The following is a 288,358-nucleotide window of genomic DNA, read 5'->3' as shown; positions in this document are numbered from 1 at the left end:
ATTATGAATATATATACTTCATGGAGTTTACGATGAATATTCAGGGATGGTTCAAACGGAATGACAAAGTTAATATACCCTCCTTTCCAAGGTGGAGGGTATAATAAATGCAGCAAACGCCTTTTGAACAAAATAACATTTTTAAGTGATGACACATTCATTGATGCAAACATAAAACACCACAAAGATCAAAACTCAAAAATTCATCAAAAGTAAAGATCAATTTTTTCTCAGTGTGCCGGATCTGATACACAGCAACGATTAGTCAAATTGAAAACCTCAAACCATATTTAAAGGAAACAAACAAAAAAATTAAAACAACACAACTTAGTATATGAAATAATTTGCAAAGAGAATTATGTAGATATGATTCTGTGATTTATTTATTGTATTAATTATATGTCCTTTGTGTATTACTGCACTATTATACATATTATTTTCTGCCACAGGAGCTAGAACCTATTACAAACTACATATACCAATTTTGGGACAAATTCGTAGAAAAATGTGGCAAAAATCGTCAAAATACCGAATATCGGGAGTTACTGCTATATTGGGGCTATACAAAAAATTAGACCTATGCATACAGTATTTCGCCACCGGAGTTAGAACCCATTCCAAACTACAACTACTAATTTTTAGACAAATCCGCGATAGAATGTAAAAAAAATCATCAAAATATCGAATATCGGGAGTTACTGCTATATGGGGGCTATACAAAAATGTGGACCTATGCATACAGTGTTAGAACCCATTGCGACCTACAAATACTAATTTTTAGACAAATCCGTGGGAAAATGTGGCAAAAATCATTAAAACACCGAATATCGGAGGAACCATTATATGGGGACTATACCAAAACTGGACTCATATTCAATACCATCCTAGACAATACAAATGGTGCTGCCAAATATTGACGCTCTACGTTTAACAATATGGGCTGTATTGTGATTTCAATAGACAAACAGATGGACAGACAGACTGACATCGTTAAATCGAATTAGAATTTTATGCTGATCCTGAATATTTATACTTTATGGGGTCTAGGACGAATATTTGGAACGAATTTGGCAATTAAAAAAAATTAAATCCGTTAAAAATTCTGTTAAAATCTTAAGAAGCTGTTATATTAGGGTCATCACGACGACGTGGACCTGCATAGGCAACTTTTGTCATTAGCCATTAGAATATTCAAATGCGATACTTGAAAAAAATCGGTGAGGAATGTAGCTAAAGTCATCAAAATACCGAATATAGGGAAGTACCGTTATGTTGGGGCTATACGAAGACATGGACCTGCACAGACAATTTTCTGTCATAGGCTGTAGTATCCATTAAGATCTTCAAATACCAAATTTGAAACAATTTCGGTGAATAATGTCGCTATAATCATAAAAATACCGAATATAGGGAGGTACCTGTCTTAGGCTGTAGTATTCATTACGAACTTTAAATACTAAATTTGAAACATTTCCTGTGAACAATGCCACTTAAATCACCAAAATACCGAAAACCATTATATGGGGGCTATACCAAAACTTAGAACTACATGACCCATTTTCAATGTCAAAAGTCCTGCAGACATAATACACATTTAAGTAAAATTTTATTAACCTACTTCATTTCGTTCGGAAGCTAGAGTGATTTCCACAGACGGTCATAATGGATATAGAATTTGATGCTGATCAAGAATATATATACTTTGTGGGGTCTAAAATATATATTACAAATGGAATGACAAACTTAGAATACCCTCCATGCTATGGTAGAGGGTATAAAAATATGGTATTTTAAAACGACTGTAATTCCTCAAATATTAACATTACGGCGCTTTTAGCCTATTTATTTCAACAGTTTTTTTTAATAATGATAAATAGCACATATCAAAGTGGCTGTAACTCCATAAATATTAACAATTCGGCGTTTTGGGCTATTTATTTGTTTAGTTTTTAATAACAAAAAACAACGTATTTTGAAACGGCTGTAGCTCCTTACATATTAACATTTTGGCGTTATTAGCCTATTTTTTCCAAAAACAATTTTTTTTATAAACATATCGGAGTTCAGACGTGTTCCACTTTAAACTACAAATACCTGTAAGACCATTTTGATAATGCTGTTAAACTTTTCAAAAAACCATAAAGTGAGTGAGACCGTTATATGGGGCCATACCAAAACGGGAACCTCTACAGACAATTTTATACTTTAAGGAATGTCAAGTACTAAATCTTCTTAAATACCAACTTTGAAACGATTTCATGGGTAAATGTGACTAAGATGATGAAAATACCGAATATCAGCGGTTACTGATGTATGTGCGCGATAGAAAAGCATAGACCTAAATATTCAATGCTTTGCCACCGGAGCTAGAACCCATTATGAACTACAAATACCAATTTTTATCAAAATATCGAAAATCGGGAGGTACCACTATATGGGGGCTATACCAAAACGTGGTCGTATAAATACAATATTTCGCCAACGGAGCAAGAACACACCATGACCAACAAATTCCAATTTTTAGACAAATCCGTGAAAAAAGGCAAAAATCGTCGATATACCGAATATCGGGAGGTACCGTTCTATGGGGTGTATGCCAAAACTTGGACCTATACCTTCAATGTTTCGCCACAGGAGCTAGAACCCATTATGACCTACAAATACCAATTTTTAGACAAATCCGTGAAAAAAAAGTGGCAAACATCATCAAAATGACTTGAGATCCCTATGTCTGAGTAGACGTGTGTTTTTTATCGCAGCTGATCATTTTGTGTATTCTGCTATTTACGGTCGTTATAAACAAAACAACTCGTGAACACATATACGTCGGCGTTATAAACAATTAAATATGTTAATTTTCGCATTGTTTTAAACATTGTTTTAAAGAAACTTTGATTGCTGATATTGATATTGCTGTGTTGCGTAACCCTTGCGGTGTTGCTGTTGTTGCATTGTAGCTGTAGTTGCCTGTTTCATTTTGCTGTTTTTGAGTTTTTGCTGCTTTTTTAATATGCCGCTTAGGCTTGTGATCAACATCTTACTAAGACACAGGGCAGTGTGTTGTGTAAAAGTTGTGACTGCTGGATACATTCAGATTGTGCAGACATAGATGGGAAAAAACTGAGTTTGTTGAAAGCAGTTAAATCGTTTGTGTTCATTTGTTCTGAATGTGAGCCTTCTATCGGAAAAAGGAATAGCAATGATGGTGTCATTGAAAAGATTAACGGTCTGGCTGAGAAGTTGGATAATTTTATGGCTAATTACCAAGCGGAGCAAAATCGGCTTACAATGGTTTTAGATGATATCAAGAAGGAAGTCAGCTCTTGTGTTGCGGAAATGAGATCTGATATTAAGGAGTGTAATGAGAATGTCCGGCGTATTGAGGTTTCAAGTACGGCTAAGTTTGTAAATCTTGAGAAGGAAGATAATGTACTGCATAGAAGGATGAATCGCTCAGATATCTTAATAGGAGGTTTGCCAGAGGGTTTGAAGGATTTGGAAGCTCCTGTGTTTGCATTGGGCTCATTTTATAAAGTGCCTATTGAGAGAAAACAGATATTGGTTAAGTTTAATAAGGTTTCAAAGCGTGATGAGCTGATGAAAGAGTATTACAAAACTCGTTCTTTAAAAGTGTCCGACATACTGGGTGCACAGGTTAATGGGCTGAGCAGTAGAGTTTACCTCAACGATCATTTCTCCCCAGCAGCAGCGCACTTGAATTTTGTATGTAAGAAGCTTCGGCGTTTGAAAGTGGTGACAAAGTTCAAAATTCTGAATTCTGACAATTTACGTGCTTGGTTGAGATTTGCAGATGGCAGAGAAGATACTTGCAGCACTAGCCAGTGTGATGCGTTGCTCTTGGATGCGGAAGGAAGAAGCAATTGAGTATTATTTAAATATTATGTATATACTTTTGTTTTTGTTTATATTAATGTTTTATATACTGATTTCATTTTATAGTATTTGCTCAACTGCGTTAGAGTTGTGAAATAGATTTTTTTATTATTATAATCATGAGATATTTATTTTTCGTGATTTTTAAATATTTGGTTCCCCGTTATAACTACTTTTACTTTTTTTTATGTCATTTGATGCAAATTTTGGACCAATTATAAGCAACAATTCATATATAAATTCAGTTCTTAATTCTTGCCAGGATAAATTCAATATTGCGCACCTAAATTGTCGTAGTATTCGGCCGTCTACGAGCTCAACGAAATTTTCTGAACTGAAATCAATTTTGTATGGTTCCTATTTAAATATTCTAGCGCTTTCAGAAACGTGGCTTAAGCCTGATGTCTCAAATCGTGTTATTGATATTCCGGGATATAAATTTGTGAGAAATGGTCGTGTAAACTCCAGAGGTGGTGGCGCTGGAATTTTTATATCATGTAATATTAGATATCGGATTGTTTTTAGATCGTCGGTTTTGGGCAAGTGTGAATCAATTTTTATTGAGATTATGATTGGTGATATGAATATATTGTTAGGAGTTGTATATCTGCCTCCTCCAGGAGATTTTTGCTTTTTTGAGGAGCACCATTCTGATTTATTTATGGAGTATTCACATATTGTTGTTTTAGGAGATTTCAACTGTAACTTGTTTGATTTACAGAAATCCGCATATGTCCGCTCTACTTGTTTTCGATTAAATCTTTCTTTAATTCATAATTCCAAGCCCACTCGCCTTGATGTTTCAAGTGGTTCTACTTCTCTGATTGATTTTGTGTTGGTTAGTAGTAGTTCTTTAGTTTACTTATCTGATCAGGTTTTTTGTCCTATTATATCTGATCATGCGCTCATTTTTGCTTCACTTAACATCAAAGTAAGCAAATTCTTTGAGCTAGTGGAGTATCGTGACTATAGGAATGTGAATTGGGATGGTATTCTTGCTTATTTGTCTGGTTTTGATTATGACATGTTCAATGTTGTTGATCTGGATGCTAAATGCTCTTTATTATCTTCCCTTGTTATGAAATTATTTGAGTTTGTTCCTGTTGTTCGCAAAAAGATTAGTAGTGGTGATAATTGGATTAAATCCAACTGCATTACTTTGGCTTGTTCTATCCGTGATCTAGCTTTTAGAGTCTATCTAAGTGACAAGAGTCGGGAGAATTGGAAAATTTTTTTTAAGTGCCGTAATAAGGCGAAATCTGTTATCCGACGCGAACGCAGACGATTTTACTATCGGAAATTTAACGCATTGGGGTCATCGGCCCTGTGGCGCTTTTTGAGGAGTTCAGGTTGCTTGGAGGAAGATTTTGATTTTGATATTGATGTTAATGTTGCAAATGCATCATTTATTGGTTATAACTTGCAGGTCAATGATAATATGCCGGAGTTTACTGGATCAGATGCTGGGTTCTCCTTTAGTTGTGTTCATGTTGATGACATTTTTATAGCGCTATGTAAAATCAAATCTAATTCTATTGGAGTAGATGGTATACCGCCCGATTTCTTGAAGCTCATTTTTCCATACATTTCTGATTATGTTTTGGACGTGTTTAATTATATTTTCATGACATCTGCGTACCCCCTTTTGTGGAAGACAGCTCGTGTGGTCCCAATACCTAAAAGTAGTGTAGTAAGCAGCCCTGACGAACTTAGACCAATATCTATTCTTCCAGTGCTTTCTAAAGTTTGTGAACACATTATGAAGGTTCAAATATTATCACACGTAAGGAGATATATTTATAACGGGCAGTTTGCTTTCCGTAAAAATCACAGTGCAACAGGATTGTTACTCTATATGACTGATGAGATTAGGGGTAATTCAAATTTGAACAGGAATACAGTAGTGGTGTCTTTAGATTATACTAAGGCATTTAATTCGGTATCTCATCCTATGTTGATTAGAAAGCTTAAGAATGAATTTAATTTTTCTGATACTGCTTGTAAGCTTATAATGTCTTATTTGAGTGATAGATCGCAATTTGTCTCTTATAACGGAATATCTTCTGAAATACATTCTCTTACTTGTGGTGTGCTACAGGGTTCAGTACTGGGTCCGTTGCTGTTTGTCCTCTATGTGAATAGTCTTGCAGAGTGTTTTAGTGGGTTAAGTTGTACGCCGGTTTTATTTGCGGATGATGTGTATCTTATTTTGAAGGACGATACGTCTTCCCCAGCTGCCTTTGAGAGCAGAATAAATAATTGCCTTGCTAGGTTTAATCAGTGGTCTTCAGACAATTCATTAACAATAAACACTCTTAAAACAAGAGCAAAGATGTTTGGAAGTCGTGTGTATGATCTTAACATTACTTTGGATCGGAATCCAGTAGTGTTTGTTAGCAAGCATAGAATGTTAGGTATTTTGGTTGATGACAAGCTTTCATTTGAATCTCAAGTTGACACTGTTCAACGTAAAGTCTTTGGAATTATTCGCAAGCTCTACTTAACTAATATGTATGTTCCTCAGTGGGTTAGAAGACGATTGGCTACTGCACTTCTTATGCCTCATGTTAATTATGGTTTAGAGATATTTTCTGGTACGATTGATCGTGTTTCCTGTAGGTTGCGACGTATTGTTAACTCTATTGTACGATTCGTCTTTGGTGTGAAAAGGCGTGAGCACATTTCGGGTTATGTTGTGAGTTTTTTGGGCATTGATTTTGAACGATATATTTGCAGTAGGATTTTAAGTGCATTTTATAAGATTGTGAAAAATGGTGTACCTGTTTTGCTAAATAATATGTTTAGCTTTAATATGTCTTCTAGGACAACTCAGATTTTTATACCTAGGATATTTAACACTACTTTTGAGAAGTCCTTTGTGATACGTGTTGCTAGAATATGGAATTATTTGCCTGTTGAACTTAGAATTTTTTCACAGTCCAACAATGCGTTTCGCTTAAAACTGTTGAATCATTTGAGATTACTTCGTTGAAGGGAGACGTGGTTGTAATATTACTGTACTTTTTTTGTTTAATTATCTTTTGAAAAATTTTCTATTGTGCCTTTTTTGTGAGCTTTTATTATTAAATTCTTTGATGACGGTGGCATATATTTTTTGTATTGTTGCTTATGGTATATAGATGCATATTGTCCTTTTTAGTATTTTTTGTAGTTATGGCTGGGGAGCCAATTATATATGAGATTTTGTTATGGATATTGTTATTAGTTTTAAGTTTACTCAGGAATATTTTATATTGTTAATACTATTTATTGGCCTTGAAGGCTTTGGTATTATGGAATGGAAATTGAATAAATAAAAAATAAATAAATAAAATACCGAATTTCGGGAAGTGCCGTTATATGGGGTCTATACCAAAACGTGGACCTATTCATACAATGTTTCGCCACCGGAGCTAGAACCCATTATGAGCTAGAACCCATAATACCAATTTTTAGACAAATCCGTGCAAAAATGTGGCACAAATCATAAAAATACCGAATATCGGGAGTTACCGTTATATGGCGGCTATACCAAAACGTGGACCGATCATTTTTAATACCAACCATCCTAGACACAATACAAATTGTTTTGTCAAATTTTGAAGCTATACGTTTAATGATGTGGGCTGTGTCGTGATTTCAACAATCAGACGGTTAAATCGACTAAGAATTTTATGTTGATCATGAATATATATACAAACAAAAGTTAATATACCTTCCTTTTCAAAGTGGAGGGTATAAAAATTATTACATGTTTCCTATAGTATAAAAAATTACATAAAACATTGTGCAAATAAAAATTGGACAGGCAAAATATATTTAGCTGCATGGTACAATGAAGACAAGGTAGGCTAACTTTGAAAAAATTGCAAGTATAGAGTATTTGGTTTGTAATGTCAGAATTACTATCAAAACAATCAAAAAGCCAAACAACTTGTTGCAATGATTTTGAATAAATAATTGAAAACCGGGAAAACAAATTGAAAGGTCAACATTTCTTTTCAAAATCCTGCTCTATATATGTCTAAAGGTTTATTTTCGCAACAAAAACGGTATATTTTGTCGGTGCATACGTTGCAATAAGCATTTTGAAAACACCCGAATTTGAATATTTTCTAAGAAGTTGTTTATACCCTCCACCATGCTATGGAGGGTATATTCATTTTGCCATTCCGTTCGTAACTCATCGAAATAATGATCTTAGATCCAAAAAAGTATATATATTCTTGATCAGCGTGAAGATGATTTAGCCATGTCCGTCTCTCTGTCTGTTGTAATCTATCTTTCGAACGAATTGAGATAGATTTTGCACACATGTCTATTTTGCCAGTAGGCAGGTTAAGTTCGTAAATGGGCCATGTAGGTCCACGTTTTCATATAGCCCCCATATAACGGTACCTCCCGATATTCGGTATTTTGATGATTTTAGCAACATTATTCAGCGGAATTGTTTCATATTTGGCATTTGAAGTTCGAAAAGGATACTACAGCCTGAAGCAGAAAATTTTCTGTGGAAGTCCACGTCTTCGTATAGCCCCCATATAGCGGTACCTCCCTATATTCGGTATTTTGATGATTTTAGCGACATTTTTCACCGGAATTGTTTCAAATTTTGTCCAGGTCTTCGTATAGCTCCTATATAACGGTACCTCCCTACGTACGGTATTTTGATGATTTTGGCTACATTATTCACCGTTTATTTACTTATGCCTATGTAGATGCACGTCGTACAGGCCCTAATATAACGGCTATATTCGGTATTTTTAAAATGTTAACAGAATTGTTGGCGAATGTTATCTTTTTCGAAAATTTTCAAATTCGTTCTAAATGGTGGAGGGTATTCAAAGTTCGGCACGGCCGAACTTACTGCTTTTTTTCTTGTTTATTATTGAAAAGAATACACACATAAACAATATAAGCTAAAGCTAAGAGGAAATTACAGTTATGTGAAATATACTTTTATCACTAAATTATATAGGAAATAAAATTTTTAAGCATTTTCGTAAATTTAGTTACGTTCAAGTGTCCTGTAAATCATGTGGTAGAGTATTCCATAGACGTTTAGTGCAAGTAAAATATTACGTTTCAGTTACTAAGTTTTCCGTCTAAAAGGAAAAAGCTTCCGGTCGCGATTGGATCTTGCAAATGTTATTCTTTGATATAGATACATGGGTGTTTTATTAACAATAATCTTGTGGGACTACGCATATTTTTGCTAAGAAGCAGCGTATATGTATCTGTGTAAAGGATTGACTTAACCATAGTTCCCGTATTTTGGCGGCGGTTTGCCCAGCGACTATATTAATATGCTTTGACTAGCTTAGTGAATTGTTGAAAACAACGCCAAGATTCTTCAAACTGGCTACCATGGCACAATAAGAAAGGTTGCTCAACTTCAAGGAAATTATGAAAATGCAAATCTGCACTGTAGTCTTATTATGTCAAATAGACTTTTTAAACATGCAATAATTGGTTTTGTTTATTTAATTTTTTTTTCACAAAACTATTATATTGGGGAAAATCCACAAAACATGAATGTAATATCGGAGCTTTTTCACAAAATTGAATCCAAAATAATAGGACATTATTGTTTTATTCCAAATGTATGCATTTTGTTGCCTGCTAATGTGTGTGTAAATTTGAAATATTTTGAAATTACTTTCTTTTTTATTCAAAATAATGCACACACATATACAACCTGTGTATATGTTTTGACAAAATAGGGGCACCTGCTATCTAACTCATTTTAAAAATGTGGAAAAATGTGTATATATTTTGACAAAATAGGGGTACCTGCTGTTTAACTCATTTTAAAAATGTGGAAAAATATCGAATAAATTAAAACAACTTGTTGCATGCAAATTTGACATGAAGCGGGCTTGACCTCAGGGGTGTATTCCTGTAGTTTTGCGAAGCTGTTCTGCCTCCATATTGTACCATGATTACACCTATAAGTTCTAATTACATGTAGTAAGAAGTTACAACATGGTATGTAGGCCTATAGGGGAAGCCAACCAAGTAAAAAAGTGTCAACGGTGTTTTTATATTCTCAAGTAGTATCTTTGAAAGTAGGTCTATAAGGGAAGTCAGCCAAGTACAATAAATGACAACTTTAACTGTTCTTACTAACATATCAAGAACACACTATTATTTATTACTTCATTATACATTTTAAAATTATATTTAATTGTTACACCTATAAGTGTAACAAATGTTTCACGATTGATTTGGCCAAGTAATAGCGATTTGGAAAGCTCTTAGAACGACCTTTCCTGCAGTACCATTCCGTGCACTATTTTTTTATTGCCACACAGTTTTATGTTCCCTTCTAGAAAACATTCGATTTTGGGAAAAAGAAATTTAAAAAAATGTTGGATTAATCTTTTATGATTGTGGCGCTATTAATTTTAGCCGAAACAAAACCTGAAAAAATAATCCCTTTTAAGACCTCCGGTTTTACTGCCGTTCGAGAAGAAGACATTAAATAATTAATTAGAGACAGAAAAAAGTCCCTTATCTTCAAGTTGATGGATCATTCTATACAGGATTTATAATAGCCTATTTTAAGAACAATTTTTAGTTTTACATCGTACATGTTATTAATATTATTTCCTAATTTCATATTGATATAAAATTTTTATTTTGTGCGATTTTGTCATTCATATGCATTTATTTTAAAGAATTTTTTTTGTTATTATTATACCCTCCACCATAGTATGGAGGGTATATTAAGTTTGTCATTCCGTTTATAACACCTCGAAATGTATATATTTAGACCCCACAAAGTATATATATTCTTGATCAGCATGAAATTCTATGTCGATTTACCAATGTCCGTCCGTCTATCCGTCTGTGGAAATCACTCTAGCTTCCGAACGCAATGAAGTAGGTTGATAAAATTTTACTCAAATATGTACTATGTCTGCAGGACTTTTGGTATTGAAAATGGGACATGTAGGTCCACGACTTCGTATAGCCCTCATATAACGGTACCTTCCGAAATGCGGTATTTTGATGATTCTATCGACATTTTTTACCGGAATTGTTTCAAAATTGCTATTTAAAGTTCGTAATAGGTGCTACGGCTTAAGACAAAAAATGGGCCATGTAGATCCACGTCTTCGTATAGCCCCCATGTAACGGTATCCACCGATATTCGGTTTTTTGATGATTCTAGCGACATTATTTACCGGAATTGCTTCAATTTTGGTATTTGAAGTTCGTAATGGATACTACATCCTAAGGCAGAAAATGAGTCATGTAGGTCCACGTCTTCGTATAGTCCCCATTTAACGGTACCCCCGATATTCGGTATAATTTTTAACGAATTTTATTTTTTTGAAAATTGAAAATTGTACCAAATGGTGGAGGGTATTCAACGTTCGGCCCGGCCGAACTTACAGCTTTTTTACTTGTTATTTTCCATAAAAAGCACGATTTTGGTGAGGACTTTAAGGAGATAGAATCATTATATTTTCAGTGATAAACCCTTAGTTTTAAAGGGAACCATATCCGCGCTGTTTAATTGTTGAGGGAACATTACTTATTTTGATAAAGCAATATTAATAACGACCATCTCGCTTTTTTTGGGGTCTATAATTAATTTCATAACTAGGGGAGACACTAATCACTTTATTTTAATTATTTACTGATCATACAACTATTAATAAAAATCTTAATATTCTTGATTTACTAGTTTTAGAGTTTTTAATAAGCCTCTGTGTCTTAATATGTAATAAGAAAGATTAAAAGAATTCAGTGTTAATTTAGAAAACAGCAAAAGAGATAATATTGAACGGGCCTTAAAATGGGACCTTCTATTATGTTGGCTGAGCTATCCGTGGTCCAGTTAGCGATACGTGGTGTGGACAAGGAATCCGTAACAGTATGGCGCCCAATCGAATGAATCCCGATAAATAAATCGGTAAAAGTAGGTGAACTTCGATATCGTTCGGTTCACCGACAAAATAAACCAATAGGGAGGAAATAATCGAAACATGTCATATTTAGTTGAAAGTGTATTGTAAAAAATGCTCGTAACCATCCTAGCATATGTGCAGAAGTGAAGTATGAGGATAACGTGTTGATAACTGGGAAGATAAAAATGGGATGTATATAGTTCACGTAGCATTTATCTAGTGAGATACTCATAAACGTCATAATGAAGTATTCGCACTACGTATTCGGCAATAGAGTAAAAATAATAGTTTTATAGTGAAAAAATTAGACCGGAATTTTTTGATTTGAACAGAAGTATTTATCGCCATAAAAGAGCAAAAAAGACAGCACAAATAGCAAAACGAACGATTCAAATACCGCGTTGAATGATGAGCAGATCAGGAATTTGTCAGAGACCATTATAACAATGTCTGCAATATCCAATACCTTGGGGCCTTTTTATCTTCAGGGAGGCGCTTGGGGTCAAATGCGATTTCCACAATATGGTAACGCCCTCACTGGAAAAACAAGACCGAGAGTAACATGAACGAATCAAGCCAATCTAGAAAGTAAAGTAGAAAATGTTTAAAATGAAATGGAATAAATCAAAAAGAATTGAGGAGATTTATGAAAAAACAATAAAGAGTTAGCGACTAGCCAACCAAATCCGTCTCCGAAACTGGCACTGCAAATGATCATCATTGTTTACGTCAAACCGTAAACCTTTTTCATTTTCTTAAACTGTATGTTAAATACGAATATCACCATTATTAATGTACTGCTCATTATAATTGTTATCGAAATTAAGATAATATTCTATGTTTTTATTCTGGTACTTTTACCTTCTTATTATCGGCCTTCTCTAAAGGGCCATATTGGGAGCCGAATTTCCGCGTCTTATTGAATTCTATTCTAATTCGACTCTTGAACCTGACAGTCCAAATCCAGTTCAATCCTAATAAAAAGAATTCTAAGATAAATAAGTTTAAAAGCTTTTTTTCATTACTCTGGATTTGGGTTCCAACCGTTTTCAACGTTTCTGCCAGCTACAACATTCAAGGTAAAAAAAAGTGATCTTGGATTTTGTTTGGATTCTAGAGAGCAAATTGTCCACCATCACACTCACGGTAGCTGCTTCCAAAGCTTTCCTAGGCAATTCAGCCATTTGCGAAACTCTTTACCTAAATCATGCTGAGGGGAATTAAAAAGATCCTAATGCTATAAAGATAAACAAGTAAAAAAACATTAAGTTCGGCCGGGCCAAACTTTTAATACCCTCCACCTTAGGGTAAAGGAAACATTAGAAGAAATGTGGCAAAAACCATTAAAATGCCGAATATCGGGAGGTACCGTTATATGGGGCCTCTACCAAATCGTGGACCTACACATGCAAGGTTCCGCCAACGGAGCTAGAACCCATTATGACCTTACCAATTTTCAGACAAATACGTGAAAAAAATGTGGCAAAAATCATCAAATTACCGAATATCGGGAGGTACCGTTATATGGGGGCTATACCAAAACGTGGACCTATAATTACAATGACTCGCCACACGAACTGGGACCCATTATGATCTACAACTACCAAATTTTCAGTGAAATTCGTGAAAAAATCAGTAAAAAATCATCAAAATACCGAATATTGGGAGGTACCGTTATATGGGGACTATACCAAAACGTGGACCTATACATACAATGTTTCGCCACACGTACAGGGACCCGTTATGACCTACAAATACCAATTTTCAGACAAATCCGTTAAATAATGTGGCATAAATCATCAAAATACCGAATATCGGGAGGTACCGTTATATGGGGACTATACCAGAACGTGGACCGATATATCTCAGCCAACCATCCTAGACACAATACCAATTTGTCTACAGATTAGAAAATTATCAAAGGCAATACAAAATATCCTGGGTCGAGGAATTAAGGACTTCCCCTTGATTGTGACAGGACCAGCAGAGTCGTGGTATTGGTGGTTGCAGAAAACACACCGATTTCATCATTGGCAAGAATTAAAGCATAGCCTTCGGAGTCAGTATCAGTCTCCAAGATCAAATTTTGAGGATCGGATATCCAATGCCTGTGTCTTCGGTTGAACACCTCAGAGTAGAGTGTAACGAGGCTGAAAAGAATTTTCCAAGGAGAATGAACAATATGGGAGTACCTCCATCACGCCAATACTGGCAGGTAAATGAAGTGTGTACCGAATGTTCAGATTTTCCGTCGAAAATACTGTATAGCAGATAACAGAGAAGAGTTACCTGCTATATAGTATGAAAAACAAGCAAAACCTACACTGTGCTGTTGGGGTGTAAGAAACCTGGACACACATTCCGGGAATGTGAAGCGACCACGATTGCACTTTTCTCCTGCCGGTGTGGAAATCCAGGCACCACGACACCAAAGTGCTCTAATTGCCAGCTAAAATCGGCACAAGGCGTTGAAGGAAAGGGGGGACCGCGTCCGACGGAGAAACCCAAGAAAATAAACTGGAGAAGGAGAAAATAAAAGGAGAAATTATTGACAGAATCACCAGAGCTAATATGATAAAAATCTGCTCTGGAAATATATACCTCTGGATGTTAGGGAAGAAAACTATGATAGAAAAAGATCAAAAATTAGTCAAACATTTTTGAGAAATATAATATAGAAAAGAAAATATAGAAACAAAGTCTCAGATGACCGTTACGACAGAAGTTTTACAAAAAAAGAAAGGAGGTGAAAAGTATAATCGAGGTGATAGAAAGAATAATTAATCAACGAAATCCGAGGATTTTTGCCGAGGTAGAATAGAACGGGATTAAAAAATAGGACTTTTGGATACCGGAGATAGTTGAGCTTATAGATCTAGAATTGAAACCAATATTCTCCAAAGTAAAAACAGCTAGTGGCAAGCAACACAGCATTTTAGGCAAAATAAATCTAAGCATTTCATATAAAAATGAGGTACATGAAATGGATTCCTGTAATGTCCGGATTTGGAACAGGAATTGTAACTCTGGATTGATTTGTGGAGAAACTTTAAACTAGCCCCGGAGATTATCACGATAGAAGAGGTGGATTTAGAGATGGTTCAAAAAGAGTTTGTAACACAAAACGAAAAGTATAAACTTAACCCATACACGCTAACTACTATACAGCAACAACAACTATGTAGAGTAATTCAAATATTCAATGCTTTTGAGGATAAAGGTCTGGGCCGTACGAGTTTAGAAGAACACACTTTTAAGTTAGTTGAGGGAACCGAGCCGGTCAAAGAACGACATTATCCCATATATCCGGTGGTACAGAAAATAGTATACGAAGAAATCAATAATATGTTGAAACTTAATGTAATAGCGAATAAATCCATGGAGTAAACGGACCACGTTTGTTAGAAAGCCTGAAAAATCGGTTTTGCCTTGACGTCCGTAAGTAGAATATATTAACCGTTAAGGACGCATATCGGCGGGATCTTGAGCCGAATCGCAGCGTATAATAAAAATAGATTAGATTAATGGACAGAGTTATCTCCAAAAACTTGAAAGAGAACGTATTCGTATACCTAGACGATATCTTGTGACTTTCATGAATATCTTAAACTGCTAGAAAAAGTGGCGAACTGTCTAAAGAAACAATAGGTTTGAAAACTCACAGTTTTGTTTCCGCGAATTAAAATATTAAGAATTCATTGTCGGAGACGGAAAATTGAAGACCGATCCCGATAAAATCATCGCCATTCGTAGCATAAAAGTACCTAGACTCATCGAGAAATCAGAAGCTTTTTGGTTACGACCGGTTGGTATCGATGATTCATAAGAAACTTGGCGTCGATATCAGCACCATTGACCGACACGCTCAAAGAAGGAAAAAAGTTCAAAAAGACCGGACAAGCAAAAAAAATTTCGAAAATTTTATAAAGGCCTTGAAATCTACGCCCGTGTTTCGCAATGTGGATTTCTCTAGACGCTTTTATATCCAACACAATACATCTGAATATGGCGTTGGTGCTGTTCTCTACCAGTTAAATGACAACAAAGAAGAACACTCAATTGCGTTCTATTCACAAAAGCTAAACTCCTGTCAACATAATTATAGCGTGAAAGAATGTTTAGCTGCCGTAATGGCCATTAATAAATTTAGACCATATGTCGAGATGATACCATTCACGGTGATAACCGACCATGTCCGTTGGTCATTACGGCTACAGTCATATGATATGCAAATATAGTAGCAGATATATTGTCTCGGGCATCTATAAGTGTTGAGGAGATACAGAGGGACGAATTATTTGATTTTGACATAGATGAGTTTAAGAGTGAAGAATATTTGAATTTTATAAAAACGATTACCTCAAATCAAGAGAAACTGTTAAATCTCAAAGACGAGGATGTCAATATTTTCAAAAAATCGCTAACTCGTACAGAACGGTATGAGTTTAGATGGAAACTCTGGTTGCCAAGTGGGATAACGCATTAAGTCATGGAAAATGCTCATAAATTACTAACTCATAGGGATATAGTTAAATTATTAGAGCTCATTAAGCGTTTATTATGGCATATTAGGTAAACCAATATGTTAAAGATTGTGAAACTTGTCTAGAAATGAAGTCTTAAAAAAACACGAAGCCTCCAATTCGAAAAGAAGTAATTAAGGAAATGCCTTTTCAGAAATTATATATAGATTTCTTGGGGGAAATATCCCCGGTCTAAAAAGGAAAATGCTTACATATTCATTATGGTAGATCACCTTCTCGAAGTCCATGAGGGAAACCACATATGCAAATTTAATTAGGTTTCTAACGGAAGACATATTTCATAAATTTGGAGTTTCAGAGATCCTGCACAGTGATAACGATGCACAATTATTCTCTAAGAACTTTGAACAAATGAATAAAAACCTATAATATAAATCACATCAAGACAGTATTTTATTCCAATCAAATGCGTCTGAACGGTTTACCCAGTCGGTCATTACAGCAATTAGGGCTTAGAAGAAGAACATCGCGACTGGGATATGTGTCTCTCGGTTTGGGTTTCACATATTTTCAAACGGTAATGATTATAATTTGGCTAGGAAGCTAATGTCCATGTCTGACCATCAGATCGAAGATCTACATCAATAGGAGAAGTTAGAACTATTAACAGCCAGAGTTAAGGAAAATCTTCACCTAGTTTATGAAAGAAAGGTGTAATAAAAGGGCTCGGGTGGCCAAATTTAGACCAGGCCAAAAGACCTATAGACGTAATGTGGTCCAATCGGATTTTTCAAAAAACATTAATGCAAAATTTTGCAAAAATTCCTTAAATGTCGGATTGTAAAACCGGTTATAATAACATGTATGAAATAGAAACTCTAGAGGAAAGCCAAAAGGAATACATCACGCAAAGAATATAAAACAGTAAGTACCGTCCTAATAAGGTTAAGGAAAAGGGTTACCCAGTCGGTCATTACAGCAATTAGGGCTTAGAAGAAGAACATCGCGACTGGGATATGTGTCTCTCGGTTTGGGTTTCACATATTTTCAAACGGTAATGATTATAATTTAGCTAGGAAGCTAATGTCCATGTCTGACCATCAGATCGAAGATCTACATCAATAGGAGAAGTTAGAACTATTAACAGCCAGAGTTAAGGAAAATCTTCACCTAGTTTATGAAAGAAAGGTGTAATAAAAGGGCTCGGGTGGCCAAATTTAGACCAGGCCAAAAGACCTATAGACGTAATGTGGTCCAATCGGATTTTTCAAAAAACATTAATGCAAAATTTTGCAAAAATTCCTTAAATGTCCGATTGTAAAACCGGTTATAATAACATGTATGAAATAGAAACTCTAGAGGAAAGCCAAAAGGAATACCTCACGCAAAGAATATAAAACAGTAAGTACCGTCCTAATAAGGTTAAGGAAACTTATAGTGCAATATTACTCATTTATATCTGTAACAATATCTAACTGGTTGTGTGAATACCTTACCATGATTTTACAACCAATGTTGATTATAAAGATATTTACGTTTAGTCCCGAAATATTTGTGTCTGTGTTTAAAATCGACAATCATACTCGAAAAACTAAAAAAATATATACGCCAAATAGTGGTGGGTCTGACCAAAAAACCCTACATACGATTCCTTAAAATATACAAACTGGATTAAAAAGTATACCATCTTATGTTTTCGCACAATTCCCTAATATTTATGATGTGGGTGTGGGAGTTGTGTCTGACGACATTTAAATACCACCAATCCACGCCTGGCAATGGAGAAACATTCATATGCGTGAACCCATCTTTAGCAAAGACCAAAACGCCTACATGGCGGCCTCAACTCTACGGTGTTACCCCAGCCTCCATCTCTTATAAGCTGTAGAGGGTAGGAAAGCGAGTGGACACTAAGAGTAAATCGGCTACATTGCCAGGGTAGCGAAATCCTATTCACACCCGAATTTAATGTTTTGCTTGTTTTTTCTTTATTGGTGGGAATAACATTTTTTGTGGTTTTCATAAATGAATGTTGGAGTGGCTCCTCTTTTGGAACCACCCGTATAGGCAGGGAGTGCCTCCTGGACAACTGGGTTGGGGTTTCGTCTCTCCCCGAACCCGATGTCCTAATTACATGTCCATTGACTCCACCAAATAATCGAATGCAAACCCCATGTGATATGGTTTTTCACCGATAGAGTGGTGGACATCAAGAAAAATAGCTAAAATCATTAAAATACCGAATATCGGGAGGTACCGTTATATGGGGGCTATACGAAAACGTGGCCCATTTACAAACTGAAAATGCCTACTGGTAAACTATGCATGTATCCAAAATTTTAGGCTAATGTCCATGTCTGACCATCAGATCGAAGATCTACATCAATAGGAGAAGTTAGAACTATTAACAGCCAGAGTTAAGGAAAATCTTCACCTAGTTTATGAAAGAAAGGTGTAATAAAAGGGCTCGGGTGGCCAAATTTAGACCAGGCCAAAAGACCTATAGACGTAATGTGGTCCAATCGGATTTTTCAAAAAACATTAATGCAAAATTTTGCAAAAATTCCTTAAATGTCGGATTGTAAAACCGGTTATAATAACATGTATGAAATAGAAACTCTAGAGGAAAGCCAAAAGGAATACATCACGCAAAGAATATAAAACAGTAAGTACCGTCCTAATAAGGTTAAGGAAAAGGGTTACCCAGTCGGTCATTACAGCAATTAGGGCTTAGAAGAAGAACATCACGACTGGGATATGTGTCTCTCGGTTTGGGTTTCACATATTTTCAAACGGTATTGATTATAATTTGGCTAGGAAGCTAATGTCCATGTCTGACCATCAGATCGAAGATCTACATCAATAGGAGAAGTTAGAACTATTAACAGCCAGAGTTAAGGAAAATCTTCACCTAGTTTATGAAAGAAAGGTGTAATAAAAGGGCTCGGGTGGCCAAATGTAGACCAGGCCAAAAGACCTATAGACGTAATGTGGTCCAATCGGATTTTTCAAAAAACATTAATGCAAAATTTTGCAAAAATTCCTTAAATGTCGGATTGTAAAACCGGTTATAATAACATGTATGAAATAGAAACTCTAGAGGAAAGCCAAAAGGAATACCTCACGCAAAGAATATAAAACAGTAAGTACCGTCCTAATAAGGTTAAGGAAACTTATAGTGCAATATTACTCATTTATATCTGTAACAATATCTAACTGGTTGTGTGAATACCTTACCATGATTTTACAACCAATGTTGATTATAAAGATATTTACGTTTAGTCCCGAAATATTTGTGTCTGTGTTTAAAATCGACAATCATACTCGAAAAACTAAAAAAATATATACGCCAAATAGTGGTGGGTCTGACCAAAAAACCCTACATACGATTCCTTAAAATATACAAACTGGATTAAAAAGTATACCATCTTATGTTTTCGCACACTTCCCTAATATTTATGATGTGGGTGTGGGAGTTGTGTCTGACGACATTTAAATACCACCAATCCACGCCTGGCAATGGAGAAACATTCATATGCGTGGACCCATCTTTAGCAAAGACCAAAACGCCTACATGGCGGCCTCGACTCTACGGTGTTACCCCAGCCTCCATCTCTTATAAGCTGTAGAGGGTAGGAAAGCGAGTGGACACTAAGAGTAAATCGGCTACATTGCCAGGGTAGCGAAATCCTATTCACACCCGAATTTAATGTTTTGCTTGTTTTTTCTTTATTGGTGGGAATAACATTTTTTGTGGTTTTTGTTGGAGTGGCTCCTCTTTTGGAACCACCCGTATAGGCAGGGAGTGCCTCCTGGACAACTGGGTTGGGGTTTCGTCTCTCTCCGAACCCGATGTATTTGATCTCCGATGTCCTAATTACATGTCCATTGACTCCACCAAATAATCGAATGCAAACCCCATGTGATATGGTTTTTCACCGATAGAGTGGTGGACATCAAGAAAAATAGCTAAAATCATAAAAATACCGAATATCGGGAGGTACCGTTATATGGGGGCTATACGAAAACGTGGCCCATTTACAAACTGAAAATGCCTACTGGTAAACTATGCATGTATCCAAAATTTTAGGCTTATATCTCAATTCGTTTGAAAGATAGCGTGATTACAACAGACAGACACACAGACAGATGGACGGACATGGCTAGATCTAAATTTTACGCTGATCCAGAATATATATACTTTGTAGGGTCTATTAGGAATATTTCGAGGAGTTACAAACAAAATGTCAAAGCTAATATACCCTGCATAGAATGGAGGAGGGTATAAAAATAATCTTCTTCTCCTTCTCGAACGGCAGTTTTGCCTAGACAAGAAACGTGAAATAGATTATTTTCTTCCGAGGAATTTAAATGTTTCCTATTTTATCTCCTTCATTTTGAGTTCTCACCGATCTTAAATCTTCAACTCCCTTCCACAGACAACATATAATAAAAGTCTCGTTACTTGACTAACTTCGACTAAGATTTTAAATTTTACCCAAATGTTTATTTTTAAAATAAGTATAAGTCCAATTGTAATCGACAACAACGACCTGGTTTATATTTTGTTTTCTATAAAAAAGCACAAAATATTTAAAAAAATACCAAAAACCGACGCCGAAATTATTTGTTCTAAAATTTTTGCTGGGTTGCCAGAAAGGAGTAAACATTTTTGGCCAAAATTAACCAAAAAAATGAAAAAATAAATTTCTTACAGTACGGGACAGAATTTCATTTATGAAAACAAACAAAAGAGTGAAAAAAAGAATTGAAAAAGAAAAAATTGCCAGAGATGTATTGTTGCAATAAACATGGTCTTTTATGGGGCACCCTAAGGGGAAATAAACTAATTACTTTAATACAAAAGAGTAACTTTGAGACTGTCGAGAGGTTCAACTTCTAATAAATAAAGTAAATAATCGCAAATAAATATTAAAAATAAATATTAATTACAAAACAAAAATTGTTCTTAAAACTAAATAGGCTATTATAAATCCTGCACAAAATGATCCGTGAAATTGAAGATAAGGGACTTCTTTCTACCTCTAATTAATTATTTAATGTTTTCTTCTCGAATGAAAGTTTTGCCCAGATAAGAAACGTGAAATAAAGTATTTTCTTCCGAGGAATTTTAATGCTTCCTATATTATCTCCTTGATTTTGGGTTCTCACCGATCTTAAATCTTGAACTCCCTTCCGCAGACAATACTTTTGGCCTAATCAACATATAATAAAAGTCTTTATCTCGTTACTTGAAAAAATGTTACTACCTCCTTTAATCCTTTTGTTTTTGTTCGCTACAGTTACAGCCTTTTTCTCTGTACAATCACTAGGATTAGTTTAAAAATCGAAAAAGTAATATTCTTGTCCAGCACCACTTTACACGCTCTCAACCTCTTTTTAGGATCCACTTCCTTCTATAAACTTTTGAGTGCGCAACTACAGCTTTCCAAGAACAGACATATTGTAAAATATACGATAGCAATCCCTAACTATAATTAAAACAAGTAAAAAATCAGTGAATACCCTCCACCATTTGGAACAAATTAGAAATTTTTCAAAAAAAAAAAAAAATAAATAAATAAAATCCATTAAATTTTATTTTAAATCTTTACAATATCTAATATAGGAAAGTGCCGATATATGGGGGTATATATGATATTGTGGACCTATCAAGACAAATCTATGTCTAGGTGTAAATTACTCACAAGGAACTCCTTGTGTGGATTTTCAGATAATTCCATTGGAAAAAATGGCTAAAATCATCAAACTACTGAATGTCGGGGGTATCGTTATATGGGGGATATACGATTACATTAACCTATATAAAGAATTCTCTGTCGGGGGAAACACCTTGTGTACAATTTCCGTTGAAAAATGTGGCTAAAATCATCAAAATACCGAATATCGAGGGTGCCGTTATATGGGAGCTATACGATATCGTGGACCTATATAGACAATTCTTTTTCAGAGGGTAGAATACTCACAAGGGACTCCTTGTGTGGATTTTCAGACAATTTCGTTGAAAAATGTGGGTAAAGTTATCAAAATACCGAATATCGGGGTACCGTTATATGGGGAATATACGATATCGTGGACCGATATAGATAATTCTCTTCCGAGGTATAAAGTACCCATAAGGAACTCCTTGTATGGATTTTCAGACAATTCTGTTGAAAAATGTAGCTAACATCATCAAAACACCGAATATCGGGGGTACCATTATATGCGGGATATACGGTATCGTAGACCGATATAGATAATTCTCTTCCGAGGTATAAAGCACCCATAAGGAACTCCTTGTATGTATTTTCAGACAATTCCGTTGAAAAATGTGGCTAACATCATCAAAACACCGAATATCGGGGGTACAGTTATATGGGGGATATACGATATCGTGGACCTATATACACAATTCTTTTTTAGAGGGTAGAATACTCACAAGGGACTCCTTTTGTGGAAATTCAGACACTTCCATTGAACAATGTGGCTAGAATCGTCAAAATACCGAATACCGGGGGGTACCGTTATATGGGGGCTATACGATATCGTGGACCTATATATATAATTCTCTGCCGAGGTATAAAGTACCCACAAGGAACTCCTTGTGTGGATTTTCAGACAATTCCGTTGAAAAATGTGGGTAAAGTTATCAAAATACCGAATATCGGGGGTACCGTTATATGGGGGATATACGATATCGTGAACCTATATAGACAATTCTCTCTCAGGGGGTTAAGTATTCATAAGGAACTACTTATGTGAATTTTTAGACAATTCCATTGAAAATGTGGCTAACATCTTCAAAATACCGAATATCGGAGGGTACCGTTATATGGGGGCTATACGATATCGTGGACCGATATAGCCCATCTTCGAACTTGACCTGCCTGCAGACAAAAGAGAGATCTGTGCAAAATTTTAGCTTCCTATCTTAATTCGTTTAGACTGTAGCGTGATTACAACAGACGGACAGACGGACGGACAGGGCAAAATCGTCTTAGAATTTTACGCTGATCAAGAATATATATAATTTATTGGGTCTAAAATGATTATTTCGATGAGTTACAAACGGAATGACGAAATTAATATACCCTCCATACTATGTATGGTGGAGGGTATAAAAAATTCCTTTTCAAATAATCATCTCACAGTTTTGGGTCTCTCATTTTGGGAAGAGAATAATTTTCTTCTTGAAGCTAAGTAAGAGAGCACGGCCACCCGAAGGTAATTGCGTATCACTACTTTTGTTCCGTATTAGGTTGGTTCACCCGAAGGTGGTAGCCTTGCGACCAACTGAACATTAGATAAAAGGCGGTCGTGTTATGTATTGTTCTATGGTGCGTCGTCTTTTGCAACTTATTAAACAATTAATAGATGCAGAAAAAGTCCCTTAACTTCAATTTGACGGATCATTTTGGATTTATATCAGCCTATTTAGTTTTAAAAACAAATTTTAAATGTACATCTTGCATATTATTAATTATTTAATTAATTGTTATTTATTTTAAAGATTTTTTTCGTGATTATTTACTTTATTTATTAGAAGATGAACCTCTCGACAGTCTCAAAGCTACTTTTTTATATTAAAGAGCACGATTTGGAGAGTACTTTAGGGAGAGAGAACCAATTATCTTTTCAGTGGTAAACCCTTATTTAAAAATGAACCATATCCACGCCATTTGAGTGTTGAGGACACACATTGCCTATTTTCATAAAGCAAGACCTATCGATTTTAAATTGGCAAAATACCGTTACATTTAATAGAAATACCAAATTCCTAACTAGGAGAGACACTATCAATAACAAACATTTTTTATACATTTTTATTTTAATTATTTACTGATAACACAACTATTAATACCTAAAATTTGTATCAAATCTCTATTTCTTAATATGTAATAAGAACGATTAAAAGAATTCCGTACGATTAAAAGAAAACGAAGGGATAAGGTAAGTGATGCATGAGGGTTGTTTGTGGGGTCATTGGTGGTTATGGAAAAATATGACTGGTTGGATGGGCGGCTTTAAGGAACACAGAACAGTACAGATACTCAATTGGGGGCCTAGAATAGTAGATTAGATTTTGAAAACAGCTAAGGAAATAATGTTGAACGGGCATTCAAAATGGGGGTGAAGAAATTCGATATTGAGTTCTGGTGTATAGACATAAAATCGATTCCATATATTTACAAAAACATATTTTTATTATAATTTTAAACTTTCTACAATTTAGCACAATACATGTTGCTCTAAAGAGCTTAACATTTTCGACTTTTTGTGCACCCGTTTCATTTCTTTGGTAAAACATATTTGGTTTCTGGCCCAAATTAGTTTCTTTTGAAATATTTTGCTGTACTTTACAGCACTTGAAAATGTTTGGTTAAATATTTGGACTTGGACTCAAATTTAAATCCTTTTAAAAATTTTGCCTCAAGTTTACGAATTTCTGACCCAAAAAAAAATTGAGATAGTTTTGCTAAAATATTTGTTTTCTAACATAAATTATTTTCTCCAACACTCGTTGCAAATTTGATCAAAATTTGCCGTATTCCGAAGATTTGTTGAATCAGACAAATTTTCATAGCAATAGTCAAGGAAAATTATTGGTTTAGAAAAAATCCTATTGTCATAGGATATTAACCGATTTTAAGTGTAAATTTTGGTTATTTTATTTGTGAAAAAAAAAAACAATTTGTCGTTTATTGCAACTATACATCTCTGGCAATTTTTGCCTTTTCAATTCTCGTTTTCAATCTTTTGTTTGTAAAAAACTTTGTGAATAATTCTCGATTTTCAAAAATAAAATCCTGTCCCGTCCTGTAAGTGGACTTTAAGAGACTTTTTTATTTAATTTTTTTGGTTCATTTTGGTTTTTTTTGAATATTTTGTTTTTTTTTTTTTGGCAGAAAAAAATATAAATCAGGTCGTTCTCGTCGATTACAATTGGACATATATTTATTTTAAAAACAAGTAAAAAAACATTAAGTTCGGCCGGGCCAAACTTTTAATACCCTCCACCTTAAGGTAAAAGAAACATTGGAAGAAATGTGGCAAAAACCATTAAAATTCCGAATATCGGGAGGTATCGTTATATGGGGGCTACACCAAAACGTGGACCTATAATTACAATGTTTCGCCACACGAACTAGGACCCATTATAATCCACAAATACAAATTTTTAGACAAATCAGTGGAAAAATGTGGCAAAAACCATCAAAATACCGAATATCGGGAGGTACCGTTATATGGGGGCTATGCCAAAACGTGGACCCATACATGCAATGTTTCGCCACCGGAGGTGGAAACCATTATGACCTACAAATACCAATTTTTAGACAAATCCGTGAAAAAATGTAGCAATAATCATCAAATTACCGAATATCGGGAGGTACCTTTATATGGGGACAAAACGTGGACCTATACATGCAGTGTTTTGCCACACGCACATGGACCCGTTATGACTACAAATACCAATTTTCAAACAAATCCGTGAAAAAATGTGGCATAAATCATCAAAATACCGAATATCGGGAGGTACCGTTATATGGGGACTATACCAGAACGTGGACCGATATATCTCATTTTCAATACCAACCATCCTAGACACAATGCGAATTGCTCTGCAAAATTTTGGCGCTCTACGTCAAATACTGTGGGCTGCATCGTGATTTCAACAGACAGACAGACAGACAGACAGACAGACAGACAGACAGACAGACGGACAGACAGACAGACGGACATCGTTAAATCGACTTAGAATTTTATGCTGATTATGAATATATATACTTTATGGGGTCTACGACGAATATTTAAGGATGTTACAAACGGAATGACAAAGTTAATATACCCTCCTTACCAAGGTGGAGGGTATAATAAAAATTTGGATAAAAGTTTAAATCTGAGTCCACAACAAAATTTCGTAAATGCTAACGCTCAGCTTTCAAAATGGATGAAACTCTAACCACTAAATTCCAAATTGCAATCTTCTGGATTACATTTCAAATTTTTCAATAACCAAGCCTGATGAAACGGTACGTAATTGGAACACGGATGGACTCTGCATTGGACCAGGTCAAAAGAGCATACATAGACTGCCGGGATTATGGTTCAGAAGAGGAAAGAAAGTTTATCGATAAAAATAAATTGAGGAAGCAATATGTTTACACCATTAGATCATACAAAAAGGCACTGAGTTTAATAAATGCACAAATTCAAAGTCTTTTGGATGAAAAGACACAGGGAAAAAATGAAAAGAGAGACAGAGATGTTACATGCGATACAGACACATTTAAAGATGGTTATAGAGAATGGCCGATCTTGAGTCATCTACTTTCAGTAATTGCCATAAACATCAAAATTAAGCAATGTCGAAAAATTATTTCATTTAACGCAAAAGTCGGCAGGAGAAACTAAAGAAATTATTTCGCATGTAACACTAACTAATTATGGATTTACATTAGCGTGTGATAATCTTACGGATCGTTACGAGAATAAATGAAAGCAAATTAATGAAGAGTTTGATATATTTTAAATCTACCTGGAATCGATTCACACTACTCAAGAACTACAACGCACTATAAATATCTGCATTCAGACACAGGGCATGCTTGATGTCGATGTTAAAGGACTGGATCCGATTTTAGTATACATTTGTTCAACGAAATTTCCTAGAGGATTTTTATAAGAATTTGAGAAATCATTAAGCGATTGTAAACAAATCCAAAAATGGAAACAATTTGACGCTTTCTTAAAAAATATATTCAAAACTTTGAAGTCAGTTTATTATATAAAGCCTACTATATCAAAATTTGCTCAACAAAATCTATCTAACAATCAAACACCTTTTTTGAAAAGATTTCAAACAAAAAGACATTACATTCGAATTTGCCACCACAAAACTTAGATAAATCACAACTTAGAGATGTAACATCATTAGATCTGGCTACCCGAAATGTTATGTCAGTCAATCAATCGATTTACTTATTGGAATGGACATAGGTCCATTGATATTCACAATTGGAACTCCCATAAAGACATTCGAATCAATATTCACCCAAAAAAAATTTAACAAAAAACTAAATTTGAATGGATAGTTGGAGGACCTATAAGCACAAATTTAATAGAGAAAGTACTTACACGTTTTTTTGGAGGTGGAAGAGACCCCTAAAAAGTTTTAAGGCCAGAAGAAGACCAATGTTGTGAACAAAACTTCACTGAAACAACAATGCGGAACAAGGATGGAAGATATGTGGTGTTTCTCTCATTCAAAAAATGCGAAGAATTGGGGAATTCTCGAAACATCACCCTAGCTTAATTTTGCAGAATGAAAAAAAAAACTTATGAAAACACCCAAGATAAAAAACAATACGATGCCTTAATACTTAAAACTTGGTGGATGCGGAAAATCAATCCGAATAAAATAGATAAATTGCCAAAAATGATATCTACCATATAATGCTGTGAAAGACTCAAAGTTATTTCACAGTATTCAACCGAACGTCCCAGTTCCACATCCTCTGAGAGACGTCAACGAAGTCGATCCGATGCAAGACCGTCAACATCATCATAGACCCAGTTATTTACAGTACTTATGTGGGCTATGCCAAGAAGACCATGCCCTTCCAGCGGTATGAAACAGTGTAGCGTCGGGGCTATTGTCGAAATTCCCTGGTGAATAGTAATTCGTCCCCCGACAGCCCGTCCATAAGTGGTTGCTGGAGATGCAACCATATTTTAATGCGCTGGGCGTCCCAGTTTGACGAGGTATCTTTAAATATAGAAGCCGTCACCACCCCAGACTTCGCGTGGAATTTGGCAATGGTACGCAAAACGGCTGAGGGCATGGAGGCGTTAAGCATGCTGCGAGCCATAAATAGCCAATTTCCTATGCAGCGTTCAGTCGTTTGGGCCTTCAGCCGCGTATTTACAAAGGGGAGCGATTCACCACCTTCAAAGTTACACCCGGCCGCACAAACAGTACTTGGAATCTGAAGTTAAATGTGGTAATAATCAAAGATCTGCCATGACACATCTACTCAGAACCGATACTAGAAGACCCTACTACATTTTTCACAAGTTACGCCCTAGCTGACCCTGAGGAACTAATCCTATTGGAACTGGGAGCGGACACTTGGGGGTGATTTGGAGATGTTCTGGCCTACAATACGCAACTGGACTGCGTTTTTGATGGGCTAATCAAGAACATGCAAAGAAACTGAGGAACCAGTAATCTTGTGGTATAGAGCAAATAAATATTTATAATTCAGGGCCCAGAATATTTGTAATTCAGGGCCCAGAAAATGCTTTTAAATTTAAACAATTTTGCCCAACACTATTGGTTAGGTATTTACCGGCGGCCGCATAAATAACAGCAAAACAAGTTCCCCCGAGTGACAAATGCAAGTGGTAGTAAAGAAAAAAAACAAAACTAATAATTTTTACAAAACAACAGCAACATCAAACAGTGTATTTACAAGATAAACTTAAAACAAAAAATTCGATTACGACAACATAAGCGAAAAAAAGTGTACACATGCATCAAAAAATTGTGCATAAAATTAAAAAGTATAATAAAAATTAAATGCTAAATTATGTATTTAAAACTTAAGAAAAGTTGAATTAAAATCTTAAAAACTAGTTGATTTAAACCTTAATAAGATTATATAAAATATATGTATATAAAAAATAAAACTAATTATAATAAAGCTAAATTGCAGAAAAACAAAAATAACATATTGGAAGAGAAAATTAAATAAAACGTGATAGGATATAAAGAATAAGCAAAATAATCATTCCCATCTTTGCATTTTCTGTAATTTAGCTTGTCAAATTTCACTGCATGGAAACCATGTTCCCATCTCTGATTTGTGTATGTACAATGGATTTATAATTAAAAACTTTGACAATGAGATGTTGTCAATTAAATAATTTTGAAAAAATTGTAAACATATGATTGCATGACTTTACCTTCTTCATTCTACCATGAGTAATTCTAAAAATACCTAGGTTTGTAAAGTAAGCAATGAGTTAAGGTGTTAAAAAAAGTTACCATACAATTATTTAATTATTAAATGTTGACAAAGACAACATACTCTTTAAAACAGGGGCAGTTCCGCGTCTTCGACTGCAGCAACTCCTGAAGCTAAGAAGGTAGCTTATCCTAATCAACCCTTGATATTATCAAGTATTACTTCAAGCCAAAAGTCCAAATGTCTTTTAGGCACAGCTATGGTGAACGCCGTTCATCAGGATACCACGATGGCGCGTGCTGAGTGCGATGGTGCGGAGTCCTGTTGGAATGTTCAAAGTCTGCGGCCAAAATGTTTGCGTGTGCAAGGCTTGAACACCCTCCAGAAAATTTTCGCGATAATATTCGACATTTCTTCTGATGGCACGGTCGATTTATACGAGCGGAGAGCGACCATCGGCTGTTATGGCGGCCCACACCATCCGGCCGGCGCTTGAGTTCTGGTGGCCAACTGAAAGCACATATATTCAGCTGACGTTTTTGGCAAGTAAACACGATCATTTTATTGGTTTACAAACTGCTGGACAACGAATGTTTTCTCATCGGATTAAACCAAATTCGGCAGTTCACCACTTTCGGCCAAGCGAAGCAACTCTTTAGCTCTTTTGAGTCTATTTTCTTTTGGTACGGTGTAAGTTCTTGCACTTTTTGGAATTTCTATGGCTTTACCCCGAGCTCATTTTTCATTATTTGCCAAATGGAATATTGCGATATGATCAGCTCACGGACCATTTTTCGGCCACTGCGAGGCGGGTTTCGATCAAGTCACTTCTTTACTTTTCGAACCATTTCTACTGATGTTGCCGTTTTCTTCTGTCCACTTCCTTGACGTCGGGCTACGCTACCAGTAACACGGTAACGAGCGATGGTTTTGTATGCTTGTAAACAATATAATGAGCTGTCACTAGAATAATTTTAACAGCTGTCGGATAAGTGGCTTAGAAATGACAGCAGTCTGAAGCTGGTTGCAGATTTTTCATCTCACTCTGTATTTACCCACATACTTCTCCTTAATAATCGTAGTCTCAATTAAATTGCTGTGTACTTTTTTCCTATTAGAATTTTAGACCAACTTCCGTCACACATTCCAAACGTCTCATATATTTAAAACGGCCGATGGATTTTAGTGGGACCGAAATCAGCTATTTGTCATGTAAAAGGTGTGCGAACGTGTTCTTTCCATATCGTGTTCACACCTTTAGCCTTGTTTTATTATCTGTACAATACATTAAAAATATTAAAATAAAAAATAAAGATATAAAATATTATATGCTTACTCTATTCTATCGTTTCCCAAATTAAAATGAGAAGAAGGCGGTCTCTTACGCGTTTTAACCAAATTGTTACCGCGATTAATTTAACATCGAATACCCGCAGGGTTGTTAAAAAGGTAAAAAAGAACTAAAGGTTCTCAACTCTGAATACATAAATATAAATCGTTAAACACCTAGATTTTTTAAAACATTTCAAACAAAAAGACATTACATTCAAATTTGCCACCACAAAACTTAGATAAATCACAACTTAGAGATGTAACATCATTAGATCTGGCTACCCGAAATTTTATGTCAGTCAATCAATCGATTTACTTATTGGAATGGGCATAGGTCCATTGATATTCACAATTGGAACTCCCATAAAGACATTCGAATCAATTTTAACTCAAAAAAATTTTAACAAAAAACAAAACTTGGATGGATAGTTGGAGGACCTATAAGCACAAATTTAATAGAGAAAGTACTTACACGTTTTTTTGGAGGTGGAAGAGACCCCTAAAAAGTTTTAAGGCCATAAAGTCACATTAAGTAACGGCAACAATATTTCAAAAATATTTAAATATAAATCGTTAAAAATACGTTTGTAACAAGGGGCTATACGAAGACGTGGACCTGCATAGGTAATTTTTTGTCATAAGTTGTAGTACCGATTCCGAACTTCAAATAATATCATCATAATACCGAAAAAAATGAGTTACCTTTATATGAGGGGTATACGAAGACAATTTTTTTGGTGCCCTTATTCTGTCAAAACATATACACATTTTGTGTATTTGTGTGTATTGTTTTAAATAAAAAATACAATAATTTGAAATTTTTTCAAACTAGCTGTCCCGGTCCGCTTTGCCGGTCCGTACTTTTAGTCTTTTTGCATAGTTTTGGAATCACAATAAATCACAGAACTGACTATAAGTCAAAATTTTTATAATAGGTAATGACTCCATAGTAATTTCGAAATAGAAATAAAAATATAATAGATGTTCAGCCACCGTCGCGAAGTGGTCGCTGCCATTGGCCAAAATTCAAAAAATGAAAATCAGATATTTATTGCCAAATGTGTACACATGAACTCTTAAGGGGTTGAGCTTTTTAGAAAATATAATAACCTTGGCTTCATTCTTACGGCCCACTTCGAGAATAGCATAAAAAGAGAGAAAATGTAGTTAGTTGCTTTTTTCAGTGGGATCAGTGAAAAAGTGGAGCGAAAATAGAACTGTATTACAAAATTAAATACATTTTAAAATGACAAATCTTGGCATAAATATTGAAAAGCAAGGTATTGACTTAGTGATGTAATTTGCGTGTTTAGTTGTTGTGTATAAAATAGAACATGTGAGTGTTCTGAGTTGCCTTTAAGATTAATTTTGAAAATAAAATTGGATTTCAGTTAAAGTTTTAATTGTTTTCCCCCCTGAATCCTCCAATGTGATTTTTTTCACACCATTAGTAATGGTCCTAAGATTCTAAAAGTGCAAATTTAACTTTCAGATTTTGTCAGATATGTATGTTATGCCCAATATACTGAAGTGACTTCGCTGCAATTTTGTCAGTTTTATGGTGCTTGGGATTGATAAAGATGTAATTGAGGGGTGTTCAATATTGTCTTCTGGGTATAATACTAATGCCGATAAATATTGAGGCCTTTGCACTGGAAACTGCTAAAGAGTTAACAAATAGATATCCATGGCACTATCTTCCACCCACAGTTCATAAAATTTTAATACATGCACCCGACATTATACATTTGTCATTGTATCGATTGGAGAATTATAGGATGAGGCCGTGGAGTCTAGAAATGAAGATATAAAAAAGTTTCGACTAAATCATACCCGAAAAAATTCTCGTGTTTCAACAAATACAGCTCTTATTAACCGTCTTCTTCTGAGCTCCGATCCTTTTATAACGGGACAGCGAACGTTGCCAAACAATAAAAATCTATATTATTAAAATCTGCATTACTACTTCTACTTTTGGAGGTACTTTTATAAGGGGACTCTACTCGAAGGCGGTCCGTTCCAAATAATTGCAGTAAGCGCATGCCAAAACATGCACCTACCATATCCATTTTGTCACATTTTTTATTTTTATTACATCAAGGTACCAAAACCAAAGATGCATATTGAAATCTGCAGTGAAAGTATTTTTGGCCGCTGTTCCCATACGGCCTCGACCACTTTGCGTCAGTGTTAGGTATTTTGAGTTGCCTTATCTTATTTTTCAGTCATAGGCTTTAACTTGAGTGTTAAAAACCTATATGATGAACAACATCTATTAAAGCATATTTAATAGGAGAATGATTTCAGAATAGGCAAAGATAATTACTCTTTTAAAACCATTTCCGTAAGATGGGAATTCAATTTTTGCCCATATTTTTATATTTAACGTCCATATTTTTCAATTCAATGACGATTTTTGTTTCTGCACAATTTCCGACTGAATGAGTGCCAGTTTGACATTTCAGAGTTTATTTTATATAGACGTACATCACAAATCAACGTTCCTAACCAATATTCTCTTGAGGGTTACAAATTAAAGAGAATACAAAATTTTCTTTTCTAACCACACATTGGTTAGGAAAGTGGATTTGGGGTTACACATAATGTGGGGACTATACTTAAATAAATGCCTATGTGGACAATTACCTGTAAGATGGTTCTTTACCCCAGAATAGCCTAAATACAATTTTTAAGCCATATCAATTGATGAATGTGGACAAGACGAAGATGGACAATACTCCGAAAACTGAAAATTGTATGCGAAGTGATTTCTACCCCCTTAGACATAAAGATGCGAAATAAGGGCCAAAAAAAAAAAAAAAATGTGACCAAGACCCCGAAAATAGCTTAAATCATATGATTAAAAGTGATAATTTTAAACGTGATAATTTTTTGCAAGTATGGTTTCTTCTCAAATTACCAACATCTGCCAAATTAATATAAAAATGTGGTTAAAATGTAAAATATACTTGAAATCGGGTTGTACCCATATCCGGGGGCCATATTACATGACCTTCAAAAGCGATTTAAGGTATCTTGAAAGCTTAGGAAGAAATCCTTCTCTTACTAAATGTCCAGTTCGTTCTACTATTTTGCACCTTTAATATTCGGTATTTCACTGACTGCAGTCTTAATGATTTTTGCATTTTGATGGATTATTGTGCATTGGATGGATTATTGTCATACGAAAAAAGTAGGTCCACGTTTTGAAATGGGCCCCATAACGCTTTGTCGGTTATTTTTGTTTGTTAAAATGTGTTCGCATCTTCGCCATTTAACATCGTGTTTCGCACTCATTTCAAAAAATTTATTACTTTCATTTTTACATATTTTGAAAAAGTTATTATCCTTTAAGTTTGGTGTGACCGCGTTTAATTATTTCGACATCTAATTGTGTATGTATAATTATTGCAAGTCCCTGCTGATTTGACTTTATAGTTATACCTGTGTCAAACTCGATATGACGTTTTGTGATTTATTTCCATTTCTTGATATACTATAGGTATACCATTTTTAAATATAAAATTTCACTGCAGAGTGATGTAATTTTTTTGGCTAATTTCATGTTTCCTAAAATTGCAAAATGTAGAATATTTTATGTGTGTATGCAGTTTGCTTTCAATTTAAAAGCGATGTTGCTTTTTTCCACGATGTTCTAGTGATTGCTTGCTGAGAGATTAGGACATAAACCTAAGAACTATACATTCAGGGAAATGATGAAAAGAATTCAAACTAAATAATTGAGGAACTATTCTTCTGCATAAATTTAATAATCCAAATTCAAAAAATGTATATTTTTGAAATTAAACTAATTTATTGAAAATTATTTATTTTTTCGGACATATAACTCCAACACTTGCATTTCGTAAAAAATCAAATTTTTATGTGGTTGTTGTTACGATTGTTGTAAAATAACACTTGCTGTTACCTGTATTATTCTACCAGGTGTCTGGCATATATATTTCGAGGAGTTACAAACGGAATGACAAAGTAAGTTTTCGAGGTACAAATTTTGTAAGAGCAAACAATAATGAATTTATTTCCAACGAGGCAAAATTGTTTAATGAATTTTGGGCTGTTCAACACTCATAAAAAGGGGATTCCCCAACGATGTTTTTTTGTCAATGTAAATAAAAATACCATATATATACCAATACTGTTTACTTTATTTATTGCTTGTTTTTAAATAAAAACTATAAGAGTTGTTATTTAAATAGTTTTTGAGTAAACAAGCGTTGTTGTAAATACTATTCGATTTAAAGATTGTTAATGTTTATTTTCATTTTGTTACTGTTGTATATTCCTCCCATACATGTTTCTTTATGTATCTGTTTCGTACTATCTCGTATTTTTAATTACAGTCCCATTTGTTGCATATACTTTGTTGCATACTCATGATTGCAACCATGGTACAATAAAAAGGTAAGGTAGAGCTATCAGCTGATTACAAGTGTGCCCGACTTCTGCCAATTTTTTGTATGTATTTATTGTTTTGAAAAATGAAAACAAAATACTTTCAAAATTAACGATTGGAAGACACGTAGATTGCGGCTCGCGCATTAAAGCCATTAACCAGTTTTACCATGAAATTGTAAGATTAAACAGTTTGGATCATATTTTCGAGGGGAAATCCAGACATTTCATTCACTTTTCGCGCTATTTGACTCATTTTAAAATTTTGGAAAAATATGAAATAAAAGAAAACAACTTGTAGTATATAATTTTGAACGAGTCTGACAGTAAGGGGGCATAGCCTCAGGGCTGTATTTCTGCAGTTTTACGAAGCTGTTCTACCTCCTTATTGTGCCATGGTTGCAACTTCGTAGGAATGTTATAGAACATACGAGATTAGGATCTTGAATCTTCTATAAGGTAATACAAAGAAAGAAAAACAAATCAAACGTTAAATCTGGTATTGGCCTAAAACAAACTCAACGTTGGGACCGTTGCAATATTATGTAGGTAGCTGATAGATTAATATTATCTAAATTAAGATCTTAATGGGATTTTGCCTGACGATTTTGCAACAACAAAATTCTATGGTATCCCAAACAAGCAAGCCAAACACTGTTCTATTAAAAGACACAGGCACGGTCGACGAAGGGGTTTTTGTTGTAACAGACAAAACAAACTTACATGGTTATGTTACTTCGTTCAGGTTGAACGAAAGCATAACAAGTGGAGAAAGATGTAAATGTTTATAAGTGCGGTTGTAAGATTTAGAAGATTTTCCAAAAGAATTTTAGTTTTATGTAATTCTTTTGTTCCTCTTCTATTGAGCTTACGATCTCGTCACTTGGGTAAAAAATGTTTTTTGTCATAGAAGTTATTTTTTAAAATAACTTCTGGGGAGAATATCCCAGACAAGAAACAAGGGAACTGATGAGGATTGGTGGCTCTTTCCGAAACCTAGGTATTCCCTGGCTTACCCCCTGGTAAACATTACCATCGTTCTCCACTCATAAACAAACGTTGTTTTTATAAAAACAACAATAATGGGATTTTGCCTGACGATTTTGCAACAACAAAATTTGACTGTAATGTGAACATCGAATCAACTCTGTATGAATTTCACATTTGTTCAGTCAAATATGGGAAAACAAATTTCGATCAAATATTTGCCCAGTGTGACCGTACCTTTATACTTATAGCCTGTTCACAGAACTTTTGTGTAAGGCAGACAAACAATTGCTACCCGGACAATCAAGTTTTTATTTCAGTTCATTTACTTTTTCGTCTGGGAAAAAGCTCTTTTTACCTATTGTCCTTCTGTCAAAAATTTGTTTATGTTTCCAAAAAACAAAATTTGTTTTTTTTTTAATGATTGCGTTCATTGGTTTAGGCTGTGCCGTGTCGGTGCCCGGACATAATCCTCATTGTAAATATGGGGATTATGTGCGTTTTTTTTTTTTTGTCATAACCGCTTCCAAAACGGACACAATTCCCATGGGAAGTTTGTGGACTACTTACAAAAATATTTAATTTTAGATATCTTTGATGTGCGGGACATACTCACAGGAGAAAATCTCAATTTTTTCGCACACCCAATCGTTTTGGCCATACCCATTATTATAACTTTCTAGGGATTGTGACCCACAATAATGGGGGTTTGTCTTCTTAGTATGTCCGTACCGGCTAACGCGAACACAAGTCTACTTCATTTAATCAGCGAACGAAAATAAACTTTACCAAACGTTTGCAATCGTTTTGTTCCGTATTTTCTTGAAGTACGAAACGAAACAAAACCGATATTAAGGTAACGGGACTTGCTTTGTATTTTGTACTGTTTGCGTAGATGAGTGGAAACAAAAAAAACTGAAATGTACTCTGCTGGATGACACAACATTGGAAACGAAACAATACAAAACTCATTGCAAACGTTTCCCTGTATATTAACTCATTTCAAATATAGTAAAAACTAATATTAATTTATATTCATGTCTTTTTATTTATTTATTACGTCCATCATACAATGGGAACAGTGTAAAAAATATTTAGAATGACGACTCAAAATGTAGCAGTCATCATTTCGCACAAAAAAACGTTTGGAAACGTTTCCCGGCGATTGGTTCGCATACGATAGACCTCGGCAAACCACAGCCGAAGTACATTAAGGCAATCGTATTGTTTGTGTACTTCGGGCATTGAAATGTTTGTGGTATGGTTTTGTTTGAAGTACAAAACGATTGAAAATAATTTTAAAGTTTATGACTTCGTGTGAGCAGTACGTTATTCGTTTCGTTTGTTTTCGTTCGCTGCATTTAATAATTTTTGTAAGTAGCCCCCACAGCAAAGGGCGCACTCCCCATTCTATTATGGGGATTATGACCGAAAAAAGATTGTAATCCCCAAAATTGCAATGGGGGTTATGACCGCGGAGATTATGTCCAGGCGCCGGTTTGGAATTTCTCATTTTAAATAAAATGTGGGTGGCGGAAATATCTATCTAATCCGACAAAGGTTAAGTGATGTCACAAACCTGGAAATATTGGTGCTAGACCCACGTCCTATCTTCCTATCTAACCCGAGCTGGGTCTATTTATCTATGTGTGTCCGTCTGTCCATTTTCATTTGAAATCACGCTACAGGTCACAATTATGACGCAAACCTCACGAAATTTTGCGTTGAGTCAGGGATAGGGTCAGAATAAAACCCTTTAGGGCTTGAAATTGACCAACAAGAGATTTTTCCTATTTTGTAGTCTCTCAGGTGATAATTATATACCAATTTGTGCCTAATTTTTCGTGGGGTTAGAATTTAGAACTGCGAAGAAGCGCACCTATTGGGATCGACACAGCACAGCGAATAAAATGGACCATACCTTTTGTGTGAAATATCAATTTTCAAACACAATATTTTACTTTGCTCAAATTTTGTGAATGGACGATTGATATTTTTGACTGTCTACTTTGGCTTTCGTTTTGTTTGCGTTGGAGTTAGGTAACCAAAATTTGCTATTGAAAAAAGCTCTTTTTGTTTACTTACATATCGGCTATCGCGAATCAAAGATTTCTAAAATTAATTATTTTTGTACGTAGTCCACACAGCTTTATTATTTGGATTATGGGGATTATCACCGAAAAAAGGTCATAATCCACATAATTGCAATGGGGATTGAGACCGTGTGGACTATGTCCGGGTGCGGGTTTTTGATTTTCCATTTCAAATAAAAGTGTAAATGGGGGTGGCGGAAATATCAACCTAATCCGCCAAACGTTAGGTGATGCCACAAACCTCGAAATATTAGTTCTAGACACACGATTTTACATATGTATCTACCTATATCTCCGAGCTGGGTCGATTTAGCTATGTATGTCCGTCTGTCACTTTTTTATTTGTAGTCACGCTACACGTCACAACTATGACGCAAACCTCACGAAATTAGGCGTTGAGTCAGGGTTAGGGTCAGAATAAATATCTATAGGACTTGCAATGGACTAACAAGAGATTTTTCCGATTTTTTAGTCTTTCAGGTCAATTTGCGCCTAATTTTGCGTGGGTCAGAGTTGAGACCAGAGAAGAAGCGCACCTATTGGGATCGACACAGCACAGCGGATGAAAAGGATCAATTTTCAAACACAATATTTTACATTGCTCAAATTTTGTGAATGAACGATTGATATTTTTTTGATTGTCTACTTTGGCATCTCATAAACCAAAAATTCTATTTGTCTGCCATTTGCCTTACAATTGGAAGAAAAATAAGTTTGGTGAACAGGCAATTAATGTTGTTTGTACTTTTTCGATTTAAATAAAATATTTTTTCTATAATAAATTGTCTTCTAAATTAAGCTTCTCAATCGTACTCTAATAGGTTTTGGTCCTTTATGAATTTAGATATGACGCCGCTCACGAAAGTAAACGCGAAAAATTATGATCATTGGAATTATAATATGGAATTAATTTTCCAAAGGAGCTTTAAAATGGATCATAAAAGCTTTCTAAGGAACCATACCCCAAATGTTGAAAAATGATGAAATGCTAGGAGATTGATTGGATACCATGAAAATTTTATTTGAGAAACTCGGCGCAATTTGTAAAAAATTCACCGAACGTTGGGGCGTTGTTATGTTGCTCAGCAGTCTACCGTCGCACAATGGTTCAAAAATCGATTTTCCTGGTCAAAACCCCATATTTCGTCACCAATTTTTAATTTCTGTATGGATTCGATAGTAAACATATTGAAAGTATGAAAAAAGGTAACCAACAAATTTTCTCAAAATATTGGATGGTCCTAAAAACGATAATTATCCCAATAAAAAAAAACGAATTTTTTCAGATTTCTGGAGAGAGAAAGAGCTTTTTATATGGGTATATATGATTTTTGCCTTTAAAAATAATTTGATTAAAATCGCTACCGCAGATGACCTTTTTTATTTTTCACTACAATTTTGTTAAATTCCAACTTTCATTCTGTTCGTTTAACACATTTTTTATGTATTTAAATTATACGTATACCCAGCAAGCAAAAACTATCTCCCAAATCACTTAGAAGTCACGCGTAAGCGATAGAAATCATGGCGTTTGATATCCCTTTCTCATCCCGGAAGGAGCATCATTCGGGAAGAGATGAACCACGCCCGCGATAGTTTTCTAATAATCGTGGAAGTCACTTCCTCGATAGTTATTGGAAGTGAAAAAACAAAAAAAAATTGCTCCAGACGTAAGCATTTATTTTTTTATTGTTAAATTTTTCCAATGTTTATTTGCATAGAACTCTTACTTATTAGATGAAATATTCAAACATTTTTTTTCGTTTTAAAAATGAGATGTCTGGATTGGGAATCGGACCGTGGTGTTCAGAGAGCAAAGCCGGCATGCTTACCACTGCGCCACAGTGTCTTATATTTCTCAGATAGAATAAAGTCTTATTTATGTTCAGTTCGTGAATGAGTGAAAACTATCACTGTTTTATCCGATGGTAGTCACTAGATAGTGTCTGCACACGAGACACCTTCTTTTAACTTTCTTGCGCCACTAAGTAGTAACTACGCGACGAAAGAAAGTAGACAACAGTAGTTTTGTTATTGTAAATGTACATACTATCGCATTTATTAGGATTAGGAGCGTCGCAGAAGTGGCATCTTAAAATGGAAGTGAGTAACTCACTGCCACTTCTGCGACGATTCTAATCCTAATAAATGCGATAGAATGTACATTTTCAATAACAAAACTACTGTTGTGTACTTTCCATCGTCACGTAGTTACTACTTAGTGGCGCCAAGGAAGTTAAAAGAAGGTGTTGCGTGTGCTGACACTATCTAGTGACTGCCATCGGATAAAACAGTGATAGTTTGCAATGATTTACGAATTGAACAAAAATTAGACTTTATTCTATCTGAAGAATATAAGACACTGTGGCGCAATGGTAAGCATGCCGGCTTTGCTCTCTGAACACCTCGGTTCGATTCCCAATCCAGACATCACATTTTTAAAACGAAAAAAAAAAATGTTTGAGTATTTCACCTAATAAGTAAGAGTTCTATGCAAATGAACATTGGAAAAAGTAACAATAACAATAAAAAAAATAAATGCTTAAATCTGGAGTAATTTTTTTTTTTTTTTTGATTTTTTCACTTCCAATAACTATCGAGGAAGTGACTTCCACGATTATTGGAAAAATATCGCGGGCGTGGTTCATCTCTTCCCGAAGGATGCTCCTTCCGGGGTGAGAAAGCGATATCATACGCGATGATTTCTATCGCTTAAGCGTGACTTCCAAGTGATTTGGGGGATAGTTTTTGCTTGCTGGGTAGCTGCATGAACAGCGATGCTGTGTATGTCTTACGGTTAGAAATGTTAAAAACTTATTATGTAACTACCCAGCAAGCAAAATCTATCCCCCAAATCACTTAGAAGTCACGCCTAAGCGATTGAAATCATCGCGTCTGATATCGCTTTCTCACCCCGGAAGGATCATCCTTCGAGAAGAGATGAACCACGCCCGCGATAGTTTTCTAAAAATCGTGGAAGTCACTTCCACGATAGTTATTGGAAGTGAAAAAACAAAAAAAAAATTTTACTCCAGACTTAAGCATTTATTATTTTTTTATTGTTATTGTTACGTTTTCCAATGTTAATTTACATAGAACTCTTACTTATTAGATGAAATATTCAAACATTTTTTGTCGTTTTAAAAATGTGATGTCTGGATTGGGAATCGAACCGAGGTGTTCAGAGAGCAAAGCTGGCATGCTTACCACTGCGCAACAGTGTCTTATATTCCTCAGATAGAATAAAGTCTTATTTATGTTCAATTCGTGAATGATTGTAAACTATCACTGTTTTATCCGATGGCAGTCACTACATAGTGTCTGCACACGAGATACCTTCTTTTAACTTTCTTGCGCCACTACGTAGTAACTACGTGACGATAGAAAATGGACAACAGTAGTTTTGTTATTGTAAATGTATATACTATCGCATTTATTACGATTAGAAGCGTCGCAGAAGTGGCATCTTAAAATGGAAGTGAGTCACTCACTTCCAAATGCTTGCTGGGTATGCGTTACATTCATTACATCTCAAAATTAGTCTGTATTTATTTTTGGCATCTATTTTACTTACTTACTTTGTGGAATATGTGCAAAAGGTGGTAAATTCGTTTGACAAGGAAATGCAACTGGAATGGATCTACAAAATTAACAACTTCATCAAAAGCTTTCGCAGATAATACAAGACTGTTGGATACACAAAGGTAACCTTTATAACAAATGTGAGAACAGGTTAAATGATTTACTTAATATCCAAATATTTACAAAAAATCAATATCTGTCGATTTGTGGCAGGCCATCAAAATCTCTTGACTTCTTAGCGATAGAAAAGGCGGAAACTTAAAAAGACCTTGTCGAGAGCTTGTTTCATCAATTTGGATCAAAACAACCGCGAATATCGTTCAAAAGGTATTGAACGCTAGTTGGGCTAGAACAAAACGGATTGTAAAAGGTATTATGGAAGAACGCATGGTACAACTCATTATAAAATTAACATTCCCAGCTATGCATTTTCTGTAATTTACCTACACAAATTTTGATTTGACATCATTTCTTTGCAAAATGTTTATTCATAAATAATATTCACAAATCAAAGATGGAAACCTGCATTCTATGTTCATTTTAGACATATTCATAGGAAAATGTGACAAAAATCACCAAAATATATTAGGCTATACAAAAACCTATACATGCATTGTTTCGCCAAAGGAGCTAGAACCCATTAGGACCAACAAATACCAATTTTTAGACAAATTCTCGAGGAAATGTGGCGAAAATCATCAAAATACCGAATATCGGGAGGTACCGTTATATGGGGGCTATACCAATGCGTGTACCTATACATACAATGTTTCACCACACGAACTAGGACCCATTATGACCAACAAATACCAATTTTCAGACAAATCTGTAAACAAATGTGCCACAAAAAACATCAAAATACCAAATATCGGGAGGTACCCTTATATGGTGACCGTGGACTGATATATCTCATTTTCAATACCAACCATCCTAGATACAATAAAAATTGTTCTGCTAAACGCTCTATGTTTAATGATGTGGGCTGTATCGTGATTTCAACAGACAGACGGACATCGTTAAATCGACTTAGAATTTTATGCTATGAATAAATATACAGTGGTGGCCATATCATATGCAACTAAGATTCATCTACGTTAAAAGGCTATATAAATTTGTAAATTTCACAACGAAGTATATAAAGATGGTTTAATTATAGTCAATACTTTCATACGATTTCAAATTATTATCAAAATGTGCAGCTTTTGTTTATATCTCTATGTTCACAGGTATTTTGTTGACAAATATGAAATTTGGTGTGGTCAAAACATATGCAACTTTATATATTTGGTTTAAATAACGGCATTTTTACAATTTCCTTTGTTCTATTGTTCTTCTTATTATTATCTAGAGACACTGCGTAAAGAGATTTAAAGCTACCTTCACATTTTTATTGCGTTGTTTTTTCACAAAGCTAAAATAGAGTTTGTTCAAAAATGGCACGCGATAAATTTGGATTTGAGCTCAGACAACGAATTGTGACTGCGTATTCTTCTGGATTATCACAGAAATGTATTGCCGAGAAATATACCGTTCATAAAAGCTCCATATCGCGCATCATTAATAATTACAAAAAAAATTCACAAGTCTCTGTTATACACCGTGGTGGTCGAAATCGAAAAACAAGCGATCGGACGGACAAATTAATAATCAGACACGTGAAAAAAGACCCATTTATATCTTCCTCTAAGATAGTGGAAAGATTTCAGTTGCCAGTTTCTGCTCGCACCATCCGTAGAAGACTTTTACAAGCCTCCCTCTGCGCAAGACGTCCTGCAAAAAAACCACTGATATCGAAGCGAAACCAGAAGAAGCATTTGGAATTAGCTAAAGCTCATATAAATTGGACAGAGAGTAAATGGAGAACTATATTATTTAGTGATGAGTCCAAATTTAACATAATTGGTAGCGATGGCATGTGCTATGTAAGGCGACCAGAAGGAAAACGACTCGAAGCACGTTACTGTAAAAAAACGGTCAAGCATGGGGGGGGGGGGCAATATAATGGTGTGGGGTTGTTTTTCTGGTGCCGGAGTTGGCCCACTGCACAGAATTGTTGGTATTATGGATAGATTTATGTATAAAGACATATTGCAAAGGGTAATGCTCCCATACGCAGAATATAATATGCCATTGCGGTGGGTCTTTCAACAGGACAACGACCCCAAACACGCTTCGAAGGTGGTCAAATCGTGGTTTGCCGATAATAGAGTTGCGGTGATGGAATGGCCACCCCAATCCCCAGATTTAAACCCAATAGAGAATCTGTGGGAAATCGTAAACAAAAAAATTGATCGAAAAAATTGTACAAGTTTAGATTTTTTATTTTGCCGGCTGGAAGATGCCTGGAAATGAATCCCAAAAAGCGTCATTGACAATCTTATAGCGTCAATGCCTCGAAGATGTCAGGCTGTAATCGACAACAACGGATTTGCAACAAAATATTAATTTTATTTGCACTTTACTGAGCTCGATTTAATTAGTTGCATATGTTTTGGCCACTTAATAATAAGACTGAATATCTTTTGCTAATTTTTTTTATAAATGATTTGAATATCTATGGAGTATATGTTTTTTTTTCTTAAACTACAAGTAATAAAAAATAATATTTAAAAAAATAATTGCATAATTTTGTTTTCAGAAAAATTTTTCACGGTTTTTGGTAAAGGTTAGATTTCAGTTGCATATGATATGGCCACCACTGTATATACTTTATGGGATCTACGACGAATATTTGGGTATGTTACAAACGGAATGACAAAGTTAATATACACTCCTTTCCAAGGTGGAGGGTATAATAAGGTTACCATTGGTTATCAATGTTCTCAATCGTTGATGCATCTACCCATGGCACAATGAAGAGAAGTTAGGCCAACTTTGAAAAAATTGCAAGTATAAAGGTCTACCTGTTTGGCTTGTAATGTCAGAATTAGTACCAAAACAATAAAAAATCAAACAACTTGTTGCATTTATTTTGAATAAATAATTGAAAAACGCGATATGAATAAAAGGTCAACACTTCTTTTCAAAATCATGTACTATATATCTCTAAAGGATTATTTCGCTAAAAACTCTAGATTTTGTCGATGCATACGTTGAAATAAACTTTTTGAAAACACCCGAATTTGAATATTTTCTGAACAATTTTTTTGTTATTGAAAAGAAAACACATACATAAATAAATAAAGATGACATATTAAGCCAAGAAAATAAAAAAATTAAAATCATACGGTATCATAGCCCTACCTTGATATCATTGTACCATGCATCTACCTGTATTTTCTACCATGCATTGAACTATGGGTATTCCTACTCTAGACCAGAAAAACAATTTTCAAATGAAGAAGCGTTAGCAATGTTTGTGGATTTAAAGCTAACAAAGCGCCAATATACGAGGCTCAGATTGTGTGCCTCGTCAATGATGTGAAAACATAAATTGCATTTTTGTAGTCCATGGAAATAAACGTTGACTGGCAGACAACTGAAGTTGACTATAAATTAGTGCTTTCTACGGTGATGGAAAAGTCACTAAAGCTTCATCCAGCTGTGTTATATGTCGTACCAGACGTAAAATCTGCCACTCAAATGTTTAAGATATAAAAATATTTATTATTTGATTATTCATATTCAATTTAGTAAATGAGTTTACCTCCATTGTTTTGCCATGCTCAATACCATGGTAAAATTAAGAAGGTAAAGTCATTTCAAATAAGCATTCCCATCTTTGCATTTTCTATAATTTAGCTTGTCAAATTTCACTGCATGGAAAACAGGTTCCCATCTCTGAACTGTCACAATAAAAACATGACATATTTATTTACATTTTTAGATGTTGATTGGTTGATGGTGATTGAATCAATTTTCAACTGAAATTGGAGACCTGCATGCTGTGTGGCCAAGTTATTACGTGCGTGTGTGGTATTAAAATTGTGTCAATGCCATTTTATTGTTACGGAGGAAAGAAATGGCAAATATCCTTAGCCTTACGACTTCGGAGGGTATATATAAATGCTTTCGCACAAAGTGTACCTAATAAAAATAATTGTTTCAGTTCACTTGTAATCCATCTAACCTGTCCTCAATTCGTCTTTTTGATCTGTGTAGTGAGCATCATAACTCTGGAAGAGTGTATCAGATTTAGTGTAAAGTGAACGTCCTTCTACTTCTATAATTGTATCATGGTGCTTACCAGCACTAATTAACTTTCAAAACGGAACAATTCTAGTTCAGTAAGAACTCTTTGATTTTTTCGAAATTATTTCCAGAGGTAGCTGTTTTTACCCTGATTTCGGGAAATTATTTTTTCTTGAGGGACGGACCCGGGTTCAAGACCCAGACTGTCCCCGGATCCCCTTACCCGATATAGACAATATAGGTATCGTAACAGCCGGACTTCGAGTTAAGCCTTCAAAACAAATTGTTACCATTCACGAAACAGAACTAGTAGACTTCTTCGGTACCTTTCCCATAAACGGCCAACGTTTTGAATAATCATAACGTATGTCAATATGTATTTTAATGAACGGGCAATATGTATTTTAATGAGGGCATAGATCTGTCGGCAAAACCGACTGATACTTTTCTTCTACTTCTTTTCTTTTAAGTGTTTACGTGAAACAAACTTTCTTGTATGTTAGCCACCTTTTTAACTTACATTTTACGCTGAATTATGACTTAGCTGAATGTATAAAAAGAATATAGTTGTAATTGTCTTTGTTTGCTAAAATATATAGCAATGCTTTTATTAAATTAATGTAAACCTGATATGTACAAAATTCATAGTTGTAAGAATGTTTTATTTTATTTACTTATTTTTATAAGAGTATTTGAGATATTGTATGAGAATGTGTAAAGTAGCAAAAATTGAATGAAAATTAAAAAAAGTTAACAAATTAAAAAGAAACAGAAAAGTAATGAGTACTTAATCTTAAATATCTTTGTGGGTAACATTCATAATGGATGGGACATTTGTGTATTTTTGAATTGCAGAAAGTCAAAATAATGATACTAAACATGAGATTCTTTCAATCCCTTAATTAGTCTTTGCATTTTGGTCAAAAATGATAAAAATAAATACATTTTTAATCAGAATTTAGATATAATTTGCGACATTTCCCTTCACTGTACTAGCTCATAAATACAAAAAGGGGTTGTGGAGCAAGATTTAAAATGAGTGGGGCCTTTAAAGTTTTATTTTTAAAAACTTCGAATGATTTATTAATCTATGTTTAGCTTTTTTATTGTCTGGTTTAAATGCCTAATCCTGAAATGAATTCTGCATTTAAAAAAGAATTGTTTGATTTTTTCTGGTATGTTTACGTTGTGGCTCATTCGTAGAAGTCGTTGTTGTAAATTGTAGCTATGATCTATTGTGGATCCATTAAGAGTCGTGAAAATATTTTCAAGTCATCGTATGTCATTCAGAAATTTGTGGGTTGTTGTTGTTGTTGTAGCAGTTTTACACGTTCTGTTGTTTTTTCGACTAATCTGGTTCTTCCTCAATGTCCAGGTTTAGGAATTCTGCTACCTTTATGGGCTGTAGCCATAGATCCTCTGGACGGAGTTGGGTAGGTTTGGCAGGACAATTAAACAAGTGCAGCGTGTTGTGCGGGCCTGTATCGCACGCTGGGCAGGCGTTCCGCACATCCTCATCAATTCGTGCCCAATACGAATTGAGACGGCTGCACCATCCTGAACGTAGTTGGGCCAAAACTACCCTGGTTTGCCTAGGCAGCCGACGTTCTTCAGCTGCAATGGATGGGGGTGGACTCCGAGTATGGCATTCATACTGTAATTATTAACTACCTCTGTGACTGCATCAGTATGAATGCTATTCAGACCCGCTTGATAGGCTTCATGATCTAGAGGCTCTCTCTTATATCGCTGGACCTCTCTCTCTAGATCGTGCAGGTCCTTCCTGACACGCCTGGGTGGAGGAGTTCTATCCACCATATGGTGGTTAGGGTGACTCCCGCGATAACACCCAAGCAGGTACTGCAACGAAAGCATATGATTATGCTGACGTAAGGGAAGAACCTTCGTCTCCTCATGTAAGTGGTCCACAGGTGTCATGAGGAGGCACCCTGTTGCAGTTCTCAGGGCGGCATTCTGGCAGGTCTGAATACATTTCCACTGCGTTGCACTTGTATTCGCCGACCACACTGGAGCCGCATAGCTAACCACAGACCGACCTATCGCTTTATAAGAGGTCAACAAGGTTTCCTTATCCGCACCCCAAGTGCTGCCGGCTAGCGCCTTGAGGACCTTGTTCCTACTTTTCATTTTATCGCAAATAGCTGTGGCTTGCGCGGAAGACTTGAACATGCTATCGAATGTGACCCCAAGGATTTTGGGGTAGTTGGTGGTCGGAATTATATGCCCCTCGACCTGCACATTCAGCTGTGTTCTCATCTCCGCCGTCCATGTGGTAAATAGTGTGGCCGTCGATTTAGTGGCGGATATTTTCATATTCCTCGCGTGGAAGAAGGCGGCAAGCTCCGCGAGATAGTTATTCACCCTGACACATATGTCATCAACTACAGGACCCGACGCCATGATCGTACAATCATCCGCATAAGTTACGATCTCGATGCCGTCTGGAGGGCGCGGAATTCCGGAAAGGTAGAGGTTAAACAGTTCCGGAGATATCACCCCACCTTGGGGAACTCCCTGTTTCACTCTACGAGGCTTGGACTTCTTATTCCGGAATTCCACGTACGACTGGCGTCCACACATATAGTTGACTATCCAACGTTTCAAACTTGGCCGGAGGGTAGTGTTCTCAACGTCCTCGAACAGCGTGGCATGGTTGACCGTATCAAAGGCCTTTGATAGGTCAAGAGCCACCACTACTGTTCTGTGGCACGGCCTGTTCTGGTTGAGCCCTCGACTGATATGTGTGGATATGGCGTGCAATGCTGTTGTAGTGCTATGTAGTGGACGGAAACCGTGTTGATGGTTAGCAACTGAATAGCTTCCTCTAATTCTGGGGAGGAGTAAGGCCTCGAGAGTCTTTGCTACTGGCGACAAAAGCGAAATTGGCCTGTATGATTCGCCTTTGCTGGCATCCTTGCCAGGCTTCAGTAGCGGGACCACCCTGCCCATTTTCCAGGCTTCGGGAACTATGTGGGTGGCTAACGACAAGTTAAGGACTTTGGTTAAATACTCAACTCCCGGCGTATCCAGTTGCTTCAACATTACCATTGATATTCCGTCCGGGCCCAACGCTTTAGATGACTTAGCGTTTCGGATGACATTCGCAACATCACCCATCGTAAACTGTGGAGGTACATCCTCGGCGGGAAGAGCTCTTATACGACGTAGTACTCTTCGCCTTGCCCTATCACTCTCGGGGTGCTCGACAAATTGGCGGTTAAAACAGCCAGCGCACCTCTTCGGATCAGTCACAGTTACGTCGTTAAATGTGACTGCTGTCCTATCATCCTTTTTTCCAGGGTTCGAGAGTGACTTTACCGTTACCCACAGTTTACTCAAATCGGTTCCAATGTTGCAACACTTCAGATGGTCTAGCCACTTTTTCCGCTTATGCTCCTGTACCAACCGGTTGACTTCCACTGTCAGTTCACTGACTCTGGGATCAGTAGGGTTGGTACGTCGGAGCTCATCACGCTCATTCGCTAATCCCGCTGCCTCTGCTGGGAAATTTGGTCTTACTTCGGGTATTCGACCAGCAGGTATATAGCGAGCGGCTGCAGCTTTGATGATGTCCCGGAAAATCCTTTCAGCTACCCGAACATCAGAAGGATTGGGCAGTTCTCTGAAGCGAAGGTTGGTGAACTCTCTGAACTCGGGCCAGTGGGCTTTCCCATGGTTAAGGAAAGTGCGGCGTTCAGAGGTTATGAAATCGGGCGATCTGCTGATGGAGACGATTATCGGGAGATGGTCTGAGCCAAGAGAAATGACGGGTTGCCAAGTCACGTCATTTATCAGACCGGGTGACACGATGGTTAAATCTGGCGAACTGTGACACTCTCCTCTTATTCGGGTGGGGGCATCCTCGTTTACCGTGCAAAATGTGGAGCAGTCAATCTGCTCTGCCAACGCTGATCCCCTCTGGTCATTACCTAGGACGGAATGCCACAACTCATGGTGGGCATTGAAGTCCCCTAGTACCAGGCGGTTATTGCCTTCCAAAAGTGGGCTTATATTAGGCAAGTAACGCGGTTCACAGCTATTAACCGGCGGGATATACACATTAAGCACCTCTACCTCGGCAGTACCACACTTGACTGCTACCCCCATACACTCCATGTACGGGTCACTAGAGACTAGCTCAAGCGAGATAGGTCTGTATTGAACAGAATGGTGTATCAGGAACGCTAATCCCCCACCTCCACTTCTGGTGCGATCTTTCCTCAATACGTTGTAACCATTGCAACGTTGTAAGCTACAATTTTCATTGAGCTTGGTTTCCTGCACCGCTGCGATCTTAATATTCCTCCGATTCATAAAATCCACTATCTCATCAATTTTACCTCGGAGTCCGTTGCAATTGAACTGCAAGAACGATGCATTGTCCGGAATTGGAACAGCAACATGTGGCGTTAAGTGCTGCGGTAGTGGTTGCTGTTCTGGAGACTGCGGGGGAGTTCCATACTCCGACGACGACTCGGAAGTTGACGACGAGGTCGTGGACTCACTGGGGACTGTGTTGGTGCAGCACGAAGCAACATAGTCCCTATCGCTATAGTCTCGCAACCGGGTTAAACCGGAACAATTTCTAAAATGCACCCATCCTCTGCATCCATTACATCGCACCGAGACTGATCTATGGTGGATGGTGTTTTGGCAAACCGTACAGAACCATGGTCCGGGGTTTTCCTCAAGCCCGGCACGGACCAAAAGAATCCGGAGCAAGCATTCCGGGATATGCTGCTCCCAAAACAGAAAAATAAACAAACACGAACATGTATACACTGGGTTGGCAGCCGCTGGCCGAAACTGGAGTGTTGTTGTTTCGGGTCAATCCGGTGTCGTAGAACCCGCTGCCCTCTTGAAATTAGATCAACCCACGAATTATTATTTTCATTTTCCTCACATTCTGACAAATTCATTTTGCGAATGATATAGCCAGCCGTGTATTCCAGGGCATCATCTTAAAGCGTTCCAATGTCCTGTAAGGATTCGTCAAATTCGTCTTCGACTTCAAATGATTCTTCTTGTGACTCCTCTATATTAATCGGTACGTTTATAATTTCATTGTTCTTTGTAATCGATTCAGAAGACGACTGAATCCATTCTGTGGAATCGTTTGTAGTATGTCTGTGTTCATTAAGTACTTCAGTATTGCGGGCTAAAATATGCCATTTAAAGATGGTTGAGGAATATAGAAAGAGTAAATATTAGAACTTGCCTAATATGTACTTTCGAATCCTATATTTGAATTGTTTTGGCGAAGAATGATCAGAATGATTGGCGAAGAATGATCATGTTTCCTTCATTTGCCTTAAAATTTTTCTTTGGTACTCTATATTTAGCCCAAATGGTTCCTAATATCGCAAATCAATATTAATACTATACGGAAGGAATTATTCTGTACCTTTCCCGCGCAATTAATGGTGTTAAAATTCGAATTCATGATATCGAACCAGTTATTAACCATCAAATTCGGCTGTCTCTATAGGTTTGTAAATGTTTATCCCTTGTGAATGGCAACGTCTAATGGCATTGGCGGTTGTGTTTGAAAACAGTTGGGCTGCTAATTTCACCTTTTGGCGCACTAAATAAACGTATATTTGGGCTTGGGTAAGTAAATATAATATACATACCAGGACCAGACACAGTTATATGTTCATTATTTATTTTGTAAGCGACAATCTACAATTGTTCTTGTCGTAATATGGTCATCGTTTATTATAAACCCAGTGTCTAGAAAATGGTTCCGAATAAGTTTAAGGAGGTGTGGAGCATCGGCAAATACAAAAATCTTGTGTTTTGTGTTTGTTGGGTTGTGAAACCATGGCCGATCTGCAAAAAATATTTGCTTTCAAATAGATCTACCAACTGTTTATACTGGTACAGGGTATTATACATTCAGACTTTTATTTTCCTAAGTTTACTGGTTAAATATTTTTTTAAGGACTAAACTTAGTGTGTCATAAATTTGGTTTATAGATTTTATTAATATCATTGAAATAGTGACAAAAATGGTGTTTGGTGTTTTAAAATCAAGCCCCTTTTACAAGTTTGGGTACGGATAGTTGCGAAAAACATACCTACAGTGACTCCCAATTGTTTCCATAGAGTTCTATTTGATGGACCCATATCACACACAATTCCGACTACAACATAACCAGCGGCACCAAGTTTATTTACAATTGATACCAATATTTCTGTGTTCATTGGACAGTCGAAATCAAAAAATATTGGGTGTTTCCAGGATTTCCACAGTCCCCTGGCCATTAAGACATGAACAAAGTTTGTCGGTTTTCTTACGAAGTCGCCAGAATTATCATATTCATGGGTTTCCAAAATCTTCATTTCGTCGAATACAAGAATACAAATTTTTTCTTGTTCTGACATATTCGTTGCTTTGCCCATAAAGTCCAACGAAACTTGTATTAAACCTTCTTTTATTTCTATTTTTGAGCACCAACGTTGCAATGTGGAAAGGAAAGGCAAACGAAACCCCTTTTCATACAAATGATTGTATGCCCTCGGTCCCGCGGCATGAAAACAAATGGCACTCGAAATATCTTCAGAATTCCAATGTAATGCTTTGGGGCACATAATTTTTTTAATTTGGCATTCAGTAAAAATTGTTTCCATCCTATTCGCTTGCTTTTGACTTTGTTAACTCTTTTTGTAATTTATTTGCAATATATATATATATATATATATATATATATATATATATATATATATATATATATATATATATATATATATATATATATATATATATATATATATATATATATATATATATATATATATATATATATATATATTGGACTTGGACTATACTCACATGGGGCTATTATAGATGTTCTTTATCATATAGGTATTTAACACTCAAATTAAAGCCTATAGCTGAAAAATAAGATCAGGCTATTCAAAATATCTAAAACCGACGGTAATTATAATTTTTTTTTTTTTTGAATATTAATTTATACTTAATCATGGAGTCATTACTCATAATCAAGTCATTACTTATAATCAAAATTGGAGTAATTATAATGGCGTCATTACTTATAATCAAAATTGTGCGCCTACATAAGTCAGATCTGTGATTTATTATGCTTTAAAGACTAAAAGTACGGGCCGGCAACGCGGACCGGGCCAGCTAGTACTCTTATAAAAATAAGTAAATAAAATAAAACCTTCTTACAACTATGAATTTTGTAGATATCAGGTTTACATTAATTTAATAAAAGCATTGCTATATATTTTAGCAAACAAAGACAATTACAACTATATTCTTTTTATACATTCAGCTAAGTCATAATTCAGCGTAAAATGTAAGTTAAAAAGGTGGCTAACATACAAGAAAGTTTGTTTCACGTAAACACTTAAAAGAAAAGAAGTAGAAGAAAAGTATCAGTCGGTTTTGCCGACAGATCTATGCCCTCATTAAAATACATATTGCCCGTTCATTAAAATACATATTGACATACGTTATGATTATTCAAAACGTTGGCCGTTTATGGGAAAGGTACCGAAGAAGTCTACTAGTTCTGTTTCGTGAATGGTAACAATTTGTTTTGAAGGCTTAACTCGAAGTCCGGCTGTTACGATACCTATATTGTCTATATCGGGTAAGGGGATCCGGGGACAGTCTGGGTCTTGAACCCGGGTCCGTCCCTCAAGAAAAAATAATTTCCCGAAATCAGGGTAAAAACAGCTACCTCTGGAAAAAAATTCGAAAAAATCAAAGAGTTCTTACTAAACTAGAATTGTTCCGTTTTGAAAGTTAATTAGTGCTGGTAAGCACCATGATACAATTATAGAAGTAGAAGGACGTTCACTTTGCACTAAATCTGATACACTCTTCCAGAGTTATGATGCTCACTACACAGATCAAAAAGACGAATTGAGGAGAGGTTAGATGGATTACAAGTGAACTGAAACAATTATTTTTATTAGGTACACTTTGTGCGAAAGCATTTATATATACCCTCGGCTTAACTCTAGTTTAGTAAAAACTCTTCAATTTTTTCGAAAATTTTTTCAGTGGTAGGTATTTTAACCATGATCCCGGGAAACTATTTTTTTCTTGGGGGACGGACCCGGGACCCCAGATTTTTGACCCGAAAGTCCGGGATCAAGACCCCGACTAGACCCGGATCCACTTACCCGATATAGACAATATCTTTGGAAAGCTTATGGAAATACCTATCCAACAAGTGGTCACATGATGGGGTAAGATGTTACGGTTCGGAAGTTATAGTCAAATTATCGATTTTTTGGACCCGGATTTTTTATAAAACCCCCAAAAAGTCAAAAAAATGTCCATTATGGGGGACAACAAAATTGATGCCAAATTATAGCTGACACTTCTACCTTTCCAAAAAGGTTCAATTTGTGCTAATACCTTTACTGAGTCCAGAGGTATGGGTCTTTCCATCCGCATAACAATAAAAAAAAGGTAAGAATGAAATTCAAAAATCTTTGGTTCGCGTTAGCCGGTGTAGGACATACCCAAAGGAGAAAATCTCAAGCCCCGGCCGAAGGCCGGCTACTTACAAAAGGTATCCAATTTAGAAAACTTTGGTTCGCGTTAGCCGGTGTGGGACATACCCAGAGGAGAAAATCTCAAGCCCCGGCCGAAGGCCGGCTATTTACAAAAAGTGTCAAATTTAGAAAACTTTGGTTCGCGTTATCCCGTGTGGGACATACCCAGAGGAGAAAATCTCAAGCCCCGGCCGAAGGCCTGCTATATACAAAAAGTGTCAAACTTAGAAAACTTTGGTTCGCGTTAGCCGGTTTAGGACATACCCAGAGGAGAAAAGCTCAAGCCCCGGCCGAAGGCCGGCTACTTACAAAAGGTATCCAAATTAGGAAACTTTGGTTCGCGTTATCCGGTGTAGGACATACCAAGAGGAGAAAATCTCAAGCCCCGGCCGAAGGCCGGCTATTTACAAAAAGTGCCAAATTTAGAAAACTTTTGTTATTCCGACGACTGCTACGCGAAATAAACACTTTTTTTATTAAAAACATCATTTTAATGAACTGGTTAGAATCGGGTTATGTGGATGGAAAGACCCATATCTCTGGAACCGAAAAAGGTATTAGCACAAATTGTAGCATTTTGGAAAGATAAGAATGTCAGCTATAATTTGGAAGCAATTTTGTTGACCCCCATAATGGGCCCTTTTTCGACTTTTTGGGGGTTTCATAAAAAATTCGGGTCCAAAAAATCGATAATTTGACTATAACTTCCGAACCATGACAATTTACCCCTTCCACTTGTTTGATAGGTATTTCCATAAGCTTTCAATCGATACCCATATTGTCTATATCGGGTAAGTGGATCCGGGTCCAGACGGGGTCTTGATCCCGGACTTTCGGGTCAAAAATCTGGGGTCCCGGGTCCGTCCCCCAAGAAAAAAATAGTTTCCCGGGATCAGCGTAAAAATACCTACCTCTGGAAAAAATTTCGAAAAAATCTAAGAGTTTTTACTAAACTAGAGTTGTTCCATTTTAATACCACACACGCACGTAATAACTTGGCCACACAGCATGCAGGTCTCCAATTTCAGTTGAAAATTGATTCAATCACCATCAACCAAACAACATCTAAAAATGTAAATAAATATGTTATGTTTTTATTGTGACAGTTCAGAGATGGGAACCTGTTTTCCATGCAGTGAAATTTGACAAGCTAAATTATAGAAAATGCAAAGATGGGAATGTTTATTTGAAATGACTTTACCTTCTTAATTTTACCATGGTATTGAGCATGGCAAACAATGGAGGTAAACTCATGACTTAGCTGAATGTATAAAAAGAATATAGTTGTAATTGGCTTTGTTTGCTAAAATATATAGCAATGCTTTTATTAAATTAATGTAAACCTGATATGTACAAAATTCATAGTTGTAAGAATGTTTTATTTTATTTACTTATTTTTATAAGAGTATTTGAGATATTGTATGAGAATGTGTAAAGTAGCAAAAATTGAATGAAAATTAAAAAAAGTTAACAAATTAAAAAGAAACAGAAAAGTAATGAGTACTTAATCTTAAATATCTTTGTGGGTAACATTCATAATGGATGGGAAATTTGTGTGAGTATTTTTGAATTGCAGAAAGTCAAAATAATGATACTAAACATGAGATTCTTTCAATCCCTTAATTAGTCTTTGCATTTTGGTCAAAAATGATAAAAATAAATACATTTTTAATCAGAATTTAGATATAATTTGCGACATTTCCCTTCACTGTACTAGCTCATAAATACAAAAAGGGGTTGTGGAGCAAGATTTAAAATGAGTGGGGCCTTTAAAGTTTTATTTTTAAAAACTTCGAATGATTAATTAATCTATGTTTAGCTTTTTTATTGTCTGGTTTAAATGCCTAATCCTGAAATGCATTCTGCATTTAAAAAAGAATTGTTTGATTTTTTCTGGTATGTTTACGTTGTGGCTCATTCGTAGAAGTCGTTGTTGTAAATTGTAGCTATGATCTATTGTGGATCCATTAAGAGTCGTGAAAATATTTTCAAGTCATCGTATGTCATTCAGAAATTTGTGGGTAGGTTTTTTGAGTGACCCTCTTGAAATTAGATCAACCCACGAATAATTATTTTCATTTTCCTCACATTCTGACAAATTCATTTTGCGAATGATATAGCCAGCCGTGTATTCCAGGGCATCATCTTAAAGCGTTCCAATGTCCTGTAAGGATTCGTCAAATTCGTCTTCGACTTCAAATGATTCTTCTTGTGACTCCTCTATATTAATCGGTACGTTTATAATTTCATTGTTCTTTGTAATCGATTCAGAAGACGACTGAATCCATTCTGTGGAATCGTTTGTAGTATGTCTGTGTTCATTAAGTACTTCAGTATTGCGGGCTAAAATATGCAATTTAAAGATGGTTGAGGAATATAGAAAGGGTAAATATTAGAACTTGCCTAATATGTACTTTCGAATCCTATATTTGAATTGTTTTGGCGAAGAATGATCAGGCAAACCACCCTTGCTACGGGTGTTCGTTTAATATAGACATAAAGCATCTCCAGAGCATTGCACGACATTACGATCCCTTTTTGAAAAAATTCCATGGTATTTTTGTTAGGTAATATTGCATTAGACATTGTTTCCTTCATTTGCCTTAAAATTTTTCTTTGGTACTCTATATTTAGCCCAAATGGTTCCTAATATCGCAAATCAATATTAATACTATACGGAAGGAATTATTCTGTACCTTTCCCGCGCAATTAATGGAGTTAAAATTCGAATTCATGATATCGAACCAGTTATTAACCATCAAATTCGGCTGTCTCTATAGGTTTGTAAATGTTTATCCCTTGTGAATGGCAACGTCTAATGGCATTGGCGGTTGTGTTTGAAAACAGTTGGGCTGCTAATTTCACCTTTTGGCGCGCTAAATAAACGTATATTTGGGCTTGGGTAAGTAAATATAATATACATACCAGGACCAGACACAGTTATATGTTCATTATTTATTTTGTAAGCGACAATCTACAATTGTTCTTGTCGTAATATGGTCATCGTTTATTATAAACCCAGTGTCTAGAAAATGGTTCCGAATAAGTTTAAGGAGGTGTGGAGCATCGGCAAATACAAAAATCTTGTGTTTTGTGTTTGTTGGGTTGTGAAACCATGGCCGATCTGCAAAAAATATTTGCTTTTAAATAGATCTACCAACTGTTTATACTGGTACAGGGTATTATACATTCAGACTTTTATTTTCCTAAGTTTACTGGTTAAATATTTTTTTAAGGACTAAACTTAGTGTGTCATAAATTTGGTTTATAGATTTTATTAATATCATTGAAATAGTGACAAAAATGGTGTTTGGTGTTTTAAAATCAAGCCCCTTTTACAAGTTTGGGTACGGATAGTTGCGAAAAACATACCTACAGTGACTCCCAATTGTTTCCATAGAGTTCTATTTGATGGACCCATATCACACACAATTCCGACTACAACATAACCAGCGGCACCAAGTTTATTTACAATTAATACCAATATTTCTGTGTTCATTGGACAGTCGAAATCAAAAAATATTGGGTGTTTCCAGGATTTCCACAGTCCCCTGGCCATTAAGACATGAACAAAGTTTGTCGGTTTTCTTACGAAGTCGCCAGAATTATCATATACATGGGTTTCCAAAATCTTCATTTCGTCGAATACAAGAATACAAATTTTTTCTTGTTCTGACATATTCGTTGCATTGCCCATAAAGTCCAACGAAACTTGTATTAAACCTTCTTTTATTTCTATTTTTGAGCACCAACGTTGCAATGTGGAAAGGGAAGGCAAACGAAACCCCTTTTCATACAAATGATTGTATGCCCTCGGTCCCGCGGCATGAAAACAAATGGCACTCGAAATATCTTCAGAATTCCAATGTAATGCTTTGGGGCACATAATTTTTTTAATTTGGCCTTCAGTAAAAATTGTTTCCATCCTATTCGCTTGCTTTTGACTTTGTTAACTCTTTTTGTAATTTATTTGCAATTTATATATATATATATAGAATAGAATAAGGAACCCAGCTATTGTGAATAATAACCGAACTAGTTTGTAGAGAATACCAAATACTTACGATCATTTAAATAACTGCTTATGTATACTAGATTTAAGAACAATGGATGATGAAATAAAGAAAGGACGCCATTCTGTATTGAGCGACCGAAAAGACAATATCATCAGGTGTGCGCGCATCCACAAAGCCGAAAAAAGTGAAAAGTACAGTAGTGGAAAAGTGCAGAAAGAAATTAAACTTTTTGAAAGGAAAAAACTGAAGTGAAGAAATTGATTAAATAGAAATAATAAAAAAAAAAGAAAGAAAAACTGAAGAACTGAAGAAAAAATATAAATAAAATAAAAATAGTGATTTTTGCGAAGTGGTGGCTGGAAAACGCTAAACAAAAAGACAGCAGAAATGGTGCGCGAGCAGCTAATGAAGGAATTGCAGCAGTTGGGAATTGATTTCCCCGAAACGGCGTCAGTGACGCAGCTAAGAGACTTGTTGAAGGAGGTGGTTGGAGCGGCAAGATCACCACAGGCCGAAATAGAAAAAGGCACGCCAGAGCAGACAGAAAAAACGGTTGAAGGCGAAGCAGAGGAAAGGCAGATAAAGCTTCTCGAAACAAGGCTAAGAATGCTGAAGCTAGAAAAGGAGATAAATGAAATGGAAGCGCAGAGAGCTGGAAAGAGAAGCATGTCCAATTTTGCAGATATTGAAGGGGCGTTGCCAAAGTTTAACGGAGATGATGAGTATGGCATAAAAAAATGGATAACGGAATTTGAGAAGGTTACAAACGTGGTTGGCTGCGCAGAGGCAGAGAAGTTTTTGTATGCACGCCGCATGATGGCGGGAAGCGCAGCGTTATTTCTGAGAAATACGAAATCGGACGACTGGCAAGGGCTGAAAAATGAAATGATTGCCGAATTTAAAAAAGCTGTAGGTGCAAAGACCATTTTAAAAAAATTGGACAGCAGAAAGTGGAGCAGAGGCAAGGAAAGCCTGTACCGATACGTCCTGGTAATGCAAGAAATAGCGGAGGACGCTCCCATAAGCGAGTGTGAGCTGGTGGAGTATATCATAGAAGGACTCCAAGAGAAAACGATGGCGGTAACAATATTCCTCAATGTAGACACGGTAGCCGGCTTTAAGAAATTAATCCCAAAATATGAGAAATTGGTGGAGGAAAGAAGCTAGAGGCGGACAAAAAGCGGTTTTGAAATGAAGACGTTGGCTGAGTTGAGGTGCTATAATTGCCAAGAGTTTGGGCATTATGCAACCAGTTGCCCGAAGGAGAAGCGGCCGTTGGGATCGTGTTTTAAGTGTGGCAGAATGGGCCATTTAAGAATGCATTGCCCTTTAAGAACAGTAGCAGCAGTACAGGAGGAGGAGCTGAGCTGGAACACAAAGGTAAGAGTAGCTTTGGGTCGCGAAACGTCCGGTTCTGATTTTTATTTTGTTTCTTCCCTAATCGACACTGGTAGCCCTTGTAGTTTCATAAACAAGGCAGTAATACAATCGTTGAGCCCCAATTTGATTTTGAAGGAAGAAAGAAATTTGAGGTTTAAAGGCGTGGACGGTAGATGGCTGAGGACATTTGGACAGATAGCAGCAGTAGTGGAGTTAAAAAATAAAAGAAGAAAAATGAATTTTTATGTTTTAAATAATAATGCCCCTTGTTCCTTATTGCTTGGGAGAGATTTTTTGAATTTGTTTTCTATTGTTTTAAGTATAAGAGGTGAGGGACCGGATCCCAATGAATTTGTTATTAATTCCGGAAATAAAATTAATTTATTTTTGTATACGGACACACAAAAGAAAGAGCCGTTTAAAATAAAAAATGAAACCAATTTAAATTTGTGTGGTGTTCTTGTGGGAATTAAGGAAGGTGAGGAAAATGGGGAGGTAAAACGCCGACAGGCTATATGTGGTATTAACGAAATGAAGGAGGATGAAATTAGTCATATACAGGGGATAAGTAACATCGAAATAGAAGGTGACAAAGAAAGCTGGGATATTAATCCATCTTTAGAACTACAGGATAAGAAGGCAATCCAGAATTTGATTCAAGAGAATTATTTTGAGAAATTTAATGTGAACCCGAAGACATCAGGGTTCAAAGCGTCAATTTTGGTGAATTCTGGAAACGTCCCATACTGCTCTCCGAGAAGGTTGTCGTTTGCCGAGAAGCAGCAAGTTAATAGTATCATAGCGGATCTATTAAATAAGGGAATTATTCGACCCAGTAGCTCGCCGTATGCTTCTCCAATTGTGTTGACCAAAAAGAAGAGTGGAGAAAGTAGAATGTGTATAGATTACAGGGCCTTAAATAAAATTATAGTGAGGGATAATTACCCCCTCCCGCTGATAGAGGATTGTTTAGAACATTTGGAGGGAAAATCATGGTTCACCATTATGGATTTGAAGTTAGGTTTTTATCAGGTTAAGCTGGATGAGGATTCGACAAAGTATACATCCTTTGTGGTCCCTAACGGACAATACGAATTTTTGAGGCTGCCTTTTGGGCTTAAAAATGGACCGGCTATATTTCAGCGGTTCATTGCCGGAATTTTTCAGGACTTTTTGGAGAAAAATGAAATGGTAATATATATGGATGATATTGTAATAGCCTCGAAAACACTAGAAGAACACATTATATTGTTAGAGAAGAGTTTGAGCAGATTAGCTACGTATGGGTTGAAGCTCAAAATTCAGAAATGTAAGTTCGCGTATACTAAGATAGAGTATTTAGGGTATAAGGTTTCAAGGAAAGGTATAGAACCATCTGATGCACATGTTGATTCAATTAAGCAGTATCCAATGCCGAAAAATGTGAGAGAGATGCAAGCATTTTTAGGCTTATGTTCATATTTTAGGAAATTCGTGAAGGGATTTTCTCTTATATCAAAACCTTTATATAAACTAACGAAAGAAGGAGCTAAGTATATAGTCACAGATGAATGCATTGAAGCTTTTGAGATCCTTAAGAAGCATTTAGCATCTAGTCCAATATTAGTGATATATAACCCGAGGAGGGAAACAGAGTTGCATTGTGATGCAAGCGCATCAGGCTTTGGGTCGATTCTAATGCAAAAGCAGGATGATAGACTATTTCACCCAGTATCGTATTTCTCAAAGCGAACTACAGATCCAGAAACAAGGTATCATAGCTTTGAATTGGAAACATTGGCAATAATTTATTCGCTGAGAAGGTTTAGAGTATATTTGGAAGGAATATGCTTCAAAATTGTGACAGATTGTAATTCACTCGCACTAACGTTGGCTAAGAGAAACATTAATAGTCGAATCGCAAGATGGGCGTTAGAATTAGAAAATTATAATTATTCAATTGTTCATAGGCCAGGAGTGAAAATGGGTCACGTGGATGCATTGTCTAGGGTTGATCAAAACGATAGAGGCAGAGGATATAGATTTTCAATTGTGCGCAGCCCAGACTAGAGACAAGGAAATAGCAGATTTAAAGGTAAAGCTAGAGAGAGGGATGGTGAGTGGGTATGATATGGTAAATGGTGTGGTATATAAAAAAGTTAATGATGATATACGATTTTTCGTTCCGAAGCAAATGGAAAACGAGCTAATTAGAAATACACACGAGAAGTTAGGTCATCTAGGAGTGGATAAATGCTATTTAAAAATGAAAGATCATTACTGGTTTCCTGAAATGAAGCAAAAAATAGACAAGTATAGGAAAAATTGACTGAAGTGCATTATGTACTCTGCTCCTCAAAAGCCTAACGCGAGAACACTACACAGTATACCGAAGGAGCCAAGACCTTTCCATACAATCCATTTAGATCATTTGGGTTCATTACCATCACTTCAATCAAAAAGAAAACACATCCTGGTCATTATTGACGCATTTACGAAGTTTGTTAGATTGTACCCGGTTCTCACGACGAGCACTAAAGAAGTCAATGCGGCATTATCAAAGTATTTTGACTACTATAGTAGACCAGTTAGATGCATAACGGATAGAGGAAGCTGTTTCACCTCGAAGGAGTTTTCTGCCTTTTTAAGAGACAAAAATATAGATCATGTGAAAGTAGCAGTGCACTCGCCTCAGGCGAATGGACAGGCTGAAAGAGTGAACAGAACGTTAACAGGGATGTTAGCTAAATTAAGCGAGCCTGTAGCACATGCCGATTGGGTGAAGCAATTGAGTAAAATAGAGTTCGCTTTCAACAATACTACAAACAGGTCTATTGGAGATACTCCAAGTAGAGTTTTGTTTGGGGTTAACCAAAGAGGTGAAGTGGTGGACAAGCTATCCGAATACCTAGAGGAGAAATTTTTGGACCCCGGGGGGGGTATTGAGGAAATAAGAGAGAAAGCAGAGGCTGCTATTACAAAGACACAAAAGTATAACGAGCAAAAGTCCATGGAAAAGGGTTATAGAGTCAGCTCATTCAAAATAGGAGATTTCGTAGTAATAAAGAATGTAGACACAACAATAGGAGTTAACAAAAAGCTTTTGCCAAAATTTAAGGGTCCTTACGTCATAACCAAGGTGCTACCAAATGATAGATACATAGTCAAAGACATCGAAAATTGTCAGATCACCCAATTTCCTTATGATGGAGTGATCGAAGCTTGTAACATAAGATTGTGGAAGACGGATGAACTGGATGAAAGCACCCAGAGCTGCTCTGACCCACATTGTACATAGTGTATATATATTAGCCTAAGTAGTTTAAGTTTTAACATACTCATATCAAATATATTAATCCCTAGTATAAGTAATTTAACCCCAAGTGACCGGGGCGGTCACTATTGTCAGGTTGGCCGAGTTGTAGTAGAATAGAATAAGGAACCCAGCTATTGTGAATAATAACCGAACTAGTTTGTAGAGAATACCAAATACTTACGATCATTTAAATAACTGCTTATGTATACTAGATTTAAGAACAATGGATGATGAAATAAAGAAAGGACGCCATTCTGTATTGAGCGACCGAGAAGACAACAATATATATATATATATATATATATATATATATATATATATATATGTATATATATATATATATATATATATATATATATATATATATATATATATATATATATATTGGACTTGGACTACACTAAACTTGCCACAATAACGGTTTTAGACCCTAGATCTCAGACCAATTTCGTTTCAGGATATTTCGAGTTGATTTAGGGCCTCGTACTCAGTAGAAGAGTGTATCAGATTTAGTGCAAAGCGAACGTCTTTGATTTTTTCGACATTTTTTCCAGAGGTAGCTGTTTTTACCCTGATTTCGGGAAATTATTTTTTCTTGAGGGACGGACCCGGGTTCAAGACCCAGACTGTCCCCGGATCCCCTTACCTGATATAGACAATATAGGTATCGTAATAGCCGGACTTCGAGTTAAGCCTTCAAAACATATTGTTACCATTCACGAAACAGAACTAGTAGACTTCTTCGGTACCTTTCCCATAAACGGCCAACGTTTTGAATAATCATAACGTACGTCAATATGTATTTTAATGAACGGGCAGAAGTTGAGGGCATAGATCTGTCTGCAAAACCGACTGATACTTTTCTTCTACTTCTTTTCTTTTAAGTGTTTACGTGAAACAAACTTTCTTTTATGTTAGCCACCTTTTTAACTTACATTTTACGCTGAATTATGACTTAGCTGAATGTATAAAAAGAATATAGTTGTAATTGTCTTTGTTTGCTAAAATATATAGCAATGCTTTTATTAAATTAATGTAAACCTGATATGTACAAAATTCATAGTTGTAAGAATGTTTTATTTTATTTACTTATTTTTATAAGAGTACTAGCTGGCCCGGTCCAATTTTGATTATAAGTAATGACTTGATTATGAGTAACGACTCCATGATTAAGTATAAATTAATATTCAAAAAAAAAATTATAATTACCGTCGGTTTTAGATATTTTGAATAGCCTGATCTTATTTTTCAGCTATAGGCTTTAATTTGAGTGTTAAATACCTATATGATAAAGAACATCTATAATAGCCCCATGTGAAAATTCAGCTCAATTTTTGATATTGTAAAAAGCATTCAAATGAGCTATAATTTGAAATTTGTATTTCCAACATTTAAAATCCCGTACTGCGTGGTATTCAGTTTTGTCCACCTCATACTTGAAGGCAGAATGTTGTCAGAATAGCCAAAAAATACTCTTTTGCTCCGATTACCGTAAGATGGGCATTAATTGTTTGTCATTTAAATTGTTTGGTGGATATCCAATAAAGTTACTTTATAATTTCGTATTTTTTTCATGTTTCTGCCACAATTTCCGACTGAATGTGTCCCAGATTGATATTTCGGAGTTTATTTCATATAGACGTACATCCCAAATCTACGTTCCCAACCAATATTCTCTTGGGGGTTACAAATTCAATAGAATACCAAATTTTCTTTTCTGACCACACATTGTTTGGGAAAGTGGTCTTGGGGTATACTAATGTGGGGACTATACTTAAATAAGTTCCTATGAGGATAATTATCTGTAAGATGATTTTCTACCCCAGGGTTTTTTACCTCAGGTAGCCTCAAGACTAAGATGCGCACTTTTCCGAAAAATAAAAATTTATAAGAAGAGGTTTTCTTCCCCCTTAGAAACAAAGATGTCAAATAAGGGCCAAAAAATGAAAAAAGTGACCAAGACCCCGAAAATACCTTAAATCATATGATGGTGATACTAAAACGTGATAATTTTTTGCAAAGATGGTTTCTTCTTAAATTATCAACATAAGCTAAAATTAGTACGAAAAAAATGGTTAAAATGTAGAATATACTTGAAATCGGGTTGTTCCGTTATCAGGGGTTATGATCCATATCATGACCACTTTTTAAGGGTGATTGCGAAGTTTGTCGGTAGAATGTACTATTATTTTGAAATTCGATTCCATTGAAAAATTGTAGATTTTTCCCGATTTTAGAATTTTCATATAAAGAGACAACGGATAAAATTGTTATTTATAGATTTTATGTATTTATTGGGTATTACGAATAAATACATAAAATCTATAAATAACAGTTTTATCCGTAGTGGCTTTATATTACCCAAAAAAAACCTACACATCATATTAGAATTCCAAAAAAAAAAAAACAAGTAAGCAAAGGCTACAGTCGAGCGGCGCCGACCGTTGAATACCCTACAACACTACAATAAACGATACAGCTTATATAGGCGAGATACTCGAAAGAATTCCACAAGATATTGTGACAAATAATAAAAGAAAACCATCAGGTTTCGTTCTCTAATTCCAATTTATTGGTAGATGTTGCACGTAAATGGTCTTCCTAGATCTGGAACCAATATTTCCCAAAGACCCATAATCTCTCAGAAGTGGCAAAAGATTTACATTTATTATTGGTTTTTGACTGAAACGCATCTATATGAGATACAGCCATTTGACTATATTCTTCAACTAAATCAGCGTTAACGAAATAGTCAGAAGTGAGTCTTTCCTGTATTTGTGAATTCTCCAAAAAGTCACTGGAATGGTCATTTTCGTATTTTGTCTACAAAAGTTGGCAAACTATTTCACAGATTGAATATTTTTGGATGGCCATGCGAAACTGCTTGGCTTTTGCAATGTGCGGTAACCCCCATTCAAATGTGCGTGCGGATCGGGCGATAATTACGACCTGCTGACAATTTTGCAGTTTTTTGGTCCATTTCAACCCCTAAATATATGGCGATCATCTCCAAAAAAAAGTAGGCTCCTATTCTGACCCTCATTTTATCCCCATGCAAAATTTCGTAAGGATCAGGCCATAAATGCGATCTGTATATGATATATTGATATCCTAACTACTTAGTTTTGTTAGCTGTAGAAATATTACCAAATGTTTAATTCAAAATGAAAATATGCCGAAAATATGACAAAATTGAAAAAATATGAGAAAATTTACAAAATCAATATTTTCATCTTTAGAGAGATATTTTTATGCGATTTTTAGGCGTTTTTTCTTTTCTGCCAAAAGGCCATTCTGAATTAATGAGAACTGTCGAAATCAGTTCAGCCGTTCTCGACATAAAAAAGATCTTTCAAGCATATCTTCTTTGATAGACATATATATCGCACATATTTTGCTATATATCCGATTTGTTGGATGTTAACATCAATGTAAAGGTCAGAAGTAACTTTGTCATGGCTTTGTGAGTTCGCCGGGATTTAAAATATTCGCGGTTTAATGAAAAATTTTGCATTTTTTCAACACAAAAGATAGACCATATCTTTTTTTTACCCTCTAAATATTACCCGATGACCACCCAAATTGGTAGGCTTCTTCCCCGCCCTAAACTCTAGCTACATGCGAAATTCCGTGTCGATTGGTCTATAACTGCGACCTGTAGAGCAACTGGAAAATCAAGAAAATTTTCAATATTTGGTCCATTTCAACCCCTAAATATTATGCGATCATCTCCAAAAGAAATAGGGTTCTATTCTGACCCTAGCCCCACCTCCATTCTAAATTTCGTGAAGATCGGGCCATAATTGCGACCTGTAGAGTGATTACAAATTAACATGGACAGACGGACAGACGGACGGACGGACATACATAGCTAGATCGACTCAGCTCGGCGAGCTAGGAAGATCCATATATACTTTCCTATATTGGATACCAATATTTCGAGGTGTTACATAAATTCTGGCCCAATCAAACTTATAATACGTCCAAAACATAGTGTTGGGGGTATTATAAAAAAATGGAAAATAATATGCAATATAAAACATTACTATTGTACATTTTAAAAGTCAAAATGAAAATGTTCAAATTTAAATTTTTTACGCGTTTTTTTTTTTGGATTTTATTCTTTTCTGCCAAGAGGCCATTCCGAATTTGTCTAAATAGATAAAATAAGACCGGCGGTCTTTATATTATAAGAGTAGTAACTAACACAACTTTCTTTTACATATAGATAGATAGATTTAAAAGTAGGCGCGTTCCTCAGCCCCTAAATAAGTACTTAGGGTTGGATGGAAAGCCAACAGCATCTCGTGTAATAATTCTCAAACCGATATATTCACTATTTTGGCAAATATAAAGATTTTAGATAAATCGTAATAGTCGGCGTAAAAGGAGGCGTGGTCAATATTTTTTTCTTTAAAAACCTAAATCGGGGTATGACGAACGATTGTACAAAAATTTATGCAAATCGGTCCAGCCGTTTCCAACTGATTCCGTTACCAACAAACAACAATTGATTTTTATATATATAGATTTGAGATATTGTATGAGAATGTGTAAAGTAGCAAAAATTGAATGAAAATTAAAAAAAGTTAACAAATTAAAAAGAAACAGAAAAGTAATGAGTACTTAATCTTAAATATCTTTGTGGGTAACATTCATAATGGATGGGAAATTTGTGTGAGTATTTTTGAATTGCAGAAAGTCAAAATAATGATACTAAACATGAGATTCTTTCAATCCCTTAATTTGTCTTGGCATTTTGGTCAAAAATGATAAAAATACATTTTTAATCAGAATTTAGATATAATTTGCGACATTTCCCTTCACTGTACTAGCTCATAAATACGAAAAGGGGTTGTGGAGCAAGATTTAAAATGAGTTGGGCCTTTAAAGTTTTATTTTTAAAAACTTCGAATGATTTATTAATCTATGTTTAGCTTTTTTATTGTCTGGTTTAAATGCCTAATCCTGAAATACATTCTGCATTTAAAAAAGAATTGTTTGATTTTTTCTGGTATGTTTACGTTGTGGCTCATTCGTAGAAGTCGTTGTTGTAAATTGTAGCTATGATCTATTGTGGATCCATTAAGAGTCGTGAAAATATTTTCAAGTCATCGTATGTCATTCAGAAATTTGTGGGTAGGTTTTTTGAGTGACCCTCTTGAAATTAGATCAACCCACGAATTATTATTTTCATTTTCCTCACATTCTGACAAATTCATTTTGCGAATGATATAGCCAGCCGTGTATTCCAGGGCATCATCTTAAAGCGTTCCAATGTCCTGTAAGGATTCGTCAAATTCGTCTTCGACATCAAATGATTCTTCTTGTGACTCCTCTATATTAATCGGTACGTTTATAATTTCATTGTTCTTTGTAATCGATTCAGAAGACGACTGAATCCATTCTGTGGAATCGTTTGTAGTATGTCTGTGTTCATTAAGTACTTCAGTATTGCGGGCTAAAATATGCCATTTAAAGATGGTTGAGGAATATAGAAAGGGTAAATATTAGAACTTGCCTAATATGTACTTTCGAATCCTACATTTGAATTGTTTTGGCGAAGAATGATCAGGCAAACCACCCTTGCTACGGATCGCAAAGAAAAAATTTTCTAAAATATCTTGGTTTAAGCGATATGTATATATAAATTGCACATTATAATGTTCGTTTAAATAGACATAAAGCATCTCCAGAGCATTGCACGACATTACGATCCCTTTTTGAAAAAATTCCATGGTATTTTTGTTAGGTAATATTGCATTAGACATTGTTTCCTTCATTTGCCTTAAAATTTTTCTTTGGTACTCTATATTTAGCCCAAATGGTTCCTAATATCGCAAATCAATATTAATACTATACGGAAGGAATTATTCTGTACCTTTCCCGCGCAATTAATGGTGTTAAAATTCGAATTCATGATATCGAACCAGTTATTAACCATCAAATCCGGCTGTCTCTATAGGTTTGTAAATGTTTATCCCTTGTGAATGGCAACGTCTAATGGCATTGGCGGTTGTGTTTGAAAACAGTTGGGCTGCTAATTTCACCTTTTGGCGCGCTAAATAAACGTATATTTGGGCTTGGGTAAGTAAATATAATATACATACCAGGACCAGACACAGTTATATGTTCATTATTTATTTTGTAAGCGACAATCTACAATTGTTCTTGTCGTAATATGGTCATCGTTTATTATAAACCCAGTGTCTAGAAAATGGTTCCGAATAAGTTTAAGGAGGTGTGGAGCATCGGCAAATACAAAAATCTTGTGTTTTGTGTTTGTTGGGTTGTGAAACCATGGCCGATCTGCAAAAAATATTTGCTTTCAAATAGATCTACCAAATGTTTATACTGGTACAGGGTATTATACATTCAGACTTTTATTTTCCTAAGTTTACTGGTTAAATATTTTTTTAAAGGCCTAAACTTAGTGTGTCATAAATTTGGTTTATAGATTTTATTAATATCATTGAAATAGTGACAAAAATGGTGTTTGGTGTTTTAAAATCAAGCCCCTTTTACAAGTTTGGGTACGGATAGTTGCGAAAAACATACCTACAGTGACTCCCAATTGTTTCCATAGAGTTCTATTTGATGGACCCATATCACACACAATTCCGACTACAACATAACCAGCGGCACCAAGTTTATTTACAATTGATACCAATATTTCTGTGTTCATTGGACAGTCGAAATCAAAAAATATTGGCTGTTTCCAGGAATTCCACAGTCCCCTGGCCATTAAGACATGAACAAAGTTTGTCGGTTTTCTTACGAAGTCGCCAGAATTATCATATTCATGGGTTTCCAAAATCTTCATTTCGTCGAATACAAGAATACCAATTTTTTCTTGTTCTGACATATTCGTTGATATCTGCGTAATAGGTGTCCAATCAATCCAATCAGTGTGGGTACCGTGATTCTTAGATCAGACCTATATAAATAAATCAGCGCACTCCTTTGCTGCTTGAAATTGAGCTACATATTCGATGTATATTGGGGATTGCATAGAAGCTCTGGCTTTTAAGTATTCACACTTTATTGGGCGTATTGTGATGTACTTATTTCGAATTTCCATTAATCTTTCTAAGGTCTTCATCATTCGTTGCATTGCCCATAAAGTCCAACGAAACTTGTATTAAACCTTCTTTTATTTCTATTTTTGAGCACCAACGTTGCAATGTGAAAAGGGAAGGCAAACGAAACCCCTTTTCATACAAATGATTGTATGCCCTCGGTCCCGCGGCATGAAAACAAATGGCACTCGAAATATCTTCACAATTCCAAAATTGTTTCCATCCGGTGTACCACCCTTGCTTTTGACTTTGTTAACTCTTTTTGTAATTTAGTTGCAATTTATATATATATGTATATATATACTAGCTGGCCCGGTCCGCGTTGCCGGCCCGTAGTTATATGCATGTAAGTGATCAAATTATTTTAGTATGGTAAAAATCGTAGCAAAATTTTCCCGTCAAATGAGCAGTATTTTGTGCTCCTCATAATTGAGGACTGAATGATTTAAGAATAGCCAAAGTTAATTACATTTTTAAACTCATTAACACCTCAGATTGTGCATTTCTGTCCCCATAAGTCCCCCTAAATACATTTCTAGCCAAATCCTTTGAAATATGGTAAAATCAGGGGGTACCTTTAAATGGGCACTACTCCGAAACATCGACCTACATTGAAAACTTTCTTCTACCCCTTATAATCCAATATGACAAATAGAGGTCAAATCAAAAATATATCTATTTTACACCCATTACCGTAAGATGGGAATTAATTTTATTTGCCATTTAAATTGTATGTTGGAGACCCCCTAAAGTCCATATGTTTCATCATAGTATAATTCAATGACGATTTAACAAATATTCGGTCCCGTGTTACTTTCTTATATTTGTAATTTGTTTATGTTTCCACAATTTATTTCATATACATGTTTATCCCAAATCTACGTTTCTAACCAATATTCTCTTGGGGGTTACAAATTCAATAGAATACAAAATTTTCTTTTCTGACCCAACATTAGATGTGAAAGTGGGCTTGGGGATACTCCAATGTGGGGACTTTACTTAAATAAATTTATATGTGGCAATTATCTATATGATGGGTAGCATAAATACAATTTTTAGCCAAATCAATTGATGAATGTGGTCAAGACCAATATGAGCCCTACTCTGAAAATTTCAAATTTTCTGCGAAGAGGTTTTCTACCCCCTTAGAAACAAAGATTCCAAATAAGGGCAAAAAAATTAAAAAAGTGGCCAAGAACCCAAAAATAGCTTAAATCTTACGATGGTTATAAAAATATGAAATCGGGTTGTACCCTTATCCGTGAGTTATGATCGATATCATGACCTGCAAAAGCGATTTAAGGTATCTTGAGTGTTCGGGAAGAATTTCTGGAAGGATAGAAATCCTTTTCTTACTAAAAGTTCCATTCGCTCTACTATTTTACACCCTTTAAATTTGGTATTTTACTGATTGTAATCCCAAAGAATTTTGCATTTTGAGCTCTCATTGGACGGATTATTGTCACATGAAAGAAGTAGGTCCACGTTTTGAAATGAGTCCCGTTAGGCTTTTTCGGTCATTTTTGTTTGTTTAAATGTGTTCGCATCTTCCAGCTGAACTACGATAAGGCTCTGGAGTTGAATGGTAGATGTCAGTTAACATCGTATTTCGCACTTATTTTATTTTATTTTATTTATTTTTTTTTTTTTGGTGAAAAATTGTATATATTAAAAAATTATTCTTTATTCTTATCCACTGAATTCAATATGATAATACAAATTGAAAAAAAATTGACAAAAGAATAACAAATTGGAAAAAATCTTCAACTTGTTCGCTGATTTTTTACAGCAAATGTTTAAAGATCCTTACAAAGTTTGCCAATAGAATAGAATGTACTATTATTTAAAATTCGATTCCATTGAAAATTCTTTTCGGTTTTTTCCCGATTTGAGAATTTTTGCAATGAGATCTCTTTTTCGTGTTTTTTTTGCGATTTTGAAAAAGTAATTATCTTTTAACTTTGGTGTGATCGCGTTAAATTATTTCGACATCATCTATTCCGTTTCGCCACCACATAATTCGGTACTACACTTCCCTGCAACCCGCCATCAATTTCAGTTCTCAAGAAATCAAGTCAATTAAATAAATTGGTATTAATATTCGAATTCAAAAATAAATATAAAAAACACTACAAATGTACATTAGAAAAAAATAAGTTAACATAGAAAAAATCATGCAAAATAAAACATTACTATTGTACATTTCAAAAGTCAACATGAAAATGTTAATATATCACATTATTACGCGATTTTTTTGGATATTATCCTTTTCGGAGAGGAGACAATTCCGAATTTGTATGGATCGTTAAAATCAGTCCAGCGGTTCTCAAGTTATAAGCGTAGTAACTAACACAACTTTCTTTTATATATATATATATATATATATATATATATATATATATATATATATATATATATATATATATATATTCTGCTACCTCCTCCACATTGTAATTCTTCTACTAAAACAAGAAATGATGTTAAGGTGATACATATTGTCTCAAAACTTGCAATACCTCCGCAAGTCAAAATATATTTAAATAAACGGACATAATTGTGGGGAAAGTACCAAAAGTGTTGACCGATATATTCCATTTTTCCACCAGCTTTAATACAGAAAAAAATATTTTATGGGGGAGGTAAATGATTAAATATACAACTACTGTTCATTTTCGCTCCCTACCTCAATATGAACTTTGTATTTTCTAGCAATATATCACACATTTGTGAGGAGGTAATAAAAGCAGGGAAGGGTTGAAGAAACGTTGAAATGATCTTTAAGGAGCTAAATTTAATCTAAGCAAAATTCTTACTCTGTCTCATTTGAAGTGCTTGCGGAGAGGATATCTTCTTTCCATGAATATTGCTCATTTTCTGATTTTCCAATGTCACTGCTTGAAAAGTACAATATTAACATTTTCGTCCTTATATTATTTAATATTCCTACCCGCAAGAGTTTATTTCATTTTCCTTTATTGCCACACACGGTGTTGCATTGGGCAATAAGCAGCTCCGTTTGGAAAATTTGATTACAAAGTGGTCTTCACGGAGGAATTATTTCCCATAAAAGTGAGAACCATATGCTTGCGACCATCTTTGGCGTTCTTCCTCGGATTTGGGAACAATAAAAAAAGATCCATTGGATGAAATGTAACTGACATAAAATGCCAGTCAAAATCACTTTGAAAATGAGATGCACTGCCTTTACACGGTGACATTTTTCAACCATGCCATTTTTTTTTTTTTTGTTGGTAAAAGGTGTAGAGAGACAAGGATAGAAGAAAAATGGCACGATAAGCCACCGCACAGGGTTACATGCAATTTTCTTTGCATTTCTCTTTTTGCTTCTTCCGAATTTTTTATGATTTTGACATTTCATATCGTTTCTTTATTGTAATTTTTGATGCGTTTCTTTTATTGTGATGTTATGTTTTTAGTGACTGAACTGTATAGTGAATTATATGAAAATTAATTGGAAGTATTAAAAAGTAAAAAAAGAAAGTTAAAATAAAAGTTAATAATGCAATATTTAACACCTCAATAACTTTTTCCATCATTTCTTCTTTAGATTCACACATTTAATTTTGAATCACTTCTTTATAAATATCTGTTACAAACAATTAGCTCTATACAAAATACGGAATAAAATAAAATGTCAGAAAAAATGCCAGGCACTATTATCGTAAAATGCCACCGTGTAAAGGCGCGAAGATTTACGCAGAAATTTTAAAAGAGAATTGATAAAAATGCCAGCTAAAAATTGCACCGTGTAAAGGCAGTGATGTTGTCAAATGAACAATTTTGAAAAAAATTGTAAACATATGATTGCATGACTTTACCTTCTTCATTCTACCATGCTCAATACATTCTTTTTGCCACATGAAAATAAAGTCGCCAAAGTCGGAGAAATCCCAACATTTTACTAAATGGAGTCCAAGTAAATGTTGTTAAGTCCATCAAATTTTTAGGGAGACATATTAAAAACAGTCTATCACTCAAGGAGCACTACGAAGAGGTGATGATATCCTGCAGAAATACTGTTAATGCTTTAAAAATGGTCACGGGTCCAAAAAGTGGAATTCATCCCGCAAAAGCTATAAACCTGTCAAAATCACTTATCTTTTCAAAGACCGAATATGCAATCTCATCGATGGCTCACAGACCAATGTATATAAACAAGAAGCTAACAAGCTTTCAAAATCAGTTGTTAAGAAAAAATTTGGGACTGGTGCCTTCCACTCCAAATCATGTGGTATACGCTCTTGCTGGTATGCTACCAACAGATTTAAGAGCTCAACACTTGGCGGCTAAAGAATTGATAAGACTTAAAATATACAACTCTTCTCTGTATGAATACTTCACCTCAAATACCTCAAGAAAAACTAGTCTTGGATATGTCTATACAAAGTTTCGCACAATTTTTGAAAATCTCAAAATTGGTTACAATCAACATCCGACCAACAAGGTAGATTTCATGCTGGATATATTTAATACTACCAAAAACAATACACCAACAGAATATTTCAAAGCACACTACTACGAATTAATTAACGACTTCAGATCCGAAGGCGTTTCTATTTGGGCGACGGATGCTGCTGTTTTTAACAACAACACAGGCTGCGCTGTCTGCAATATATCTGCTAATCAAAATTTTGTTTTCAAAATTAATGAAAAACTTTCTTCTCTTACTGGTGAACTATGTGCAATTGAAAAGGCAATTGATTTGATGATCGAAGACGGTGTCAGCACAGCTGCTTTATTTACAGACAGCAAAAATGCTTGTCTTCTGCTTAAAAACAACACATCTCACAATTTCACTGTGTACAATATTCTAAACAAAATAGTTAATTCGCATTTAATTAAAATCTCGTTTGTTTGGACACCTTCCCATGTCGGTATACCAATCAATGAAACAGCCGATTATTTTGCGAAGCATGCAGCAAATGTTGGTTCACCAATCAACTTCTGTCTGTCGGTCACAGATGCGTCGAAACGCATTGAGTCACTCCTGTGGAATGAGTTTATAGAAAATTACAAGGACATCTCACGGACTAAAGGAACTTACTTCTACCAATTCTTCCCGGCGCCTGCTAAACAGCCCTGGTTCTTTTCATCAAACATGAAACCTGAAAACATAAAGATTGTTAATCGATTGCTCACTGGTCATACTTACACCAAAAAATATTTCCACAGGATTGGAATTGCTGACTCAAATCTTTGTGAAACCTGCAACGAAATTGAAGATGAAAAACACATAATTTTTTTCTGCAAAAAGCATCAAAATCATAGGAATGATTTTGATTTGTTCAAGAAATTTAATAACTTACCGGAAATCCTGATGTCCAAAAACCAACAAAATATAGATGAATTAATCAACTTTATTGCACTTTGCAAAATTGAAGTTTGACTTTTATTTGTAAATAATCATCATATTTGCTGACAGTTCTTTATTTTTTCCTTTAGTTTTGATTTTTTTTTTGTTTTGATTTCTTATGTATTTCATTCATATCACTACATTCTGTAAACACACATATACTGTAAACAAAAAGAAAACGAAAATAAAAGAGTACTGATACTTTTCAAGTAACCAATAACCGGTCATGGTGAATGGGCACGAAAGTGTTCTAACCACCAACATACTTGACGACGTAGAAGTACAAAAAAAAAAAAAAAAAGTCGCCAAGCGCTTTGAAAAATCGTCACGTTTAGCGAGAGTTCGGCACTTGGCAACCCTTCATGGTACTGCTTATTTGCGAGTTGCAGCCGGTCCACATTCAACGGCGATGAAATCGATTGTTTTTCAGAGTTGTACTTCAGTGCGCTGTGACGCCGGCTATGTTACTCTGTAGGCGTTGGGTACATTTTATTTTGACTCTGTTTATTGCTTATAAAAGTCTAGAAAAATAATCACGTTTGTTGCACGTATTTTTTTTTTGGAGCAAACTATCCATAAAAACATTTTTAAATATTCCGAAAAGTTTGTTTTTATCTGCTTGTGGGGAAAATTTGTTTTGCAAGGCACATTTAAACGTTCACAGGCGGAAAATGGCTGAGGATTTCGATGTGGAAGCCATGCTGGAAGCACCGTACGTGAAAAATGTAAGTTTTAAGGGATATTTTCTGTATATTTGAGAGACGCACGCTTAACGCTCAAACATCGTCATGATATTCTTACCAAATAAATCGATTGTTCAAATTTGTGCAGTACAGAAAATGTTTCTACTTATAAAATACTTTCAATGTTAGTGTTTTGTGTTGCTTCTTAGAATCATTTTGTCGCAGTAATAGATAAAAATGACGTGGGTTTGAATGTACGGAATAGCAAGTCGTCTATATACTTCGAAATATTCGTCATTAAATGCATTATATTTATATATATATAACTCTAGTTTAGTAAAAATTTTCCAGTGGTAGGAAATTTTTTTCCAGTGGTAGGTATTTTTACCCTGATCCCGGGAAACTATTTTTTTCTTGGGGACGGACCTGGGACCCCAGATTTTTGACTCGAAAGTCCGGGTTCAAGACCCCGACTAGACCCGGATCCAATTACCCGATATAGACAATATAGATATCGTTGGAAAGCTTATGAAAATATCCAACAAGTGGTCACATGATGGGGTAAGATGTGGCGGTTCGGAAGTTATAGTCAAATTATCGATTTTTTGGACCCGGATTTTTTATTAAACCCCCAAAAAGTCAAAAAAAGGTCCATTAAGGAGGACAACAAAATTGCTATAATTTGTGCTAATACCTTTTTCGAGTCCAGAGATATGGGTCTTTCCATCTACATAACCCGATTCTAACCAGTTCTTTAAAATGATTTTTTCAATAAAAAAGGGTTTATTTCGCGTAGCAGTCGTCGGAATAACAAATTTAGAAAACTTTGGTTCGCGTTAGCCGGTGTAGGACATACCCAGAGGAGAAAATCTCAAGCCCCGGCCGAAGGCCGGCTACTTACAAAAGGTATCCAATTTAGAAAACGTTGGTTCGCGTTAGCCGGTGTGGGACATACCTAGAGTAGAAAATCTCAAGCCCCGGCCGAAGGCCGGCTACTTACAAAAGGTATCCAATTTAGAAAACTTTGGTTCGCGTTAGCCGGTGTGGGACATACCCAGAGGAGAAAATCTAAAGCCCCTGATCTAAATCTAAAGCCCCTAAATGAAGCCTATCTGTCGAAAAATCACATTTTAATCCTTTTGTAAAATACATTCACCTTTATTATACAAGGAACGTGACAAAATATTCTAAAACACAAAAATGATCAAATAAATCGATGCATCATGTGTTTCCCTACACTTGACTTACCGGAAAGAATATGTGTTTTTACATATTCCACTTTAAAAGATATGAAATAACTCAAAAATGTCGATGTTGTACGAAAAAAAAAAAATAATTTTGAATGGAAATATGAATAAACAAATTTCAGTTTAAATAATCTACTTGGCGTAGTTACTATTTAGCATCACTCCAGAAAGTCCATGTCGAATTAAACATTATAAAGTTGGGAAGGATAAATTGCATCATATATTAAACGGATTATAAATCCTCAATTTATACATTGAAAGAATCATTTGCAGAAGTCAAAAATTCGATGTTATTTGTTAGTCGCAAACAAAAAAAATATGTTTATATATCCAGGGAAAAATTTTGACAAACTTCTACCTGATAATGGGATCTACGCTTGAAAAGAACGTTAGAGTTTCTCCCGCATAAAAAATAGTCGATGTCTCTTGTTGAATAACATGGGACATCTGCATAATAGGTGTCCAATTATCTCTATGTCTTCTTCATCTTCTTTTACAGTAGTCAGGAGGAACATTGTTATCTCATCTTGATGTCAAATATCTTATATTACAGTGGTCAATCAGTGTGGGTACTGTGATTCTTAGATCAGACCTATATAAATAAATCAGCGCACTCCTTTGCTGCTTGAAATTGAGCTACATATTCGATGTATATTGGGGATTGCATAGAAGCTCTGGCTTTTAAGTATTCATACTTTATTGGGCGTATTGCGATGTACTTATTTCGAATTTCCATTAATCTTTCTAAGGTCTTCATCAGAACAGGAGTGGCGCTTATCGGTCTCCAGGAGATTTAAGTGGTTAAAAGGTATCGATAACTCATGTAACCTTGGGTAGCTTATTATTCTTCCTATATCTTCTTCGCTTTATACTGCGGGTCTTTGGAAATCTAGCAGCATTATCAGCTCTCTCTGTAGACACTCAAAAGCTGATCCAAGATCTTCGTTTAGCCTTTTTTAGTTCACTTTTGTACTTATTAAAGTCTGCCTTATAGGCGTTCCAATCAACACTAAGTTTATTTTTATTGACCCTGTTATAAGACCACCAACCGGTGATATATTAACATTTCCCTGTCATGAGCCGTATTGTAGACACAAACCATTTGCTCAAAATGCATTTTGTCTAGTCTTTACCATTTTAGGTCTTTGCTCTGTTGTAAGGAAAGCTAAAACTCGCGCCCCGAACCCGCTGACTATACGCGACTGCTTATTGAAATTTTAATTTAATTAAGTGGCGACGGTCAGTGTTTACGAAACATTGATATTGAGCTTTGATGTAATTGCTGTTCTAATTCACTTTCTAAGAAAGTGGCGAGGGTCAGTGTTTACGAAACATTTTTTTTATTATTATTGTTTAATTTATTAAATCTTTCATATATTTAATGAAAATAACAATAAGGTTTCATATCTTATATACAAATATTTTTTTAGGGAGGTTGTTAATACAATCACCCCATATTTTTTCATGCTTTAATTATTAATTATTCATATATATATATATATATATTTTTTTTTTACGATATAGATGTGTGTTATTTTGTGTGCTTGTGGATACAGTTATATCCGTGAATTAATTGAGTAGGTAGTTAAGATTAGTTCAGATACAGTTATATCTAAGTGAATCGCGGACTACAGAAATAGTCTTACGGATATAATGTTGCTTTGTTTAGATACAGTTATATCTAATCATCCCGCGGACTACAGTGATAGTCTGATTTCTTCACTAATCTTCCCGCGGACTACAGTAATAGTCTTTTCGATTTCTTCACAGAAGCAGCTTCCAATTTAGCATACTACTACCTGTAGAAGTATAACAGTAGGCGACGTTCAATTGGCCAGACAAGAGCTGAAAATAATGAGAGAGTAAGACAAAAAAATAAATAAACTATATGATAGAAAGAGTGTCACGTCTGCGCAGTCTATCGTGTCCTCCGAATAGTAGGAGTTGGCGGGCCAAGCTATTTGGGTGCTCGGATAGTTTGTTTAAGTACTTACGGCAAAGCTTCTTTATTTCTTCTTTAACAGTAAGTATATTTAGGTCCTTGTGGATGTTTGCGTTCCTTATGTACCATGGTGCACCTGAAATAGATCGAAGAATATTCGACTGTCTTCTTTGTAGTTTACTTACGTTAGAGGCACTAGCTGTGCCCAATAGCTGTATGCCATACGTCCAAATTGGCTTTATTACAGTCTTATATAATAGGACTTTGTACTCTAATTTAATAGATGAACGTATACCAATTAACCTCTCAAGATTGGCCTTTTTTAGTTTAATTTGCGTGATTTTTGCATCGATGTGTTGCTTCCATGTAAGTCTTCGGTCCAGGTGCATTCCGAGATATTTTACGGTATCTTTCTGTGGAACTTGAATATTAAAGGTTTTTATCGTGGGGCAAAGTTTACGTCTTAGAGCAAAAGTAACGTGTATGCACTTGCTTGCATTTACCGATATTCTCCATTTTGTCAGCCAATTTTCGAGAAGATATACATGGTATTGTAGTTTTTCCGACGCAATCAGAGGATCCTTGTGAATGCTAATGAAAGCAGTATCATCAGCAAACGTTGAGGTTAGAGTTTCATTGGTTGTGGGCGTATCGGCAGTAAATAACAGATACAGAATTGGTCCTAAGATACTACCCTGTGGGACGCCAGCCAATATTTTTCTCGAATTTGAAAGTATGTCTTTCGATTTAACAACAAACGTACGATTTGACAAATAACTACAAAAAAGTTTATGAGTGTTTTTAGGTAGAGTTTCACAAATTTTGTATAGAATTCCAAGATGCCAGACTCTGTCAAACGCTTGGGAAATGTCTATAAATAACGCGGAGCAGTATTCCTTCCTTTCGAATGCCATTCTAATGTTTGTGACTATGCGGTGCACTTGCTCAATAGTACTGTGGTTCTTACCGAAGCCGAATTGGTGGTCGGGGATACTATTGCTACTTGTAATATGGGGAGTTAACTTCCTTAGTAATGTTGTTTCGAACAGCTTTGAGAGTATAGATAGAAGACTGATGGGTCTATACGATTTTACCTGCGTTGGATCTTTTTCAGGTTTCGGAATCATTACTATTTCAGATTCTTTCCATACAGACGGGAAGTACCCTACTCGAAGAATGCTGTTAAATATAAATAACAATAGTTTAACGACCGGTGTTGGTAATTTCTTGAGCATGTTTGGAGTAAGTCTATCTTTACCCGGGGATTTTTTTAGTTTCATCGAGGCTATAGAACTTTCGATTTTTTTAAGAGAAAATCGTATTGGATTCGGAACAATGTCGTCAATTAAAAGTAGAACAACTGTCGATGGTCCGGGATTTGGGGTAAATACAGATTCAAGGTGTTCGGCAAATGCGTTTACTTTTTCTTCTGTAGTTCTTGCCCAAGTCCCATTTTCTAGGCGAATTGGAGATTCGTGGGCGATAGGTCTATTCAAGTTTTTTGTGGCTTTCCATAAGCTATAGTCAGTTCTCTCTGTGGGATCCAGGTTATTTAGGAATATTTTTAGTTTTCGCTCTTCATTTAATCTGAGTGTTTATTGTAAGAGTTTTTCACATTCTTTTAGTTTTTCCCGAAACCTAGGTGATCGGTGCTTCTGCCATTCTCTTCTGTCCTTCCTTTTATCAGACACGAGTTTTCGAATGGTCGATGGATTGTAGGAATTATTATCTAGTTTAGAACATTTAGTGGGAGTGGCAACATTGACAGCGGTGTTGACTATCGAAGTAAATATTTTAACTGCATTGTCAATTTCTTCTCCGGACTTTAGAGGAGTGTTAGAATTCACATGTGTGTTTATTTGGTAGATAATCCGGGGAAGTTGCGAGTTGAACATCATTTAATGTTATTATAGTTGGGGAATGGTCTGACGACAAGTCAAACGAGGGTACCACGGACAATTGTTCCCTCTTAATATTCTTTGTTATCGCAAAGTCAATTAAGTCAGGACGTTTTTGCAGGTCTGAAGGCCAGTAAGTAGGCTGGCCAGTAGATAACACGTCCAGTTTAGCGGACGAAATGGAGTTTAAAAGCTGTCTACCTCTGGGTGTAGTAAGTCTAGATCCCCAGAAGGTGTGTTTGGCATTATAATCTCCAGCTGCAATGAATCTACTACCAAGAGATGAGAAAAAGTGTGCGAATTCGTCTTTGCTTATACTATGTCTCGGAGGACAATATATAGCAGATATAGCTGTATTCGTTGAAGATTGTGCAACTTATATTCTGGCATGGGGTAATGCTGAATTTTATTAGAAATTATCACCGCGGTGCCACCGCAAGCTCTCCCACTAGGGTGTTTTGTGTCGTATGTACTGTAACCGTTTATTCTAAAACAGTTTCTTAAAGTGAAATGAGTTTCAGATACCAGTAAAATGTGTATGTTGAGTGAGTGAATAAAGTTATCGACCTCGTGTTTATGTTGGCTTAAGCCGTTTGCGTTCCAAAAACAGATTCGAATTTTATTTATTTTTGTTTTAAAACTATTTGCATAATCATAGATTGACTTCTCACAATTTCTTGCATCATGCCTTGCATACTTGTCATAAAAGAATTCATGGTGACGATTAGTTTTTCGATAGATGATATATTTGAATTTTTATAGTTGGGTGAGTCATTTATCAAAGTATCAGAATATAAGTATTGCATATTCTGTGAGGGGAGATTGTAATTAGGAGCGGTGGTTTCATTCCTCTTGTTTAGCTCAGGGAACTCAGCTGTTTTGATATTAAATTGTGGGTTTTCCCGTACCCGGTAGCTTGCAGGCTTTTTTGTGGCTAAGCTAGATTTTGTTTAGTGGATATATACAGGACATCCTCTGTAGTTTGCAGTATGATTTCCATCGCAATTGCTGCACTTTTTGACGCTTGGGTCAGTTTTGGGATGTGAACATTCCGATGATTTGTGGAGGTCACCACAAGTAACACTAACCGATAGCAATTTGCAATACGTTTTGGTATGCCCATACTCTTGGCAGTTTGTACATTGAGGTTGGCCTTTTCTTTTTTGAGGTTCTTCAATTTTCACACCGCGATTACAAAGAAGCCTAAGGCTATAAATTGGATGGAATTGTCCCTTTTTCTTTAGTTGCGAAGATTCGTATGTTAGTTCTACTTTAAACATAGGTTGTGGAACTTTATCTTTATTTAAAATGTTGATGATAGACTTTGTTTCGAATCCTTCTGCTGCGAGAGCATCTTTTATGTCCTCTATGGGTGTAGAACTATGAAGCCCTTTAATGACGACGACTAGTCCTTTTGAGCTCTTGATCTGATAGGTGTAATAATTCTTCTTCTCAGAATCCAGAGCACGAACTAGGTCCTTATAATGCGACTCAGTATAAGTTTGTATTTTCGTCTCTTGGAGATTTCCTCTCTTAAGAGATACCACGTGAAAATTAGGTTTACCCAATATTTGGGAGAATTTGTTCACAAGATTGTTTGTAGTTTCTTCGCGAAGATATAGTGGGGGAGGTTTTTGGGATCTAACCGGTTGTATCATTTCATCAGTCTCGTTATTCGAGCCGAGAATTGAGAATCTGTTGTTGTTTATATCACATTTCTCTTGTTTCGTTGGGAGTAGTCTCACCTGGCAAATTTTTGTCATGAAAAACTCTCGGCGATGCCGATTTAGAACTTCTTTGGGGTTTAGCTGTAAGATACCAGCTTTCGTTGCGTTTTTGCGCGGTTGAATCGATCTATAGAGCCCTACAGCGATGTGTCATTAAATTTTTTTGGTTCCTGGAAAATTATAAAATCAAATAAATAATTTATGTAAGCAGTCCTATTTGTCTTGTTTTGTTGCTGAAAATAAAGCTTGTGCCTTGGCCATCGGACGTTATTGGAGTAGTCTATTTTGGATCCATATCTGTTAAGATAAATACGCGAGCAGGAAGAAGAAGAATAAAAAATAAAAAAAATTGCCGCGCATTGCTGTTGCATCGAAGGCTGTTCTTGTACTGAGACTTACAAATTGGCTGGCGTTTTTGGTTCCTGTGTTTGTGTGCTTTTGTTTGTAAACAATAGAAGTGATCTGGTGGAGTTGCTGTATGTGCTTTGCTCCTGTGTTTGCTGTGTTTAATGATCTCTGTACAATAAGTCTTTATTGTGCTTGTTGTTGTAAACTGTTGTGGTATCTGTATCTTTGGTCATGCCCGCTGAGACAAGAACGTATACATGCCCTATCTGTGCAGTTGTTGTTAAGGGCAACCAGAACAGTGTCGGCTGTGGTATTTGTGGAATGTTTTTCCACATAAAATGTGTCGATGTGTCAAGAGAGCAGCATAGTTTTTTGTACAAACATAGGAAGTCACTGATGTTCATGTTTAAGTGTCCTACGTGTATTAAGAAGAGCTCTGATGATAAGGCAAATACCTCTTCTTCAGCGGTTGGTTGTATGGAGATTGCTAGCAGTATGGAAATAGGTGCCGATGTTATTGGAACAATGCAGAAGGAGTTCGAATCATATAAGCTATGCCTTGAGAAGCAATTTGAGAGCTTTATGCTTAAAATTAAGGAGGTTGTGAAAACAATACGGTCGGAGGTTGATGATAAAATTCATAAAGTTGAGGAGTTAGTCCGACGGTGCCAAGATGCTGTTAAGCGTATGGAACAAGCTAAGCAGGTAACAGATGCAGAAAGTGATGTTCTTACAAGGCGTCTCAAACGATCCAATATAATTATTAGTGGCTTGCCTGATGGCATTAAACAATTAAGAGACCCTGTGCTAAGAATAGCAGCCTTGTGCGGTGTTGATGTACAACCTTGTGATGTCAACCACTGTTGTTACATTTCGAAAGGCAAATCTGTGCTTGTAAAGTTTAATTCTGTACTTGTGAGAGACACACTTATGGCTAATTACCAAAAGCGCTGTAATTCGCTGTTGCTTAGTGATATTACCGGGGTAGGTGTAAGAAGTAGAGTTTACTTGAATGATCACCATAACCGTGCAGCCTCTAAATTAATGTATCTTTGTCGAAAATTATGGAGAAACAACAAGATCCGAAGATTTAAGTTAAAAAGTGAGGACAACCCTAAGGCACTGGTTTTGCTCCCAGATGGACGGGAGGAAGAATTTGATATTGCCCGGTGTGTCAGCATGCTAAATGGTGATGGTATTTCATCAGCTGATGATGCACTTGTTGGAGGTGTTGATGCTGCTGTTCCTGTTTCACAGCTGAATGTTAATGTGCGGTCGTAAGTGGTGCTTGTTGAGTAGTTTAATGTACTGTAATGTATGTAACATTATTTATTTGATTTTTATATTTTCTTGGTATTTGTTATATTTTGTTATCTTTTACATTATTTTTGATCGTTTGCGCTACATTGTCGTTATGAGTTTTTCAACCAATTTAGGCGAAGTTTTTAGCGACAATAGTTTTTTGTTAAATCAGCTATGCAATTTTAGGGAAAATTTTAATGTTGGACATGTAAATGTTAGAAGTTTTAACTTAAGTAAAAATTCATTTAAAATCCATGAATTGAGAAATATTTTAGAGGGGAAAGGTCTTAATATTTTTGGCGTGACAGAATCTTGGTTAAAACCTACAATTTCGAACGAAGCCATAAGAATACCAGATCACATTTCTTACAGAAGTGATAGACCTGGTAGCAGAGGAGGTGGTGTTGTTTGCATACAGTTGTTCCGATAAGAAGAAGATTTTATAAGAATAATAATAGTGAATGGTTTAAATCTTCTGACATCCGTTATCATGTTTCCCTTAGGGATTCTGCATATAAGGCGTATCTTCAAAATAGGACTTTAGATAATTGGAGGAATTTTTGTCGTTGTCGGAACCGTGCTAAGAAAGTCATAAGGAGGTTGAAGTATATTGCTCACAAGGAATTGTTTATGAATAAAACCACAAAGGAAGTGTGGTCGATATTAAATAAGAATGGTTTGAGTGATAAGGAATGTGAAGTTGAAGATGTGGATGTTGAGATGTTGAATTCTTGTTTTGTCTCCAATCAATCTATGGATGTCTGTGATATTCCTTGTGTTCCTGTAGGTGCTTATGATGGTTTTTCGTTTCGTGCCATTAGTTATGATGAAGTTATTAGTGCATTTAATAAAATTAAGTCAAAAGCAGTAGGTTACGATGGCTTTAAACTTAAATTTCTTAAACTTGTTTTTCCATTTGTTGGTCCTTTTGTGCTTCATGTTGTGAATACGATTTTGACAGTGTCTGTGTTTCCTGAGCTCTGGAAAATTGCTAAAATAGTGCCTATTCATAAAAGTGGTGATTCTGATGAGGACAGACCCATATCAATAATGCCAATTCTTTCTAAAATGGTTGAATATGTATTGAAAGATCAAATGTTAGAATATATAAATGAGCATTCACTATTACACCAGAGTCAATATGGATTTAGAAGTAATCGTAGCACAACATCTCTTCTGGTTGGATTGACTGACAATATAAGAAATTCTGTCAGTGCTAGTGATTGCTGTGTTTTATTATCACTTGATTTGGAGAAGGCATTTGACAGGATTAATCATGCCAATTTAATTAGTAAGTTACATCGTCTCTTCAATTTTTCGTCCTCGGCTTGTAAGTTAATGTTTTCTTACTTGTTCGGGAGAAAACAGTATGTCTCTGGTAAAAATGTTGTTTCCAATCTTCTTCCAGTGAGTAGTGGTGTGCCACAGGGATCTGTTCTTGGCCCTCTATTGTTCGTTATGTATGTTAATGATTTGCTGAGTTGTATTAATGGTAGGAACTGTATGTCGTTTGCATTTGCTGATGACATTCAAATTTTGTTTAAAGGAGAATATGTGTTTATGGATGTGTTGCAGTCGTCAATTGATTTTAATATTAATATGTTGGTAACTTGGTTGTCCTGTAACGGACAAATACTCAAAAATCCAAAGTTATGTTTTTTGGGAACTTGCAAGAGGATTCAATTAGAGTTTCCATTTATAGGACGCCTATAAATGTTGTAAGCTCGATGAAATGTCTTGGTTTGTTTCTTGATTCTGGTTTGGTGTTTGATGTGCATGTGAATTCTTTAGTGTCCAAAGTTAACTTTATTTTAAAGAAGTTGTACTGCTTGGACATAGTTTTGCCTAAGAAGATTAGAATTCAGTTGGTACATGCATTAATAATGCCTCACTTTTTATATTGTATTGAGATTTTTGGGGGTAGCTACGGTTTTGTTTTTCGTAAGTTAAAACTATTGTTTCATAGAGTAATGCGATATGTTTTTTGTGTCAAACGTCGTGATCATATATCTCCTTCTGTGAAAGAGTTTCTTGGTTGTTGTTGTTGTTGTTGTAGCAGTTTTACACGTTCTGTTGTTTTTTTTCCGACTAATCTGGTTCTTCCTCAATGTCCAGGTTTAGGAATTCTGCTACCTTTATGGGCTGTAGCCATAGATCCTCTGGACGGAGTTGGGTAGGCTTGGCAGGACAATTAAACAAATGCAGCGTGTTGTGCGGGCCTGTATCACACGCTGGGCAGGCGTTCCGCACATCCTCATCAATCCGTGCCCAATACGAATTGAGACGGCTGCACCATCCTGAACGTAGTTGGGCCAAAACTACCCTGGTTTGCCTAGGCAGCCGACGTTCTTCAGCTGCAATGGATGGGGGGTGGACTCCGAGTATGGCATTCATACTGTAATTATTGACTACCTCTGCGACTGCATCAGTATGAATGCTATTCAGACCTGCTTGATAGGCTTCATGATCTAGAGGCTCTCTCTTATATCGCTGGACCTCTCTCTCTAGATCGTGCAGGTCCTTCCTGACACGCCTGGGTGGGGGAGTTCTATCCACCATATGGTGGTTAGGGTGACTCCCGCGATAACACCCAAGCAGGTACTGCAACGAAAGCATATGATTATGCTGACGTAAGGGAAGAACCTTCGTCTCCTCATGTAAGTGGTCCACAGGCGTCATGAGGAGGCACCCTGTTGCAGTTCTCAGGGCGGCATTCTGTCAGATCTGAATACATTTCCACTGCGTTGCACTTGTATTCGCCGACCACACTGGAGCCGCATAGCTAACCACAGACCGACCTATCGCTTTATAAGAGGTCAACAAGGTTTCTTTATCCGCACCCCAAGTGCTGCCGGCTAGCGCCTTGAGGACCTTGTTCCCACTTTTCATTTTATCGCAAATAGCTGTGGCTTGCGCGGAAGACTTGAACATGCTATCGAATGTGACCCCAAGAATTTTGGGGTAGTTGGTGGTCGGAATTATATGCCCCTCGACCTGCACATTCAGCTGTGTTCTCATCTCCGCAGTCCATGTGGTAAATAGTGTGGCCGTCGATTTAGTGGCGGATATTTTCATATTCCTCGCGTGGAAGAAGGCGGCAAGCTCCGCGAGATAATTATTCACCCTGACACATATGTCATCAACTACAGGACCCGACGCCATGATCGTACAATCATCCGCATAAGTTACGATCTCGATGCCGTCTGGAGGGCGCGGAATTCCGGAAAGGTAGAGGTTAAACAGTTCCGGAGATATCACCCCACCTTGGGGAACTCCCTGTTTCACTCTACGAGGCTTGGACTTCTTATTCCGGAATTCCACGTACGACTGGCGTCCACACATATAGTTGACTATCCAACGTTTCAAACTTGGCCGGAGGGTAGTGTTCTCAACGTCCTCGAACAGCGTGGCATGGTTGACCGTATCAAAGGCCTTTGATAGGTCGAGAGCCACCACTACTGTTCTGTGGCACGGCCTGTTCTGGTTGAGTCCTCGACTGATATGTGTGGATATGGCGTGCAATGCTGTTGTAGTGCTATGTAGTGGACGGAAACCGTGTTGATGGTTAGCAACTGAATAGCTTCCTCTGATACTGGGGAGGAGTAAGGCCTCGAGAGTCTTTGCTACTGGCGACAAAAGCGAAATTGGCCTGTATGATTCGCCTTTGCTGGCATCCTTGCCAGGCTTCAGTAGCGGGACCACCCTGCCCATTTTCCAGGCTTCGGGAACTATGTGGGTGGCTAACGACAAGTTAAGGACTTTGGTTAAATACTCAACTCCCGGCGTATCCAGTTGCTTCAACATTACCATTGATATTCCGTCCGGGCCCAACGCTTTAGATGACTTAGCGTTTCGGATGACATTCGCAACATCACCCATCGTAAACTGTGGAGGTACATCCTCGGCGGGAAGAGCTCTTATACGACGTAGTACTCTTCGCCTCGCCCTATCACTCTCGGGGTGCTCGACAAATTGGCGGTTAAAACAGCCAGCGCACCTCTTCGGATCAGTCACAGTTACGTCGTTAAATGTGACTGCTGTCCTATCATCCTTTTTCCCAGGGTTCGAGAGTGACTTTACCGTTACCCACAGTTTACTCAAATCGGTTCCGATGTTGCAACACTTCAGATGGTCTAGCCACTTTTTCCGCTTATGCTCCTGAACCAACCGGTTGACTTCCACTGTCAGTTCACTGACTCTGGGATCAGTAGGGTTGGTACGTCGGAGATCATCACGCTCATTGGAAATTTGGTCTTACTTCGGGTATTCGACCAGCAGGTATATAGCGAGCGGCTGCAGCTTTGATGATGTCCCGGAACATCCTTTCAGCTACCCGAACATCAGAAGGATTGGGCAGTTCTCTGAAGCGAAGGTTGGTGAACTCTCTGAACTCGGGCCAGTGGGCTTTCCCATGGTTAAGGAAAGTGCGGCGTTCAGAGGTTATGAAATCGGGCGATCTGCTGATGGAGACGATTATCGGGAGATGGTCTGAGCCAAGAGAAATGACGGGTTGCCAAGTCACGTCATTTATCAGACCGGGTGACACGATGGTTAAGTCTGGCGAACTGTGACACTCTCCTCTTATTCGGGTGGGGGCATCCTCGTTTACCGTGCAAAATGTGGAGCAGTCAATCTGCTCTGCCAACGCTGATCCCCTCTGGTCATTACCTAGGACGGAATGCCACAACTCATGGTGGGCATTGAAGTCCCCTAGTACCAGGCGGTTATTGCCTTCCAAAAGTGGGCTTATATTAGGCAAGTAACGCGGTTCACAGCTATTAACCGGCGGGATATACACATTAAGCACCTCTACCTCGGCAGTACCACACTTGACTGCTACCCCCATACACTCCATGTACGGGTCACTAGAGACTAGCTCAAGCGAGATAGGTCTGTATTGAACAGAATGGTGTATCAGGAACGCTAATCCCCCACCTCCACTTCTGGTGCGATCTTTCCTCAATACGTTGTAACCATTGCAACGTTGTAAGCTACAATTTTCATTGAGCTTGGTTTCCTGCACCGCTGCGATCTTGATATTCCTCCGATTCATAAAATCCACTATCTCATCAATTTTACCTCGGAGTCCGTTGCAATTGAACTGCAAGAACGATGCATTGTCCGGAATTGGAACAGCAACATGTGGCGTTAAGTGCTGCGGTAAAGGTTGCTGTTCTGGAGACTGCGGGGGAGTTCCATACTCCGACGACGACTCGGAAGTTGACGACGAGGTCGTGGACTCACTGGGGACTACGTTCGCTATAGTCTCGCAACCGGGTTAAACAGGAACAATTTCTAAAATGCACCCATCCTCTGCATCCATTACATCGCACCGAGACTGATCTATGGTGGATGGTGTTTTGGCAAACCGTACAGAACCATGGTCCGGGGTTTTCCTCAAGCCCGGCACGGACCAAAAGAATCCGGAGCAAGCATTCCGGGATGTGCTGCTCCCAAAACAGAAAAATAAACAAACACGAACATGTATACACTGGGTTGGCAGCCGCTGGCCGAAACTGGAGTGTTGTTGTTTCGGGTCAATCCGGTGTCGTAGAACCCGCTGCCGTGGGATTGGATTTGGGATTGGTTGTTCGTTTGAGTGTTTTGTGAATTTAAGGTCAATGTTGTTCTTCTACAAACATTTTAAATTGAGGACATCTTCTACTCTTTTGGACCTTTTTAAGTTTTCGAGATCTGTAAGGAACCTGCAAATTGTTATACTGCAAATTGTTATATTGTTATTATAATAATTTTAGAGTAGTCATGTATAGAAGTTTTTTGAACCGTCCATGGCCCTGTTGGCTAGGTTTCTGTACTAATTGAAAATAAATAAATAAATAAATCTGTCGACGTCAACTTAAGGTATACGTCAAGGTAGATGTACTTAGATCAGGGGTGCTCAAAACCGTGTTCTAGAACATGAAGAGAAAAAAGAGATAATTTAAGAGAAAATTAAAATTCTGTTTTTCTTTATATTTTACTGTTCTATTTAATTGTTTTTAAACATGAATGTTTGCCAAAATAGTTTATAAAGCAAATGAATAAAAAATATTTGTATAAATAATGAATTAACACTGTTTTGTTCTTGATTTAAATAAGCAAAGAGAAATTTGACTGAAAACAGGTATTTCTTCTTGAGCACCCCTGACTTAGATCTACCTTGGTATACGTTTTGCCCGTTCTCACTTACATTTCTCTTTTCCGTATGAGGGAGTGACATACACTTGTTGTTGTTAACACTATAACAAACCGATTTATGTGCTTGGGGAAAAAGAGGATAAAGTAGAGAAAAAAAAAACTATTTTGCAAAAATTCTTAATAAAAATGATTTTTTAGCAGATTTTTTTAGATTCTATTTCCTGAGTTTATTTAATAGCGTACAGTTTGCTTTTATATTATTTATTTTGCTTTACTTATAAAAAAAACACCTTTCATTAGCAACGAAAAATAAAACGCGTCCATACTTAACGCCGTCACAAACATTGACATTGAATTAGCCTGTACCACATGCTCTGTGGGGAGTTGACACGCCTGGGTGGGGAGTTCACGTTAACATCTAGACAACAATTGCTTTATAAGAGGTCAACAAGATCTTAATTTGTTATTAATTTTAAAAGCTGTGGATTGCGCGGACGACTTCAACATGTTGTCGAAAGTGACTGCGTTTTTGGGGTAGTTAGTGGCCTAACTCGGACGTAGGGTAGTGTTCTCAAGGTCCTTGAACAGCGTGTAAACGCCTTTAATAAGTTAAGATCAACTAATAATGTTCCTCGAATAGCTACTTCAGTCTTTGACTAATATGTGTGGATATGGCGTGCAATACTTTTGTAGTACTATTTAGTGGATGAAAACCATGTTGATGGTTGGCAAGTGGATAGCTTTCTTTGATGCTGGGGAAACAAAGCCTCAAAAGTCTTGCCTCGTCGTGTTGAGTCACTAACGTCCTTTCCTGTACACAATTTCTTAGTTCTATCATTGGTAAATCAAAACAAAAAAGGAGCATAAAAATGACTGATTATTAGAAAACAAACAATTATTAATTTCGAGACTTTACGTTACATTGAATTGGAATTACAAGATCGCTGAATAAAATATCATTTGGAACCTATGTATATGCTTGCATCCTTGTCAATGACCTCCTCCATGTCCCTACTTTGAAATGTCGCATCATTGCCCTTTTACATATTTTGAGAGTTTACTTTAAAATAAAATCAAAAATGAAATCAGCTCTGGCGCTAATATATTTACTACCCCATTAAAAATGGCGAGCGTTGGCATCACATCCAGTGATCAAATTATCTTTGTCACCCGGCTCCATGAGCAGCTTCTCTATTTCTTGGCCTGTCTTAGGAGGTAAAGATGAGGACTCTCCCAGAGTGTGTCTCCATTCTCGACACCCTGATGTCTCCTTAGGTTTAAATTATTTTTAGCGACGAAATATATCCTTTCCCTATCACCATATCATATATAATAGAAATTCAGCTTACCGTACGAGTTTGAAGATATTCCTGGCCATTTCTTCCCATCTTCTCTTTAACGCCGAGCGTAAAGACGTTTCGGCTTCCATCGGAACCGCCGAGGCTGTAGTCGTCGCCAGTTCTGCTTTCCTGGTCTGTCTTCTTCCGCGTACTTTGAAGGAGATTTTGACTCCGCGGGAACAGCACTTGCTTCCACCATTGGCGTGACAATGGAAGTTATCTTACCATCAGAAGTTGCGACGTTGACCGCCATGAAGTCATCAACGGAAGGATGGCACACAGTTGGGTTGATTTTTCATTGAGATCAATGGGTGGGAGAATGAGAGCAACCTGATCAAGAGAACAACTCGGTAGTTGCTTGAGGTTCATTTTGATCAGGACTCTTTCCCTCTCCGTTATCTGTGAAGGGTCTCCGCCAAAGACCCTGACTTCAAAACGAGGAATGCTGACGGGCACGGTTTACGTAATGTCCCAGCGTTAAGGGGCCTGTTAAGCCGGTAGACCCGACACCGTTCACCGGTTTTTTAGAGGCGCCACTAGTTCTCCTCGTCGAAACCAGGGATCACGTATTTGGTCCGAGACTCTCCCCTTGTAAAAAAGTGATTTAATACTAAAATAGCTTACAAGTAATTTATTTCAATGGGAATATTGAATTCTAGATAGATTGATACGTTCAATTTATTTCGTACATATGGTTGGTTATAGGCAATGAGGAAGTGCAGGGAGAAGGACTTTAATAGCTTTATTAAACAGACATGGATACTTCACATAAATCGAGATTAAGAATTTCGTTGACTGTTTGCGATAAAAAGTATTTTTCAGTGATGTGTCATCCGATAAATCAATGAGATCTTCACTTGCTTTTGTCGACATATTAGAATTCGACTTTTCGAGTTTTTTCATCTCCGAAATATATTTCAAAGTTATTTCTTAACATCGATGAGCAGCAAGAAGCCCGCACAGTTACAAGGCATAGGAACCTGCCTCCAATTAAAAACCATAAGAGGAGAATCACAAAGAATACAATTGCAACATAGCGTTGGAAAAGTTTTTCCCAGACCTCATATCTGGGACCAGATACAGAGCATACATTTGTCATTGAACACATCACGAATGAAATCAGTGAGTCCCCAACAGATGAATGAGTACTGCAGCCACAGAAGCGGAGAACTACCTAAACGCTTATGGTCATCCAGAAACTAAAGAATAGTATCCTTTGCAACATGCTAAACTCACTACAATATATCCGGTAGAATGCTAATTGAACGAAGATTATTTTGATAATATGAGCTCCCTTTCTTGTGCACTACTTGAACAATATTCCACACATTCGAAAAGGTTGACGTCATAAAAATACATGTAACAAAATGCAGGAAGTGACAACCATGAAATGTGTTTTTTTTTTTTTCTTTTAAGTTACTGTTTTCGTATGATCGGTACGTTAATAGTTTCGTTTGTTTTAGTGCACTGGTAAAGATCACCGTAGAGTCGCCAAACGACATAAAGACTCACACCCACCATAATTCTCCTAACTAAAAACTACATTATATGACAAATTATCGCGTACATTAACATTACTCCCCCACCAACATGGCCAACACGATCGCTCCGCAGAACCTTGTATTCCGGAACCCTCAATACACCGCAGGGTTAAACCAAGATTTAGTCACTGCAAAACTCAATTTTTAACCTTTTTGTTGGATTATTTTTTTGTGTCAAATCAATTATTTTGTCCTGGCATATCTCGTTTATATTTTTGTCTCTCAATGTATCTCATTGTCGTAGCGTATGCGGACTACAGTTCTGTTGACCCAGCAGTGATTTCGGATGCTTTGGCTTTATGCAGCTTTGAAGATGTGTTTGCAGTGACAGATGTTGATTCACAGGTCAATATTCTTAATTGTGGTCTTCAATGTCTGCATACAGTTGTTCCAATTAAATTAAAACTTCTGACATCCGATATCATGTTTCCCTTAGAGACTCCGCATATAAGGCATATCTTCATAATAGGAGTTTAGATAATTGGATGATTTTTTGCCGTTGTAGGAACCGTGCAAAGAAAATTGAAATTTATTGCCCATAAACAATTGTTTGTAAATAAAACCACAAAAGAAATCTGTTCAATATTAAATAAAAATGGATTGTGTGATGTGGAATAAGAAGTTGAAAATGTGGATGTTGAGAGCTTGAATTCTTGTTTTGTCTCTAATCAATCCATTGATGTCTTCGATATTTCTTGTGTTCCGGGGACGACTTATGACTTAAGTCAAAGGCAGTAGGCTATGATGGTTTCAGACTTAAATTTCTTAAACTTGTGTTTCCCTTCGTTTATCCTTTTGTACTTCATATTAACAACATGTTGAGTGTCTGCATTTCCTGAGGGCTAAAATAGTGCCTATTCATAAAGGTGGTTTTTCTGATGAGTACAGACCCATATCAATTCTTTCTAAAATGGTTGAATATGCCTTGAAAGATCAAATTCAGAAGCAATCATAGCACAACATCTCTTTTCTTTCTTTCTTTATTTAATTCATACTTAATACTAAATAATAAAGGCCAATTAATTGTATTAATAAGGTACTCAATACCAAGTAGAAAAATTCAAAATAACTTATATTAACTATCACATTATTAAAAAACAAGTTATAAAAGGCTCCCCAGCCAAAACTACAAAAAAAAAAAAAAAACAAAAAAACAAAAACAAAAGTAAAAAAAAATGAGTCAATACAGGCAAATGAAGGCAGCGATAAAAATAATTTAAAAATTATTATTTAATTGTTGCAAAATCGTCAGGCAAAATCCCATTATTGTTGTTTTTATAAAAACAACGTTTGTTTATGAGTGGAGAACGATGGTAATGTTTACCAGGGGGTAAGGCAGGGAATACCTAGGTTTCGGAAAGAGCCACCAATCCTCATCAGTTCCCTTGTTTCTTGTCTGGGATATTCTCCCCAGAAGTTATTTTAAAAAATAACTTCTATGACAAAAAACATTTTTTACCCAAGTGACGAGATCGTAAGCTCAATAGAAGAGGAACAAAAGAATTACATAAAACTAAAATTCTTTTGGAAAATCTTCTAAATCTTACAACCGCACATATAAACATTTACATCTTTCTCCACTTGTTATGCTTTCGTTCAACCTGAACGAAGTAACATAACCATGTAAGTTTGTTTTGTCTGTTACAACAAAAACCCCTTCGTTGACCGTGCCTGTGTCTATTAATAGAACAGTGATTGGCTTGCTTGTTTGGGATACCATAGTATTTTGTTGTTGCAAAATCGTCAGGCAAAATCCCATTATTGTTGTTTTTATAAAAACAACGTTTGTTTATGAGTGGAGAACGATGGTAATGTTTACCAGGGGGTAAGGCAGGGAATACCTAGGTTTCGGAAAGAGCCACCAATCCTCATCAGTTCCCTTGTTTCTTGTCTGGGATATTCTCCCCAGAAGTTATTTTAAAAAATAACTTCTATGACAAAAAACATTTTTTACCCAAGTGACGAGATCGTAAGCCCAATAGAAGAGGAACAAAAGAATTACATAAAACTAAAATTCTTTTGGAAAATCTTCTAAATCTTACAACCGCACATATAAACATTTACATCTTTCTCCACTTGTTATGCTTTCGTTCAACCTGAACGAAGTAACATAACCATGTAAGTTTGTTTTGTCTGTTACAACAAAAACCCCTTCGTCGACCGTGCCTGTGTCTATTAATAGAACAGTGTTTGGCTTGCTTGTTTGGGATACCATAGTATTTTGTTGTTGCAAAATCGTCAGGCAAAATCCCATTATTGTTGTTTTTATAAAAACAACGTTTGTTTATGAGTGGAGAACGATGGTAATGTTTACCAGGGGGTAAGGCAGGGAATACCTAGGTTTCGGAAAGAGCCACCAATCCTCATCAGTTCCCTTGTTTCTTGTCTGGGATATTCTCCCCAGAAGTTATTTTAAAAAATAACTTCTATGACAAAAAACATTTTTTACCCAAGTGACGAGATCGTAAGCGCCACCTTTCCGAAACCTAGGTATTCCCTGCCTTACCCCCTGGTAAACATTACCATCGTTCTCCATTCATAAACAAACGTTGTTTTTATAAAAACAACAATAATGGAATTTTGCCTGACGATTTTGCAACAACAAAATACTATGGTATCCCAAACAAGCAAGCCAAACACTGTTCTATTAATAGACACAGGCACGGTCGACGAAGGGGTTTTTGTTGTAACAGACAAAACAAACTTACATGGTTATGTTACTTCGTTCAGGTTGAACGAATGCATAACAAGTGGAGAAAGATGTAAATGTTTATATGCGCGGTTGTAAGATTTAGAAGATTTTCCAAAAGAATTTTAGTTTTATGTAATTCTTTTGTTCCTCTTCTATTGAGCTTACGATCTCGTCACTTGGGTAAAAAATGTTTTTGTCATAGAAGTTATTTTTTAAAATAACTTCTGGGGAGAATATCCCAGACAAGAAACAAGGGAACTGATGAGGATTGGTGGCTCTTTCCGAAACCTAGGTATTCCCTGCCTTACCCCCTGGTAAACATTACCATCGTTCTCCACTCATAAACAAACGTTGTTTTTATAAAAACAACAATAATGGGATTTTGCCTGACGATTTTGCAACAACAAAATACTATGGTATCCCAAACAAGCAAGCCAAACACTGTTCTATTATTATTTAACAATTAAAAAAAGAGTAAAATGAAGAAAATAAAAGCTCAAAACAACGAAAATAAAACTAATTGGGATAAATACCAGGATACAGGACATGATTCAGCACTTTCAAACGAAACGTGCAATACGTACAATAAAAGACTTTTCAAATGTTAAGTAATTTATTCTGGGTATTAATATCTGAGTACTCCTAGTTGACCTGGAAAAACTGAACATGTTAGCCAGAAACCTATGTACCGGATTGACTCGGAGGCATATTTCTAAGACCAGGGGCCGCCAACCCAGCAAATACATGTTCGTGTTCGTCCATTTTTCTGATGTGGGAGCAACATTACCCGGAATGTTTGCTCCGTATTCTCTTGGTCCGAGCCGGGATCGAGACCAACCCCGGACCATGGTTCTGCTCCGTTTGTCGTAATCGCATCCACCACAGATCGGTTTCGGTGAGATGCAACGGATGCATGGAGTGGGTGCATTTCCGAAATTGTTCCGGCCTAAACCGGATACAGGAGTATAGCGATAGGGACTACATTGCTTCCTGCTGCGTCAATGTAGACCCCAGTGAGTCTTCATCTTCGGCGTCCTCATCGTCGTCGCAATATGAGACTCCCTCGCAATCTCCTCAACAGCAATCTACGCAGCAGTTGACGCCACACATTGCTGTTCAAGTTCCGGATAATGTATCATTTCTCCAATTTAATTGTGATGGTCTCAGAGGTAAGATCAACGAAATTGTAAGCTTTATGAGTCGGAAGAACATCAAGGTCGAAGCTGAGTACCACCTGCAGGCTTCAAAATTGTGATGGATACAACGTACTGAGGAAGGATCGCTCCAGAGGTGGAGGTGGAGGAGTGTGGAACTACCGAGGTAGAGGTGCTCAACGTGTACATTCCGCCGTTATATGCCTAATATCAGTTCACTACTGGTAGGCAATAACCGTCTGGTGCTAGGGGATTTCAATGCCCATCATGAATTATGACATTCCGTCCTAGGTAATGACCAGAGAGGCATGGCGCTGGCTGAGCAAATTGATAGCTCCACGTTTTGCAACGTGAGACTGCCACAGTTCTCCGGACATATCCATCGTGTCCCCAGGTCTGACGAATGACGTAACTTGGCAATCAGTCATTTCTCTAGGCTCAGACCACCTCCCCATTATTATCGCCATCATCAGACCACCCGACTTCATTGACTCTGAACGCCGCACTTTCCTTAACCACGGGAAAGCTAATTGGCAAGAATTCAGAGAGTATACCAATCGCCGCTTTAGAGAACTGCCCAACCCATCTGATGTTCAGGTAGCGGATAGGTGTTTCCGGGACATCATCAAAGCTGCAGCCGCTCGCTATATACCTGCTGGTCGAATACCTGAAATAAGACCAAATTTCCCAGCAGAGGCAGCGGGATTAGCAAACGAGCGAGATGAGCTTCGCCGTACTAACCGTAATAAACCCAGAGTCAGGGAACATACTCTGGAGGTGTTAGTAGGTGAGCATAAGCGGAAAAAGTGGTTAGAACATCTGAAGCATTGCAACATCGGTACCGGAACGAGTAAATTGTGGGCAACGGTTAAGTCGCTCTCGAACCCTGGGAAAAAGGACGATCGACAATCTGTCTCATTCAACGGCGTAGAAGTGACAGATCCGAAGAGGTGCCCGTGTTATTTTAACCGGCAGTTTGTAGAGCACCCCGATAGTGACAGGGCGAAGAGAAGGATCCTACGCCGTGTACGATCCCTTCCAGCCGAGGAGGTACCACCACAATTTACGTTGGCAGATGTTGCACAGGTCATCAGAAGCGCAAAGTCATCCAAAGCGCTTGGTCCTGACGGAATCTCAATGGTGATGTTGAAGCAACTGGATGAACCAGGAGTTGAGTATCTTACAAAGCTTCTCAATCTGTCGTTAGCCACCCTAGTAGTTCCCGATGCCTGGAAAATGGGCAGGGTGGTCCCGCTACTGAAGCCAGGCAAGGATGCCAGCAAAAGTGATTCATACAGGCCGATATCACTTTTGTCACCAGTAGCAAAGACGCTTGAGGCTTTACTCCTCCCCAGCATAAGAGAGTGTTTCCCAGTAGCCGATCATCAACACGGATTCCGGAAATTGCATAGCACAACAACAGCTTTACACGCCATTTCCACACATGTCAGTAGAGGTCTCAACCAGAACAGGCCGTGTGATAGAACAGTTATGGTGGCACTTGATTTATCAAAAGCCTTTGATACAGTCAATCATGCCACACTGTTCGAGGACATTGAGCGCACCACCCTCCGGCCAAGTTTGAAACGTTGGATAGTAAACTACATGTGTGGACGCCAGTCGTACGTGGAATTCAGAAACAAGAAGTCGAGCATCCGTAGAGTTAAACAGGGAGTTCCCCAAGGTGGGGTGATATCTCCGGAACTGTTTAACCTCTACCTTTCTGACATTCCACGCCCTCCAGACTGCATAGAGATTATAACGTACGCAGATGATTGTACGCTCGTGGCGTCCGGACCCATTATTGATAACATTTGCGATCGGTTAAACGCTTACCTTGTTGATCTTACCGCCTTTTTCACTGCGAGGAATATGAAGATATCCGCCACTAAGTCGACGGCCACACTTTTCACCACATGGACTGCGGAGATGGGGCTATCCTTGAATGTGCAGGTCGATGGTGCAATTATTCCGACCACCAACTACCCCAAGGTATTAGGGGTCACATTCGATAGCATTTTTAAGTCGTCCGCGCATACCACAGCTATCTGCGACAAGATTAGAAATAGGAACAAGGTTCTCAAGTCTCTGGCCGGCAGTACTTGGGGAGCTGATAAGGAAACCTTGTTGACCTCTTACAACGCGATAGGCCGGTCTGTGGTAAACTATGCGGCTCCGGTGTGGTTCGCCAACGTCAGTGCTACGCAGTGGACACCTGTCGATCACCTACATGAGGAGGCGAAGGTCTTATCGGTGCGACAGCATAACAAAATGCTGTCAATGCAATACCTGCTTGAGTGTTATAGACAAAGCCATACAAATCACCATCTTGTGGATAGGCAACCTCCGCCCAGGCACGTTAGGAAAGACCTTCATGATCTAGAGAGAGAGGTACAGAGGTATAAGAGAGAGCCTCTAGATCAACAGGCCTATCAAGCGGGACTGAATAGTATTCACTCTAATGCGGTCTCAGAAGCCATTGAAGGATATAGAGTGAATGCTGTGCTAGGAGACCATCCCCCTCCCGTCGCAGCTGAAGAACGAGAGCTGCCCCGACAAACCCAAGTAGTCTTGGCCCAATTACGATCCGGATGGTGCAGTCGCCTAAATTCCAACTGGGCCCGGATTAACGGCGACGTGCAGAACATCTGCCCAGCATGTGGCACAGGCCCACATGACACGCTGCATCTATTTCGCTGCCCAGCCAAGCCTACTCACCTAACTCCAGTCTCGTTATGGACACAACCCATACAGGTTGCATCCTTTTTGAGACTGGACTTAGAGGCAGAACCTGATTGAACTGAGTCAGAAAATGGAAAAGAACGAACACGGATGTATGAGCTGCTACAACAACAACAACAACAACCTCTGATTGTTTTGTAAAAATAATGCAATAACTTAACAGATAAAAATTGCTCAAAAGAAACTCCCAAGAAATCTATAACAACATTTGAGATGTGATCACGTTTCTTCAAACCATACACAAATCTGACTATAGCATTAACTACACGCTTAATTCTTAAACAAATACAATTTATCGTACCAGAAACCAGCTCAAGCCCATAATTGATATGAGGCATTAAAAGAGCATTCGCCAACCTCTTTTTAACCCACAATGGTAAAAATAAATTAGTACCATAGAATCTACGAATGATAGCAAAAACTCGTCTCTGAACGGAATCGACATGAGTCTCAAAAGAAAGTTTCTCATCTACCAAAATACCCAGCATTCTGTGACTGCTTACAAAACTAATTAGATTATCATCGAGAGCAATATTTAGATTATATGCATTACAACCAAACTTAATAGCCTTTGTCTTTGACGGATTCAATACCAGAGAATGTTCAAAAGACCACTGTCCAACATGAACAAGACAATTCTTAATTTCACTTTCAAAAGCTATAGGATTAATATTAGAATTGGTAAAAACGAGAAACACATCATCCGCATATAAGAGAGGAGTGCAATTTACACCATTACAACATTCAGAGAGGTTATTGACATATAAAATGAAAAACAAAGGACCTAATACGGAGCCCTGCGGAACACCACACGAAAGCAATGCCACACTTGAGGATCTGCCATTGGGACCTACTGGACAAATATGATAAAATAAGATTACAAGCTGTCTCAGAAAAATCGAACTCGTACATCAGTTTACTGAGTAATATTTGATGAGAAAGAGAATCAAATGCCCTTGTTAAATCCAATGAAACAATTACAGTATCCTTTTTAAGGTTTGTGTTAGATCTCACTAACTCAGTTAAGTAAAGAAGCAAACTGGTGGTATTATGATTCCTACGGAAAGCAAATTGACCATTATATAACTTGCCTGCAATATGAGCAAGTATTTGGTCCTTTATAACATGCTCACACACCTTAGCCATCACAGGGAGAATTGATATAATCCTGAGATCATGATCATGAGAATTGGAACGACACGAGCTTGCTTCCACAAACAAGGAAACTCTAATAGCAGTTGAAACCAACGTATTAAATTTCTTCTTCGCTCTATTACGATAACGACAAAAAAATTTCCAATTATCATTGCTTTTATCATCAAGGTAAGCCTTAAAAGCCAAATCACGAAGTGATCAAACAAGTGTAATGTGATTTGAACTAATCCAATTATCATCAGATCGCATTTTTCTATGCACTAAAGGAACATAATCAAACAACCCCAACAAAAGATTTGATATTTGAGAACATTTAGCGTCAACATCCACAACATTCAACATATCAATATTAAAGGCTGATAGATAAGATGATAAGATGGTTGGATTGAACGATAATATTCGAAATTGTGTCAGTGCTGGTGATTGTTGTGTTTTATTAGCACTTGATTTGAAAAAGGCATTTGACAGGATAAATCATGTTTAATTACTTAGCTACATCATGTGTTAATTACTTAGCTACATCGTTTTTTCAATTTCTCGTTCTCGGCTTGCAAGTTATTGTTTTCTTACTTGTTTGGGAGAAAACAGTATGTCTGTTGTAAAAATGTTGTTTCCAGTCTTCTTCCAGTGAGTAGTGGCGTACCACAAGGGCTGTTCTTGGCCCTCTATTGTTCGTCATGTATGTTAATGATTTGCTGAGTTGTGTTAATGGTAGAAATTGTATGTCATTTGCATTTGCTGATGACATTCGAATTTTGTTTAAAGGAGAATATGTGTTTATGGATATGTTGCAGTCATCAATTGATTTTAATGTTAATAAGTTGGTTACTTGGTTGTCCTGTAATGGCCTCTCATTAAATACTCAAAAATCTAAAGTGATGTTTTTTGGGAACATGCAAGAGGATTCAATAAACGTTTCCATTTATAGGACGCCTATAAATGTTGTAAGCTCGATGAAATGTCTTGGTTTGTTTCTTGATTCTGGTTTGGTATTTGATGTGCATGTGAATTCCTTAGTGTCCAAAGTAAATTTTATTTTAAAAAAGTTGTACTGTTTGGATATAGTTTTGCCAAAGAAAATTAGAATTCAGTTGGTCTATGCCTTAATTATGCCTCACTTTTTATTTGTATTGAGATTTTTGGGGGTAGTTGTGGTTTTGTTTTTCGTAAATTGAAATTATTGTTTGATAGGGTTTTGCGATATGTTTTTTTGTGTTAAACGTCGTGATCATTATCTCCTTCTCTGAAAGAGTTCCTTGGTTGTTCATTTGATTGCTTTGTGAATTTAAGGTCAATGTTGCTCTTCTACAAACACTTTAGATTGCAGAAACGTTCTTCTCTTTTGGATCTGTTTAAGTTTTCTATATCAGTTGGAAAAATTCTTCTACGTAAGAATTGCTCGTATTTCCAACAATCTGCCGCCCAATCTTAAAATATTTAATTCTTCTCTAAAATGTTATAAGCGTAAGTTATATGATCACTTCAATCAAAATATTGTTTAATAATTTTCATGGTTTTCTTGTGTTTGTTTTTGTATTTCTCTTGTATAGCTGATTCATCTTATTATTTAATCAATTGTTATTTTTTTTATTTGTTAATTTGTTTTAATGTTAATAATAATTTTAATTAAGCACTTTAAGATTAAGAATATTATAAATAATTTTAGAGTAGTCATGTATAGAAGTTTTTGGAACCGTCAATGGCCCTATGGGCTAGGTAACTGTGTTAATTGAATATAAATTAAAAAAAAAAAAAAAACATAGATGCAACTACCAACAAGTCGACACTTGAACTCATCCACCTAGTTGCTAAGTCTAGACTGTCGCAAGTTCTGGAAATTTAAATGATCATACGTAATTTTAACATGAAAACAAGAAAGCATTGCTGAAAAATTGAGTATCTCTGACTCAAGATTCCGATCAAGAGACATCTAAATAAAGCAACAGGCTGGGGATCAAGTTTATACAAGTTTGAAAAGCATGAAAATGAATAAAATTAATTCTTTAAATGTCTAAATGATCAAATATTATACCACATTAACAGCACCAGCAAACCAGGAGCTCCGCTTATCTGCACATCGAGATCGAATGGCAAATTCAGTTAACCAGGGAATAACTTTGATAGTGAATAACTTTTTCGCAAATAGGATTTATGGGGACTTTTTGTTATTTTTGTAATGCTCCATATCAGAATCCAGCTTTGTGAGAATTTTTTGCACTTACAAATGTCTATTTTGACTAGACTATAAACTTTCAAATAGTGTGGGTTACACCTTTTGTATTTTATGAGAAAATAAGACAAAGATTTCTTTTGAAATGACTTAGATAGTTTTCTGGCGGACATAATTCATAAACCCATAACACCACAAAACTGGCTTATCAATCTTCTTCTTTTTCGGTATCTTCACAACAGTCTCCTATTTCTTGTTGCTTGTTTTGTCCGGTAATGAATTTTTACCTTTTCGAATGTCCCCATTTTACAAAATATGACCCCTTTTCGGGAAGATTTGTGTTTATTTTGTAATTGGAGCCATCACAAATTGCTTCACAGGCCTTTCATTGTCCCTGAAAGCTTCAGCGCTTATGCTGGATTCGATTTCAGAAAATTTACCTTCGCTTGCGCTTATTAAAGCCAATCAATCACTGTGGGGTTTTTATACCCTCCACCATACTATGGAGGGTATATTAACTTTGTCATTCCGTTTGTAACTCATCGAAATAATGATCTTAGACCCAACAAAGTATATATTTATATTCGATTTAGCGATGTCCGTCTGTCTGTTGTAATCACGCTATCTTTCGAACGAATTGAGATAGATGGCTACAATTTTGCACACATGTTTATTTTTCCAGTAGGCAGGTTAAGTTCGTAAATGGGCCATGTAGATCCACGTTTTCATATAGTCCCCATGGATACTACACCCTAAGACAGAAAATTGTCTGTTCAGGTCCACGTCTTCGTATAGCCCCAATATAACGGTACCTCCCGATATTCGGTATTTTGATAATTTTAGCGACATTATTTACCGTAATTGTTTCAAATTTAGTATTTAAAGTTCGAAATGGACACTACACTCTAAGACAGAAAATAGTCTGTGCAGGTCCACGTCTTCGTATAGCCCCCATATAACGGTGCCCGCCTATATTCGGTATTTTGACGATTTTAACGACACTATTCACCGGAATTGTTTCGAATTTGGTATTTGAAGTTCGAAATGGATACTACACCCTAAGACAGAAAATTGTTTGTGCAGGTCAACGTCTTCGTATAGCCCCCATATAACGGTACCTCCCAACATTCGGTATTTTGATGATTTTAAGTACAATACCCACCGAAATTGTTTGAGATGTGGTATTTGAAGTTCGTAATGGATGCTACAGCTTGTGACAGAAAATTGTCCATGCAGGCCCAAGTCTTCGCACAGCTCCGATATAACGGTACCTCCCTATATACGATATTTTGATAATTTTAGCTACATTATTCACCACTTATTTCAAGTTTCTAATTTGAATATGGTAATAACTTATGACAAACAATGCCTATGTAGGTCCACGTCGTATAGACCCCAATATAACGGCTATATTTGGTATTTTTAAAATTTTAACAGAACGTTTTAAAGGTTTTTATTTTTTGAAAATTTTAAAATTGCTTCCAAATGGTGGAGGGTATTCAAAGTTCGGCCCGGCCGAACTTACCGCTTTTAAACTTGTTAAATGTAAAATGCACCAGTTATTATTGCACCTTAAATAAAAAACTAAAATTGTTGTTTAATTTATTTTTGCGGCCGATATTTCTTCCGGCTAATTTAAAATACAAGATTATTATTTCGACAATGTCTATATCCTTAGTCCTTATTTCTTCCTACAACGTATATTACACAACATTTAAGAAAATATTCCCCGCAAATAGATTTCCATTCGTCAATCTCTCCATGAATAAATTGTACTAGTAATTGTTATTTGTAATGTGGTCACACTTTCACTTCAAACTTTATTGCAGCTCGAGTCTTAAAAACTGAATTGTTCGATTTTGCTTCTGACTCCGAAGGCTCCCTTAAGCTCGTCATAGTCCTTGTTTTCAGTTTCAACCCTTCGGTTGGAGACCAAAATCAACAATTATATTTTGTTCGCTCCAATTTGATGTACAAATAGGCGAAAAAGAACTTAATTGAATTAAAAAAGAAAACAAATTTATCGGAAACAAAAAGTCATAGAACGCAACTTGTACTTTTATAACGTTGTAAAAAGATCTTTGCATGAAATCGTTCCCTCGACAACTGCCGGGCTCTTGACCCAGGGTCTCAATTTACTCACCACACGAATATCGTTCCATTGAAGTCCGAATCTGTTACTTCTTAATATAGCTCGGGAATTATTCGAGAGCATTTTTCGGGAAGGTAAAAAGTACAAAATACATGCATGTAGAAAAAATTTAAATGTTTTTACAAAATGCCTTCAAATTATTTTGAACTTGTTAAAAATGATCATGTGGTTTCAGTATAAAAGATGTAAAAAACGTTTTGAAATCATTTTCATTTGATTTCGTACAAGTTATTGCAAAATATCTAATGCGCAGACACACATAATATAATTTAAATTTCTCTTAAATTGTAAGAACTCGTTTTGTACATTATACTCCTACCAAAATTGTTCAATTTTCGTTCACAAAAATTAAAAATTCACATATTTTCAATTTTAGGTTTTTATTTATTTAAACGCACTGCAAATTTTAACCAAACTTTGCCAATAAAAAAATCTTAGTTAAAATGTCTTAAATAACTATAACAATTTAAATTTGTATGGTATTACGACAGACTAATGAGAACTAACCAAGATTGGGAAAATTTAATGTGAAATCGTCTAAAACATATGTACATTAGTGGCAACACGGTCACCAGTACGTTAAAAAGAGGAATTCCATTTTCTTTGTTATTGTGTGTATAAGTGGTAGTAAGAACACTTGTCTGTCTGTGGCAAGAATTTAATGTAATATTCTCCCGCGTACCATAAAAACGCAAAAAAAGAAATTGGACGTAATAAATCCAGAAAAAATGCTGCTAATATAGGAAGAGCTCTTGGACTAGCACTTACAACCGTAAAAACTTTTTGCAGCAGAAACAGCTATAAAATAAATCTATAAACTTATTAGCTTATTGTCCCACCACTCCAATCTCAACAAAATACGATAGCAAGAAAGTCCATATCGGTTTTGATGGAGTCCCTTCTTAATTTAGATACTTGATCAAATCAAAGAATAATAAGTATTTTTTTACTTCTGTTTTATAAAAAATATTGTTTTTATTCGGAACCCAAAAAACTTTGTAGGCTTTGATTAAGTTGTACATTTCTTAATATTAACTGAAATTTTATGCTTTATTTCGTCGCTATTAATACCAGCGGGGTGATTTTATTTTTATATATATTATTTTTGAAGATGTTTATCTCCATTTTTAATTTTATGTGTTCAAAAGTAGGAACTATTAAAATTTAACATTGAAATACGTATAAATAGAATAATTTTTAAGGGTGAAATGTCTTTGCAGAAAACCTTTATACTCAATTTGTTGCTAGAGAGTGATTGAATTTTGGTCATTCTAAATATGTAAAGCTGGAGACATTTTGGTAAGTTTTGAATGTGCCAACAAAAAAATCGCCTAATATTGAATAAATAATACCTTGTATCAAAGAAATCCTTTTTCGAAAAATTCTGATTTTTATGATACTTGAATCGTTAATAAAATGAAATTATAATAGTAATATATTCAACAATCAAACTGAACCTGGACTAAATTTTCAGATGATTGCACAAACATACACATTTGGGTCTGGGCGGCACATGTCATATGCAGGACTTAATGGCAAACCTATTCACATAAATAACTGCTACCCCATTATGACAATACCAATCAACTCCTCGTCAACAGATTGTATAAAGCTGAAAGTTAAGAGAAATAATTCTTATACATGTAATAATATTATGTATCGCCAAAATTGTAGCGATACACCCACATACTAATGCTATTATATTCATATTGATAGATTCGTATATCCATAGAAGGAACGATTCAACAACAAAGTAAAATTAAAATGAAATACCGTCGAAAGCGGTGCAATGTTGTTCAAAGCCATTCTAAGATGGGACAATTAAGCACCCGAAATAATTTTGTAATTAGGAGATTTAAAAGAAATATTAGAAATGAGAAAAATAACACAGTGATATCTAATTAATTTGATTTACTTTCTCTTGTTTAACCAACTTTTGTTATTACAATCTCATCAACTACCACAAAATATCACAAAATTATTCAATTTACAATGTGTTGCTGCAACTATTGTTACTCGCACGTTGTAACTTCTTGCGATACCGTAATAGAAATCTAACGTTGGTAGTGGTTCCAGAGAAGATGAAGCAAACAGAGGTGGTGGACAAGAGGAGCCTGACGGCAAATATACAAAAGAAGAGAAACGGGAAAGCAGAAAATATTCAGATCGTAATGGTCGAAAAAATACATCTAGGTAAGTCTCTTATGCCTGTTTTAATTTGTATTTAGAAGCTAAAATATACTATACTGGGTACACCATTGCAATAAATAAATGCAATAGAAAAATCTATTATTTGCTCTACAAGCATACAATGCATACGATAATTTGGAAAATATTTATTCTGTTGAGCAGATGATTACATAGCTAACGATAACGCTGAAGGGTCCAAAAATTTCCAGATGTAGGACGTACATTATTCTTAGCAGTTGAATGTACAATTTAAAACATATAATAAACAATTAAGCATATCCAGTTTCATGATTAAGTTAAGGTGTCTTATCTTATAAATTAAAAGGAAACTTTGTTTTTCCTTTATATATTGTAAATATAAACCTATATTAAATATAAGAGTAAGAATTTGGGCGCAATGCAATTTCGATCAAGGATAATTGAAAAATTTAAAGAAATTATTATTTATACAAAGAAGTTATTATTATCAATATATTGGTTGTTTATAGTTTCAACCATGTTCAATCCTCGATCAAAGACAATTGGAAATTTTAAAGAAATTAAATTATTATTATTAAATTATGTTGGTTGTTTATAGTTTCAACCATGTTCAATCCTTGGTGTTGTAAAAAACAGCATTGTTGTTGAGCCTATGATCTGTTGTTGGGAGGATATAATTAACTAGTATTTGTTGATTAAATGTTGATGCGTTAAAATGGTGTGTCCCATACGCAGTCGCGAAAATATTCTTATATTTTCTTTTATAACCGTTGGGCAAATTACTATTTACTTAAGTGGATTGGCATCCATGTAGTTATCATAATGATGGATGTTTTCCATGTTGGATTTGTTTTATCCATTCTTTATTTGAATCAATTTCTCAGTATTGCAATATTGTAAATATAAAATATGGTAACATTAATTCAGTAAACTTAACGTTACATATAAAAGGAAGATGGTCTGGCCTTTTGCTTTTGGGACAGTTCACATTTAAATTAAGCTTGTAATAACGAAAAACGATTTATTTTTCCGACAACAAAATTTTTTTTCTATCGGAAAGATGTAATAACCGGCCATAAAGGCTTGCATATACAGGGTCAAATTTTCCATATGTATAAGTTGAATACATCGTGTAAAGTACATATGTACTTTTTCGACACCAGCAACTTCAGCAGTGATAATAGAGCTGACGATTGATAAAACAGGGGTTTATCCACCATACGATGGTCCATTTGTGTTATGTTGAAGCGCCTATTGCAGTTCTTAGGCAGCATTCTGGCTGGTTTGAAAAATCTTTCATTGCGTAGCATTGCACCCTTTTCAGATGTAATTCGAAGTGTTTCATTTGTAGTTCAAGAATTCCATTTGTAATTCGAGTAACTCCAATTGTAATTAGAGAAATCCATTTGTAAATGGAATGATCCATTTAAAATGCTAACAAAAAATACAGAATATTGAGGTGTATAGAAAATTTCTATTTTCCAAACAAACATCCAATAATTGTTATATGTCATAATATGAAGAACACTTCGTATTTCATATGAGTCGCGGAGACTGTTTAATAATAATTCAAGGTTTCAATTATGGGTGCAAATGATGAGGCATAACCCCTGTTAGTTTTTAATTGCTCAAATGTTTTTGTTTTATGAAATAGAGGATAAATAGGCAACTCTCAGAAATTAGTTTACTTCGAATTTTCCAAAATCAGTCTATTATAGAAAAAGTGTTTAGTAGGATTTACCAATTTAATTAGTATTCTAAGCAATTATAAAGATAATATCATCCCAAAACGTCTGAATTGTAAAGAGGAAAGTAGAAGCAGGAACTAAAAGACAACACCTTTCCCAAAATTTCGGAACTAAAGTAGAATTAACTTAAAACCTAACATCTGTGTAAAAGCTTTATATAATTAGATAAACATATAGTTAGGTTTCCTTAACGCATAAAAAAAAAAACTTAAAAAAATAATTTCTAATTTATTTTAGATGATGTATAAGGTATACAAATAAAATACATTTAACATTTTTTATAGGAGCCGATCTACATCACGCGATGTTGAAGATGGCAAACATCGTCGCTATTCGGATCGTGATAGAGGCAAAGAAAGAGATCGTTACCGATCAAAGGATCGCGAAAGAGATCGAAAAAGGTCTTCAAAAGATAGAGACCGTAATCGTCATAGTAGCCGCTCCAAAGATGCAAGAGTTAGAAGTCGTTCACGTGAACGGCGCCGTAGTCGGTCAAGGGACAGAAAAGGTTCTCAATCGAGATCTGAAGGAAAGAGCAGTCGCTCACGTGACTATCGGCGTAGTCGATCAAGGGATCGTCGTCCTAAAGACCAGATGAGCCCTATAAAGGAGCGAGGACGTAGTCGTTCTTACAAGAGATCAAGATCGCGCGAAAGAAGGTAATATTATATCAAACAAATTGAAAAAAGTATTTTTTTTATTGTAATGCAATTTTAGTTATCGACGTCACAGTGGTTCACCACGTCCATTTAGGCGTGGACGCACTCCTTCCAATGGTTTGGGACCAGATCGTTCTCCACAAACAGAACTCAGTCCTGAGGAGCGTGATGCACGCACAATTTTCTGCATGCAACTATCACAGCGTGTTCGTGCACGTGATCTTGAAGAATTTTTTTCAAGCGTTGGCAAAGTACGTGATGTCCGTCTAATAACGTGCAACAAAACAAAGCGGTTTAAAGGAATAGCATATATTGAGTTCAAAGATCCAGAATCTGTGGCTCTTGCTTTAGGTCTATCCGGGCAAAGGCTGTTGGGTGTACCAATCGTAGTTCAGCATACACAAGCTGAAAAAAATCGTATAGCAAATGCAGTACCAACTTTTACACCCAAGAATCATACTGGCCCTATGCGTTTGTACGTGGGATCTTTACACTTCAACATCACTGAAGATATGTTACGAGGAATATTTGAACCATTTGGAAAGATTGATTCTATTCAATTAATAATGGATACAGAAACTGGGCGCTCAAAGGGATACGGATTTATTACGGTAAGCGATACAAATTTGTAGCAAAGTTTTACAATGTCTATCGAAAACTTATCTCCAACAACTCAGTGTTTCCATGAGTTTTCTTCCGATATTGTAAAACATACATATATGTTTATACCATATGCCTATTTAACCAGTTTAATTACAGTACCATAACGCAGAAGATGCAAAAAAAGCCTTGGAACAATTAAATGGCTTTGAACTTGCAGGACGTCCAATGAAAGTTGGCAATGTAACGGAAAGACTTGACATGAACACTTCTTCTCTAGACACTGATGAAATGGATCGGAGTGGCATTGATTTGGGGGCGACTGGAAGACTGCAATTAATGTTTAAATTAGCTGAAGGAGCCGGCCTAGCTGTTCCTCAGGCTGCAGCTAACGCGTTGCTTGCTACAGCCCCGCAACCCGTACCCATCAACACACAAACCCAAAATCCACCTATAGCAACGCAATGTTTTCTACTATCGAATATGTTCGATCCACGCACAGAAACCAATCCCAACTGGGATTCTGAAATACAAGACGATGTTATTGAAGAATGCTCGAAACATGGAGGAGTGTTGCATATATTTGTTGATAAAGTTACGCCAACGGGCAATGTATACGTGAAATGTCCGAGTATAACAACTGCTGTGTTAGCAGTTAATGCATTACATGGACGATGGTTTGCGGGACGTGTAATTGGTGCAACATATGTCCCTCTTCTAAATTACCACTCAATGTTTCCCGATGCTATTACAGCAGTTAATCTTCTAAACACAAATAGAAAATCCAATGATTAGATGGCTGTAAAATAAATATTTTGATCCTTTTTGAGTTAAGCTCTCCTCTGATCATATTTTATGGGGCGTCGGGGTATAAATGGTCTTTTTTATTCCATTAATATACATGCACGCGCATTCCTGTCCTTTAGACTAAGTCTTTTTTCAATATTTGTAAAATTCATTGGAGAGAAAAAATAAATGTTACTTTAGAGCATTAAATCTGAAGGCTTGCATATTGATTCACTTGCCTTTTTGAGTCTTTGTTTCGAATATACACAACTGAGATAAACATTTTATCCGTATTAATGCATTATCGGTAGATGTTCTCGCTTGCCCAATAATTTGTAGTAATAACAATAATTCAATTTTTTACTGCAGAAGTGAGCTGCTTCTTAATTTTTTTAATATTTTTTTCAGGATTGGTGTGTTTTAAAATTTGTATACACGAAATTATTAAAGTAAACAAACAAAAAACATGAATGTTGGTTTGTTAATATAAATAAAATTTTGACGTGGCATCAATTCAATGCAGAGGCGAGCAAAATAGAAAAAGTTAAAGTAGAACTAAGATTAATTTTTTAAGTCGTTTTTTATTACACATAACCTTTTTGAAACGTACTCTTTAACATTGTAACAAATTAGTAAATAATTAAATATTATACGAACAGAAATTTGTATTACCTTTAAATTTGTTAAATACTTTTATCTGATTCAAAGTTTTCGAACGCTCATTTCTGTTTTACTTGTAAATATCGCTCATTTACTCAAGGAGTGTTACATCTCAAAAAAAAAAAATAGTTTGGAGAGAAACGCATTTTAAGTTATCGGTTAAAATCCGACTTCACGAGTTATATTAGAAGAGGTCGCCAGATATCAGTGATAAATTTCTGTGGAAGATCAAACATCGTTAAGAGTGTTAAAGTATTTCATAAACTAAATATAAAGTAAATATACTGTTTATTAATTTCATGGAAAGTAGATGTACACAACACTTGAATTGTAAGTAAGCAAAAACAAATCGAGGTGTTTCTTTATTTAGGTTATTGACCTGCTCAAAGCAAGCATTAAAATTATTTAGGTCAGCTATATGCTGACATATGATAAAACTATTAAATAACAAAAAAAGTATAAAGTGTATATGCAAAAAATATGTTCTTTTGAACATTCTCCCTCCACGTTGAACGGGGAACGTTCAATAAACTGTTTGGTCAATGACGTATAATGATGACACTGATTGCCGGGGTGTAGGTATGGGTAGTGGCGAAAGTTGATGGCTACTTCAATTCCAACGCAAAGAGCTAGATGGCTGATGGTATGATGATAAATAGCTGTTGTTTGCTACTGCCAGACATGTTGGACAGATATAATATCCTCTCAAGTATAGTTGTCACTTAAGCGCTCTTGTTGTTGTATCTGTCTCGGAATACCTTCCGAGCAATGTCGTAATTCGCCTCAGTCAAAGCCTGATCGTTGATCATTTTCCCAAAAATGTTTGCCACATCGAATTGAGGGATTGTAATTTTTGGCAGATTAACTTGTGTTGCCAAGTTCCTGCCTGATCTCTGCTGAGATAGTGTACAATCAAACTGTGTTATATTTCGTAGAATTTTAACGTCTCTTCCATTAAGAGAACATTGTACCCTAGCAACGTTGGGTCAACAAAATTCTCGAACATGTTGAAGTGAATGTACCAATTCAATTCTGTTAAATTGAAGACTGTCATGAAAGTTCCTCACTGATCTGCTATCCCCAGACATGTTGGACAGATTTAATATCCTCTCAAGTATAGTTGACACTTAAGCGCCTTGTTGTAGTATCTGCCCTTTTTACATTTGGCTGGAAAATCAGCGATAACTTAAAAAATATAATAAATTAGATCTCAGCAATACTGAATTAAATATTTTCACCAAATATTTTAGAAGCATGGAAAAGATAGCTTTATGCACAAACCAACCTTAAGCGGATAAGAAACAAAAGACCGAAAAACATTCTTTAAAAGATAAAAAGGTATTTTTGGTTCAAGACAGAGTCTTCTTTAGTAGCTTCATTTGACCCGTCTATATCAATTACGTATTTTAATGAACATGGAAAAGACAAAAGTCAGGCTTGATCCACAATATGATACCCTACGTCACACTGCAGACTTAGAAAAGTTTCTGGTAAAAACCATTTGCTTATTTTGTGCATTTGTTTGGAGTAAATAATGTTAACAATGATCTGTATTAAATGGCCAATATGGCTTTAAATCGTATGAAATATATAAGGAAAATATTTCTTAATCTGAATTGATTTCCGCTAAATTTAAAGCAGATATTTTTATGCTATAGTGACCTCTCGTACCAAATGGCATTGCTTTAAAAGTATATTATGATTTAGAAAAGACTTAGATATAAAATCGGATGAAACATGCATACAGGGTGAGAGAAAAAAACTGCAACAAAGTCAAACGCCATAATTTTTACATTTTTTTAAATATTATTGAATGAAAGCAAAAAATGTCGGAAATAGCAACAAAATTTAGAATAAGTTTAGATTTGTTCGAATTAGTCACCTTTGGCACGAATTGGCCTTCAAACGGTCAATGAAACCGTCACACGCTGCCCAAATCTTACTCTGTGGTATTTTGGCTCATTCCCGGCGAGGCGCTTGCTTGAGGTGATCGACAATTTGGTATTCTTTAGTGCCAACCTTGCTTTCCAAAATACTCCAGACACAATGGTCCAACGGATTGGTATCCGGAGATTTTGGTGGCCATTGTGAGCAAGAAATGAAGCGAGAAACCTCATTTTGTAACCATTCTTGGGTGGTGCGTGCTGAGTGCGATGGTACGGAGTCCTGTTGGAATGTCTAAGGTCTGCGGCCAAAATGTTTTTGTGCCCAATGCTTTAATACACCCTCCATAATATTTGCGCGATAATATTCGGCATTTATTCTGATGCCACAGTCGATTAATACGAGCGGAGAGCGACCACCGGCTGTTATGGCGGCCCACACCATCACCATGGCCGGCGCTTGGGTTGAAACGATCATTTTGTTAGTTTACAAACTACACCTAAGTCTGTTTTTACACGGTAGATTGGTTCCAGAAGAAGCCGTGTAAAAAAGACATTGATCTTATACAAAAATGGGTGATTTGTTCCTAATCTCTAAAACCTATTAAAATTAGTGAAAAACAAGAATTTTTATTTTTTTCTTTACCAAACACGTCTTATTGCATTAACAGTTCACAAAATATTAACACGTTTCAATTGCTCTGACCAGTAAATTTTATTGTATGCACATAGTGCTATTCACATTTGCTTTGACCAGTAAAAATTGTACGCGCTAAAGGGGAATTCACTTAAATCTTTAAGCTAGTGTTCGCAAACTATCGATACTATCGATGGTTTCAGACTTTTTTCTTTCATAAATACTTTTTTGTGATATGAACATACTTCGCAAAAATTAAATTTGACAAAAAATTTAAGTACATAAAATTTCAAATCGTGCTAAATGGAATAAAATCGTGTAAATAAATTAAAAGTATTCAATTTTCAAACCGTGTTATATCAAAACCGTGTACAAAAAGACCGTGTAAAAACAGACTTAGGTGTACTGAACAACGAATGTTTTCTCATCGGATTAAACCAAGTTCGGCAGTTCACCACTTTCGGCCAAGTGAAGCAACTCTTTAGCTCTATTGAGTCTATTTTATTTCTGTTGCGGTGTAAGTTCTTGCACTCTTTCAATGGCTTTACCCCGAGCTCATTTTTCAATATTTGTGAATGGAATATTGCGATATTTTCAGATCACGAGCCATTTTTCGGCCACTACGACGCGGGTTTCGCTCAAGTCGCTTCTTTACTTTTCGAACCATTTCTGCTGATGTTGCTGTTTTCTTCTGTCCACTTCCTTGACGTCGGTCTACGCTGTTGCGTGGACGAGTCACTTAAAGGCGGCGCACCACAGCTGCAAAAATAATATTATTCTCATTAATATTTTTTGGCATTGGAGTAAATATATACGCAGAGCAGAATTCCCGCTATGGTTATGGTGTAAAAGAAAACCAGATGGAAAATTAAAAATAATGTTGCATCCCTTTGTACGTCGAGTGAACAGTGTTGCCGTTTTGGGCGTTTCCGTCCAAATTTGGGCGGAAAAAAGATAAATTTTTTTGAACACTCCAAAATACAGGGTTGTCCATATTCGACAGACCCATCTGGCAACGCCATAACTTTTGACAGAGATGTCACATCGCTTAATGACATACCGCGTTTGAAGCGTCAGTCCAAGCAGATTTTTACCATGAACCAATACACGCCACGCGAGCGCTCTGAAATAGTTGAAATTTACATTTAACAGAAGAAGTCAATTGTGAAAACTCAACGTGCTTTTAAAACATTAAAAAATGTGAGAAGTGCGCCTTCTAAGAACACCATTAGGCGTTTATACGAAAAATTTTCGACTGGTAAGGCTCTTTCTAATCCGAAGAGGCCATATAAAAGTCGACCAAGGCGATCGGCCGAGAATATCGCTGCCGTACGAGCCTGTGTTGAGAGGTCCCCAAGAACATCCCAAAAACGCCCTTCTCAGCAGTTGGGCATGACTCGATCCACTTTACAACGGATTATTCGCATTGATTTGCATTTTTTCCCGTACAAAATTCAATTGACGCAAAGAATGTTGCCTGCGGACAAGACTCGTCGATTGGAATGGGCCCAAAGAGTCATGGGTCTGTCGAATATTGGCAACCCAGCATTTTGACCAGGGACATTTTCCCAATATTTATGCACTCCGTCGTGCTGTTAGTTTTTGTGGTCCATTTTACGGCTAAATATATTCCAATGGTCATCCAAAAAGCCAGAATTCTTCCCTGTGCTTACCTATCTTCTCAGGCGTGTCGAATGGCTTCAATTGTGTGATCAGGATTTTTTTTCTGTTTTTGGTTCATTTAAACGCCTAAATATTTTGCGATCATCTCCAAAAGCAAGAGGCCCTCTGTGTCTCCAAATTTAGACTCATCTATATGATTTGCTTGTCTACGATATTTGGCTATATTCGTCAACGAAATCAGCATAAACAAGTAAGCAAAGGCTATAGTCGTGCGGGGTCGACCATGTGATACCCTACAACACTACAATATGTTAGAAGCCCCCTTATGTCCGAATCCATTTTGGAATATTTCGCTTTTGAGATAATGTCATGGAGCACTGCCCAGATATTACCCTTAGGGGTTTGACCAGGGACATTTGCCCAATATTTACGCACTCAATCGTGCTGTTAGTTGTTGTGGTCCATTTTACAGCTACATATACCAATGGTTATCCAAAATGCTAGAATTCTTCCCTGTTCTTAACTCTCTTTAATTGTGTGAGCAGGAATTTTTTTCTGTTTTTGGTTCATTTGAACCCCTAAATATTTTGCGATCAACTCCAATAGCAAGAGGCCCATCTGTATCACCAAAAAAAGCCAGAAGTTGTAAGAAATGTTGGTTTTTTTACACACAAAAGTAGTGGTCCATTCTACCCGCTATCCTAAACTCGAACTTCATGCGAGATTTCCTTTGGATTCAATTTATTAACTTTAAAACGGCTGCAAAATCAGGAACATTTTTAGTTGTTGGTCCATTTCAATAAAATATTGCGGACATCTAAATATATTGCGGACATCTTTGAAAACAATAGGCCTAGCCATTTTTCGTGAGCATAATTGCAATCTGTATATAATAACACCAACCTGTGTTGTAAAATGAAAAAATATTACAAAATGTACAATTCAATAGTATAAGTTAAATTGAAAAAATCGCATGCGATAAAACATATGAAAAAATAAAAAAAATGTCACAAAATACTGCAAAATCTATATTAACATCATTATAGGCATTTTTTATGCGATTTTTTTTTAGATTTTATACTTTTATGTTAAGAGGGCATTCTGAATTGACAAAATTTGACGAAATCGGTACAGCCAATCTTGAGATATAAGCATTCTAGCTAACATCCCCCTCCCTCTTATATATACATTGTATATATTTCGCTATAAACATCCGATATATTTACTATCGGCATCTACGTAACGGTCAGAGTTGATCTGTTCGTCTAGTTGTGATTTCGCCGGGATTAAAAATATTCGCGGTTTAATGAAAAATTTGACTTTTATTTAACACAAATGTTGTGGCCTATTTCAACCACTAAATATTACCGATGACCATCAAAATTGGAAGGCTTCTGCCCAGCCCTAAGCTCTAGCCCCATGCTAACTTTCGTGTCGATTGGTCTATAATTGCCACCTGTAGAGCAACTGCAAAATCAGGAATTTTTTCAGTTTTTGGTCAATTTCACCCCTAAATATTATGCAATCATCTCCAAAAGAAATAAGGGTTCTATATATATATATATATATATATATATAAACTTGAAGTAAAGCAACAATCAAATTTTTATTTTCTCAAGGTCGCAATTATGGTCCGATCTTCACGAAAAAGGGGGGGGAGGTGGGGCTCGGGTCAGAATAGAACCCTTATTTCTTTTGGAGATGATTGCATAATATTTAGGGGTGAAATTGACCAAAAACTGAAAAAATTCCTGATTTTGCAGTTGCTCTACAGGTGGCAATTATAGACCAATCGACACGAAAGTTAGCATGGGCAGAAGCCTTCCAATTTTGATGGTCATCGGTAATATTTAGTGGTTGAAATAGGCCACAACATTTGTGTTAAATAAAAGTCAAATTTTTCATTAAACCGCGAATATTTTTAATCCCGGCGAAATCACAACTAGACGAACAGATCAACTCTGACCGTTACGTAGATGCCGATAGTAAATATATCGGATGTTTATAGCGAAATATATACAATGTATATATAAGAGGGAGGGGGATGTTAGCTAGAATGCTTATATCTCAAGATTGGCTGTACCGATTTCGTCAAATTTTGTCAATTCAGAATGCCCTCTTAACATAAAAGTATAAAATCTAAAAAAAAATCGCATAAAAAATGCCTATAATGATGTTAATATAGATTTTGCAGTATTTTGTGACATTTTTTTTATTTTTTCATATGTTTTATCGCATGCGATTTTTTCAATTTAACTTATACTATTGAATTGTACATTTTGTAATATTTTTTCATTTTACAACACAGGTTGGTGTTATTATATACAGATTGCAATTATGCTCACGAAAAATGGCTAGGCCTATTGTTTTCAAAGATGTCCGCAATATATTTAGATGTCCGCAATATTTTATTGAAATGGACCAACAACTAAAAATGTTCCTGATTTTGCAGCCGTTTTAAAGTTAATAAATTGAATCCAAAGGAAATCTCGCATGAAGTTCGAGTTTAGGATAGCGGGTAGAATGGACCACTACTTTTGTGTGTAAAAAAACCAACATTTCTTACAACTTCTGGCTTTTTTTGGTGATACAGATGGGCCTCTTGCTATTGGAGTTGATCGCAAAATATTTAGGGGTTCAAATGAACCAAAAACAGAAAAAAATTCCTGCTCACACAATTAAAGAGAGTTAAGAACAGGGAAGAATTCTAGCATTTTGGATAACCATTGGTATATGTAGCTGTAAAATGGACCACAACAACTAACAGCACGATTGAGTGCGTAAATATTGGGCAAATGTCCCTGGTCAAACCCCTAAGGGTAATATCTGGGCAGTGCTCCATGACATTATCTCAAAAGCGAAATATTCCAAAATGGATTCGGACATAAGGGGGCTTCTAACATATTGTAGTGTTGTAGGGTATCACATGGTCGACCCCGCACGACTATAGCCTTTGCTTACTTGTTTATGCTGATTTCGTTGACGAATATAGCCAAATATCGTAGACAAGCAAATCATATAGATGAGTCTAAATTTGGAGACACAGAGGGCCTCTTGCTTTTGGAGATGATCGCAAAATATTTAGGCGTTTAAATGAACCAAAAACAGAAAAAAAATCCTGATCACAGAATTGAAGCCAATCGACACGCCTGAGAAGATAGGTAAGCACAGGGAAGAATTCTGGCTTTTTGGATGACCATTGGAATATATTTAGCCGTAAAATGGACCACAAAAACTAACAGCACGACGGAGTGCATAAATATTGGGAAAATGTCCCTGGTCAAAATGCTGGGTTGCCAATATTCGACAGACCCATGACTCTTTGGGCCCATTCCAATCGACGAGTCTTGTCCGCAGGCAACGTTCTTTGCGTCAATTGAATTTTGTACGGGAAAAAATGCAAATCAATGCGAATAATCCGTTGTAAAGTGGATCGAGTCATGCCCAACTGCTGAGAAGGGCGTTTTTGGGATGTTCTTGGGGACCTCTCAACACAGGCTCGTACGGCAGCGATATTATCGGCCGATCGCCTTGGTCGACTTTTATATGGCCTCTTCGGATTAGAAAGAGCCTTACCAGTCGAAAATTTTTCGTATAAACGCCTAATGGTGTTCTTAGAAGGCGCACTTCTCACATTTTTTAATGTTTTAAAAGCACGTTGAGTTTTCACAATTGACTTCTTCTGTTAAATGTAAATTTCAACTATTTCAGAGCACTCGCGTGGCGTGTATTGGTTCATGGTAAAAATCTGCTTGGACTGACGCTTCAAACGCGGTATGTCATTAAGCGATGTGACATCTCTGTCAAAAGTTATGGCGTTGCCAGATGGGTCTGTCGAATATGGACAACCCTGTATTTTGGAGTGTTCAAAAAAATTTATCTTTTTTCCGCCCAAATTTGGACGGAAGCGCCCAAAACGGCAACACTGTTCACTCGACGTACAAAGGGATGCAACATTATTTTTAATTTTCCATCTGGTTTTCTTTTACACCATAACCATAGCGGGAATTCTGCTCTGCGTATATATTTACTCCAATCCCAAAAAATATTAATGAGAATAATATTATTTTTGCAGCTGTGGTGCGCCGCCTTTAAGTGACTCGTCCACGCAACAGTGAGACCGACGTCAAGGAAGTGGACAGAAGAAAACAGCAACATCAGCAGAAATGGTTCGAAAAGTAAAGAAGCGACTTGAGCGAAACCCGCGTCGTAGTGGCCGAAAAATGGCTCGTGATCTGAAAATATCGCAATATTCCATTCACAAATATTGAAAAATGAGCTCGGGGTAAAGCCATTGAAAGAGTGCAAGAACTTACACCGCAACAGAAATAAAATAGACTCAATAGAGCTAAAGAATTGCTTCACTTGGCCGAAAGTGGTGAACTGCCGAACTTGGTTTAATCCGATGAGAAAACATTCGTTGTTCAGTACACCTAAGTCTGTTTTTACACGGTCTTTTTGTACACGGTTTTGATATAACACGGTGATGAATTCCCCTTTAGCGCGTACAAAAAATTTTTACTGGTCAAAGCAAATGTGAATAGCACCATGTGCATACAATAAAATTTACTGGTCAGAGCAATTGAAACGTGTTAATATTTTGTGAACTGTTAATGCAATAAGACGTGTTTGGTAAAGAAAAAAAAAACTTCTTGTTTTTTACTAATTTTAATAGGTTTTAGAGATTAGGAACAAATCACCCATTTTTGTATAAGATCAATGTCTTTTTTACACGGTTTTTTTTACACGGCTTCTTCTGGAACCAATCTACCGTGTAAAAACAGACTTAGGTGTACATATAAATTATTCAACTTTTTATAGTTTGGGCGGATATGGTCGATTTTGGGCGGTTTTTAGAAAAAAATTGGGCTGAAATAAAAATTTCAAACGGCAACACTGCGTGTGAATCAAAAAACTGAACGAAAGGGGGAAACGACAAGCGTTGCCGTATCAAAGCGAAATAAGTTATTGTTCAGTGGGAAATTTAATACTGTTTTTATCAACGTGGGTTGTCAGCCATTTAGTGAGGCTAGTATCGTCCATGTAGATGTAAACAAAATAATGGTGATTCGTTGATGTGTATGTTACCCAAAATGTCGTGGAAAGTTGGGAAAAATGGTGGAAAATTCACTGCCCTATAAAAGGCACTATGCAGAAAAGAGCGATAGTAGTTGTGCAGTAACCGCCATAGAGTGCCGGCTTGATCTTCAAAGTTTCGAGATAAATTAATATTATTTGTGCAGCCAATTTGTGGTTGTGGCCGTTGTGTGGTGTTCTTTTATATTTATTTTGTGGAAATAAGGACCAAAGTAAGTTATATCAACCATGGGAAAAAGTAATGAGCATAACTTACAAAGTCTTTGTTGCCATAGAATTTCCGAACGAAATCACCAACATAACTGGCCTCAAACATCCCAAAAGTGGGGCCAGTGCATTTGTCTTTTGCCCACTATTTCAACTGTGGTTGTGGCAGCAACTTACTGAGAAGCCTCATCCTTTGTACCAAGAAACGAATAGAAATTCCGGCAGTGTCAGCCTTTCCCACAAATTGACAGTCACTGCAATACCCGTGTGTTAGATTGCGGAAATGTATGTGTAGGTAATGCCAGTTGCCGCACATTCAAGGTGGAGCACAAGGTAACCCTTAGAATTTAATTTTCTTATAAAAAAGGACCAAAAGGGAGTGACGGCAGTTTCCTGCAAAAAAAAAAAAAAAAAAATCATCCATTAGGATGTAATTGTCAACCAAAAATTGATATTTAACCTTAAAACAAAATTCTATGTATTTCGTGAATAACACACTATTAAGATAGTGGAGGGTACAAATCCTATTAAGGATAAACATTACCCCATTTCACCAGCTATGCAACAAATTGTTTATGTAGAATTGGATAAGATGATAGGGCTGAAGTAATAGAAGAGAGTGAAAGTGCGTGGAACAATAGGAAGACCATCGCTAGGAAACCCGGGAAGAACCGATTTTGTTTGGATGCGCGTAAGTTAAATGCCGTAACCATTAAAGACGCGTATCCATTACAAAATATCGACGGGATACTAAGTAGAATTGATCAGACGGTATTCATAAGTAGCGTAGAATTAAAACATGCCTTTTGGCAGATAGAGCTGGATGAAGAGTCGTGGCCATGTACGGCTTTTACGGTCCCTGGTCGTCCGCTCTATCAATTCAGAATGATACCATTCGGCTTGTGTAATACCGCACAACGTCTATGCCGACTTATGGATAAGGTCATACCGGCCCGACTTAAATCAAACGTATTCATATATTTGGATGACTTACTGGTTATATCAGAAGATTTCGAAACTCATTTGAAATTATTAGAACATGTAGCGGAGTGTCTCAGAAGTGCGAATCTGACGATAGGCCTCACCAAGAGTATGTTCTGTTTTAAAGAGTTGAGGTACTTAGGTTTTATAATCGGAGGCGGGGTCCTAAAAACCGATCCTGACAAAATACGATTAGAAATCTAAAAATTTCAAGAAGCCCTAGGGATATGAGAAGCTTTTTAGGAACAGCGGGCTGGTACCGCCCAGCTAAAGTACTTAAGCTTCCAGATTTTTCAAAATAATTTTTTATACAATGTGATTCTTCAGATTGTGGAATAGGAGCAGTATTGTTCCAGAAAGGCGATAATGATGAAGAGTTCCCCATAGCCTCTTACTCCCAGAATCTAAACAGTTGCCAAAAGAACTACAGCGTGACTGAAAAGGAGTGTCTGACGGCCGTTATGGCTGTGAAAATGTTCAGACCTTATGTAGAACTAATGAAATTCACAGTCATAACGGAAATGGCTAATGCATGTAAAAGACTTGAGTGGGAGACCCGCCAGATGGAGTTTAATGTTGCAGGGGTATAACTTCGAAAATGAGCATCAAAAAGGCAAGGATAATGTGGTGGCAGACACGCTATCCCGCTTTGAAGTCGTCGAGGAATATGATGTGGTCGATGACTTATTTCGAAACAACAGAATTTGAAAGTCCAGAATATAAAAATTTAATAGAAGAAATACAGAAAAACCAACATAAATTGCCTGATATAAAAATAGAAAACGGTTACATTTTCAAACGCACAAAACCAGAAACTGAATTGAATTCTGTTGAACTGCCTTGCAAGCTTTGAATCCCAGACAGATTAACCCATTTGTTAATCGAAAAGGCACATGATGAGCTAACCTCAGCTCATGGCGGCATAGCTAAGATGCTGCACCGCCTGCAAATATTTTATTATTGGCCGAAAATGGTACAACAGGTGAAGCAGTATATATATTCAACTGCCAAACATGTAAAGAAACGAAACCTGTCAATAGAAATACACGACCGACAATAGGTTGTGAAGTCGTAACAGAACGCCCATTTCAAAAATCTTATATGGATTTTTTAGGTAAATATCCACGATCAAAATCAGGCAATAGTTATGTATTTATAGTTGATGATCACTTTTCCAAATTTGTGTTTCTAAAAGCTATGAAAGAAGCTACCACATCTAATTTCGTTCAATTTTTAGTACAAGAGATATGTAGAAAATTCGGAGTTCCTGAGACCATTCATACAGATTGTGGGGCCCAATTAACAGCTAAAGGATTCAAGGAAATGGTTGAAATGTTTAAGATCAACCATATGCAGACAGCACCCTACTCGCCGCAGTCGAACGCCTCAGAAAGAGTAAACCAGTTCGTACTAGCCGCAATTCGAGCTTATTAAGATGATGACCATAGGTATTGGGATGTTTACCTAACAGAAATTGAATGTGCATTAAGATCATCAATCCATACAGCCACTGGTGTAACACCCTTTTTCGCTATTTTCGGATACGAAATGTACACCAACGGCAGTGATTATAAACTGGCAAAGAAATTAAAGGACCTAAAGGGAGTGACGGCAGTTTCCTGCAAAAAAAAAAAAAAAAATCATCCATTAGGATGTAATTGTCAACCAAAAATTGATATTTAACCTTAAAACAAAATTATATGTATTTCGTGTTGAAATTGTGTTGTCTTTGTGAATGTCCTAGAGTTTAAGTGAACTCGACTGTGAGGATTTTTAACGCCAGGATTTAATTACAATTTGTTTCACGATTGCAGCAAAAGTTTTCTACAGAAGTTTGGGTTAAATAATTGGTCACCTTGGCCCAGGAATAACCATCTTAAGTGAGCTCTCTTAGGGTAGTCCGTTGGTAGTGAAATTGCGTGAATAAAAAGCATTAGATTCTCTAGTAAACTTTTTAGAAAGAGTTCTTGAAAAAAATCATAGTACTTTTCTCGCTAAACTGGTGTTAGATATTCTATAAAAAGAGAGAAATATTAGACATAACAGAAACAAAATTAGTTTTAAGAAACCTTTTGTATCAATAAATGTTTTTAATGTTTAATTAGTAACATAAATATGTGTGATCTGAAATGGACAATATGCATCCGAATAAAAGCAGATGCTGGTTGTGCTTCCATTTACGAGATCTTTTTTCGGAACAGAAGGGAAATTGCCGTAAAGACGAAAGTCGAAATAAATATTAAAAGCACGTGTTTTATTAGTGTTCGTCTTTAACTGTTTTGATAACCGAAATGACATTCTTTAACAAAATCTATATATAATTATTGGACACTCACCTCACAACCCAACGAAAGGAGAGCCCCTATTTGTTGGAAATTGTTTTGTTTAAAAGTGTTTTTGTTTTGTGACTAGTTTTTTATAACCTATAACCTAACTAGATAACATTTTTGTAACATTTAATTTTGTTTCTTTTTATTATTTTTTTACAACCCAACGAAAGGAGAGCCCCTATTTGTTGGAAATTGTTTTGTTTAAAAGTGTTTTTGTTTTGTGACTAGTTTTTTATAACCTATAACCTAACTAGATAACATTTTTGTAACATTTAATTTTGTTTCTTTTTATTATTTTTTATTAAAACAATTTTATTGGTGATTGTAAAAGAATTCAAAGTTTTCATTCAATTATTGGTGGAATCAAAAGGCATTTACCAATGAGTGAAGAAAACTTATTTGAAACTAAACGTAGAAGCCAAAGGAACAGCACTTTGTCATTTGATGTTAGCAGATTATCGGGGCAAACATTGCCGAAATATAGGAAAAGGGATAAGATTGGCAATATGGTAAATCCACCTCCTCTTATTAATCCATCCATACTTGATATGTCTCAGACTATCAGCGCAACTTCTAACCCCAATTGTAATACTTCTAATATGCTCCCTAATGGTAAGTCAACTAGTTCTTTTCATAGTTCCACGCCAGCTAATGACGATATAAACAATGTTTTGAGGGAAATGGTAGATGCCAATGCACAAATAAATTTAAGGCAACTAGTGCAGGAATGTATATGTATGGAGATGAAAAAAGTATATGAAGCCATTTGTAAATTAGGAGACATAGTAAAGAATTTGAATATTGGCACGAACGCTCCGAGCAATCAACCTAACAACGCCTCTTTTTCGTTTCCAAATCCACCTCCCATAATCGAACCCAACAGACATCCAGAGATGCAATCGGAATAATAGGATGTTTGCAACTCCCGGTCCCAATTTGGATAGACCAAGTAGAAATTCAAGCTGAAATTTGATGGCAATCCGTCTAGCATGTCTGTTGGATACTTTGTGTTTCGACTCGAATACCTAAAGAACCAATACAAGGTGTCATGGGAAGAAATCTTTGCCGAGTTCCAGTCTACTCGCTGGAGTGGTACTGGTTACAAATCGACGGTACAGTACGACTCGATCGAATTTTGAAGTCATGAGCTAGATAGTCTACAGAAAATTAAAACCAGGAGAAGATATCGATAATTTTTCCAATCCATAAATACTTTGAGATCCAGGTTAATTCAACCCATATAGTGGGGAGAGCTTATTCAGATCGTAGAAAGAAATTTAAAGGGAGAAACACTAGTTCTATGGAACAGCTCAGGATGGAGTGTATCTTAGCAGAAAAGACATGCTCAAAACGTGAAACAAGATTCATGCCTTCTCCTCCGAACCGACACGTTAGGGTAAACGAGCTAAATACCGATATTAATGATTATAAAATAAATTACTATGAGGATGATCAAGTTCAGGATGTGTCATAACTAAAAACCGATCCAATCTGTTGAAACTGTAGAAAAACAGGTCATAGGTTTATGGACCGTTTATCCTCACAAAGATCGTTGTTTTGCTACCGATGTGGTCAACCCAATACCGTGGCACCAAAGTGCCCTAGGTGCAAGTCGGAAAACTTATGCCCGGATCTTGAGCAATCATTGTATTTAGGAATAGATTCCTGGAAAGCGTGCCACTTAGCTCCAGACGTATTAGAAGTAAATGAACTCGACATTGCAAAGATTCAAGCCAAATATGCAGATGATAATGAATTTAAAAAGAAAAACATAATCTTAGTGCCGATCAAGAGGAAAAACTTAATCGAGTGATGAAGAAATTTCCTGCTTTTGAAAAAATGGGTCTTGGTCACACCACACTTGAATAACACACTATTAAGATAGTGGAGGGTACAAATCCTATTAAGGATAAACATTACCCCATTTCACCAGCTATGCAACAAATTGTTTATGAAGAATTGGATAAGATGATAGGGCTGAAGTAATAGAAGAGAGTGAAAGTGCGTGGAACAATAGGACGACCATCGCTAGGAAACCCGGAAAGAACCCATTTTTTGGTTTTTTTTGTTTGGATGCGCGTAAGTTAAATGCCGTAACCATTAAAGACGCGTATCCATTACAAAATATCGACGGGATACTAAGTAGAATTGATCAGACGGTATTCATAAGTAGCGTAGAATTAAAACATGCCTTTTGGCAGATAGAGCTGGATGAAGAGTCGTGGCCATATACGGTTTTTACGGTCCCTGGTCGTCCGCTCTATCAATTCAGAATGATACCATTCGGCTTGTGTAATACCGCACAACGTCTATGCCGACTTATGGATAAGGTCATACCGGCCCGACTTAAATCAAACGTATTCATATATTTGGATGACTTACTGGTTATATCAGAAGATTTCGAAACTCATTTGAAATTATTAGAACATGTAGCGGAGTGTCTCAGAAGTGCGAATCTGACGATAGGCCTCACCAAGAGTATGTTCTGTTTTAAAGAGTTGAGGTACTTAGGTTTTATAATCGGAGGCGGGGTCCTAAAAACCGATCCTGACAAAATACGGTTAGAAATCTAAAAATTTCAAGAAGCCCTAGGGATATGAGAAGCTTTTTAGGAACAGCGGGCTGGTACCGCCGTTTTATCAAAAGTTTTGCAAGTATTTCCGCCCCCTTGACAGACACTTTGAAAAAAAGTATTACATTTACCATAGCTCAAAAGTCATAGAGGAGCAGTATTAAAGAAGCTACCACATCTAATTTCGTTCAATTTTTAGTACAAGAGATATGTAGAAAATTCGGAGTTCCTGAGACCATTCATACAGATTGTGGGGCCCAATTAACAGCTAAAGGATTCAAGGAAATGGTTGAAATGTTTAAGATCAACCATATGCAGACAGCACCCTACTCGCCGCAGTCGAACGCCTCAGAAAGAGTAAACCAGTTCGTACTAGCCGCAATTCGAGCTTATTAAGATGATGACCATAGGTATTGGGATGTTTACCTAACAGAAATTGAATGTGCATTAAGATCATCAATCCATACAGCCACTGGTGTAACACCCTTTTTCGCTCTTTTCGGATACGAAATGTACACCAACGGCAGTGATTATAAACTGGCAAAGAAATTAAAGGACCTAAAGGGAGTGACGGCAGTTTCCTGCAAAAAAAAAAAAAAATCATCCATTAGGATGTAATTGTCAACCAAAAATTGATATTTAACCTTAAAACAAAATTATATGTATTTCGTGTTGAAATTGTGTTGTCTTTGTGAATGTCCTAGAGTTTAAGTGAACTCGACTGTGAGGATTTTTAACGCCAGGATTTAATTACAATTTGTTTCACGATTGCAGCAAAAGTTTTCTACAGAAGTTTGGGTTAAATAATTGGTCACCTTGGCCCAGGAATAACCATCTTAAGTGAGCTCTCTTAGGGTAGTCCGTTGGTAGTGAAATTGCGTGAATAAAAAGCATTAGATTCTCTAGTAAACTTTTTAGAAAGAGTTCTTGAAAAAAATCATAGTACTTTTCTCGCTAAACTGGTGTTAGATATTCTATAAAAAGAGAGAAATATTAGACATAACAGAAACAAAATTAGTTTTAAGAAACCTTTTGTATCAATAAATGTTTTTAATGTTTAATTAGTAACATAAATATGTGTGATCTGAAATGGACAATATGCATCCGAATAAAAGCAGATGCTGGTTGTGCTTCCATTTACGAGATCTTTTTTCGGAACAGAAGGGAAATTGCCGTAAAGACGAAAGTCGAAATAAATATTAAAAGCACGTGTTTTATTAGTGTTCGTCTTTAACTGTTTTGATAACCGAAATGACATTCTTTAACAAAATCTATATATAATTATTGGACACTCACCTCACAACCCAACGAAAGGAGAGCCCCTATTTGTTGGAAATTGTTTTGTTTAAAAGTGTTTTTGTTTTGTGACTAGTTTTTTATAACCTATAACCTAACTAGATAACATTTTTGTAACATTTAATTTTGTTTCTTTTTATTATTTTTTTACAACCCAACGAAAGGAGAGCCCCTATTTGTTGGAAATTGTTTTGTTTAAAAGTGTTTTTGTTTTGTGACTAGTTTTTTATAACCTATAACCTAACTAGATAACATTTTTGTAACATTTAATTTTGTTTCTTTTTATTATTTTTTATTAAAACAATTTTATTGGTGATTGTAAAAGAATTCAAAGTTTTCATTCAATTATTGGTGGAATCAAAAGGCATTTTCCAATGAGTGAAGAAAACTTATTTGAAACTAAACGTAGAAGCCAAAGGAACAGCACTTTGTCATTTGATGTTAGCAGATTATCGGGGCAAACATTGCCGAAATATAGGAAAAGGGATAAGATTGGCAATATGGTAAATCCACCTCCTCTTATTAATCCATCCATACTTGATATGTCTCAGACTATCAGCGCAACTTCTAACCCCAATTGTAATACTTCTAATATGCTCCCTAATGGTAAGTCAACTAGTTCTTTTCATAGTTCCACGCCAGCTAATGACGATATAAACAATGTTTTGAGGGAAATGGTAGATGCCAATGCACAAATAAATTTAAGGCAACTAGTGCAGGAATGTATATGTATGGAGATGAAAAAAGTATATGAAGCCATTTGTAAATTAGGAGACATAGTAAAGAATTTGAATATTGGCACGAACGCTCCGAGCAATCAACCTAACAACGCCTCTTTTTCGTTTCCAAATCCACCTCCCATAATCGAACCCAACAGACATCCAGAGATGCAATCGGAATAATAGGATGTTTGCAACTCCCGGTCCCAATTTGGATAGACCAAGTAGAAATTCAAGCTGAAATTTGATGGCAATCCGTCTAGCATGTCTGTTGGATACTTTGTGTTTCGACTCGAATACCTAAAGAACCAATACAAGGTGTCATGGGAAGAAATCTTTGCCGAGTTCCAGTCTACTCGCTGGAGTGGTACTGGTTACAAATCGACGGTACAGTACGACTCGATCGAATTTTGAAGTCATGAGCTAGATAGTCTACAGAAAATTAAAACCAGGAGAAGATATCGATAATTTTTCCAATCCATAAATACTTTGAGATCCAGGTTAATTCAACCCATATAGTGGGGAGAGCTTATTCAGATCGTAGAAAGAAATTTAAAGGGAGAAACACTAGTTCTATGGAACAGCTCAGGATGGAGTGTATCTTAGCAGAAAAGACATGCTCAAAACGTGAAACAAGATTCATGCCTTCTCCTCCGAACCGATACGTTAGGGTAAACGAGCTAAATACCGATATTAATGATTATAAAATAAATTACTATGAGGATGATCAAGTTCAGGATGTGTCATAACTAAAAACCGATCCAATCTGTTGAAACTGTAGAAAAACAGGTCATAGGTTTATGGACCGTTTATCCTCACAAAGATCGTTGTTTTGCTACCGATGTGGTCAACCCAATACCGTGGCACCAAAGTGCCCTAGGTGCAAGTCGGAAAACTTATGCCCGGATCTTGAGCAATCATTGTATTTAGGAATAGATTCCTGGAAAGCGTGCCACTTAGCTCCAGACGTATTAGAAGTAAATGAACTCGACATTGCAAAGATTCAAGCCAAATATGCAGATGATAATGAATTTAAAAAGAAAAACATAATCTTAGTGCCGATCAAGAGGAAAAACTTAATCGAGTGATGAAGAAATTTCCTGCTTTTGAAAAAATGGGTCTTGGTCACACCACACTTGAATAACACACTATTAAGATAGTGGAGGGTACAAATCCTATTAAGGATAAACATTACCCCATTTCACCAGCTATGCAACAAATTGTTTATGAAGAATTGGATAAGATGATAGGGCTGAAGTAATAGAAGAGAGTGAAAGTGCGTGGAACAATAGGACGACCATCGCTAGGAAACCCGGGAAGAACCCATTTTTTGGTTTTTTTTTGTTTGGATGCGCGTAAGTTAAATGCCGTAACCATTAAAGACGCGTATCCATTACAAAATATCGACGGGATACTAAGTAGAATTGATCAGACGGTATTCATAAGTAGCGTAGAATTAAAACATGCCTTTTGGCAGATAGAGCTGGATGAAGAGTCGTGGCCATATACGGTTTTTACGGTCCCTGGTCGTCCGCTCTATCAATTCAGAATGATACCATTCGGCTTGTGTAATACCGCACAACGTCTATGCCGACTTATGGATAAGGTCATACCGGCCCGACTTAAATCAAACGTATTCATATATTTGGATGACTTACTGGTTATATCAGAAGATTTCGAAACTCATTTGAAATTATTAGAACATGTAGCGGAGTGTCTCAGAAGTGCGAATCTGACGATAGGCCTCACCAAGAGTATGTTCTGTTTTAAAGAGTTGAGGTACTTAGGTTTTATAATCGGAGGCGGGGTCCTAAAAACCGATCCTGACAAAATACGGTTAGAAATCTAAAAATTTCAAGAAGCCCTAGGGATATGAGAAGCTTTTTAGGAACAGCGGGCTGGTACCGCCGTTTTATCAAAAGTTTTGCAAGTATTTCCGCCCCCTTGACAGACACTTTGAAAAAAAGTATTACATTTACCATAGCTCAAAAGTCATAGAGGCTTTCGAGAACTGAAAATAGCGCTGACCACAGCTCCAGTACTTAAGCTTCCAGATTTTTCAAAATAATTTTTTATACAATGTGATTCTTCAGATTGTGGAATAGGAGCAGTATTGTTCCAGAAAGGCGATAATGATGAAGAGTTCCCCATAGCCTCTTACTCCCAGAAGCTAAACAGTTGCCAAAAGAACTACAGCGTGACTGAAAAGGAGTGTCTGACGGCCGTTATGGCTGTGAAAATGTTCAGACCTTATGTAGAACTAATGAAATTCACAGTCATAACGGAAATGGCTAATGGATGTAAAAGACTTGAGTGGGAGACCCGCCAGATGGAGTTTAATGTTGCAGGGGTATAACTTCGAAAATGAGCATCAAAAAGGCAAGGATAATGTGGTGGCAGACACGCTATCCCGCCTTGAAGTCGTCGAGGAATATGATGTGGTCGATGACTTATTTCGAAACAACAGAATTTGAAAGTCCAGAATATAAAAATTTAATAGAAGAAATACAGAAAAACCAACATAAATTGCCTGATTAAAAAATAGAAAACGGTTACATTTTCAAACGCACAAAACCAGAAACTGAATTGAATTCTGTTGAACTGCCTTGCAAGCTTTGAATCCCAGACAGATTAACCCATTTGTTAATCGAAAAGGCACATGATGAGCTAACCTCAGCTCATGGCGGCATAGCTAAGATGCTGCACCGCCTGCAAATATTTTATTATTGGCCGAAAATGGTACAACAGGTGAAGCAGTATATATATTCAACTGCCAAACATGTAAAGAAACGAAACCTGTCAATAGAAATACACGACCGACAATAGGTTGTGAAGTCGTAACAGAACGCTCATTTCAAAAATCTTATATGGATTTTTTAGGTAAATATCCACGATCAAAATCAGGCAATAGTTATGTATTTATAGTTGATGATCACTTTTCCAAATTTGTGTTTCTAAAAGCCATGAAAGAAGCTACCACATCTAATTTCGTTCAATTTTTAGTACAAGAGATATGTAGAAAATTCGGAGTTCCTGAGACCATTCATACAGATTATGGGGCCCAATTAACAGCTAAAGGATTCAAGGAAATGGTTGAAATGTTTAAGATCAACCATATGCAGACAGCACCCTACTCGCCGCAGTCGAACGCCTCAGAAAGAGTAAACCAGTTCGTACTAGCCGCAATTCGAGCTTATTAAGATGATGACCATAGGTATTGGGATGTTTACCTAACACAAATTGAATGTGCATTAAGATCATCAATCCATACAGCCACTGGTGTAACACTCTTTTTCGCTCTTTTCGGATACGAAATGTACACCAACGGCAGTGATTATAAACTGGCAAAGAAATTAAAGGACCTAAAGGGAGTGACGGCAGTTTCCTGCAAAAAAAAAAATCATCCATTAGGATGTAATTGTCAACCAAAAATTGATATTTAACCTTAAAACAAAATTCTATGTATTTCGTGTTGAAATTGTGTTGTCTTTGTGAATGTCCTAGAGTTTAAGTGAACTCGACTGTGAGGATTTTTAACGCCAGGATTTAATTACAATTTGTTTCACGATTGCAGCAAAAGTTTTCTACAGAAGTTTGGGTTAAATAATTGGTCACCTTGGCCCAGGAATAACCATCTTAAGTGAGCTCTCTTACGGTAGTCCGTTGGTAGTGAAATTGCGTGAATAAAAAGCATTAGATTCTCTAGTAAACTTTTTAGGAAGAGTTCTTGAAAAAAATCATAGTACTTTTCTCGCTAAACTGGTGTTAGATATTCCATAAAAAGAGAGAAATATTAGAAATAACAGAAACAAAATTAGTTTTAAGAAACCTTTTGTATCAATAAATGTTTTTAATGTTTAATTAGTAACATAAATATGTGTGATCTGTTTGTAAGAGGGGGTTTCCCTCGAGGTAAGGTAATGAGATGAGTTTGTGTGTCTTGTGGGGTTTCCAGTAAATTTAAATATGGAAATTTGGAGACCATGGAAGGGCGGGCGAATGTGGGAATAAAGACATCAATATTCCCGTTTGTTTGTAAATTTTTTTGTGTCGCTTCTTGTTCTCATTTAAAAAAAAATAAATAAATATGTTCGCCCTGAGGTGTTAGACATGGATGGTTGAGAACCGAGACCCTGAGCCCGCGAGCAAGTCGGATGGTTCATTCTAGCCCCGCCACATTGGGGAATGTAACAGATGGCGCCCAATCTTAAAAAATATGTTCATTTAGAACCGAGATTAGGATTTTTTGTGCAATACCAACTACGTGCAATAAAATAGACCATAGGGAAAGTCATAGTAATAAGTATTATAGCAAAATTCTTAGGCCTGACTGATATTGAGCCATGTTTTTTTGTTGAAAACATGTTAATGTGCAATATTAGTTTTAAGGTAAAATAGGATATTTAGTATAATACTTCCATAATATTAAAAACGGTCAATGCAATAACTTGTATAACAATGTATGTATTGTGAGTGACCTGTCTTTTGTGTTTTGGTTCCATTAAGTAGCTGCAACAGTTAGAATTTTCTACGAAGGGAAATGGACAATATGCATCCGAAAAAAAGCAGATGCTGGTTGTGCTTCCATTTACGAGATCTTTTTTCGGAACAGAAGGGAAATTGCCGTAAAGACGAAAGTCGAAAGAAATATTAAACGCACGTGTTTTATTAGTGTTCGTCTTTAACTGTTTTGATAACCGAAATGACATTCTTTAACAAAATCTATATATAATTATTAGACACACACCTCACAACCCAACGAAAGGAGAACCCCTATTTGTTGGAAATTGTTTTGTTTAAAAGTGTTTTTGTTTTGTGACTAGTTTTTTATAACCTATAACCTAACTAGATAACATTTTTGTAACATTTAATTTTGTTTCTTTTTATTATTTTTTATTAAAACAATTTTATTGGTGATTGTAAAAGAATTCAAAGTTTTCATTCAATTATTGGTGGAATCAAAAGGCATTTACCAATGAGTGAAGAAAACTTATTTGAAACTAAACGTAGAAGCCAAAGGAACAGCACTTTGTCATTTGATGTTAGCAGATTATCGGGGCAAACATTGCCGAAATATAGGAAAAGGGATAAGATTGGCAATATGGTAAATCCACCTCCTCTTATTAATCCATCCATACTTGATATGTCTCAGACTATCAGCGCAACTTCTAACCCCAATTGTAATACTTCTAATATGCTCCCTAATGGTAAGTCAACTAGTTCTTTTCATAGTTCCACGCCAGCTAATGACAATATAAACAATGTTTTGAGGGAAATGGTAGATGCCAATGCACAAATAAATTTAAGGCAACTAGTGCAGGAATGTATATGTATGGAGATGAAAAAAGTATATGAAGCCATTGGTAAATTAGGAGACATAGTAAAGAATTTGAATATTGGCACGAACGCTTCGAGCAATCAACCTAACAACGCCTCTTTTTCGTTTCCAAATCCACCTCCCATAATCGAACCCAACAGACATCCAGAGATGCAATCGGAATAATAGGATGTTTGCAACTCCCGGTCCCAATTTGGATAGACCAAGTAGAAATTCAAGCTGAAATTTGATGGCAATCCGTCTAGCATGTCTGTTGGATACTTTGTGTTTCCACTCGAATACCTAAAGAACCAATACAAGGTGTCATGGGAAGAAATCTTTGCCGAGTTCCAGTCTACTCGCTGGAGTGGTACTGGTTACAAATAGACGTTACAGTACGACTCGATCGAATTTTGAAGTCATGAGCTAGATAGTCTACAGAAAATTAAAACCAGGAGAAGATATCGATAATTTTTCCAATCCATAAATACTTTGAGATCCAGGTCAACCCATGTAGTGGGGAGAGCTTATTCAGATCGTAGAAAGAAATTTAAAGGGATAAATTTTTAAGATGATTTACACAATGAACATTAGTTCTATGGAACAGCTCAGGATGGAGTGTATCTTAGCAGAAAAGACATGCACAAAACGTGAAACAAGATTCATGCCTCCTCCTCCGACCCGACACGTTAGGGTAAACGAGCTAAATACCGATATTAATGATTATAACATAAATTACTATGAGGATGATCAAGTTCAGGATGTGTCATAACTAAAAACCGATCCAATCGGTTGAAACTGTGAAAAACAGGTCATAGGTTTATGGACCGTTTATCCTCACAAAGATCGTTGTTTTGCTACCGATGTGGTCAACCCAATACCGTGGCACCAAAGTGCCCTAGGTGCAAGTCGGAAAACTTATGCCCTGATCTTGAGCAATCATTGTATTTAGGAATAGATTCCAGGAAAGCGTTCCACTTAGCTCCAGACGTATTAGAAGTAAATGAACTCGACATTGCAAAGATTCAAGCCAAATATGCAGATGATAATGAATTTAAAAAGAAAAACATAATCTTAGTGCCGACCAAGAGGAAAAACTTAATCGAGTGATGAAGAAATTTCCTGCGTTTGAAAAAATGGGTCTTGGTCACACCACACTTGAATAACACACTATTAAGATAGTGGAGGGTACAAATCCTATTAAGGATAAACATTACCCCATTTCACCAGCTATGCAACAAATTGTTTATGAAGAATTGGATAAGATGATAGGGCTGAAGTAATAGAAGAGAGTGAAAGTGCGTGGAACAATAGGACGACCATCGCTAGGAAACCCGGGAAGAACCCATTTTCTGGTTTTTTTTTTGTTTGGATGCGCGTAAGTTAAATGCCGTAACCATTAAAGACGCGTATCCATTACAAAATATCGACGGGATACTAAGTAGAATTGATCAGACGGTATTCATAAGTAGCGTAGAATTAAAACATGCCTTTTGGCAGATAGAGCTGGATGAAGAGTCGTGGCCATATACGGTTTTTACGGTCCCTGGTCGTCCGCTCTATCAATTCAGAATGATACCATTCGGCTTGTGTAATACCGCACAACGTCTATGCCGACTTATGGATAAGGTCATACCGGCCCGACTTAAATCAAACGTATTCATATATTTGGATGACTTACTGGTTATATCAGAAGATTTCGAAACTCATTTGAAATTATTAGAACATGTAGCGGAGTGTCTCAGAAGTGCGAATCTGACGATAGGCCTCACCAAGAGTTTAAAGAGTTGAGGTACTTAGGTTTTATAATCGGAGGGGGGTCCTAAAAACCGATCCTGACAAAATACGATTAGAAATCTAAAAATTTCAAGAAGCCCTAGGGATATGAGAAGCTTTTTAGGAACAGCGGGCTGGTACCGCCGTTTTATCAAAAGTTTTGCAAGTATTTCCGCCCCCTTGACAGACACTTTGAAAAAAAGTTTTACATTTACCATAGCTCAAAAGTCATAGAGGCTTTCGAGAACTGAAAACAGCGCTGACCACAGCTCCAGTACTTAAGCTTCCAGATTTTTCAAAATAATTTTTTATACAATGTGATTCTTCAGATTGTGGAATAGGAGCAGTATTGTTCCAGAAAGGCGATAATGATGAAGAGTTCCCCATAGCCTCTTACTCCCAGAAGCTAAACAGTTGCCAAAAGAACTACAGCGTGACTGAAAAGGAGTGTCTGACGGCCGTTATGGCTGTGAAAATGTTCAGACCTTATGTAGAACTAATGAAATTCACAGTCATAACGGAAATGGCTAATGGATGTAAAAGACTTGAGTGGGAGACCCGCCAGATGGAGTTTAATGTTGCAGGGGTATAACTTCGAAAATGAGCATCAAAAAGGCAAGGATAATGTGGTGGCAGACACGCTATCCCGCCTTGAAGTCGTCGAGGAATATGATGTGGTCGATGACTTATTTCGAAACAACAGAATTTGAAAGTCCAGAATATAAAAATTTAATAAAAGAAATACAGAAAAACCAACATAAATTGCCTGATTAAAAAATAGAAAACGGTTACATTTTCAATGGTTGAAATGTTTAAGATCAACCATATGCAGACAGCACCCTACTCGCCGCAGTCGAACGCCTCAGAAAGAGTAAACCAGTTCGTACTAGCCGCAATTCGAGCTTATTAAGATGATGACCATAGGTATTGGGATGTTTACCTAACACAAATTGAATGTGCATTAAGATCATCAATCCATACAGCCACTGGTGTAACACCCTTTTTCGCTCTTTTCGGATACGAAATGTACACCAACGGCAGTGATTATAAACTGGCAAAGAAATTAAAGGACCTAAAGGGAGTGACGGCAGTTTCCTGCAAAAAAAAAAAAATCATCCATTAGGATGTAATTGTCAACCAAAAATTGATATTTAACCTTAAAACAAAATTCTATGTATTTCGTGTTGAAATTGTGTTGTCTTTGTGAATGTCCTAGAGTTTAAGTGAACTCGACTGTGAGGATTTTTAACGCCAGGATTTAATTACAATTTGTTTCACGATTGCAGCAAAAGTTTTGTACAGAAGTTAAAAGGTTAAATAATTGGTCACCTTGGCCCAGGAATAACCATCTTAAGTGAGCTCTCTTACTGTAGTCCGTTGGTAGTGAAATTGCGTGAATAAAAAGCATTAGATTCTCTAGTAAACTTTTTAGGAAGAGCTCTTGAAAAAAATCATAGTACTTTTCTCGCTAAACTGGTGTTAGATATTCCATAAAAAGAGAGAAATATTAGACATAACAGAAACAAAATTAGTTTTAAGAAACCTTTTGTATCAATAAATGTTTTTAATGTTTAATTAGTAACATAAATATGTGTGATCTGTTTGTAAGAGGGGGTTTCCCTCGAGGTAAGGTAATGAGATGAGTTTGTGTGTCTTGTGGGGTTTCCAGTAAATTTAAATATGGAAATTTGGAGACCATGGAAGGGCGGGCGAATGTGGGAATAAAGACATCAATATTCCCGTTTGCTTGTAAATTTTTTTGTGTCGCTTCTTGTTCTCATTTAAAAAAAAATAAATAAATATGTTCGCCCTGAGGTGTTAGACATGGATGGTTGAGAACCGAGACCCTGAGCCCGCGAGCAAGTCGGATGGTTCATTCTAGCCCCGCCACATTGGGGAATGTAACAGATGGCGCCCAATCTTAAAAAATATGTTCATTTAGAACCGAGATTAGGATTTTTTGTGCAATACCAACTACGTGCAATAAAATAGACCATAGGGAAAGTCATAGTAATAAGTATTATAGCAATATTCTTAGGCCTGACTGATATTGAGCCATGTTTTTCTGTTGAAAACATGTTAATGTGCAATATTAGTTTTAAGGTAAAATAGGATATTTAGTATAATACTTCCGGTCAATGCAATAACTTGTATAACAATGTATGTATTGTGAGTGACCTGTCTTTTGTGTTTTGGTTCCATTAAGTAGCTGCAACAGTTAGAATTTTCTACGAAGGGAAATGGACAATATGCATCCGAAAAAAAGCAGATGCTGGTTGTGCTTCCATTTACGAGATCTTTTTTCGGAACAGAAGGGAAATTGCCGTAAAGACGAAAGTCGAAAGAAATATTAAAAGCACGTGTTTTATTAGTGTTCGTCTTTAACTGTTTTGATAACCGAAATGACATTCTTTAACAAAATCTATATATAATTATTAGACACACACCTCACAACCCAACGAAAGGAGAACCCCTATTTGTTGGAAATTGTTTTGTTTAAAAGTGTTTTTGTTTTGTGACTAGTTTTTTATAACCTATAACCTAACTAGATAACATTTTTGTAACATTTAATTTTGTTTCTTTTTATTATTTTTTATTAAAACAATTTTATTGGTGATTGTAAAAGAATTCAAAGTTTTCATTCAATTATTGGTGGAATCAAAAGGCATTTACCAATGAGTGAAGAAAACTTATTTGAAACTAAACGTAGAAGCCAAAGGAACAGCACTTTGTCATTTGATGTTAGCAGATTATCGGGGCAAACATTGCCGAAATATAGGAAAAGGGATAAGATTGGCAATATGGTAAATCCACCTCCTCTTATTAATCCATCCATACTTGATATGTCTCAGACTATCAGCGCAACTTCTAACCCCAATTGTAATACTTCTAATATGCTCCCTAATGGTAAGTCAACTAGTTCTTTTCATAGTTCTACGCCAGCTAATGACAATATAAACAATGTTTTGAGGGAAATGGTAGATGCCAATGCACAAATAAATTTAAGGCAACTAGTGCAGGAATGTATATGTATGGAGATGAAAAAAGTATATGAAGCCATTGGTAAATTAGGAGACATAGTAAAGAATTTGAATATTGGCACGAACGCTCCGAGCAATCAACCTAACAACGCCTCTTTTTCGTTTCCAAATCCACCTCCCATAATCGAACCCAACAGACATCCAGAGATGCAATCGAAATAATAGGATGTTTGCAACTCCCGGTCCCAATTTGGATAGACCAAGTAGAAATTAAAGCTGAAATTTGATGGCAATCCGTCTAGCATGTCTGTTGGATACTTTGTGTTTCGACTCGAATACCTAAAGAACCAATACAAGGTGTCATGGGAAGAAATCTTTGCCGAGTTCCAGTCTACTCGCTGGAGTGGTACTGGTTACAAATCGACGGTACAGTACGACTCGATCGAATTTTGAAGTCATGAGCTAGATAGTCTACAGAAAATTAAAACCAGGAGAAGGTATCGATAATTTTTCCAATCCATAAATACTTTGAGATCCAGGTCAACCCATGTAGTGGGGAGAGCTTATTCAGATCGTAGAAAGAAATTTAAAGGGAGAAATTTTTAAGATGATTTACACAATGAACATTAGTTCTATGGAACAGCTCAGGATGGAGTGTATCTTAGCAGAAAAGACATGCACAAAACGTGAAACAAGATTCATGCCTCCTCCTCCGACCCGACACGTTAGGGTAAACGAGCTAAATACCGATATTAATGATTATAACATAAATTACTATGAGGATGATCAAGTTCAGGATGTGTCATAACTAAAAACCGATCCAATCGGTTGAAACTGTGAAAAACAGGTCATAGGTTTATGGACCGTTTATCCTCACAAAGATCGTTGTTTTGCTACCGATGTGGTCAACCCAATACCGTGGCACCAAAGTGCCCTAGGTGCAAGTCGGAAAACTTATGCCCGGATCTTGAGCAATCATTGTATTTAGGAATAGATTCCTGGAAAGCGTTCCACTTAGCTCCAGATGTATTAGAAGTAAATGAACTCGACATTGCAAAGATTCAAGCCAAATATGCAGATGATAATGAATTTAAAAAGAAAAACATAATCTTAGTGCCGATCAAGAGGAAAAACTTAATCGAGTGATGAAGAAATTTCCTGCGTTTGAAAAAATGGGTCTTGGTCACACCACACTTGAATAACACACTATTAAGATAGTGGAGGGTACAAATCCTATTAAGGATAAACATTACCCCATTTCACCAGCTATGCAACAAATTGTTTATGAAGAATTGGATAAGATGATAGGGCTGAAGTAATAGAAGAGAGTGAAAGTGCGTGGAACAATAGGACGACCATCGCTAGGAAACCCGGGAAAAACCCATTTTTTGTTTTTTTTTTTTGTTTGGATGCGCGTAAGTTAAATGCCGTAACCATTAAAGACGCGTATCCATTACAAAATATCAACGGGATACTAAGTAGAATTGATCAGACGGTATTCATAAGTAGCGTAGAATTAAAACATGCCTTTTGGCAGATAGAGCTGGATGAAGAGTCGTGGCCATATACGGTTTTTACGGTCCCTGGTCGTCCGCTCTATCAATTCAGAATGATACCATTCGGCTTGTGTAATACCGCACAACGTCTATGCCGACTTATGGATAAGGTCATACCGGCCCGACTTAAATCAAACGTATTCATATATTTGGATGACTTACTGGTTATATCAGAAGATTTCGAAACTCATTTGAAATTATTAGAACATGTAGCGGAGTGTCTCAGAAGTGCGAATCTGACGATAGGCCTCACCAAGAGTATGTTCTGTTTTAAAGAGTTGAGGTACTTAGGTTTTATAATCGGAGGCGGGGTCCTAAATACCGATCCTGACAAAATACGGTTAGAAATCTAAAAATTTCAAGAAGCCCTAGGGATATGAGAAGCTTTTTAGGAACAGCGGGCTGGTACCGCCGTTTTATCAAAAGTTTTGCAAGTATTTCCGCCCCCTTGACAGACGCTTTGAAAAAAAGTATTACATTTACCATAGCTCAAAAGTCATAGAGGCTTTCGAGAACTGAAAATAGCGCTGACCACAGCTCCACTACTTAAGCTTCCAGATTTTTCAAAATAATTTTTTATACAATGTGATTCTTCAGATTGTGGAATAGGAGCAGTATTGTTCCAGAAAGGCGATAATGATGAAGAGTTCCCCATAGCCTCTTACTCCCAGAAGCTAAACAGTTGCCAAAAGAACTACAGCGTGACTGAAAAGGAGTGTCTGACGGCCGTTATGGCTGTGAAAATGTTCAGACCTTATGTAGAACTAATGAAATTCACAGTCATAACGGAAATGGCTAATGGATGTAAAAGACTTGAGTGGGAGACCCGCCAGATGGAGTTTAATGTTGCAGGGGTATAACTTCGAAAATGAGCATCAAAAAGGCAAGGATAATGTGGTGGCAGACACGCTATCCCGCCTTGAAGTCGTCGAGGAATATGATGTGGTCGATGACTTATTTCGAAACAACAGAATTTGAAAGTCCAGAATATAAAAATTTAATAGAAGAAATACAGAAAAACCAACATAAATTGCCTGATTAAAAAATAGAAAACGGTTACATTTTCAAACGCACAAAACCAGAAACTGAATTGAATTCTGTTGAACTGCCTTGCAAGCTTTGAATCCCAGACAGATTAACCCATTTGTTAATCGAAAAGGCACATGATGAGCTAACCTCAGCTCATGGCGGCATAGCTAAGATGCTGCACCGCCTGCAAATATTTTATTATTGGCCGAAAATGGTATAACAGGTGAAGCAGTATATATATTCAACTGCCAAACATGTAAAGAAACGAAACCTGTCAATAGAAATACACGACCGACAATAGGTTGTGAAGTCGTAACAGAACGCCCATTTCAAAAATCTTATATGGATTTTTTAGGTAAATATCCACGATCAAAATCAGGCAATAGTTATGTATTTATAGTTGATGATCACTTTTCCAAATTTGTGTTTCTAAAAGCCATGAAAGAAGCTACCACATCTAATTTCGTTCAATTTTTAGTACAAGAGATATGTAGAAAATTCGGAGTTCCCGAGACCATTCATACAGATTATGGGGCCCAATTAACAGCTAAAGGATTCAAGGAAATGGTTGAAATGTCTAAGATCAACCATATGCAGACAGCACCCTACTCGCCGCAGTCGAACGCCTCAGAAAGAGTAAACCAGTTCGTACTAGCCGCAATTCGAGCTTATTAAGATGATGACCATAGGTATTGGGATGTTTACCTAACACAAATTGAATGTGCATTAAGATCATCAATCCATACAGCCACTGGTGTAACACCCTTTTTCGCTCTTTTCGGATACGAAATGTACACCAATTTAAAGTCACTATATGACCACTCAATAAATGACTTAGGTCGGAAGGAAAGGTTGGAGGTCATTAGGGAAAGAATAGCAAAAAACCTGCACCATGCATATGAGAGGAGTGCCAAACGCGGCGCGAGCAGTACAATTTTTACCTGGACAGGAGGTTTTTAGACGGAACCATATTTTAAGTGATGTTGGAAAGAACATCATCTCAAAATTTTGCAGGAAATATCTAAAATGTAGGATAGTTAAACCCGTGGGAAACAATATGTTTGAAGTTAAGGATATGCAAGGTAAGTCATTAGGGACTTGTCACGTAAAAGATTTAAGAAGGTAAGGCCATCCGCTGAGGAGCTATCTTACTATGGCAAAATTGGAAAATGTTAGGTAGTTGTGAATTCTAATTAGGCTACAGCTTTTGAGCCATGTAGCTGGACCAAAACCACATAACCATATGGGGGCCCTATACCTGGTCGGAACTATGTCATCATGCCCTACGAAGTTAGACCAAAGTTGCAGTTGCAAAAGTCTGATTCAAACTACGTAAAAGTCCCAATGTTGTACCACGGCGGTATCACCGTAATGATAACTAATATTGAGCTAAAATGAAAATAAAAAGGGCATTAGGAAAGGAACAGACTGCAAATTACACAGCACTGTCAGGACATATTGATTTAAAGCAACTTGGGCACCAATCTGGACACCAAGTATAAAGATTGCAGAAGCCGGGAATATTTACCTAAATAGAGAAACAAAAACATTAATTAGATATATCAATCAAATGAATTGAAGTACTTATCCTGTTGTCACATTTGCCCAATATAATGAATTGTTGTGGGTAAAACAACCATACGGCAGCAAATCCAGTCCAATGGCAAAAAATAAGGAAAACTTTTGTGTGTTTCCGTGGACAGACATGGTGGATGTTCATGACTGCAATAAATAAATGTTTCTACATGCACTTAAAAACCATTAAAGGCATTTATACTTACCCAACCAATAATTGGCCAAAAGTCGCTGCAGGAAAATAAACATGAAAATATTACAAGAAAACAATGAATCAATAAATATTTTTGGCATAACGTTAAATAGGGTTTGATCAATCGAAAGTAACGTAGGGATGAAAACAATTCTGCTTCTCCTCCACCCATTCATGAAGAGATGCTCGCGTTTATTACTATGGATAGGGTTCGCTCCTGGCGGCGCACCAGAGCTGAAAAAATAATATTATTATAATCATTATAATAGCATTAAATATTTCTTGGGATTGGAGTAAATACATACCCAGAGCAGAATTCCCGCTATGGTTATGGTGTAAAAGAAAACCTGATGGAAAATTAAAAATAATCACCCTTATTATGGTTGGCGTTGTCGTAGGCGTTCAAGTGTCGTAGACGTAGTCGTAGGCCGTGCTAAAAAAATTGGTATTATGTACAATTTTCGACTACGTCTTTTTTGTAATAGATGTAAAAAAGCAGGGTGCTCTGGAATAATAAACATTTTTAGAATTCACGAGCTACCTGATTAAAAGAAATAAAAGCGTCAGTTGAAATAGTTAAAGTAAAACGGTTATTTGGTTAATTAAATATTGAAATATGTTAAGTGCTGGCAATTTTTTATCCGAGGATGAAGATGAGTATATATTTAAAATGATTTAAACGTGAGGCGAAAAATATTGCGGCAGGAGTCTCACATATTTTCCATGACTGATTCTCAGTAAGTAAAAAGTAAAATGGGGAAGAAGCTAAAATAAATATTTTTCTCTAGATTTGTTAGTTACTTCCGGCTAAGTAAGTATGCATTTAAATATGTTTTGGTTCAAATCACTCCAGACCTTCGTAACCGGGTTAAAACTACAATTGTCCCAAACACACTAAAACTAGCAGCAACAATTCGAATACTGGCTGAAGGAAGTTATCAAAAGGGTGCTGTTAATGATTTCAATGTCAGTTTATCACGGTCGTCTGTCAGCAATGTCAATGCGAGTGCATAGAAGTATTGCATGATAAGCTGTGTCCAAATTGGATCTCTTTTCCCACCACAGAAGAAGAAAAATATGAAATTAAGAAACATTTTTTGAAAAATACTGGATTTCCTGGAGCGATTGGATGTATTGATGGAACGCACATAAAAATTGTTGCGCCAAAAATGGAAGAGAGATTCAAATACTTGAACCGGAAAGGCTTCTACAGTCTTAACGTAACGTTGGTATGTTGCATAACTTATAAATAATGCAAATAGCTTTACTCTCTTTATTATTGTGGGTGTGTGATCACAAATTAAGAATTAGATATATATCATCACATCTCATTGGTTTGGAATTCAAGTGAATTGAAACAGCACAAGTAAGAAAAGTTTGAAAATGTCGAAAGAAATACATGGATATTAGGTACGTACTGTATATTAAATAAAATTAGTGATGACTTGACATTCAAAAACAAGAAATATAGTTGAACGGGATGTTGAAGAACAGATTTCGTTGTGTATTAGGAGCGAGGCAATTGCATTATTTCGTTGTATATTAGGAGCGAGACAATTGCATTACACCCCTGATATGTGTGGAATAGTAACAGCAATTTGTGCAGAATTACACAATATTTGCATACATTTCAAAATTGAAATGCCGATAGTTAACGCAACGTCGTGTGAACGCATTAGACATAAGAACATCAATAATGCTATCTTTAAATATTTAATTAATTTTATTATTAAAATTATAAAATTAATTTTTAAAATTAAAATATAAAAGCTATGCTTCATGTTATTAACATGAGTGGTTTCACTGAAATCCACTCCTTATTTCTTCTAATTGCAGACGCCTCCTTTTAGTTTCATCTTTCCTACATCACAATAACTCCTTTTTGAAATCCGACTTATTTTTATATTCTTCTTTAAGAAGTTTTAATTTTTCTTCCTTTAACTTATAACTAATTTTTCTTTGTTTTAACAACTCTTCATTCAGTTTGAAGTTTTTGCGTTGTTACCTCTCAATATCATTTAATGATCGTTTAACATCACTGTATAATTCTGCTTGCACCTTCAGCTGCTCTTCAAGAAGTTCATATTTGAGGTCAGTTTTTGAATAAGTCGTTGGAAGCCCTTCCTTAAGTTCATTTTGATGCGGTTTATTTGTGTACAGACATCCTGGATATCAACAACCTGCTTCTGTTGCGTATTTCGGTGTAGTCTGTTTACGCTTGGAGGAGTCAGTGTGCAGGGATTGTGGTTTTCTTTGTCTTCACTAATTTCAAACCGTTCAAACAGTTCCTCCTCAATCTCTAGTTCACCAAGTGTTGGACGCTGTTGAATTCCAATTGCTTGGTTCCCTGCATTTACAATTGTCTCTGATTGTAACAAGCGCGATGCTGCTTCCTCCGTGTCGCTTAAAATGAACTGCTTGAAGGGCCCTCCACCATTCGGCCTTGTTATTAACTAGCTTCTTCCTCAATTTCCTTTCATCCAGGCCTTGCCTGTTGTGGGAATAAAGACATCAATATTCCCGTTTGCTTGTAAATTTTTTTGTGTCGCTTCTTGTTCTCATTTAAAAAAAAATAAATAAATATGTTCGCCCTGAGGTGTTAGACATGGATGGTTGAGAACCGAGACCCTGAGCCCGCGAGCAAGTCGGATGGTTCATTCTAGCTCCGCCACATTGGGGAATGTAACAGATGGCGCCCAATCTTAAAAAATAGGATCATTTAGAACCGAGATTAGGATTTTTTGTGCAATACCAACTACGTGCAATAAAATAGACCATAGGGAAAGTCATAGTAATAAGTATTATAGCAATATTCTTAGGCCTGACTGATATTGAGCCATGTTTTTCTGTTGAAAACATGTTAATGTGCAATATTAGTTTTAAGGTAAAATAGGATATTTAGTATAATACTTCCGGTCAATGCAATAACTTGTATAACAATGTATGTATTGTGAGTGACCTGTCTTTTGTGTTTTGGTTCCATTAAGTAGCTGCAACAGTTAGAATTTTCTACGAAGGGAAATGGACAATATGCATCCGAAAAAAAGCAGATGCCGTAAAGACGAAAGTCGAAAGAAATATTAAAAGCACGTGTTTTATTAGTGTTCGTCTTTAACTGTTTTGATAACCGAAATGACATTCTTTAACAAAATCTATATATAATTATTAGACACACACCTCACAACCCAACGAAAGGAGAACCCCTATTTGTTGGAAATTGTTTTGTTTAAAAGTGTTTTTGTTTTGTGACTAGTTTTTTATAACCTATAACCTAACTAGATAACATTTTTGTAACATTTAATTTTGTTTCTTTTTATTATTTTTTATTAAAACAATTTTATTGGTGATTGTAAAAGAATTCAAAGTTTTCATTCAATTATTGGTGGAATCAAAAGGCATTTACCAATGAGTGAAGAAAACTTATTTGAAACTAAACGTAGAAGCCAAAGGAACAGCACTTTGTCATTTGATGTTAGCAGATTATCGGGGCAAACATTGCCGAAATATAGGAAAAGGGATAAGATTGGCAATATGGTAAATCCACCTCCTCTTATTAATCCATCCATACTTGATATGTCTCAGACTATCAGCGCAACTTCTAACCCCAATTGTAATACTTCTAATATGCTCCCTAATGGTAAGTCAACTAGTTCTTTTCATAGTTCCACGCCAGCTAATGACAATATAAACAATGTTTTGAGGGAAATGGTAGATGCCAATGCACAAATAAATTTAGGGCAACTAGTGCAGGAATGTATATGTATGGAGATGAAAAAAGTATATGAAGCCATTGGTAAATTAGGAAACATAGTAAAGAATTTGAATATTGGCACGAACGCTCCGAGCAATCAACCTAACAACGCCTCTTTTTCGTTTCCAAATCCACCTCCCATAATCGAACCCAACAGACATCCAGAGATGCAATCGGAATAATAGGATGTTTGCAACTCCCGGTCCCAATTTGGATAGACCAAGTAGAAATTAAAGCTGAAATTTGATGGCAATCCGTCTAGCATGTCTGTTGGATACTTTGTGTTTCGACTCGAATACCTAAAGAACCAATACAAGGTGTCATGGGAAGAAATCTTTGCCGAGTTCCAGTCTACTCGCTGGTCGATCGAATTTTGATCGATCGAATTTTGAAGTCATGAGCTAGATAGTCTACAGAAAATTAAAACCAGGAGAAGGAATCGATAATTTTTCCAATCCATAAATACTTTGAGATCCAGGTCAACCCATGTAGTGGGGAGAGCTTATTCAGATCGTAGAAAGAAATTTAAAGGGAGAAATTTTTAAGATGATTTACACAATGAACATTAGTTCTATGGAACAGCTCAGGATGGAGTGTATCTTAGCAGAAAAGACATGCACAAAACGTGAAACAAGATTCATGCCTCCTCCTCCGACCCGACACGTTAGGGTAAACGAGCTAAATACCGATATTAATGATTATAACATAAATTACTATGAGGATGATCAAGTTCAGGATGTGTCATAACTAAAAACCGATCCAATCGGTTGAAACTGTGAAAAACAGGTCATAGGTTTATGGACCGTTTATCCTCACAAAGATCGTTGTTTTGCTACCGATGTGGTCAACCCAATACCGTGGCACCAAAGTGCCCTAGGTGCAAGTCGGAAAACTTATGCCCGGATCTTGAGCAATCATTGTATTTAGGAATAGATTCCTGGAAAGCGTTCCACTTAGCTCCAGACGTATTAGAAGTAAATGAACTCGACATTGCAAAGATTCAAGCCAAATATGCAGATGATAATGAATTTAAAAAGAAAAACATAATCTTAGTGCCGATCAAGAGGAAAAACTTAATCGAGTGATGAAGAAATTTCCTGCGTTTGAAAAAATGGGTCTTGGTCACACCACACTTGAATAACACACTATTAAGATAGTGGAGGGTACAAATCCTATTAAGGATAAACATTACCCCATTTCACCAGCTATGCAACAAATTGTTTATGAAGAATTGGATAAGATGATAGGGCTGAAGTAATAGAAGAGAGTGAAAGTGCGTGGAACAATAGGACGACCATCGCTAGGAAACCCGGGAAAAACCCATTTTTTGGTTTTTTTTTTGTTTGGATGCGCGTAAGTTAAATGCCGTAACCATTAAAGACGCGTATCCATTACAAAATATCAACGGGATACTAAGTAGAATTGATCAGACGGTATTCATAAGTAGCGTAGAATTAAAACATGCCTTTTGGCAGATAGAGCTGGATGAAGAGTCGTGGCCATATACGGTTTTTACGGTCCCTGGTCGTCCGCTCTATCAATTCAGAATGATACCATTCGGCTTGTGTAATACCGCACAACGTCTATGCCGACTTATGGATAAGGTCATACCGGCCCGACTTAAATCAAACGTATTCATATATTTGGATGACTTACTGGTTATATCAGAAGATTTCGAAACTCATTTGAAATTATTAGAACATGTAGCGGAGTGTCTCAGAAGTGCGAATCTGACGATAGGCCTCACCAAGAGTATGTTCTGTTTTAAAGAGTTGAGGTACTTAGGTTTTATAATCGGAGGCGGGGTCCTAAAAACCGATCCTGACAAAATACGGTTAGAAATCTAAAAATTTCAAGAAGCCCTAGGGATATGAGAAGCTTTTTAGGAACAGCGGGCTGGTACCGCCGTTTTATCAAAAGTTTTGCAAGTATTTCCGCCCCCTTGACAGACGCTTTGAAAAAAAGTATTACATTTACCATAGCTCAAAAGTCATAGAGGCTTTCGAGAACTGAAAATAGCGCTGACCACAGCTCCACTACTTAAGCTTCAAGATTTTTCAAAATAATTTTTTATACAATGTGATTCTTCAGATTGTGGAATAGGAGCAGTATTGTTCCAGAAAGGCGATAATGATGAAGAGTTCCCCATAGCCTCTTACTCCCAGAAGCTAAACAGTTGCCAAAAGAACTACAGCGTGACTGAAAAGGAGTGTCTGACGGCCGTTATGGCTGTGAAAATGTTCAGACCTTATGTAGAACTAATGAAATTCACAGTCATAACGGAAATGGCTAATGGATGTAAAAGACTTGAGTGGGAGACCCGCCAGATGGAGTTTAATGTTGCAGGGGTATAACTTCGAAAATGAGCATCAAAAAGGCAAGGATAATGTGGTGGCAGACACGCTATCCCGCCTTGAAGTCGTCGAGGAATATGATGTGGTCGATGACTTATTTCGAAACAACAGAATTTGAAAGTCCAGAATATAAAAATTTAATAGAAGAAATACAGAAAAACCAACATAAATTGCCTGATTAAAAAATAGAAAACGGTTACATTTTCAAACGCACAAAACCAGAAACTGAATTGAATTCTGTTGAACTGCCTTGCAAGCTTTGAATCCCAGACAGATTAACCCATTTGTTAATCGAAAAGGCACATGATGAGCTAACCTCAGCTCATGGCGGCATAGCTAAGATGCTGCACCGCCTGCAAATATTTTATTATTGGCCGAAAATGGTACAACAGGTGAAGCAGTATATATATTCAACTGCCAAACATGTAAAGAAACGAAACCTGTCAATAGAAATACACGACCGACAATAGGTTGTGAAGTCGTAACAGAACGCCCATTTCAAAAATCTTATATGGATTTTTTAGGTAAATATCCACGATCAAAATCAGGCAATAGTTATGTATTTATAGTTGATGATCACTTTTCCAAATTTGTGTTTCTAAAAGCCATGAAAGAAGCTACCACATCTAATTTCGTTCAATTTTTAGTACAAGAGATATGTAGAAAATTCGGAGTTCCCGAGACCATTCATACAGATTATGGGGCCCAATTAACAGCTAAAGGATTCAAGGAAATGGTTGAAATGTCTAAGATCAACCATATGCAGACAGCACCCTACTCGCCGCAGTCGAACGCCTCAGAAAGAGTAAACCAGTTCGTACTAGCCGCAATTCGAGCTTATTAAGATGATGACCATAGGTATTGGGATGTTTACCTAACACAAATTGAATGTGCATTAAGATCATCAATCCATACAGCCACTGGTGTAACACCCTTTTTCGCTCTTTTCGGATACGAAATGTACACCAATTTAAAGTCACTATATGACCACTCAATAAATGACTTAGGTCGGAAGGAAAGGTTGGAGGTCATTAGGGAAAGAATAGCAAAAAACCTGCACCATGCATATGAGAGGAGTGCCAAACGCGGCGCGAGCAGTACAATTTTACCTGGACAGGAGGTTTTTAGACGGAACCATATTTTAAGTGATGTTGGAAAGAACATCATCTCAAAATTTTGCAGGAAATATCTAAAATGTAGGATAGTTAAACCCGTGGGAAACAATATGTTTGAAGTTAAGGATATGCAAGGTAAGTCATTAGGGACTTGTCACGTAAAAGATTTAAGAAGGTAAGGCCATCCGCTGAGGAGCTATCTTACTATGGCAAAATTGGAAAATGTTAGGTAGTTGTGAATTCTAATTAGGCTACAGCTTTTGAGCCATGTAGCTGGACCAAAACCACATAACCATATGGGGGCCCTATACCTGGTCGGAACTATGTCATCATGCCCTACGAAGTTAGACCAAAGTTGCAGTTGCAAAAGTCTGATTCAAACTACGTAAAAGTCCCAATGTTGTACCACGGCGGTATCACCGTAATGATAACTAATATTGAGCTAAAATGAAAATAAAAAGGGCATTAGGAAAGGAACAGACTGCAAATTACACAGCACTGTCAGGACATATTGATTTAAAGCAACTTGGGCACCAATCTGGACACCAAGTATAAAGATTGCAGAAGCCGGGAATATTTACCTAAATAGAGAAACAAAAACATTAATTAGATATATCAATCAAATGAATTGAAGTACTTATCCTGTTGTCACATTTGCCCAATATAATGAATTGTTGTGGGTAAAACAACCATACGGCAGCAAATCCAGTCCAATGGCAAAAAATAAGGAAAACTTTTGTGTGTTTCCGTGGACAGACATGGTGGATGTTCATGACTGCAATAAATAAATGTTTCTACATGCACTTAAAAACCATTAAAGGCATTTATACTTACCCAACCAATAATTGGCCAAAAGTCGCTGCAGGAAAATAAACATGAAAATATTACAAGAAAACAATGAATCAATAAATATTTTTGGCATAACGTTAAATAGGGTTTGATCAATCGAAAGTAACGTAGGGATGAAAACAATTCTGCTTCTCCTCCACCCATTCATGAAGAGATGCTCGCGTTTATTACTATGGATAGGGTTCGCTCCTGGCGGCGCACCAGAGCTGAAAAAATAATATTATTATAATCATTATAATAGCATTAAATATTTCTTGGGATTGGAGTAAATACATACCCAGAGCAGAATTCCCGCTATGGTTATGGTGTAAAAGAAAACCTGATGGAAAATTAAAAATAATCACCCTTATTATGGTTGGCGTTGTCGTAGGCGTTCAAGTGTCGTAGACGTAGTCGTAGGCCGTGCTAAAAAAATTGGTATTATGTACAATTTTCGACTACGTCTTTTTTGTAATAGATGTAAAAAAGCAGGGTGCTCTGGAATAATAAACATTTTTAGAATTCACGAGCTACCTGATTAAAAGAAATAAAAGCGTCAGTTGAAATAGTTAAAGTAAAACGGTTATTTGGTTAATTAAATATTGAAATATGTTAAGTGCTGGCAATTTTTTATCCGAGGATGAAGATGAGTATATATTTAAAATGATTTAAACGTGAGGCGAAAAATATTGCGGCAGGAGTCTCACATATTTTCCATGACTGATTCTCAGTAAGTAAAAAGTAAAATGGGGAAGAAGCTAAAATAAATATTTTTCTCTAGATTTGTTAGTTACTTCCGGCTAAGTAAGTATGCATTTAAATATGTTTTGGTTCAAATCACTCCAGACCTTCGTAACCGGGTTAAATCTACAATTGTCCCAAACACACTAAAACTAGCAGCAACAATTCGAATACTGGCTGAAGGAAGTTATCAAAAGGGTGCTGTTAATGATTTCAATGTCAGTTTATCACGGTCGTCTGTCAGCAATGTCAATGCGAGTGCATAGAAGTATTGCATGATAAGCTGTGTCCAAATTGGATCTCTTTTCCCACCACAGAAGAAGAAAAATATGAAATTAAGAAACATTTTTTGAAAAATACTGGATTTCCTGGAGCGATTGGATGTATTGATGGAACGCACATAAAAATTGTTGCGCCAAAAATGGAAGAGAGATTCAAATACTTGAACCGGAAAGGCTTCTACAGTCTTAACGTAACGTTGGTATGTTGCATAACTTATAAATAATGCAAATAGCTTTACTCTCTTTATTATTGTGGGTGTGTGATCACAAATTAAGAATTAGATATATATCATCACATCTCATTGGTTTGGAATTCAAGTGAATTGAAACAGCACAAGTAAGAAAAGTTTGAAAATGTCGAAAGAAATACATGGATATTAGGTACGTACTGTATATTAAATAAAATTAGTGATGACTTGACATTCAAAAACAAGAAATATAGTTGAACGGGATGTTGAAGAACAGATTTCGTTGTGTATTAGGAGCGAGGCAATTGCATTATTTCGTTGTATATTAGGAGCGAGACAATTGCATTACACCCCTGATATGTGTGGAATAGTAACAGCAATTTGTGCAGAATTACACAATATTTGCATACATTTCAAAATTGAAATGCCGATAGTTAACGCAACGTCGTGTGAACGCATTAGACATAAGAACATCAATAATGCTATCTTTAAATATTTAATTAATTTTATTATTAAAATTATAAAATTAATTTTTAAAATTAAAATATAAAAGCTATGCTTCATGTTATTAACATGAGTGGTTTCACTGAAATCCACTCCTTATTTCTTCTAATTGCAGACGCCTCCTTTTAGTTTCATCTTTCCTACATCACAATAACTCCTTTTTGAAATCCGACTTATTTTTATATTCTTCTTTAAGAAGTTTTAATTTTTCTTCCTTTAACTTATAACTAATTTTTCTTTGTTTTAACAACTCTTCATTCAGTTTGAAGTTTTTGCGTTGTTACCTCTCAATATCATTTAATGATCGTTTAACATCACTGTATAATTCTGCTTGCACCTTCAGCTGCTCTTCAAGAAGTTCATATTTGAGGTCAGTTTTTGAATAAGTCGTTGGAAGCCCTTCCTTAAGTTCATTTTGATGCGGTTTATTTGTGTACAGACATCCTGGATATCAACAACCTGCTTCTGTTGCGTATTTCGGTGTAGTCTGTTTACGCTTGGAGGAGTCAGTGTGCAGGGATTGTGGTTTTCTTTGTCTTCACTAATTTCAAACCGTTCAAACAGTTCCTCCTCAATCTCTAGTTCACCAAGTGTTGGACGCTGTTGAATTCCAATTGCTTGGTTCCCTGCATTTACAATTGTCTCTGATTGTAACAAGCGCGATGCTGCTTCCTCCGTGTCGCTTAAAATGAACTGCTTGAAGGGCCCTCCACCATTCGGCCTTGTTATTAACTAGCTTCTTCCTCAATTTCCTTTCATCCAGGCCTTGCCTGTTCGAACCGGCGGTCCTAGGATAATGAGTTTTCCACCAATTTTGTTCCATTCTTTCTTAATGTTAATTTTTTTCAAGCCATTGCTGTAGCCTCCAGCCAAATTTGGATTCATTTGCAAAATCTGGATCATTTCGTCAAACTGTTTCTTCATTGTGACTTTAAATCTTGAAAAAGAAAGTGTTAATAGAATAACACACATATATGAAGAGATGTTCGCGTTTATTACTATGGACAGGGTTCGTTGTCGTAAATACGGACAGCGTAGTATGTGTAAACTACAATGTATGCGTTTATGTAAATGAGATACTACTAACGCAATATGAAATTTACCATTTTTCATGGAACTTCGAGAGGTATTGGAATGTTTCTATCAGGGAATCCATGCCCGGCTTGGAGACTCCAGGGTGTGGGTGTTCCCCACCTTATGAATTTGGTATTACGAATTTGGTATCCTCAGCAATGTTTGATGTTTTGTTGCGTGGACGAGTCACTTAAAGGCGGCGATATTCAAAATAGTGTCGGCGCACCAGAGCTGAAAAAATAATATTCTCATTATAATAGCAATAAATATTTTTTGGGATTGGAGCAAATACATACCCAGAGCAGAATTCTCGCTATGGTTATGGTGTTAAAGAAAACCAGATAGACAATTAAAAATAATGTTGGATCCCTTTGTGCGTCGTGTGTATCAAAAAACTGGATGAAAAGGTTAAACGACAAGCGTTGCCGTGTCAAAGCGAAATAAGTTATTGTTCAGTGGGAAATTTAATACTGTTTTTATCAACGCGGGTAGTCAGCCATTTAGTGAGGGTAGTATCGTCAAGGTGGATGAAAACAAAATAATGGTGATTCGTTGATGTCGCGGAAAGTTGGGAAAAATGGTGGAAAAGTCACTGCCCTATAAAAGGCACTATGCAGAAAAGAGCGTTAGTAGTTGTGGAGTAACCGCCATTGAGTGCCGGCTTGATCTTCAAAGTTTTGAGATAAATTAATATTGTTTGTGCAGCCAATTTTAAATGAAACGACCATAGTGTGGTGTTCTTTTATATTTATTTTGTGGAAATAACGACCAAAGTAAGTTATATCAACCATGGGAAATGAGTATAATACAAAGTCTTTGTTGCCATAGAATTTCCCGAACAAAATCACCAACATCACTGGCCTCAAATATCCCAAAAGTGGGGTCAGCGCATTTGTCTTTTGCCCAGTATTTTAACTGTGGTTGCGGCAGCAACTTACTGAGAAGCCTCATCCTTTGTACCAAGAATTGAATAGAAGTGCCGGTAGTGTCAGCCTTTCCCACAAATTGACAGTCACTGCAATACCCGTGTATTAGATTGGAGAAATGTATGTGTAGGTAATAACAGTTGCCGCATATTCAAGGTGGAGCACAAGGTAACCCTTAGGGTGTAACGGCGGTTTCCTGAAAAAAAAGAAAATTCATATGTTTAAAAATTTTAGAAGAGGCATCAATTAGGATGTATTTGTCAACCAAAAATAGAAAGTTAACCTTAAAACAAAATTCTATATATTTCGTATTGAAATTGTGTTGTCTTTGTGAATGTCCTAGTGTTTGGGAGGAGAATGAAAATGATCGTATGATGCTTGATTCGACACTGAATTTATTTTTTCACAATTACATCTTAAGTGCTAGCTTACAAAATAATTCTTAACCTTACACACTATCTAGCAACCCTTATTTTCTATTCAAGAATACATGTAAATTGGTGACAGACCATCTTGCGTACATTGTCCTGCCTGCATATCTCTTGTGGGGGTCATAAAATCTTTATTACATGCTCATTATTTTATGCAGCAGGCAAACACAGAGTTGGGTCTACAACAGATGTTTACAGTAAATTATAATTTAAAAAAACTATTAAACATGGTCGTACGTAAATAATTCAATACAAAATTATCACTAAACTGAAAAGTAAATTCTAATAAGATAAGATGATAAGAATGTAAGTACTTAGCATAAAGTAAACTAAAAACTAAATAACATTTATGTGTTTGATTTCTCTTTCGGGACGAGCTTAATGATCTGAAATTTGCTGTGAAAAGGAAAGCCAGATGGACACTATCACACACTCACCACTATGCGACGCGTTTCGCCGTTGGTTAAGCGGCTCATCAGGCATATTTGGTGTGGATGATGGCTTACAAGGGCCGTTCTCTGGAAAGAAGTATATATTTCGAACTTATTGCAAATTAGCATATGCGAATTATGCACTAGAAACTCTCCAGGTTCGACTCAAGTTCTATTGGCATATCTTTTTCGCAGCAAAGTTTTTGTTTTTGTAGTGATGGATTTTTTGTCCACAACAACAACATTGCTTCCAATGCATACACTTGTTTTAGTGTTACTTTAGGAAGACGGGTTAATGGCTCTGAACGTAGAGACGGCAACTTCTAGTTGGCTGCACACCGAGGTCCGCGGCTTAAAACCCACAGCCAGGCTCGGCTGAATTTTTAAGTTTTGCCTTATTAAGGCGAAGATCATATGTTTTATGATTTATGTGTTTGATTTCTCTTTCGAGACGAGCTTAATGATCTGAAATTTGCAGTGAAAAGGAAAGCCAGATAGACACTATCACACACTCACCACTATGCGACGCGTTTCGCCGTTGGTTAAGCGGCTCATCAGGCATATTTGGTGTGGATGATGGCTTACAAGGGCCGTTCTCTGGAAAGTAGTATATATTTCGAACTTATTGCAAATTAGCATATGCGAATTATACACTAGAAACTCTCCAGGTTCGACTCAAGTTCTATTGGCAGATCTTTTTCACAGCAAAGTTCTTGTTTTTGTAGTGATGGATTTTTTGTCCACAACAACTACATTGCTTCCAATGCATACACTTGTTTTAGTGCTACTTTAGGAAGACGGGTTAATGGCTCTTAACGTAGAGACGGCAACTTCTAGTTGGCTGCACACCGAGGTCCGTCTTCCTAAAGTATCACTAAAACAAGTGTATGCATTGGAAGCAATTGGAAGCATAGTGTATATCTGGCTTTCCTATTCACTGCAAATTTCAGATCATTAAGCTCGTCTCGAAAGAGAAATCAAACACATAAATCATAAAACATATGATCTTCGCCTTAATAAGGCAAAACTTAAATAACAATTAGATAAGCGTGTGAAACACCAATTCCATTTCCACACACATGTTTGAGTCTTTCCAACATTCTTGTCGGTTTCATGCATCTTCTGATTGAACATATTAGAGCTATTATGAAGGCGGCTACCATCACCATTAGAGATAAGTGCCCGGAGATGTGATGAAAATTCAACCCGTATAGATTAAGCTGTGTGGCATCGATCATTTTCAACTGAGACTCTATTTCCGCTAGCCTTGCTGAGTGATTTATCACCATCGGCTAAAGGCATGACCGAGAAATTAGACAGCCGGTCTATGTCTGCTACGAAGGATGATTTGTCTTCCACGACCTTCTTCGATTCAAGATTGAAAGGTGTGGAAATTGTTGCTCCTTTTACCCTTAATCTACATCCTGGCTTCATCGTAATGATGCCTTGACTCGGTAGCTGGACTATTTGCTGTGAATCTCGACTGCAGGATACGTGAGCTGTTGTTGGTTGAAAAACTTTAAACAACCAGCGGTTGTTGGCTTGCAGCTTCGTCCATAGCGATTCCATTTTTGTCTCAGAGAACTGGCATCTCGATGCATTTAGGAGCTTAAGGGAATACACCTCACACGAATGGTCATTTGGTCATTCATCGTCAATGTACAGCTGACACATGTTTAACTCAGCTTGCGTCATTGTATGATAGGCATCCCTGTTGAAATTATATATCAGATAATGTTCCGATGGCTGTGCTACAACTTTCCCTCCGTTCAGCCTAATAGGCAGGGGGATGATCCGATGCAGCTGAGACGTGTGCTGCGTGAACAATGGAATATTAGCTGAAACCATCAGTCGGTCTTCAATTAATGCTGCCTTAGCAGTAAGAAGTTTGTATACCGCTCTAATTTGATCATACTTTTTTCCAGGAAATTTAAGGTGTTCAGGCATGTGCTCTCTTATCTTGGTCATTTCTTCCTGAAGTTGTAACGGCGTAATCAAGGCTGGATTGAGCTTCCCATGGTTAATGTCAATAAGCAGGTTTATCATACTCGACTGTACTCTTTCGTTCTCGCGAATTATTGCGTCCATATCTTTGGTTACCATGAATAAACGAATCGACTCTCTATAAACGAAGTATGATTCTTCCATAGCCGCCGTTATGTTGTTCATCTGATTCTGTATCTTCTTGAAGTTGGTATTTACATCTTCCATAGTAGTGCGCAGAATATTAACCGTACATTCTACGACCGAGGTTTGTTTTTGCGTCATGAACTTCAGGTTATATTGATTTTCCAATAAGTTTTGCAAGCTTTATTCTATTTTTTTTTCCGATCTTCCGCATCCATTGTTCCGAATAGGGCGTGCTGGCTTGACCCGATGAACTCTAGTGGCGCTCGTTTGGGCCTTCTACTAGTTCTTGAGAACAAGAACTCGTTAGTGTCTTGTAGACTCCGAACCTGCCTCTCCATAGTTCTTAGAATATTGTCGCACTGCGACTCGAATATCTGCAGATTTACGCATAGTGGCATCATCGTTTTTAACACGGTCTCGCATTTCTCCATGGATTCAAAAAATGGAAGCATATTAAAAACTATGATCATGTTTCATTTCGAGGCTACAACATTCAATCCAACCTGTTCCAAGTATAGTGCGGTTGATTCCTGCAGCTCTGTGATATTGGTTAAGCTGTCAGCGACCGTAGATTTTACATGAGTTAAAGCAAGAAGCAAAAGCATTAAGTAGCCTGCCAGATTGCCGGTTCTCTTTCCACTGGAGCTGTCAGGTTTTTCATCAGATTTTACGCCTTCTAATGGGCACAACTTGTTCACGGATCTCTTTATCAAGCCTGCTTGGGTTTTTAAAGTGCCGACTCTAACTAACCCATCCGGTTCTGGATGGACATCTTCGACTTTACCTAACGGCCATCGACCAGGATGTATGTGTTCCCTCATTCTTAACTATCACCACCTGTCCCCTCTGTATATTCTTCTTTTGGGTTTTCCATTTGTATCGTTGTTGGAGTGTTTCTAGATAGTTTGATTTCCATTGCTTCCAAAAACAATTTTTCATTTTCTGCACTTGCTTCCAAGGTGTGAGGACTTCCAACTCGCCAGCATTATCATCCATGTTATAAAGCGGCCTCGAATTTAACACGGCCTCGATCTGATTTATTGATTTATCCGCCGCTTCCCATATTCCTCCGAAGTGGGGACTTGCCGGGGGAATAAAATGCCACTGCACTCCTTCTGTCGCTAATATAGGTGCTAGTGCGTTATTCTCCTTCATGGCGGCCTTTAAATCTCTATCCAAATGTTTAACTGTTCCAACAAAATTTGTGCCGTTGTCAATACAACTTTTACCTCCTTTGGCAAACAAGCGCTTTAGAGCTGCCAGAAATGATTCTGACGTCAAACTGCTAACCGGTTCCAAATGAATTGCCTTTGCCTCCCGCAATGTATCCTTTATATGTTTTCTGACCTCTGCCATTTGAACACTTCATGTATATTGGTCCTGCATAGTCCACGCCACAATATGTAAACGGTGCTGATACATTAACTCTATATTCTGGTAACATTCCCATTAGCTGGAATTGATTTTCTCGTTTATATCGTATACATTTGACGCAACCCCGATTCAGCCGTTTTACGTTGTTTTTCAACCCAATAATCTAAAGTTTTCTTTTTAGCAAATGTTCCACTATCCGATTTCCACCATGGAGCGTTTTCACATGTGCATCCTTGATAATTAGATCACTCAGCTCTGATTTATTGAGTATTATAGAATGTTTATGATTATACGCCAACGAAGCTAACTGCATTCGACCTCCAACTCTCAACACGCCATGCTCGTCTAAAAAGGGATTTAATGAAGCCAGCTTGTGTTTATGATCAATCGGCGTATTATTTCTTAGTCTCGTGACAATTTCTGGAAATTCTTGTTGTTGATGGCCTTTTATTAAAAACATTTCCGCAGCTCGTAATTCTTCCACAGTCAAATAATCTGGAAAGTTTTATACGCGTAGCTTTGCGATATATCTGAGCACATACGCTATCACTCGCTTAAGTCGTGTAAACGATGAATAATCTTTTACCAAATGATTGAAATAGTTGGCTCTTCATTTCGCATTAACCACGACGGACCATTTCACCAGAGATTATTCTCTGGTAACTTGTCTGCTGATATCCCTCTGGATCCCATGTCTGCCGGATTTTCCTTTGATTTTACATATTGTCATTTGGCTGCTGGTACCCATTGTTGAATCTGCTTCACTCTTGTCCTTATAAATCGATCTTTACTGGAACTATTACGGATCCATAACAGCGCTATCGACGAATCACTCCACATAAATACATTTGCTTCTATTGACAACATTTTCATAACCTTTGTCATAAGTTTCGCTAATGAATTCGCCACACACAACTCTAGTTTTGGTAACGTCCTCCTATTTTTAATGGGATTGACTTTGCTTTTAGCTGCTACTAGATGAACAACTCCACTTACTTTAACATAAACTACGGCTACAAAAGCCTTTTCCGATGCATCCTCGAATCCATGCAGTTGTGCTGGATACGTGCAACCATCGAGGTATTCGAATCGAAATTAGTGAGTTTAGCTTACTCGTGAACCCTCTCCATTGTTTATTCAGCTCCTCTATTAGTAGATTATCCCATCCAATATGCATTACCCATAGTTGTTGAATAAAAAGCTTCGCCGTTATTGTTCCAATATCCATTACGCATAGTTGTTGAATAAAAAGCTTCGACGTTGTTGTTATTGGTGTTAGCCATCCTAATGGATCGAAGATTTTGGCCAAATAGGACAGCGCTTTCCGCTTGGTTGTCCGTTGTCCATTGTAAAGTTGCGTTGTAAATCCAAATGTGTCACTTGCTGGATACCATTTCAGCCCCAACGTTTTAAGGCAATCATCTTCTTCTATGTGACTTACATCATTCTCTCTTTTAGCGTCTATGCTTTTTAGGACTTCACTATCGTTTGAAATCCATTTCCGTAGCTGAAATCAATATTTTGCTAGATGTTTATTTATTTTCTCCTGTAATTCTTTACATCTTGAAATAGAATCTGCTCCGGTTAACACATCGTCCATGTAGAAATCATTTTGGATAATAGCGCCAATGTCTTTATCTTCACATTGAGATCCAATTTCGTCAAGCGTCTTTAACGCCAAAAAACGGCGCACATGCCGTACCGTACGTCACTGTCGTTAATCAGTATTGTTCTACTGGGCTTTCGCTGCTGGATCTCCACAATACATATTGGTATTCTTGGTCATCTTTATGTACCCAAATTTGTCGGTACATGTTTTCCACGTCTGAACTTATGACGAACTGATGTTTCCCCCATTTTGTAAGGATATCAAAAATATCTCTCTGCAATTTTGCTCCAGCGTAGAGAATATCGTTCAAGCTTCTTCCATTTGATGTCTTGGAAGACGCATCAAACACCACTCTTACTTTTGTAGTTATACTGCTTTCTCTGATGACAGCTTGATGGGGAAGGTAGTATTTTCCCCGTATTTCCGGCTCAACTCGTTCCATATGCCCCATGCTAATATATTCTTCCATAAACTGTTGGTATTCCATTTTTAGTTCAGGGTTGGCGCATAATTTTTTTCTATGTTCAAAAATCTTGCCATAGCTCTTTTACGTGAATCTCCTAATTCAACGTCTTCCCTGAAGGGAAGTCTGACCATGAACCGGCCATCACTCGCTAACGACGTTGTTGAGCCATAATTTGACATACAAAAGTCATCCTCTGTCACTGCTTTATTGTCGCTCACCTCCTCTATCTCCCAAAATCTTTCCAGAGTAGTAGTAGCTACAATTTTCTTTTTTTCCGTAGTCGGCCCCGACAGTATCCATCCTAGCTTCGTCCTCTGCGCCAATATACTATATTTTTTGTGAATACCATCTTGAAGGATTTCGTGGTAGACATCGCTTCCAATCAGCACGTCGACTCTATCTGACGACGTAAAGTCCGGATCTGCTAGCGTAAAATTTTCCCATTTATCTATATTGTATTCACACGTTGGATCCTGCTGAACTGAAGCCAACTCAGGAAGTACGACTGCCTCTATACTCACATTGAAATCGCTTAAAAATCTAGGTTTCACTTCGATAATAATTTTCGATTTTGCTTTACCGACGACTGCTCCTCCAAGTCCATGCAGTGTTACATCTGTTCTTTGCCGGTAGAAGTGCCGGTAGTGTCAGCCTTTCCCACAAATTGACAGCCACTGCAATACCCGTGTGTTAGATTGGGGAAATTTATGTGTAGGTAATACCATTTGCCGCACATTCAAGGTGGAGCACAAGGTAACCTAGAATTAAATTTTCTTATGAAAAAGGACCTAAAGGGTGTGACGGCGGTTTCCTGCAAAAAAAAAAAAAAATTAAAAAAATAAATAAAAAAAATTCATATGTTTAAAAATTTGAGAAAAGGCATCAATTAGGATGTAATTGTCAACCAAAAATAGAAATTTAACCTTAAAACAAAATTCTATATATTTCGTATTGAAATTGTGTTGTCTTTGTGAATGTCCTAGAGATTAAGTGAATTCAGCTGTGAGGATTTTTAACGCCACGATTTAATTACATTTTGTTTCACGATTGCACCAAAAGTTTCCTAGAGAAGTTTGGGTTAAATAATTGGTCACCTTGGCCTAGGAATAACCATCTTAAGTGAGCTCTCTTAGGGTAGTCCTTTAGTAGTGAAATTGCGTGAATAAAAAGCAATATATTCTCTAGTAACCATTTTAGGAAGAGTTCTTGAAAAAAATCATAGTACTTTTCTCGCTAAACTGGTGTTAGATATTCCATAAAAAGAGAGAAATATTAGACATAACAGAAACAAAATTAGTTTTAAGAAACCTTTTGTATCAGTAAATGTTTTTAATGTTTGATTAGTAAAATATATATGTGGTGATCTGTTTGTAAGAGGGGGTTTCCCTTGAGGTAAGGTGATGAGATGAGTGTGTGTGTCTTGTGGGGTTTCCAGTTAATTTAAATATGGAAATTTGGAGACCATGGAAGGGCGGGCGAATGTGGGAATAAAGATATCTATATTCCCTTATCAAAGCAGTTCATTTGTTTTTAATTTTTTCGTGTCGTTTGTTGTTCTCATTTAAAAAAAATAAATAAATATGTTCGCTCTGAGGTGTTAGACATGGATGGTTGAGAACCGAGACCCTGAACCCGCGAGCAAGTCGGATGGTTCATTCTAGCGCCGCCACATCGGGGAATGTAACAACGCTACCAGTATCACGGTAACGAACGATGGTACGAGACACAAAAGATTTATTTACATTTAAATGCTGTAGTGCTCTAACGATAGCCACTTGTGGTTTTCCAGTTAAAACAATATTAAAATGAGCTGTCACTGGTATAATTTTAACAGCTGTCGGACGAGTGGCTTAGAAATCACAGCAGTATGAAGTTGGTTTCAGTTTTTTCATCTCACCCGGTATGAGAGCTATGGCTATAAAGGAATTGATTTGGTCTATATATGGCAGATTTTAAATTTGGCGGAATTTTATCGTAATATCCAAGGTACAACCTAATTAGACAAATATAGCATTGTTGATGTATCTATAAAAAAAAAAAACAAATAAAAAAGCTGTAGGTTCGGCCGGGCCGAACTTTGAATAAACGATAAAATCCATTAAAAATTCTGTTAAAATCTTAAAAATGCCGAATGTAGCTATTATATTAGGGTCTATACGATGACATGGACCTGCATGGGTAACTTTTGTCCCAAGATATTACAATATTCAAATGGAAAACTTGAAAAAATCGATGAATAACGTCGCTAAAATCATCAAAAAGCCGAAGGTACAGAAGGAAGAGATGTACGCGTTTATTACTATGGACATGGTTCGTTGTCGTAAATACGAACAGCGTAGTATGTGTGAACTACAATGTATGCATTTATGTAAATGAGATACTACTAACGCAATATGAAATTTACCGTTTTTCATGGAACTTCGAGGGGTATTGGAATGTTTCTATCAGGGAATCCATGCCCGGCTTGGAGAATCCAGGGTGTGGGAGTTCCCCACGTTATGAATTTGGTATTACGCACATCGTCCCTTGCGAATTATCCTCAGCAATGTTCGTTGTTTTGTTGCCTCATCCTTGAAACTAAGAAACGAATAGAAGTGCCGGTAGTGTCAGCCTTTCCCACAAATTGACAGTTACTGCAATACCCGTGTATTAGATTGGGGAAATGTATGTGTAGGTAATACCAGTTGCCGCATATTCAAGGTGGAGCACAAGGTAACCCTTAGGGTGTGACGGCGGTTTCCTGAAAAAAAGAAAATTCATATGTTTAAAAATTTGAGAAGAGGCATCAATTAGGATGTAATTGTCAACCAAAAATAGAAATTTAACCTTAAAACAAAATTCTATATATTTCGTATTGAAATTGTGTTGTCTTTATGAATGTCCTAGAGTTTAAGTGAACTCGACTGTGAGGATTTTTAACGCCAGGATTTAATTACAATTTGTTTCACGATTCCACCAAAAGTTTTCTAGAGAAGTTTGGGTTAAATAATTGGTCACCTTGGCCCAGGAATAACCATCTTAAGTAAGCTCTCTTAAGGTAGTCCTTTGGTAGTGAAATTGCGTGAATAAAAAGCAATATATTCTATAGTAACCTTTTTAGGAAGAGTTCTTGAAAAAAAAATCATAGTACTTTTCTCGCTAAACTGGTGTTAGATATTTCATAAAAAGAGAGAAATATTAGACAAAACAGAAACAAAATTAGTTTTAAGAAACTCTTTGTATCAATAAATGTTTTTAATGTTTGATTAGTAAAATAAATATGTGGTGATCTGTTTGTATGAGGGGGTTTCCCTTGAGGTAAGGTGGTGAGATGAGTGTGTGTGTCTTGTGGGGTTTCCAGTAAATTGAAATATGGAAATTTGGAGACCATGGAATGGCGGGCGAATGTGGGAATAAAGACATCAAAATTTCCTTATTTGTAATTTTTTTATGTTTGCCCTGAGGTGTTAGAAATGGACGGTTGAGAACCGAGACCCTGAGCCCGCGAGCAAGTCGGATGGTTCATTCTAGCGCCGCCACATTGGGGAATGTAACAACGCTGCCACAAACTTTAAATAAACGATAAAATCCGTTAAAAATTCTGTTAAAATCTTAAAAATACCGAATGTAGCTATTTTATTAGGGTCTATAAGACGACGTGGACCTGCATGGGTAACTTTTGCCCAAGATATTACAATATTCAAATGGGAAACTTGAAAAAATCGATGAATTATGTAGCTAAAATCATCAAAATACAGAATCTCTGGAGGTACCGTTATATGGGGCCATACGAAGACGTTGACCTGCGAAGACAATTTTCTGTCTTAGGCTGTAATATCCATTACGATCTTCAAATACCAAATTTGAAACAATTCGGGTGAATAATGTCGCTAAAATCATCAAAATACCGAATATCTAAAGGAAACGTTATATGGGGGCTATACGAAGACGTGGACCTGCACAGACAATTTTCAGTCATAGGCTGTAGTATTCATTTCGAACTTCAAATACCAAATTTGAAACAATTCGGGTGAATAATGTCGCTAAAATCATCAAAATACCGAATATGGGGAGGTACCGTTGTTTGGGGGCTATACGAAGACGTGGACCTGCACAGACAATTTTCTGTTTTAGGCTGTAGCATCCATTACGAACATCAAATAACAAATTTGAAACAATTCCGGTGTATAATGTCGCTAAAATCAACAAAATACCGAATATCGGAAGGTACAGTTATATGGGGGCTATATCAAAACTTGGTCCATTTATAATACCAAAAGTCCTGCATATATAATATACATTTGAGTAAAATTTTATCAATCTACTTTATTTCGTTCGGAAGATAGGGTGATTTCCACAGACGGACGGAGATCGCTAAATCGACATAGAATTTGATGCTGATCAATATTATATACTTTGTGGGGTCTAAAAATTATATTACGAGGTGTTACAAACGGAATGACAAATTTAATATAACCTCTATACTATGGCGGAGGGTATAAAAATGATGGGAATATAGATGGGAGCTATATGTAAATCTGAACCGATATCGATCAAATTTGTCAAAAGTATTTCTAAGCTGTATATGATACCTCGTACCAAATATCGCTGTTATAGAGTTCATACTACGACTCCGAGGGGCACAAATCTCCAATCGGATGAAGGTTATATGTGGGAGCTATATCTATATTCTTGCTGATTCAAAAAAAATTCTGCAGATGTTCTCATCATAAATAGCATCTAAAAACAAAATTTGGAAGTTCTACCTCGTCCTTGTGATTTGTTGCCTCAAAAACTTGTCATTGACCATATAGTGCAATGTCGTAATTCGCCCCAGTCAACTCGAGGCGCCTTATGAGTTTTTCGGCTTCCCCATTCATGTTGGCCTTGAGATACCACAAATGTTTGTCACATCAAATAATCCCCATTGATTGTAATTTTTGCAAGATTACCTTGAGTTGCCAAGTTCCCGTCTAATCTCTGGTGAGATGATGTACAATCGAACAATGTTAGTGTCGATATTTTTTCCTTGAATTTTAACGTTAGGTCACCAAAATTCTCGAAACTTTTAAAGTGGATGTCTTCAATTTATCAATGGCCGCCCCTTATTAAAGTTTGAATTGACTGCATTAGACCCCTCTGACGTGTCACTAACGCAGCCGCACTGCTGGTTGCAGAAGACTGGCTGGAATAATTCTGTACTCCATCACTTGAGGCGGGAAGCGGTTTCTGAGGCATTTGTTCTTTGTTCCTTTTGATATCCACCTCGATGTTGTCGATTGCAGCTCTGTATTCTTCTCCAATGACTTGGTACTCGTTAGTGATGATATGGGATCTGCTCGAATTTTGTTTTCATTGCGATCGATGTCCGCGCTGAGTGCTTCCATCTCCTCCAACTTTCTGTTGTAGAACTCAACCGTTCTTCTTTCCAATGAAGCCTTTTTTATGTTTGTATTCGCCTTCCTCAACTCGGATATTGCTGCTTATTGTTGGTCTATTATTGCAGGTAGGTCCATACTAAATTTGTGATACACAACTGTTAAGATTGAGTGCTCCACATGATTCTGGCTCTTGAAATTTGCTGCTTTTTTACGGAAGTAGTTTCTTCCGTTCACTAAAAAATGTTTCAAATTCCTTACCCCTGGTGGGGGGAAATTTGAAATTTATCAATGAGTTTGATTCTTTTCAAGGCCACGTCGTATTCACCAAAAATGTTTATTAATGTAAAGGAAAAGTAGATGCACATAACTCTTGATTTGTGTAATCTTGATAGGCTTACAATTTCCTGCAATCTACCAAAAATATTTATTTTTGGTTGTTATTTATAAAAAAAAATACTTCAGCCAATAACCCATGTAATGTGAAACGAATCGATGTGTTTCTTTATTAAGGTTATCGGCCTACTTAAAATAAACAATACAATTATTTAGTTCAGTAACAGGCAAACAATATGTTAATAGAAAGGTAGCGAATAGCTCTTAACCAGGAAGGAATCTCTCCCATTTTCATTTGAATGAATTGCTTTTACGGATCGAAAATATCCATACCTTTTAAACCGATAAAGAGAAGAAAAGTAGATAACACAAAGGCGTTAGAATATGTAATTTCCTCCAGAAAAAAAAAACACTTTTATATTAGGGAGTTTTAAAAAAAATTAAATATTTATTTTCAATTATAAATAAAAACTATTCAAATTATTCCAAATTCTTAGGTCAAAAACCACTACTAAGAAGCAAATTCAACATTTGGTTTCGTTGACAGAAACAACCCGTTTTTGGGCCAAAGCAGAAAACGAACAAAACTCTATGGGACCACCAAATAAATTAAAATAGAAAATAATATTACTTTTTTATTTTGTTGTGGCAAAATATTTAGGCTTATATAAAAAACAACGTTTGTTTACTAGCGAAGAAAGGTGATAATGTTTAACAGGACGCAATGCAGGGAATACCATGATTTCAGAAAGAGCCACTAATCCTCATCAGTTCTTCCCAGCAGTCATTTAAAAAACTCCTATGACAAAACCTTTTTTTACCCAAGTGAAGACATCGTAAGCTTAATAAAAGAGGAACCAAAGAATTGAATAAAAGTTCAATTCTTTCGGCATTTCTTCTAAATTTTACAACCGCGCTTATAAACATTTTTATACCATCCACCTTGGAAAGGAGGGTATATTAACTTGTCATTCCGTTGCCAACATCCCTAAATATTCATCGCAGACCCCATGAAGTATATATTTGTAATCGGTATACAATTTTAAGTTGATTTAACTATGTCCGTCTGTCTGTCTGTTGAAATCACGATACAGCCCACATTATTTGACGTACACCTTCAAAATTTGGCAGTACAACTTGTATTGTGTCTAGGATGGTTGGTATTGAAAATGAGATATATCGTTTTGGTGTTGCCGCCATATAACCTCCCGATATTCAATATTTTTATGATTTTCGCCACACATTTTCCACGAATTTGTCTAAAAATTGGTATATGTAGGTCATAATGGTTTCACAGGCGGAACATCGCATGTATAGGTCCACGTTTTCGAATAGCCCACATATAACGGTATCTCCCTATATTCGGTATTTTGATGATTTTTGCCACTTTTTTCCCCACGGATTTGTCTAAAAATTGGTATTTGTAGGTCATAATGGGTTCTAGTTCCGGTGGCGAAACATTGTATGTGTAGGTCTACGTTTTGGTATAGACCACATATAACGGTACCTCCCGATATTCAGTGGGTTGATAAAAAATATTGCATTTGCAGTTTATAATGGGTTCTAGCTCGGTGGCAAAACATTGAATATTTAATTCCACGTTTTCCTAAGCGCACATATAACTATACCCACCGATATTCGGTATTTTGACAATTCCTAATCACATTTACCCACATAATTGTTTAAATTTTGGTATTTTAGAAGATTTGATAAATGACCAGCCTTGAAGTATAAATTTGCCTATAGAGGTTCCCGTTTTGGTATGGCCCCATATAACGGTCTCGCTCACTTTATGTTTTTTGATAAATTTAACTACATTATGCAAACGGTCTTACTGATATATAAAGTTTAAAGTAAAACACGCCAGATACTTTTATATAAAAATGTTTCCTTTACCTTAAGGTGGGGGGATTGAAAGTTCGGTGGTATCTCTCTCCACTTGTTATGCCTTCGTTTAACTGAATGAGATAGTACAGCCATGCAAATTGGTATTGTCTGTTACAAAAAAGCCTTCGTCGACTGTGCCTAGTTTATTAATAGAATTTTGTTGGTATTTTTGTTTAATCCCATAATTGATGTTTTTATAAAAACAACGTTTGATTATTAGTGAAGAAAGATGGAAATGATTACCTGTAGGCAAGGCAGGGAATGCCATTTTTTTCAAAAGACCCACCAATCATCCTCAGTTCCCTTGGTTTTTAAAATAACTTCTATGACAACCCTTTTTTACCCGTGTTAGGAGATAGTAAAATCAATAGAAGATGAACCAATGAATTGAATTGATTATAAACATTTTTCTCCTATTAACCTGAACAAAATATCATTACAATGTAATTTGTTTTTTCTGTTACAACAAAAACCCCTTCGTCGACGGTGCCCTATTTATTTTGCAAAAAATAAAATAAGTACGGTATCCCGAACAAAAATGCCAACGCAGTTCTAGTAATCTATCTTCTATATATATAAAAATCATTTGTTGTTCGTTTGTAATGGAATCAGTTGGGAAAGGACGGACCGATTTGCATTATTTTTTTTTTGTACAAAGGTTCGTCATACCCCGAATTAGGTTTTTAAAGAAAAAAATATTGGCCTTGCCTACTTTTATGAGCACTATTTCGATTTATCTAAAATGCTTATATTTGCCAGAATAATTAAGATGTCGGTTTGAAAATTATTACACAAGGTACTGTAGACTTCCCATCCAACCCTAAGTACAATTTATTTGGGGCAGAGGAACTGACCACGACTACTTTTTAATATATATATCAATTGTTGTTCGTTGGTAATCGAATAAGCTAAGAACGGCTGGACGGATTTTGGTTTTTATGCAAAGAAAAAGTGATGACGTCTACTTTTACGCCCATTTTTTGGATTCACCTAAAATCCTAATATTTGTCAAAATAATGAAGATATTCGTTCCATATATATATGGAAGTAGTAGTATATGAAGTAGTATCTGAAGTAGTATATGAAGTAGTATATGACCTACTCTTGACTCTCCCTCCAAGCCTAGGTATCTGTTTGGGGTCAGAGGAACTAGCCACACATACTTCTTTAAATTTATATGTATAAAATTTAAAAAAAAAATAGTAACACGTATGTTGAGAACTGTTTGGTCGAATTGACTCAAATTTTCTTTTGGTTTTTTGTAATTATAGTGGAAACGTTTTCATGAATGAAAAATTTGAGAAAAGCCTATAGAAAAGCGCGGAAGTGAAAAACTTGGATTTTCTATTTTGATAAGGAATTTTGTATAGCATTGTTTCAGAATGCCTTTTGGAATTGAAAATCGTTTTTGCAAAAAAGGAGAAATTTTGCATATATTCTATACAATTTTGATTTCAAAATACTTCTCAAAGCATCAAAACATTTAAAACCCCAATGTACTTTCAAATTGGGGCTATGCATATTGGGAAACAATAGAAAATTAAGTAGTAAACAGTTATTGCCGGTATTGCTTTCACAATACTGAGAACTTTAAATGTCAAATTACAGTTAAGTCGGTAGAAATTATAACAAAACCATACAAAAGGATGAATGTTTAGCGGCATTATTATGCCGAAACGAAACGTATATCTTCTAACTTCCTAGGAATATTGTATAAATGATCAAAAATTAACCTAAATATTTCGCTTTTATTGCGATTTTAACGAACGGCCACATACACAGACGGATATAGATTAACTGACATAGGATTTTGCACAAAATCGGCAGGTTATATGGGAAATCAGTATTAAAGGACTACACTTAAGTGTACTTAAATCATAAAATGCCACATTGGAGCACATTTAGTCGACGAATATAAGGAGATAATATTATATGAGGGCTATATCTAAATGAGAACAAATATATATCGTCTGTAACATCAATAATCCTAAGAATAATATTTGCTAAGTCTGAAAGACACATATTAAATTTGGTGAGCTCTATCGTAATAGCGGATGGAGTACTGAGAGGATCACGTGCATAATTTAATCGACAAAGATTTGTACTCTTTAACATACATTATAGGATCAATAACTTTTATAAACCGATGACACCTTATTTAAGATAGTTAAATTCAATTTAGAAATTATTATCGATTCTGACGACGAAAACTCCAACAAATTGAAAACATATATACATGCGTATATGCAACATGTCCTTCATTCACCATAAATATGTATTGTGCACTCTAAATAAATAAGTTGAAACGAATACAACAATAAACCACAAAACAAGGAAAACAGAAATAAGCATGAACACCGCCAAATTTGTAGATTGACGATAATTGCAAGCCAACATTGTTTATTAAAGTTTAGGCTTTTTTAAAGAGAAAAGCTAACCATTTACAACTTATATTAGGTTCTTAAAAATATGCATTACACGCTAATACAATGAGCCAGCAGTCCGGGTTTGCTCTGCAAAAGAGAGCGGTTTAAGAGAGAAATTTTGACAGTTCTTTCAGTGAGAGTTTGCAAATTCTTGCTGGACAAATTTCTTCTTGCAATCTCTTTCAACTCTTCTTCTTCTCATTCATCGACATTCAATCAGATGTTTTCTATTGTTTATTTACTTCTTTTTGTGATGTTAATTTGAAAATATTGTTTTGGAATTAGCAAGGCTAATTGTTTTTGGAGAACAACTTTACAAATTTGAAAAACATAAATATTAATATGTAATAAGAAAGTAAAAGATTATTTACAACATATTTAGACAACTGCCATTAGTAACAGGTTTAAAGGATTCCGCGGAACAGATCAAATCTATCTTCCTTTTATTGTCAATTTCCTTTTTATTTATAAAACTTGTGAAATTGGTGGTTGTTCCTTTCATTTAATTCTTTTAATGGGGGACAATTTGGTTTGATTTGACAAATCAGCTGATTAGTTGCAAGCTTCTGCAGTAATACCATCTGTTTACTTTTCGCAATTTCCTTGCAAAAGAGAATAAAACTACCTTACTCTCTCAGAAAGATTTTGCTGGACAATTCCTGCAGGAAAAGTAACCAAACTCACCTAATATGTATTGTGCATTCTAAATAAATAAGTTGAAACGAAAACAACAATAAACCACAAAACAAGAAAAACAGCAATAAGCATGAACACCGCCAAATTTGTAGATTGACGATACTTGCAAGCCAACTTTGTTTAGGTTTTTAAAGAGAGAAGCTAACCATTTAAAAATATACATTACACGCTAATACTATGGGCCAGCAACGCGCCCGTTCCGCGTTGCCGGCTCGTAGTTTTAGTCTTTAATGCATAGTTTTTAAAGCATAATAATTCACAGATCTGGCTTACATAATTGACACAATTTTTATACCCTCCACCATACATGGAGGGTATATTAAGTTCGTCATTCCGTTTGTAACTCATCGAAATAATCATTTTAGACCAAACAAAGTATATATATTCTTGATCAGCGTAAAATTCTAAGACGATTTAGCTTTGTCCGCCCGTCTGTCCGTCCGTCCGTCTGTTGTAATCACGCTACAGGCTAAATGAATTAAGATAGAAAGCTAAAATTTTGCCCAGATCTCTCTTTTGTCTGCAAGCAGGTCAAGTTCGAAGATGGTCCATGTCGGTCCACGATATCGTATAGCGCCCATATAACGGTACCCCCGATATCCGGTATTTTGATTATTGTAGCCACATTTTACAATGGAATTGTATAAAAATTCACACAAGGAGTTCTTTTTGTGTACTTTATCCCTTGGCTGAGAATTATCTATATAGGTCCACGATATCGTATAGCCCCCATATAACGGTACCCCCGATATTCTGTATTCTGATGATTTTAGTCACATTTCTAATAAAATAGTCTGAAAATCCACACGTTGAGATCTTTGTGGGAACTTCACCCCCTGAAAGAGAATTGTCTATATAGGTCCACGATATCGTATATCCCCCATATAACGGTGCCCCCCGATATTCGGTATTTTGATGATTTTTGCCACATTTTTAAACGGAATTGCCTTAAATTCTATGCAAGGAGTTATTTGTGAGTATTTTATCCCTAGACATAATTTTGTCTATATAGGTCCACTATATCGTTTATCCCCCATATATCGGCACCTTCACAGATTTTAACAGAATTTTCAATGGATTTTATTTTTTGAAAATGTCCTAATTCCTAATGGTGGAGGGTATTCAAAGTTCTACCAGGCCGAACTTACTGCTCTGTTACTTGTTAATATAAATGATGACTCGACTAAATAGAATTAAATAAAAATGTCAATACATATTCACGTAACGGGCGATTTATAGTGTTTCAAAATACCTGATCCTATTTTTCAGCCAGAGGTTTTACTTTGAAAGTTAAAAACCTAGTAATTGTTTATATAATAATAGTAATTCTTTATATTTGTATGTAGGATTGGGCGGACCAGACCAAAATGTAAGACAAATGGCTTCTTCGAATTTAAAATGCAAAAAATTGACTGGAGGTGTACCTAACAAGGAGCAGATATTATCGCCAACAGAAGAAGCAATATACAATTTAATACCAATGAAATCTTCCGTGGAAGCAGTGACGGTGCAACCCAAAGGTCTAGCTGGAAGAAGACACTCTAACATTAAATACTTAGATATGGACCGTGTACTGGCTTCTAAGTTAAAGGATTCCATTCGATAAAAATAGAGAGCTACATCAAATTCTCCGCCATAACAATATTATGAGAAGTATCGCCTTCGAGAAATCGAATCCAAATTGCAAAAAAACATCCAATTAGAACTTACTTATGTATTAAAAATTTATTTATATTATTTTTCCTGTTTCATTTAAGGCAATTTTAGTTTAATGCTATGAATTAATTTTAACTTATTTCTTCCTTTTTTTAATTTTTCGAGGTTCGACCTAATGTATTACAAGGATATTGATACAAATGTCATAGAGCTCGACTTTAAAGTCGCTTTTATCGAGAGTTCAATACCAAATTTGGAAAGATGAAGATCGTTTCGATCGACAATATTAAAATAAGCTAAAATAAAAAATTAATAAAATAAACGTAGCGTCTTCTAGAGCGTGTATTTTGCCAATAATAAATAATTGGGAAAGTTTATAAAATACGGGCTAAGAAATACTTTGAATCCAATATCAATCAACAAAAGACAATCTAATGGAAATTTTGAAAAAGAGAAGAAACCAATCTGTGAATTCAGGTCACGAAGACCCTACAAATCAATCTCTTTTTCATAGTTCGGCCATGTATTCACCAACTACTGAATTTGATTTGTCCCGAGGTGTGCATCAACGGGTCACTACGTGATTCAAAAGACTCCGATGGAGGTTACAAAGAATTACCTACATTCAGGGACATGTTGATGGCCATATATGGGAACCACCCTCGACTAACATCAGCGTAAAAACTATACCACTTAAAAAATAAAACAAAGGGAGAAGCTAGTAGAATTGTGTATAGATTTTCCATTGTCCGACTTTATCATTAATGCTTTAAAAAGCGTAATGAAACAAAGCGATAATCAAATAAAACTTTTGTTCGAAACTGCGCCAGGAATGTCAGAAAATAGTGAAGGTATAAAAAGGATCCAGTTAAAAAAGAGCGATTTCTTAGAAATTCAGTGTAAATGATTGGGATCCAATATTAGTTTTTTAATGTTCAAGTAAGCTTCCGGTTGAAACTCTGACTCTGTGTGAACAATCTCTTGAATCTCACTCTGATTTACCGAAATGGTCGAATATGGAAGATTTCCTATCCCGGAAATAATTGCGGAACTCAGTATAGTTCAAATTTATGTGAGGAAAGAATCCTTTATTGAAAAATTGTTCAAAATGCATTAGTATGCCCACAACCCAAAAAATCGAAGTGGTAAAAGAAAGAATGTACAATAATTGTTTAAAAAGTGCAAAAAGCATGTACAGGAGGATGTATTGCAACAAGATGCATCATACTAAGCTTCATTTTATCGAAAGTTGACTCCTCCATACCAAATACCAAATTTGACACGAAGAAGATCGTCTTGATCGACAATATTAAAATGTAGCTTAATAAAATATGGGTAGTGACAGCATGCGGCCAAGTTTTAAATCTGTATCTGAATCTGTACGGAATTGCAATGTATTTTTGCTTGTTTTTGAATTACAATGTGCATTTGTTTGTTTATATAAAATATATTTTTCATAAAGGTAAAACAATTAAAAAAGTTAAAACAGTATTATATAAACTAGTAATTTCTATGCAAAACATGGCAAATATTGGCCCTAACAGTTTGTTATATAGATTTTGGGTGGAAGTAGATATAGGTGCCTCTTCCTCAGGCATTTCCACTGATATTGCATTCATTTTTTCCTCGTCCAAATCCATTTACCGCCAAGCAACCATTTCGAGACTCTAAATCACGTCGTAAATTAGGACAAAAATTGTGGATGCTTCTTCGTTATGTACGACAAAACTGTACGGAATTGCAATGTATTTTTGCTTGTTTCTGAATTACAATGGACATTTGTTTGTTTACATAAAATGTAATTTTCATAACGGTTAAACAATACAAAAGGCAAAACTTTTTTATACAAACTTAACTCGGCTTAACTCTTGTTTAGTAAAAACTCTCGGATTTTTTGACATACTTCCAGAGATAGGCATTTGCAAACTGATTCCGGGAAAATAATGGGGGAACGGACCCGGATACCTGGATATTTGATCCGAAAGTACGGGTCCAAGACCCGGACCTACCTAAACTGTATAGGTAATATACTTATCATTTGATAAATATCAAGTGGACATATAATGGCTTTGTTTAAAACGGTTCTGGAGTTGTATGATAATTATTGACGGACGAGCCGATTATGTTCAGTGAGCATAAAAAACATAACTTAGCGGAGACGGTGTTGGACATACCCAGAAGAGAAAATCTAAGCCCCCGCCGAGGGCCATCTTCTTAAATGGAGTATTAAATTTAGAACAATTTTTGATAGAACTCCGGAACCGTTTTAAATAACCCTATCATGTGATCACTTGATGGATAGGTATTTTCAATGATGCCTATATTTTCAATATCTATTTAGGAATTTTGGGCCAAAAATCAGGTTATCCGGGACCGTCCTCCAAGAAAAAATATATTTTTCCGGGATCAGGGTACAAATACCTACCTCTGGAAAAATTCAAAAAAACCGAAAGTTTTTAATAAACTAGAATTGTTCTAAAAGTTCTTAAAGTGTAACAAAAGTTCTGCAAAAGAGAGCGATTGGAGAGAGAAATTTTGAAAGTTCCTTCGGGAGAGTTTGCAAATTCTTGCTGGACAAATTTCTTCTTGCAATCACTTGCAACTCTTCTTCTTCTCATTCAACGAATTGCATCATATGATTTCTATTGTTCGTTTATTTCTTTTTGTGCTTTCAATTTGAAAATATTTTTTTTTTTTTGAATAAGCAAGAATAATAGTTTTTGGCGAACAACTTTATAAAATGTGAAAAAACGTAAATATTAATATGTAATAAGAAAATCAGTGTACGAAAATAAACTATTGCAAACGTTTGCAATCCTTTTGTTCTGTATTTTCCCGAAGTACGAAACGAAACAAAATCAAAACTCAGCTAACGGCACTTGTTTTTTGTTTTGTACTGTTTGTGTATGTGAGCGGAAACAAAAACAAAACTGAATCATAAACTGACGCAACATTAAAAACAGAACAGTACAATACACATTGCAAACGTTTGCTTGTATATTAACTCATTACAAATAATATAGAAAGTAAAATTAAGATGAATTCATATATTTTTATTCATATTTGAAAAAGTTTTAATAAAATAATATTATAAAAATGGTTAAAAACATAATTTACGTTCAAATACAAATGCTCCATTTACTTTTGTTGATAAAATATGCTCCATGTTTGTTGGTGTTAGACGAAAACAATCTCTCCACGCTTACTTGTGTACATAGAATCGATAAAAAATGAATGCAATTGTTGTTAGGGTATTGTTTTCTGTTGTCCAGTAGCCTATAATATTTCCATTTATTGCTAATCTGGGCTGACTTTCATAAATTAAGAGGCCACGTTCAATATTTTTATGAGTGGCTCACTGCAGGAAGGTCTATCACAAGTTTTGAAGTAAGCTTCAAGTGCATCTGCAGTATTACTTGGTTCGGCACAAGAGGTTGAATTAGAAAATTCAGATTTAGAAAAATATATTAGAAAATTCAGATTTAGAAAAATAGTGTACAATTATTTCCTTAAAAATATATAAAATCTTAAATGGCCGGTCTTCTGTCATACGAAGTGGTCTGCCATTTTTAGTAAACAACTTCACTATAGCGTTTTCCACACTTTTCTTATCAATTAGGCATGAAATTTTTAATGCATTTTTATTAACTGACTGTTCATTTTCCATTTGTATGTAGTTTTGATAAAGATTAGGGTGTGCAGTTTTTAAGTGTATTTCTAAATTACCTTCATGTCCGCATAATGTTTTATGGCAGTCTCCATTTCTGCGCATAAATCGTTTATTTTGATCGTCGAAATTAAAGATTTCTAGTGTTATATCATTTTTTGGACGCGACATGGTCTTACAAAGTCGCGGCATGGTCTTACAAATTTTCAACTGGTAATTGTAATCGTAGATAGATATAGGTAGATTTTAGCTTCCTATCTTAATTCGTTTAGACTGTAGCGCGATTATAACAGACGGACAGACGGACGGACGGACAGGGCTAAATCGTCTTAGAATTTTACACTGATCAAGAATATATATACTTCGTTGGGTCTAAAATGATTATTTCGGTGAGTTACAAACGGAATGACGAACTTAATATACCCTCCATACTATGTATGGTGGAGAGTATAAAAATGCTATAATAATACTTTAAAAATAAGTAGATTTTTAAATAATGTTTTGTGCAATGTGATTGGTTCGTTTTTATTATAGTTAAAAAAGTTTAACAAACAAACAAATTTTTTATTTAAATTTACATTTTTGACAGTTCATTGTATCACTAGCTTGTTGGATACACTCAGTGTTGCCAGTATTGTGCAAAAATATATAGGCAACACAGTTTTGTTTGGCGAGGGTCTGAATTATGTAGCAAGAAAAAAAATAAATTTGTTTAAAATAGAATATGGAAAACGTATAACAATACTTCGACCTTTCACCAAGAGAAAAATTTATAATTATGTCTAGCATACAACTGAAAAATATATAAAAATATTATTTAGAATGGCAACTCTAAATACACCAGTCATAATTTCGGTCAGCAAACGTTTGGAAACGTTTCCTGGCGATTTGTTTGCAAACAGAACAGATTGGCAACTCACGGCCATAGTACATTAAAGCAAACGTACTGTTTGTGTATTTCTAGCATTGAAAGGTTTGTGGTTTTGTTTTGTATGAAGTACAAAACGATTGAAACAATTTTAAAAGTTTGTGACTTCGTGTGAGCGGTACGTTAATCGTTTCGTTTGTTTTCGATCGCTGAAGAAAATAAAAGACTATTTCCAAAATTTTTTTAGTCATACACCATTAGCAACACATTTAAAGGATTCCGGGGAACACATCATATCTACCTTTCCTTTATTGCTCATATTTTTATTTTATTGCTAATTTATTTTTTATTTCTAAAACTTGTAAAATTGGTGGTGCTTCCTTTCTTTTAATTCTTATAATGGAGGACAAATTGGTTTGTTTTGACAAATCAGCTGATTAGTTGCAAGATTCTGCTGGAATGCTTTACTTCTCGTATTTTCCTTGTAAAAGAGAATAAAACTACCTTACTCTCTCAGAAAAACGTTGCTAGACAATTCCTGCAGGAAAAGTAACCAGACACACCTAATTTATCAACAGCTCACTGATATTCGGCAACGTTGCCGTATGAAATTTGTTTAATGCAGTTTAAATTCAGTTTCATTTCGTGTGTTAACAAGGTGAATAATGCACGAATTAATTTGTGTTAAGTGACTTAAAGCAAATTTAGGCTGCCGTTCGTATAGGAAATAAGATTGTCTGAAAAAATAGAAACAAAAAATACTCAAAAACATAATTTTAAAAAATTTCAAAAAAAAACGTCGAAAAATACGGCTTGAATTAAACCGATTATATGTTATTTGGAGCTGCATAAGGAATTTTCTGCAATAGGCTGTAGTACTGATTCCAAATGTCAAATACGGACATTAAAACGATTCCTGTGAATAATGTCGCTAAAATCATCAAAATACCGAAGTTACAGTTTTGTGGGGGCTATACGAAGACGTGGAACGACATGCCCCATTAAAATAGCTTGCTTACTAGCCAAATATACACGTGTGCAAAATTGTAGCCGTCTAAGCGCATGATTACAACAACCAGACACACAGACAGACGGACATCGCTAAATCAACTTCGAATTTTACGCTGATCCAGAATATATAATTTGTAGGGTCTAACATGGGCATTTCGAGGAGTTGCAAATGGAATGACAAACTTAATATACCATCCGAAGAATGGTGGGGGGTATAACAAATAAGAAAGCAGTGCTTCCAATACCCCCCCCCCCTCCATTAAAAATAATAGCATCGGGATTCAGCATTCGAACCAGTTGGGATGGAGGATACAGTTAAAATCTGCAATATATCAGGTGGGCGTTACCATTAAATGGTATTTGAGGCAAGCAATCACAGGTACAGGGTAGATTTTTCAAAGTTCGTTTTTAGGTGCTCGTTATGATAAGAGCGACATCTGTCAGATATGATTCGAATTGGTATGAATATAGATATTGCTCTCACAAATAATTTCCATCCGAGTTGACATTTAAGAACCCTAATGTCCTATTATACACTCTATAAAAATGATATTCTCTACGAGAAATTAGGTACAGCCAAGAAATACTTTTGGCAAATTTTGTCGAAATCCGTTCAGATTTAGTTGTAGATCCCATATATATTTCCCTAATTTTTTGTAAATGAAACACACACTATACAATTAGGTGTCGTTTTGGATCGTACGATTAAATCCCGACTAGATTAATATCTGCCATATTTGCATCGAGACCGTTTCCTTAAGGTTAAAAGGTTAATTTTTTTTATATGTTTAACCCAAAAAAAAAAAAAAAAAAAAAAAAAAAAAATATATATATATATATATATATATATATATATATAAATCTTATCCTCGTTCTAAGATATTGAATATAAAACTGTTTTATCGTGTCATAGAACACCAAAAATAGTAGATTACCTATTTTATGTGTAAAATATGCCACTCGCAATACGTAAATATTTTGGATGACACGAAGTCAGAAGCGATTGACTTTTTTCTATCGTTTTACTATGTTCTACTAATTGTAGCAGACTCCAGACAATGCCCAACCAAATGTGGTGTATTGTGCTATAGGTAATCCGGGCGTCGTCTGCACCCGATGAGTCAGCACCTTCGAATACACATCCGGGCCCAGCACCAACGCAACCCGACTTGGTCGAAAAAAGGAGGGATCTGCTAAAGGCAATCCAAGGAATGCCTCCTTGACCTTTTCACTGACGGCTTCGCGAGGAGTATAAACATGACGAAGATCTGCAACCCTTGCCACTAAAGAGATACTTTGAGTGACATCATACACGGACGTGACCGTGATTCGGCGAAGCCGAATTCCATCTAGGTCGGAAGTGGGTAATTTCAATTGGTCTACCATTGTCGAAGAAATGAGACTCTGTATTGAGCAAGTATCCAGAACCGCTCTGACTGGGAAAGTCGGTCCGACACAATGAAGTCGTACTACTAGACTTGGGGATAAGGTCGCCACCGATTGTAAAGGCAGTAGGCCAAGGGAACTACCAGGTGAGTGGCAGAAGGATCGTGAAACTTCGGACGAATGAAGATCGGATCTTGTACTCGGACCAGACACAGAACTTGGGTACGGACGAGACCTTGTATGCTGGCGCGGACGGAACATGGGTTGAGAGACTCGACCAAAATCTTTTCTATTATCATGCAGCAAAGCATGATGGTCCAAACCGCATTTGTAACAGCTTTTGGTGCTATGGCAATGACGCGCTTGGTGCCATTTGCCCAGACAACGCGTACAATCTCGATGCTGGGCCACAATATTAAGACGCGACTCCAGCGTCATCTTCAAAAATTGTTTGCAGGTGCTCAGCGAGTGCCGGCGCAGACAAACCCGACAACTATATTTATGTGGGGTATCCGATTCGACCGCAGTAACGGTCGTACGCCCCAATTCTACGAAACGACCGGTCGCGATTGAACCCACAGTTATGGATTCCGATCTGCTACGAACGAGTTGTCGACCCGATGAACCCGCAGTTACGGATTCCGCGTTATTGCTATTTAAATCCGCAGTGACGGATTTCGATGTAGTGGCAGCATGAATATTTGAATCCGCAGTGACGGATTCCGTCGACATTTCTATCGGATCCGCAGAGATGGATTCCGATTCAGTGAGTTTCACTGCAGCGATTGACTTCACTAAATCATCCACTACCTCCGAAGTAGTCCTCTGTTTTTTGTCGGCCCTTTCCAGATGGTTATCAATTGCCGTCACGAGATCGATGTTGTACATATTTGTAGAATCCATTTTCTAAGAAAAAAATGCTAATTTAAAGGGAATTCGAGGATGAGTGGTCAGTCAAAGCGACCAGTTTAGATATGGACCGCTTTACAACGCCATTTGCTGTGCGAACATCGACAATTCGAACATGACCATCAATACCCGGGTAAATATTTTCTACTCGGCCTAACTTCCAAGATGTCGGTGGAAGTTTCTCATGACGAATAACCACGAGATCGTCTTTTTTAATTTCGCGTTCGGGAAATTTCCATTTATAGCGCTTGTGCATGCTTTTTAAATATTCCTCTTTCCATCTAAGGCAAAACAAATGAGCAAGAGCCTGTACTTTTCGAAACCTATTCACGAGCGAATTCAAACAAGCCTCTATTCTGGCTAGTACGGTTGCCAATTCTTCTAAGGTAAGTCGAACATTTCGAACTTGTCTTCGAAAGTGTTGCTTGAAACTTTTCACTCCAGCTTCCCAGAGCCCACCCATATGTGGAGCACCCGCTGGAATGAAATACCAATTGAGGCCCTGAGTTGCAAATACATTACAGACCGATTCGCAATTATTCCGAATGAATTCTCGAAAATTCCGACGTAACTCACGGGAAGCACCAACGAAATTCGTACCGTTGTCCGAAAAGATAAAGCTAGGACAACCTCGACGTGCAACAAATCGATGAAAAGCCAGCAAGAAATTAGCAGTGGACAAATCGGATACCGCCTCTAAATGTATGGCCTTGGTAGAAAAACAAACGAACACACAAACATATCCTTTTGTAATCTTACACGCACGGCTAGTAAATGACTTGATCTCAAATGGACCGGCGAAGTCGACCCCAGTTGTTGTGAACGCCCTATCAATTATTGTTCTTTCAGGTGGAAGCGCCGCCATTAATTGGCTACAATATTCCATCCTTAGCGTACGAAGCATAAGCTGGACGTCACCATGTACACATTTTATGTGGATGTATTCGACCAAAAGTTTCGCGAACCTACTTTTATAGGGAAGAATTATGGGATGACGTTCCGAATATGAAATGCAGGGCGCACGTACAAGACGACCATTAATTCTCATGACAACATTTTCGTCAACAAAGGGCAGAAATCCGAGAGTTTGGGTAATTAAATGTACACTCTAAATTATTTGTTTAAAAGTACTATGAAAATCATTGTGATTTTTTGTTGATTTTTTGGCAAAATAGTGTGTAATTTGAAGAAATGTTTAAATTTAAACATTAAATGTAGTGAAAACAAGAATTGCAGTTCGAAATGTTTAATTTTAAACATATAATGTAGTGAAAACTGGAATTGCCACTGAATGTGTTTAACGCACGCACAACAAAAACTCCTTAGTTGTCAAGAAGAAGAAAACAGAAACACGTGGCCAAGCTTAGTTGACACAAAAGTTGTATTTTTCGAGAAAATATAAATAAAAATGTATGTATGTAACATTTGTGAGAAAGTGCTTGTTAACATTGATAAATATAATTGTCATCTATACGGCCATAAAAATAAAAAAATTGTAAATTTAAGTGCTTGTTCCCAACATGTATAAAAGAGTACAATAATTATAACTCATATAAATCGCATTATATGCGTTATCATAAAGTTCATAATAAAATTGCAAGTGCATGTAATTATATTGGTACGAATTGTGGAGATATATATTTGCATACCTTACAACATTTCCCCAATAACAAAAAGGTGAAGTGTCCACTACGCCCATGCAAAAAAACGTTTGCTTCTCAAAATACGTTTCGATCCCATTTCTTTCGGAAACATTCAGATTTGGAACAAAACTTACCAGTGAAACAGACTGCCAATTATTCCGAAGTAACTAATTCAGATAAAGTTGATGGTACTTCTTTAAGTTTTACTTCAACTACTGACATCAGTCCATATTTGGTAGAAAATTCAATAACAAATATTTTAACACAATTAAAATGTAAATTTAATGTCTCAGAAGACTGCTTGCATTCTCTATTTACGGAATTGATAAGCTTATTAAAACAAAATATTGATTTGAATATTCGGAAAATAAGAGACATAATTGGCAACTGTAACGTGTCTAATAAAGAAAATGAAATAGTTAATTTCTTAAAAGATTCAAGTGTATTAAAGGACCTACAAAACATTTCTTCAAAACAAAAAATACAAAACTTCTTTTCAGAAAACCCTCATTTTATTGGACCACAAGAAATTTTTCTAGGTGTTGATAATTGTCACTATGTGCCATTATTAGAAACTTTAAATGCATTATTTAGTGATCAAGAGTACTTAAATTTTTTTTCTGAAGAGAAAAAATCGGATTTTAATTCATATTTAGATTATAATGATGGTCTGGTTTATAAAAACCAAAAATTCTTTAATTCAGGTGAGAAGCGTATTGAGCTTCTTATATTCCAAGATGCTTTCGAAATGTGCAATCCATTAGGCTCAGCAAAAAGGAAACATAAAGTAACTGGTTTTTACTTCATGTTAGGGAATATTGATATCAAATATAGATCTATTGTTAAAAATATACGGTTACTGTTGCTGTGTAAGGAACGTTATATAAAAACATTTGGATTCGATATTGTTCTGCAACCACTATTAACTGATCTAAAAAAGTTAGAGACCGCAGGATTGACAATTTATGATAAACAAATAGGAAAAGAAAAAATATTGTTTGGACAGTTGTTTATGTTATTGGTGATAATCCTGGATCACATCAAATTGGCGGTTTTAATGAAAGCTTTAGTTTCTCACAGTATGTTTGCCGTTATTGTTTTTTTGAGCGGAAATCCTTATATGAACAGAATGTTGGTGTAAACACTCATTACCGCAAATAAATATAAAAATGAAAAAAATTTCAGGGAAAGCAGACGAAATTAGACATATGTTGTTTTTGATGCCCATTGCGTTGATGTCAGTTGTTACAAATTTTGAGGATCCAATGTATCTTTTTCTCTCAAATTTGATAAATATGTATCGTTTAATTTGTGCAGAAAAAATTACAGAAAGTCAAATAGAATTACTAAATCATTTTATTCACATTTACTTTGATTTTAGAAAATAATGTATCCCAAACAATAATCTGAGACCAAAGCATCATTTTTTAAAACATTATCCAGACCTTATTAAACAATTTAGCCCTTTAAAAAATCTTTCGACACTGCATTTTGAGCACAAGCACCAATATTTTAAACAAATAGCAAATTCATGTAGAAACTTTAAAAATATAACTTTGACAATGGCCAAGAAACATCAATGTTTTCAAGCAAGTCTTCATGGTAACCGTATAAAAACCGATATCAAATGTAAAAATGTTGTTAATTCAGAAAATGGAATGTTTAATATAAATATACCGGGCGAGTATATATATGCAACAAAAAAAATTGAATTTCTTGGAACTTTATATAAAGAAAAAGATGTCATACTATGCTCGGTAGATTCGCAAAATAACATAAATGTTCTTATTGTAAACACAATATTTGTAAACAAAGAATACACTGACTTTATATGTTATGGAGAAATTAAGAAAATGTGGTACAACTGCATAATAAATTTGTATGAATCATTTGAAAAAATACGTGAAAAAGAATTTTCTATTATCAAAAGAAAAGAATTTGTATTTCCTCAACCCATAAAACTTTACCAAAAAGACCAAAAATATTACTATGCTCCATTTCAAACATTTGAAGATTTATTTTAAAAATAAGGTTTTTTATTCTAATAATTAGATTTAAAGTACTACTTTAGTATTTATATAAAATAAGTATAACATGGCGAAATTTTTATGTAAGATTTGGAATGCCGATAGATCAAAGAAAAAAGCATTCATGTGCGAAGGTTCAATCGATCTCGTTATAAAAAAAGGTAAAAAATTGTTTCACGGTAGTCTTTCTTTTAATACAATTGCATTATTATTATTTATTTTCAGCAAAAGAGTACTCTCTTGATGGAAGCAGATTTGTTTTGGAAAGCGACGGAACTGAAATAGAGAATGACGAGACCTTTCAATGTATTTTAGAGGACAAACAAATTTTAATGATTTTAAAATTCGATTAAATGTGGACCTCCAACCCCAATTTTGCCGATTCCAATAGAAAATATTGAGCAGACCAAACCAAACAATGACATCACAACAGAAAATTCACAATCTATAGTAAACATCCCAACGCCATCCCAAGAAATAAGCGGTGAAAGCTTCTATATAGCTCTATCATCAGATGTAGGCCAACATTTAGTTGAAGTACCATTAACTGAGTTCACAGACACCATAAATATAACATCTGATGAAGAGTTAATGGCATCAGGTAGTGCAACGGATGAACTCAACACTTTAGTGACCAAGAATAATCCAATTTGCGATAGCTTTCAAGGTTTTCAAATACCTTGGAACAGGATGTCTCCGGAAGTGTTGTCATAGCTTAATAATAAGGAAAAAATTTGAAAGTTAAAAAATTCATTTTGCAATGTAATTGTCGATGAATTACGTAGAAAAACATATTTTATTCCGATGAATGTCTACAGGAATGTTGCGCATATGGCTGCCACGAAATACCCAGAATCATTTGTTGAAAAAGATGAAGAAGGACGGGTTATGTCATACACTCCAATATCACTCGTTACAACCATGAGAAGCCGAAACAATTTTTTGAATTATAGCTCAAAAAAGAAGATTAATGTGATGGGCATACTGCTAACTAAAAGAAAACGTTTAAGTGCACTATCTAGGAGCTGTACACATTGGCAACCAGATATTTCTAGAGAAAACTCTAAAGATGTGGACTATAAAAAACAAATTTTAATTTCAGAGTTGGAGTCCGCAAAATCATTAATGTCCGACTGTTTTGCCACGAAACGTGCATATTTTAATGATGCACAAAATATACCCACTGTGCGAGACATTTTGCAGAACTGGCCAATGATATTCAACAAGGAATGTTTATTTGGCCACTTTGAAAAGTTAATGGATTTAGATATCCGAACATTCAAGTATAATTTTGAAAAATCCCGAAGCAAGTTACAGAAGAAGATGACAATATTATTATAAAGGCAATATGTGGTTATTATAATAAAATAGATGCATTGCTTTTTAAAGAATTTAAGGTACATAATATTCCAAATTAATCGCTAATGTAATACTAATGATGATTATTTTTATTTTAGTTCGGTACTACAATTGATACAATTCGAGATGCAAACGAAACGGTCACTCCATGGGCTTCCATAATTTGTAAGTCAATGCTGTATAATTAATAAGTTCTGAAATTAATTTCAAATTTTCAAGGTACATCCCCTACAGACGACGAGAAACAATCTATTGCATATGTCTGGTTTGAAGGGGAATTGACAAGTATTGAACCCAATATCGACATTATAACGTTAATATTGCAGATATTGTGCTACTATTATATATTCAATATAGAATACCCAAAAAATATTTCGCAAACATGCGATTTTTTTATGCGATATTTTTTTTTAAATTTTATTCTTCGCAATGTTGAGGCTAAAAAAAGAACATTAATAATTTAAAAAGAATAGTCAGCCTTTTGCAAAAATTAGATTGCATTAAGTAACCATATTTACTATTATATACTTAATATTTAAGTGACATCTACAATTTACATTCTAATTATTTTTAACCAGTTTTTTTTAAACAGCCTTACGCAGAATCTATATTATATTGTCAAAGCCATGTACATGGTTCTAAGATATATGTATTAATTTAATGCATTTAATGCAGTGTAATTTTTAATTTCTTAATTAAATTTAATATGTATATTTGTCATTTAATATTTTAAATAAAATATTTTTCACCTTAAATTAACTTGTTTTTTGTTTATTAATATTTATGCATCTAGAAAATACGCATGAAGCTGCCTAATTAAACTGAAAATTGCACACAGAAGTTTGTAAAATCAAGATAAAATGTCTAAAATCGTAAAACAAAATGTGTAGGTTTTATACACTTTTTTGTGTAAAAGCATACAACAACAAAGCTGTTGAAAATCACGCACAGTTGTGCGGCATCTTGTTGCATATCATTATCATTGTGATTTTCAGCAAAAATAGTTTAGAGTGTACCTCTATACAGAGAGTGGGTCTGGCGAATAAATCTTAAAACATACGCCATTGTGCGAAGTCCCTTTTCCAATGAGGAATACCTTTCGAGAATATCTTCGAAGGAAGGAGGAAAGAATGAAAAATGACATTGAACAGACCGTTTTTCAATGTCAGTCCCAAGCGGAGCCAGGTCTCGAATAGACCAATCCGACTTGTTTTGGCTAAGCCATTGAGGCCCATGCCACCAAAGAGAGCTCACAACTAAATCTGCAGGCGATAAACCACGACTTCCCAGGTCTGCTGGATTATCCTCCGACCGAACGTGATGCCAATTATGATTCCCCACATTTTCCTGAATTCTACATACTCGATTAGCTACGAAAGTGGTCCAAGTGGAAGGAGTTTTTCTTAGCCACGACAACACAATAGTTGAATCCGTCCAACAATAAACTTGACGAAATTCTAAATCGATCTCTTTGACGACGCCACAAAGTTCAAGACGAGGGAGAGAAATAGATTTCAATGGAGCCACTTTTGTCTTACTAGATAATAAATGCACGAACACATTTTTATCTGGAGACTCGATTCTCATATATGCTACCCCCGCGTATGCCTTAACAGAGGCATCCGAAAAGACGTGTAATTCAGCCGAACACTCAGGGGTATATCGAAGCCAACGAGGTATTTTTATCAAATTTACCTTAGCGTAACAATCGACGAATTTGCGCCACTCCGAATAAGTAGCGGGCAACAGGGGCTCGTCCCAACCAATTTGGTCTAGCCACACCTTTTGCATTATGATTTTCGCGGTCACAATAACCGGGCTAACCCAACCTACAGGGTCAAAAAGTTTGGCGATTGAAGATAGTACTTCCCGCTTTGTATAACTTGATTTAGTTTCAATAGGACAAACCTCAAAGTAAAACGAATCCAACCTCGCGTTCCATCTAATTCCTAAGAGTTTTGAGCCACTAGCTTCCTCAAACGACAAAACTTGAGCATCAACCAAATGCTCTGGAGGAAAACAATCCAAAATTGACTTGTCATTGGCTGTCCACTTCCTCAATTCAAACTTAGCCGAAGAAAGTGATCCGATCAACTGGTCCCTAGCAATAAATGCCGTCTCGAGGTCATGTGTTCCGGCCAAAACGTCATCTACGTACATGGATGATCGCAATATTTTGGCCGCGAGCGGATATTCAGACTCAGTCTCGTCAGCGAGTTGTAGAAGCGTCCGGATTGCTAAGTAAGGCGCACAATTAAGGCCAAAAGTTACCGTTTGCAATTCATAGTCGAGAATGGGTTTGGTTGGCGAGTCCCGATAAAGAATTCTTTGAAGCGGTGTATGTTTGGGGTCTACACGTATTTGCCTATACATTTGAGTAATGTCTGAATTGAACACGAACCTATACACTCGCCAACGAAGTAATAAAAATACTAGGTCGAGTTGCAAAGAAGGTCCTACATGTAACATGTCGTTCAGACTAATGCCGGTCGAAGTTTTATTGGAGGCGTTAAAAACAACTCGCAATTTTGTAGTTTGTTTTTCGAGATTAATTACCGGATGGTGAGGCAAATAACACGAAAGATAATTATGGCAGGTTGGAATGTCTGTTGGCTTCATGTGGCCAAGTTCCAAATAATCGATCAAGACCTTATCATATATAACTTTCACCTCGGGTTTTTTAGATAACGACGCCTCATTACGAATAAATTGTCTGAGGACGCTTGGGCGAGATTCTCCCAAATGTAAATCTTCACCGAACCCAGATCGCAAAGGAAGCGTCACCTCATAAAATCTACCTTTGGAGTCTCTACGCGTCGACCTGATATAATTTTCCTCACAGATACGATCCGATGGAGTCATCATTTTCCGCTTAGGGATTTCTTCTAACTCCCAAAAGCGCAACAAAGTTTTGTTTAAGGAGTCCTCTTCCGCGACGTCAACCATAGTGGCAAATGTACGAATTTGCGATGAAGGGATCGGTCCAGTGACAAGCCATCCGAAGACAGAGTTTTGGGCAAGCAACGTTCCACAGAGAATCGAATGACATCCCTCTAATAAATTTTTTGGATACAAATCAGCACCCAACAAAAGATCCACTGGACGGGAGTCAAACAAGTTATGGTCTGCCAGACGAATATTTGGCATTTGGGCTCTAAAATCAGAGGAGACAGTGACCGAGGCAGGTCTCCAGAAATGGACGGCAACACCAGCGCACGAGTTTCTAAGTTGATCGATGGATCCAAAGGGCTTCCAATCTTCAGAGAACAAATTTTACGAGAATTGGCCGAAATTGCACAATTCACACCAGAGATAACAGCATTAGTTGAACCTACCGGAAGTTTTAACCTATTTTGCAAACGTTGAGTTAGAAAAGAAGATTCGGAAGCAGGGTTTATTAAAGCCCTAGCTGAATACGACATACCACAATGCAGAATATTTACCATTGCGGTTCCTAAAAGGACTGATTTATTTTGAGAGGCGTGGAATACTTGCCGAGAAACACCCGCCGAGGATGTAGAGGGACGAGATGAATTGGCTGGTTCGAGAAGTGGTAGATTGATTGGATTCTGGCTCACCGAAGAAACAGGTGGACTTGACCTTCTCGGGGAAGAATCATTACGATGTAGCAAGGTGTGATGGCTTCGCTTACATTTCGAACACCGATGCTGACTAATACAATTTTTTACCTCATGTCCCTTACGCAAGCAATTTACACACAACCTACGACGTTTCACAATAGAAAACCTAGCCGAGGGGGGCATATTTTTGAAACGAGGACATTCAGATAGCAAATGGGAAAGTTGAGGACACAGGAAAAAATAATTATTCTGCGGAGGATTAGGAGAGCGAGAAGAATTCGTATTAGTCATATGACTTCGAAGTTTTTTAACATAAGACTTTGTGGGCTGATCATTTCCTCTCATACCATGTAGACACATGAGTGTCTGAATTCGTTCCGACAAAAAGCTATCTAGGTCTTTCCACAACGAAATAGAGGATCTTTAACACGCTAATCCCATAAGGTTTGTGTAATTTTAGGGAGCCTTTGCAAACAAATAAAGACTAAAAACGGATCCCAATTATCCGTACGAACGTCGGACATTGCAGACAAACAACCATTAATACAACGCTGGATTTGTTTGAGGCCCGAACATGTCTCAGTTTCAAGTACCGGGAGAGAAAACAATGTCTTAAACTGACTATGAATCAAAAAACGCGGATTATCATACGTAGATTTCAACGCGTCCCAAGCTAGACCTAAACTGCGATTAGTTAAGGGGAATTTAGCGACAATTTCACGAGCTTCCCCACTAGTTTTTCGAGTTAAGTGACAGAGACGCTCAATATCACTTAATCTGGAATTATTAATATAAACCGCGCTAAAAAGATCTCTAAACGTTGGCCAGTAGAGAAAATCACCTTCGAAGACATCAGTATCGCATGGAGGCAACGCAAGATTGTGGACCATATCAAAATTCGGCGGATCAATAGCAAAGCTCGAGCTATCCCTAGGATTCCCAATATTAGATATTGCGGAGCTAGAAGCCTGCGTACCCACATTCCGAGCAGTGTGGGTAGACGAGTTCGTTTTATTTAAATCTAAGTTTCTGCCCTTGACTTCCATTGGAATTCCAGACGGGGTCTGGTCATACTTAGGAATATCAGAGGGATCCTGATTTAAAGAAACCACTGAACTAAAAGATGAGCTAAATGACGTTTTTCGAGATCGCCGGAATTTATGCAAATATTTTTTAATGAGAGCGACACTCTCCATAAACAAGTCGTGAACAACCTCATATTTGCCATCGACAACCACAATGTCTTCAGCAGTCGTATCCTCAGCAGTAGATAAATAGTCGAGACATTTTCCAAAGGAACTTTCTAAGTCAACCCATTTTTTATTTAACTCGGCCCTTTTTACTTCTAAAATGAAAACATCTAAGTCTTCTTCTTTCGCGTCTTTAATTTTAGCACAAAACTTGACCATATTATCGGAAACTCTAGTGAAATTCTTGAGAGGATTTAGAGCCATGATGCTGCGAATAATATAAATTCACACGAAACGACAAATAAACCGAAGAAAATATCCAAAAAATTCTTTTGATGAACCCAAAAATTGGAAAAAAGTGAATATTCCAATGAACGAAACGATAAATCTTTGTAAGGCTTGCAATAATATAAATTCCTTTACAAAAAAATCCGAAAATTCGATTAAAAAATCAGAAAAATCAGCCAAATAATTAAGCTTAACCAACAAAATATTCCAAAAAATCCAAAAATTCGATTAGAAAATCGAAAAAGTTAGCCAAATAATTAAGCCCGACAACGAAAAATTCAAAAAAGTTCAAAAATACGACAAGAAAATCGAAAAAAGTCAAATAATCCAAAAAACCCAACAATTGATTCCAAACAAACCGAAAAATCAATCCGAAAAGCGAATAGGGCAACCAAATTAGCGAAAAGTTTCAAAATTTTGCACAAAATATTTATTTTCCCTTTATAAGAGCGACGAAATCCACAAAAATATGTAAAAAAGCCAAAAAATCACGAAATATTTAAAATAATATTAAATAAAACAAGGTAATAATTGCAAAAATATTCGATAAAATATATAGAAATAATTATTTTTGCAACTATTTTTATTAAAAACGGCAAAAACTTACTATTTTTATGTCCAAATACAATAAAAATAATAATTTTTACAAACCGAATAAAAATTCTATAAATGCGGACTGTAGGGTACACGATAAATTAAAATGTCCAAAATTACCTTAAAATGTGATTATACACACGCCACAATACAATTATCAAAAAATATTTTTCTTTGTTCCCAACGTGTTGACCAGTCACTATTGACCAACCCGATTAGTGTAGGGTACACGCAAACAAAAGAAAAAACGAAAAAAAATAAAAAGATCAACTTCGAAAATATGTATGTGAGGCGCGTGTGTGTATGCTGAGTGATGACGAGACGATTGACCGCTCAACGTAAATATGTCACACGCGTATGTATGTGAATATAATTATGTATTATTGAACAGCGAAACAAAAGGAATATTACAAGCAATGATAATTACAGTGGTTTTTATTTACCTGCATCAACATTAGCTGCGCATTGGCCTTTGCAGACCAAAAAACTTTTTTTATGCCATTTTTTTCTGAATCCCTTTATTTGAGTGGTATTTAAGTGCCCAATCAATAGCTGCACATTGGACATTCCTGCCTCGAAAATTTGGTAATTTTTTTAATTTGGTTACAAAAGTTGTATTTATCTGCACAAGAAAATTTTTTGCAAACTCAAAAAAGACACTAAGAACTACCACTTCGTTTTTGTTTTTGTATTCGCAAAAACAATAACAACACAAAAAAAGAGCATGTATTAAAAACATATTCTCGCTTCCTCTCCTACACTAAAAGATGGTTATGCTGGATAAAACACCACTAATGCTCAAATACATATGGCTATTACACGTACGTAAGTAAAATAAAGATTGCTGCTTTGTTGTGCCCGAATAGAAAATTAAAGATATCTGCACTTTTTGTGCACGTAAGTAAAGATACCTGCTTCATTGTGCAGATAAATGCAATGAAGCTACCTGCATTTTGGGCATTGCTGCACAAGATGTCGTGCAATTTTTGATTGTGCAGGTAAGCAAAAAATACTGTAGCAATTTGGTGGTGGTTTTTTCTTATTGTTATGCACTTTTACATAGTGGTAATCGAATGGGAATATGAAACATTCACTACGAGGGATAATTTGATTTATATTTATTAATAAAATAATCGAAATTTAACACGATTGTTAATTATATTTTATTAATAATATTACCACTGTTTGCAAACACAAAAATTCACTTTTTAAACAAATTTTAAACAATTTTTCCACTGATTATTTTTTTGCAACAAATATCTATATTCACTTGTTTTCACTGTTCAATAATAATTTCTTGGAACCGAAAAAAATTTGATGCGACGAAAAAAAAGGAATACGCGGTGCGTTGTAAAGCGGCCGTTTGTTGTTGTAAAACGAAAAAATGTTGGACTTTGGACACTTCTTGTTTGTTTATTTTGATTATAATTTTTTTTTTTTGAAACGCGAGCTCACAAATAAATAAAAACACTGCACCTACCTGATGTTTTGTTTATGTAGATGATGATGATGATGGTGGATGATGTTAATGAGGATAATTATGATGTTGTAGATGGCTGCGAAAATAGAAAACGAAATCCAATTAGAAAATTTCTCCAAAGACTCGCATACGGTTCGAATGGACCAAAATGTAAATGCGCCAAAATTGCGCTCCGATAAATAAAGGGAAGAAGAATAAAAACACAAAGAGTTTTAGTGTATAATTCAAGTTAAAGTAGTCGCTTTATTGATAAATAAAAATATTAGATAAAAAGGGAAAATTAATAAGCAGATTACCTGTGCTACGATCGGTCGATACGAAGAATAATAATGCCGAAAGGTGGCGTCGGCGCAAACCAATACTCGTTAGAAAACTGCTAGTTGACAGTGCAAAGTTGTAACAATAAGGAGTAAGCAGTTTTCTAACGAGTATGCAAAATCAAACACAATGGAATTAGATCGACAACAAAGAGGTGCATTTCCAAACAATGCAAGTTAATTAATTTAATATTTCTTGCGTAAACACTGGTAAATGGCTTTAATGCGCGAGCCGCAATGTAGTTGTCTTCCAATCCTTGGTTTTTTAAATATTTTGCTTTCCTTTTTCAAAACAATAAATACATACACAAAATTGGCAGAAGTCGGGAACACTTAGAAAAAAATTGCTGGTAGTTCTAACTTACATTTTTATTGTACCATGTAGACAATGTTCTACCACAGCAAGTATTATGAACTCTAAATACTAAATTTGAAATAATTTCATGAATAAATGTGGCTGAAAAATGTGTGTGTTCCTAATTTATTAAAACGTGGATTTATATCGGCAATGTTTTGCCGCCGGAGCTAGAACCCATTAAAAGCTACAAATACCCAATGTTAGGCAAGTCAGTTAGAAAATATATCCTAAATTGTCGAAATACTGAATTTTTGGAGGTCTTTTTGGGGCTTTAGGAAAACTCAGGCATCAGACAAAATATCGAGTGTTGGGGTTACCGTTATAGTAAAACGATCTATATAGGTAATTCTCCGATACCGGAGGTAGATCCCGTTTAAGGAAAAAAGTGACTAAAATCATTGCTTTGGTCCAGAACCTGCAAGAGTCTACTATTTTTGCAATTTTTTCGATATCTAAAAGGGAAAATCAGTTATAGTAATAAACTTTTACACTCTTGCAGTTCTGGAACAGACAAAAGAAAACATCGGATATGGGGAGGTCCGTTATATGGGTGCTATACGAAAACTTCGACCATATATATCATTTTTAAAAGTAACCATTTATGGTGTGCAGTACAAAAACTATTATGCCAAATATCAAAGCTCTTCATCTAACAGCGTTATATTAAATTTGACGTAGTATATATAAATATACAACTTTCCCTCTATGGTAAATAGCTTTGTACGTCCGTATTATCCAAATACGCCAGGTCCATATCTTAAGGTAAGATCACACTATCCAAATATTTGATCCAAATTTGTTTTCTCATATTTGACTGAACAACTGTGAAATTCATACAGAGTTCATTTGATGTTTACATTACAGACAAATAATTGACAATTTTTTTTGTTCAAAGTGCTGCAAATGTGACATATTTTTCTTTTTATACCACGGAGAGAAAACGCGCGTCATGTTATGCCCTGTTTGATCGAACACATAACAGCACGTGATATCCAACCAAACGCTCGATGCGTCGTCATGTCGGTCAGACTCAAACCTATCGTCATAACATGTAATGACCAATAAAAGGGGATGTTGAATGGTGTGTCATACAAAAATGTTCTACCAAATTAATAACAACAATAATGAAACAATTGACAATGAAAAAGACACACACGTAATGAAGGCAGGGCGTTTAAGCACACGTACACAAATGACACACAATTATGACGACGACATGGTTCGATGTCATCGTCGACACCATGCATTTATAGAGAACACCATGTTAATATTCGAGTCACCCATGCCACAATCGAACCTTAGACAATGGCACACATGAATCAAAATGGGTGATGATGTTGTTTGTCATTGACTATCAAATACATAGACAAAGTCAGTATGTCGAAAAAAGCATAATTCATACAATTCAACTTGTGCAACCCTTTAGTTCGCATTCGTAAAATACATTTTCTCCATGAAATTGTTTGATCAATATGTGAGAAAACATAATCTTATTTGACCGCGAGAAATATAGAGAGATCGAAAGATAGACATAAAGAAAATGGAGTTTGGCTTACTAAATATTCAAATTTAGTTGTAAAAAGATGCTTATTACAAGCATGTATGAAAAAACATTTACCCATTTGTGGCAAAATAATCATTAAACAAGTTAAAAAGCACTATGTTCGGCCGGGCCGAACTTTTAATACCCTCCACCATTTGCAACGAATTTGGAAATTTCGGTCGGGCCGAACTTTTAATACCCTCCACCATTTGCAACGAATTTGGAAATTTTTAAAAAATAAAATCCAAAAAAAATTCTGTCAAATTTTTAAAAATACCGAATATAGCCGTTATATTGGGGTCTATACGACGTGGACATACATAGGCATTGTTTGTCATAAGCCATTACCATATTCAAATTGGAAACTGGACCCACACCGACATTTTTCTGTCACAGACTGTAGTTCCCATAACGAACTTCAAATACCACATTTCAAACAATTTCGGTGGGTGTTATACCTAAAATCGTCAAAATACCGAATATAGGGAGGTACTGATATATGGGGCCTATACGAAGACCTGGACCCGCACAGACAATTTTCTGTCACAGACTGTAGTATTCATTACGAACTTCAAATACCAATTTTGAAACAATTCCGGTGAATAATGTCGTTAAAATTATCAAAATACCGAATATCGGGAGGTACCGTTATATGGGGGCTATACGAAGACATGGACTTGCACAGACAATTTTCTCTCTTAGACTGTAGTATTCATTACGAACTTCAAATACCAATTTTCAAACAATTCCGGTGAATAATGTCGCTAAAATCATCAAAATACCGAATATAGGGAGGTACCGTTATATGGGGGCTATACGAAGACGTGGACCTGCATAGACAATTTTCTGTCTTAGGGTGTAGTATCCATTTGAAGCTTCAAGTACCAAATTTGAAACAATTCCCGTGAATAATGTCGTTAAAATCACCAAAATACCGAATATCAGGAGGTACCGTTATATGGGGGCTATACGAAGACATGGACTTGCACAGACAATTTTCTATCTTAGACTGTAGTATTCATTACGAACTTCAAATACCAATTTTGAAACAATTCCGGTGAATAATGTCGCTAAAATCATCAAAATACCGAATATAGGGAGGTACTGATATACGGGGCCTATACGAAGACCTGGACCCGCACAGACAATTTTCTGTCACAGACTGTAGTCCCTATAACGAACTTCAAATACCAAATTTGAAACAATTCCCGTGAATAATGTCGTTAAAATCATCAAAATACCGAATATCGGGAGATACCGTTATATGGGGGCTATACGAAGACATGGACTTACACAGACAATTTTTTATTTTTGACTGTAGTATTCATTACGAACTTCAAATACGAATTTTGAAACAATTCCGGTGAATAATGTCGCTAAAATCATCAAAATACCGAATATAGGGAGGTACTGTTATATGGGGGCTATACGAAGACGTGGACCTGCACAGACAATTTTCTGTCTTAGAGTGTAGTAACCATTTTGAACTTCAAATACCAAATTTGAAACAATGCAGGTGAAAAATGTCCCTAAAATCATCAAAATACCGAATATAGGGAGGAATCGTTATATGGGGGCTATATGAAAACGTTGACCTACATGGCCCATTTACGAACTTAACCTGCCTACTGGAAAAAGAAACATGTGTGCAAAATTTTAGCCATCTATCTAAATTCATTCGAAAGATAGCGTGATTACAACAGACAGACAGACGGACAGACAGACATACGGACATCGCTAAATCGACTTAGAATTTTACGCTAATCAAGAATATATATACTTTGTTGGGTCTGACATGAGTATTTCGAGGAGTTACAAACGGAATTACAAAGTTAATATACCCTGCATAGTATGGTGGAGGGTATAAAATACGTATAGAAAATTATTTTAAAAGAATTCTTGGCCTTCAGTTTTTTGGCCTTCAGTTTGTTGTTCTAAAATAACAAAGAACAACAAACTGAAGGCCAAGAATTCTTTTAAAATAATTTTCTATACGTATTTTTAATGATTATTTTGCCACAAATGGGTAAATGTTTTTTCATACATGCTTGCAATAAGCATCTTTTTACAACTAAATTTGAATATTTAGTAAGCCAAACTCCATTTTCTTTATGTCTATCTTTCGCTCTCTCTATATTTCTCGCGGTCAAATAAGATTATGCTTTCTCACATATTGATCAAACAATTTCATGGAGAAAATGCATTTTACGAATGCGAACTAAAGGGTTGCACAAGTTGAATTGTATGAATTTTGCTTTTTTTCGACATACTGACTTTGTCTATGTATTTGAATACTACTTATTGCATTCGTTTGTATTTATATTCATTAAACTTAATGTAACAAATGCTTTTATAGTGTCCTGTTTTTAGAGAAAAATGCTACGACAGTCGTTTTCAGCTGATGGTTTCTTTTGTGTGACCTTACAAAACATTTTCAAGGTCAAATAAATGTTTGACCAAAAAAAGAAAAGGAAATAATTGATCATTCTTTGATTTCAACACACAGAAAAAGAAATTGTTCAAATGTTAAACTTTGAAATTTTAACGCCCGCGTACTTGGTTAATCTTCTATATATATATATATAAAAATCAATTGTTGTTCGTTGGTAATGGAATCAGTTGAGAACGGCCGGACCGGTTTGCATTATTTTTTGTACAAACGTTCGTCATACCCCGAGTTAGGTTTTTAAAGAAAAAAATATTGACCACGCCTACTTTTACGCCCCCTATTTCGATTTATCTAAAATCCTTATATTTGCCAAAATAATGAAGATATCAGTTTGAAAATTATTACATAAGATACTGTCGACTTTCCATCCAACCCTAAGTATTTATTTGGGGCAGAGGAACTGACCACGACTACTTTTTATTCTATATATATAAAAATCAATTGTTGTTCGTTAGTAATCAAATCAGCTAAGAACGGCTGGACGGATTTGAATATTTTTTAAAATGTTCGTCCTACCCCGATGTTGGTTTTTATGAAAAGGAAAAGTGACCACGCCTACTTTTACGTCCATTTTTTCGATTTACCTAAAATCCTAATATTTGCCAAAATAATGAAGATATTTGTTCCATAGTTAGTATATGACCTACTTTTGAATCTCCCACCAAACCTAGGTATCTGTTTGGGGTCAGAGGTCTGGCCACACATACTTCTTTAAATTTATATGTATACAATTTAAAAAATATAGTAACACATCAGTTGAGAACTGCCGAATTGACTTAAATTTTCTTTTCGTTATTTGTAACTATAGTGGAAACGTTTTCATGAATGAAAATTTTGAGAGAAGCCTCTAGAAAAGCGCGGAAGTAAAAAACTTGACTTTTCTATTTTGATAAGGAATTTTGTATAGAATTGTTTCAGAATGCCAGATGGAATTGAAAATTCTTTTTGAAAAAATCGAGAAATTTTGCATATATTCTATACAATTTTGATTAAAAAATACTTCTCAAAGCATCAAAACATTTAAGACCCCAACGTACTTTCAAATTGGGTCTATGCATATTGGGAAACAATAGTAAATAGTTATTGTCGGTATTGTTTTCAAAATGCTAAGAACTTTAAATGTCAAATTACAGTTAATTCGGTACAAATTATAACAAAAAACTTACAAAAGGATGAATGTTTAGCGGTATTATTATAACTAAAGGAAACAAATTTATTTTAACTTCCTAGGAATATTGTATAAATGTTTAAAAATTAACCTAAATATTTCGCCTTTAATGATTTTAACGAACGGCCACATACACAGACGAATATAGATTAACTGACATAGGATTTTGAACAAACATGGTTTTCTAAAACTTACGAATTCAAAGTTACTTTTGATTTGGAAAGTATTGCTAAGACCTTTATAATACTTTGAGGTTTGAAAATTTCATTAAATACGATAATATAACGAATATAAAGAGGTACTGAAATAAATCATATAGTGGACTTTTCGTAATTTTTTTAACAAATGATTTATAACCTCGGAAATGCTTTTGAGGCCTTCAGGTTATATGGGAAATCAGTATTGAAGGACTACACTGAAGTGTACTGAAATCATAAAATGCCTCATTGGAGCACATTTAGTCGACGAATATTAGGAGATAATATTATATGAGGGCTATATCTAAATGAGAACAAATATATACCTTTCGTAACATCAATAATCCTAAGAATAATATGTGCTAAGTCTGAAAGACGCATATTAAATTTGGTGAGCTCCATCGTTGTTGCAAATGGAGAACGGAGAGGCTCACGTACATAATTTAATCGACTAAGATTTCTACTCTAAATAAGTAAGTTGAAACGAATACATCAATAAACCACAAAACAAGGAAAACAGCTATAAGCATGGTACAATGAAGAGAAGGTAGGCCAACTTTGAAAAAATTGCAAGTATAGAGGTCTGCCTGTTTGGCTTGTAATGTCAGAATTAGTATCAAAACAATAAAAAAATCAAATAATTTGTTGCATTTATTTTGAATAAATAATTGAAAACCGCGAAAACTGAATGAAGGGTCAACGCTTCTTTTCAAAACCAGGTTCTATATATCTCTAAAGGATTATTTCGCTACAAAAACTCTAGATTTTGTCAATGCATACGATGAAATAAGCATTTTGAAAACATCCGAATTTGAATGTTTTGTGAACAATTTTTTTGTTGTTGAAAAGAGAACACATACATAAACAAATAAAGATGACATATTAAGCCAAGATAATAAAAAAATTGAAATCATATGGTATCATAGCCCTACCTTGATATCATTGTACCATGGCTATAAGCATGAACACCGCCAAATTTGTAGATTGATGATAGTTGCAAGCCAGCATTGTTTATCAAAGTTAAGGCTTTTTAACGAGAAAAGATAACCATTTACAACTCATATTAGTTTCTTAAAAATATGCATTAAACGCTAATATTATGGGCCAGCAACGCGGTCCGGGTTAGCTAGTATTCTTATAATTACATGTGTATTTCGTCGACCGAGTACATCGAATTTTAGGTAATGCTGTAATATTGTGGGCTGTGAAATGTGAAGAATACAGGTAGTCGCATCGACACAGCTGCTGGGAAAATGAACTGTCAAACTAATTCTGGAATTGAAGATTTTGAAAGAAAAAATATTGAACTTGGCTCGTATGGAACTGTCACATATTACACAGAAGGTAAAGTCATGCAATCATATGATTACATTTTTTTTCAAAAGTGTCAAAATTTATATTTACAAATCCATTTTAAATACACAAATCAGAGATGGGAACCTGTTTTATGCAGTGAAATTTGACAAGGTAAGTTATAGAGAATGCAGAGATGGGAATGCTTATTTGAAATAATGACCAAAAAAATTTGTCTCATAGTGTAGTCTGCTGGAATTCTCCAGCAACATCTTTCTGAGAGAGTAAGGTAGTTTTACTTTTTTTTGCAAGGAAAATGCGAAAAGTAAACAGACGCTATTCCTGCAGAAGCTTGAAACTAATCAGCTGTTGCTAATGGCGTTTGTCTAAAAATGTTGGAAATAGTCTTTAATTTTCTTATTACATGTTAATATTTCACATTTTGTAAAGTTGTTCTTCAAAACCAATTAGTCTTTCTAATTTCAAAAAAAAAAAATATTTTAAAATTGAAAGCACAAAAAGAAATAAACAAACAATAGAAAACATCTGATTGAATGTCGATGAATGAGAAGAAGAGTTGCAAGTGATTGCAAGAAGAAATTTGTCCAGCAAGAATGTGCAAACTCTCACTGAAAGAACTGTCAACATTTCCCTCTCCAACCGCTCTCTTTTGCACAACTTTCGGGTTAACAGACGACTTCCAGTAACAATTTGTAACAATTGTTACAAACTTTAGGGTAACCAGAAACACCTAATGTACTTTGAAATAAAAAGTATTTTTTCAAATAAAAAATATTTTTTATTACTGTACGATGTGCATGTCCTCCGAATAATTTTCGTAAAACAACAAAGATGTTCTTATTAATCCTTTTCAAAAAATTTTCTCAAAAAAATGAAAACAAACGAAAATGGATAATCTCAATTTAAAATTTTTAAATATTACTAGCTGTCCCGGTCCGCGTTTCCGGCCCGTAGTTTTAGTCTTTAATACATAGTTTTTAAAATATAATTATTTTCAGCCAGAGGATTTAATTTGAGAGTTTAAAACCTAAATAATAGATCACATATTAAAAAGTATACATTAACTATTTTATAATAGCCCCTCTACCCCCAAAATAGCTTAAACACACATTTTAAGCCAAATCGATTCGAAAATATAATGAAAAAAATTTCCGCGAAGAGGTCTTCCACCGCCTAGGAAATAAGGGTAAAATCAATTGAAAAATGGGACCAAGACGCTGGAAATAGCCGAAATCAGCGGATACCTTCATATAAGGGTTATACCAAAACATGGTCCTATTCTTATAATTATTTGAAAGAATGTGTTGTTCTTCCTAAAATTTCAAATTACTAACATTTGAGGAATTTTAAAGGGGCTACATTATTTGAGGGACTACATCAATTTAGACCGACCTGATACATATTTTGTACAACTATTTTTTCATGAAACCCCTGGGACTGTATCAAATTTAAAACTCTATCGTAACCATTGCTAAGTATACAGCAAAATATTTGAGGCCCTTTGTGTTTGGTTAAGCTATATAAAATGGACCCTAAAAACATTTGACCCGAAACCCCTTTTTGGGATTTTTATCTACAAACCAATCAATTTTCCGAGTGTAATTTCCCGCAGTGTAATTACTGACGATAGCTCATAGTCACCGTATAACGTTACATGTGAGTTAAGGTTTCGGAAGAATTTCCCGAGGATATGAATCCTTTTCTTTCTTAATTTTCAATTTGCTCCACTATTTTGTATAGTCCGCATATAACAGTGCTCTTCATATTCGGTATTTCACTGATTGCAGTCCCATTGTGCATTTTAAGTTCTCATTGGATGGATTATTTCTATATCTAGTCAATTTTTTGGAGTTTTGAACCTCAGAATCAGAATCAGATAGTAATTTCTAAATTGAAATCCTGGTAATATGACTTTAATTTAACTATCATAAATAAAGTTTATAAAAGAGTAGATATCTTTGTCGATTAAATTATATCTGTGAGCCTCTCCGTTCATCATTTGAATTACGATAGAGGTCACCAAATTTAATATGCGTCTTTCATACTTTGCACAGGCTTTCATATTATTCTGGCGCTGATTGATGTTAGAAAAGGTATATATTTGTTCTCATTTAGATATAGCCTTCATATAATATTATCTCCTAATATTAGTCAACAAAATGTTCTCTAATGTGGCCGATTAGAGGTATTTTGAATGGCTCAAAAGCTTTTTCGAGTTTATAAATCATTTGTCGAAAAATTACAACAAAAGTCCACTTTATGATTTATTTTCTATTCTCCAGTACCTCTTTATATTTGTTATATCATCGTAAATTTTCCAAATCAAAAGTAATTTTGAATTCGTAACTTTTAGAAGACCAGGTATCTGTTTGGGGTCAGAGGTCTGGCCACACATACTTCTTTAAATTTATATGTATACAATTTAAAAAATATAGTAACACATCAGTTGAGAACTGCCGAATTGACTTAAATTTTCTTTTCGTTATTTGTAACTATAGTGGAAACGTTTTCATGAATGAAAATTTTGAGAGAAGCCTCTAGAAAAGCGCGGAAGTAAAAAACTTGACTTTTCTATTTTGATAAGGAATTTTGTATAGAATTGTTTCAGAATGCCACATGGAATTGAAAATTCTTTTTGAAAAAATCGAGAAATTTTGCATATATTCTATACAATTTTGATTAAAAAATACTTCTCAAAGCATCAAAACATTTAAGACCCCAACGTACTTTCAAATTGGGTCTATGCATATTGGGAAACAATAGTAAATAGTTATTGTCGGTATTGTTTTCAAAATGCTAAGAACTTTAAATGTCAAATTACAGTTAATTCGGTACAAATTATAACAAAAAACTTACAAAAGGGTGAATGTTTAGCGGTATTATTATAACTAAAGGAAACAAATTTATTTTAACTTCCTAGGAATATTGTATAAATGTTTAAAAATTAACCTAAATATTTCGCCTTTAATGATTTTAACGAACGGCCACATACACAGACGAATATAGATTAACTGACATAGGATTTTGAACAAACATGGTTTTCTAAAACTTACGAATTCAAAGTTACTTTTGATTTGGAAAGTATTGCTAAGACCTTTATAATACTTTGAGGTTTGAAAATTTAATTAAATACGATAATATAACGAATATAAAGAGGTACTGAAATAAATCATATAGTGGACTTTTCGTAATTTTTTTAACAAATGATTTATAACCTCGGAAATGCTTTTGAGGCCTTCAGGTTATATGGGAAATCAGTATTGAAGGACTACACTGAAGTGTACTGAAATCATAAAATGCCTCATTGGAGCACATTTAGTCGACGAATATTAGGAGATAATATTATATGAGGGCTATATCTAAATGAGAACAAATATATACCTTTCGTAACATCAATAATCCTAAGAATAATATGTGCTAAGTCTGAAAGACGCATATTAAATTTGGTGAGCTCCATCGTTGTTGCAAATGGAGAACGGAGAGGCTCACGTACATAATTTAATCGACTAAGATTTCTACTCTAAATAAGTAAGTTGAAACGAATACATCAATAAACCACAAAACAAGGAAAACAGCTATAAGCATGGTACAATGAAGAGAAGGTAGGCCAACTTTGAAAAAATTGCAAGTATAGAGGACTGCCTGTTTGGCTTGTAATGTCAGAATTAGTATCAAAACAATAAAAAAATCAAATAATTTGTTGCATTTATTTTGAATAAATAATTGAAAACCGCGAAAACTGAATGAAGGGTCAACGCTTCTTTTCAAAACCAGGTTCTATATATCTCTAAAGGATTATTTCGCTACAAAAACTCTAGATTTTGTCAATGCATACGATGAAATAAGCATTTTGAAAACATCCGAATTTGAATGTTTTGTGAACAATTTTTTTGTTGTTGAAAAGAGAACACATACATAAACAAATAAAGATGACATATTAAGCCAAGATAATAAAAAAATTGAAATCATATGGTATCATAGCCCTACCTTGATATCATTGTACCATGGCTATAAGCATGAACACCGCCAAATTTGTAGATTGATGATAGTTGCAAGCCAGCATTGTTTATCAAAGTTAAGGCTTTTTAACGAGAAAAGATAACCATTTACAACTCATATTAGTTTCTTAAAAATATGCATTAAACGCTAATATTATGGGCCAGCAACGCGGTCCGGGTTAGCTAGTATTCTTATAATTACATGTGTATTTCGTCGACCGAGTACATCGAATTTTAGGTAATGCTGTAATATTGTGGGCTGTGAAATGTGAAGAATACAGGTAGTCGCATCGACACAGCTGCTGGGAAAATGAACTGTCAAACTAATTCTGGAATTGAAGATTTTGAAAGAAAAAATATTGAACTTGGCTCGTATGGAACTGTCACATATTACACAGAAGGTAAAGTCATGCAATCATATGATTACATTTTTTTCAAAAGTGTCAAAATTTATATTTACAAATCCATTTTAAATACACAAATCAGAGATGGGAACCTGTTTTATGCAGTGAAATTTGACAAGGTAAGTTATATAGAGAATGCAGAGATGGGAATGCTTATTTGAAATAATGACCAAAAAAATTTGTCTCATAGTGTAGTCTGCTGGAATTCTCCAGCAACATCTTTCTGAGAGAGTAAGGTAGTTTTACTTTTTTTTGCAAGGAAAATGCGAAAAGTAAACAGACGCTATTCCTGCAGAAGCTTGAAACTAATCAGCTGTTGCTAATGGCGTTTGTCTAAAAATGTTGGAAATAGTCTTTAATTTTCTTATTACATGTTAATATTTCACATTTTGTAAAGTTGTTCTTCAAAACCAATTAGTCTTTCTAATTTCAAAAAAAAAAAAAATATTTTAAAATTGAAAGCACAAAAAGAAATAAACAAACAATAGAAAACATCTGATTGAATGTCGATGAATGAGAAGAAGAGTTGCAAGTGATTGCAAGAAGAAATTTGTCCAGCAAGAATGTGCAAACTCTCACTGAAAGAACTGTCAACATTTCCCTCTCCAACCGCTCTCTTTTGCACAACTTTCGGGTTAACAGACGACTTCCAGTAACAATTTGTAACAATTGTTACAAACTTTAGGGTAACCAGAAACACCTAATGTACTTTGAAATAAAAAGTATTTTTTCAAATAAAAAATATTTTTTATTACTGTACGATGTGCATGTCCTCCGAATAATTTTCGTAAAACAACAAAGATGTTCTTATTAATCCTTTTCAAAAAATTTTCTCAAAAAAATGAAAACAAACGAAAATGGATAATCTCAATTTAAAATTTTTAAATATTACTAGCTGTCCCGGTCCGCGTTTCCGGCCCGTAGTTTTAGTCTTTAATACATAGTTTTTAAAATATAATTATTTTCAGCCAGAGGATTTAATTTGAGAGTTTAAAACCTAAATAATAGATCACATATTAAAAAGTATACATTAACTATTTTATAATAGCCCCTCTACCCCCAAAATAGCTTAAACACACATTTTAAGCCAAATCGATTCGAAAATATAATGAAAAAAATTTCCGCGAAGAGGTCTTCCACCGCCTAGGAAATAAGGGTAAAATCAATTGAAAAATGGGACCAAGACGCTGGAAATAGCCGAAATCAGCGGATACCTTCATATAAGGGTTATACCAAAACATGGTCCTATTCTTATAATTATTTGAAAGAATGTGTTGTTCTTCCTAAAATTTCAAATTACTAACATTTGAGGAATTTTAAAGGGGCTACATTATTTGAGGGACTACATCAATTTAGACCGACCTGATACATATTTTGTACAACTATTTTTTCATGAAACCCCTGGGACTGTATCAAATTTAAAACTCTATCGTAACCATTGCTAAGTATACAGCAAAATATTTGAGGCCCTTTGTGTTTGGTTAAGCTATATAAAATGGACCCTAAAAACATTTGACCCGAAACCCCTTTTTGGGATTTTTATCTACAAACCAATCAATTTTCCGAGTGTAATTTCCCGCAGTGTAATTACTGACGATAGCTCATAGTCACCGTATAACGTTACATGTGAGTTAAGGTTTCGGAAGAATTTCCCGAGGATATGAATCCTTTTCTTTCTTAATTTTCAATTTGCTCCACTATTTTGTATAGTCCGCATATAACAGTGCTCTTCATATTCGGTATTTCACTGATTGCAGTCCCATTGTGCATTTTAAGTTCTCATTGGATGGATTATTTCTATATCTAGTCAATTTTTTGGAGTTTTGAACCTCAGAATCAGAATCAGATAGTAATTTCTAAATTGAAATCCTGGTAATATGACTTTAATTTAACTATCATAAATAAAGTTTATAAAAGAGTAGATATCTTTGTCGATTAAATTATATCTGTGAGCCTCTCCGTTCATCATTTGAATTACGATAGAGGTCACCAAATTTAATATGCGTCTTTCATACTTTGCACAGGCTTTCATATTATTCTGGCGCTGATTGATGTTAGAAAAGGTATATATTTGTTCTCATTTAGATATAGCCTTCATATAATATTATCTCCTAATATTAGTCAACAAAATGTTCTCTAATGTGGCCGATTAGAGGTATTTTGAATGGCTCAAAAGCTTTTTCGAGTTTATAAATCATTTGTCGAAAAATTACAACAAAAGTCCACTTTATGATTTATTTTCTATTCTCCAGTACCTCTTTATATTTGTTATATCATCGTAAATTTTCCAAATCAAAAGTAATTTTGAATTCGTAACTTTTAGAAGACCAGATTGTAAGGAATTTAGTTTTTGCCGGTGTAAAATCCTATGTCATTAATCTATACCCGTCTGTGTATGTGGCGATCGGTGAAATCGCAATAAAGGCGAAATATTTGGGTTAATCTTTGGACTACAATATTCCTAGGAAGTTAGAATAAATCAGTTTCGTTTAGGTATAATAATACCACTAAAAATTCGTCCTTTTGCATGTTGTTACAATTTCTACCGAATTATCTGTAACTTGACATTTAAAGTTTTCGGTATTGTGAAATCAATACCGGAAATAACTGGCTACTATTGGTTCCCCATTAGGCTTAGTCCCAATTTAAAAGTACGTTAAGATTTTTAATATTTTGATGCTTTAAAAATTATTTTTTAGTCAAAATTGAAAACCATATAACGGCATGTATAGAAAATATGCAAAATTTCTCGATTTTTTCGGCTTTTTTCAATAAGAATTTTAAATTCCAAAAGGCATTTTGAAACAATTCTTCACAAAAATCCATATCAAAATAGAGAAGTCAATTTTTTTCAGTTCCGCGATTTTATAGAGGCTTTTCTCAACATTTTATTTCATGAAAACGTTTCCTCTCAAATTACAAATAACCAAAAGAAAATTTGAGTCAAATCGGCCCAGTCGTTCTCAACTAATGTGTTACTATCTTTTTTTAAAATTGTTACATACAGATTTAAAGAAGTAGGTGTGGGCAGTTCCTCTGACCCCAAACAGATGACTAAGGTTGGAGGGAGAGTCAAGATTACGTCATATACTAACTGTGGAACAGATATCTTCATGATTTTGGCAAATATTAGGATTTTAGGTAAATCAAAAAATGGGCATAAAATTGGTCGTGGTCACCTTTTCTTTGATTAAAAAACTAACTCGGTGTAGAACGAATATTTAAAAAAAAATTATATAATAGTAGGCGTGGTCAATATTTTGTTCAATATATATATATATATATATATATATATATATATATATATATATATATATATATATATATATATATATATATATATATAATAAATATTGACCACGCCTACTTTTACGCCCACTATTTCGATTTATCTAAAATCCTTATATTTGCCAAAATAATGAAGATATCGGTTTGAAAATTATTACACGAGATACTGTTCACTTTCCCTCCAATCCTAAGTATTTATTTGGGCTGAGGAACTGACCACGCCTACTTGTTAATCTATATATAAACCAATTGTTTTTCGTTGGTAACTAGTAATCACATGAGACCGACTGGAACCATGTGCATATATTTTTTTAATGTTAGGACGAACATTTAGGTTTAGGTTGTTATGCAAAGAAAAAGTGACCACGCCCAATTTTGCGCTCATTTTTCGATTTATCTAAAATCCTTATATTTGCCAATATCATGAAGATATCTGTTCCACAGTTAGTATACGACGTAATCTTGATTCTCCTTCCAACCCTAGGTATCTGTTTGGTGTCAGAGGAACTGGCTACACCTACTTCTTTAAATTTATATGTAAAAAATTTGAAAAAGTATAGTAACACATCAATTGAGAAGGGCTGGGCCGATTTGACTCAAATTTTCTTTTGGTTATTTGCAATTACAGTGGAAACCTTGTCATGAAAGAAAATTTTGAGAAAAATCGCGGGACGGAAAAAATTGCTGTTCTATTATGATATGGAATTTTGTGTAGAATTGTTTCGGAATGCCTTTTGGAATTGAAGTTCTTATTGAAAAAATCGAGAAAGTTTGCATATATTCTATACATGTTGTTATATGGTTACCATACCAAAATTTTCGATTCTGATTAGATATGGAAATAATCCATCCCATGAGACTTAAAAATACAAAACTGATTGGGACTTCAATCAGATAAATATGAAGAAGCACTGTAATATGCGGACTATACAAAATATAGTATGAAAAGGATTCATATGCTCGGAATATTCTTCCGAACCCTTAAAAGTAACATAGGTAACGTAATACGGGCACTATGCACTATCGTCAGCAATTACACTGCGCCGCAGACAAGTGTGGGTATAAAAAAAACAAATTCTTTCAAATAATTATAAGTATAGGACCATGCTTCATTATAACTCTTATGTGAAGGTGTCCGGTAATTTTAGCTATTACCAGGGTCTTGGTCACATTTTTCAATTGATTTTGCCCTTATTTGGCATCTAGCTTCTGGAAGACCTCTTCGCTGTAATTTTTCAATATCATTGTTTCGGAGTAGCGCTCATATAAAAGTACCTCCTGATTTTACCTATTTCGAGGTTTTTATTAAATTTTCGAATCGATTTGACTTAAAATGTGTGTTTAGGCTACTTTGGGGGTGGAGAACCATCTTAAATGGACCTATTATAAACAGTTAATGTGTAGTTCTTAATATATAAGTTAACACAATCTCCATTGTCCCACCCTAATACTTTGGTCAAACGATGGCGAACTATAATAATTGTTCGTCCAACATATTGCAATGCAACACTTCACACGAGGCACAGTGTCAGCAATTATATTCATCATCATTGCTTAGCCAACACCAAACATACGAGCATTTATTCAACGTATTGCAATATAATACTCCACAAAAGGCGCAGAGTCAGCAGTAGGAAACAATAATTATAAGTTTATTCATAGCTTTAAGTATCTTAATAAGTTAGTTTGATAAGAGAACTGGAATAAAGAAGGTGTAACAACACCATACAAATACCCAAAATACTCAACTGGCGCCCAACAGGGTTAAAAAATAAATATAAAATAAGTTTATAAAAAACTTAAAACATTAAGTGAAAACTTGGAAAGAAGGTGCGTCACCAGGCTTCGAAATCAGTCTGGGCTGCGTAGAAATAAGAAACACAAGAGGACAACAACGGCGACAACATCATCAGCGGAGAGGACACCCACAACATAAAATGGAGTCTCTATTTATACAATTGTAAGAAAGTAAATATTGAATAATACATTTATTATTAAAATTAATATTAAATAACACAAATCGAGTGTTTAGAAAAATGTGTATGATAAATATTATATAGTGAATCATAAAGATCTTAATAAGAAGTGAGTGGCTGCTAGCAAAAATTGGTTTCGATAATATTTAAAATTAATTCCGCTTGTTTTTTTTCGAAATTCGTGAAATTTAAAAAAAGCCTGTTCGTTTTTTCTGATATTAATGAATAATCGCGATCTTGACCAAGAAGTAGAATTTATAATAGAATAGACAAAAGATCTGACAATAATAATATAATGGCAACTACCGCAGAAAGCATACGTGTGCTTGTTGACTCTGCCATTTCGGCGGCTTTGAAAGTTCAAAGACAACAATTTGAAAAACAAATTTCCGATATTGATAATAAACTTGAAAAATTCTCTTTATCGACTCCTGAAGTTGTGCCTTATAAGGATGTTGAAATTAACAAAGAAATCCGGTGTGATGAGTCCTTAGAGGTTGTAAAATCCTTACCAGACTTTGAAGGCAAGCATGAAATGTACGTTTCAAGGCGCCAGGCTGCTCATACAGCTTATAAGTTGTTCGAGCCTTACGATGGAAGTTCTAAACACTATCAGGCAGTAGCAATAATTCGAAATAAAATAAAGGGTCAAGCCGATATGGTGTTATCCTCATTCAATACAGTGTTAAATTTTAAGGCTATTATTGCCCGACTGGACTTTACTTATTCGGATAAGCGTCCAATTTACTTAATTGAGCAAGAGTTGTCCACTCTTCGTCAGGGTAATATGACGTTACTAGAATTCTATGATGAAGTAGAAAAGAAACTGACATTACTTACCAACAAAACCACTATGTCATATGAAAGTATTGTCGCAAATTGTATGAACGAAAAATACAGAATGGATGCGTTACGCGTTTTCATTTCTGGCACAAAAAAAGATTTGAGTAATGTATTATTTTCCGCTCGTCCATCCGACTTACCATCAGCATTGGCATTGGCCCAAGAGGTTGAGTCAAATCGGGAAAGATACCAATTCGCGTCAAACTTCGCTAAATCACGCGAAGACAGAGATAAGTATAAGTACGAAACACATTTCGCACACGGAAATGTTCAAAGTAAAAATTCGTACTTTTCTAAAAGAAATTCAAATCGTTCAAACAAGAACGAAAATAATCAAATAGAACCCATGGAGGTCGATGAATCTATGCGATTCAGACAATCAACTAAAATCAACACAGGGCTTACCTCAGAATCAATACGATCAAAATCAGAACCTACCACAGCCGTTCCAAAATCGACCAAATTGGCAGGGCGTGAAAAGACCCAACAGTGATACGGCAAAATACACTGGGCTAAAACATCAGAGAATTAATCACATTTCTCAAGATGAGTCCGGATGTGGTCAAGACTACCATCAAATGGCAGAAACCGAAGCAGACGATATTGTAATCGATGGGGATGAATTTGACCAGATTAATTTTTTAGGCACAACTCCCTGCTACCATTTATAGAAAGGAAAGTGGCAGGGAAAATCATAAAATTGCTTATTGATACGGGGGCTTCGAAGAATTATATCAAACCTATAAAAGGTTTAAAAGGTATTATTCCCGTAGCCAACCCGTTCATAGTGAAATCTATTCATGGTTTCACAGCAATTAAGGAAAAATGTACCATAAATATTTTTCAAACCAATAGTAATTTTTTTATCTTACCATCACTATCAACGTTTGATGGTATAATTGGCCTGGATCTATTAACACAGACAGGTGCAACGTTGAATTTTGAAAGTAGGGAACTTAAAACTACAGTTGGGATTGAAAAGATCCAATTTTTAAAATGCGTAAATGTAAATTTTACACAAGTTGAGGACATGAAAATACCTCAAATCGTTGCGGAAAAATTTAAGGAAGTGATAAAAAAATTTTCGGGTGTTTTTGCAAACCCCAAAGAATCACTTCCATATTCTAGTGATCCCGTTTATACAAAACTATATCCATATCCCATGGGTGTAGCAGATTTTGTTAACAATGAAGTAAAAGAACTTCTGCATAACGGCATAATACGGCCTTCCAGATCACCCTACAATAATCCCGTTTGGGTTGTTGATTAGAAAGGCAAGGATGAATGCGGTAATTCCAAAAAACGATTAGTTATAGACTTCAGGAAACTGAACAGCATTACGATCGATGACAAATACCCAATACCCCAAATACCCGTCATTCTCTCAAATCTTGGCAAAGCAAGATTTTTTACGACACTTGACCTTAAATCAGGTTTCCATCAAATAACACTATCTGAACAAGATCGTGAAAAAACTGCATTCTCAGTTGGAAATGGAAAATATGAATTTTGCCGTCTTCCTTTTGGTCTGAAGAATGCCCCCAGCATTTTTCAAAGGGCCATCGACGATGTCCTGAGACAGCAAATTGGAAATTCATGCTATGTTTACGTCGACGACGTCATTATTTTCTCTGAAACCGAAGAAGACCATGTGAAACATATTGAGTGGGTACTGGAGAGATTATACGGGGCCAATATGAGAATTTCTTATTTTTTTCCTTAATTATGAAACACCTTCTACACTCTTCAACGTAAGGTCGTTTCTAGGATTGGCATGTTATTACAGATGCTTTATTAAAGATTTCGCATCTATCGCCAATCCCCCAACAGATATTCTCAAGGGCGAAAACGGCAAGATTAGTGCTGCTCAATCAAAAAGGGTGAAAATAAATTTTAATGAAGAGCAAATGCAGACCTTTAAAAAATTAAAGGAAATCCTTGCTTCTGAAGAAGTTATGCTTCTTTATCCTGACTTCAAAAAACCTTTTGATCTTACAACAGACGCCTCTTCATTGGGTCTGGGAGCAGTTCTCTCACAAGGGGGGAGGCCAATCACCATGATTTCCAGAACCCTTAAAGATAAAGAGCAAAACTATGCCACTAATGAGCAAGAGCTCTTAGCTATTGTTTGGGCTCTTCAAAAAATGAGGAACTTTTTATGTGGAGTAAGATATTTAAATATTTACACAGACCACCAACCACTTACATTTTCAGTCTCTGATAGAAACCCGAATGCTAAGATAAAACGGTGGGCAGCATTTGTTGACGAACATAATGCCAAAATTATTTATATACCTGGAAAGGAGAATTATGTGGCGGACGCCCTTTCACGACAGAACATCCATACTCTGAATGTAGAATCTATGCGCACCGAGAAACATTTCGAGCCTCAATCTTTGAATACTTTGGAAGAGGATAATCACTCAGATCTCGCAACGGTACACAGCGAAATATCTTTGACCTATACCATTGAGTCTACAGAAAAACCGGTCAATTGCTTTAGGAACCAAATTGTCCTCCGGGAGGCAAATTTCCTACTTAAAAGAAATTTTATTGTCTTTACTGAGAAGACTTCACAAGCAGGGAAACATTGCTAAACGAAGTAAAATCAGTGATCAATCCAAATGTCGTAAATGCAATACATTGCGATCTGCCAACTTTAGCCTGTATTCAGCATGAATTGGTTAGGTACGTTCCCGCTACTAAATTTTGGCACTGCAAAAATTTTGTCCAGAACATTTTTGATAAAAATGAACAGAGGGAAATTATTGCCATCGAACATAACCGTGCCCATAGGGCAGGTCAGGAAATTGTTAAGCAGATACTTTCTGATTAAGTAGGCGAAATGCTTCATATCGATGTATTTTCAACGGATAAAAATTTTTTTTTAACATGCATCGATAAATTTTCAAAGTTTGCGGTTGTTCAACATATTCCATTTCGTACAAAAATAGATTTAAAAGGCCCGATTATACAACTTATGAATCTTTTTCCACACACGGAAAATAGTTACTATGACAACGAACCTTCACTAAAATCTGAGACTATTATGTCCCTGTTACGGGATTAATTTAATGTTAAAGTGGAAAACGCTGCTCCCCTTCATAGCACATCAAATGGACAAGTCGAGCGCTTTCATAGCACACTTTCTGAAATAGCTAGATGCCTCAAATTAGAGAGGAAAATGGAAAGCACAGTTGACCTTATTTTACTAGCAACCATAAATATAATCGGACTATACACTCAATAACCAACAAACGACCGATAGATATTTTCCAATTCTCCTCATCCGAATTAAGGGAGGAAATTAAAGAAAAAATTTCAAAAGCTCAACAGACCGTACTAAATAGAAACAATGCCTCCAGGCAAAATAGAACATTTGAAGTTGGTGAGTCCGTACTAGTGAAAAACAACAAAAGGCTAGGAAACAAATTGACCCCGTTATACTCTGAAGAAACAATAGAAGCCGATCTAGGAACTACGGTTCTTATTAGAGGGAGGGTGGTCCACAAGGACAACATAAGATAATTCAAAATTTGTATAATCCGATTATAATTAACAACTCTTTTAAACAAATTTTAGGACTTTGATGATGTTGCTTATCAGACCCCTTACCACAAAATTAATTGACTATTCTGGCTCCGACTACATACCGATTGAAGATGGGGATGTTATAATTTGGCAGGACTTTGACTACTTACGACATACATCAAATCTGACAATATATTTGGAAATTGCGGACGAAACCGAAAAACTTATGGAACATTTCTCCTCCTCGCATATAGTGAAAATACTCGAGTCTGATATTAAGCAAATACGCCCCCTCCTACAATCATTGTATGTTCACCACAGACACGCGAGAAGTATTAACATCTTGGGAACAGCACTAAAAATAATAGCGGGGACTCCCTATTTTGACGACTTTGAGGAACAGAAATTTCGACAGAAGGAACTTATAAATTCAATAAACAAACAGGTTTCAATCAACTCTAAAACACAGGATCAGATAAATAAGTTAACAGATATTGTCAACAAAATTATTGGAAATGCTAAACCTGAACAAATTCATACAGGGTATTTATACGAAATACTACTTGCTCGAAACAGAATTACAATTGCGGATGTAATTAATCCTACGCTATTAGATTCCGATGATGTAAATGAATTATTACAAATAAGTTCAACAAATACAACTGTAACAGACTTGCTAGAAGTATCACTAATTAAGGTCCTACTGTATAATGAAATGTTGCATTTTTTTATTAAATATCCCAAGCCCAAATTAGTATGTAAGAAAATAATTATGCACCCAGTCCAACATAATGGCACAATACTACATCTTGCTGACACCACGGGCGTCGCTAATTGTGGAAATCCTATAATTGCAATAGGAAACTGTACCTCAACGCTAACTTCATCATTTTCTCAAGAATATTCTCAACCAACTTGTTCTCAACAGCTTCATTCGGGTACTATAGCACACTGCAGCACAAGACCAAGTCATCTTGAACCATTGGAGACAACAGAGCCACTATAAAAAACCCAGAAGGAACCACAACAATAATTACCGGTACATATTTGATTACGTTTGAAGATGAAATCAGTATTAATGACTCCATATACAAAAACCAGAAGATGGTACCGACGTCGGCTATATCTACTATAGTTAATATCACAAGTCATCAAGAGATATTGAGCCTGCCGTATCTTCAAAGATTAAATTTTGAAAACTTACAACACATCGATGTCGTGAAGAACAGGACAATAACCGGTCCAGCGGTCTCTGGACTTATAAGCATTATTTTAATCATCAGTCTTTATATTTCATTCAAATTGTGTCGAAGACGAACAGTAAAACGCGATGTTATTGAAGCTGTCATTGATAGCTACAAAAGACCCGAGGACGGCTCTTACTTAAGTAAGGGAGGAGTTAACACAATCTCCATTGTCCCACCCTAATACTTTGGTCAAACGATGGCGAACTATAATAATTGTTCGTCCAACATATTGCAATGCAACACTCCACACGAGGCACAGTGTCAGCAATTATATTCATCATCATTGCTTAGCCAACACCAAACATACGAGCATTTATTCAACGTATTGCAATATAATACTCCACAAAAGGCGCAGAGTCAGCAGTAGGAAACAATAATTATAAGTTTATTCATAGCTTTAAGTATCTTAATAAGTTAGTTTGATAAGAGAACTGGAATAAAGAAGGTGTAACAACACCATACAAATACCCAAAATACTCAACTGGCGCCCAACAGGGTTAAAAAATAAATATAAAATAAGTTTATAAAAAACTTAAAACATTAAGTGAAAACTTGGAAAGAAGGTGCGTCACCAGGCTTCGAAATCAGTCTGGGCTGCGTAGAAATAAGAAACACAAGAGGACAACAACGGCGACAACATCATCAGCGGAGAGGACACCCACAACATAAAATGGAGTCTCTATTTATACAATTGTAAGAAAGTAAATATTGAATAATACATTTATTATTAAAATTAATATTAAATAACACAAATCGAGTGTTTGGAAAAATGTGTATGATAAATATTATATAGTGAATCATAAAGATCTTAATAAGAAGTGAGTGGCTGCTAGCAAAAATTGGTTTCGATAATATTTAAAATTAATTCCGCTTGTTTTTTTTCGAAATTCGTGAAATTTAAAAAAAAGCCTGTTCGTTTTTTCTGATATTAATGAATAATCGCGATCTTGACCAAGAAGTAGAATTTATAATAGAATAGACAAAAGATCTGACAATAATAATATAATGGCAACTACCGCAGAAAGCATACGTGTGCTTGTTGACTCTGCCATTTCGGCGGCTTTGAAAGTTCAAAGACAGCAATTTGAAAAACAAATTTCCGATATTGATAATAAACTTGAAAAATTCTCTTTATCGACTCCTGAAGTTGTGCCTTATAAGGATGTTGAAATTAACAAAGAAATCCGGTGTGATGAGTCCTTAGAGGTTGTAAAATCCTTACCAGACTTTGAAGGCAAGCATGAAATGTACGTTTCAAGGCGCCAGGCTGCTCATACAGCTTATAAGTTGTTCGAGCCTTACGATGGAAGTTCTAAACACTATCAGGCAGTAGCAATAATTCGAAATAAAATAAAGGGTCAAGCCGATATGGTGTTATCCTCATTCAATACAGTGTTAAATTTTAAGGCTATTATTGCCCGACTGGACTTTACTTATTCGGATAAGCGTCCAATTTACTTAATTGAGCAAGAGTTGTCCACTCTTCGTCAGGGTAATATGACGTTACTAGAATTCTATGATGAAGTAGAAAAGAAACTGACATTACTTACCAACAAAACCACTATGTCATATGAAAGTATTGTCGCAAATTGTATGAACGAAAAATACAGAATGGATGCCTTACGCGTTTTCATTTCTGGCACAAAAAAAGATTTGAGTAATGTATTATTTTCCGCTCGTCCATCCGACTTACCATCAGCATTGGCATTGGCCCAAGAGGTTGAGTCAAATCGGGAAAGATACCAATTCGCGTCAAACTTCGCTAAATCGCGCGAAGACAGAGATAAGTATAAGTACGAAACACATTTCGCACACGGAAATGTTCAAAGTAAAAATCCGTACTTTTCTAAAAGAAATTCAAATCGTTCAAACAAGAACGAAAATAATCAAATAGAACCCATGGAGGTCGATGAATCTATGCGATTCAGACAATCAACTAAAATCAACACAGGGCTTACCTCAGAATCAATACGATCAAAATCAGAACCTACCACAGCCGTTCCAAAATCGACCAAATTGGCAGGGCGTGAAAAGACCCAACAGTGATACGGCAAAATACACTGGGCTAAAACATCAGAGAATTAATCACATTTCTCAAGATGAGTCCGGATGTGGTCAAGACTACCATCAAATGGCAGAAACCGAAGCAGACGATATTGTAATCGATGGGGATGAATTTGACCAGATTAATTTTTTAGGCACAACTCCCTGCTACCATTTATAGAAAGGAAAGTGGCAGGGAAAATCATAAAATTGCTTATTGATACGGGGGCTTCGAAGAATTATATCAAACCTATAAAAGGTTTAAAAGGTATTATTCCCGTAGCCAACCCGTTCATAGTGAAATCTATTCATGGTTTCACAGCAATTAAGGAAAAATGTACCATAAATATTTTTCAAACCAATAGTAATTTTTTTATCTTACCATCACTATCAACGTTTGATGGTATAATTGGCCTGGATCTATTAACACAGACAGGTGCAACGTTGAATTTTGAAAGTAGGGAACTTAAAACTACAGTTGGGATTGAAAAGATCCAATTTTTAAAATGCGTAAATGTAAATTTTACACAAGTTGAGGACATGAAAATACCTCAAATCGTTGCGGAAAAATTTAAGGAAGTGATAAAAAAATTTTCGGGTGTTTTTGCAAACCCCAAAGAATCACTTCCATATTCTAGTGATCCCGTTTATACAAAACTATATCCATATCCCATGGGTGTAGCAGATTTTGTTAACAATGAAGTAAAAGAACTTCTGCATAACGGCATAATACGGCCTTCCAGATCACCCTACAATAATCCCGTTTGGGTTGTTGATTAGAAAGGCAAGGATGAATGCGGTAATTCCAAAAAACGATTAGTTATAGACTTCAGGAAACTGAACAGCATTACGATCGATGACAAATACCCAATACCCCAAATACCCGTCATTCTCTCAAATCTTGGCAAAGCAAGATTTTTTACGACACTTGACCTTAAATCAGGTTTCCATCAAATAACACTATCTGAACAAGATCGTGAAAAAACTGCATTCTCAGTTGGAAATGGAAAATATGAATTTTGCCGTCTTCCTTTTGGTCTGAAGAATGCCCCCAGCATTTTTCAAAGGGACATCGACGATGTCCTGAGACAGCAAATTGGAAATTCATGCTATGTTTACGTCGACGACGTCATTATTTTCTCTGAAACCGAAGAAGACCATGTGAAACATATTGAGTGGGTACTGGAGAGATTATACGGGGCCAATATGAGAATTTCTTATTTTTTTCCTTAATTATGAAACACCTTCTACACTCTTCAACGTAAGGTCGTTTCTAGGATTGGCAAGTTATTACAGATGCTTTATTAAAGATTTCGCATCTATCGCCAATCCCCCAACAGATATTCTAAAGGGCGAAAACGGCAAGATTAGTGCTGCTCAATCAAAAAGGGTGAAAATAAATTTTAATGAAGAGCAAATGCAGACCTTTAGAAAATTAAAGGAAATCCTTGCTTCTGAAGAAGTTATGCTTCTTTATCCTGACTTCAAAAAACCTTTTGATCTTACAACAGACGCCTCTTCATTGGGTCTGGGAGCAGTTCTCTCACAAGGGGGGAGGCCAATCACCATGATTTCCAGAACCCTTAAAGATAAAGAGCAAAACTATGCCACTAATGAGCAAGAGCTCTTAGCTATTGTTTGGGCTCTTCAAAAAATGAGGAACTTTTTATGTGGAGTAAGATATTTAAATATTTACACAGACCACCAACCACTTACATTTTCAGTCTCTGATAGAAACCCGAATGCTAAGATAAAACGGTGGGCAGCATTTGTTGACGAACATAATGCCAAAATTATTTATATACCTGGAAAGGAGAATTATGTGGCGGACGCCCTTTCACGACAGAACATCCATACTCTGAATGTAGAATCTATGCGCACCGAGAAACATTTCGAGCCTCAATCTTTGAATACTTTGGAAGAGGATAATCACTCAGATCTCGCAACGGTACACAGCGAAATATCTTTGACCTATACCATTGAGTCTACAGAAAAACCGGTCAATTGCTTTAGGAACCAAATTGTCCTCCGGGAGGCAAATTTCCTACTTAAAAGAAATTTTATTGTCTTTACTGAGAAGACTTCACAAGCAGGGAAACATTGCTAAACGAAGTAAAATCAGTGATCAATCCAAATGTCGTAAATGCAATACATTGCGATCTGCCAACTTTAGCCTGTATTCAGCATGAATTGGTTAGGTACGTTCCCGCTACTAAATTTTGGCACTGCAAAAATTTTGTCCAGAACATTTTTGATAAAAATGAACAGAGGGAAATTATTGCCATCGAACATAACCGTGCCCATAGGGCAGGTCAGGAAATTGTTAAGCAGATACTTTCTGATTAAGTAGGCGAAATGCTTCATATCGATGTATTTTCAACGGATAAAAATTTTTTTCTAACATGCATCGATAAATTTTCAAAGTTTGCGGTTGTTCAACATATTCCATTTCGTACAAAAATAGATTTAAAAGGCCCGATTATACAACTTATGAATCTTTTTCCACACACGGAAAATAGTTACTATGACAACGAACCTTCACTAAAATCTGAGACTATTATGTCCCTGTTACGGGATTAATTTAATGTTAAAGTGGAAAACGCTGCTCCCCTTCATAGCACATCAAATGGACAAGTCGAGCGCTTTCATAGCACACTTTCTGAAATAGCTAGATGCCTCAAATTAGAAAGGAAAATGGAAAGCACAGTTGACCTTATTTTACTAGCAACCATAAATATAATCGGACTATACACTCAATAACCAACAAACGACCGATAGATATTTTCCAATTCTCCTCATCCGAATTAAGGGAGGAAATTAAAGAAAAAATTTCAAAAGCTCAACAGACCGTACTAAATAGAAACAATGCCTCCAGGCAAAATAGAACATTTGAAGTTGGTGAGTCCGTACTAGTGAAAAACAACAAAAGGCTAGGAAACAAATTGACCCCGTTATACTCTGAAGAAACAATAGAAGCCGATCTAGGAACTACGGTTCTTATTAGAGGGAGGGTGGTCCACAAGGACAACATAAGATAATTCAAAATTTGTATAATCCGATTATAATTAACAACTCTTTTAAACAAATTTTAGGACTTTGATAATGTTGCTTATCAGACCCCTTACCACAAAATTAATTGACTATTCTGGCTCCGACTACATACCGATTGAAGATGGGGATGTTATAATTTGGCAGGACTTTGACTACTTACGACATACATCAAATCTGACAATATATTTGGAAATTGCGGACGAAACCGAAAAACTTATGGAACATTTCTCCTCCTCGCATATGGTGAAAATACTCGAGTCTGATATTAAGCAAATACGCCCCCTCCTACAATCATTGTATGTTCACCACAGACACGCGAGAAGTATTAACATCTTGGGAACAGCACTAAAAATAATAGCGGGGACTCCCTATTTTGACGACTTTGAGGAACAGAAATTTCGACAGAAGGAACTTATAAATTCAATTAACAAACAGGTTTCAATCAACTCTAAAACACAGGATCAGATAAATAAGTTAACAGATATTGTCAACAAAATTATTGGAAATGCTAAACCTGAACAAATTCATACAGGGTATTTATACGAAATACTACTTGCTCGAAACAGAATTACAATTGCGGATGTAATTAATCCTACGCTATTAGATTCCGATGATGTAAATGAATTATTACAAATAAGTTCAACAAATACAACTGTAACAGACTTGCTAGAAGTATCACTAATTAAGGTCCTACTGTATAATGAAATGTTGCATTTTTTTATTAAATATCCCAAGCCCAAATTAGTATGTAAGAAAATAATTATGCACCCAGTCCAACATAATGGCACAATACTACATCTTGCTGACACCACGGGCGTCGCTAATTGTGGAAATCCTATAATTGCAATAGGAAACTGTACCTCAACGCTAACTTCATCATTTTCTCAAGAATATTCTCAACCAACTTGTTCTCAACAGCTTCATTCGGGTACTATAGCACACTGCAGCACAAGACCAAGTCATCTTGAACCATTGGAGACAACAGAGCCACTATAAAAAACCCAGAAGGAACCGCAACAATAATTACCGGTACATATTTGATTACGTTTGAAGATGAAATCAGTATTAATGACTCCATTTACAAAAACCAGAAGATGGTACCGACGTCGGCTATATCTACTATAGTTAATATCACAAGTCATCAAGAGATATTGAGCCTGCCGTATCTTCAAAGATTAAATTTTGAAAACTTACAACACATCGATGTCGTGAAGAACAGGACAATAACCGGTCCAGCGGTCTCTGGACTTATAAGCATTATTTTAATCATCAGTCTTTATATTTTATTCAAATTGTGTCGAAGACGAACAGTAAAACGCGATGTTATTGAAGCTGTCATTGATAGCTACAAAAGACCCGAGGACGGCTCTTACTTAAGTAAGGGAGGAGTTAACACAATCTCCATTGTCCCACCCTAATACTTTGGTCAAACGATGGCGAACTATAATAATTGTTCGTCCAACATATTGCAATGCAACACTCCACACGAGGCACAGTGTCAGCAATTATATTCATCATCATTGCTTAGCCAACACCAAACATACGAGCATTTATTCAACGTATTGCAATATAATACTCCACAAAAGGCGCAGAGTCAGCAGTAGGAAACAATAATTATAAGTTTATTCATAGCTTTAAGTATCTTAATAAGTTAATTTGATAAGAGAACTGGAATAAAGAAGGTGTAACAACACCATACAAATACCCAAAATACTTAACTTATATGCTATATTATTAAGGATTTTAACTCTCAAACTTAAATGGGGCAGGAACACGGACTGGGCCACCTAGTATAGCATATATATTAAAAAGTATACATTAACTGTTTATAATAAATATAAATAAATATATATATATATATAAATATATATATATATATATATATATATATATATATATATATATATATATATATATATAAATAAATATATATATATATATATATATATATATATATATATATATATATATATATATATATATATATATATATATATAAATAAATATATATATATATATATATATATATATATATATATATATATATATATATATATATATATGCCAGGTTTTCTATATTTTAACTGAGCTTTTTAGGATACATCATATGATGTTTTTGCAGCCTTCATTAGAATCTTGTATTTTTCGAATTAACACTATTTTCCAGGCTATAATGCGAAAGGTTGATACCTTTCAATTAGTTTTATTTGGAATTCAACAGAGTTGTCTTCAATAGATCGATTACAAAATTTGAATGGACTAGCTGCTTTCATTTATTCCATTTTATTCGAAGCTTTGAGCTTAAGAAACCCTTTTGACCTCAAATATCTTACAATAAATGGAGTCGTTGCCAACGTAACGCTAATTCTGACTGGTGCAAATAATTTATGAATGGCATATGCGATGACAAAGTTACTAGCTCCTTTTGCAACATTCGTCTTAAGAGCCTCGGGTGCATATCCACAGTTATCTAGGATCGCAGTAACATCAATGCCACTGTAAGTAAACATATGTATTTTACCATAGAATTTGCTTGAAAATTACCTGATTCACAAATATTGATTGATTTGGCGTATTTTTTTTTAATTTGTGAAGCAGGTAAGTAAATAAGTTAGACATTTGGACTTACCTGGAAATCAATGCGTAGAAACCTCCCAATGATGCTAGTGATATAGTGATGTGGAACATTATTATTGTCGATCCGTAGTCTTTAATAGCCTTTTTCAATTGTTCTTTCTTAGTAAGTTTTTGACAGCTTTCGTGACTTTTGGTACAATATGTTCGATTTTGCAGATCTATTAGAATGAAAATAGAGTCAAAAGTAACTAATAACAAGTAAAAAGCAGTAAGTTCGGTCGGGCCGAACTTTGAATACCCTCCACCATTTAGAACGAATTTAGAAATTTTCGAAAAAAGATAACATTTGCTAAAAATTCTGCTAACATCTTAATAATACCGAATATAGCAGTTATATTAGGGTCTGTACGACGTGCACCTACATAGGCATTGTTTGTCACAAGCCATTACCATACTTAATTAAATTCGAAACATGAAATAAACGGTGAATAATGTAGCTAAAATCATCAAACAAATACAACATCTCAAACAATTTAGGTGAGTATTGTACCTAAAATCGTTAAAATACCGAATATAGGGAGATACTTATATATGGGGCCTATACGAAAACCTGGATCTGCTTTGACAATTTTTGTCACAGACTATAGTTTTCATTACGAACTCTAAATACGTAATTTGAAACTACTACGGCGAATAATAACGATAAAATCATCAAAATACTGAATATTGGGATGTACAGTTATATGGGGGCTATACGAAGACCTGCACGGCACATTTACGAACTTAACCTGCCTACTTAACAAAATAAATACGTTTGTAAAATTTTAGCCTTCTATCTCAATTCGCTCGAAAGATAGTGTGATTGCAACAGACGGACAGACAGACAGACGGATATGGCAAAATCGTCTTAGAAATTTACGCTGATCAAGAATATATTTACTTTGTTGGGTCTGACATGAGTATTTCGAGGAGTTACAAATGTAATGACAAAATTAACATACCCTCCATAGTATGGTGGAGGGTATATCATCAAAACACCGAATTTAACCAGATTTTTTAGCGGAATTGTCTGAAAATCCACACATGGATTCCTTGCGGGTACTTTATTGCTTGAAAAAGAATTATCTATATAGGTCCACGATATCGTATAGCCCCCATATAACGGTACCCCCCGATATTCGGTATTTTGATAATTTTAGCCACATTTTTCAACGGAATTGCCTGAAATTCTACACAAGGAGTTCTTTGTGAGCACTTTACACCATGACAGAGAATTCTTTTATAGGTTAACGATATCGTATTTTGATTATTTAAGCCGTATTTTCCAATGGTATTGTCTGAAATTCCACACAAAGAGTTCCTTGTGAGTACTTTATCCCCTGGAAGATAATTACCTATATAGGTCCACGATATGGTATAGCCTCAATCTAACGGTACCCCTCGATATTCGGTATTTTTATGATTTTAGTCACATTTGTTAATGGAATTGTCTGAAATTCCAGACAAGGAGTCCCTTCTGAGTACTTTACCTCCAGACAGAGATTTGTCTATATAGGTCCACAGTATCGTATATCCCCCATATATCGGCACCTTCCGATATGAGGTATTTTAAAGATTTTAACTGAATTTTTAATGGATTTTATTTATTTTTTTTTTTTTTTTTTGAAAATTTTCTAATTCGTTTCAAATGGTGGAGGGTATTCAAAGTTCGGCCCGGCCGAACTTACTGCTTTTGTACTTGGTTTTTTTAAAAACGGCAGTAATTGGATTAAGAACATATCCCAAATTTGCTCATATTCACTCGAAAGCGAAATTTGCTCTCGAGCAGGATTGCTCAAAGTTTTTAACGGAGTCTACTCTTCGCTCAAAATAGATCTAAGAGTGAAAATGAGTATAACCATAGACAAATGAAGATATAGACAACGAAAAGTTAGTTTTGCCTTTTCATCCAGGTGGCTCTCATCATGTTTTGCAAAGTCAACATGCTGATTTACGCGTTCAACCCACTCGACTTAAAATATATTTATCGTTTTTATACCCTCCACCATACTATGGATGGTATATTAACTTTGTCATTCCGTTTGTAACTCCTCGAAATGCTCTTGTCAGACCAAACAAAGTATATATATTCTTGATCAGCGTAATATTCTAAATCGATTTCGCGATGTCCGTCTGTCTGTCTGTCTGTTGTAATCACGCTATCTTTCGAACGAATTGAGATAGAGGGCTAAAATTTTACACACACATATATTTTGTTAACCCATTAACGCCGACGGGTGCGAAAACGCACCAAAAATAGAGATGTTTTTTAGCATGCATAGAAACGGTTTCATATTTGATATCGCTTTTCTGTTTCTTGGAATAGATAGTAGGTGGATGGGTCTGTTTATTTGACTTTGGCTGTTTTTTCATCAGACGTCACCTACATGACGCATATATATATATATATATATATATATATATATATATATATATATATATATATATATATATATATATATATATATATATATATATATATATATATTTAAAATCTCTTTTTTTTCTTTAGATATTTTTTAAGAGATCGTGACAGAGAGCAGACGGTGTGGCAGCTATTTTGATTGGCAGCGCTTCATAAAAATTAAAATTTGGTGCACAATAAATATGAAATTGTATGAAGATATATGTGGAATCTATATTCAAATCTGATCCGATCTCGATTAAATTTGCCAGAAATTTTTTTTGAAATATATATATTTTCAAAAAAAAAAAAATTAAAAATACCGAATATCGGAATGTGCCGATATATGGGGCGATATACGATATTGTGTACCTATAAAGACAATTCTCTTACAGATAGACAGACGGACGGACATCGTTAATTCGACTTAGAATTTTGTGCTAGTTATGAATATATATACTTTATGGGGTCTTCAACGAATATTTAGGGATGTTACAAACGAAATGACAAAGTTAATATACCCTCCTTTCCAAGGTGGAGGGTATGATAACGTGCAACCTTTGGGACATGTATTGCTTCACTATTTTTTAATATTATCATCTAATTTTTGAATAATTTTATTAAAATTTCAACTTAATTCATGCATTTTCCTTTACAATGCTATTAATTTATTAAAACATTTTCTAGTACTAAAATTGTACTCAGTAACGCCGAAGGGTGCGAAAACGCACCACCCCCTGCACAAGCAAGGGGTAGAGATAGGGGGCTGAATTTTTGTGCGCGGAATATGAGTGACATTATGGCATCCTCCACTAAGTTTCAACATTTTTCTCCCACAAATAAGGGAGTCGGCGTTAATGGGTTAAGTAGGCAGGTTATGTTCGTAAATGGGCCATGTAGGTCCACGTTTTCATATAGTCCCCATATAACTGTACCTCCCAATATTCGGTATTTTGATGACTTTAGCGACATTATTTACCGGAATTGTTTCAATTTTGGTATTTGAAGTTCGTAATGGATACTACGGCCTGTGACAGAAAATTGTCAATGCAGGTCCAGGTCTTCGTATAGCTCCGATATAACGGTACCTCCATATATACGATATTTTGATGAGTTTAGCTACATTATTCACCGATTATTTCAAGTTTCGATTTGAATATGGTAATGGCTCATGAAAACAATGCCTATGTAGGTCCACGTCTTGTAGACCCAAATATAATGGCTATATTCGGTATTTTTAAGATTTTAACAGAATTTTTAACAGATTTTAGTTTTTGAAAATTTCCAAATTCGTTCAACTTACGGCTTTTTAGCTTGTTCAAGGATTTCACTTGGTTATTCCGGAACCTTTTGTATGTCGTGGCGTACTTTTCACATTTCCTGTATTATTTAACAATATTCAACTGACACATATCCTACAGTTTTTGTTATTTTTAACATTTAAGAATTGAGTGACTTCAATATTCCCACTCAAACCCCTGAAACGATATAGACGACATCTGCTGATCAAATTTTTTCGAAGATAAACGGTGAGAGCATTTCGTTGTCTATTTCTTCATTTGTCTATGGTATAACATTTTTTTGTTTGGTGATTTGTGTGTGCAATAGCATACCGATTTTGATGTTGCTGTGAACTTTAAAAGGAGGGAGGCAGTGGGTTCAGTTTGATTGTGTACAAAATAAAAAAGCAGCAGCATGTATTGCAAGGGATAGGTGGTTGTTGTTTTTTGTGTGTTTTTCTAGAAGATTTCGAACCGAGTTGATGTTGCTGTGAACTTTAAAAGGAGAGAGGCAGTGGGTTCAGGTTGATTGTGTACAAAATAAAAAAAGCAGCATGCATTGCAAGGGACAGGTGGTTGTTGTTTTTTGTGTGTTTTTCTAGAAGATATCGAACCGAGTTGTCATAACTTGTTAGGATGGCGTTTGCACAGTACGTGTGCACCAGTGACCGGCTTGAGGTGGATATTTTGTGACTTGCGGTGGAACAAATCTAGTTTAGTAAAAACTCTTCGATTTTTTTTTTTCCAGAGGTAGGTATTTTTACCCTGATTCCGGGAAACTATTTTTTTCTTGAGAATCACACTTACTTCTTGCCTATCCCAAAAATTATCATAACAAAATATTGCCAAGAATACCAGCACATTTTCAATTAAGAATTCATCGAGTTCTTCAAGTTGAAGAAACATCCACGCAGTCACTTGTATGTGAGTTTGTTTCTATCTTGTTTAAAAATTCCACTGCGCTGCCTCCGCTGTTTTGTATTTATTATTGTTGAAGATTCAATTAGTTCATTGATTAAGTCTGTACCATGATGTTGTACCAATAGCTATAAGTTTTGCAGATTTCGTTTAATATATTGTGTGGCATCTTGTTTTTCAAATACATATTTTTATATCGTAATACAAATTTTTATATCATATTTGTTAATTGTTTTGTATCTTTGTATTTTTTTTCTCTGAAGATTATTGTCGAATACAGTCGAAATATCGTAAAATAAAAATCAAAATTATAAAAATAAAACACTGATGTTTTCAATTGGCCTTAAGCCAAAATAAAGTTATTAAGAATTATTATTATTATTTTGAATGTTGCTTCACAATTTGCATAAATTACCTTTATATTGAATGACAGCATGTTTATCGTACGTGGACCACCCCGAACGTGTATTTTGTCTCAGCGTTGTATGGTGAGAGTTCTGCAAATTGTGTGACATAAACTTGCATTGTTGCGCCAGTTGACCACGAGGCATGTTCAAATGTGAAACAGCATCTATACCACTGCAGGGTGTGGGGACATTACTTTGCATTGCCGAATTGAGATTGATTGTACCAAAACAATCGTACGATTGTGTGTGCAGATCATATAGTATTTTTTTACCAGACAACATCTGCGAGCTATTCAGACGAGATGAGGACGCTGCGGACTGTTTGTGAGCTAAAATGGCTGTAGCTGAAATGTCTCGGTTTCTTCGAGGGGAAAATCTGGTAGTTTCAGCAACATCTATATTGTTTGGCACAGGCAGTATCTCTGTAACAGCTTTGTTAAGACATCTAGTTGTAATGAAGAGGCGTTTGGCTGCAAAATACAAATAATACTTTATATGATGTCATGAGAGAATTAAAGGTGCCTAATTTCCCAAATCCGTACCAAATTATGTTCCCAAATCCGTACTTTTCTTATGTTTGGAACTGTTCTATCATTTTCAAATAATTTTAAAAGTAATTCTATTTTCTATGGTAGAATTAAGAAGGTAAAATCATGCAATCATTCGTTTACATTTTTTTAAATTATTTATTTGACAACATTTTATTGTCAAAATTCATATTCATAAATCCATTTTATTTTCACAAATCAGAGATGGGAACCCGTTTTCTAGGCAGTGAAATTTGACTAATTAAATTACAGAAAATTCGGAGATGGAAATGCTTATTTGAAATGATTTATGATATGTTCTCATTGCAATTTCAATCATTTTGTTCGCTCTCAGAATTAGGTACACGCATTAACCCGTTCGTACGGCATAGTAACATCATTTCTTTTTTCAATTTTTTTTGTTTGTTGACTTTTGTAAGAATTTGTACGAAAGTACATGAAATAAGCATTAATAATAAAAAAAAGAAATTATTTTTTTCCTCCAAAGATGTTTTGAATTTTTTGTACAAATATTGACATTTTATATGTATTTTTGTATTTTTCTGTTTTTAAATTCAGTTGGTCACTTGTCAAAAAAAATTTTGTCGATACAAACAATTTGAAAATATTTCCTCTTTTGTTTCCAGTTTTCTGTCGAAATTCCAATTCGTGGACAAAAAGCGTACCTCGGATGAGGGAGGAAACAAAATTTACTTTCGTTTGAATGCACATACGACATTTAACATTATATTTTTCATACATATTATATATTATATTTATTTTATTAATTCCACAATCGCCCATAAACTTTTACTAATACAAAGGATTGTATCCTTATTAAACAAATAAAGAGAACGAAACACGGATTTATATTGTTATTGTTGCTACTGGGCTACGTCGTTATTGTTTTTATGGATACCCCTAGGTTGAATTTATCATTCCTTTGCCCTCCCATGTGCTCCTTAGGAACACTTATATAGGCCTCGAGTAAGAACGACAAAAAAAATGGACTGAGCTTTAGCTTACCTTATTTAAAATTGTTGAAATACGTGTTTGCCTTGGAAGATATTCGACTACTTATTACAGGAACAGTTTCATAACCGAGGGTTGCAACGAGTATTAAAAAAATCAATCACAAATGTGATTACTTTCTTTCAATCGAGTTCGCTCAGCATCATTGTTTACCCAATCATTCAATCAAGTTGGGGCAGTTTATTTTGACTTTTAAAATAAATGTTGCACACACTGTGTAGGTAAACGAAAAGGTCGACGTTTTGTGTGAAAAATCTTGACCAATATTGTAAAACAATAAAATATTTAAACACTTTTTGTTTATTAAATACCACTGATGTATTTCTTTATTAAAAATAATGATTTTTCTTTTTAGAGAAAAGTCACTGAAGTCTTATGTATATAAAACCCAAATAAATTTCAAAATTGTCTTATTATTAAATATAATTTGTACTAATTTCTTTAATGGGGACGGTTTTAGTAATAATATGCTTGTAATTTTACTAAAATTATGATTTCGCTCAGATTCGATCATATGTGTTCTATTCAAATCAAATCACACACTTAACTAGGATGAATCAAACCAAACACACTCATAATAGATGATCGCCCCGTTATGAACAATTCAACAGATCTTCGGTCAATTTATATTTGCTCACAACCGACTGACCGACTGATTGAATTTGATTGTATTTCCTCTAAGTGTCATCAAACCTACTCAAAAATACTCATTGCAGTCCTTTGTTTCATAACGTAGTGTGAGTATATTATAGATAAATTATTCCTATATAAATATATAAATGAATGTTTAAAGTCTCGTGTCAGTTTCGTTTTGAAAAACATTATATTCTGCAATTTAGAGCAATATGAAGCTAAGCCAATGGGGGAATACTCCAGACTTAAGTAATCAACACGGTAAAATTACGAAGGAAAAGTAATTTCATATTAGCGTATCCATCCCTGCATTTTCTGTTATTTAACTTGTCAAATTTTACTTCACTGAAATTAGGTATCCATCTCTAATTTGTGTATATACGATGGATTCATTAATATACATTTTGACAATGAGATGTTGTCAAAGGAATAATTTTAAAAAAGTTCTAAACATATAATTGCATGTCTTTACCTTCTTTTTTCTACCATGGCAATCAACTGAATCTCTAACAATTACAAAACACACATTTCAAATCTTATTTACGAAAATATGCAGAATATGGCATCTTTATAAATTTGTGGTCATAAAACAGAAGATAAATTTTAAATTGAAAACATGAAACATAATATCTATATCTATAAAACAGGAAAATGTTTGTATGTTTGTAATTTATGGAATCGAAAACAGCTGAACAGATTTTCCTGAAAATGTCCAGGTATGCTACAACATCGCCTGAAAGTAACATAGGCTATATACATTTTTCTACCCTCCACCATACTTTGTCGTTCCGTTTGTAACTCCTTGAAATACTCATGTCAGACCCAACAAAGAATTTATATTCTTGATCAGAGTAATATTCTAAATCGATTTAGCGATGTCTGTCTGTTGTAATCATGCTATCTTTCAAACGAATTGAGATAGAGGGCTAAAATTTTGTACACATGTTTATTTTGCCAGTAGGCAAGTTAAGTTCGTAAATGGGCTATATATGTCCACGTTTTCATATAGCCCCCATATGACAGAACCTCCCGATATTCGGTATTTTGATGATTTTAGCGAAATTACTCACCGGAATTGTTTCGAAGTTGGTATTTGAAGTTCGAAATGGATACTACATTACTCGACCGGAATTGTTTCAAATTTGGTATTTGAAGTTCGTAATGGATACTACGGCCTGTGACAGAAAATTATCTGTGCAGGCCCAGGACTTCGTATAGCTCCGATATAACGGTACCTCCATATATACGGTATTTTGATGAGTTTAGCTACATTATTCACCGCTTATTTCAAGTTTTGAATTTGAAAATGCTAGTGGCTCATGACAACATTGCCTATGTAGGTTCACGTCTTGTAGAACCCAATATAATGGCTATATTCGGTATTTTTAAGATTTTAACAGAATATTCGTTCAAATGGTGGAGGGTATTCAAAGTTCGGCCCGGCCATCCTTACGGCTTTTTAGCTTGTTGAAATTCCACTTGGAACTGGAGAAATAGCATCAGAAACGGAGGTAACTCCTAAAAATTTGTTCGAATTTGGAACAAAAATAATTTTGTCAAATTATATTGAAATCGGTTCAGATTTGGATATAGTTCCCATATATATTTTCGGCCGATTTCGTTTATTTGATGCCTCAAACACGATGTTTATGTTAGATTCCAATGAAATTTGGAATGTGTAACGGGATTTGATTCGAAAATAAATTGATCAAATTATATTGAAATCGGTTCAGATTTGGATATAGCTCTCATATATATTTTTGACCGATCACATATATTAGATGCACCAACACCATAAATATATCCAATTCCAATGAAATTCGGATAGAGAGTCAAAATTTGATACCAAAAAAATTTGCCAAATTATATTGAAATCGGTTGAGGTTTGGGTATAGCTCCCATACATATATTTCGGCCAATTTAATGTATGTTATGCACCATACACGATATGTATGTCCGATTCCAATGAAATTCAGTATGTGTGGCGAAATTTGGTTAAAAAAATAAATTTGACAAATTAATTAGAAATCTGTTAAGATTTGGATATATACATATACATACTCTCGGCCGATTTCACACATTTGATGCACCAAACACGGTATATACCTCCAATTTCAATGAAATATGGATGGTTTGGCGGAATTTGGTGTAAAAGTAATTTTTACAAATTGTATTGAAATTGGTCCAGTAGGGATATGATTTTATTAAGAAGCATTGACCCACAAAGCCTTTGCAATGGTATAAGGCTAACAGTAAAAAAGGACACAACAATTTTATTGAGGAACGGATTATTACGGGGAAGTATGTTGCTTCTTCGAATTCTCTAATTGCAACAGAAATGCCACTTAACTTCAAAAGATTGCAGTTTCCAGCACGCTTGACATTTGCTATAAAATTAATCAATCCCAAGGACAAACCCGTCGTTATGAGGACTAAATTTGGCATGTTCCTTCTTTTTTCATGGTCAGCTTTTCCTGGCATATTCACGCGTTGGTAGACCGAGGTATTTGTTTGTGTACGCATAAATGTATTAAAATAATTACGTTTTTTTATATTTTTGAATTTATCTTTTTTTAACCAACAAATATTCGTATATAAAATTTTCAATGCATATAAAATCATAAGGGGTAGCGAAGCGCACCGGGTTTAGCTAGTAGTATAAAAAACTCAATTTCTGGGAAGAAACGAAAATTTTTTGATGTGTTTGTTTTCTCTTTCGAGACGAGCTTAATGATCAGGAATTTGCAGTGAAAAGGAAAGCCAGATAGACACTATCACACACTCACCACTATGCGACGCGTTTCGCCGTTGGTTAAGCGGCTCATCAGGCATATTTGGTGTGGATGATGGCTTACAAGGGCCGTTCTCTGGAAAGTAGTATATATTTCGAACTTATTGCAAATTAGCATATGTGAATTATACACTAGAAACTCTCCAGGTTCGACTCAAGTTCTATTGGCAGATCTTTTTCACAGCAAAGTTTTGTTTTTGTAGTGATGGATTTTTTGTCCACAACAACTACATTGCTTCCAATGCATACACTTATTTTAGTGCTGCTATAGGAAGACGGGTTAATGGCTCTGAACGTAGAGACGGCAACTTCTAGTTGGCTGCACACCGAGGTCCGCGGTTCAAATCCCACAGCCAGGCTCGGCTGAATTTTTGAGTTTTGCCTTGTTAAGGCGAAGATCATATGTTTTATGATTGATGTGTTTGTTTTCTCTTTCGAGACGAGCTTAATGATCAGGAATTTGCAGTGAAAAGGAAAGCCAGATAGACACTATCACACACTCACCACTATGCGACGCGTTTCGCCGTTGGTTAAGCGGCTCATCAGGCATATTTGGTGTGGATGATGGCTTACAAGGGCCGTTCTCTGGAAAGTAGTATATATTTCGAACTTATTGCAAATTAGCATATGTGAATTATACACTAGAAACTCTCCAGGTTCGACTCAAGTTCTATTGGCAGATCTTTTTCACAGCAAAGTTTTGTTTTTGTAGTGATGGATTTTTTGTCCACAACAACTACATTGCTTCCAATGCATACACTTGTTTTAGTGCTGCTTTAGGAAGACGGGTTAATGGCTCTGAACGTAGAGACGGCAACTTCTAGTTGTCTGCACACCGAGGTCCGCGGTTCAAATCCCACAGCCAGGCTCGGCTGAATTTTTGAGTTTTGCCTTGTTAAGGCGAAGATCATATGTTTTATGATTGATGTGTTTGTTTTCTCTTTCGAGACGAGCTTAATGATCAGGAATTTGCAGTGAAAAGGAAAGCCAGATAGACACTATCACACACTCACCACTATGCGACGCGTTTCGCCGTTGGTTAAGCGGCTCATCAGGCATATTTGGTGTGGATGATGGCTTACAAGGGCCGTTCTCTGGAAAGTAGTATATATTTCGAACTTATTGCAAATTAGCATATGTGAATTATACACTAGAAACTCTCCAGGTTCGACTCAAGTTCTATTGGCAGATCTTTTTCACAGCAAAGTTTTGTTTTTGTAGTGATGGATTTTTTGTCCACAACAACTACATTGCTTCCAATGCATACACTTGTTTTAGTGCTGCTTTAGGAAGACGGGTTAATGGCTCTGAACGTAGAGACGGCAACTTCTAGTTGGCTGCACACCGAGGTCCGCGGTTCAAATCCCACAGCCAGGCTCGGCTGAATTTTTGAGTTTTGCCTTGTTAAGGCGAAGATCATATGTTTTATGATTGATGTGTTTGTTTTCTCTTTCGAGACGAGCTTAATGATCAGGAATTTGCAGTGAAAAGGAAAGCCAGATAGACACTATCACACACTCACCACTATGCGACGCGTTTCGCCGTTGGTTAAGCGGCTCATCAGGCATATTTGGTGTGGATGATGGCTTACAAGGGCCGTTCTCTGGAAAGTAGTATATATTTCGAACTTATTGCAAATTAGCATATGTGAATTATACACTAGAAACTCTCCAGGTTCGACTCAAGTTCTATTGGCAGATCTTTTTCACAGCAAAGTTTTGTTTTTGTAGTGATGGATTTTTTGTCCACAACAACTACATTGCTTCCAATGCATACACTTGTTTTAGTGCTGCTTTAGGAAGACGGGTTAATGGCTCTGAACGTAGAGACGGCAACTTCTAGTTGGCTGCACACCGAGGTCCGCGGTTCAAATCCCACAGCCAGGCTCGGCTGAATTTTTGAGTTTTGCCTTGTTAAGGCGAAGATCATATGTTTTATGATTGATGTGTTTGTTTTCTCTTTCGAGACGAGCTTAATGATCAGGAATTTGCAGTGATTGTTGTTTCAAATGTATAGTACGAGGGCGGTTCGGAAAATTCTTAGCCTATGAATGAAAGAAAATAGTTTTTCAAAAATATTTTCATTTTTCAATATAATCTTTTAAAACTTCTATACAATTAATCCAACGCTTTTCTAGCAATTCTATCCCTTGATTAAAATAGTTTTCCTCAAGTTCTTCATAGTGGTTTGTATAGCTGACAACATTCGCAGCTATATAAAATCTAATCTAAATGGTGTAACTGATCAAGATTTAAACATCTTTAAATTTCGTTCCTCTCAGCAGAGTGACAATTCGTCATTCAAAATAACTGTTCCTTCCTGATTGTTTAACATTATTGCTAGTAGTTCATTTTGGCCCGAAGATACCTTGGTAAAAGAATTTCTATTTAGAGCGCTCTAATTCCATTAGGCCTGTGAATACCTTAACAGCGTCAAAAAACTAATTGATGTTTGCGGGATCCTCTACCAAATTGTTAGAGGATTAAAAACTAAACTTAAAAGATTCTTTTGTGAATTTAAAATAATTGCTTTTATTGAAACATGGCTAAAATCTGATGTTCTTGACACTGAGGTTTTCTCTGACAATTATGAAGTTTACAGCAAGGATCGAGTAATGAAAAAAGGAGGCGGAGTTTTGATAGCAGTCCATAACTCAATTCCTTCAGAAATGATTGATGTCTCTGCTGATCCCATCAGTGAATTTGTCTGCGCTGAACTAAATATCACAGGTAACACTGTATTCTTAACTTGTTCTTATATTGCTCCTAATTCTGGACATGAAATTTATATAAGCCATGACAATCTAATTGCTAAAGTGTCTTCTTTTCTTACGGATAATTCTTCGTTAATATGTATGGGTGACTTTAACCTTCCTTGTGTACCTTGGATCTCAGGTGAGAATACTTTAGATTATGTTACCTCGTCATACCCAATTGGTTTAGATGCCTTTTGGGATATTATATTTGAGTCCTGCTTGTACGAAGTGAATGACATTTTAAATATTAAAGACAGATTAATCGATTTAGTCTTCTCTTCTTCGTTAAACACTTCGATTTCCATAATACTAATGCTTTAATTAAAAGGCGTAACTTTGGAAAAACAAACCTTATCGAACTTCGCACTCTTTTATCGAACAATATATGGCGCTTATTGACTCCAGTGTCTCAACATTCTATGATCAATTTAATTCTGCTTTATCTTATTCGGTACCTACTGTTAAGCAAATTATAGACCAGGGTCCCGCTTGGTTTACGCCTATACTGAGACGTTTACCCAATTTAAAAAGTAGATTATTTAAAAAATTCAAGAAATCGAATACGGCATTGAACTATTCAAAATATTCTTCTGCAAGGCATAAATACAACTCTGGAGATTCCAAATGTTATTTTCAACATTTAATAAAGATGAGACAGAACTTGTTGCATAAACCCAAAAACTTTTTCAAATTTGTAAATTCTAAAAAAAAAGTATTGAATCTAGTGATAAATAAAGATATTGCTAATTATATGCCGACTTTTTTCTACCATCTTATACGTCGAACACTTTTAACGGTATTTATAACTACAATATCGGGAAATTAGATTATTTTATTTTTTAAATTATTTATTTTATTATCTTAACAGAAGATGAAGTTTTTTCTGTGTTAAGAACATTGCGTTCTTCGTTCTCCCCTGGTCCTGATGGCGTTCCAACGTATATTCTAAAATCTTGTGCTAGCGAACTTTACGTGCCGCTCACTAACATTTTTAATGATTCCCTAATAAAAGGTTATTTTCCATGTTACTGGAGGTCGAGCTTTGTCATTCCTCTTCATAAATCAGGAAATAGTTGTTCAGTCGATAATTATAGATGTATCGCTAAATTAAGCGCTATTCCCAAACTCTTCGAACTTTTAGTTTCGCGTAGGATATCACATTACCTAAAAGCTATAATTTCACCTTTTCAACATGGATTCATGGAGGGTAGATGATCACTAATCTCTTAGAATTTGTTTGTCATGTACATAACGGTTTTGTTAGAAAACAGCAGACTGATGTAACTTATACCGATTTTAGCAAAGCCTTTGATACGGTAGTGCACAAGCTATTGCTCCTTAAATTAGATTTAATGGGTTTCCCTGTTAAACTGGATATCCTCCTATTTAGATTGTCGCACCCAAAATGTTCTTTTTAATGATACATCTTTGGAAAAGTCACTTGGGTGCACTACTATTTTTCTTTACCTGAACGATCTTCCAAAAATTATTCGTTTTTCTAAAATTCTGATGTACGCTGATGATGTAGAACTCTTTCTTCACATAAACTCACTTAACGATGCAATTTCATTACAATACGATTTACACACCCTCGCAAATTGGTGTAGTTCGAATGGTATGTCTCTTAATCTAAAAAATGCAAAAAATAGTCGCTCTTTCGAAACCAACCATTATTATCTAACTACTATATTGGCTCTTACAAATTGGATAATGTTGAATCTTTTGTTGATTTGGGTGTAATCTTAGATCCTAAGCTATGGTTTTATTTACACATTGATTCTTGTGTTAATAAAGCTAAATCTTTACTAGGCTTAATCAAGCGTTGGTCCAAAGAGTTTAATGATCCTTACGTAACCAAAAGATTGTTTGTTAGTCTAGTTCGTCCAGTATTAGAATATGGTTGTATATTACTGGGTCCATTTCATAAATATTATTCTGATAAAATTAAATCAGTACAAATTCAGTTTTTAATTTTAGCTTTGCGAGGTTTACATTGGAACCCTTTGAACTTCTTCCGCCATACGAGATCCGTTTAATGTTGATCGATCTTCCATCTCTTGAAAAAAGACGTTTTATTTTAAGAGCATTATTTATCATTAAAATAATACGTGGATTGATTGATTCCCCTTTTCTCACTGGTGAAATAAACTATAATGTTCCTTTTCGTAGAACTCGTAATTTTGTCCATTGCAAGAAGAAATTATGAACTTAACAGCCCAATGAGATCACTTTGTGTAATTTATAACAGCTTAGGTAATTATATTTGCTTAAATAGTCCCTTGAACACAATAAAAACAAGCTAAAAAGCCGTAAGTTCGACCGGGCCGAACTTTGAATACGCTCCACCATTTGATCGAATTTGGAAAAATAAAATCCGTTAAAAATTCTGTTAAAATCTTAAAAATACCGAATATAGCCATTATATTGGGGTCTACACGAAGTGGACCTACATTGTTGTCATGAGCCATTACCATATTTAAATTCGAAACTTGAAATAAACGGTGAATAATGTAGCTAAACTCATCAAAATACCGTATATATGGAGGTACCGTTATATCGGAGCTATACGAAGACCTGGACCTGCACAGACAATTTTCTGTCACAGGCCGTAGTATCCATTACGAACTTCAAATACCAAAATTGAAACAATTCCGCTGAATAATGTCGCTAAAATCTTCAAAATACCGAATATCGAGAGGTACCGTTATATATCAAAACGTGGACCTGCGCAGAAAATTTTCTGTCATAAACTGTAGTATCCATTATAAACTTCAACTACTGAATTTGAAACAATTCCGGTGAGTAATGTCACTAAAATCATAAAAATACACAATATAGGGAGGTACCATTATATGGGGGCTATATGAAGACGTGGACCTGCACAGAAAATTTTCTGGCTTGGGCTGTAGTATCCATTTCGAACTTCAAATCCAGTCGACTCCGGTTTACTGAAACGACAAATAATTGGCTTGTTCATTTCAGTTATCCCAAGTTTTCGCTTAAGCGAAGTTTGCATAACTGAAATTTTTTTTCAGTTATCCGAACTTCGCTTCAGTGAATGTTTTTTTTTTTTTTCATTTATCCGAACTTGGCAAAAAAAATCAATAATCCAATCGTATACCCTTTCAAACAAAAACACACATTTATTGAGTTACACAAATTTTATTCGCAGAGATCATATAAAATTAAATTAATATACTTTCAGTCTAATAGTGATAAAAATACTATGAAAAATAATAAATTAAAGGAACTTCAGTCGTTTCATTTAATTTAAAATTAAAAAAAAAAAAACTTTAAAATAACATTTTTGGAATTCACTATTTTAAAATATATTATCGGAAAAATTATTATTTAATTACATTGGAAATAATCTTGTATATTTTTTTGTATCAACGGTTTTATATTTAATTGGCACATCACGTTTTCAAGATCGTGAATCATTTGTCGTGCTTCAGATTGTCTCGAAAATAATCAGTTAAAATATTCATTGCAGCAAAAGCCTCTCTTAAAGTAGGTTTTGGCGATATGTCTTCTTAAATTATATTATTTTCAGGACAATCTTCATCATTATTTTCTTTTGTACTCAGTGTAATATACTCTACAATATGGTAAGGCTCTTTCTAATCCGAAGAGGCCATATAAAAGTCGACCAAGGCGATCGGTCGAGATTATCGCTGCCGTACGAGCCAGTGTTGAGAGGTCCCAAGAACATCCCAAAAACGCCGTTCTCAGCAGTTGGGCATGGCTCGGTCCACTTTACAACGGATTATTCGCATTTATTTGCATTTGTTCCCGTACAAAATTCAATTGACGCAAAGAATGTTACCTGCGGACAAGCCTCGTCGATTGGAATGGGCCCAAAGGTCCGTCGAATATGGGCAACCCTGTGCATTCTGCCGTAATGCCATTGCATGATAATTTTATCATATTTAAGGCTTCTAACAAATCTATTTTTTTTTTTTTCGAAAAAATCAAATAATTGGCTTGTTCATTTCAGTAATCCAAAGTTTTCGCTTAAGCGAAGTTCGCATAACTGAAATTTTTTTTCAGTTATCCGAACTTCGCTTCGGTGAATTTTTTTTTCATTTATCCGAACTTGGCAAAAAAATCAATAATCCAATAATCAAACAAAACACACATTTATTGAGTTACACAAATTTTATTCGCAGAGATCATATAAAATTAATATACTTTCAGTCTAATAGTGATAAAAATACTATGAAAAATAATAAATTAGAGGAACTTCAGTCGTTTTATTTAAGTTAAAATTAAAAAAAAAACTTTAAAATAACATTTTTGGAATTCACTATTTTAAAATATTTTATCGGAAAAATTATTATTTAATTACATTGGAAATAATCTTGTATATTTTTTTGTATCAACGGTTTTATATTTAATTGGCACATCACGTTTCCAAGATCGTGAATCTTTTGTCGTGCTTCAGGATTGTCTCGAAAATAATCAGTTAAAACATTCATTGCAGCAAAAGCCTCTCTTAAAGTAGGTTTTGGCGATATGTCTTCTTAAATTATATTATTTTCAGGACAACCTACATCATTATTTTCTTTTGTACTCAGTGTAATATACTTTACAATACCATCATCAGTCAAACTCTCGCAACGGGGTCCATTTTCGTCTATATTAATAAGTTCTCCCATATCAAGTGCAAATTCATCATCCACAATTGTCATGTCTTGATTTGTCTCTAGGACTTCATTCAGAGAGAACCCACCTTTTTTGAAGCAATTTAATATACAGGGTTGCCCATATTCGACGGACCCATCTGGCAACGCCATAACTTTTGACAGAGATGTCACATCGCTTAATGACATACCGCGTTTGAAGCGTCAGTCCAAGCAGATTTTTACCATGAACCAATACACGCCACGCGAGCGCTCTGAAATAGTTGAAATTTACAAGAAGACAATTGTGAAAACTCAACGTGCTTTTAAAACATTGAAAAATGTGAGAAGTGCGCCTTCTAAGAACACCATTAAGCGTTTATACGAAAAATTTTCGACTGGTAAGGCTCTTTCTAATCCGAAGAGGCCATATAAAAGTCGACCAAGGTGATCGGTCGAGAATATCGCTGCCCTACGAGCCAGTGTTGAGAGGTCCCCAAGAACATCCCAAAAACGCCGTTCTCAGCAGTTGGGCATGGCTCGGTCCACTTAACAACGGATTATTCGCATTTATTTGCATTTGTTCCCGTACAAAATTCAATTGACGCAAAGAATGTTACCTGCGGACAAGCCTCGTCGATTGGAATGGGCCCAAAGGTCCGTCGAATATGAGCAACCCTGTGCATTCTGCCGTAACGCCATTGCTTGATAATTTTATCATATTTAGGGCTTCTAACAAATCATTCATCAATTTTTTTTCGAAAAATCTTGTTGGGGTAGACCACATTCTAAATGCAAGATTTTCTTAGACACTAACCGCTTTCTCTACTGCGATTTAAAAGAACGTATGATTCCTTGATCAAGAGGTTGAATTAGGGAAGTGGTATTTGGTGCCAAAAATATTACGGTTATGTTGCTTAAAACTACATCATCCATTATTTGGTGACACGATGCATTGTCAACAAAAAGAATTTTTTTTTATTATTTTCTTTAAACTTTATATCTAAATCTTTTAGAATTTCCGTCCATAACATTTTTGTCATCCATGCTTTAGAATTAGAATAATAATTTACTGGAATTGTGTTTTTTCTAAAACATCTTGGACTTTTGGATTTTCCTACACAATAAATGTGTTTGTCATTGTTTGTCATAAATGGGTTGAATTTGTTATGAACAACATTGTTAATCTATCTTTAGACATTTTTTGGCCGGATGGATGTTCATTTCTATGGGCTAAGGTTCCACTTGGAATAAGTTTATAGAATAATGCGGACTCGTCAGCATTATATATATTGTCTGCTGAATATTCTTCTAGGTATTTCGGAAGAATGTTTTCTCGCCAAGATAAACACTTATATTTACTAGACATATTTGACTTCTTTGAAAAAAATTGAATAGAACGTTCTTTTGATTCTTGTGTTTATTTTGTTTTTGTTCCACTTATCCAAGTATGTAGAAAGAAATAACGGGAATTGTGTTATCAAAATGTTAAAAAATGATATCAAATTTTACATGTTCCGTCATTCTCCTCTTTTCTAGTGAGTTTGTTCAGTTATAATTATGTAAAATATATGATATTATCTAATAATTGAAAAATAGATGGCAATATTTGTTTTTTCAGTAAAGCGGAGTGATTTCAATAGAAATTGCAATATTTGAAATCAACCACCATTTCACTTATACGATATTTTCAGTTATGCGGAGTTTCAGTAATGCGAAGTAAATAATAAAAAAGTGACCTAATAATGTAATGGTGCAGGAACTCAATTCCAGTTATCCGATATTTTTCAGTAAAGCGAATTACAGCAAAGCAAAGTCGACTGTACCAACGTTGAAACAATTCCGGTGAGTAATGTCGCTAAAATCATCAAAATACCGAATATCGGGAGGTACTGTTATATGAGGGCTATATGAAAACGTGGACCTATATGACCCATTTACGAACTTAACCTGCCTACTGGCAAAATAAACATGTGTGCAAAATTTTAGCCCTCTATCACAATTCGTTCGAAAGATAGCGTGAATAGATATATCACTAAATCGATTTAGAATTTTACGCTGATCAAGAATATATATACTTTGTTTACAAACGGAATGACAAAGTTAATATACCCACCATAGTATGGTGCCGTAAAAGCTCATTTTTACGGCATATTATCTACAAATCCCTCCGCGGAACCGGTAGAACTTCGGCTTTGAGCAGCAGTTGTACATGTTATATTGAAGGTTTGTTTTACTTCATCAAGCTGCTTGATCATCTGGCATTTGATCTACAATCCTCTATGCCGAACAGTAGACATGGCCAATGAGTAGTGCTTGTAGATTGTTGCTTTGTAAATTTATGTTTACTAATTTGTGTGTAACTTTTAAAATGACCTTTGTAGTTTATTCACTGACTGATGTAGTTTCTGTAGCCGGTGTGAAACCATTGCTAACCCGCCTTGGTCCGGACTTTGGTGTATACGCGCTCTCTACGTTATAGGGAGGTTGCCCCCTCGGTCTGCAGGGGCGGGTGTGAGAGGCGTACGAACGAACAAAAAATTGCATCTTCATTTGAGGTAGAACGCTTGCCAGCAAAGATTTTTTTTAGATTTGGGAACAAGTAATAATCAGTGGGAGCTAAATCAGGAGAATAAGGTGGGTGGCAAATTGTGCTTTAATTCGTTGATTTTAGCCATTGTTAAAACACTCTTGTGTGCTGGTGCGTTGTCTTGATGAACAAATATTATTATTCGTTGTAAGCCAGGACTTTTTTTCTCTAATTTGTACATTTAATTGATCCAAAAGAATGCAATAGTACGCTGTATTTATTGTTTATCCATTTGCGGATAGTCAATCAATAAAATACCTTTGATGTTAAAAACCCAGTTGTCATAACCTTATCAGCCGATTGAATTGTTTTTGCCTTCTTTGGGGCACTTCCTCCAGCTTCAGTCCATTCTTTGGATTTTTTTAGTCTATATAGTATAGTTGGGGATCCATGTCTCATCAACACTTATGAAACTATGCTTAAAATACATTATATTTCGCTTATAACGATCCAACCAAGCTTGCGAAATGTTCATTCTTATGCGTTTTTGATTGACTGTTAACAAATGCGGCGCCGATCTTGCAGAAAGATTTTTCATCTGTAGTTCTTCATGCAAAATTAAATGGACTCGATCATTTGAGATGCCCATGATTTTAGCAATTCCACGCACTTTTATTCGTCGATCATTTAATACCATATTATGCACTTTGGCTACAATTTCTTTTTTTGTTGTTGCTGTTTTTGGGCGTCCAATACGTGGTTCATCTTCAATGCTTGTACAAGCACGTTTAAATTCAGCAACCCAATTTTTTACTGTTGCATATGAAGAAGAACTTTTACCTAACACATTCACCATATCATTATTAATTTATTGTCCCGATAAAACTTTTTTGTGTAAATATTTAATAACAGCGCAAATTTATAATTTTTCCATTGTAAAAAATTGTGGATGCGTCTTTTTTGAACACCTGTTTCTATATGAAGGAGTTGCCAGATCGAAAAAAATTCCGAACGCGTATTCTCGTTTCTTCCACGTATTCCTTCAATAATCAAATTAAAAAAAAAACAAACCGAGTTTGTTAATTTAGAGTATGTGCCAGGGTATTTTTTAACAAAGAGTTAATAGCGCAAGCGTTGATTTATTGTCTTCATTATGTATGTCCTTCTTCTGTGCAACACAAAAAGTGATTACCTGAAAAATCCACCAGGTTATGAAAGTGGAGCTTAAAATAGAAGACATATAACCTAAATAGAGGGGGTAGCTTCCCCGTTGATCGTAGGTATATATTATCTTTCCTAATACTACAGACAACAAAACGAAGATCATTTTGTCAAAAAAATGTTAATCTTCCTTTTTTCAAAATAACTCCCTTCAAATGTGGTCGTCGTCTGTCATAATATTCTACAAATTTATTTGTCATAAAACTCAATCCATTTGCGTCTGACCGGCATGACGAGACATTGAGCATTTGGTTGAATGTGCGTTTGATCAAACAGTACACATGTCGATACTTGCTTTTCAAATGAGCCTATTGTACTGTGTGAACTCTTTTATGGCGTAAGGAAAAGGATGGGTCGGCTTTCTGTGTAGCTGGTTTCAAACCATTTGACATTCAAGTTAAGTTTTTGGCCTTACTTGAAATTAACATCGTGCAACATTATTAAAGCTGTTTAATTGATCAAGAAACAGATGGGGCGAATCTAATGTCTGGATGCTTAGACGAATTGGATATTTTTTACATAAAATGTACCTGTCATTCAATACATCATTCTTGAAGCTAAGCTTGTAAACATTTACCAGGATCAATTGAAACTTTTTGTGAAAATATATACCCATTTTTTAACTACATTCAAAAATGTGTTTACCAATTCAAAGAATTTCAAGTTTATTGTTCAACGGAACCTCACCAAATTTTAGGTATCTGTAACACAAGATAGCTTTCACTAGAAGTAGTGATTTTAAGAGTAATAGATCAGTGGGATACTTTAAAATTAAATTTTGTATCTTCCTTTTTAGAAGTTCAGGGAAAATGGCCTTAATATATTGTAGAAAAAATGAATATCAAAACCAAATAATATTTCTTATTTTAACAATCTAAATCCGAGAGTTCGCGTTTGCCCTATTTTTACTCGAGCATGAAGTCGTGAATTTAATTGATGTTTCAAAGATAGTTATAATTGCACTTGACACATTCAAAAATAGTAGTAGTTAAATATTATATTTTAAAATTCAATATTAATTTTTTGAATCAAATAAACAATACATTTTATTTTGCACGTGAATACTTGAAACTACTTGAGGTCGTAAAAATGTTTATCTTGTGGCAACATTGATGAATAAAGAAACATGTCACATTTAAGCCCTTTAGCTTGTATTAAAAGTTAATTTGTATAAGAATGCTAATCCTCACCTAAATGGTTGAATTCGAGCTTTTTCCCATAGTCAAACACAAAATTTTCCTCCAAATGAAACAATTTTCTAACAGCGTTACCTAAAAATCGATCTACTCTGTTGATGTGAATGTTACCCGTAGAAATTTTCAATGTTAAACTTTTTCAACATTGACATTTTTAAAAATTTCAATTTCGAGAAGATCGAGAAGCAGCTGAAAAACCACTTATTAAGAACATTTCCATTGGATCATATATGTGAGATATCAAAAATAAATAAATAAATAAGACTTCGCAAAGGAACCTGCACAGCTGCAATTGTTGATGGACAATGTTTTTAGTAATGCTCTGTGTCATCAGGAAGGGCGAATTTATCAATCAACCAATTTCCGAATAGAAAGTAGATGCACCGAATGAAAATTCATTCGAGAAATGTACAACTTGTCTTATGGCTAAATATGATCTGGGGTTAGAAATTATGTTAAGTCATATGAAAACAGTACTTTGAAAGCTGATAGAAGGTTTTATGTCAGGGAGGTAGAAAAAACAATGATATACATAATCCTTAAAGACAAAGAGTTGGACTTGCAACCAATGAAAGGGAATTGTTACCTATTTTATGGACTTTTAGTAAACTGCAACCATATTTGTATCGCGCTAGAGAATTGAATATCTTTACTGATCGTCAAACTTTAACCTTTATACTAATGTATAATAAATTGCATTGCAAGGCAACAATTTACTTTGCAAAATAACTTAAATAGAAAAGGCCTTTTTCACAATTTTCGGATAAAGATAATTTGGAATCCTCACAATATGGGTACATAGAGTTAATATTACAATATAATGTGACATTACCACTAATAACAATAAGATTAGTATTTTAGTCGAAAATTAAATTTAACTTTTGGCGGAAAATTGAGAATTTATATAAAATAAATATAAAATTAATTCAATCAACATAAAACATAAAAAAAACTTATATGTATGTCCCAATATTTACAAACGTGTATGTTCCTCCACTTCTATGTTTATTTATCATTTGCGCCAAGCGCATAATATTACTATAAATGAAGACCCAATAACATCTGCTAAAGTCACAACTGGTACTATAACTAAATATATAAAAAAAATTGCATATTATTTTTAAAATATTATTTTAAAAGATCTGACTAGAAACATTTTAAATAAAAAAGATCTAATTTTCTGTGTACCTTCTTCTTCTATATATATAAAAATCAATTGTTGTTCGTTGGTAATGGAATCAGTTGAGAACGGCTGAACCGATTTGCATAATTCGTTCGTTCGTCATACCCCGAGTTAGGTTTTTAAAGAAAAAAATTTGATCACGCCTACTTTTACGGCCACTATTTCGATTTATCTAAAATCCTTATATTTGCCAAATAATGAAGATATCGGTTTTAAAATTTTTACACGACATACTGTAGACTTTACCTTTAATCCTAAGTATTTATTTGGGGGCAAAGGACCACGCCTAGTTTTTAATCTGTATATAAACCAATTGATGTTCGTTGGTAATTAAAACAGTTGAGACCGGTTGGAACTATTTGGATATTTTTTTTAATGTTCGTTCTATCCCGATTTAGGTTTTTATGCAGAGAAAAAGTGAACACGTCCAATTTTGCGCCCATTCTTTCGATTTATCTAAAATCTTAATATTTGCCAAAATCATGGAGATCTCTGTTCCACAGTTAGTATACGACGGAATCTTGACTCTCCAACCCTCCCCCAACCCTAGATATCTGTTTGGGGTCAGAGGAACAGGCCACACCTACTTCTTTAAATTTATATGTAAAAAAATTGAAAAAGTATATAAACATATCAGTTGAGAACGGCTGGGCCGATATGACTCCAATTTTCTTTTGGTTATTTGTAATTACAGTGGAAACGTTATCATGAGAGAAGATTTTGAGAAAAATCGCGAAACTGAAAAAATTTACTGTTATATTATGATATGGTTGGTTGCCATACCCAAATGGGTAGAGAACCATCTGACATGGGCATATTATAAACAGTTAATGTATTCTTTCGCGACCAACGCGAAAACACTCACTCTTACCGCTCTTTTATATGACTGGCTTATATTTTATTTATTTATTTTATTTTCCCTGCTAATAGAGAAGTCAATTCGTAGCTTTGTATGTTTTTTTTTTTCTTGTACGACATAAACTCTTTATTGATTATTACTTTTCGTGTACCTGGTCTGTCCATTTCGAGTGATAAGATTGCTTTACGTTCACGTATGATGTCTTAAGATTTTTTTTCATCTGTTCCAGCTAGAACTGATTTGATAAAAAATAGAGTTGAAGGATGGAAGGAGGATCCACTTTGTTCCTTTGTCTTGTGTAGTTTAAGTCTCTGTCCAGTGAGACTAAAGTACCGGATTATTTTTAAACATTGTTTTTATTTACAAAATCTACTTTAACAGTTTTAGTATCTTTACGTTAAAATAGAGAAAAGACTGATGTAATTGTTGGAGATATGTTCAGTTTTCTCTACACATCTGCATAACAGCATGTAAAAATGTCCATATTCTGTCTCCATTCAATCTGGTTCTGCCTCAAGTCCAGTCTCAAAAAGGATGCAACCTCAATGGGTTGTGTCCATAACGAGACGGGAGTTAGGTGAGTTGGCTTGGCTGGGCAGCGAAATAGGTGCAGCGTGTCATGTGGGCCTGTGCACCATCCGGATCGTAATTGAGCCAAAACTATTCGGGTTTGTCAGGGCAGCTCTCGTTCTTCACCTGAGACGGGTGGGGGGTGGTCTCCTAGTACAGTATTCACTCTATATCCTTCAATCCTTCTCTTATACCTTTGTACCTCTCTCTCTCTAGATCATGAAGGTCTTTCCTTACGTGCCTGGACGGAGGTTGCCTATCCATCAGGTGGTGATTCGGATGGCTTTGTCCATAACACCCAAGCAGGTATTGCATTGACAGCATTTTGTTATGCTGTCGCACCGGTAAGACCTTCGCCTCCTCATGTAGGTGATCGACAGGTGTCATGAGGAGGCACCCTGTTGCGGTTCTAAGGGCGGCATTCTGGAAGAACTGAATATTTTTCCACTGCGTAACACTAAAGTTGGCGGATCACACCGGATCCGCATAGGTTACCACAGACCGACCTATCGCGTTGTAAGAGGTCAACAAGGTTTCCTTATCGACTGACGTCCACACATGTAGTTTACTATCCAACGTTTCAAACTTGGCCGAAAAGCGGTGCGTTAAATGTCCTGATTGGCATGATTGATTGTATCAAAAGCTTTTGATAAATCAAGTGCCTCTATAACTGTTCTTTCACACGGCCTGTTCTGGATGAGTCCTCTGTTGACATGTGTGGAAATGGCGTGTAAAGCTGTTGTTGTACTATGCAATTTTCGAAATCCATGTTGATGATCAGCTACTGGGAAACACTATCTTATGCTGGGGAGGAGTAAAGCCTCAAGCGTCTTTGCTACTGAAGACAAAAGTGGTTGAGAAGTTTGGTGAGATACTGAACTCATGGCTCATCCAGTTGTTTCAACATCAACATAGAGATTCGGCCAGGACCAAGCGATTCTGATGACATGTGCAACATCTTCCAACGTAAATTGTGGTGCTACATCCTCAGCTAAAAGATAGCGTACACGTCTTGGGATTCTTCTCTTAGCCCTGTCACTCTCGGATGCTCTATAGATTGCCGGTTGAAATAACACGCGCACCTCTTCGAACGGTCACTTCTACGCCGTTAAATGAAACAGATGTCCGATCTTTCTTTTTTTCCAGGGTTTGAGAGTGACTTAACCGTTCAGGTACTGATGTTGCAATGTCTCAGATGTTCTAGCCACTTTTTCCGCTTAAGCTCACCGACTAACCAGTTTACCTCCAGAGTTAGTATCCCGATTCTGGATTTATTAGCGTTAGTCTCACTCATTTGCTAATCCCACTGCCTCTTTTGGGAAATTTGGTTTTATTTCAGGTATTCGACCATAAGGTACATAGCGAGCGGCTGCAACGGAAATACTTATCTGCTTCCATGAACATCAGATGGTTAAGGAAAGTGCGGCATCCAGAGTCTATGAAATCGGGTGGTCTGTTGATGGCAACAATAATGGCGTGGTGGTCTGAGCCTAAAGAAATGACTGATTGCCAAGTTACGTCATTCGTTAGACCTGGAGACACGATGGATATGTCCGGTGAGCTGTGGCAGTCTCCCCTTATTCTGGTGGACGCGTCCTCAGTGTCTGTGCAAAACATGGAGAAGGAAGCAATGTAGTCCCTATCGGTATACTCCTGTATCCGGTTTAAGCCGGAACACTCCATGCATCCGCTGCATCAAACCGTGACCGATATGTGGTAAATGCGATTACGACAAACAGAGCAGAACCGTGGCCGTGGATTGGTCTTGATCCCGGCTCGGACCAAGAGAATACGTAGCAAACATTGCTCCCACATCAGAAAAATGGACGAACACGTATTTGGTGGGTTAACTTTCCCTGGTAAAAGATTTGTTCCTTCGCATCAATCCGGTACATAGATCCGGCCGGGTGGGATTGCATTCTAACTTTACTTTTTTTAGCTAGCTTTACTTATATTGAGGAGCAGGAATCTTTTGAAGCCAGCTTTATGAGTGGACGACCCTTATTTCCCTTTTCCATTCACATAGGGATCGCGTACTCAGATTGGTGGAAAATTAGTAGGTTTAGATTTTAATAGGTGAATACTTATACCAAAATTTGTCATACCATATAAAAAAATTGAAATCTTGACCAGTGGTTCCCAAAGTTGACTGGATTGCGACCTGTCTAACAAAAACTTTAATAATTGCAGCTCGCCTACTGACTACTTAAAAAATAAAATTATAGATTTAACAACAATTGAAATATTAGCAACGTTCAGTCGAAGTGGGTTTGGTCAGTCCACTTTATTTCGGTATTTAGTTTTTACACTGACAATAGGCAAAAATCCGACCTCACATAGTTATGAAGTAGTAATGGGGAGGAGAACTTTGATAACTTCATCAGAAATTGATACAAATACAAATTGGTTCTCTACCCCCAAGTAGCCTAAACACACACATCGGTTCGAAAATATAATCAAAACCCTCGAAAAAGGTAAAATCAGCAGGGACTTTCATATGAGCCCTACATTGACGTTGAAAAATTTCCGCGAAGAGTTCTTCTATGTCCTTAGAGACTATGATGCCAAATAAGGGCAAAATCAATTGAAAAATGTGACCAAGACCCAGGCAATAGAAATCACCGGATACCTTCATATAAAGGTTATACCGAAGCATGGTCCTAAACTTATAATTATTTGAAGGAATTTGTTTTTCTTTCTTAAATCTCATATTACCAACATTTGAGGAATTTGAAAGGGGCTATATCACAATGTAGACCGACCTGATACATATTTTGTACAAATGATTCCTCATGTAACCCCTAGGACTGTATCAACTTTAAAACTCTATCATAATTTTGCGGAGTATAGGGCAAAATATTTGAGCCCTTTGTGTATGGTTAAGCTATATAAAATGGACTCTAAAAAAGTTTGATCCGGGAACCCCTCTTTTGCGATTTTTATTTATAACGTTACCTATGATTTAAGGTTATTTTTCCGAGTATATGAATCCTTTTCTTACTTTATTTTCAATTCACTCCACTATTTTCTATAGTCCGCTTATTACAGTGCCACTTCATATTCGGTATTTCACTGATTGAAGTTTTCCATATCTAATCAAAATCGAATATTTTGGTATGGCAACCATATAACAGCATGTATAGAAAATATGCACAATTTCTCGATTTTTTCAGTTTTTTCAATAAGAATTTTCAATTCCAAAAGGCATTCTGAAACAATTCTGCAAAAATTCCATACATAATAGAGCAGTAAATTCGTTCAGTTCCGCGATTTTTCTCAAAATTTTCTTTCATGATAACGTTTCCACTGTAATTACAAATAACCAAAAGAAAATTTGAGTCAAATCAAAATCTAGCCGTTCTCAACTGATGTATTACTATACTCTTTCAAACTTTTTACATATAAATTTAAAGCAGTAGGTGTGGCCAGTTCCTCTGACCCCAAACAGATACCTAGAGTTGGAATGAGAGTCAAAATTACGTTGTATACAACTGTGGAACAAATATCTTCATGATTTTGGCAAATATTAGGAATGAATGGGCTTAAAATTGGGAGTGGTCAATTTTTCTTTGCATAAAAACCTAAATCGGGGTAGGGCAAATAGTTTCAGCCGATCCCAACTGATTCAATTACCAAAGGACAAGAATGGATTTACATATAGATTAAAAAGTAGGCGTGGTTAGTTCCTCAGCCCCCATGTTCACATTTATATATATATATATATATATATATATATATATATATATATATATATATATATATATATATATATATATATATATATATATATATATATATATATATATATATATATATATATATATATATATATATATATATATATATATATATATATATATATATATATATATATATATATATATAGGGACCATGCTTCGGTATAACCTTTATATGAAGGTATCCGGTGATTTCTATTGCCAGGGTCTTGGTCACATTCTTCAATTGATTTTGCCCTTATTTGGCATCATAGTCTCTAAGGAGATAGATATGCTTAATTGGGAACAATGGTAAATTAAATAGTAAACAATCATTACCGGTATTGATTTCACAATACTGAAAACTTTAAATGTCAAATTACAATAAATTCGGTAGAAATTATAACAAAAACATACAAAAGGACGAATGTTTAGGGGTATTATTATACCTCAGCCCGCAGGAAATACTTAGGGTTAAATGAAAAGTTAACAATATCTCGTGTAATAATTTTCAAACCGATAACTTCATTATTTTGGCATGGGCGAATTAATGGGCGTAAAAGTAGGCGTGGTCAATATTTTTCTTTAAAAACCTAACTCGGGTATGAGGAATGTTTGTACAAAAAAATAATGTAAATCGGTCCGGCCGTTCTAAACGGAGTCCATTATCCACGACCAACAATATATATATATATATATATATATATATATATATATATATATATATATATATGTATATATATATATATATATATATATATATATATATATATATATATATTGTTGGTCGTGGATACATATATATATATATATATATATATATATATATATATATATATATATATATAGCACTATATATATATAGCACTTTTAGCACTTCAGCTAATTTCGACTATTGGATTGTGTTAGAATGTTTGGTCTAATATTCTTCTATCTAGTTTCAGCCGATCCCAACTGATTCAATTACCAAAGGACAAGAATGGATTTACATATAGATTAAAAAGTAGGCGTGGTTAGTTCCTCAGCCCCCATGTTCACATTTATATATATATATATATATATATATATACATATATATATATATATATATATACATATATATATATATATATATATATAAATATATATATATATATATATATATATATATATATATAGGGACCATGCTTCGGTATAACCTTTATATGAAGGTATCCGGTGATTTCTATTGCCAGGGTCTTGGTCACATTCTTCAATTGATTTTGCCCTTATTTGGCATCATAGTCTCTAAGGAGATAGATATGCTTAATTGGGAACAATGGTAAATTAAATAGTAAACAATCATTACCGGTATTGATTTCACAATACTGAAAACTTTAAATGTCAAATTACAATAAATTCGGTAGAAATTATAACAAAAACATACAAAAGGACGAATGTTTAGGGGTATTATTATACCTCAGCCCGCAGGAAATACTTAGGGTTAAATGAAAAGTTAACAATATCTCGTGTAATAATTTTCAAACCGATAACTTCATTATTTTGGCATGGGCGAATTAATGGGCGTAAAAGTAGGCGTGGTCAATATTTTTCTTTAAAAACCTAACTCGGGTATGAGGAATGTTTGTACAAAAAAATAATGTAAATCGGTCCGGCCGTTCTAAACGGAGTCCATTATCCACGACCAACAATATATATATATATATATATATATATATATATATATATATATATATATATATATATATATATATATATATATATATATTGTTGGTCGTGGATACATATATATATGCATATATATATATATATATATATATATATATATATATATATATATATATATATATTGTTGGTCGTGGATAATGGACTCCGTTATATATATATAAATGTGAACATGGGGGCTGAGGAACTAACCACGCCTACTTTTTAATCTATATGTAAATCCATTCTTGTCCTTTGGTAATTGAATCAGTTGGGATCGGCTGAAACTAGATAGAAGAATATTAGACCAAACATTCTAACACAATCCAATAGTCGAAATTAGCTGAAGTGCTAAAAGTGCTATATATATATATAGTGCTATATATATATATATATATATATATATATATATATGCATATATATATGTATCCACGACCAACAATATATATATATATATATATATATATATATATATATATATATATATATATATATATATATATATATATACTCATATATAGCACTATATATATATATAGCACTTTTAGCACTTCAGCTAATTTCGACTATTGGATTGTGTTAGAATGTTTGGTCTAATATTCTTCAGGCCACATTATATATTATTAAACTATACCAAAGAAATGCGTTGCATACATTTAATCACAAATATCCCACTGACACTCGTAAAAGGAAAATACGTACTTTTCCCTATCTACGTATGGGCTAAGCCATTTTCGCATATTAACATCTTCTAAACAATACAATGGGTAAAATATACAGTTATGCAATTGTTTATAAAATTTACACTTTCTACGTCTTAACAGCAATGGACTAGAAATCTTTAAATCACGCCTCTTTTAATAACCTAGTGAAAAATTAACAAATTACATCTATATAATATAACATATAAAGGAAAGTTCCAAAAACCGCTGATTATGTGTAGAAACATGACTGTGTCTGTGATCTCAATTTAACTTTGCACATTGCCATTTTACATTTCCTGCACAATTTTTACAGAACATTGGCAGTTATAATATGATGTTAATTGTTCTCTACTGTGTTATTGATATTCCCAAAGGACTCTTAAACGATGTACACTTCGATAATCATATTTTTAAAATCTTACTAAATAAGTTGTTCTTAAGTTCAAAATTACCAAAAAAATTCAACAAAGTAGGCAAAGTTACTGAGGTGATGCACCATAGTTTTAATGTGTGTCCTATAAACTAGATTGGGTAATAATATTTAGAATCCTGTCACGTGTAGGAGTACGAATGTCTGCCTCCATAGTTAGCAATATAATAAACACGCAAACAAAAATATTGTCGTTTAATTCTAAATACATGTTTTAGCTACTAAAACTTCTGCGGTTACAGAATGAGCTCAGATATAGTAGTATTTTTTACGTTTCATTGCAGCTTGGACTGAGTCGTGCTATGACTATGGCGATACTCACTATATATCCTGATAATGGAAAATTCCCGGTTACCCATTTTGGAAAGACAAGTCCAGATACCATAATATGGACGTTCTTGTATTACCCCTTAACCAGTGAACATTACTCTGCCTATTTGTTGGATCGGAATTTTCATAAGCTTTCATATGATACATTGTATATCAGTTCGAAAGAACCATATATTATCAGGTTTGTGTACCCGAATTTTAGTCAGGTCTTTTCTCACGAAAAAAATCATATTTACCCATAATTAGGGTAAAAATACATATCTTAGATAAACATTTCAAAATAATCTAACCCCCAAGGTGCTCCCCTTAAAGGAGCCATATATTGCAACAAAATCGGTTAACTGCATAAGAACTTTGGACTCTGACTAAGACAAATATTGATATTTGCAAGGTATGGTGTAATTGATAAGTTGTTTTTTTTTTGTCACTTATTGTTTAATTTATAAACTCATATATGAACATGTGGATTTTTCATGCATATTGCTTACCACAAAAAAATCCACTTTTACAAATCAATAAATTGCTCATTTTTAAAGCTTGATCTAGACCGAATCGGATAAACAACCAACTTAAAAGTGTAAATAAAAGAACTGACGACTGTTATTTTGACATTTTCTAAAGTCCTTTAGGCCCTATCAGACGGAGTGTGTTTTACATATTTGTCAAATTTTCTATATGTAGAAGCATGGTAGAAGAATACAGGTAGATGCATCAACACTTGAGAACATTGAGAACATATGTCAAAATGTGTGAAATAAATTTTTTTTTTCAAAAATTATTAGATATATTTATAAAATAATTAGATATATTTATATTTTTTATACGTCGTCAATCGGAGGTTGTTATGATATGCATTTTTCAACAATGTTTACGAATTTGAATAAATTTTCATTTAAAATTTTTAATTGCAAAATTGGTTTGACAGTTCATTGTCCCAGCAGCTGCGTCGATACGGTCATACTGCGCAAATATTTGATCGAAATTTGTTTTCCCATATTTGACTGAACAAATGTGTAATTCATACAGAGTTGATTCTTCATACAGAGTTGTGCTATGGGAAAACATGTTTGACATATGTTCACATTCGTGAAAAATATTTTCCCCACGAAATTCTTTGATTGAACTGTGAGGAAACATACGTTTATATGGTGAGAGAAATAGAAAGAGAGTAAAAGCAAAACATAAAGAAAATAGAGTTTCGGGTATAATTTATTTTGGAGAAGGGAAACACAAGACCAGCTGTTGTGAAATAAATGCCTTGCCAGAACAAGTTTTTTTTTGCATTTTTGTATTTTTATATGTGCGCGTATAAGTATGCATATAAATCATGGTAGTAGTAGCAGGTAGTATGCTGTTGTGTTTATGTGTGCATTCATTTTATTATTGGCGTTTCCTGAACCTGTAAGAATATACAAGTTTTGCAATTTTCTTCAATATCATAAAGGGGAAAATCGGTTATCCTAGTAAAAACATTTACGTTCATGCAGTTCTGGGACAGACCATATATTAACATTTGTATAAATTTTTATGTGCTCACATTATGGACACACTGGTCAAATTTTTGTTTCCTGGCAAATAATTTTGTTTTCCCAAAATCAGCTGTTTTTGTATTTACAGTCAAATAATATTGGGTGGTCAGATGGTGAGAAAGAAATATTTGACATTTTTCGTCAAATATTTGCCCAATGTGACCTCACCTTAAGCTACACATTCGTGTAATACATGATGGCCAATTCTTTGTTTGTAGGAGAGAGGGATATATGATATGAAAATGGAAACAATTGCATGTACTGTCAAGTTTCTGGCATTTCCTATTGTTTTTTTTTAGACTTTATACAGAAAATATAAAAAAATCCAAAAAGAGGAATGTTGAAAAAGAAAATTGCTGTAATCATTGGCCTTATACAGATGCAAGAGGCAAGTTTAAAATAGAACGATTAAAATTGCCGCCAGGAAACTCGCCTAGCATAAATCAGGACTAAAGTACACTAGAGCCCCGACTTGCGTCGTTAATGGGGACCGGAAAATCGCGACGCAACTTAAAATTACGCAAATCGAATCACCTTTTTCTATACATATACAAAATGCATTGAAATTTAATTTACTTGGGAAAATATTCCAAACAAAGCAAACAATTTTAAATTTTTGATAAAAAAACAAGTATGAATACATTTTTATTTATTCCATTTACTTCAAAAAATGTTTATAATTAATATAAAAAATGGGAACAACTCTAGTTTAGTAAAAACTCTTAGATTTTTTCGAATTTTTTCCAGAGGTAGGTATTTTTACCCTGATCCCGGGAAACTATTTTTTTCTTGGGGGACGGACCCGGGACCCCAGATTTTTGACCCAAAAGTCCGGGATCAAGACCCCGCCTGGACCCGGATCCAGTTACCCGATATAGACAATATGGGCATCGATTGAAAGCTTATGGAAATACCTATTCAACAAGTGTTCACATGAAGGGGTAAGTTGTCATGGTTCGGAAGTTATAGTCAAATTATCGATTTTTTGGACCCGGATTTTTTATGAAACCCCCAAAAAGTCAAAAAAGGGCCCATTATGGAGGTCAACAAAATTGTTTCCAAATTATAGCTGACACTCTTTCCAAAATGCTACAATTTGTGCTAATACCTTTTTTGGGTCCAGAGATATGGGTCTTTCCATCCGCATAACCCGATTCTAACCAGTTCATTAAAATGATGTTTTTAATAAAAAAAAGTGTTTATTTCGCGTAGCAGTCGTCGGAATAACAAAGCTTTTCTAAATTTGGCACTTTTTGTAAATAGCCGGCCTTCGGCCGGAGCTTGAGATTTTCTCCTCTGGGTATGTCCTACACCGGCTAACGCGAACCAAAGATTTCTGAATTTCATTCTTACGCAAAATATACCTTTTTTTATTGAAAACATAGTTTTTTGAAAACATAGTAAATCTAAATCAACAACACTTATATATATTTGATTGGATGGTCTTACTAATTTTTTAACAAAAATGTCTAAAGGTACGGTCACACTGGGCAAATATTTGATCGAAATTTGTTTTCCCATATTTGACTGAACAAATGTGAAATTCATACAAAGTTGATTCGATGTTCACATTACAGTCAAATATTTGACAGATTTTGTTTGTTCAAACAGTCACCAAATAGCGTCAAATAGTGCTATGGGGAAACATGTTTGACACATGTTCACATTCGTAAAATATATTTTCCCAATAAATTGTTTGATCAAACTGTGAGGAAACATAAATTTATTTGGCCGAGAGAAATAGACAGAGAGAGTGAAAGAGAGACATAAAGAAAATGGAGTATCGGGTATAATTTATTTGGAGAAGGGAAGCAAATGACCTGCTGTTGTGGAATAAATTCCTTGTCAGAACATTTTTTTTTTTTGAATTCTTGTATGTTTGTATCACGGTAGAAGAATACTGATAGTCGCATCGACATAGCTGCTGGGACAATGAACTGACAAAACTATTATGAATGAAATATTATTGAAATTTGTAAAAATTGTTGAAAAATACATATCATTACGTAAAAGAAAACATAGAAAAATCTTCTTATTTTTGTCAAAACATTTCAAAATGTTTGACATATCAATGTTTCGTTGATGCATCTACCTATATCCTATTCCTGAACCTGCAAGAATCTACTAGTTTGTCAATTTTCTTCGATATAATAAAGGGAAAATCGGTAATCGTAGTAAAAACTTTTACATCTTGCAGTTCTGGAACAGACCATATATTAAATTTTTACTAAACATTCAAATTCAGTTAATTCAAAAATATCAAATAAACAAAACCACCTATTGTATTCGTTTGCTTTTCTATTCATTAAACATCATGTTACAAATGCTCCTGTTCTTAAAGCGAAATGCTGCCCAATGTTTTAAACTGATATTTTTCCTTGTTTGATCTTACAAAACATTTGCACCGTCAAATAAATGTTTGACCACAAAGAGGAAAATAATTGATCATAGGTGTTCACATTATGGACACACTGGTCAAATTTTTGTTTTCTGGCAAATAATTTTGTTTTCCCAAAATCAGCTGTTTTTGTATTTACCGTCAAATAATATTTGGTGGTCAGATTGTGACAAAGAAATATTTGACATTTTTCGTCAAATATTTGCTCAATGTGACCTTACCTTTACCTTAAAGTTTGTTGAATTTGTAAAATTTTTTTCATATATATATTTGTTTGTAACAACTAATGGCTTAAACAACAGAAAATATGCTAAATCAGGCACTGCAAATGCAAAAAATAGTAATCCACAATGTAGCTCCGAGCGACGCAACTTGAAATTGCAACGACGCAAATCATTTTTTCTGGCTTTTGAATAGCCACGCAAATCGGGACGATACAAGTATACATACCATGCCAAAATAATACAGGTAGCCGCATCAACACAGCTTCCGGTACAATGAACCATGGTAGAAGAATATAGATAGACGAATCGACGCAGCTGCTGGGACAATGAACTGTCAAACCAATTTTGCAATAAAAAATGTTGAATGAAAAATTATTTACATTTGTACAAAATGTTGAAAATTTCGAACTATAATAACCTCCGAATGACGTCGTATAAGAAAACATATAAAAATAGATTTTTGAATTTGAATAAACTTTAAATTTTTTTTGACATATCAATGCTCCCAAACGTTGGTGCATCTACCTGTATTTTTCTGCCAGGCAATGAACTATCGAAACTCTTTTTAAAAAGTATTAATGAAAAATTATTTTATTGTTTTATAGACACATTACATAACACATTACATAACATGTATTCCTCTACGATGCTACAAAAGTACTTTTTCTGATTTGTCCGCCCCTGGTCGATATATAATTATTTTACAACGTAGAGTTTGTGTTACCAAATTAGTATAAAATCGTATATAAGTATATTTCTTACGAGCATACTTGTTAGTGATTTGGTGTAGTGTGTTTTATGCATATATGTGTAGTTGAAATTATTCTTATTTCAATTGATCAAATTAGAATTGTCTTCTTCTTTAACCTTTCTAATTGTTCTAATGGTTGTTATTGTAAATTTTGTAATTCCTTTTTCCTACATTCTGTCTTGTTACAAAACAGGGTTGCCATTTACTATTTATTAATCTATCTCTGTTCTTCGTAAAAGTTGCTCATTTTATTTCCCGCTACAGTAAATTGTGTTATATCAGCAAATAATTTATTTCTCCACTTTTACCATCACATTTAACATTAAATTATATTTTGTGTTTTTTTTTTTTTGCTTTTTTGTTGCTAAGAAGTATTCAAATAATGTTGACGCTTCTGGAGTACAAGACGCTTCAGACTGTATATTAGTTTCTCAGCCAGCTTCTACAAACTTAAAAAACGGTAGAGCGAACACATATGCAAACGCCGTGACCGAAGGGGTCCCGCCAAACACGGTTGATACAACGGAGGTTACTGAATGGTTTGTTAATCCTAAAAGTTCAGCGGGTATTTCTACCCCCACTCTTAAGATAAGGTCACATTGGGCAAATATTTGACGAAAAATGTCAAATATTTCTTTGTCACAATCTGACCGTCAAATATTATTTGACGGTAAATACAAAAACAGCTGATTTTGGGAAAACAAAATTATTTGCCAGAAAACAAAAATTTGACCAGTGTGTCCATAATGTGTACACATATGATCAATTATTTTCCTCTTTTTTGGTCAAACATTTATTTGACGGTGCAAATGTTTTGTAAGGTCAAACAAGGAAAAATATCAGTTTAAAACATTGGACATCATTTTGCTTTAAGAACAAGAGCATTTGTAACATGATGTTTAATGAATAGAAAAACAAACGAATGCAATAAGTGGTTTTGTTTATTTGATATTTTTGAATTAACTGAATTTGAATGTTTAGTAACCGCAAGCATGTAAATGTTTTTACTACTATAACCGAATTACCCTTTATTATATCGAAGAAAATTGCGAAACTATTAGATTCTTGCAGGTTCTGGAACAGGATATAGGTAGATGCATCAACGCTTGAAACATTGATATGTCAACAATGTTTTGACAAAAATAAATAGATTTTTCTATGTTTTCTTATACGACGGACGACAAATCGGAGGCTGTAATGATATGTATTTTTCAACAATTTTTACAAATTTCAATAATCTTTCATACATTATTTTCAATTCCAAAATTGTTTTGACAGCTCATTGTCTCAGCAGCTATGTCGATGCGACTACCTGTATTCTTCTACCATGATAAAAACATACAAAACTGCATGCTCTTATATATTTCAGCAATATCGTCAATAATTCTGAAAATGGATGTTATTGGTTATGTTTTGGTCCTTGGTGATGTTTACTTGGCATCTATTAAGTCTCTAAATGCAAATTCAGAATCGATGACTCCCTCTAATCAATTTCATTTGTGAATCACTTTTGCGATTTAGACCTTAGCGTAGAAAATAGTTATGAAAAAATCTTGATTTAGCATTTCTTAATATCACACAGTATTCTGAAATTTTAACAATCCCTGCTATCTCAACACCCGAAGATAAGTATCATCCAACAATGTGTATATCAATGTCTTTGAATAGTATAATAACTCCGAAAATATCAACGCAACCAGCAAAAAATGTTTTTGATTATGAAAGAACTAGTTTTCATAGACTAAATTCACCAATTTCATCTATAGATTGGATTTCTTTATATTGTTGTAATAACGTTAATGAACTTGAATCCGTAGTAATAAATGTTAATAACATTTAAAACAATTTTTCGAAGAATGTATTCCTAAAATCGAAAAAATAAATTCAAAAAAACTTCCTTGGATAACGCCTACTTTTTTATCTATTAAAAATCTCTAAGAACAAACTTTTTCGAAAATATAAGGACTCTGGGTCCGATATTGACTAAGCTAATTATTCAATTGCTAGATCAAGGTATAGCAGCTCGTAGATCAAACAAAGATTATCTAAATACAGTTAAAAACAATTTTAAATGTAATCCGAAGTCCTTTAACGATTTTGTAAATTTAAAAAGAAAAACATCTTCTAAACTTTTTGTATTAAAAGTTGATCATAATAAATATGTTTCCGATACTGAAATCGCTGAATGTTTTGCTTAATTTTTGGCGTCTGTCTATTCTTATGACAACTATCCATATAAATTACCAGAAATTCCTAAAGTATCTATACCATATTTTCATTTCCAAGAAGTTTCAAAAGATCTATGTCTTTAAAAGCCGTAAAAAGTCTGGGTCCGATTGGCATTCCCAGTATAATAATATTATTTAAATTCGTTGTCAGTTCCTCTCGTACAATTTAGTCATAATTGCTTTGGTAATTATAGAGGAATTGCAAAGTTGAGTGCCATTCCAAAGAAATTTGAAGAATTAATTACTGATGTAATTTGCCATAAAGTCAAATCCATCCTTTCAAGTCCATTTCAATATGATTTCCGCAGTGGACTCTCAACCATTACTAATTTTATTCAATTCTCATCAGAGGTAATTTGTTCACAACAACCAAACTGATACAATTTATACCGATTTCAGCGAAGCTTTATATAAAGTCCATCATAAGTTACTTTTATTCAAACTTGAACGTATAGGATTTGATAGAAACTTGGTTTTATGAATTTCATCCAATTTGCGCGACTGGTCACAGAGAGTTTTCTTTGAAGGTTGTCATTCTAAATCTATGGATGTTCCATCTGATATTCCACAAGAAAGTCATATTGGACCAGTTCTATTTTTATTGTTTGTTAATGATATACCAAATTCAATTGAGTAATTCAAATTTTTAATGTACGCAGATGATGTATGACTCATAAATCTCAAATAAATGTTGACTTACTGTAAAGAGATTAATATAAAATTTTTAAATCGTGTCATCCCATTGGCATGGAGTTGACTTAAAAAAAAACGTAAGCATATGTTTTTTTAGATCTAACCCTATATTAAGTCATTAGTGTGTTATCAACACTAGATTCCTTCAGTGAACTTGGGCTATTATCAATTTTTATATACTGACTTACATCGCTCAAACTATGCGATAGGTGACCCTGTCAGTAAAATGAGTGTTGATTTTATATATTTATATTCTTATGTAGATTTTTGTATGGATATAATACAATAAAATCTTGCGTCACAAGCCAAGGTCACAGGTAAGGCTTCGTTGTAGGGTGTAAGAACTCTATCAGCAACAATTTCTTCTTTCAGATTTTTGAATACTTTTTTAAAATTTGATGTCCACAGAAACTTTCTACCATCTTCCAACAGCTGTCGCAAAGGATCTAGATAATAGTATTTTTAACCGTCTGATGAAGTTATTTCCCCATACTTATGGGGATGTTCGCCCCCTCGGTCGGCATGGATGGAAAATGAGTGGTGTTGGGAACTTTCGAAAAAGGCTGTTTGGATATGGTAATACCCAGATACCAGTATTTGGTTGGTTGGAAGTTGATGTTCAAATTCAAAATTAGCCCAAACGGTTAGAACTTATTGAAGCGTATTCTATGCAATGTTCGAATTTATTTGGACTGAATAGGTATGATGAATTTAAGGCAATTCAGATTTTCAATATTCATTTGAAATCTATACAACAGAGTTCAGTGAATTATTTACAAACGAGCTTGGGTTATGCGAGACCATGAAAGGTCACATTTACATGGAATCCGATGCAAGACAAATATTTTATAAACACGGGTCAATTCCCTATGCTTTAATGGAATCTTTTAAGGAAGAAGAAGAGCGTTTGATGGCAATGGGTATGTGGGATCCTATTAAATATATTTATATTGCTCGGGCTCGAGACCTATTTCACAAACTAGGAAACAGTAAATACTTTTCAAAGGTAGATTTATTGGATGCCTACATGCAGGTTGTTGTGTATTTTGAAATAAAAATCTGCACGTGATGAATAAGATTTAACCCTATAACTCTTTATTTAATATTTAAGACAACAAAGTTTAAGAAAATATAAAAATGGTGATTGAACGGTTTGTATTGGCTGATGATTAAAATGGCAGTGCGTTATGCTAACAATAACTTAACATCCATGGCTAATAGTTGAAAAGTAACGATTAACAATTTAGTACAAAAAGATACATTTTCATTCCAAGGGAACATTTAACATTACAGGGTTACCACCCAATATTAATTAAGTAACTACTGAAATACACAACAATCTCCCAGGCTAATATTGAATATGGTCTGATAAATGAACTGGAGGTCTTCTTGTTCGGCTTGAACGTCTTAACATTGTTGGTGTTCCTGGTGTAGACACTTGTGGTTGTGGAATGACGGAAGTGTTAATCGGATTGACAATTCTTTGCTCAATTCTAATTCCATCAAAGGTAGGTTTAGTTTTTGATTGTACTTCATCAGCGAATGTTACACATTTTTCAAGTTTTGGAACTTCGGATTTGTACAGTTGATTTCAGTTCATAACCATTATCCAGTTTTATTTGGTAGTGTAGATTCCCAAACTTGCGAATGACCATTCCTAACTTCCATGTCGGCTTATTTCTGTCGTACCATCGTTCCTGTACTCTTAATTGACGAACATTAAATCGGTTTGAATTTCCTGCCGGTTCTTTCATTGGACGAATAGTATCCAATTTAATTCTTAAGGCACGACCAAGATACAGTTCAGCAGGGCTCTTCCCGTTTGCCAATGGCGTTGCTCTGTAACGTAAAACAATTTCTTGAACCTTTTCAAATACGTTACCTCTTTCATCCTCCATAGCTTTCAGCTTGCATTTTAAAGTTTGAATGTACCTTTCGGCTAAACCATTCGTGGCAGGATGACCTGGAGCGATAAATTTTTGGATAATTCCATTTTTCATACAAAAATGTCGGAAAACGTTGCTTTGAAAAATCGTAGCGTTGTCGGATACCATGATTTGTGGAAGACCATGTGTCGAAAATATGTTTTGAAGTAGCAGAATAGTTTTTTCACTGGTTGGGGCCTCTCGAATAATTCTAACTTCTGGCCATTTTGATTTTGCATCCACCAACACGAAAAAATGATGGTTTTGAAACGGTCCTGCGTAGTCGATATGGACCCTTTGAAAATTTTCGTCCGGTTCTTCCCATTGATGCGTAATTACTTTAGCAGGAGTTTTCCTCACCTGTGCACAATTTTGGCAGGCTCTTACCAAATATTCGATGTCAGAATCAATGTTTTTCCAACAGCAAAATCTACGTGCTAACTGTTTCATCTTGACAACATCTATGTGTGTATGATGTAATTCTTTGAGAATATGTGGACGTAGGTTGACAGGAATTACTATCCGATCGCCACGAAATATAACTCCATCTTGCAAGGCATATCTTGGTTCCAAGTTTTTCCCGCTCAGAAGGTCTATTTTCAAAGTTGATAATTCGGGGTCCCTTTCTGTCTCCAGTGCAATGGTTGCAGCAGTAAAGGATGAGGACGAAATTTGATTTATTATTTTATCTTGAATATTTTTGACTTCTTCGTCCAAAAAATGTTTGAATTTGTTGTTGTTATCTATCGGGGCTCTGGATAAACAATTGGCATTTGAATTATCGATTCCTCTGCGATGGACAATTTTGTAATTAACATTTTGTAAAAAGGATGCATATCTGAGAAGTCTTGCTGACGTCATCGCTGGTGTTTTTGCACTTTGGTGAAAAATCCTCGAAAGTGGACGGTTGTCCGTAATTAGGGTAAACTCTCTTCCCATCAAGTATGTAAAAAACTTGTCAACAGCATATATAATAGCCAACGCCTCACGGTCCAGTTGACTATAATTTTGTTCAGCCTTAGTCAAGGCTCTCGATGCAAAAGCTACGGGGCGTTCTACTCCGTTTATGATGTGTGATAAAACAGCACCAATACCTGTGGGACTTGCGTCACAAGCCAAGGTCATAGGTAAGGCTTCGTTTTAGGGTGTAAGAACTCTATCAGCAACAATTTCTTCTTTCAGATTTTTGAATGCTTTTTCACAATTTGATGTCCACAGAAACTTTCTACCATCTTCCAACAGCTGTCGCAAAGGATGTGTTAAAGTTGATGTATTCGGAATGAATTTTGAATAATATGTGATCATGCCAAGAAATGTTCGCACATCGTTGACGTTTTGTGGTCTTGGCAAATTGATTATGGCTTCGATTTTACTTCGACACTTTGATATTTTGTTGTGGCTGACAACATAGCCTAAATATTGCAGCTCGGTTTTGAAAAATTCGCACTTGTTTCTGTTCACATGCAGTTGATTTGTTTGTAGAACTTCCAAACACTTGATTAATCGGCATTCACATTCATTTATTGTTGCACCATGTATTATTATGTCGTCGAAATACGATATTGTGCCTTCTAGCCTCGAACATGTAAATATGCCTTGTACAGGTCAATCTTGCAAAAATATGTAGAATTTTTGAGTGTATTGAAAATTTCATCAATTCTTTTAATTGGGTAATGTGCTGGTTCCAATTGAGGATTCACTCCAATTTTGTAATCCACACACAAACGTACATTTCCATCTGGTTTGGGAATGACGACCAATGGAGACCCCCAATTGCTAGTATTCACTTTTGAAATTATGCCGTCACGCTCTAATCCAATTATTCGTTCTCGGAAATTAATGTAAAGCCGGCACTAGAATCAATTTCAAATAATTGCACTTTTCCTTCTATTGTTATTTTTGCATAGAACTTTTGTGTATCTCTTTTTGACATTTGATTGTTTTGGTATACATCGATAATTTTCTTTATATCAACGTTATCGCTCATGGGGTAGGTTCCGTGTGTGCCATTGTAACTATTTTGATCAAACAGTGGATTGCACTGATCAAGTGAATGTGTGTATTTACCATCATTTGAATTCTTTTTTCTTCATCTTCGCCTGTATACATACTTGTTGTACATGACCAAGTTTACCACATACACTGCACTTTAGCGTTCGTTTATTTATTTTGCATTCATTTGCAATATGATTTCGGCGCCCGCAACGCCCTTCTAAGCCTAATTCGCCGTAGTTAATTCTCGTAGTTGATCTTGAACGGTGTTGACTGCGACTTCTATTTTTCATTTGTCGGCATTGATGTAATTGATTTATTTCTGTTGATGATGATGTGTTGTGTGAGATTGCATGGCTGTCAATTTTTGCCGCTTCAAGTGTTGTTGCTTTTTCTACTATTTGATGAAATGATGCATCGGGCGTTTGTAGTAATTGTTCACGTATATGTGTATCTCGCAATCCTCTTATAAATTGTGAGCGCAAAAATAACTCAGCAACAGACTTTTTGCATACGCATTCAAACTTACATGAACTTGAACGTTGTTGTAAAACAGCTACAAATTCTGAAATACTTTGGTTCTCATTTTGCACTTCACAAAGAAATTTATGTTGTTCAACCAACGTATTCTTTCTCGGGCAATAGTGCGAATTTAATAGTTGAATTATATTATCATAATTCAATTCACTTATGTTCTTTGGGGCTGCTAGTGTAGCTAAAGTAGAATAAACTGATGACCCAATGTATTGCAACAACAATTTAGCACAGCTAACTTTGTCATCGAATACACCTTTTAATTGTAGGTGCACTTCCAAACGCTCCTTATAAGTCTTGAAGCTTTCGTTTTTGGTTCGAATGTATCAAAATTGGTAATTATGTTGACACTTGTTGAAGCCTGCGTTTGTTGGTTCTTCATCGCTGTTGCCATTGTGGTTATGGCTTCTAAAAGTTGCGCCAATTGAGCGGTCTATTTTCAAAGTTGATATTTCGGGGTTCCTTTCTGTCTCCAGTGCAATGGTTGCAGCAGTAATGGATGAGGACGAAATTTGATTTATTATTTGATCTTGAATATTTTTGACTTCTTCGTCCAAAAAATGTTTGAATTTGTTGTTGTTATCTATCGGGGCTCTGGATAAACAATTGGCATTTGAATTATCGATTCCTCTGCGATGGACAACTTTGTAATTAACATTTTGTAAAAAGGATGCATATCTGAAAAGTCTTGCTGACGTCATCGCTGGTGTTTTTGCACTTTGGTGAAAAATCCTCGAAAGTGGACGGTTGTCCGTAATTAGGGTAAACTCTCTTCCCATCAAGTATGTAAAAAACTTGTCAACAGCATATATAATAGCCAACGCCTCACGGTCCAGTTGACTATAATTTTGTTCAGCCTTAGTCAAGGCTCTCGATGCAAAAGCTACGGGGCGTTCTACTCCGTTTATGATGTGTGATAAAACAGCACCAATACCTGTGGGACTTGCGTCACAAGCCAAGGTCATAGGTAAGGCTTCGTTTTAGGGTGTAAGAACTCTATCAGCAACAATTTCTTCTTTCAGATTTTTGAATGCTTTTTCACAATTTGATGTCCACAGAAACTTTCTACCATCTTCCAACAGCTGTCGCAAAGGATGTGTTAAAGTTGATGTATTCGGAATGAATTTTGAATAATATGTGATCATGCCAAGAAATGTTCGCACATCGTTGACGTTTTGTGGTCTTGGCAAATTGATTATGGCTTCGATTTTACTTCGACACTTTGATATTTTGTTGTGGCTGACAACATAGCCTAAATATTGCAGCTCGGTTTTGAAAAATTCGCACTTGTTTCTGTTCACATGCAGTTGATTTGTTTGTAGAACTTCCAAACACTTGATTAATCGGCATTCACATTCATTTATTGTTGCACCATGTATTATTATGTCGTCGAAATACGATATTGTGCCTTCTAGCCTCGAACATGTAAATATGCCTTGTACAGGTCAATCTTGCAAAAATATGTAGAATTTTTGAGTGTATTGAAAATTTCATCAATTCTTTTAATTGGGTAATGTGCTGGTTCCAATTGAGGATTCACTCCAATTTTGTAATCCACACACAAACGTACATTTCCATCTGGTTTGGGAATGACGACCAATGGAGACCCCCAGTTGCTAGTATTCACTTTTGAAATTATGCCGTCACGCTCTAAGCTGTTCAATTCAAGCTCCACCTTTTCACGCAGTGCAAAAGGAACTTGTCTTTCTCGCACAAACACTTGTTTCGCACCTTTTTGTAATTCCAAACTGCACATCGAATCTGGAATACAACCAACTTGTTGTTTGAAAATTTCTGGATAGTTTTTCAGGATTTCATCCGCCGGTCGCACCTCGAAAATTGCATAATTGTCACTTTTTCAATTCCTAATTCTGCATCTGTAAATTTTATGCCTAAATGGCGTATCCAAACTCGGCCAAGCAGAGCTGAATGTTTCGAATTCACAACATACAATTCTTCAGTTGATTTTTTGTTATTATATGTGACTTGCACGTCAACCACTCCGATGGGCACAAAAACATCTCCCGTATATGACCGAAATGCCATATTTGCCTTTTTAATAGGTCTATTTATGTTTAATTTTTTGTATTCGTTCTCGGGAATTAATGTAAAGCCGGCACCAGAATCAATTTCAAATAATTGCACTTTTCCTTCTATTGTTATTTTTGCATAGAACTTTTGTGTATCTCTTTTTGACATTTGATTGTTTTGGTATATATCGATAATTTTGTTTATACCAACGTTATCGCTCATGGGGTAGGTTCCGTGTGTGCCATTGTAACTATTTTGATCAAACAGCTGATTGCACTGATCAATTGAATGTGTGTATTTACCATCATTTGATTTCTTTTGTTTCATCTTCGCCTGTATACATACTTGTTGTACATGACCAAGTTTACCACATTCACTGCACTTTAGCGTTCGTTTATTTATTTTGCATTCATTTGCAATATGATTTCGGCGCCCGCAACGAAGACACATCCCTTCTAAGCCTAATTCGCCGTAGTTAATTCTCGTAGTTGATCTTGAACGGTGTTGACTGCCACTTCTATTTTTCATTTGTCGGCATTGATGTAATTGATTTATTTCTGTTGATGATGATGTGTTTTGTGAGATTTATGTTGTTCAACCAACGTATTCTTTCTCGGGCAATAGTGCGAATTTAATAATTGAATTATATTATCATAATTCAATTCACTTATGTTCTTTGGGGCTGCTAATGTAGCTAAAGTAGAATAAACTGATGACCCAATGTATTGCAACAACAATTTAGCACAGGTAACTTTGTCATCGAATACACCTTTTAATTGAAGGTGCACTTCCAAACGCTCCTTATAAGTCTTGAAGCATTCGTTTTTTGGTTCGAATGTATCAAAATTGGTAATTATGTTGACATTTGTTGAAGCCTGCGTTTGTTGGTTCTTCATCGCTGTTGCCATTGTGGTTATGGCTTCTAAAAGTTGCGCCAATTGAGCGGATTCCATTTTAGGTTATGCACAAGATTAAACCATTTATTGAATTTACGCACAAAATCGTATTCACAATTTGTTGAAATTGACTTTATACTCGTCGCCAATCTTTGTTGTGTATTTTGAAATAAAAATCAGCACGAGATGAATAAGATTTAACTCTATAACTCTTTATTTAATATTTAACACAACAAAGTTTAAGAAAATATAAAAATGGTGATTGAACGGTTTGTATTGGTTGATGATTAAAATGGCAGTGCGTTATGCTAACAATAACTTAACATCCATGGCTAATAGTTGAAAAGTAACGATTAACAATTTAATACAAAAAGATACATTTTCATTCCAAGGGAACATTTAACATTACAGGGTTACCACCCAATATTAATTAAGTAACTACTGAAATACACCACACAGGTGGAAATGGACGAAGAATCAAAATCACTATTGGTGGTTAACACACCTTTGGGTTTATTTCTGCTACCGAATGTTGAATATCTTGAATATCAGAGCGTCCTATAGCTTACGCATCAAAAACTTTATCAGATAATCAGAAAAATTTTAATCAAATAGAGAAGGAGGGTTTATCAATAATTTTTGGTGTTCGGAAATTTCATGACTACTTATATGGTCGTAATTCTACGTTAATAACAGATCATAAATCACTTGTTTCAATATTCAGTCCAATGAAAGGAATCAGTGATACGACAGCGCAACGGCTTCAAAGATGGTATTTGATCCTTTCTGGACATTATACAATACAATACATGAATATGTCGATACTCGCTCAAATTCCGTTTAAAGAATATGACAAATTTGATAAATCGATTGAGCTAAATGAAATTTGTATAAAAGTTCCAGTTTCAGTTTCAGATACACGAACTGAGAATTTTGGTCAAAATTGTGGAAATTTAAGAAATATAAAGATGTCATTACCCGTCTCTTGCCAAATAAGAAGGTCAGAAAGGGTTAAGCACGAGCCAATACGTTATTATCCTTTAGTTATAAAGAAATTGGCACGGAGGAAATGATATGTCTGCCACTATATTTTATTACAACGTAGTAGTTTTAGAAATTGAGTTCACAAATATTTTATTAAAATTATGTATTCAGATTTGAGTTTCCAATTAAACAATACACATTATTTTCGATGAAAGGGAAGAAGAAGGGAAATAACGTAGGCTGAACAAGTGACTGCAACTGAACAAAGTCAACCTAAATTTCATTTATTATTTTACGAAGAAGCCAACCATGACTTAAACCAGCAAATTTTTTTTCTATGTAACTGTACATTTATGCTCTTTTCCATGGTACACTAATTTCCAAGTTAGGGCATAGAAATCACCTGTATACATTTTTTCTTTTGGTAGTCTTGTAATGTTATAACACATATACAGCTTTTTTATGCGTACGGTTGCTTTCCACTGGATTAAAATATTGTGAGCAAAGTGTAATTTAACAAACTTGTTGCATTCATTATTTATAAATTTCAAGTTCCAAGACTCTAGAGGGTTTTGTTTTCAAATTTAATCAATCAGCCCTACCTTATAGGACGAGGGTACATAAGCAGCTTGAAATTACAGGGGAAAACGACGCCGGGATTCGAGTGCGTCTCTGGTATTACTTTAAGATATGTCACAAAGAATGCCATGCGCATGGCACAATTACAGAAGGTAGAACAAAGCTACCTAAGTTTTAATAGGCAACACGTTGTACAATGTTGGGATAAAACTGTATTGTCCTACTATTTTAGATTCAATCTTGTGGAATAAACTCAAAATTCTATTCTTGTTTCATGGGTTTTCCCAATATAAGAATTTTGTTAGAAAATGAAAAATAAACAAAAACAACTGCTGCCTATTTAAAAGTCTATTTGACACTATAAGACTCCAGCTAGACTAGACATGCGTGGGGGATGCACGGACTTGTTTCTGTTCACATGCAGTTGATTTGTTTGTAGAACTTCCAAACACTTGATTAATCGGCATTCACATTCATTTATTGTTGCACCATGTATTATTATGTCGTCGAAATACGATATTGTGCCTTCTAGCCCTTGTAAAATTTGATCTAAAACGCGATTGAATTCACTTGGTGCGGTTTTTATGCCAAAAGACAGTCGATTCATTTGATATACACCTCTATGTGTTGAAATAGTTTGAATCTGCTTGCTATCTTCATCCACTCGAACATGTAAATATGCCTTGTACAGGTCAATCTTGCAAAAATATGTAGAATTTTTGAGTGTATTGAAAATTTCATCAATTCTTTTAATTGGGTAATGTGCTGGTTCCAATTGAGGATTCACTCCAATTTTGTAATCCACACACAAACGTACATTTCCATCTGGTTTGGGAATGACGACCAATGGAGACCCCCAGTTGCTAGTATTCACTTTTGAAATTATGCCGTCACGCTCTAAGCTGTTCAATTCAAGCTCCACCTTTTCACGCAGTGCAAAAGGAACTTGTCTTTCTCGCACAAACACTGGTTTCGCACCTTTTTGTAATTCCAAACTGCACATCGAATCTGGAATACAACCAACTTGTTGTTTGAAAATTTCTGGATTGTTTTTCAGGATTTCATCCGCCGGTCGCACCTCGAAAATTGCATAATTGTCACCTTTTTCATTTCCTAATTCTGCATCTGTAAATTTTATGCCTAAATGGCGTATCCAAACTCGGCCAAGCAGAGCTGAATGTTTCGAATTCACAACATACAATTCTTCAGTTGATTTTTTGTTATTATATGTGATCTGCACGTCAACCACTCCGATGGGCACAAAAACATCTCCCGTATATGACCGAAATGCCATATTTGCCTTTTTAATAGGTCTATTTATGTTTAATTTTTTGTATTCGTTCTCGGGAATTAATGTAAAGCCGGCACCAGAATCAATTTCAAATAATTGCACTTTTCCTTCTATTGTTATTTTTGCATAGAACTTTTGTGTATCTCTTTTTGACATTTGATTGTTTTGGTATATATCGATAATTTTGTTTATACCAACGTTATCGCTCATGGGGTAGGTTCCGTGTGTGCCATTGTAACTATTTTGATCAAACAGCTGATTGCACTGATCAATTGAATGTGTGTATTTACCATCATTTGACTACTTTTGTTTCATCTTCGCCTGTATACATACTTGTTGTACATGACCAAGTTTACCACATTCACTGCACTTTAGCGTTCGTTTATTTATTTTGCATTCATTTGCAATATGATTTCGGCGCCCGCAACGAAGACACATCCCTTCTAAGCCTAATTCGCCGTAGTTAATTCTCGTAGTTGATCTTGAACGGTGTTGACTGCCACTTCTATTTTTCATTTGTCGGCATTGATGTAATTGATTTATTTCTGTTGATGATGGTGTGTTTTGTGAGATTTATGTTGTTCAACCAACGTATTCTTTCTCGGGCAATAGTGCGAATTTAATAATTGAATTATATTATCATAATTCAATTCACTTATGTTCTTTGGGGCTGCTAATGTAGCTAAAGTAGAATAAACTGATGACCCAATGTATTGCAACAACAATTTAGCACAGGTAACTTTGTCATCGAATACACCTTTTAATTGAAGGTGCACTTCCAAACGCTCCTTATAAGTCTTGAAGCATTCGTTTTTTGGTTCGAATGTATCAAAATTGGTAATTATGTTGACATTTGTTGAAGCCTGCGTTTGTTGGTTCTTCATCGCTGTTGCCATTGTGGTTATGGCTTCTAAAAGTTGCGCCAATTGAGCGGATTCCATTTTAGGTTATGCACAAGATTAAACCATTTATTGAATTTACGCACAAAATCTTATTCACAATTTGTTGAAATTGACTTTATACTCGTCGCCAATCTTTGTTGTGTATTTTGAAATAAAAATCAGCACGAGATGAATAAGATTTAACTCTATAACTCTTTATTTAATATTTAACACAACAAAGTTTAAGAAAATATAAAAATGGTGATTGAACGGTTTGTATTGGTTGATGATTAAAATGGCAGTGCGTTATGCTAACAATAACTTAACATCCATGGCTAATAGTTGAAAAGTAACGATTAACAATTTAATACAAAAAGATACATTTTCATTCCAAGGGAACATTTAACATTACAGGGTTACCACCCAATATTAATTAAGTAACTACTGAAATACACCACACAGGTGGAAATGGACGAAGAATCAAAATCACTATTGGTGGTTAACACACCTTTGGGTTTATTTCAATATGAAAGATTGCCATTTGGCGTGACTAGTGATCCAGCTATTTTCCAGCGTCTGTTTGAGCAAGTAATCAGTGGTATTCCAAGCTGTGTTAATTATCTATATTATATAATAGTTACAGGAAACACCGAGGAAGAATATTTGAAGAACTTAAGAGAATTGTTCCACAGGTTAAAAAAAAGTGGATTTCGATGTAATTCTTCCAAATGTTTGTTTCTGCAACCGAATGTTGAATATCTTGAATATCAGAGCGTCCTATAGCTTACGCATCAAAAACTTTATAATAATATAATCAGAAAAATTTTAATCAAATAGAGAAGGAGGGTTTATCAATAATTTTTGGTGTTCGGAAATTTCATGACTACTTATATGGTCGTAATTCTACGTTAATAACAGATCATAAATCACTTGTTTCAATATTCAGTCCAATGAAAGGAATCAGTGATACGACAGCGCAACGGCTTCAAAGATGGTATTTGATCCTTTCTGGACATTATACAATACAATACATGAATATGTCGATACTTACAAATTTGATAAATCGATTGAGCTAAATGAAATTTGTATAAAAGTTCCAGTTTCAGTTTCAGATACACGAACTGAGAATTTTGGTCAAAATTGTGGAAATTTAAGAAATATAAAGATGTCATTACCCGTCTCTTGCCAAATAAGAAGGTCAGAAAGGGTTAAGCACGAGCCAATACGTTATTATCCTTTAGTTATAAAGAAATTGGCACGGAGGAAATGATATGTCTGCCACTATATTTTATTTCAACGTAGTAGTTTTAGAAATTGAGTTCACAAATATTTTATTAAAATTATGTATTCAGATTTGAGTTTCCAATTAAACAATACACATTATTTTCGATGAAAGGGAAGAAGAAGGGAATAACGTAGGCTGAACAAGTGACTGCAACTGAACAAAGTCAACCTAAATTTCATTTATTATTTTACGAAGAAGCCAACCATGACTTAAACCAGCAAATTTTTTTTCTATGTAACTGTACATTTATGCTCTTTTCCATGGTACACTAATTTCCAAGTTAGGGCATAGAAATCACCTGTATACATTTTTTCTTTTGGTAGTCTTGTAATGTTATAACACATATACAGCTTTTTTATGCGTACGGTTGCTTTCCACTGGATTAAAATATTGTGAGCAAAGTGTAATTTAACAAACTTGTTGCATTCATTATTTATAAATTTCAAGTTCCAAGACTCTAGAGGGTTTTGTTTTCAAATTTAATCAATCAGCCCTACCTTATAGGACGAGGGTACATAAGCAGCTTGAAATTACAGGGGAAAACGACGCCGGGATTCGAGTGCGTCTCTGGTATTACTTTAAGATATGTCACAAAGAATGCCATGCGCATGGCACAATTACAGAAGGTAGAACAAAGCTACCTAAGTTTTAATAGGCAACACGTTGTACAATGTTGGGATAAAACTGTATTGTCCTACTATTTTAGATTCAATCTTGTGGAATAAACTCAAAATTCTATTCTTGTTTCATGGGTTTTCCCAATATAAGAATTTTGTTAGAAAATGAAAAATAAACAAAAACAACTGCTGCCTATTTAAAAGTCTATTTGACACTATAAGACTCCAGCTAGACTAGACATGCGTGGGGGATGGACGGACTTGTTTCTGTTCACATGCAGTTGATTTGTTTGTAGAACTTCCAAACACTTGATTAATCGGCATTCACATTCATTTATTGTTGCACCATGTATTATTATGTCGTCGAAATACGATATTGTGCCTTCTAGCCCTTGTAAAATTTGATCTAAAATGCGATTGAATTCACTTGGTGCGGTTTTTATGCCAAAAGACAGTCGATTCATTTGATATACACCTCTATGTGTTGAAATAGTTTGAATCTGCTTGCTATCTTCATCCACTCGAACATGTAAATATGCCTTGTACAGGTCAATCTTGCAAAAATATGTAGAATTTTTGAGTGTATTGAAAATTTCATCAATTCTTTTAATTGGGTAATGTGCTGGTTCCAATTGAGGATTCACTCCAATTTTGTAATCCACACACAAACGTACATTTCCATCTGGTTTGGGAATGACGACCAATGGAGACCCCCAGTTGCTAGTATTCACTTTTGAAATTATGCCGTCACGCTCTAAGCTGTTCAATTCAAGCTCCACCTTTTCACGCAGTGCAAAAGGAACTTGTCTTTCTCGCACAAACACTGGTTTCGCACCTTTTTGTAATTCCAAACTGCACATCGAATCTGGAATACAACCAACTTGTTGTTTGAAAATTTCTGGATAGTTTTTCAGGATTTCATCCGCCGGTCGCACCTCGAAAATTGCATAATTGTCACCTTTTTCATTTCCTAATTCTGCATCTGTAAATTTTATGCCTAAATGGCGTATCCAAAGTCGGCCAAGCAGAGCTGAATGTTTCGAATTCACAACATACAATTCTTCAGTTGATTTTTTGTTATTATATGTGACTTGCACGTCAACCACTCCGATGGGCACAAAAACATCTCCCGTATATGACCGAAATGCCATATTTGCCTTTTTAATAGGTCTATTTATGTTTAATTTTTTGTATTCGTTCTCGGGAATTAATGTAAAGCCGGCACCAGAATCAATTTCAAATAATTGCACTTTTCCTTCTATTGTTATTTTTGCATAGAACTTTTGTGTATCTCTTTTTGACATTTGATTGTTTTGGTATATATCGATAATTTTGTTTATACCAACGTTATCGCTCATGGGGTAGGTTCCGTGTGTGCCATTGTAACTATTTTGATCAAACAGCTGATTGCACTGATCAATTGAATGTGTGTATTTACCATCATTTGACTTCTTTTGTTTCATCTTCGCCTGTATACATACTTGTTGTACATAACCAAGTTTACCACATTCACTGCACTTTAGCGTTCGTTTATTTATTTTGCATTCATTTGCAATATGATTTCGGCGCCCGCAACGAAGACACATCCCTTCTAAGCCTAATTCGCCGTAGTTAATTCTCGTAGTTGATCTTGAACGGTGTTGACTGCCACTTCTATTTTTCATTTGTCGGCATTGATGTAATTGATTTATTTCTGTTGATGATGATGTGTTTTGTGAGATTTATGTTGTTCAACCAACGTATTCTTTCTCGGGCAATAGTGCGAATTTAATAATTGAATTATATTATCATAATTCAATTCACTTATGTTCTTTGGGGCTGCTAATGTAGCTAAAGTAGAATAAACTGATGACCCAATGTATTGCAACAACAATTTAGCACAGGTAACTTTGTCATCGAATACACCTTTTAATTGAAGGTGCACTTCCAAACGCTCCTTATAAGTCTTGAAGCATTCGTTTTTTGGTTCGAATGTATCAAAATTGGTAATTATGTTGACATTTGTTGAAGCCTGCGTTTGTTGGTTCTTCATCGCTGTTGCCATTGTGGTTATGGCTTCTAAAAGTTGCGCCAATTGAGCGGATTCCATTTTAGGTTATGCACAAGATTAAACCATTTATTGAATTTACGCACAAAATCTTATTCACAATTTGTTGAAATTGACTTTATACTCGTCGCCAATCTTTGTTGTGTATTTTGAAATAAAAATCAGCACGAGATGAATAAGATTTAACTCTATAACTCTTTATTTAATATTTAACACAACAAAGTTTAAGAAAATATAAAAATGGTGATTGAACGGTTTGTATTGGTTGATGATTAAAATGGCAGTGCGTTATGCTAACAATAACTTAACATCCATGGCTAATAGTTGAAAAGTAACGATTAACAATTTAATACAAAAAGATACATTTTCATTCCAAGGGAACATTTAACATTACAGGGTTACCACCCAATATTAATTAAGTAACTACTGAAATACACCACACAGGTGGAAATGGACGAAGAATCAAAATCACTATTGGTGGTTAACACACCTTTGGGTTTATTTCAATATGAAAGATTGCCATTTGGCGTGACTAGTGATCCAGCTATTTTCCAGCGTCTGTTTGAGCAAGTAATCAGTGGTATTCCAAGCTGTGTTAATTATCTATATTATATAATAGTTACAGGAAACACCGAGGAAGAATATTTGAAGAACTTAAGAGAATTGTTCCACAGGTTAAAGAAAAGTGGATTTCGATGTAATTCTTCCAAATGTTTGTTTCTGCAACCGAATGTTGAATATCTTGAATATCAGAGCGTCCTATAGCTTACGCATCAAAAACTTTATCAGATAATCAGAAAAATTTTAATCAAATAGAGAAGGAGGGTTTATCAATAATTTTTGGTGTTCGGAAATTTCATGACTACTTATATGGTCGTAATTCTACGTTAATAACAGATCATAAATCACTTGTTTCAATATTCAGTCCAATGAAAGGAATCAGTGATACGACAGCGCAACGGCTTCAAAGATGGTATTTGATCCTTTCTGGACATTATACAATACAATACATGAATATGTCGATACTCGCTCGAATTCCGTTTAAAGAATATGACAAATTTGATAAATCGATTGAGCTAAATGAAATTTGTATAAAAGTTCCAGTTTCAGTTTCAGATACACGAACTGAGAATTTTGGTCAAAATTGTGGAAATTTAAGAAATATAAAAATGTCATTACCCGTCTCTTGCCAAATAAGAAGGTCAGAAAGGGTTAAGCACGAGCCAATACGTTATTATCCTTTAGTTATAAAGAAATTGGCACGGAGGAAATGATATGTCTGCCACTATATTTTATTACAACGTAGTAGTTTTAGAAATTGAGTTCATAAATATTTTATTAAAATTATGCATTCAGATTTGAGTTTCCAATTAAACAATACACATTATTTTCGATGAAAGGGAAGAAGAAGGGAAATAACGTAGGCTGAACAAGTGACTGCAACTGAACAAAGTCAACCTAAATTTCATTTATTATTTTACGAAGAAGCCAACCATGACTTAAACAGCAAATTTTTTTCTATGTAACTGTACATTTATGCTCTTTTCCATGGTACACTAATTTCCAAGTTAGGGCATAGAAATCACCTGTATACATTTTTTCTTTTGGTAGTCTTGTAATGTTATAACACATATACAGCTTTTTTATGCGTACGGTTGCTTTCCACTGGATTAAAATATTGTGAGCAAAGTGTAATTTAACAAACTTGTTGCATTCATTATTTATAAATTTCAAGTTCCAAGACTCTAGAGGGTTTTGTTTTCAAATTTAATCAATCAGCCCTACCTTATAGGACGAGGGTACATAAGCAGCTTGAAATTACAGGGGAAAACGACGCCGGGATTCGAGTGCGTCTCTGGTATTACTTTAAGATATGTCACAAAGAATGCCATGCGCATGGCACAATTACAGAAGGTAGAACAAAGCTACCTAAGTTTTAATAGGCAACACGTTGTACAATGTTGGGATAAAACTGTATTGTCCTACTATTTTAGATTCAATCTTGTGGAATAAACTCAAAATTCTATTCTTGTTTCATGGGTTTTCCCAATATAAGAATTTTGTTAGAAAATGAAAAATAAACAAAAACAACTGCTGCCTATTTAAAAGTCTATTTGACACTATAAGACTCCAGCTAGACTAGACATGCGTGGGGGATGCACGCATTGTTGCTCCGTTAACATTAAGAAAACAAATTATAGATAGCTTTTGTAGAAAAATATAAATATATGGAGTTTATATTTAATGTTTTTTTAATAATTTTGCTAACATAAAGCACAATTCTTGTTACAAAACGTCCAAAACAAGAAGGGAGATATTTTTTACGTGCTTTTTGGTTTCTCTCACACACACAAGCGTAATTTTCATTTTGTACATCTATGGATTACTCCGAAAAATTGAATCCAAGATAGTACAACAGGATTGTTTTATCACAAACCTGCCTATTGGCAAAATACTCATGTGTGCAAAATTTTAGCGTTCTATCTTAGATTGTTTGAAAGATAGCGTGATTACAACAGATAGACGGACATCACTAAATCGACTTATAATTTTACGCTGATCAAGGATATATATACTTTGTTGGGTCTGACACAATTATTTGGAGCAGTTACAAAAGGAATGGCAAAGTTGATACACCCTTCATAGAGTAGTGGAGGGTATAAATATCGGTTAAGGTGTGTATACAAAAAATGCTTTTTTGACTGATTTTAGCCATCGGCTGCCTTCTTTGAGAAAAAACAAAGGTAGGGACAAGACCGAATTCAGCCTACCTGTTTTAATTGTAATGTCAGAATTACTATCAAATCATATGCAACTAGTTGCTTTATATCAACTAAACACAATAAATGCGAAAACTGAATGAAAAGCCAACGTTTTTTTTTTTCAAAATCTTGTTCCATGCTTTTCCACAGATTTATTTCGCCACAAAACTTGTAATTTTTTTTCCATAAATACGCTGTAATAAGCATTTTGATTACAACTGAATTTGAATATTTTCTAAATAATTTGCATATATTTGTAAAGAATACACACGAAAGAATGCTGTCAACGCTTGCCATCGAAAAGAAATTCAAATCAGCAGATATCGTCTATGTGGTTTCAGGGGCATGAATGAAAATATTGAAGTCACTCAATTCGTAAATGTTGAAAATATCATCAAGTGTAGGATATTTTTCAGTTGAAAATTGATCCATAACGAAAGAAATACGAACCTAGGATTTAACCCGGCTCTGACTAATTGAAAACTTTAAGTTAATAAGATTAATGTTTGGGTGAAGTCCTATTTAGGATCAATAACACCGGCTGGCACGCCATTCCAACAACTGATGGAAACCAACAAAGCTCTCTATCGGAACACCCATAACTTTCCTGAATCTTCAAGACCCTCAAAATAAAATCTTAATCTGAGGGGTCTTTGGAGTACCATCGAATTCAATAACCCACATATGTATGTAAGGATACGTGGGTTTACTGAAAAACGTTTAATTTTCTGAAGGTGTCACATTGTTAGGCGGATGATCGTGGTTCGCATGGCCAAAATTTAGCTGACTACAGATTTGTGACCTGGCGTTTCCATTTGGGATTTTGATTAGAAGACATAGCTTAAGATGGTAACTCAAGCCTAACCCATTGCCGCGTACCCATCTTGATAATTTCACAAGACCTTAAAGCAGAATTTCCCAGAAATCAGCAGAATCACGTCGTCATCGTTGCCTCGACTTTAGTTCCGTTTTGTTCCAGATCTATTAACAGCCATAGCATTGGCGATTTCTTGACGGAGCCCACCTAAATTTTTGAGTTGATGATTCTACTGCTTGCATCAATCCATTCAATGAGGAGTAGCGGTATACCAAGGCCTATGAGAGAATTATGAATAGCGTCAAGTGTGACATTATGAAAGGCCCCCTCGATGTCGACGGAGGCTACCAACGTGAAACATGAACTATTCAGGTTCTTCTCGATATAACCCACAACTTCGTGTTGTGCTGTTTAAATAGATTTGCTTTTCGTGTAGGCGTGTTGTGCATTGCTTTTCGAGGTTATAGGAAGTACATTTCCAATATCTATATCCATAAGTCTTTCTAGGGATTTCAATAGAAAATATGAAAGACTGATAGGCCTGTAGTCTTTGGAAGAGCATGACTTGGTTTCCCTGCCTTGGAAACATAAGTGACTGTGACCTCCTTCCACAGTGATGGAATGGGCGATAGACGCAAACAAGCCTTATACATCACTTCCGGAGTCGGTACTAAGACCACCGATGGGTGATATAGCATGGCGGGGATAACACCGTCCGTTCCCGGTGATTTGAAAGGTATGAAGGTGTCGATGGCCCACATGATTTTGGGATTGCACAGTGCTGATGAAGTCGATCTGACTGTTGATCACTTGTCGTTTCTGTGCTATTCGAAAAGCGAGTGCTGGCCAAAAGATTGGGAGTCTCTAGAGCAAAGTCGGTCCATGTACCGTCGATCCGCTTTATGCATCTAATGGATTTAGGATCCTTTGAAAGCACCTTGCGAACCCTGGAAGCTTTATTGACATCTTCTACGGACTCGGTAAAGCAGACACAAAATTTCCGTTAAGATTTCATTCTTAATCTAAAGTACACTGGGTACTTATTGAAAGCCGACTTATATGCTTCCCACTCTGTACTACGTTTGGTCTTGTTGGCCCTGTTATACAAGCGCCTACTTACTTTCCTAATGTCTGCTAGGTGCTTAAACAACCAAACCGGTTAGTTTTTTTCATAGCATTCAAGCAAGACTTTTGTTATGAAATTCACAGAGTCGTCTACGCTCGAGGCTCAGTCAACTGTATATTACCTGTGGATCTCAGTCTCAATGTAACATACTCTTCAAATTTTTCTCAACGGGCCTTCCTTGGATTTATATGAGGTTTTTAATGAATGATCTTCTTGTGGTCCCAGAGTATCCACATTAGTCAGGGTAAGATCAATGACCTCCTCCCTATCTTTGTTCTGGAAATTAGCCTCATTTCCCCTTTTATATATTTTGAGATTATGTCTAAGAATAAAATAAAAAATGGACTCACCTCTGGCAATGGTATCCTTACTGACCCATTCATAATTTGTACATATTTTTGAATGCGGCTGAGGCGCTGGGAAAATCTAGCAATAAATAATAAATATTCTAAAATTACATATTTCCCAGCCGCCATATAACAACACATGTGTACAATCTCTTGTGCGCTGACGCATACGATAATGTATAAGATAATAAAGGTTATGACCCACACGCACAGATATCGATGCGGTCAGTAGATGTGCAAGATCACTTAGTGAAATGTCAAGCAGCCATGCAATGTTCTCCATTCAATATTAGAATAGAAACGAATAATTGTGTGCCTGCGATTAGGTTAAGTTATATTAGTTTCAGTAGTACTTAAGTAACGTATTTTTAAATAAAAACTAGAATTGAATCAACACCCTAAAGAAGCGGTCGTGTTTCTCTTCTCGCTTAAATACCAGCGATGAGACTGCCTTTGCTTCCCACCTCGGCGAACAGCTTTTCTACTATTTGGCCCTTTGGGTCGAGGTACTCGTAAGGCAAGTACTTCGTTTGTGGCTACGTAGGTAATGTACCGTTCGTTCCCCAGGCCAGTCACCTTATTTTTGTATATAAGGTTCCATGATGCTAAGTAGTCGCTACCACGTTCTCAGCTTATCTTCGTTTGTGGCTACGTAGGTAATGTACCGTTCGTTCCCCAGGCCAGTCACCTTATTTTTGTATATAAGGTTCCATGATGCTAAGTAGTCGCTACTTCCCTCCTGCAGGACCCAGAACCGAAGGTAATCCTGGCCAGCGGCATCAATTGACGTCAAGGTAGACTCCAGCCTCATTACTCCGACTAAACGCCAGTTGTCTGTACGAAGGTTGGGATTCTGTTTTCCCGGATTTTTAATGCCCCAGAAGCGTATATTTTATGATTATTTTTATGAAAAAGCATCTTCTTGGTAGTGATTAAGCGTATGTTAGATGCTATTGGCGACCAGCAGCTAACAGCAGATGCACCATCTGGACTTTGTACTGAAACATCTTCAAATCCTGTACCAAAATACGCTGTAAGAGGTTAATGTTTAGAACATAGAACAGTGTTGGCTTGTTTGTTCGGAATACCACAGTATTTTATTGTTGTTGTTTTCGAATTTTCGAAAATTTTCATGGTAGAATCAAGAAGGTAAAGTCAGGCTTCATATGTTTACATTTTTTTCAAATTTCCCGTTTTTCGCGATTTCCTTTATATAAAAATATTTAGGAGAAAATTGCCAAATAGAAAACCACCTTTGTGCATTTCTTATTGGTAAATTTAAAGATACAAGACTCTAGCTTCAGGGTTGTACCTTGTAATTATTGTACCAGGTTTGCTGTTTTTTTTTCGTTCGTTCCCACGCTTCTCACACCAGCCTCTGCCGACCGAGGGAGCCACCTCCCTATACGTAGAGATCGCGTACACACCAAAGTTCGGACTAAAGCGGGTTAGCAATGGTTTCACACCGGCTACAGAAACTACATCAGCCAGTGAATTAAATAATAAAAATAAAAGACACACACAGATTAGTAAACATAAGTTAACAAGGTACAGATTTTTAAAATCGCTGCTCATTGGCTGTGTCTACTGTACCGCAAAGGGAAATGTAGATCAAGTGCCAGATGATCAAGCAGCTTAGTAATTTATAACAGGATTTCAATCTACTGTTTACAACTATTACTCAAAGGCGAGTTCTACTAGTTCCGCTTGGGGAGATGTAGATAAGATTCCGTAAAATGAGTTTGGAGAATTAAGAACGAAAACATGAAACAATTAACGAATACTCATTAAACAAATATAAAATTATATATGTAGAATACAGTTCTTTATTGTTTGTAATGGATTACTAAAGCAAATAGTGTTAAATAAACTGTTATAAATAACACAAAGTGACCTCATAGGGTTGTTAAACTCATAGTTAGTTCTCGCAAATGATAATTTTAAGGGTTCGAAATTACGAGTTCTGCGAGAATAATCATTATGGTATATTTCACCTATAAGAAATGGAGAATCAATGAGACCGCGTAGTAGTTTAATGATAAATAATGCTCTTAACATAAAACGTCTTATTTCAAGTGATGGAAGGTCAATTAACAATAACCGACTCTCATAAGGAGGAAGAGGTTCGAAAACGTTCCATTTTAAACCTTGTAAAGCGAAAATTAAAAACTGAATTTGTACTGATTCAATTTTATCAGAGTAAAATTTATAAAATGGACTCCACAATATACAGCCATATTCTAATACTGGACGCACCAAGCTAACAAATAATCTTTTAGTTACGTAAGGATCATCAAACTCTTTAGACCAGCGCTTGATGAATCCTAGTAAAGATTTGGGAGAAAATTGCCAAATAGAAAACCAACTTTTTGCATTTCTTATTGGTAAATTTAAAGTTACAAGACTCTAGCTTCAGGGTTGTACCCATGGTACAATGATATCAAGGTAGGGCTATGATACCATATGATTTTAATTTTTTTATTTTCTTGGCTTAATATGTCATCTTTATTTGTTTATGTATGTGTTTTCTTTTCAATAACAAAAAGTTTGTCAGAAAATATTCAAATTCGGGTGTTTTCAAAATGTTTATTTCAACGTATGCATCGACAAAATCTATAGTTTTTGTAGCGAAATAATCAGTTAGAGATATATAGTACATGATTTTGAAAAGAAGTGTTGACTTTTCATTCAGTTATCCCGTTTTTCAATTATTTATTCAAAGTAAATGCAGCAAGTTGTTTGATTTTTTATTGTTTTGATACTAATTCTGACATCACAAGCCAAACAGGTAGACATCTATACTTGCAATTTTTTCAAAGTTGAACTACCTTCTCTTCATTGTACCATGGTTGTACCTTGTAATTATTGTCCCAGGTTAGCTGTTTTGTTTATGACAAAATTTTTATTTTCGAAGTTAATTTAATAATAAACAGTAATGAATTAAAAACTAAAAAATTAAGTCTCCTGACTCTTAGGGCAGGCCCATGAGCTTATATATATATATATATATGTATATATATATATATACTCGCCGGCTACGATATCCTCATGGGCCTGCCCTAAGAGTCAGGAGACTTAATTTTTTAGTTTTTAATTCATTACTGTTTATTATTAAATTAACTTCGAAAATAAATAAATATATATATATATATATATATATATATATATATATATATATATATATATGTATATATATATATATATATATATATATATATATATATATATATATATATATATATATATATATATATATATATATATATTGATTTTCTTGTTGTTTGATATTTGTTTTATTACTGACTAAGGTTGGGTGGCGGCTACGATATCCTCTGAGCTCTGAGCGGCTACGTTATCCTCTAAGCTCATGGGCCTGCCCTAAGAGTCAGGAGACTTAATTTTTTAGTTTTTAATTCATTACTGTTTATTATTAAATTAACTTCGAAAATAAAAATTTTGTCATAAACAAAACAGCTAACCTGGGTCAATAATTACAAGGTACAACCATGGTACAATGAAGAGAAGGTAGTTCAACTTTGAAAAAATTGCAAGTATAGATGTCTACCTGTTTGGCTTGTAATGTCAGAA

The 288,358-nt window shown here is 35.5% G+C and overlaps 4 protein-coding genes and 5 long non-coding RNA genes across 14 annotated transcripts; 5 read left to right on the top strand and 4 right to left on the bottom strand.

Annotated features, from left to right (window-relative positions):
• The first annotated feature begins 75,983 nt into the window (after window positions 1-75,983).
• On the top strand, window positions 75,984-112,364 carry LOC101901440 (RNA-binding protein 39). Its single transcript, XM_059128261.1, has 5 exons — window positions 75,984-76,234; window positions 107,791-107,933; window positions 109,942-110,316; window positions 110,375-110,927; window positions 111,076-112,364. Exons 1-5 carry the CDS (start codon window positions 76,181-76,183, stop codon window positions 111,709-111,711), a joined length of 1,761 nt encoding a protein of 586 aa, XP_058984244.1. The 5' UTR covers window positions 75,984-76,180; the 3' UTR covers window positions 111,712-112,364.
• A 326-nt stretch (window positions 112,365-112,690) lies between these two features.
• On the bottom strand, window positions 112,691-115,783 carry LOC131805031 (uncharacterized). Its single transcript, XR_009343480.1, has 2 exons — window positions 114,245-115,783; window positions 112,691-113,547 (listed from the first exon to the last, which is right to left on the bottom strand). It is a non-coding gene; the product is annotated as an uncharacterized LOC131805031 (long non-coding RNA).
• A 5,303-nt stretch (window positions 115,784-121,086) lies between these two features.
• LOC105262241 (uncharacterized) lies at window positions 121,087-142,953 on the top strand. Of its 3 annotated transcripts, XR_009343479.1 has the most exons (4): window positions 121,087-121,814; window positions 121,878-122,142; window positions 123,118-123,904; window positions 124,028-142,953. It is a non-coding gene; the product is annotated as an uncharacterized LOC105262241 (long non-coding RNA). The 3 variants fall into 3 exon arrangements; XR_009343478.1 differs by lacking the exon at window positions 123,118-123,904 and having other exon boundaries at window positions 121,164-121,814; XR_009343477.1 differs by having other exon boundaries at window positions 121,164-121,814; window positions 123,118-142,953.
• A 63-nt stretch (window positions 142,954-143,016) lies between these two features.
• Window positions 143,017-147,155, bottom strand: LOC131805033 (uncharacterized). Its single transcript, XR_009343482.1, has 3 exons — window positions 144,440-147,155; window positions 144,148-144,368; window positions 143,017-144,088 (listed from the first exon to the last, which is right to left on the bottom strand). It is a non-coding gene; the product is annotated as an uncharacterized LOC131805033 (long non-coding RNA).
• A 72-nt stretch (window positions 147,156-147,227) lies between these two features.
• Window positions 147,228-150,995, top strand: LOC131805032 (uncharacterized). Its single transcript, XR_009343481.1, has 2 exons — window positions 147,228-150,763; window positions 150,887-150,995. It is a non-coding gene; the product is annotated as an uncharacterized LOC131805032 (long non-coding RNA).
• Window positions 150,996-155,702: 4,707 nt separating this feature from the next.
• LOC101898381 (uncharacterized) lies at window positions 155,703-257,460 on the bottom strand. 4 transcript variants are annotated; one of them, XR_009343474.1, is made up of 6 exons: window positions 257,322-257,460; window positions 230,059-230,520; window positions 164,742-165,077; window positions 162,918-163,148; window positions 161,259-162,555; window positions 155,703-156,092 (listed from the first exon to the last, which is right to left on the bottom strand). XR_009343474.1 is itself a non-coding variant. In XM_005187282.4 (4 exons), the coding sequence occupies exons 1-4, from the start codon at window positions 257,359-257,361 to the stop codon at window positions 224,699-224,701; spliced, it is 891 nt and encodes a 296-aa protein (XP_005187339.1). In that variant the 5' UTR covers window positions 257,362-257,460; the 3' UTR covers window positions 224,585-224,698. The 4 variants fall into 4 exon arrangements, 1 of the variants encoding a protein (XP_005187339.1); XR_009343476.1 differs by lacking the exon at window positions 161,259-162,555; XR_009343475.1 differs by lacking the exons at window positions 161,259-162,555; window positions 162,918-163,148.
• On the top strand, window positions 168,514-175,031 carry LOC105261845 (uncharacterized). Its single transcript, XR_891548.3, has 2 exons — window positions 168,514-174,314; window positions 174,386-175,031. It is a non-coding gene; the product is annotated as an uncharacterized LOC105261845 (long non-coding RNA).
• LOC101888190 (uncharacterized) lies at window positions 181,159-188,206 on the top strand. The gene is made up of 4 exons (XM_059128262.1): window positions 181,159-186,367; window positions 186,432-187,603; window positions 187,664-187,730; window positions 187,785-188,206. Exon 1 carries the CDS (start codon window positions 184,103-184,105, stop codon window positions 185,318-185,320), a length of 1,218 nt encoding a protein of 405 aa, XP_058984245.1. The 5' UTR covers window positions 181,159-184,102; the 3' UTR covers window positions 185,321-186,367; window positions 186,432-187,603; window positions 187,664-187,730; window positions 187,785-188,206.
• Window positions 257,461-273,955: 16,495 nt separating the features above from the next.
• LOC131804897 (uncharacterized protein K02A2.6-like) lies at window positions 273,956-274,891 on the bottom strand. The gene has a single exon (XM_059128154.1). It carries the CDS (start codon window positions 274,889-274,891, stop codon window positions 273,956-273,958), a length of 936 nt encoding a protein of 311 aa, XP_058984137.1.
• Between the last annotated feature and the right edge of the window lie 13,467 nt (window positions 274,892-288,358).

The sequence above is a fragment of the Musca domestica genome, unplaced genomic scaffold, assembly GCF_030504385.1.
Source record: "Musca domestica strain aabys unplaced genomic scaffold, Musca_domestica.polishedcontigs.V.1.1 5, whole genome shotgun sequence".
Taxonomy (NCBI): Eukaryota; Metazoa; Arthropoda; class Insecta; order Diptera; family Muscidae; genus Musca; species Musca domestica.
Note: the sequence above shows the minus strand (reverse complement) of the source record. Positions and strands in the feature narration are given on the sequence as shown.

Bases quoted from the DNA above. Each gene is read 5' to 3' on its own strand.
- LOC101901440 (XM_059128261.1), top strand. From the start codon at position 76,181: ATGGCTGAGGATTTCGATGTGGAAGCCATGCTGGAAGCACCGTACGTG. The intron at 76,235-107,790 runs GTAAGTTTTAAG...ATACCGTAATAG, and splicing joins AAGCACCGTACGTGAAAAAT to AAATCTAACGTTGGTAGTGG. The intron at 110,928-111,075 runs GTAAGCGATACA...GTTTAATTACAG, and splicing joins AGGGATACGGATTTATTACG to TACCATAACGCAGAAGATGC.
- LOC101898381 (XM_005187282.4), bottom strand. From the start codon at position 257,361: ATGAGCAATTTATTGATTTGTAAAAGTGGATTTTTTTGTG. The intron at 230,521-257,321 runs GTAAGCAATATG...TGTATTTTGCAG, and splicing joins TAAAAGTGGATTTTTTTGTG to CCAAACGCCTCTTCATTACA. The intron at 225,221-230,058 runs GTAATTTATGCA...TCATTCTAATAG, and splicing joins TGCTGTCATTCAATATAAAG to ATCTGCAAAATCGAACATAT.
- LOC131804897 (XM_059128154.1), bottom strand. From the start codon at position 274,891: ATGGCATTTCGGTCATATACGGGAGATGTTTTTGTGCCCATCGGAGTG.
- LOC101888190 (XM_059128262.1), top strand. From the start codon at position 184,103: ATGCGTTATCATAAAGTTCATAATAAAATTGCAAGTGCATGTAATTAT.